The sequence below is a fragment of the Pagrus pagrus genome (genome assembly GCF_965226575.1).
Source record: "Pagrus pagrus genome assembly, chromosome: 7".
NCBI classification, from domain to species: domain Eukaryota; kingdom Metazoa; phylum Chordata; class Actinopteri; order Spariformes; family Sparidae; genus Pagrus; species Pagrus pagrus.
In genome coordinates, this window is record NC_140191.1 from 8850116 (window position 1) to 9138473 (window position 288358).

Consider the following 288358-nt stretch of genomic DNA (forward strand, 5'->3'; position numbering starts at 1 on the left):
TAGCCTCAGCCTTAAGCCAGCCTCATGAAACATTGTCCCTCTCACTAAAATATTCGCCAAAAATACAAATTTCACCCGAATCCAACGGGGACTGCTGTGTCTCGTTCAGCCAGTATAGGACCACGTCTGGGAGAAATTTCGAGTCAATCGGTCCAAAGACCTGGAAGCTATTGAAAAAAATCGGCCCACGTTTTCATGAAAAAGGCAACTTTTTTCATTAAAATATTTGCCAAAACTACAAATGTCACCCGAATCCAATGGGGACTGCTGTGTCTCGTTCAGCCACTATAGGACCACATCTGGGAGAAATTTCGAGTCAATCGGTCCAAAGACCTGGACGCTATTGAAAAAAATCGGCCCACGTTTTCATGAAAAAGGCAACTTTTTTCATTAAAATATTCACCAAAAAATACAAATTTCACCCGAATCCAATGGGGACTCCTGTGTCTCGTTCAGCCACTATAGGACCACATCTGGGAGAAATTTCGAGTCAATCGGTCCAAAGACCTGGAAGCTATTGAAAAAAATCGGCCCACGTTTTCATGAAAAAGGCAACTTTTTTCATTAAAATATTCACCCAAAATACAAATTTCACCCAAATCCAATGGGGACTGCTGTGTCTCGTTCAGCCACTATAGGACCACATCTGGGAGAAATTTCGAGTCAATCGGTCCAAAGACCTGGAAGCTATTGAAAAAATCGGCCCACGTTTTCATGAAAAAGGCAACTTTTTTCATTAAAATATTCACCAAAAATACAAATTTCACTAAGACCCAATAAAAACTGCTGGCCTTTCTTTCGCCAGTATGGACAACATTTGTGTTCAATTTCGAGTCAATCGGTCAAAAGACGACCGTAACCCTAACCCTAGCCCCATAACCCTAACCCTAACCCCAGCCTTAAGCCAGCCTCATGAAACATTGTCCCTCTCACTAAAATATTCACCAAAAATACAAATTCCACCCGAATCCAATGGGGACTGCTGTGTCTCGTTCAGCCAGTATAGGGCCACGTCTGGGAGAAATTTCGAGTCAATCGGTCCAAAGACCTGGAAGCTATTGAAAAAATCGGCAGACGTTTTCATGAAAAATGGCCCTCTTTCACTAAAATATTCACCAAAAATACAAATTCCACCGAATCCAATGGGGACTGCTGTGTCTCGTATAGCCAGTATAAGACCACGTTTGGAAGCGATTTCGAGTCAATCGGTCAAACGACCTAGTAGCTATTGAAGAAATCGGCCAAGCTTTTTCATTAAAAAGGCGACTTTTCTTTAAAATATTCACCAAAAATACAAATTCCACTAAAATCCAATAAAAACTGCTGTCCCTTCCTTCCGCCGTCATCGGCGACATTCGTGATCAATTTCGAGTCAATCGGCCAAAAGACGACCGTAACCCTACCCCTAACCGTAGCCTTAAGCCAGCCTCATGAAACTTTGTCCCTTTCCACTAAAATATTCACCAAAAATACAAATTCCACCCGAATCCAATGGGGACTGCTGTTCATCAAGATTTGTTGATATGTCACCCAATAAAAAAACCCCATATTTTCCAATGCTATAGGAAAGTATTATTATTCTTTAATTGCAGAGCCGGTGTTGGTCTGTCTAATCGTTCTCATTCGTGACTACTGATCAGGTGTGTGATGCTGTAATGCATTATTCAACAGAGGGAATAATTCATATCAAGAATTAGAGATACATCAACAATCTCATGTTGGAAGAAAGAATGTGAAAGGCAGAATGTAGTAGTGTGCTTGCAATGTAAAGCAGTCAGAGCCTAAACATTTGATCGAGGCAGTCCTTCCTCATCCAGTTACTGATGCTGTTTCATCAGTCAGTTTCCCCTTTTGACTCGCTGCCCTCATAAACACCTCCACCCCCTGCTAAAATTATAATGATCTGGTGTTAATTGATGGGTTTGGATAATGTCATGGCGTAAGGCCGGGCGTGCAGCACACAAATCACATTACTGATCAAACCAAGGGTCTTAGCCTCGAGACACATTGTAGATGAGTTTTACATAAAAAAAAAATCATTCCTCATTAATTCATGAAAAGGGCACATCACACAACACCATTATGTTGCCATTAGTGAGCGTGTTGTTCAGAGGAATCAATCTATTTTGAACAGATAACAATGTATACATTCTCGCCTCATTAAAAATACCTCCTCACTTCTGCTGTGGTTAATTAAAAATATTTAAATGTGGAGATGTATGCTGTAGGAGCTTTATGTATTTAAATAAGCACTTATGCAGAAGCAAAAACAATCAATTTCAATTCAATTTTGTTTAGCATGAATCTCTGGTGTGCTTTTAATGAAAGCATATCAATATCCGTGTTGTCAGGTGTTATCACCTTGATTTAAATTCCCTGATTTGCCTTTAAGGAAGTGATCTGTTTACCCGTCTGTTTTCTGTCTATCTTTAGAACTGTATTTTTATCTTGTTCTCATTCTGCCCATCTGTAAACTAAGCAGCTCGTATGTTTGCCCATCTCTGTTTGTCTACTTGTCTGTTTGTGGCCCGTCAGTCTCTCAGTGATGACTTCCCTTAAACACAGCATGAAACGCATCCTCTCTTTGTTGCTCAAAAGAACTCTCATCTGTCAGGTTATCATGAACTTTTAATATTTTCACTTGAGGGACCGTTGAGGGAAAGTGATGTTTGCGGAGGTAACATTGAGAGGTTTTAATGGTGGGACATGACTCGTGACAGGCAGTAGAGGCTTTGTGACAACCCAGTTGCCAAAGTAAATGTAAAGTTTGTTTTTCTGCAAAACCACAGGTAAGTTCAACTTTACGTTTCTTAAGGTTCAATATCTATTTATCTCTTGTCACAAAGCTGCGTTTTTGCTCTGATCGGGTTTAGGCACAAAAACCCCATGGCCAGGTTAAGGAAAACGTCATGGTTTGGCTTAGATTACCTGTTTTGGTGACTCCAAACACGGCTCCAAGTGTCCCGAGTTCTCCTTAAAAAGACTTCCTGTCAATTTTTCTTTTTTTTCGCAACAAACTTGGCCGCAAATTGTCTAGAGGTCTCCTTAAAAATGACCTGTAGTGTCACACTCACACATGTTGAAACGCTGTGGTCCCTCGTCAAAAATATCCATTAGTTTCAGACCTACAAAGGTCGAAATGCAGACTGGAACTGCGGTCACTGGCTTGGCACTCTCTCTCACTATCCATCCTTACCTGCTAACATTTTATCCTGGCGAAAATTGGAAAGATGTGTTAGTTTCTGTCTGAATCTGCTAAATGTCTCTCCTGCAGATTTCAAATAAAAATCTGGTTTCTCCTCACACTGAAAACTGATCAGGAGCCAGAGACCTGATCCATATCCAGAATCTGCCCAGTCCAACTTGTGTTTACCGAATGAGATCAAAGGTTTCACTCAGTCTTTGTGACTCAAACGAGCTGGCAAGGTGAGAGATGCAAGATACATTTGATTTGCAGCGACAGCGCAAAGGATGATTCATTGATGATGTTCTTGAAGTGCAACAGCCCACAGAGGTACATCACATCTCCCCGGTTTGTGTCCAACAACATCAAAGCCTTTCCCTCCTCTCAGGGATGTCTCCACTGTGAATTAATTTAGCGACAAGGGGGAACGGAAGGTTTCTTTCACGATGAGATTCACTGAAGCGTAACGTGAAAACAGATCCAGAGTGGATGCAGCATCAAACTGTGCAGAAAAACATAAGATTTCATTGATTGTTGTGTTTTTGCTTGCAGCTAAAGTTACTTTGAGTTTCAAAGGGAACTGGGAAAGTTTGGGGACTGTGAAGTCATGGTGGAGAGGACATTTGGTTACAAGCTGTCTACCATGTTTTATTAATACCTCATAAATAACAAAACATCAATTAGTGTTGTTTTTTCTGCTCTGGGACCCAATACATGAAATCACTGTGCAAAGATAAATGCACAGTCAGAAGACATTTTTGTTACAGCTTGAAGAAATTAGTACAGCAGAGAATTTGCATCTGACGAGACAAGAGTAGAGATGATACGTACTTGATTGCTATGCACCACCTAAGAATGGTTCATAAGGTGTTCATGTGCTGGTTTGCCAGGTTCTGGATGCTCAGTTGTGCTTGGTGCTGCTTTAATTTCAACCTGACTGATGGTGCCTCTAAATGGAGCCATGATTACTGTGTTAATGAGTCTAAATGAATACCGCATCGTGTATCAACTCTTGCAGTGTCCACTTTAAGAATAAGCTCATCACGTAGTCAATTGTCCAAAACAGTTCATCAGCTTCCATGTGAAGCCAGTGTGATCTCTGAGGTTTATAAGTGATGAAGAGCCTTTATTGTCTTGCTGCCAGGTGGCATATTGTTATGACACTGGTTACAGGAGAGTAGACAAACAATAGCCTAATTAAAATCAACCACCCAAGCAAATCACTGCCAGGATGTTGCAGTCTATAATAAGGTGTTACTGACCATAACCCAATGATAACAGACAACACCTAATGATTGTGTACACAAAGATCAGCACATGTAATATTAGGTCAAGATTGAAATCAGTAAGGTTTTAAACAAGATTAGCTGTAAGTAGAAGCAGATTGTCTTTGCCGTGGTGTAAAATATCAATCTGTGCTTTACATGCTATTTTGGCGAAGGCAGTTTCAGTAAATGCTACCTTTAATATTCAACCAGAACTTTGTCCAATTTAAGTCTGTTGGTCTGATTATATGATTGATCTTTTTTCCTGCTCTCAATGGTTTCAATCTGATGACGTTCAAATTACCTGTAGAGGGGAAATTATGGTATTTTATTGGCACTGGAATAGCAGAACTGTAATTATGACTTACAGCAAATTGCTTAAAACCACTTTCATTCAGCACATGAACAGCTTTAATGCAAAAAAATGTATTTCTACTGGATTTGATACATGCAAGGGCATTAAAAACACCAAGCATAATCACTTTATCATACTTTACAACCATAGCAGCAGTAACATCAAAGAATTTATTCATTTTTTTAATGGCTTTTGATGTATGGTAATTGACAACGCAACATACAGGATACATGCAGTTGATAAGGACCACAAGAGCCTCAAAACTAGTGAATTGTTTGACAGTAGGAAGAGAGCATTTAAAATTATTTTTAAAAACCACAGCTAGACCACCACCACAAACACCTCGGATAGGGGACGAGGGGATGGGGGATAGGGGAGACACATTTGGGGGAAGTTGACTACATTCTCCTTCCTTAAGTCAGGAAGCTATTAATCATATAAGACACAAGGAGTAAAACAGATAAGTTGCTTCATTTTAGAGTAAATTAAATTTAGAGGAAACGATAGGGTACCCATAACTGTATGGTTATACCCATAAGATATTGAAGCTACAATCCCAATTAAAGTATATTGAAAGAAAGCGTTTTACCAGAAACATGAAAAATATTAATAAATACATTTGAGGTAACTTGTACGACACTTTCATGGCTCTGTTTCACAGTCATGTTAAAAATAAAATCCAAGCCAACTAAGTTTTGTAAATGCATTTAGTGATTTTTGGGGACATATTTCACAGACAGGTAATAGAATCTGAATTGTGGAATACATTTTTTTAATCTCTTCTATGAGAACAATTAAGAGTAAGAGAGCACAAAACAGGAAAACAATCATTGCACCAGTCTGATTTTACAAATGAAAGGATCCTAAGAACTGCATAATGAATGAGCAAATTCCTGCCGAACAAAATATAATTTAAAGTTAATTTTATTACAGCAGGTGAATGCTGAGGGTCACAGGTTAATTAACAATTATATTAGTATTGCTTTTTCAAAGACAAAAAAACAGCCCATGTCTGTCTAAGAGCAAGCAAGACTGATGGTCATTTGAGCACCCACAGAGTGAGTTAGTCTTACTCTCCTAAGATTTTGATTTGCTCTTTGCCTGATAAGTAAACGATAAGGAAAACTAGGTCGTATAACTCCAAGGTTATGGAGGCACAAAACCCATTAATAGCATTAGTTTGTGTACCCGTGGGAGAATTACAGTGTTCAGGATTAAACCAATTAAACATTCAATTTAGGCATTTTATATTTAAGGGATTCGGATTTACTTTTTTATCCAAAGTGGTGAGCAACAAGTGAGTTGGTACTGTAGGTGTCTGACTCACAAATGACACCACCACCACTACTTCACCATGTCAGCAGCTATTAGTTACTCTTTTTATTGGAACATTATGTACTTGACATGTTTATGAAACCTACATTTCTGTAACGAGCACGTTTTTCTCCACAGGTGTTGAATGTCAGAACGTCTTTGGATATTTTGAACAGCCAAACAAGCGTGATGTTACTGTGCTGCAATATTGTAAGGGTGTGTGTCCTCATACATTTGACTAAGTAGTGTATTAAAGTAGATTACCAGTTCAAACATAATAAATGACAGTCATAAATCTACTCTTTAAATAGTGCATCTGTTCACATAATGCACTTTTCACAGCTGTTAGAGTTATGGACACCTGTTAGATGTATCTAATTGTATTAAAAGGTGCACGATGCAACGTTTCTACGGGCCTATCAACAGAGACAGGGCTCTTGATACAAGGAACTGCAGTTTGCAAAGGATAGCCTGAGTTTAATATGTGTCCATTTATGTGTGTAAAAACAGGCTTGTATTTTGAGGTGTCGTAAAAAAAAAAATTGCATGGCTGCATTCCATTTACAGCAGATGTCACGGTGCGAGAGCTCTAACATGCATGCTTACCTGTTTCAGAAAGTATCTGCTGTTATGCCAAGTCAAAATGCTCATGAGAAACATCTATTACGCATTCTTCAAAGCTCAATGCGGACACTTGCTTTGACAGACGTGCCTGTACTAGTTGTTCATATGATATGTTGGAAATGCCAGCTATTCATCTCAAACCTTGGTTACATGCTTATTTGACAGACAGTGAAGTTTCCTACCTACCTGTGCAGCCATTATTGTACCGTCTCCTACTGTCACCTTGTTTTCTTAAATTTTAAAATTTTTACAAACCATCTCTATACACTAGCTACTCAAATCAAATCTCAAATCAATTTTATTTATATAGCCCAAAATCACAATCACATTGCCTCAATGGGCTTTACAATCTGTACAGTGAACGACATCCTCTGTCCTTAGACCCTCGATTTGAGTGAGGAAAAACTTGTCATGTTGATGGAAAAAAAGAAGATGGAAGAAACCTCAGGAAGAGCCGCAGAGGAGGGTCCTCCTCTCCCAGGACGGACAGACATGCAATAGATGCTGCATGTACAAAACAGAACAACAAAATCACAGTTTACAAGTTGCACTGACAGAATATCTGATACAAATTATAATATGTAAAGTGTGTGGATCCAGGAGACGACTGAGCAGGCCAAGGCATCACGTGTGGTGCCCGAGTCACACGACCTCCTCTCCACTGTGGTGACCTGGAAGAGGGCAGGCCACACAAGATAATTAGCAGTACACAGAGAGATCAGAGTGCTACTGTATTTGGTTATTCACCAATTCTGAAATCTTTTGTTGTTACTTGCTGTTGGTTTTTATGTGCTGCGAAGACAACGGATGATGTGTCAACTGTACAGTACATTGATTCTTACTGAACAGATCCCTGAACTGACATTAAGTTGTAATATTGCAAAGAACATAGCAATTTGATAATGAAAAAAAAAAAAAAAATCATCTTGTACTGGAGGAAAGTTGAGAGAACCAGTTCTACCCTATCAACAAATACTGCCATGTTTTTTCCAACGTTTATGGAAGAGGTCCATGCATTTGGTGGGAGATTCGGGGCTCCTCCCACAAGGGGAAAATGTTTTGTCAATCAAAAGAGGTAGATATGGTTTTGCATCATTTGGATCTATATTATTACAATATCTTTGTACAAAACATTGGAAAAACAGATAATAAACAATACCCCAAAAACCTTAATGCTGAATAAGTGTCTGAGGAATAACTACAACCTTTGATGTTCTCCACACGTATTTTAGATTAAATCTGTTTACAGCTTGGGAGCAGCTCCTGAATCATACAACTGTCAGGGGAAAACCCCTCTACTAGATGATACAACAACTGTTAACAATTAGACACACCTTCAGTTTTGTTCACAAGCCAATTCGTAAATTAATGAGAAGTACATATTATGCCTCTATATGAGAATCAGATCAAGGCAAAACAACATCTCCCATCATTTGAATCATTACTCTAGCACTATCATCACTGCAATAGAAGCATTAATTACATACCTATTCATACTTTTGTTCATTCAGCTGCTCATTTGCTCATTACCTAAATTGTGTGAAAACAATGCTTAAGCCGACAACAGGTTGCTTCACCCTCCTCTTAACGCAATGTTCCTGAGACAAGATACACATCTCAGCCATTATTATGTCTTACCATGTTCTTTCACTTTCTGTCTTATGTTGAAAGACATTTCCCGTAAACTGTAGAAACCTGAAAGACGAGCAGAGACAGAGAGAGAGAGAGAGAGAGAGAGAGAGACTCAAGGTGTTAGAGCGAGAAGGAGGAAAAGGGAAGTCGAGAGTCTGGAGAGAAAACGCGTGTGGGCGGAACATACAGTAAGCAGAAAAACAGGAACAAAGTGATAACATATACCAAAGTACACCTGCACACCTGAGCGCAGCCACTCCTTTCCCAGGACACAGAGATGATTGAGGAGTGGAGGGAAGAAAATGCAGTGAAACCTGAAGAAACTTCAATATTTTACAGACTTGCCGACATTGATTCTTGTTTTGTTTGGAAGGATTTCGGAGATTAGGGAGTTTACACGTTGTTTTTGTTTGGTTTTGAGGGTGTGTATTATAAGTTGCTTTTGTTGAGAACTCGCAGTTTCGCAGCAGCAACTTCACATTCAGACTTTTTGTGTGCCACATACCCAATGAAGATGTGGTCTGTGACGGTCATCACCCTCCTCCTGTTCTGCTACGGTGAGTACATGAGGAGCTAACATGGATCTCTGCTTTGATTTCCAGATGCTGATTAGAGGCAGTCCAACATTTAAAGGGCCATTATTTTCAAACAGAATAGTCCTAATGGGAGAAATAAACAATAACACAAAAGCAATAAAGTCCAGTAATATATTTGACAGAGAGTGATTCCCTCTCATTTAAAATGAAGGAGAGTCCCAGAACACAATGAGGACTTTGGTCATTTTAAATGATAGTGATCGATGGTGAATGCCATTTCATTTTACAGTCCGGCTGATGTAATATTGACTATCATTGTACAGCTTATATAAATGCTAATTTTGAATGTACTACTCTGTGATTTTCAACCTTGCGTCTTTCATATCCCCAATAAACTACCTGGGCTGTAATATTAAACAGTATTATGACTATACTGCTCGTACAACATGATGGTGTCCTGTATCCCTTTCTGGTGGCGGAGGTGGGAGAGATGGCAATCATTTCCTTGTAACAAAGATGTGACAGGCAAAGTTAAGGAAGAAAGTCAAGTTTTTAGTTTCAGTCACCAGCAGAGACAAAGTCCACCTTTCATAATCTCCTTGAAGTTCTTTGTCCAGTGTATATGTGCTGCTGTGTCACTCTGGCCTTAGCGGCTACACCATAAAAATCTAGCAACTGTGCCTCTCTCAGGACCTCATATATGGGGGATGCGGGGGCTTGAATGGCTTTGCAGTATGAGCTGTGATTGAAACTTTGGGCTGCAACATGGATAAAAGAAAGATGTAACCCGAGAAGCAAAGGCTGTCAGTGGCTCTTGTTACAGTAGAGAATGGTTTCAATTAAGCACAAAGTACAAAAACAACAGTATATATATGTAAAAAAGTACTATACTATCAAATTGGTGTTTCTATGAAAATAAACAAGGTTGAATGAGAACAAAGACGCAGCATTACCATCCGCCATAAAATGATTCACACAGACTCTGCTCCTTTGCCCTTTTTCCCGACAGGTTGTCTTTCAACCGGCAACTGTAAAGTATATTTTCGCTCAAGGAACTTTAACAACATACTCCACTGGGACGCAGCGAACTCTACCTTATTCCCCGGCAAAAATATCACCTACAGTGTCGTGTACACGAGGTAAGACCCAGATGAGTTATTATTACACCTTTGTAAGAACCACCTTTGTGTCTCTATTTACAGATCCATATGGAGGGTGGGTCAAAGCAGATAAATGTGTTTGAAGGGTAAACACTCAGTTAGCTCATAGCGTCAGTGTTTGTGGACTGGTAACAAATTAGTGCAGCTAAGTACAACCCTGGTCACCAGATGGTCTGTGCTTGACTGTGGGGCGCATATACAGTACTGTACTGTCTTAGATACATAAGATGTAACTCAAACCTAGCACACTGTATTCTACCCAAAGTGTTTTCATTATAGTGTCATCTCATGCTGACAAAGACTATTATTTTATTTGAAGGATAAGTCTGGTGACTCTATATAGGGCTGCAACTGATGATTTATTTTCATTGTTAATTAATCTGTCAAGCTGTCTGGTCCATAAAATGTAAAACATACTGTAGATCCATGTTTCTCAAAGCCCAAGATGACGTCCTCAAAAGTCTTGTTTTCCCAAGATAGGGATGGAAATGATTAATCAATAGTCAATTAACTGTCCTATAATTTAACTGATTAATGCTTAAATTAAATGCTTTATCTGACAGACGTAGATGAGCACAAAATACAAAAAGTATCTTGTTACAAATTAAAAGTACCTTCTTATCAAATATATCAAAAATAAAATGCAAAATACCAGTATGAGAAAATGTATTTAGTTAAAAAAACAAGTAATCTGAAATTTTAAAAATACTAAAGAACTATTAAATGGATTTAGTTGGGTAAATAGTGGTAAATAACAGCAGACAGGAGCTCCACAATAAAAACTGGTCATTATTTTGAAGAATTTAGTGTATCTGTCCTTTAAACTACTCTGATTTTGCATCGAACCAACCGAGCATCAGTGGTTAAAACAGTATTGTAGCGCAGCCAACTTTCAATTAAAGAAATTGCTTAAAATTTGCAACCCTTGTCCTCAACCCAAAGATATTCAGTTTCCTGCCAGAGCGGGAAGGAAACCAGAAAATATTCACATTAAAAGGAACTGGAATCTGAAATATTTGTACTAATCATTGCAGCTCTTTTTTATTGTTTTTTCCTGTATTTGAACAACCATTACAGATGTACAGAAAAACAAAACAAATAGGCAATGCAAATCAAAGAAAAGAAGAAGAAGAAGAGGAAAAGGGATAATAAATAAATAAATAAATAAATAAAAGAAAATAAGAATAAAAATAAAATGCATATCCTTGACAGCATACATTATCATAAAACCATGTTACATCTCATGTCCATTCCTTGAGCATGTTACAAGTTAAATACGCCTAAAAAGGGAGTGCATAAATGTCAGCTGTCATGATAATGTCAGCTGTCATTATAATCATCTTCTTAGTTAGCTCATCTCTCCATTCCTTAAAACATTTTTTTTCTTTCGACTTCCAGTGTCTTAGGACTACCCTACTTCCGGTTATGAGGGCTTATTTCACCCATAAGCATATTTATGGGGATAGGTCATCTCCAGATCTCCATTGTTCTACAAAAAACACATAAATGAGCCACATTATCACACTAGTTGGCATGTTCCTCAATTATGATGGACATGGACACTGAAGCTACTTTTGAGCCGTTCCGAGGTACACTGTCCTCAAAATCATAGAAAATAGGCTAATGTCTAATGACTACCTGACTAATGCTTGTTAAAAACTACAAAACTAAGCTGATTTAAGGAAACTTTTTAGATGTCTTCAGTAGGTTGGGAAGGACACAGTGGATTCAGGTCTTTCCATGAGATTTGCTTGAAGTAACACAAATGTAGAAAACAGAAGCGTTGCCCTTTAAGATACAGGAATTCTATGCTGTGTGGAGGCCATTAAGAGCTGCATTTCCTCTGCATCCTCGTCTCGCTCTCTCTTCTAGAAATGGCTCTATCAATGAAATGCTCAAAAGCTACCATGAAGCTATTGAATTGTACCACTCTGTTGCTTGGATTCAACTGCCAACAGCCTCAAAGCAAGACTAAAGAGACTATAGGGGCTGTTACCAGCCATTAGCATTGGACTGCACTCTGCTCTCCTCAGTGAAAGGAGAAGAAGCGCTCATAATGCACTTGGCACTCATGGCTTCCATGTACAATTTTACTCTTTCTTCTCTTCACTCATCTGTACAAATGGTCTCAACAAAGCGGAAATGTCATCTTGTCTAATTACTCATGACGCATTCTCCCAGACAAATGTCAAGTGCCTCCCCCTACCCTATCGACTTTTCTCCAGGACACTGTCACCTGGAATCGCAAGACTGACTTCCAGCATAAAATCAGCTGCAGAGGAAGAATGCTTTTTCTAAGCCCACTCAATATGAGTTCCTTGTGAAAACAAAAGCAGTCATTCGTCTCCTTCAAAAGGCAAGTGATGAATGGGTGCTTTGGCATGGTCGGGGTGATCTTCCTGTGATGATATCACTGCAGCCATGCGATGCACAGAGCTGCATTAGTGCCTCGATGTAGGTTAACAGAATTTCAAGACTTTGCTTGATAATGTTATTATTATCTTCAGGGAGTCAGACTCCACACAGCACATTTTGGTTTTCATACAGTACCTCTGAAACTTCAGTTGTACATCATCATGTTCCTGTCCTTCCAGTATCACAGTTTGATCACACTGCATTGCACTTTTTTCAGTGATGCTGAGGGCCAGTCGTACCAGATAAAAGAGGGGTGTCAGAACATAACTGCTCTGTCCTGTGACCTGACTTCAGAAACCCCATCAGTTCATGACGTTCACTACTGGGCTAAGGTGTTGGTCAACAGTCACTGTCTGGGCGCTACCAATACCAAATTTAAACCTATCGCAGACAGTAAGAATCTCCATGCTCATTCATGCATTTTTTTGTTTCCTCTAAGCCAGATATAATCGATTGCATCATTCATTATTTAATCGTTCTTCGTGTCCACAGCTATTTTTGGCCCGCCCATCTTGACTACATACACAACGATGTCATCCTTGCATGTGAATGTCAGCCTGCCCTTGGGGCCAAACGGAGCCTCTGTTGCGGACATCATCACCAACAGCAAACACGGGCCATTCGAAACTGAGATTTATTACACCTTAAAGATCACACACCCAGTGTGGGCGGTACAGGTGAGTCTTCATTTAAACAATAGAACATGCTGTGCAAAAGTATTCATTTAGTCATGGAATTATACAAGCCACCACACATGGTATGATAAAACGCAGGTAAAAACAAAGATGAGTGTATGACGGGTGATCCTTGTATCTCCACCAAAACTTAACACACAGGATTGGAACCATGTATTGCTTCCATAAAAGGGGTGTCACCATTTTGATTATGAATTAAAAATCAATCAAAATAAGCTTTAAATTTCAATTATTGAAATCAAAACCAGGAAAAGTGATTCTCCCAGTATTTTTTATCTCTCCATTCCTGCCCGATTGCGTGTGTCCAAAGGGGGAAAAAAAACCCAAAACAATTCTTCAAAAAATTGTCAAAGATGTTGGGTAGAATTTCTTTTTCAGAGATCCTTTATCAATTGCTTTGGAAAGAGGGTTTACTCGTGAGAGGGATATCCTTTATTGATTTATTTAGGAAGAGGGTTTATTCTGTACAGATTTTGTAATAAACTTTGTAATGAATTTCTATCTTTTGTTGTTAATAGTTGAATCCCTGAAGGATGGCATTTTTTGTTGACCTATAAAATCTTGCCTAACCATAACTTGCAAAAAGCCACCAGGATAAAGACAGGCTGTTGTACTCCTACGATCCGAAATATGATCTTTTTTTTAAAAAAAAGGATTTGAAAATGTGAACGACAGTCAAAACCAATGATCTTTTGATCCTTAAAAATCTAGATGCAGAAGTGTAACAGTGGTATAGTCGCCAGTGCTAAAAACAAAATGTTTAAATTGAAAATGGAATGGACTTGTGGGTTTGGAGAACAGTGACACCCCTATGACACATACATTTCTATTTCAATAAAAGGGACTAACAGCTCCACATAAGTTATTTATGTTTTCCAATGATGATTACTGTGTTTATATAGATCTACTTTATATTTTCAATTATAGGAATATGACACCAAGACTGGCCAGTTTGTTGTTAATTTGAAGAACAACAAAACAGAGTACTGCGGCTACGTGGTCTACAAGCCTTCTATTGAATTGGGTCGCTCAGAGAGTGAGAAAGCTACCTTCTGTATCACACTGCCAGGTGAGGAGGATAAATACAACCTCTTCTCTTCTTACACGAAGTAGAAGTGTATAAGATATTGATCAGCAGACATTGGGCAATAATTGCTAAGAAATTCATTATGATATGCCCAGTATTTTATACAAAATTTGGGTGTGGATGATTTATTTTCTTATATTTTGGACACAGTAGGCTCTTTCTTCATAGTGTGAAAATCCCTTGTCAATTTTAACCGGATGAAGTTAATAAATAATTTCATATGCATTTCTAAAAACCTGACTGGAGGAAGCAGATTTGCCTTTATATTGTTTACAGAACTTTTATTTCACTTGAGGCAACAGTGTGACACATCTTACTGGGAAGTTTTCAAGGACCCACCTGCTGTTGAGAAAACGCAATGAACTTGAGATGTGTTACGTGAAGTAGTTTGTGCTCATTTCCTCAAGTGATTGCAGCCACATGGAAACAATGTAGTGGTTAGTAATAAATTAAGTCAGTTTGTTTTAAATCAGTCCCCTTTTTTTAAGACTTTTGAATCTGCAATAAGCTTCATAGTCACAAAATAACACGGAGGCAGAGGCTGGTTTTGCATTTAAATTAAAAACATTGGTATAACGTCCACATTGTTTGTGAATCCGTGTCTCTTAACATCCTCGTTAACTTCTGAATGATAGTAAAATGACATGATGAGCCTTTCCAGGACAAATGCTTTGGCTGTGACCTCTCTCTCCTCTTCTGTCGTCATACTGATGAGGCAGGAGATTAGATTACACAGTCTGTGTGCAAAGGTGACATTCTTCTCACCTCAGCATGCCATATCTTGAATCTCTACTGCTTAAAATGACAACAACGAATGTCTACATGTTGTCTACATTCGACAACTACCAGCAACAATATACCTGTATTTAATAAACATGTGTAAAGCAATTCCAACTCTCAAAATGGACTCACAGTCATAGCTATCCTATTCCTATGGGGAAATCCACTTCTATATGTTCCTTTGTAGATTTCTGTTCAGATAAACTCCTGTAACCATTCCTGAGAGCTACATATGCGTACTGGTACATATTCAACAGTCCTTGGTCACAGGCATGCCTCAGCATGTGTGTCACAATGGGGATTTTTACAACACTCTGTTTTAAAGAGCTTGAGGGTATCGGATGTACATACGTGTTGTTTTTTCCTGGATTAGTAAATGACACCAAGTCTCTTCTCCCTCAGAGGATCCTCTGAGGCCTCTGCCATGGCTTCTCACCAGTGCTGCTCTTCTGGTGGCCATAGTCATTGTGGCAGGTGTGTGTATGTGCAACTATGTGAAGGGCGGAAAGGAAAAGAGCATGCCACAGCAATTGGTAAGATTATCCTTTCTTCAATGTCCTTTTGTGTTTCTGGGTGACAACAAGGAAATGTTGCCTTACTGGAAAGTCAAACACATTTAGCACATTGAGTACTGTATGCGTGTTCAGGGTGCTTATGTCACACAGAAGCCTGAGAGTACTTAATTACTCATTAAAGACAGATTTTGTGCATGTTGTTTTAGTGAAGTGAAAGAATGTTTCAGTGACTCATGGTGCTTTCAAGTAAAATAGCTGGGCAAATCCAGAACATTACATCACCTTACTGTAATGCAGCTGTTAAAACCAGGAAAAGTGAACACTTACATATGTCATATCTTGATATAAATATGTCCAATATCTCAGTCTCATATTACAATTGATTTAATATTAATATTTCCCAGCCCTAATATCACATAAAATTTTCATCAATCACAATTCAATTTTCTGAATATATGTTTATATTTTTCTAATAAAATGAAAAGCTGTTGTTTTTTCCACAAAAATCGAGCACTTATGAGACGTTGACGGGTCTGTCTTCCTTATCTTCACAGGTAACCACTCTCAGCACCCGACCCGTAATACTACAGTCTCCAGATGGAAATCTCACCATTTCCAAACTGGTGATCTGCACTGAAACTGAGCAAACAGTTTACGCAACAATCCAGATGAAGCCAAATGTGCCATCAGTTGGGGTTGGAGGTTATTCTCCCCAGGACATCCTCTGCCAAGCCTGGCAAGACAGCAGTGGCTCCTCTGTGGGCACAGGTGCACACAGTCTGGCCCCAAATCCAGAGGACACGAGTGCCCAGTCCTCTGAGATCTACAGCACAGTGGCTGTCCATGTTCCTGCTAAAGAGAAAGAAACCAGCATTCTACCATTGTTGTCCACTGAAGGAAGCTGGGATAAAGGTGGAATGAGTCCAAAGGTGACTTCACAGGGAGTACCACCATTACCTGCACCAGATTCTTGTGACAGCAATGAAGCTCGGCCACTGCTGTTGCACACGGTGCGTGATCCCAACGGACAACTCATGTTACCTTTGCTCAATTTTCAGTTACCAAGCAGCACAGGTGACACCGAGAGAAAACCCCTTTTATCTGACCTCATAGTCTCCAAGGAGGAGGGGCCAACGTTAGCATCCTTGCAGAGCTTTGATGGCTCAGAGTGGTCAGACTCTGGGTGTGGTAGCAGTGTACACACACCAACCCAGCAGTACTGCAACACCCATTACTGCCCATCTCAACCGGTTGCTCCTGATTTCCAACCAGGATGTCAGAACACATCATCATCCAGCGATGCCTCATTTGAATCAGGTTACAAACACAACTGGATGCCTGCAATCCTTCTTGGAGCTGCATCCAAAGACAGCTGTGAATACAGAAAGACTAACTATCCTTGGAACTGGACTGGTGACAAAAAGGAGGACGAAGCAGAGGAAGGGGAAGACAGAGGAGGAGAGGAAGGATCCAGGAAAATTATTCTGGGAAACTGGGTGGTACAAATTCAAGACTAATTCTCCTCTGTGTAATCTTTGAGAGCAAAAACTTCCGTTGTTTCTTTCGTTGGACCTCAAATAATGCTAAAGACCTTTAATCGCAAAATACCTTGTTTAAGAAAAAGGAGAGGAGGATGAATGCAGATGAAGGGCTTTGCTGTCAGCTGTCTGGTGTTTTATTCAGAGACTCTTAAACATCCAGATCTATCCTGAACTAAGTCACATTTAATAACTACATTTCATTCCAAGATGTGATACAGTATATTATGCTGTGCTGGTTTTATCTATAAATCCAGAAATGTATAAAGTATTGTATAAAGTAAGTATATATAGATATTTCTAACTTGTGAGTCTACATTTGAAGAAGAATTTGTTGTACATAGATTGTAAGTCCTTGTTTACTTTGTGAAGTTATTGTTAATGAAAAAACACATTTTTACAAACAGAAGTTTTATTTAAAAGATGTTAGATTGTTTTAAGTTCACAACTAATATAACCTCAGCTTGTCATCTGTTTATGTTGCAGATGAGTGACTGTTTTGCACACAAGTGTATCATAGGCAGCAAATGGAAGATATCAACTACCATATAAAGTTTGAAGTGTCCCTTAATCATAATACTTCAGAATACCTCAGTATATTCCACATCAACAATAGTGTTTTATATTTTTAAATTTTGTTTAAAGTGACATAAACACGAAGATTGTTGTCACTGTTTGTACTTTAAGTGGTGTGAATTACATTCTTAAAATTCAACTGTCTAACAAAGCTGCACATCTGCAGCTGACTTGATTCTTTCTCTGTAAAAGCAGAATATTAATCAACCAAAAGTCTTAATCCTGATTTACGGTAGGGACACTTCTGATGAGTGTCGCTTGACAGAAATGAAAGAGCGGCACTAAAATTTTCAATTTATGTTTCGGCAAAAAGTTTCATTTGTGTTCATGGTAACCAGACGCTATCCTCCAGATGGCTTGTTCCGTTACATTATATCATCCTGATCAGGGCTGCAGCGACAGGAGATATGAACAATAATTCAGGTGCATGGTATGACAACCATCACTCATACCATCGTATACCACTCCAACCCTAGTCTTTATCGGTATATAAGCTTGTTAGTTACCCAGTCACACTGCATGACGAAATGTGATTGTACTAATAATATCTTAATATATCTAAAATAACTGCTATACTATATTAGCACCTTTAAAAACAGAGTTTAGTTTAAGTGCTTTGACAGAAAAAGCAAAACCAAAAAACTCAGGAAGGAATATAACTGAAAAAACAGTCAAGCCAAACATAAGGAAGCCCAGACTGAGGAGAAGTTAAAATAAGAAGGCGAAACACAAAATGTCAATATGAATAAATACAAGAAAAAAAAGGAATGTGAAGGTGTCTGTAACATAACAAAATTGCGCAACCCTGTCGAAAACATTTGTGTCAAAAGTCTCGAGCACCCTACGATAAATTAGTCACACATAGACAGCAAGAGCATTTGTGTGTCACTATGACAACACATTATTGCAACTTATTACACTAAATACACAAACCCAATCTGTCACTTTCAAATTACAATGTGGACAGTCAGCCTTAAAGATTAGAAATGTAAGCAAACCTGATATCATTGTGGCTGAAGAAAGCATTAGCCTGACGTCTGTTGTCACACATTAACATGTTTGAAATGGGACCAAAATGACTGAATTTATTATTTTTACATACAGCAAAATATTTCCATGTCATCAATGTTGTATTAAATGCATGAGAAAGGCTGCAGCTGTACAGGGAAAAGGAAATTTGAGGTGACTCAAAGTTCATGAACTCACTTTGTTCCCCTCATTGTTTGCTCTTCTTTCAGGGGAAGAAAAATGAGCGTGTAAAACTATATTAGAAGGTGGGGTCATGGTGCAACCCAAGCCACGCTGATAACAGCAAGGTTTTTAACAGCTTGAACGCAATCTTTTATACACAGCTGTAAAGTAATAATGTCAGGTGTGTTGAAACTGTGAGTCAGGAGTCGTGTGAGTCACAATACAGACATTGTGAATAAAGGTATCTGTCTGCCGAATGAATGTAAATTAACTTTGTTTTACCCTACAGATTGTGAACTTTTACTTAATGTTAACGTTGAAAACTTCCTTTTGGGACGTTGAGTTGCATTAATAAGATATTAAACACTGAAAAAAAACAATGTTACTGTAAAATACAATGTCATTTTTTTTCTTATATTACTAAGATTTTTAAAAATTAATATTAAGGAACCTTTTCTTTGAAAACTGATGATCTTGAACTACAGTTATCAAAACGAAAAGGCTGTGAAGTATTTTGAACTCTGACACCATAATCCTGACTTAATATTCATTTCTTAGTCAAAAACTTGTCACTTATTTCCAACTAAAGTAAGTAAATCATGCATCATCAGAATAATAAACTTAAACTTGTTTGACGTATTGAATATAAAATGTGCTGTATTTAAAAGGCAATGATTTTACATACTGTGCACAGCCTCACACAATAAAGAGGTCAGGTGGATTGCGCAAAGGATCCAATGTACAAATCAACAGCCTGCTGTCAAAGGTGAACTACATAACGTTCACTGCCAATAGATATCACAGTTGAGCACCGGCATCTCATACAGCGCCATTCACTCAATGAAGTAGGCGGAAAACGATAATGGCATCCGAACACATACTGTTTCAATACTCTAGAACTAGAATTATTGCATCACGGTTGTATGCCTCTTGAAGTTGCTGTTCCTGAGCTGTGGCATTGAATAATGGCCAGAACATTTTCTTGCAGAATATAATGATGTCACAGTGCATTTTTCTTATGACATTATTATATAAAACAATATTAATAATTGTACAGTAATTATTGTATGAATTCTTCAATCATGACCAAACCTGTCTTTTGTGGTGTCACAGTAACTTGACCTCTGACCTTTGGCCCAAAAATTCTAATTAGTTCAACCTTGAGTCATAGTGGACACTTTTACCAAATTTGAAGAAATTTACCAATGCGTTCTCGAGATATGGCGGGATGCCATCAGGTCACAGTGATCTTGACCTTTGATGACCCAAATCTAATCCGCTCATCGTCGAGTCATAGTGGAACTCTTTACCAAATTTTACTAAATTTCCTCAAGGCGTTTCTGAGATATGGCATTCACGAGAATATGGCAACACGATATCAAAATGACCTTTGGCCTACAAAATTCTAATCAGTTTATCCTTCGAGTCCAAGTGAACATTTGTACCTATTTAAGGAAATTACCTCTAGGTGCCACAACATAGTCACGAGTGTGACTTTATTCTCTGTTCAGGATGCCTTTACATCACCATATCTCTCCATATTTTGTTTTAAAAAGAGTGTGAGTGTAACTGGATCTTTTTATGAGGAAAACTGTATAAATGGATAAATAATTAGAATGAACAATAAACACCATTTTTAGATTATGTTCTACATAGTATGCTCGCACAATTTCAAGGACAGATAACCCAATTCTTTATCTGAAATTATCCCCAAAACACAGAGCAGTGTTGAAACCTGGAAGGGGATTTACCTTTCCTTTCCGAGCAGCTAGAAGAGGAAGTGGTTCTCACATTAAACTGTCTAACACTGAGGAGGAAACAGTAACTATCCATGGGACGTTTTCCAAGGGATAATAAGCCTTGGGTGGATCTGTGGTTAATTCCCATTGGTGTGCTTGGTTATGCAACTGCTACCAGACACCCTAATGGAACATTTTATATGACCTGACCTATATACAGGTAACCGGGAAGAATAGATATATCTTGTTTTAAAAGGATTTTAGCTTTGAAGCAGCCAATCACAATTACAGTCAAATGTAAACATAGAATATCAATGAGCATTATTTATAAAGAGGTTTGGCTATCATTGTATTTCTATATTGTTTACTAGAGATGCCCCAAGACAATCTTATGGATCTGTATCAGAGCCAATCCTATGATAGAATGATAGTATCAGCTAAAATAAAGCAGCTTGAAATCCAGTATTTTCTTTAGTGTACTCTACTGTGTTTTGTTCACTTCAGCCTTCTCTTACAGTGCTGCTGTCCTTTACAGCTCTTTAATCTGCATGTGCAAGTAAAAATAAGCATGTGAATGTGAAAAATGATGTTGGTGCACTGGTGCGAGTGACTTACAGCAAGCTCTGCAAAATGCAGATTTGCTAAGCTCCAATACTTATTTGCAAAGAGCAGTGTACAAAACAATCTGGTAGCAGCTTCTCATTTTTAGTTGGGCCTAACCAGTCACCACCAAGTTACTCACTAGTGTTGACAGTCATCGACTACTGAGCTCTGTACCATCGCAGCACTGTGATTTAAAAAGCATTCCACCAGAAGGCACAAAAAATGTAGCCTGTCCTCTCAGAGTTGCTGTAATGCACAAGTTACTGGTAATTGTGACATGTGTCAGAGAAAAGGTAAGGCAGCGGTATTTCTTTTCTGTGGGCTGCTGTTAGTGTGCTTCTGTTAGGCAGGCAGTTATATTTCTGAGCTTAGCTTCCTGTGGAGTGTTTTGTAGTCCTACAAAGTCCAACAGAGTGAGACGTCCGCTATGGAGGACTTCTGCACATCAACTTAAAATCAGGAGTCAGAACCTCCAAATTAAACTTTCAGCTTCAGTTTAAAAACTACAGATGTTTAACCAGTCCCTTTAGCATTTGGATCAGGTGACTTGTTAAAAACAATGTGTATCAGATGAAGTAGTAACAACAATTATTTCAATGTGTTGTAATATTTAATCAACATTTAGGGAAATATGGGCTCGACTCGGTACCTACAGAATCCCAGTGCAAAAAGTACTTGGCTCTGGATGGAGGCCAAAAAAAACTTAATTTAGACATATATATTATTTACATGCTCTATGCTTATGTTGTATACTGTCTGTTACAGGGCAAGACGTGGATCAAAATCCAACTTCAGAGGTCCGAAAAATAATTAAATGTGACAAAAGGAACAGTTTGATAAATCAAAACAACAAACTGCACTGACTGAGTAGACATAGAGCACAGTTTGCAGGATAGTAGCTAAATGCTAACAACTTACAGCATGAAAAATGATGGCAGAATTAAATCAATACATACTGCGACGCAGTATCAACAAGAAACGTTACATTATAAACACGTCAAACGCTTGTGATTTATTACGGCCAGGCTGCCTTGTATAAATGACTTGTATCCAAGATTGCACTTGCATAACACAGGAACAGTGGCTAGACCACTGCGTGAAAGCAAAGAAGTAATGCAGTGTGGTGATTCAACCTTCACCTTCTTAGCTTCTTTCTTGGATGAAAAGAAGTGTTCCTTTGCACAGTCTGCTACCATGCCAACAATAAAGGCAGGTCCACAAGGTTTAGAAAGTCTCTTTCTATGTTCAGTGATTGCGCTGTAACTTTTACAGGATCAGGGACATTTTTGCTCAAATGTTAGAAAACAGCAACAGCAGAAGGCTGCTAATCTTTCTCATGTTGTTCTGTGCAAACCGGTATAAACCAGTAAAGGAACGTTGCACATTATATTCCATTGCTATTAGGCATTCAGTGACCTTTCTCCTCAAAGCTCAAGCATGTCAATGGACATGATTCCTCTGATCTGCTATGTGAGATCCAGTCAGCTATGCTGCCGTTGACACATGAGTGGGCTCGGTGCTTGAAGTGAGAACAGGGCTGATAGAGGAGCAGAGGAAAAAGTAGGCATTGTAATTGATGATTTAACATGAGCCGAGAGCTGGAACTGGCAACGTACCAGCAAAGTTCGCTGTTGCGGCTAACACAAAAAAACTGCGGTGAAATGAATATGTGAAATGGCTCATGTTGGTGGGAGTGAGTGGGAGGTAGAGAGACAAAAAAATTGGGTTAGATCCAGTGAAGAAAAACAGTGCATGGTAGCTGCGGCAGTGGCAGGGGGGAATGAGACTCAAAACTATCTTTCTTTACAATCGCTTTAAGAGTTTGCCTACATTACATAGTGTTGCTTTAATTGTCCACCTTAGTGCACACACACTGGCTTGCCTCTGCTTTTTGTTTTCTCTCTACCAGCAACATTATCTGCTTCATCAGCAGCATATTTTAGAAAAAGCACACCTCGCATGTAGATTTTTTTCACCCACAACTTCCTTGTCATAACAGCAGGTGAGCCGCGTTTGGAGGAAGCTTGTTGTTCATAACACAGCCGATCAAAACCAATGTGCACCGAACAATATCGCAACAACCAGGTGCACTTTCAAGTTTATACAAAACTTAAGTAGCCTCACATTACATAGGAGAGGTTGTATCAAAATCAGCGCACTTACAGGAGGAATGTAATACTCTCTCTCTCTCTCTCTGCAGAGCATGTGTGATTGACAGTACACGGGAGGGGTAGAGGCGAGGGCAGATCATCCACTAGTCAATCAATCACAGATGGCATCATTCTTTCGGACAGAGTTAATAATTAATAGCATAAAATACTAAAATGGGTCGTCAAATATACATAGGCAGCCGTTTAAAATACCTTGGCGGTCTACCCAAGTCAAGACAATGTGTGTGAAACACAAACATTTGGGATATCTATCTCCAAGTGACTCACAGAGGATGAGAAAACCTGGAAAACAAAAGAGGATTCTAACTCAAAACACACCGCAGGGAGAAGGAGAGGGTGTTTTTTTATGGTGAGAGGGATTTCTGGTGGAGACATGGCACAGGGCATGTTGTCCAGCTTTTCATCCTGTTTTTTTCCCCCCCCTTATCTTCCCATCTGGCTCTTCTTTGGACAGGTGTCTAAAAAAGCAGCCTTTACTTGGCTGGCAGCACTGACAAGTTTTTTTCTGTCCGTCTTTCTCCTCTTTCAACTCTCCTAGTCCCGAGGAGATCGAATGGGAGATTGCCGGGCAAACCCTCTTGAGTGCCACTGGCATGATGGAGCTTTGAAAGTGGAATTGTAGTTTGCCGAACCCAATGCTTCTGCACAAATACAATTTCAATCACAGCTGAGGGTGTGCGCCTGCCTTGGATCAATGGATATATTGATGGCCACTTAAGTCATTTCTAGTACTGAGAGCTCATGGGAGGCAACTAGCTTCGGCTCTTGAGTGGGGAAAAGTTAAATGCTGGGTAAAATCCAGATAAGCAAACTTTAATTCTTTCTTCACTCAGATTAAAAAAAGTGTTCTTGAAACTTGATATATGCCCTTGAATTTCCTTGATATACAAAGTCACATTAATGTTTAATGGCTCCTTTGAGGTTTAAACTCCAAAGAAGTCTTCACAAAGGCTTTCTTGGCATATACCCAGTTATTATAGCCTAATTCATTATATTCACTATCCATATATAAGGCAAAGTTCCAGCCAGGCGAGATGGAGAAAGGAAAAAAACTCCTTTGAAGAAATTATACCCCATCAGAAAATGTTTGAAGATGGGGTAAGAAGTTAACAAGGATGAGTTTGGGTGTCTCAGTCATAAACCTATCACCCAAAATCCACCCTATCTATAATTTCTAAATTTCCTCTTTTCTGATAAGGTGGATGGACTTATCCGGGTTCCTTGAAATGTATGCATGCCTCACTGCTAATGACTCTGTACTCTGATCTCAAAGTCTGATATGCCACCATAAAGTTACTTCATGACCGTTTCTCGTTTACTCCAAAGAGATAATGGAAAGAAACAGTGTGAGGACTGAGAGACTGCCAAAGAACGGTCTGTTTTATGTTTCCACAGTAGACGGCTGGGATAAGTTGTAAAGTTAAGAGTCTATTGCAAGAGTATTAGGAAATGTCAGTAGCAAGACTGGGAACAATCACTTGGCACATGTAAGACTGAGGGAATACACTTAAAAGAAAGGTGTTCATTTGGCTTAACTTAAACTTACTTCAACTTTTAACAGGTTATGAAATATTCTGAGTTTAATACTGATGCCTCTGACCTACATAAGCAAACAAGACCATCACCGAGAAGATTTAACATTATCTCTGCATATTTATTATGGTTATTATTAAGTCAGCCACATTCTGACTTATCCAGGTCAGATAAGTCATCAGATTAAAAGTATTTTTTAAGGCGGGGTGTTTAGGATGAATTGAGGGGTCTCAGCGCCTCAGGAAAGTAGCTGCTCTGTAGTCTGCTGGTTAACTTTGTTTCACCATGGTCAAATTACAGTTGTTAATCTTAACCAGCCACAAATCCAGCCATTTGCAGGATGCTTTACTTTCAGTCCTTCGCTTCCAGAAGAAATGCACACACAAGCCAGATCAAGATCTTTAGACACAAGGCGGTGGAAAAATGACCACTTTTTACACAGGTGTTGCCAAAATCGATAAAGATACATGACATGACAAGATGCCCGACATTGTGTTCATGTCAGCTGATTTTTCTGACAGTGGCGTCATTTTGTTTCTAACCCCATTCTTGACCTCACCAACTAAGATCTGACTGACTCTCCAACCAGTGAAAAAAACAAAGCAATTAGCACAAGACCAGACATCTAAAGCCGTAAACAAAACTAAGAGATGGGATGAGACTGGGCTTTATTCCGACTGTGGAAGCAAACAGCACCATATATCTAGCATATAAAATTAAGATTAATATATATAATGTATACATAGAGAAAGGCATCTTCTTTTGGCTCTTTGAACACTGATGACAGGTAATGTAAAGTTTGGGAGCATCAAACAGACAAACCTTATTGTACTTTTCCACTTTGATGAGGCATAAGTGAATCACAACAAGCAGCACTTTGTCTGCCATCCCCATTGAAAAGGCACCAACTCCACTCCCAGACCAAATCACTTGATGAATTGAAGTCGGTATGTAATTGGATGCAATCACTTCGCCCCCTCCCTTTCCTCTCTTGCATTCTAATGAGCTCTTAATGGGTCCTTGATTAGAAAAAGGCACGAAAACAGCTGTCAAGGCTGGCCAAGAAATGATGGATCATCCAGGAGACTTTGGTGTCCATTAAGGTCTATTCTGGGCCCAATCACTGGTAGGTGAGAAGATGAAAAGAAACTTTCATTATATTTAGTTTCCACCGAGACAATTCCCAGTGGAACAACGAACGCTTCAGTTTTCAAACTGACAGTCTGAGAATGCCAATATTGTGTAGATAGACGACTCAAGATTGTATTTTTGCACATTTTATAAACAGTAAAATGGAAAAAGGCAGCATGTCTCTCAGTTCATGACCTCCATAGCTGCTGTCTATTTACTCAAAGGCACGACAGGTAAAGAAGATGTCAACAGAATAAAGAGCTGCAGAGAGTAATTCATATGTCAAAGGATATGCTTATTATAAATGGCAGATGCATTTAAAAAAATATGATATTATTATATTATAGCTTGTCAAAACTTGAAGGAGAAGCCAACATCAAAGAAAGTCTTTCTACAATATAAAATGTCTGATATCCCTTCATATCCTGGCCTCTGGCTCATGTCATGCCAGATTTACTGTAAACACGAGCTGCAGACGGAGGGAAAACATGAACATGAACCTCCGAGTCCAACTAAGATGTGTGGGGATTTTCTGTGCTATGAGATCGCAGAGTTTATTTCACAACTTGCACTCACAAAACTGACAATTCTGGCTGCAAACACTGCTTTAAGCAAGGTAAAGCCAGCACTTCAAAGCAACGCTAGGGTTGCAACCGTATGAACATTATGTCATCATCTCAAAATGAATCATTTTCACGGTATTACACATTAATATTATTTATTATTATTAGTTTTTTAAAGATAAATCAAGATAAATCTACTTTTTTATTACCAAAATTGAGTTATCCATGTTAAACCCCTGTAAGTTGTTTTTCTACCATCCTCCACTTCTTTCACTTGTTTCCTGCAAAGTGACCTGAATGTGCCATTACATGCAGCTGATATCACAGTCCGTTTTCCTCACAGTGACCCATACATTGAGCGTATGATATCCTCTGTGTCTGTGAGGTGCAGATTAAATAAAAAAACATCCAACAGGGAATAAATGTTTGCCACAGTCACACTGACTCTGGCATTTATTCATAATGTATGCAAGTAAAAGCACAGAGCAGGCATGAATTGTGAATAAGCATCAATGATTAATAACACACAAGAAGTCGTTCTATGCGTGAGGCAAATATTAATTCCTTGTTGGCTTGCCATACATGTTTCACCTGGTATGTGTACAAACTCATTACATATTTTGTGCTCCAGGTGCTCTGGGAAAGTGCAACCAGACTGATTTGCATAAGTGATCTAAATAAATCCGGCACAGAAGCTGTTGAGGTTTTACGCCTGGCAGTACTTCAGAAATCGTCCTCGGAAAAGTGCTTAAAATGTTCTATTGTCCCAGAGTTTTAAAGGAAACAGCAGCAGGCCCAATTTCACTCTAAGAAATAGAAGACGACACTGACATGAGATGCTTCTGGTGAACCCAGAAGCTGAGGAGTCTTCCAAAAGAAGAGGAACTAATAAAGGTACCCCTCAGCTGCTTTGTCCCAGTAGTTATTCTTAGTCTTACAGTCACTGTTGATGTATGATGAGAAGAGAAGGCCTGGCAACCATAGCTTGTATTGTGTGTTGATATTCCAGAGGCAGGTGTGGCCACTAAAAGCTTAAAAATAACCAGCCCATCCTTCAATACAATGCTGTGGCCTTGAGTGATGCCTTCTTTCCTCACAAGCCCCAGTGTGCTTTTAGTCTCTGTCAGTCAGCACCACTAGACACACTAATGAAAACACACAGACACGAAACCATACAACCATGACAACACAGATAATTATAATACAATGTGGGCTTCTATTAAATTATTTGTGGAGAGAGTAAAAAACAATTCAGTACACAAACAAAATAATACCAGAACACAGACAACACAGATCATTTTCATTTTTGAAAATATTTTTTAAAAAGTGGCCTTTATTCAAGTGCTTGTTTGCAGAGAAAGCTAGAATGGCACTCAGTAGAGCGCACACCTCCACCAAGGCTCAACAAACCCCTTTAGCCGCATCAGATTGTTCTCAATCATAGATGTCAGCTACCTAAATACGCCTGATTTTTTTCATCAACATCCATGCATTACTCCCTAAGATAATAACGAATTCCTGGATCCGTCTCCTGTATCAGGATCTTCTGCACCAAATGGGGTCTATTCTTGGCTGAGACCCATCCTCCGTCCAAGTTTCATGGAAATCCGTTCAGTAGTTTTCGTGTAATCCTGCTGACAAACCAACCAAGCGTCAAACAGACACAGGTGAACACATTACCTCCTTGGTGGAGGTAACAAAAGAAAAACTTTTCAACCTGTCGAGAACTGCAAACACACAAAGTTCTAATGAACTCTGCCAGACAAAGTGCCCTGTTTAATGAAACACAATAGTCGACACGTTAACTAATCAAAGACCACTGCAAAAGGAGGTGAGAAGCAAGAACGGGGAGAATACAAAAAAGGGGATAGCGCAAGGAGCAGTTCAAATCAAGCACGACTTCAACTACTAGTACTATAACAACTAATGAGCATACAGTACATATATTAGCCTTTTAGTATGCTTGTTGCTCAGGCAACATAACAACCATGTAAAGCTAAGGCTTATGGGATGTCATTAGCTTGATCATAAAGTGTGGACCACTGATACAAGGTACAAAGTATAAGGTCAATTCATTATTATTATTATTATTATCATCATGTTGGCACTTCATAAAAAAAAAAACAGGGATCATCAAAGTTATTTTGAAAGTCTGGTTGGCATAAAACTTTCACAATCTTATACCAAACTCTGACCTTTGGGTGACAAGAGACAGACAAGTATTTAAGTCAAATGTATTTATAAAATTTGTATTTAATTAATGCATTTTGCTAATCCCTGGAATTATGCTGCTTGCCGGACATCACATACGAGTTATATGCAAATATGTTTATGCCAAAAAAGGAGAGCAATACAAGAAAGGCAGGAGATATGGAAGAGCAGTAAAAGGTGGAGACAAAGAACTCTAAAAGTAGAATGAAAGGTTGGTAGGGCAGGCAGTCTCAGGTGTTACCACCACCATTATTAACCTCTTGCTTTTTAAAAAACAGAGTCCAAGGTCAGATTTTTAATAAGGTAAAATCAAAGGATCTCACTCTGAGACTATCTCTAGTCAACAGCTGTCTCACTGTGTCTTCCATTTCCTTTCTCGCTGTGTCTTCCTCTCAGCCCTCTGTCTCCTCAGTCTTCCCACTTGTCATTTCTCTGCCTTTAATTTTGGATTCTTTGTACCCAGGTGGGATGGTGCTGAGAGGCCTGAAATAAATATATATTTCTTTTAGTGACAGTTATTGAGCAGACGTTGTAGTTCCACCGCAGCCGGTTGTTCTCCTGAGGCCGTTCCAGCTGTTCCTTTCAGCTGCTCGGGTCATTTGGTCCAGCCTCTCTCATTGCACGGGGAGCTCTTGTATCATCTCTTAGCCGCTTGTCCTCGGAGCTGTCTGTAAATCTGACTGATGGAAGTGATCTGTGTGTGTGTGTGTGTGTGTGTGTGTGTGTGTGCCTGTGTCGCCAATTAGGACTGAGTGTAATGTTGAATGTGTGTGTGTGCATGTGTGTGTACAGGGGAGGTGTCATTGGTCTATATTTACCAACTTAAGAATGAGACAGCATTGTGTTGTCCACATTCTTGGCACCGAAGGACACTTTGTGTTCAGGGTCACCCTTTACCACTACATCAAGAGAGAGGAGAGAGGTAGGGAGGACACAGACAGACAGTGAGAGGTTATACCGAGAGGTGAGACAGCATTTTGAACAAGATCTTCAAGGAGAGAGACAGACAGGCAGACAGAAAAGGAAGTGGGATATATCCGTCCTACAGATCTCTGACACCCAGAGGACTTCACCTGTTTCTTTAAAGAAAGCGTGAGTGGGATTTCCTTTACTCAGCCTTCATCTAAATCTAGCAGAAATGGAACACAGCTTTTTGGGTGACCGGTTACTGACGCTTAAGACTGTGTGATGACCCTCATTGAAATATAAAACCACAACAATAAGCAGGAGTAAAATGCACACTGCCTCAATAATGCTGTTAATTATTATTCTTTGTTTTGTCAGAAAGGTTCCTTTCCTCTTGAGAGTCTTTTCTTGTTTCTTCAGCTAGTTGAACTTCTTAATGGTCTCGTCTTTTGATGGCCTCAGTGGATGTGGCTTTTAATTACTCTCTAGGGAGCAAGCTCCTGTAGCGTTCAGACAAATCCTTCCCCTTCGACGAGTAGAATAGTAAATTACTCTTCCCCTTGTTCCTCTGTTGATACAGTTTTTTTTTATAATCAGAGACTTGGAAACTGAGCTCTCAATTCACTCCAGAGACTAATAGCTAAAATGTGTGCAGCAAAGAGCGCTGCCTTGCTTTTGCTCCCATCCCTCCAGGGGCCTAGGATCCAGGCCTGCCCATGGAGACTGATCAATTTTAATGTGCCAGAGGTCGACCTTTCATTAGCAGTGTTCAAACAAAGCCCCTTTCTTTCACAACAGTGAGCCACAAAAAGAGCAACAGGGGAATCAGCTGGCCCGCTAGCCTATTAGCCTGTTAGCTAACGCACTGCTGTTTTCCACAATGTAATTGAAGGAGATGAGGGGAAATAACACATTACGCTTGTTTATTGCGTTAACACAGGTGGTTGCTATTGGGACTGGGTGAATGAAGCTATCACTCAGGTGCGACCTGATTCTGTTTGTTGGGTGCGTTCTGCATTCACTTCCCCAGAGCAGCCGCATGATTAATGATGGGCAGGGTGTGGGCAGCAGCATGGCGGACCTCAGCTGATGAATTATTAGTGGCTCAGCGACCCACAAAGGGGTTATTCATCCAATGTGGGACTGTAATACACCTTTTCTACAAATCTATGCCTAAAACCACACTGGAAAATGAAAAAAAGGCAAAAAAATAGGAACACAGAAGACTTATGGTCATAAAATATGACTGCTGGCATTTTACTTTAAACGCTGAAATGATTCATCCAAAATTCATCTGGAAAAAAACATGCCAAAAATATGACTGATTCCAGCTATTTGCTGTCTTTTGTGGTCTCCTATGACAGTAAACTGAATTGTTCATTGTCAACTTTTAAATGAATTGCCAATAATTTTGATAATCAATTCATAAGTGAGTAATTTTATATGAAAAAAAGTAAAACTTCTCGAATTCCAGCTTCTTAAATGTGATATTTACTGGTTTCTAAACTCATCTATGACAGCAAACGGAGTATCTTTGGGTTGTGGGAAAAACAAGACATTTGAATAGGTCATCTTGGGCTTTAGGAAACAATGATAGCCAATTTTCACAATTTTCTTACACTTTATAGAGCGGACAACTAATAGCTTTCTTGAGAGTATAATTGACATATTCATTTTTAGGGCTGCAACTGTCATTTATTTTCATTGACTGATTAATATCTTTGTTTGGGCAGAGGATGAAAGAAAACAAGACGTGAAAATGTCACCTTGGGCTCTAGGAAAATACTATTGTATTTCTCATCATTTTCTGACATTTTGTAGATCAAACTTTAATTGAAAAGATAATTGACAGAATAATCAATGAAAACAATCACAAGTTGCAGCCCTATACTTTGTAAGTTCAGTATTTTCTAAAATGTTTTTAAAAAACAGCTGCATATTAAGTGCAAACTATTCAATTTCAGACACCAATTTTCATCCCCAAAGTGCATAAATGACATTTTGAATCGAAACCCACTTAAGGTAGGTGTGTATGGCGCTCCATGGCAAATGGAAGTCATGAGGCTGACAAGTTTGATCCATGAATCTTTTGATCGAGGAGGTAACTGCAGAAAATATTGATTCAGAAACATTAATGTTAGTCGCACTCCATTGTGTATTTGGGTTGCCACCTCCCAACACACTTATCTTAGATATCAGGAGACTCATCTATCAGAGGACCAAATGGTGCAGGTGGCATTTTGCATATACTCAGCACACCCCTTGGGGTCAATTATATAAGAAAACTACTAGAAATGTAACTAAGGTAAGGTCCTGTCTGAATACAAAGCAGTTATGTCTAAGGCTTAAGTGTCTACAGAGTAAAGAGGCTTTCATTTGGTAACTTATCTGCACTCAATATGAAACATACAGCTGTAAGTTGCTCCAGATACGAGTGTCTGTTGACTGCTCACATATATAATGTAGTTGTGTTCCAGACCGAGGCTACAGTGTCTTTTGTGTCTGACTGACTCTCACTGACTCTGTATGGCACTGCCTCCTACACACCTCTGCATCCTCACTCCGAGCTTACCCTCCCTATACAGGTGCCAGTTGGGGGGTTACCATGGAAACCAGGATGGTGATGCGGCGAGAGCAGGAGGAGCAGTCGTCCCAGATGTCTCACAGCATGCAGCTGTCCTCCCAGATCAAGAAGAAGACCTTCACTTCCAGGTGCAAACATGTTCTCTTGACAACAGTAGTGCAAGTTCAAAAGGATAAATGGAAGCGTGGAAGTTTTCAGATCATTTACTTAAATGTACTAAAAGGGGTTTTCAACTGGTAATGTCTCAATTAGTATTATAGTTAATCCCTAATGCCCTTCAGCGAGTTGGATTCCGACTTCTCTGGGTTGGATAAGTCATAAAATGAATACTGTTTTTATGGTGGACTGCTGAAGATTAATTGAGGCGTCCTCAGCCTGAGGAAAGAAGCAGCTGTGTAGTCTTGTGTTAGGGTATGGCACATAAACGTTGAGTTTATTTCGCCATTGTCATATTACAGATATTGATCTTACATAGCCACAAACTGATACATCACCTCATGGCTAGCCATCTGCAAACAGCTGTTTTTAAAATTACAGAATATTATTAAAATGCTTGGTACAAATACACACGCTAGCCAGATGAACAGAGCCGTAAGATGGAATACAGTGATGCTCATACCGGTTTTGGTAACGGGCTGCCAGAATCAAGAAATATTAAAAGTCCCTTGTAGCAACTTTAAAGATATAATATGTAACATTTCTGCGGTAAAATGACTACAATGACTAGACCTTAGTTATATATGTTGTTGAGTTGTGTTAATATATATAAATATAATAGATACATAGATTAAATTCCTGGGGACTGAGACTGTTTTGAACTAAACCTACACTCACAAAAACTTTTATATGTATCAGAGAAAAGTTTTTACAGTTTCTGCCCTAAATGTAAACTTTTATAAATAATAAAGTGGGTACATGTGTATTGTACAATGTTGCCTAATGTGTGTTAAGCTGTCCTGATTGATCACAGCTGATTTGTTTTTTCAGTTGCAGGATGATATAAAGTATTTATTAAAGAGAAACGTATGGCAGGATGGTTATTCTGAGTTCAATGACACATTAAATCCACTCAAGTATACCCTGGGGTACTCATGGTAGCTGCTAGCGCAACAAATCCACATACAGTATTCACAAACACACATCGCTGAGACCCTCTCAACCACTGTCTGGCTCTAGTATTAAGGGGATACTCCAGATATACTACACAACAAACACACACAAATCACAAACTACCTCAAGCTTATGCATGAGCACCATGTTTGTCAATGTGTCAAAGATGTTATATTGCAGTGTTCCCTGCTATAGCTAAATCTAACTTCATATGACAAGAGTTTTCAGCATGTTTCAGAACTAAAGTTACACATGAACACTGGACCATACACACACTACTATGTGTAGTTGGCAATTAAATAAATGAAGACAACTTTGTGTGCAGCTGCAGGTCAAATTCTTCGTGGTTAGTTAGTGTTACTGCTGCATGCAAATGATCAGGTAAATGGGAGGTGTTCCAGTCAACCTGTGGCTTGGAAGACAAAATAAACAGCAGCAAATGTGGCTTCAATATTGCAAACACCACAACAGCTCTATTAATAAGCTAGAATAATGACGTGCCCAATTAAAAAAAGGAGACAGGCAGCAGCATTAGCTTTTATTGTCAGCTTGATGAATGACCTGGAGTGAAATATGAGATAAAATGGTTTTGTCAAAGTTAATGACTAGAGCTGCAACGATTAATTGATTCGTCGATCAAATTAAATTTAACCCCCAACTATTTTGAAAATCAATTAATCGTTTCCATCATTTTTCAAACAAAAACAATGTTTTTTGTCATTTATAACAGTGAAAAGAGAGTCTTTGGGGTTTATGACTGTTGGTTGGACAAAAGAAGCAATTTGAAGATGTCACTTTGAGCTCTGGTAAATTGCAATGAGCATTTTTCTTTTCTAAAAGAGTAATCGTGAAAATAATCGGCTAATAAATCAATTGTAAAAAATAACAGTTACATGCACCATATAACAGCATTATAATGAAGTACAGAGTGCTTCAGAGATGTCCTGGTCTACAAATCTTGATCTCCAGGTGTAGGAAAACGTGTGTTTGGTACAGAGCCAAACAAATGTCACATCATCATGACCCAGATAAGTTGGAATCTGACCGGTGGCGTGACATTAAGAAAAGCAACAGTATACAAAAATAGCCAATCTTCTCGCTGATGGTCTTGTTTGTGTATGTGGGTCATATAGAGGCATCAGAATTCCAATCAGACTGTTTCAAAACCAGTTAAAAACTCCTTGTAGTACATTTCAGATTCACCCACAAATTCTGGGTTAGAATACAAGTGTTACATAAGTAAAATATCCAAACAAGCCAATTCCATTATACTATGAAAGAGAAAATAAAAATAAAAAACAGGCAGTGCTCCCAGATGACTCCAGTGAAATCTAATAGAAAATCACTTCTGGTCCTGCCCTAATAGTCTCAAGTCAAATTTGCCTTCATTTTCACAACCCCCCACTGCTGTAGTGAGTTATTAAATTAGGCTAAGCTGTTGGTCTGCAATCCCCATTGTAGAATAAAGGGAATTGGACCAATTTTCTCCATAGGGATGATGAAAATAATAATTCCATCAAGCTTTAGTTCAGTCAAATTTAAGAGTTTATCTCTCTTTCAGGTGCAATAAGGGGCATTGTGAAATGTATACTTAGAACATCCTCAGTGGGAATGCACTCAAATGTATCTTCATGTAGATTGAACAAAGTGTCCACTGGGAGGTTTAACATAACAACACTAAGGAGAACAGTTTTTCCCACAAAGTATAGTTTTTCTTGTTAGTACAATAGGCATAGGAACATTTTCAGTAAAAGTTGTTGAGATGCATACAACAGTGAGGACAGATCATCCAATGCCTCTCAGAGACTTTTTTTTTCTCCTAGTCACACCAAGTTAATATTTTGAGGAAGCTTGTTGTTTATAAACACATAAAGTCACAACTTCATTCTCCTGCACACAGCAGCAGTATCAGCTCTGTCCAATGTGTTTGTTTGCTTGCGTGCGTGCACATGCCTGTTCCTGTTTGCATGCCATCAGTGTTTCTCCCTCTGTGTGTATGTATCTGTGGGCTGTACTTGAGCGATACTGCCCAGCCGCAGGCACTGCATTACATTATTCAACGGCCCAAGCTTCTCAGTACACACTCAAAGGGAACCTAAACAAAGGAAAAAGAGAAAAATAAGACAGCAAAAGCAGAAGTTGTCCTCTGAGCGCCATGAAATGGGGAAATTTCCCAGCTTGCAAACAAAAGAAAACGAGAAGTCATGTCAATTTGCATTGCTATTTGTAAGATGGCTTGTTCAAAGTACCGCCTGGGGCTAGATGTTAACAGCAACGGTAGTTGGGGATTGTTTTAAACACACACCTGGTTAAACATACTGTCCTTGCAGACAATCTTCAAGATTTTTTTTTTTTCATTTATCCTTTTCAAAAGGAGCGGTGTTGTACATCACAGTGGTAATGTACTTGAACATTGGGCAAAACTATGCTGTAATTACAGATCTATGATGCGGCTGCACATGTTGTTCCAGTTTTTAATACAACAATAACTTTGGAGGGCCCAGTTCTACAGTGTCTTGACTTTTGAAAGATTTATTCTGATTCCCAGTATCAGACAAATGCATATGGACTCATCTCGAGGACAATGAGCCAAGAACTTGCACAACTACATTATATGAAGTATGTCAGTTATCTGCACTGAAAATTTGGTTTTCTGCATGTGAACCATGTCAGGCTTCCTCTATGCTTACATGAAACAATTTATCTAAACAGTCATGCTGAACTTGCACAATATCAGCTGCAACAAATAGGATGTGAAATAGGATGTGGTTGTAAGTTCAGATAAATCTCATCTCATCTCATTAGTGAAATAATAAAATGTAAATTGTAACTATATATATATATATATGATTCACGATTAGTGGGAATTTTTAACATAACAACTTTTATTTTCATGGAAAAACTATTAAAATCACCGCGATGTGACATTTTTTGGGGTCTGTACCAAAAAACATTTTTTATTATATCTGGAGAACAAGATCTGTGGGCCAGTGCAGCTTTAGAGTACTTCATTAAAATGCTGTTTGGTCACATATTTTACATTTATCAAAAAAGAGCAGCAACTGTGATTTTAATATTCCTCTTGGCCATATTGCAATCTGATAATATTACGCTTAATGTGCAGCCCTAATCTAAAAACACATGAAAAACAAGCAAAGTGCTAAAACTTATGATATCCTCTTACTGTGTTTGTAATTACTCTTGTTAAAAGAGCAACAGTCATCTGTGGATAAAAGTAGAGTAAAATTAATGCTTCTCTTGTTACAAAGATGCCTTTCAGCGTCATTGCCTCAAGTGACCTTGTTGCTAAGAACAAACGCTTCCTCCTGTTTATGGGGGTGCATGTAGAAAAGGTCAGCCCAGTTTATTGTTGGTTTAAATGGAGAGCTTATACTTTAGTGTAGGCTTACACATTTGTGTCTATTGTCTGTGTGAGTGCGTGACTATGAACCCATGATGAAGAGATTACTTCAAGTGCCTATACAGTAAGAGCAGCAACTAGCAGTGCTTCTAATTTAGGATCACTTCACTGTATACTGTATGTGTCCAGTAACTGCTCTGTATGTTTGGTTCATCAACTGCAACACAAGCAGCTCTACCACCAGTTAACACGGATGCGGATTAAAAACTGAACATCGCAGATGATTGCATGCTATGATGATGAACAAGTAAAATTGTGCCATGAACAACCCATTGGCTCGTATCCAAAAAGCCTTTGGCTCATAAACACCACACTGTGCTCACATCAGCAGCCCCATGTTCCTCCTGATTATGTAAGCTCCCTATAGACAATAGCATGTGTGTTTGCACACCAGTGAGTAAAAGGGGAACACGCAGAGCAGAAGCAGCTGATGATGGTCCTAACATTTCTCGCACATGAGAGATAACAGGTCACACACTCCCCTGATTATGTAGCTAGATTAAGCTTTGCACCCCATATGGGAGGCACCTAGTAGAAAAATCAGCCAAAAACAGTGGGTTACAGTTCAGTAGAGAGTGTTAAACATTGCACCATGTGTTCCTGAGAGAAACCCAGTTTCCCTGCAGCAGTGTAATGCAAAACACTGATCAGCTCTGACAGCACTACCGTCATATCTGTTAACTGTTTTTTAGTACATTGAGAGCGACTTAAAGGTCCAGTGTGTAGGATTGTTGGGGCCCCATCAGCAGAAATGGAATACAGTTTTGATAATTGTATCATTCATTAGTGCATAATTACCTGAAACTGAGAAGCGTTGTGTTTTCGTTACTTTAGCATGAGCCTTCTATATCTACAGAGGGAGCAGGTCCTCCTTCTCAGAGTTCGCCATGTTGCACCGCAATGTTTTTACAGTGGCCCAGAACAGACAAACCAAATACTGGTTCTAGAGAAGGCCCTTTGCATTTTTGGTCAGATTTTTTTTGTTGTTTCTCCTATAAGCTTGGTGAGATGAGATGTATGTAACTTAACCGCTAGATGCCACTAAATCAAACACATTGGTCTTTCCAATCTCAACTTCGCTAAAAACACGAAAGGTCCTCTAGAGCCCGTAATTGGTTTATAAAGGGCTGACGTGAATGCTTCAAAACTTCTACTGTTGCCATGGTAATCAACATCCAAGTTGGTATTCGAATGCTTTGGGGGTTATTTTTTTTGGAGCAGAAGGAGGAAGGAGTTGCTTCGTCAGCTGTACCAAAAAAAGAGGCAAAAGATTGATAAAGAGTGAGGAATGGCGCTCCTCTATGACATTTAATGCGAATGCAGAGATTAATAACTGCAGTATCTCTGAGACGAAACCATTCTCGCAAGGGTCCACAATTTCGATCCAGCAAGCATGGGGCCGTGACAAGCGCGAGCACAACCCTCACTACGCATGTGCAACTGCTCAACACTCGCTCACTAGTCGAGTTGACTGTTGAGACTTTGGAGGCGGGGATGGAATAGGCAGTGGCTTTCATTAGACCCATAATTACATTAAAAGCAAAGTATAGAAGTATGTAATGACTGTCAATTTCAGGAAAGCATAGTTTCATCCACAACCTCCCACTACCATCTTGATGCTCTGAAGCCCAAGCCCAAAAAAACTGTGATCAGGACAGCTTTTCTTCTATATTCTATGAATATTATATTCCATTTCTCCCTAAATGATACACTGGACCCTTACAACTGTAGTCAAACTCATTGAAAATATGCACATGAAGCAGTTTTGCAAGCTGTCATCTTGTTATTAATTCTCATATCTTGTTTGTCAAGGGAAGATATATAATACATTACAATATATTTACAAAAAAAATGTTTTTATTCTAATACGAGCTGAATTCCATTGTCATATTCAAAAAAACACTGTAATGTGTGTTTATACTGATCAGTGACAAATCTGCTATGCAACACAATGAACCATCCTGAGCTGCACAGATTGACAGAGGGTATTAGTGCGACAAACAATACTGACATTGTGTTTCAAAGAGGGTTTGTCTTTCACAGATTCTCACTTCTTTGCAGTTAATGTTGTTTTGTTTGATTTTGGTTTGTCATTGTTTACCTTGCAAGTTCTTTACAGGAGGAAGAGGACACAGAAACTATCCATTAAAGCCATTTTCAATCTGGAGATAAGATAAGAGTTGCCAGTTTAAACTGAATCCCTGGAGTGCTTGAATAAATGTATACACTGTTTGCCTACATTAGCAGAGCTCTCTCTGACGTGTGGCCACCTCTGCTGTTCAGACTGAGCATAGGAGAGCCACTGCTGCTTTCTAGTGGCAGAGGAGAATAATGATCTGATGAACTTGAGAATGGATAATGTGCCATAAACCATGACAAAATGAATAGGCATGCTAATAGGAACACTTAATCCTTCCATCAACAGAATAAATAGCTGTGAAGGATGACAAGGGAAAATATCTATTTTGTAATCTTTCACCTGTGTCATTTGATGATATGCAAGATATCTCGTTTTAATCAGGCTGTTGTATTTTTCCAACCTTCTCTGAATACAACAGAGATGAGGAAGCCTCCTACTCTGACTTCTATCCTATCATCCCTGGTGACCTGATGTCTGTCAAGGAGATCCTGAACATGGACAACATCCCACGCCACAGGACATGGTGAGATATGCGATCTAGCCAGATGTTTATGTTGATCATATACAAGTCATTTTATATTACAATATCAAAATGCAATACATTTATGGAAAAGTCCCATGTCCCATGTCTCCTCACATCAATGCATTTATTTGCAACATTGCCAACAACGGCCTCGCCCAGCTCCCGTGCTTTTTCCCATCCCACCACTGCTCCCCACCAGCATATCCTGCTAGGTCCCCTGGTCCAAAGCACCTGTGCTAGTGGTATAAACACCAACACTCCGGACGGCTCCACACTAGGACCGCTAGCTGCATGGCTAACATGACTAAATAAGTTAACAGCAGCTACAATGCTACTATGCTGCCCCCTTTTGCTTGGAGTATGAATTTCAGAAGTTGGCAAATTCTTACATACTGCACCTTTAATCAGAAAATTGCAGCTTCTGTGATTTGGATGTTGCACTTGGCCATATTGTGAATTTAATCATACTTTAATTAGTATTAATTGTGAAGCCCTGGTGACATAGCAAACTCTTGGTTAACAAATGTAGTTTGTTTCACAGTACTGTTATATCACTCATCCTTAACAAGAATAGAGTTATTGGCAGTACTGAGTACATATCTGGCTCACTGAAACAACAAACTACTACATTTGGCACACCTCATTTTTCCCAAAACACATTCATTAAATTCAAATTCAGATCTTTTCCATCTCTCACGCATGGCTCATAGGATTTTCTGATATTTTTATGGACCAAAAAAATTAAGTGATCAAGAAAATAATCTGTAGATTCATTAACAATCACAAAATCATTATTAGTTGACACCACAGGGAGAAATGTAAATCCTGTCCATCTGCAGCTCTCAGCTTGGGCACATTATGTTTGCTTCTTATTTTGGATTGGAGTCTTTTGTAGGTACAAAATGGCAGTCACTGTGGTCGAGTCTCTTCTTTGCATACTGAATCAAAGACTGGAAGCAAGCCTCCACTTTTCTCCAGAGGACTTCCTTCCTGGATGATCTGCGCTTGTCGTAAAACTCTGCCTCTCCATCAGTAGTCAATGCCACATCCTCTCTCTCTCTCTCTCTCTCTCTCTCTCCACTTTATTTGAGAATGTGGAGTGGGTCAAGTTTCACTGGTTCTTTGCCCTACAAGCCGTTGAAACCATAAGAGCTTTTATGCCAACAGAGACTCAATAAAACAACAGAAATCAGGGCTCTTTCTTCACTCATCTGTCTGTTAAAGGCCAGCTGGGAGCATCTCCCATTTCAAGGATGTCATGAAGCCAATAAGCAATAACCATTCAACTGAGTCATACAGTGGAACTTTAATATTTGTATTTTTGTTCTGAAAGAGAAGAAGGAGCTTCACATCCTATTGGAAGAAAGTATAGCTGAAAGGATTACGCAGTAATTCAACTGTTTTGATAATCAATTGATTTTTAAGTAATTCTTCAATATCAATATTGTATCGTAATTACAATATGAAACTATATTTGTCTTGTGAACATTGTTATATGGCATAAGTGCAAGCGTCTTGCATTAAAATAAACTGAATATATTTGGTCCTGGACTGTTGGTTAGACAAAAAAATTAATTTCAAAGACATCACCAGGGGCTCTAGTTCATTTTGTAACTATTTTCTGTAATATTAAAGACTAAATCTATAATCAATTAAGAAGAAAATAAATGGCAGATTAATCACTAGTGAAGTGTTAGTTGCAGCCCGGGAAAAAAGTTATAAAGACAATCAACCCCAATTACAAACATCAAACATGAGGTTTCTGTAAGTGGCAAAAGACAACTTTTCCACCCTCGTGTTTCCAAGTGGTATTATTGTTGGCAGCACTGTTGCAAAGACAACTGGATCATTTAGTTGCAAAAAACAACAAAACAGGACAAAACGGGAGTTTATTCAATCATTTAGTCTATCATGGAGATGAATCACTAGTTGGCTTCCTTTTAACCAGGCGGCCGGGTGCCAGGTGGCAGACAAAATTATGTAGTGATAGTGAGGTTTATTAGTGAGTCAGAACGCGAGAGGATTTTGTCGATGACATGTGTGAGCCATCTTTTACTTTTTTTTTTAAGTGTCTTATGATTGTGTTGCCAGGACCGGATTACTGCTCAGCTGTCATGGAGAGGATGTCGTATATCTAAAAATAAGAGAGGTTTAGGTCACCAAGAACAGGATGCAAGGGGATTGTTGCCTCCTGTGTTGAGATTTGCTTTACCAGAATCCCTTTTCTACTGTAGGGGCAGCTCGCCGTGTCTGGGTCATGTAGTATCTGTGTTGGGACTAAATACCACTTTCACTTTTAGAGGCTTAGTGGCAGCCTGTTTCTTGTTCTTACATCCATCCAGAAATTGATTCCACTCTTGTTTCAAAAAGGATTTTACATCTCTAAGTATATGGACTTCTTCATCAATGCTAAAAATAACAGATATTTTCTTCTTTAAGCCATGAGCGGAAGCTTTGGCTGGCAGTTGGCTGGCCACAGTGAATAAATGGATGGACAGAGGTCACAATGAGTATTCAAGGAGAAGATGGGTAATACTAGAGGACTGAGGTGCCAAGAAGGGAGAGTGAAAAAGGGGGGAAGTCATTGAGGGTGCAATCACACCCTTTTGTAAGACAAAACACATCTGACAGTAATGAGCCTCAGCTGCAGCGATGTGGCCCTGCCAACTTGGCAACTCATTAGGTGCCCTCTCCCATGCCACGACCACAAAACTCCAACACATCTACGAGTTTCTTCTATCCTCTCAGCCAAATATGTTCAGCTTATTTCACCTTCATATTTTCCCACCTGTAAAAGCCCTCTACCTCTTAAATTAGCAAGGTCGATTCCCTCTGAAGTGCTAATTCTCTCAATTGAACCTCAATTCCTGACAAATCTGACTCCCCTCAGGAGTACTGAGATGAATATGGCGTAGATGGATATTTTAGGATATCTAGTAATGCTGGAGGTGGCTGGCTCCTCCCGGGATAAGAGAGGGAGGACGGAAGGATGAAGTTGAAAGCTCCCGAGGATTGGCACACTATTTCTGGAAGGTCTGAGTGTTGCAAGACGTGGGAGCATGACATTTGTTTTGATTTGTATGGAAATGAACGGGATGGATCTTTGGCAAGTGTGGCTCCAGTTGCACATTACTATCTGAATCACACAATTGTTTCTCTATTATCTCCTCCTCATAGCAAAGGGTAACATGTAAATTTTGCAGCTGACTCATACATGCCTGGTTTGTCTTGGCAAGAGGGGTTTGCAGTTCTTCACACCAATGAGCAATATTAAACTATCCATTTGGAGTAATAATGAAGCCATAAACCCTCTCATACCAACTGACTTGATGTGTTCCAGTGGTTCATTCCCTCAAGGCTTAAAATCTCTGAGCCCAGAGAGATTAAAAGCACTGACAGGCACAAACTCAACTAAACGAGCCTGTGGCAGAAGAAGTCAAAACCATGTTTTTGGGCGCCTGGGAGTGTGAGTGCAAGTGGGTACACACTTGTCAGCATATGCATCTGTGCATCCACGTAGTTATTTGCATATTCATTCATGCCGTTTGTGCATTGCGCTGAATTATCGCAAGCATTTGTAGGGCCATTCATGCTCTAGTGGCCATCAAAGCTCAGAGAAGTGTTTGTGAATATTTAAGATTCTGTCTTCTGTGTTTGTTGTGGCAGTGTGTGTGTGATGTATGATGGTTCAGGATACACTCCCCTCTGGTGATGAGACAGGGGTATTAAAGTGCATTTATAAAGACAGGCAAAATTCATGATTGTGCATGTTTTAGTGCGTATACCTCCATGAGCATGGATGAACTGCATGTGCACCAGATAATGTGTGATTCCATGTACATATGGATATATTCACCCCTACAACCTGCCATACATATTATATTAGACTATGAGAGGGGTTGAATGACATCTGTAAGAGTCTTGTGGTTCGTTGACAGCCTTCACAATAAGCTCAGAGCACAGGTTCAGGAGGTATAGAGCTGATGGGAATTTCACTGTGTTGGTTAAGCTAAAAGCACAGGATTTTCACACAGGAAATTTTTCACTTGTCGATAGGGGTGGAACAAAATTTAAGTACGGCAATATATCGCAAGAGGAGGCGATGCGATTATTGATACACTGCCGCCACTTCCTTTGAACCAGGGCTTCCCAACATTGGGCCTTCCACGCTTCTAGCTAAAATAAAATAATAGTAATATTGTCTCCAATTATGTAGGATCCTTCCCTAATTATTTATTATTTACATAATCTGAGCAGATTCTGTGAAACTGACAACACAATGCAGCGAGTGAACACATAATTCCTGTGCTTTGCCTTCTTAGGGGCAAATTGTTTTCTTTAGTTAGACAGATATCGTGATGTATTGTTAAATGATTGTCTTGCAACATATGTGTGAACTGTGCAAAGATGCGTTTAAGAGGACCTCATCATTGAGTCACATTTCAAGTGTGTGACTTTGTAAAGCATGACCCCTTGTTGCTGATTAGTCGAGTAGAGTACAAACAACAAAATGAATCCAAGATCCACAAGACAGAAAGTTTTGTACTGTTAAGTCATGGTGGGTGACCGCGTCTTTAATGACCCCTAGCTGAGGAGATAAATCAAAACAAGCCTTGAACCCCAGGATCGAGTTATGATACATTCCCTAGTTACCATCCCACCTTGCTGCCCAGACAAAGACAGATAAAGTTTGTTTCTTCTGAGTGAATAGACTATCACAACCACCTGCCATCTTCATAACAACCAACTTGATGAAAGGATGTCACAAAGGCAGCAACACAGTGACAATTGAAATTGTCCACACCTGAAGGAGTCCCGGAGAGGCACACATCATTCAAGAGATTTCAGAGTAGCAGGCAGCACAGCATCTCTCATAGTGATGTGAATAACAGTGGCAGTGAGCCTTGATATTCCACTGAACTTCTCAAAACCTTTGAGCGTGTGTCAGAACGGTGCTCATGTGAAATGACACGTAGGTATAAATGGAGCAGCAAACCACCGACATCATCACTGAGCCTTTTCCACGAAAAAGTGCCAAACATCACGAAAGTAGTGTTTGTCTGCAAATGGACTGAGAGAGAAAGAAATGTTTACGTGCCAAAAAAAAAAAAATCAATGTAAAATTGCTGTTTTGTTTCTGTCATAGGTCGACCTGTGTTTTTACAAAAAAACATGTTCATACCTTTGTCTGAAATGCTGTCTGTACTGTTGTCCCTTCCTCTGACGGATCTCTGAATTGTTTTGACATCCTACTAAAACATTTTTCAAGTGAAGCTAATTACTTCCCGTCTGCTTTTGAAAACATTCTGTGCAGCTGAAATGTGCACATCTAAACAGTGTTATTTATGAAACAGTAATTTAACTGTTACTTCATTTTGTAAGGTTGTATTTCTGTGTTCTGCAGCTGCATTCTGCTTGGCAGAATAACAAAAAAAAAAGTCAGAAAAAACAACAGTCCTGGGTGTATTAAAAATTTACGATGTTCCACTAGGGAAATCCTGAAGGACACTCTGGCTGCTGATGAGGAGTATCACCGAGACAAGTGGACCATGTTTGGGAACGAGCTTGAGAAGGTGGAGATAGGCGTGATCAGGAATCAGCATGTGTTACGCACACGCGTCGACAAAATGGCCCTCCGCATGCAGGTAAAGGTCAAGATTTTGTCTCAGGAATGACCTAACACAAGCAGGGTTATTATAGTTTTGTATTTTCAATTAGTTTTATCTCATTTTATTTTCAATTCCAGAGAGGGTGTACTCATTTTAGTTTTTACAGCTTCTTGTGCATTTTAGCCAACACATTCTGTGAAAAGCTACTATGATTCAGGGCGTCTGACATTAGTTTGTTTAACTGGTGAAGGGCAGCAAAATTGGAAAACATTCAAGGACATTTTTAAACTGTCAAATTACAGTGTGAGGCTGTGGCATAGAGTACATTTTATTTATATAGGACACAGGTCTGTTACTTTGACAATATTTCCTGTTTTATTGTGCATTTGCAATGCACCGTAAAAATTGCTCTGCTTTAAAAAGCACAATCTAAATAAAGAGAAGTGATTAATTCATTAATTTATTAAGCCCATGAATGTGTTTGTGGCATATACAGAAAGTGCAGCCATTATTTCGTCATCAGTTATATTGCTAATATCTGTCAAACACTGAAAACTCTCTATTATCTACTCAGCAGGACACAACCTCTCTGCTTAATTAGAGTTTTAAAAAAATAGCCGGCTGGACTTAAATGAGTAGTTGGCTGTTTGGCTAACAGCAGGCACTTATGGAGAGCTCTTGGTATCACAATATAAACACAACACTCTGCGAAGGCAAATGACTCGCAGTCATGAAGACATCCCAGTCGCAAAAACATATGCATCGTTGCCTCCTCATGGTTGTTATGTTGATAAATTGGAATTTAATTGACAAAGACCAGAGCTAAAGACACATCCTGTATATTTTTATCTTAGTTTGTTTCAGTCACTTTATCTTCATTTCAAGTAACTAAAAAAAATGTTCACACCTTGTTTTACTTTTCAGCTGAATAACCTTGACAAAAAAAAAGGACTGCTTTGTATTGAGCTTTGTCAAAACAATTCAACTTTCACAGCAGAAGAGGAGGAGGAGAGAGAGGAGATGATTTATTGGTATGAAAACTTTCAAAATCTTAGGTTTCAGTGAGAAACACCCATCTAAAACAATATACAACATGTACTTTGCATATATTAGACCTTCATCAGGATACAAGCGGTGGGGGAGGCTGTCTTAAGTAGGGTTGTGGACACCTGGACCAACAAAATTGCCAATTTTGAGGGATGTCCATCTGCGGTGTGGCCTGATTGGGCCACACGAGTCCACAACCCTACTTAAGACAGCCTCCCCCATTGTCTTGAGGGTAACCTGATGAAGGTCTAAGTACGGAAACGTTGTTGTCATTAAACTTAATGGCAAGTGAAGTGGACAGTGTGCGGGAGTCTTTTTCCTGTAGAGAGGATGTTAAAATAAAAACAAGGCTGCATTTGTGACCTGACTGAACCAACTTTGATATATTAGAGATAAAAATATGTGTTTTTCAGTAGTTGGGAGCTGAATATATGCATTTTATCACTTCTTGTTTACTGTGTTATTTTACCAGTGATTAACCACCATCAAATGATCCAGACTATTTAAAGTTTATTTTTCATTTTTGTGTTTGCTCAGTTTGTTTTCTCTCTTACTCTGTTTTAATGACTTGTGAGGCTGAAGAGGATAAATAAAGTTTACTTACTTAATGGATACAGAATATATTTATCAGCACATGACCTTTCATCTTATCTGCAAAATCTGTCTTTTTATCATTTCAAAACTTTGTTTCCCCTGGGTCTCGCCTTGCTCCAGGCAGAAAAGAAGGCATCTGCCCACATGAAGTACCTGGAGCGTCTGAGCCAGAAGGCCCCAGACTTTTCCATCCCTCTGCGGGCTCATACTGTCTGGGAGGGCATGACAGTTAAATTCTCCTGTACCGTCCAGGGCTGTCCACCCCCAAAGGTCATATGGTAAGAACTTTTATCTGCTCCCCATTCTTCTGGCCTCCACTGGCCAACAGTGATTCTTTCTCTAGAAGTTTCTAACAAATTTAGAAACTTCCAAATCTAATAGTTTCTCAGTTGGCTGGAGTGGGTTAGAGCAGAAAAATTATAATATAAAGTTCTAACTTTCAGGTAACAACTACACAAGATGTACAATGATGTTCACTCCTGATAGATCTCACTTTCAGGGCGGCATGTAACAAATATTTTCATTGTGGATTATTCTGTTGATTATTATTATTTTCTCAATGAATCGATGAGTTGTTTGGCTTATTAAATGTCAAATGGTTAAAAAAATTTCGATCAGCATTTCCCAAAGCCAAGATGACATCCTCAAATGTCTTGTTTTGTCCACAACCCAAAGTCATTAAGTTTACACAAGTACATACAAGTTTACTGCACGCACAGTTAATGGGGTCTATTCTGGGCCGAGACCCATCCTCCATCCAAGTTTCATGGAAATCCATTCAGTAGCTTTTGTGTAATCCTGTAGACAAACCAACAAACCAACCAACCATCAATCAAATAGATACTAGTCAAAACGTAACTTCCTTGGCAGCAGCCCTACATCATGAATTCATTACTTATTTATAATGCAGTGAAATACTATTGAATCTGTCATGCGATCATTAGAAGTGTATAGCGTGAGAGGCAAGGAGGTAGGTTAGGTTAGACACCAGTACGTGCAGGTGATTGAATATCAAGATAGACTCAAAGCCTGTGAAAAAAACAGTCATGACTCTACAGTTCTGAGCCCTGACTTGAATATCACCTTCTGTATTAATATGAAATTAACTGTGTTAATTCAGGCAATGTACTTAACTGTCGACCTCGATACTTGAGCTGCTGAGAGATGAGCTGAAGAAGAGACTGTGTGTGCTCAGTATTCATAAACCTGAGCTGAGATCCTGATAACCTGAGGCATGTGGGTTTCACCGGCCGTCACACATGGGAACCATCGAGCCCAATGAGCTGCAAAAGGGCTCCCCTCTAAGGTGTCCAACACAAAACAGAATCAGAGATCAAAGACCCCCTCTGGCTGCTGAAGATTCAGCCAAACCAACATCTGATTAATGAAGGACGTGCATAAGTAATCAGTGTGCCGGATCATGACCCACCCAAGTGAAACCTGTTGTTCACTTTTGCTTTGATGTTCAAAAAGCCAAAACTTTTAACACACACTATTTCTGACTTCCTACCTCAGGTATAAGGACGGTCTGCCACTGAGAATTTCTGACCAACCATGGAATTACAGTCTTCAACAAAAATTTGGTCTTAACACACTGGAGATCAGAAGGTAGGTCACAAGCTCTAAAGGCTAATTAAGGCTGAAAATCTCACAACCCAGAAAACTATGAATATGACGCATGTCTGGATAGCATGACCTTGCCATTGATGACTTGAGAATAATATAAAATATGTAAGAAACTTGTGGCTGACGATAGGAATTTGTGGTGTATGAGATCAATAATGGCTGTCAAACTTAGAAATAAATGCTGGTGCTATTTTGTAAATCTGTTCCATTACCTAAATTCAAAAGAATGAAGATGAATTGAAGATGAACTTAATGTCGTATTTGAGATTAATTCAACAGCCATCTCAACAGAGTTAAGGATGTTACTGCTCAAAAAAAGTGCAATAAAAAGCACAGATTTGTAACACTACGGATACATTTTTATTTCCCTCCAATCTTCAAATTACAACCTTCACAAATACATGAAATTCTTTACCCTTAGGTGCTCTCCTGATGATGCTGGCGAGTATAAAGTGGTAGCCCAGAGTCCCCTGGGTGAAGCTATGACTTTTGGAACACTTGTGGTGAACTGTGAGTAGTTTCCTGTTTTATATCAGCTCCACCTTTCTGGGAACCATTATGGATGGTACAAAGAATGGATACAATGACTGAAATACAAGAGTTCAGTCTCAGGCTCTAAACTGGGGCACTGAGATAATGAATAGGATATCAGTGAAGGAAATCTAAGATGTCAGATTAAAGGCAACTGAACCAATCCAATGAGCAGAATGTCCACAATATGAAGGCTTTTCAAATCTCGTGCACAACACTATACCCTCCTAAAAAACATATTGTAAATTAGTCAGCATTATTAACTGTATTTGACAGGACAGGTCTATTTCAATTCTGCACACACTAATAGAAAACTTTGAATATTGATGGCACTGCCCCCTAGTGACTTTTTGTGTAATTTGTAAGTGCTGTAAGAGGAAATTGTTAATCCTGAACATTAAAACTGATTGATATCTGCGGATCTGAGTAACTACTACAACTACCTCTGCTACTAACTCAGAGTGAAGTCAGTGAAATCTCAGCGAAACCTGCAAAACAACTGCAAGTCCAACAAGGTTTATAGCCAAGCTTAGAGACTGTTAAACATGAAGGAATAACCAAAGGCGACCAAGGGCACTGATCAAACCAGAAATCAAATTACTGAATACACTACAAGCACAGGAGCAACACAACACAGAGAGCAAAACACTACAAGTCCTAATGTCTTTCACAATTCAACACCACTGACAGCAGCAGTAAGAATGAATAAATACTCACCATAAGTCACGGTGCTGAACCTGCTCTGGATATCCATCAGTCATCATCTGTGCTCTTGAAGTTGACTTGGTCGCTCTGGAGGGTTGGCAGCGAGGCCATCTCTTTGTCAAAGTGAGGCTCCTGCTTGTTCAGTGAAAATGAACTTGAGTTGAAACCGTAGGATCATGAAGGATATGTCTTGACAGTTTTTCCAACCTTCCAAGTCTTTGTCCTTACGCTACACCATCACAGGTGAGCGCTTTTAGCTTTTGTTTAAACAGTCTCTGAAAAGTCTCTAAACTGGCGGCACAACCATCATCTTCCTCATGCAAGATTAACGAGCAGCACCTGTCCGATGGGTCCAACATCCGTTAGCCGCTGAAGTGTTAGCTTGCTGGGCATCAGTTCGACTGATTTTCCCCACCCTGCTGCTCCCCTCCGGCCGAATTTTTTCCACAGGTACTTCGACGTCTTACCTCCTTACTGCTAGTGTAGTCTTCGTGTCAGGAGAAGAAATTAATCAAAACTAATATAGGTAATTTTGGTTTAGTTAGCCATTAAGTGAAACAGCGCTAGCAAAGCCTGGCCTGCGCGTGTCCAATTAACCGAAGTCCCGCCCCCTAGCTGGGTTGACAGCTGTTGCTTAGCAACACACAGTAAAAACCTAAAATGGCGACCGATTTTATGCGTCCTGCATTTCAGTCACATACCACTGGAACAAGAAAGGGGTAAGTTTAAAAAGATAAAGTCATATATTTAAGGTGTTCCCATGAAATAAAATGATTCCTGTTTGTATGAGTCAATAAGAGTTTATTCTGTTGTTGGTTAGCTAAACATAATCTTACTTTAAAAGCTAACTGCCTAGAAAAATAACGCTGGCTAATACAGTTTTATGTAATAAAACACGAGCTATTAGGGAAAAAAGACGTACGCCCGCACTGAAGAAAGTGTGCATCTACTCATGGACAAAATGTGGCAAAAACACGAATGATATACCCTCCTGAGCTGTAAAGTTAGCTAGCCTAGTAAGCTAGCCTCTCGTCCATTAGTAACTCCATGCACACTTCCGTTCTGCATTGTGATAAAATGTAGTTCAGTAGAGATTAAATAGTTCCTACAAGAAACTGCTCTCAACAAGGCCTGTGAATGATGATTTCTTGAAAGAGACATTTCTTTTGAGAATTTCAAATGTATTTTTCTGGCGCTGATATCTCCAAAACTCAACAACTCACACCAAAAACAATCTAGGTGAATAAATAGAACTACAGACAAAAGGATTAAAAATATGAATTTTTGATTTGGGGGTTAACTGTACCTTTTAATTTAAGAAATGGTGTCAGCATTACATAGTATATCCCCCAGAAGGCACTGAAGTTATTTAAACTGTGAAATGTCATTGCATGTATTGGTCACGGTTCTTAAATCTCACTGTCAGATTTAAAGGGATCTTAATCAAAATGTTTTTGTGCTTATGATTGGCTAATTTATTGGAATCAGATTTCTTTTCAGATTTCAAATATCAATATTGGCGCTGGATTCAGAATCCATGACAGGCCTAACCATAAAACATGAATTTTACTTTCTCTGCGGGCACACAGACATTCATTTATACCAAGTTTGCTGCCGCTGTCTTGACCAAATTTGATCGCACATCAACACCTCCATTCTCCTACTGCCTCCAATCTTGCCATTGGTCCGATTATATGTATTTGATTTTTTATGAGAAATCCCAAAGGGACAGATTTCTATTTTGGATGCCAATTTCTCCTTTTCTTTCCCATGCACAGTGCACTTTTCTATCCCTATTATGAAAGTTTCTGTATAAATTTCATATTTGGACAAGTATCAACACCAGGCTAAAATGATCAGAAAAACAGATCTCAGCGCGGCACTCATGCATAATGTATTACATCGAGGACAGTGGGTGTAGTTGTGAGTAATAGTCAAATATCTACAGTGAGCATCATTGCCTTACAGCACCATGACAGAAACATTCACAACAATGTGTTTTGGGTTGGGTTTTTTTTGGCGCCTTTTAAATGACCCGCTCTTTCTTGAAAGTTCTTGGTACCTTGTGGTAAAGTTCCCTAACATTGTGGATGAGTTAGATGGTCTGGGCTTTAATGAGGCACTTCAAGGCTTCTCCTTGCCATGTATATTTCACAGGCTTTCTTCAGTTGTTAAAAATAGGTTAAAGGGAATATTAGATGTGACTTGCATTAATGTAGCATTGCCAGGTTTGATTTGTATGATGTGTCTTTGTATGTTGTATTTCTATATTTAACAATATCTTCCTCTGTTTCTGTCTCCATTCTCCCCCTCCCTGCCTTTCTCCAATCTGTCCTGCTCTGCCACCCTGCATTTCAGCATATCAAGGAGCTGTGGCTGGTTCAGAGCACTCGCAGACCCCCGGTAAGTTTCGCGCCAGGGCCTAATGAAAAGTGTCCCCTTTCATTTTCTCTGTCACCCTTTGAAGTTCTTCCCTCCACCGGTAAACGAGGGAGGGCTGGGTGGCTTTGAAGACAGTGACACAACTCTCTGCTCTGCTGTGCATGCTGCACCTCATAAAAAAAGATATGGATGGATTGAAAGCGAGCAGTGGTTTAACAGCATTTGTTTGTCATGGGGGGTTATGTGTCTGTGTGGACATCCATGTCCGTGGATGTACAGGAGTAAGTAAGAGTATTTGTTGGATAGTTGCTGTAGGGAGAGAAAGACTTGCTTCCAATTGAGCAGGAACGACAGTCATGTATATTTCATTTCAGGGACAGCAGGGGATTTATTCTGTTTTGCTCCAAGCTGTGGAGCATCTCATATTGGCTTTGGCACTCTTTGGCCTAGATTAGCCTCCTGCATGTCAGCTGTCATCACCAGAGAGGAAAAACAGCATTGGCCCTTTATTCAAATGCCTAAAATACCCTGTCTAAGTTTTCCAAAAAGAGCCTCTTGTGGCAATGCGTGACAAGGCAGAAGTAGCATGACAATGTATCAGTATGGCAAAATGTCTTAAGGAAGAGGTCAGGGTCAATGGATGGCTCAGGAATGTAGCTGTGACAGGGGAGGCTACTGTCAACCATGTCCTTCCAACTGTCGACATTAATTTCTTTTGGCCATGACTACAATATATTAAATGGGCACTGTGAAACTTCTGTGTTGTGTTGGAAGCCAGTCCACAGTCCAGCAGCATTAAACAAATTGTCTGCAGGCTTGTATAGACAACCAAGAGTCATGTCACATTACAATCTGCTCACTTATGGCCAATAAAAAATGGGTTAATACATGTAAATTGCTACAAATGGTCACAAGTAGAGCCGCATTAAGTGATGCTAATGTGGGTTCTTTGGAAGGTAATGCCGAATGACATAACTTGTTGTTTACTATGGAGGACTTTCATGAGAATGAGAAGCAGTTTTATAACTACGTTTTCGTTTATCATTCCTGTCAGTTAAGATTATAAATATTGTACTCACCAACTTTATTTTTTAGATGTTCGGAAGCAGAGACTGTTAGAGGCTGCTTTACAACAGGGAAAACACACAAGTAGTCAGACAATATAAGTTCACCTTTGACACACATAATCAAAACCACTTACTGGTATTTGGAAATAAAAATGAAGGTGAACCTTTAAAGTTGAATCCTAGTCTTGCAGATATACATTCTGGTTCTTCCGTGTCACATTTAAGTCCCCAGATCTCAGCACTGACATTGGTGAATAAAACAGCTGATGGGCAAAGCTACTTAAACATGAAGTTGTACAAAAATGAATTAAACTGAAGAATAAAGTTGATTCTTTAATCTTAGATTTGGCCTCAAGTCATTAGTAGATAATGAATCAGCTTTTAGAATAAGTTATCATTCTTGCAGACCAAATTAAGATACCTTCAAACATGTATTAACAAATACATAAAAACTGTATAGTAAGTGTGTCTGACAAGGTTTTGCTGAAAAAAAGTATGATAACAACATTAAAATCCTTAAAATGGCAGCTTTTCCTCTTTCCTCATTAAAAATTCCATTTGATATGATGGTGCAAATATTTTTTTCATTTCAAAAGTTTAACTGCTGGACACAAGTTGTCTCTCCACGTCAGTGTAAAATCCATTCTCAGTGTATGTGCCCTTGAAGCTCCAAGTTTCCTCCTGACATAAATCATGCTTGTACGCCCGCTTCTTAAAATCAGATTTTCAATGAGCACAGAGAAAATTTACACTTCCAGCAATGAATGTGAAAACAGCCTTCCGGTGTCAAACTCTGCACATACATCATCCTCCACAGTGAAGCTCAAACATTTAACTGTGGGAGCAAGAAGAAAAACACATTTTTGACTACAGAGGGATTTTAAGGATAACAGACTGATCTGTTCCATTTAGTTTATTTTACTTCGAAATTTTGTAAAGAGATAAAACTAAAGTCATCTTCTCAGGACAAATATATATGCAGATTATCATTCCTTATGCAGCTTTGTCTTTTTTTTATTCTACTACTGACTTTCACCAATACCTTGCGAATGCATCCATTGCTTCTGCAGAGGTATTATGCAGTTGAAATACAATGCAATGCATTCCCCACACACTTACAAATTAAGTGCCAATCATTTTGAATGAAGCTTTATCAGCATGTAATGGCATCGGGGGCCTGCTTGCTGCGCAAATGTGCTGAAGAATTGCATGCTGCCATTTTCATGTAACTGATGCTTGATTATCTCATGTGCGGCAGATCATATTTTCCAACATGAACCACTCAATAAACAAAAGCACAACTGTGGTGAATTTATCATAATCATCATTGTACTAAAGGAGGCGTAGGTTTGAGTGATAGGGAAAAAAAGATCTAAGCGGTGTGTTTGGTGAAGCTGCACGCATTCCTGTGATAGCCTGGATGGCTTAGCGGAACAGGATCATTATAAGAAACATGTCTTTCTCTGACTCATCCAGGAGGATGGGATTTGTCAAGACCTCATGGCACACACGTCTCTCACTTCCAGATTGTGTTCCCCCAGTGGTTTGACAAGTGAGAGAATCGTAGCTGATGGAATAACTTGTCAGGAATTGTTCATTTAAAAAAAAAAAGCCTCGACTGACTGTCCATTGTCTTTGTGTGCTCTTTGATGAGGCAGGGGGTCTTTGTCTATTATGACCATGCAAGTCTGCATAAGATGGTCTTTTTAGTAAATTAAGACCTTCTGGGTTGCTTTGTTCAGTTTCACTGCTTCACAAGTCATAGCACAAACGTACTCAATGGTAGACAGACACCAGAGATTTTTTGACCAGGTTTGGCAACAGAGCTGTGTAGATGAGCTCTTGTTTCATATCAGCAGGAATCAGCATATTTCTTCCTGCTTGCCACTTACCTCCTGCACATCCTCTGCCTCCTGATTCCGCTCCTCTTTACCTGTCATGCTTCTCCTCTTTGTAGCAATCCAAAGGAGGTCTTTGCAATTTTACAGTGCAGCTTCCACCCAAACTGATCAAATCGGGAATTTTTCGCTGCAGTAAGGCTGTGTCTGGGGTAGACCTACTTTACAAAATCAATTTTATCTTTGCCCAGCAACAGTGAGGAAAAGGATTGTGTGTATATTGATGAAATGTATTTCTCTACATTTTTATTTTTCTCCTCTTGACTTTCATCTGCTTCCACATCCTCTCCTGACCTCCCCTTTATCTTTCCTCTCTTACCTTTGTCCTCCTCCATCTGTACTTTAGCCTTGAATCTTGAGCCGGAAGCCCAGTTTGACACCACCTTCCCTCCAACATGGGTGAAGGAGTGTAATGACCTCACTCTGCAGTGTACCTTCACCTCAGCTCTGCTGCCATTTCAGCAGGATGTCAGCTGGTTCAGAGATGGTAAGTGCTGTTAAAGATGATTCATGTGAGCCTGGTGTTTGCCAATTTATATTTGTGTTAGAGGTTAGTCAATGTTTTTTTTTCATTCTCTAGGCATTCAGCTGCATCAGTCGAGCACTGTGGACATTAAGACAGTCGATAACAAGGCCTCCATCACTTTAAGGGCTGCACACAAGGAGCATGAAGGGGTTTACACTATCCGAATGAGGACCTGGGATGAGACCAAGGAACACAGTGCTTTTGTCTATGTCAGCGGTGAGAACCAGCATGAATGTGGTTTTGATGTAAACACTGTACCTGTCTTAGGCCTTTACTAATCATGTGGAACTTTTAAAGGTGCAATTATTAAATGATTTAGGAAGCATCAGGTTGTTTATATTTGTGACAAAATGTATTCATATATCTTTGAGAACAAAATGTTTCAGATGTTGAGTGTAAAGGGAGAGGTCAACCTGTGGAGCTGTTTGTACATCTAGATGTTTTTGGGGTGAGTTGCCGAATTTTGGAGATACCAGAGCTGTCTGTTGTCTTTCAAATACAATAGAACTAGATGCCAGTTGGCTTGTGGCGCTCAAAGTGCCAAAAAATGCATTTGAAACTCAACAGCAATGTCTCTTTCTCGTAACTGTGAAACAGTCTCTCACAATGATCCACAGACCTTGTTCTGAGCAGTTTAATACAGGAACAATTGTCTTTCGGCCAACCGCATCCTATATAACTTTAGCTAGCTTAGTTAGCTAAAGCAGGTGCATGCTTTTTGCACGATGGATAAACAGCTCCATTGTCTTCATCAGATGATGGAGGTTGCTCAGTTCTCATGGAGACTAAAGATCCACACTTAGGTCACAACTGAGCAAACTCCTCCAAAAATACTGAATAATGTCTCTAAAACAAGTGATGCTTCATCCTGAAATCATCCATTCAGTGTTTGAAAAATCTGACAAGTTCTTAGGAGTGACCTTGTGTCTCTTGCATACAAAAATACCAGCGTTTTTGTGGATGGAATCATCGTTTGTTGTCCCAGGCTGGATAAATGGTGTTTTGACTGAAACCTTCACTCAAAGCACTATTTGTATTTGCCAGATTTTGATTCAACTTCTGTTTCCTGTCAGCAGACCACCCTGATTCATACAGAGAAATTACACCATCAATCAAAATGTTCTGCAGTCAAAGGCTTGTTAACTTTGTTCAGTAAAACTATTCATTCTTCCCATACTGCTATTTTCTCTCATACATTGTTTGCAGCATGCAAATAAACCAGAGAACAACTCCCACTTGACTCATCAGACATTTGAAATGTGTCTGGGCAGCTCTGCAAGGAGCCTTGGCACACGTGTGCGTTTCAATATAATACCAATGCTTACTCATGCATGGATTGCGCCTTAACTGCAGGCACAGTATAACATGTGCTGAATCATTCATGAACTTAATGTGCACATACACCAAAACAATTCACACACTTGTACGCTGACACTTTAATACCAGATGAATCTTCCTGCAAAGCATCCTTAAGATTTTGGCTCAGGTCTCTCTCTCTCTCTGAGTAAGGAGCTTGATCTTGAGCAGAGCTGGAGGTACTAATTAGTGAATCAGCAAACTTCCCCGCATGTGGGTTTTCTCCCGCATTCAGCAGTCATATTTGCATTACAAATATGCAGTACAGGAGAGCAAAAACAAACGCGAGAGGAGGAGGAGAGGGAGGAAAGGAGGTGAGGTTATACATTTAAATCAGAAAAGAGATGTGCTTGATGTCGGCTGGAGTCTTTTGTTGAAAAAACATATATTCCTAGCCTCGAGAAAAAGGTTCGGGAGCATGTCACATCCGATCATTTCAATCCGCTTTGCATAATTTCCTCATTACTTTTTCTCCCTTCTCTTTCTCATCTCATCCACTGGTTGTGATTGTATATGTATATTGAGTAACGTGTTAATCTGTTACATCCTGCAGCCTTAGCCTTCACTTTTTGCTCTCTGCCTCAAATAATATGTGGATGTCATGAGCTGGAAAACCTTAAATACTTGCACAATGACATTTTCCTGACATCTTCTTGTTTTCTTATCTCATCATCTTCCTCTCTTACGTGTTTCCCTCTGCCACTATTTTCAGTTACCAGTTACAGACTCATATCCATCTCCTATGTGTCAAATACCTCATCTTACGAATTTTCCAACCAAAGTACTTCTCCAGTCTCTCTTTCTCCTTCCTCAGTATTTTTCTCCTCTAATCCACTCTCTCCTCTTCATGCTCCAGATGCGTCAGCTGCAGTGCTGGGAGGCCCCGCCTCTCCTCTGGCCGTCCAGGTATCTGATGTCAACAAGGACTATGTCTTCCTTAGCTGGCAACCACCCAGTGCTGATGGATCCACACCTGTGGATGGTTATTATGTAGAAAAGTGAGTCTTACCACAAGGTCCATTTAGCAGTATTCCAAGTGCTTCACTTCTTCACTTCCCTAACAATTAAGTCCGATTATAGAGCTAGTTAAGCATGAGAATATGTATCGTAAATGTCCCATTTTATGCAGTTATCATTTAAGTGTTTATACAGACATTCAATAACAGAAACCAAGTTTGGATCAGCAAAGAAATTGGACATAAAAAAAGTGAATGATTAGTTCATTATCTCTTAATCTGCTGATTATACACTCAATTTACTGACTAATCGTGTGGTGTACAAAATCAAACTAGTGAAAAATGCCCCAAGCTACAATTTTGTATAATAAATTGGCCAAAAACCGAAAGACATTTGCTTTGCTGCAACATAAGACAAAGAAAAGCAGCAAATTATCCAAAGTGAGAAGCTGGTACCGGAGCTCATTTGGCATTTTTGATTGAAAAACAACCAAAAAGATTACAGTACATCGATTGACAAAATAGGAGCTGATTAACTGTCTGTGGAACGTCTCATCCAGCAATCAAAATCTGTTTTGTTAAATTAATTTAGAATGACTTGTTTTCAACCTCATTATAGTTCATTTCATCACTTAATTAATCTATGTAGTATATTTTTTTTTATTTTGAACACCAGATTATTAATAATCAGAAAATACAAATTTGCTTCGTTACTGCTTTACTAATTTGTCCACTCCATTTTGGCAGTTGATTATCGACACAAGTGGGCTTTTCCTCTAAATAACAGTAAACTGTACATATCACTAATTTAAGTGTTCCCATGATGCTGAACCAGGGCTATTTAATTTATTTAGATTTGTGCTTCAGTAGAATCAAATATTTAGAGGTGAATCAGGTCAAATGAGAATATTAATGAAAGGTTTTTGGACTACATTTGGTTTTCCACTGCTGGGAATATTCAGCACAAAGATAAGATCTCTTACAGAAAAGTCACATTGATTTAACCTCATAGAAAAGCTTTCTAGTTATATTTAGGGCTATCTAAGCCAACAATACGACTATACTGCTGAACCTCATCTTGCTCTGTGTGCTGCTGGTGAGGAAATTGGATAAAGACGGTGGTGGTGGCGACCAGCAGTGAGGTTCCATCCATTTGGCAGAGTTCACATGAGATGGATGGTGTACTCGGTAATTATCAGCCCTCAACACTATGTTAACATCAGAGTCAAAGACTCCCGCAGGAGAACAGGTGCCGCACTTATCACCAACACCAATCAATCAGGATTGACCTGTATCTGTGTGCGTATGTATGTGTGCTTGTGTCTCTGTGTTTGTAGAGCGAGACAAAGCATGTTCATTTGTGCACTAGTGCGTTACACATGTCCGTGTGTGTGTATGCGTGTGTGCTTTTGTATACTGTCTTTATTCACTGTAGAAGATACAACTCCTGAATGTTATTGGCTGTCGGGTGTGGAGAGGAAAATGTAAGATACTTTCCAGTTCCCTAGCAACCTCTTTATGGTTAGAAAACTGCACTCCTTTCTGCCTTTATTTTGTTTGTAAGTGATAACAGTTTGTTATCAGTGTTGTGTTCTCTGAGCTCATCTTCTACTTTAAAAATATTTTTTTTATTATGTTTTGAAGCACATTATTTTTACATGATGGTCTCTGGCCACAATTATAGGTCCTGATGGGGTATTTACTGACAGGCTAATATGCTCTAAAATAGTATTATAATGTTACACCCTGAAGACTGCACATAATGTTGTTCAGATTTATGCATTTGGTTCTTTGTTTTCCCTTTTTTCAAATTCTCTCTTTTCTCTCCCTCTCAGATATGACATCGGTCAGGGTGAGTGGGTGCGCTGCAATGTGCATATTCAGAAAGTGTGCCACTACCCGGTGTTTGGGCTGAAGGAAGGAACTCTGTACCAGTTCAGGGTTCGTGCTGTTAACAAGGCAGGAGCAGGACGCCCCTCCAAGGCCACTGAACCAGTCCTCACTGCAGACCCCCTGGAACACACAAGGACCATGGGTACGGTTGACTCGTCATTAAAATGTGTAAAATGTTACCACAGCTAGAGAAACACTAATTGGTGACAAACTCAAAGAAAACCCAGCTGACCTGTTATGTACAGTTTTAACAAGCTTTGGTTGTGTTTTGTGGTTTGAACACTAAAATAGACCAACCACAGGATTTTGTGATAGAGATGTGAGAGATAGTGAAACCACTAATAAATCCCTATGCTGATCATAAGCTCTCAAGAAATCTCTAAATTTATGCAGTATCATCTAACAACCATGGTTACATGTGTGCATGTCAGCATGTGAGTGCAGGGATTTTCCCTGATCAATAAGAGAGTTAAAAGCAGTTGAAAGCAGGTGTGCTGAGCTGAGCTGGTGTCCTCCTCAGCACTGTTCCTCATTATGTACTGACTGAAATTCAGAAAAAACAGCCACACAGTAACCAGCCCCCCTGTAATGTTACTCCACTTTTTATCTTGTTTGTAGTAGAAGTGCATCGTGGACTGTTGTTAATCCTCAAAATTTTATTTCCCACACATAGGTCCATGTAGCGCTGATGGTGCAGCATCACTCACAAAAACTCCCCTATAAATAAGTTTGCACTTGCTTCATTTCTAAAAAGCAACGGTGGAAGAATTACTACAAGTAAAATATTTTATTTAACTAAAATTAGCATAGTCTCTTTGGAAATACTACTTTACTTAAGTAAAAATACAGAAGTTTAAGCATCAAAACAAACTTAAAGTACCAAAACTAACTCATGCAGGCTGGCCCATTTCAGATTAATGTACATATATTATTAGATTATAATCATTGATCCCTATCCTTCATATCTGCTTCAGACTAACAGTTCGAGGCTACGTTAGCCGCTGCTAGCAACAGCTGAACCTGAGATTGAACTTGTTGAATAGTTGAGTTGCATTTTGGGTAATGTCGGCACTGTTTTTGCAGAGGTAGAAGAGTGCCTTGAAATAAAAAAAAGCATTATTTTTCGTTCTGCAGCATCGATTATGATCTTTTTTTTAACTGTCTTTCATGAGTCTAACTCGGGGAAGTACTCTTTTAACAGAAAATGTTTTTGTTTGGTACAGATCCCAACAAATGTCATGTCATTGTGATTTTAAGAGGTTTCTTTTTTCAGTGAAAGTGAAAATTGTGATGCAAAAATTATCATTCAAGTACCAAAAAGAAGTCATCATGCATAATAGCCCATTGAAGAATAATGTATATTATATAATTGGATATGGAGTGGAGCACCAGGTTTTTGCCAAGGAAGAAAAATGTCTTGAAATAAAAAAGACGATATTTCTGGTTCAGCTTTTTTATTTAACAGTCCATTATCAGTCTAACTCGCCGGTGTACTCTTTAACACGTCAGAGCTAAAAATGTATGGATGTGTCATTTATTTCCTTAATCTGTACTTAATGATCCAAGTTACTAGTAATTTGTTGGGCCACCATGAGCCACCAGGACGGCTTTAATTCTCTATGACACTGATTCTCATTGAAGTCTCTGAAACTCAACAAGAGAGATGAAGATCACCTTTCTTCCAAGAGATATTTGGTGTTTTGATGATGGTGATGGAGAGCGCTGTCTAACACATCACTCCAAACTCTTTCGTAGGTGCTCAATTCGGTTGAGATCTGTTGACTGTAAAGGTCATAGCTTCCAATTCACCCCCTTTTTCTCTACATTTACACATTATTGTGGCTCTAACTGCTTTTGTCAGCACGGCCTGCACTGCTCTGCCCCTAATCGGCTGCCTACGTTGGGTTTTTGGGTAGAGTATGGCCTGGCCAAAAAATACTATCATGATTTATTTAATCACAATTACGATCCACAATCCAAACTGTGATCTTTTGAAAAGTCATTTAGACTATAAACAGACCTGAAATAGCCTATTACTTTAACTATTTGCACCATTTAAAACACAGTGTTGCATTAAAGCAACCCTTCCTGCCCTTGATGAAAAAAACATTTGCATTCATTATGTTTCTTCACCCATTAATTCATTTTTTTCCTTTAATTTGTTTATATCTGCCACTACAAAGAGCATCAGTTATGTGTTAGCAACTCATTCCTGCTTTCACCTCATCTGCCTCGGTTGCTGTTACACCTGCAAAGTTATCAGCACTACCAGGGAAAACAGATGTAGGTGTGTAGCTGTTGTACATTTTATGCAGCCTGAAGGTTATGCAGTCAATACTGCAGCAGCTTCTCGCTGGCATCCTAGACTGGGACACTTTGTTTCCTGCAAGATTTCTTGTGAGGCGTTTAGTTTTTGTTGAATACTTTATATAGTGGAGGTATGAGAACAATGAGATGTAACATAGAGTAGATCACGAGTGTGTGTGTGAGTGTGTGTGTTAGAGGGAGGACAGATGGGCTCTGGTCAGATGCTGTGGATCGTTAAACACAGATGAAGGACAGACAGAAGGTTGACTTGCCTCCAGCCTGTTCTTCATCCTTCCATGTCGCTCTCTCTCTCACCTCTTTGTGTCTCTCTGGCTCTTACCAGTGGCTGCTCTTCTAACATTAACCCTAATAGTGTTATCATGGGCTCTCATATAACTTCATTACCCTGATGTGACTTCCTTCTTTATTCCCTCCATGCCCCCAACCGCCCTCTCTTTCTGCTTTCTCCCCCTTCTCAGTGGTCAAAGTAGACAGAGGAAGGACAATCACCATTACTAAAGATGAACTCGAAGGTGAGAATGTCGTATTTTTAGTTCACTGAGTGTGATTTTTGTCATAAAAAGATTCCATTTGAACATTTTCACGCCTGGTTTCAAACAGCATCTATGTTTTACTGGCACACAGGGCGCTGCTTCCTCGCCTGTGGTCCGCCCCGGGCTTGTGGCTTAATACATCTTCATATTATTTTGAACAACGATCCGCAGTAATTGTATGGCTGTGGCAATGAGCATTTGTTCCATTTACAGAAGTGAAAAGAATGCTCAGTCCCTGGCCGTGTCCTGGTAAATGCACATAATGGCCCGAGGTGGCATGAATGCCTGTGAAGAGAGCTGATAACCTTGGCAATGTAACTCACAGACAGAGAGAGATAAAATGAGAAGAGGCATCCAGATAATAAATGTAGCAAAGGCCGTGCATTTCAACTTTGGAGGTTTAGAACAGACATGCATGAGTATTTGTTTGTGTACAGCTTTTTTCAGGTACAGGGAAAACAGATAAACCAACAAACATTGGGGGGGAACACAGACTTTAATACACAGGAATAAATAACTAATGGAACACAGGTGTACACAGAAAAACAGACAAAGGCAGGAAGTGGAAGGTAAAGCATGACACATTCAAATACTACAAAATTAAACAGGAAACCGAAACATCTAAACCAAAAACCAAAACCATGACAGAAATATATGAGCCATAAACATTCAACGAGAAAATATTGTTATTCACTTTCTTGCCAAGAGTCACACGACATGACAGATTTCATTCTTAAGTTATTGAGCTAGAGGCTCCAAATGTCCAGACTTCTCCACTCTTGCAAACTTGTGGACGCATGTGGGTGCGTTCCTGATTCATCCAGTCCACAAGTAGACTCAAGAGGGAGAAAAAACAAAAAAGAACTTGTTACGAATGTCTAAAACTTACTGAATTAAAATGTTACTAATATCCAACCACATCACGATACGAAAATATGAAGATGCATCAGAAGCATAATTTTATTATTGTTATGATATTAGCCTTGCAGTCCCATGCCCATGAAAACTCAACATGACGACTGAAGTCCACAACTCCAGAGGGTTAGGGTTGGATTCTGCCAAAGGATACCTGAACCTCTATATGCATTAGACTTCGTACATAATGCGCAGACATGTGAGTGGTATTGATTTTGTCATCTAACTCTGGGCAAGAGTGCAAAGAGGCAAACTACCAGAAATGTCAAACAATATACCTATAAAATATTAAAATATCATTTTAAGTAGTCAAAAGTCCACAAAATGTTCTAATACTGTTGTGTTTTTTTCAGGTTTCATTTCATGTGCTTTTCCCTCAGCATGATCACTTGAATTAAGGTCGGGCATGTAGATATCTCCTTGATATCTTTAGTTTTGAATAATTGTCCTGCAATAAACCCACTTTTCACCCGATTTCAATGAGAACCACTACCACACTTTCGGCACTTTACCTCACTTTACTCTCATAGTCACGGGTTTACTTCAAGTCCACTGTGCTTGAGTACAGCGTTACAACAATGAAAAATGTTTCACAACTTACATACTGCACTATACACCCTCGCCCACACACAGGCTTACTATATCTCTTGTCTCACTTCGCTCTCTTTGGTCTGGAGAGCCTCTCTGATCCACACTGCAGCTCTGGGACTCTTCAGGGGATACAAACGGTGAGACAAGACTTACAGAGAGACAGACAGGCAATCTAAACACTTCCATAGTCCTTGAATCACTTGGCGTATCACTGAAAGTGTGCTGACTCAGGCCATCTCACCATGTTATCTGGCATACATATGTGTCAGGAATGGAGGTTAAATTGGGGCAGCAAGGTAAAACTCCCATTGTGAGTTTCACTCAAAATCACCACATAAAGCATTAAATTTCCTGATGCAAAGATTTTAACAAGAAAGCAGCGTCTCAGCCAGCACTTTTTGGACCCCTGAATAATTCTCACTGACCTTGTTCTTACTTCTTTCTTCATCCTCCTCCTCCTCCTGTCTTTGCTCTGCAGGTCAGGTCAAAGCTCCTTTCCCTCCCACTAATGTCCACGCCTGCGAGGTGAGCGACACCTACGTGGTGCTGAGCTGGACTGAGCCTGAACCCAGAGGCAGGGAGCCGCTCACCTTCTACGTGGAGCGGGTCAGTCTTAACTCCCACACTCACACACTCTTGCAGAGACACAAATGTTCATTACAATAACTCTCGGGATCTTTGCTGAATACAGTTATCCACTTGCCACTCACCTAAATCTAACCTCTCTCCACCTAAAAGTCTGCATCCAAGTTTTCGTTAAATTGTCTACAAATCACTTTACTGCTGAACACTTTCTAACACATGCTGTAAGTTTTTAGATTGATTTCTCACCTCCAAGGCAGACTTTGGTTTTAGATCATGTCAGTGCAGCAAGAAATCAACTTGCAGAGACTTGAAACTGGCTCGAAATAGCTAATCCATCACATCCACATCCATCCATTTTTGGCTGGAAGTTATATTTTTGTTTGATGGTAAGAAAGTTTGGGAAAGCATGAAAAGTTTCAAACCCTGCTGGTGCACTGAAGGAACCTCTGACATAGGAAATGTCAGAGTTTGCTGCTAACTTTGAGCTAATCTGTCATAAAGAAAGATCTCTGCCAAATCTCAGACCTTGGTACATCAACAAATAGATCTTTAAACATCACCATACAAGTTTCAGACTGCCAAATTCTTCAGCATTATGTCTGTGAACGTTCATGTCAGTCATCAAGGCGATGTCTGGAGTGAGGGGAATTTAAATCACTGGTCCGGGGTGTTGATCGAAGACCTTTTTATCGTTTATCCAAAAAACTTCTTCAGTTTTTCTTCAAAACTCCAGTGCAGTGATTGGAGCTCACATCATACTAGCTGAATGATTGAGACGAGACGGTTTTAAAACGCGCCCTGCTCACGCCTGCATTACTGCAAAATTGGAACCAAAAGCAGACTATTTGATTAAATCTATAAAGCAAGTTTTAGGTCTGTGCAAGTTCGTCTTCATAATGTATTGAAATGACTAATGGCTTCCTTGAAAGTGGGAAATTAGTCAAAGAATTTATGGTAAAAATGGGCAGCGATTACAGAAAAGATACATTATTTTTAGTTTAAGCTCCTGTAACGAATATTTCCATGTTAACAATGTGTTCGATGGATATGTGTGACGTGAAAAGAGTTCGCTCATAGTGACTAACCGACTGAATCTGAAGTTCCCCTCAGCTTTTTCTATCAGCTTATTGTTTTTGTTTTAGGAAACTTTACATTAGTTTAAAAAAACAGTCACAAGAATCACTAAAAGTATCAGATAACGATGGTTTGAAATCTCAGTGGGGAATGTGAGACTCTTGTCTGAGGGCAGTTTGTAGTTATATTTCTCATGTTGCCAGATTTCAAATGAATGCTATTTTTCTTCTTGAAATTGAAAAAGGTACGCCGTTTCTTTTTTTACCTTTCGCCCCTAGTTATAAATGATGAGCAGGTAAATGCACTCACTGTGGAGCTTTTTGGTCTCCATCAGTATTTAAGACAAGAAACACACATCCTCACCCACATGCACACACCTACAAAGAGATGTTCACAGGTAATCACTATACTATATGCATACACACAACTATAAATATATTCAAACACAAACCACATTTGTAATTAGTAAAACCTTTGCATCCACTGAACACAGGGATCAATGTTTTTGCATCAGTTGCAAAGACTCCAGACAGTTGCTGGGTTTGTGCAGTCCGGCGGTGGAACGTGAGCCAAATTAACATCAGGCTCCTGACCACAGCGCTAATCAAAAAGACAGGAGAAGGAAACACACACAGACACGCACACGCTTCTACCACTGTGGTGTCAGTTTAAGTGGGAATTTGTGGACTCATTAAAAGCAAACAAACCTCGATGTTGCTCTTTCATGGCATGTACTTTAGCATTAGGGGTTTGATTTGCTTGCTTGCATACTTAAAAGTTTTTTTTCAGTCTCTAACTTGTTTCAGAAGTACCTGGATCCGAGATCTAAAATGACTCAAATTAATTCTAGTTTTAACTCATGTAGCAGTGTTTCGTCATACATTAAAGGAAATGTCTATTAAAGAAAATCCAGTTAAATTGGTTCGTTTTTTCCCCCCAACACAAGACTCAAAGTTCAAAAGGATCCCAAAATAATAAAGGTTTCCAGCATATGAAAGTGTGAGGACTGACCTGTTCTTTACAACAGTTAATGGCCTCGACTCTGCAATATCAACCCCAACACCCAACAGCTCCAACAATCAGAAACACTGCCACAGGAAATAGATTTTTATTCTACTTTTATGCGTTACCAGGGTAATAAAACTGTCAAATCTTTCAAAGGCATTTGAAATTGCTTAAAGTCTGCCGGTTCACGTCCGCTTATATAATGAGGGGGAACCTTCAAATATACCTTTCGCCCTTGAGCAAACACTTTATAATCACTGATCTCTTTGACATGCCACGTTCTATTGTTGGATTTTCCTCCTCCAACAGCGAGTTAAAAGGAGATAATGACAGCAGAGGAAAAGAACAGAAAAGTAAATGCAGATTGTAAAATAGAGAAGGTTAGCATCATTAGCAGAAACTATTAATTGACAAGGATGAAGAAAAGATGTAATGGTTGTCCACAATTTATCAGCCTGTCTATCTTTCTTTTTGGCTAAATCTATGCATACCTGTCTTTTTTTTCCCTCTCTTTCTTCCTAAAAGTCTCTCTGCCTACCATACAAATCTGCCAATCTTTATTCTTTTTTGCCCTTGTCTGAACATTAAGTGGTTTGCTCTAAAACTAGGGAATCGCCAGTTAACTATGGACTAAGTGATCGTGTAAAATTGGAATGAATTATGGGGCTATTTAAAGAGTATTTGGCCGTCTTGGCAGTCCTTCACTCTTGTGCAGATTGAATCCTCGATCATATTTGAAGGACAATGATTAACATGTCCTTGAGATAAATAGTGCTTTTGAAATTATCTTTGTGATTTTCTAATGCTGTACTTTGATCAGTCCCCGGCAGGTAAAAGCAGCTGGGAACTGGCCAGTCTGGACATAACGGTAAACTCTCCCAGGTTCCCAGTTTTTGACCTGGTCAAGGGCAAGCAGTACTGCTTCAGAGTGCGCTCCATCAACAAGTATGGTGTCAGTGACCCCTCCGAGCCGAGCGAGCCCATCTCCTTGGGAAAGCCACAAGGTGAGAAAATGTGTTGCACTGCAGTGTACCCATTTATTACTCTGCCTGTTATAAAGGCCAATTAGATTTTGTAGTCCTGCTTCATTTATCTGCTGTACTGTACCTGCTGATGTTGGTCATATAGTTTTGTAATGTGAAAGATGACCATAACAGGTTATTTTCACCATGATTTTCTGGGGATTTGTTTACATTATGTGTGAATCTCTATCGTATTGCTGCACACTATGCCCGGATGATGATCTGTACAGTCATAACTTAATTTTAAAAGGGACAGTTTGACCTAAAAGATGCCACTTAGCTTGCTTGCCAAAAAAAAACATTTGAACATTTGAACTCAACATCAATGTCTCTTTCCAGAAATCATAACCAGGTTGCTCAAGATAATCCACCGACCTTGTTGTGAGCAGTTTTAATGTAGAAACGAATTTCTTTCTACCAAACTAAACCCGCTGTAAATATCTCTGCACAGAAGGAAACATGCATCACCACTGAGCTAGCTAAAGTTACAGCTCAGGCAAGGAGAGCGGCATTAATGGTTACAGTTTTTGGACTAAAATAACTTGTTTTTTAAAGCTCTATGCGAATTTCCCAAAATTAAAGGAAGAGCTGATCGAACTATATCTCGTAGTTAATTTCCGTTTGGGGGTGGCTCCTGCTCAGGAGGCAGAGCAGGTTTCGATTCCCCGTCTCCTCCAGTCTGCCGCTGTTTGGAGATATGGCGATCCATTTACCATTTGATGGTTGAAGCTTAAGTTCTACCTGGTGGCTTTTCATCTGATTCTCATCAGCTGTGCCAGCTCCACCTCACTCCTCCATGGCCATCATAGACACAGACACCTCGGTGCTGCTCCAATGGCAGGAGCCCAAAGACAAAGATAACATCCTGGGCTACTACCTGTACTTCAGTGAGGCAGGAAAAAATGAATGGAAAACTGTCAACAACAAGCCCATTACCAACAACAGGTAATGTGGACATATATTAAAAAATGCTGCAGTCAGTAGCCTACAGTAAAAAAAAAATGAACCTTGAACTATGTCTCTCCTCCTCAGATTCACAGTCCATGGCCTCAAGACCCGAGAGGAATATGTGTTCAGGGTGAAATCTGTGAGCAGAGCAGGAAACAGCAGCTATTCTCATGAGACCCAGCCCATCCTCGTCAAATCAGCCATTAGTAAGTCCCAAAATATTGAACAAAAATATTTTTTTAAGGATACAACTGAAGTATGCAAAGCTTTTACTGGCTGAGAAACTCATGGTTCCTCCTATAGGGCTTTATTTTAAAGCATGTAGTGTTCTAATGTGGTTAAATGTTGAATTTAGCAATGTGGGTATTGAAGTCATGAATACAGATAGAAAAATGTACTTATGTACTTGACATCAGAGAAATTTTCTGTGTGGGGTCAAATTAAACCAAAACACATCTTTTCTGGGCCCGGGAGATCAAACAATTTAGATTTGGGTTGGATCTTAAATCATGTTCACAAGACCTTTCCAAAGAGACTGTTTGTAGTTTTCTTTCAAAGCCTCAGGAGCCCTCTCTGAGAAGACACGTGGCATCTTCCACGTTGAAAAATGTGTTGTAAAATGCTTTCAATCAACGTATGGAAACCTTTAAAATGTTCACGTTAACTCACGACACTGTTCAATACTGCTGGTGTCATATTGTGCTCCTTCCACATGTCAGTCTCCATGTGTTTTGTTATGTGGCCTTCGCCAGTCAATGACTAACTGTTCATGGAGTGAATGCTTTCTAACACTGTTGTCTGTTTAGAGCTGTGTGGAGAAGAGCGCCTGACCCTTCTTACTTCCTGTGTTGCAGTCTCACATAATGTGCTCTCTGCCGCCTGCATTCAGTACAATGATGACTCATTTTGCATGCCACTCACTGCCGGAATATTCTCACATCTACGCTGCCACTCAGCCATTACCTGAGGATAAATGGCTCAAGTCCAATTCTTTGTGAGCAATACATTTTTATAAAAAAGATTGAGTTGAATATTTTCTTTCAGTCTCATTTATGAATGCTTAATATAAGCCCAGAGTTATGAATTTTCAACTGTAGGCAGGAGCTTCAGTCAGCCAGGGAGTTATTGTCATTTCTCGGTCTATTTAGCAAGAATGGGTGCCTGCTGAGATTCTCTCCTCCATCACCTCTACTTTGTCATTCCTTCTGCTTGTTCCAGACGTTCCTTCTGCTCCCTCCGCCATCGCCTTGCTGCTGTGCACTGGATCGGAGATGGTGTTGGGCTGGAGGGCCCCCGCCCGTAACGGGGGAGACCCTGTGCGTGGCTACTACCTGGACCAGAGGGAAAAGGGCATGGAAACGTGGAGAGAGGTCAACGTCAAGCCTGCCAAAGACAGACAGTTTAAGGTCAGCTCCAGTATGGTGCATTTATGTAGTAGTCCGCTAGCGGCATGGCTGTAAGGACAGAAATGTCAGTCAGTCAGTGATTCTACCACTTTGGTCCAGACTGAAATATCTCAACAATTGTCGGATTCATTGCCATTAAATTTTCAACAAACTTTCATGGTGCCTGAAGGGTGAATCATAATGAATTTGGTGATCTGCTGACTTCTCCTCAAGCACCAACATCAGGTCAAAAGAAAGTAAAAGTAAAACAAAGTAAACTTTATTTTAGTGCCGTACTGTTCCACCATTCATCCTCAGTACTCCGCTTAAAAAATTTTTATTTTATGACTTATCCAACCTGCGTAAGTTGTAATCCAACCCGGTGACAGCCATTTAAAGTAACTATAATAATTTTACTGTTTCATAACCAGTTAAAAATTCCTTTTAATACATTAAATTTAACCAAATACGTGGAAAACTATGATATTCACATCATCCTTAGCTGTACTTTTGTGCTAATAAGCAAATGTAAGTGCATTATGACATTATAACTTTATTAGCATTATACCTGCTAAACATCAGTTTGTTGTCAGTATGTTAGCATTGTCACTGTTAGTATGTTAGCCGGCAGAACCTAACCAAACAACGAAACCTGAATAGAAACAGAAAATAATAAGTGACAGCTTACTCCACATATGGTTTTTGTTGTCATTCGTAAGTTGAAACGATGGTCCAGGAGCAACATTAATTGTGATATAGCAACACGAGTCGCAAAGCAACTGCGAGATTGGTCAGTTGCAACAACGGTCCTGGAAGAACATAACTTATGATGTTCTTGGAGCAGCACCCACACAGCGATATCAGATACACCGCCTAAGTACGTCAGTATGTTAGACTTTTTTCTCATTATATTCATGAAGCAGTCCAGAAAGATTTTTTACATAATGCAGACATGAACTTGCAGTATCCATAATGAACAGTGTCTTTCCTGTTCACCGGCACAGAGTTAGAAATAAAGAAGTTATTTTTCAACTTGTGATGACAGCACTGAGAGAGGACTCATAAAAAATTCACAGAGTAAATACAACAAAGATAAATGTAGTCAGTGGTACCACAAAGGGATTACTTTTAATATAATTATACAAACATAAATGACCTCTCTATTTAGCAGTAGCCTCAAAATAATGGCAATATTGGCTAAAGCTCCCTCATCCATATTGGCTGTGTCACTAGGCAACAAGCAGTGTCCATGGAGACCTGGAGGAAAGTTCAATCTTAAACCTGTCTCAGTGAGATTACAGGTGCTCCGTAATTAGACATTGTGCAAACGTGTTACGTATGAATGGTTGTTTTTAGCTCCCGGAAAAAAAACAAAGACAAAGCTAATTAGGAAAGAAATGACTGTGCCACTATATCAAGATTAGCCCTACATGTGGTGAAGTGAAGTGTCTGGAGGACTGGAGACATCTTCCCCAGAAGGAACACTCTGATGAGAACATGCAGCTCCCCCTTTAGGGGTAAAGGAGCAATTTCAGCAACCCCACATCCTCAAAACGTGCATTCTTCACTTCCCATATGAGCTGTTTTATGCTGTTATTTTAATCAGGTTGCTGGCTTCCTGGATGCAAATTAGAGTAATTGAAATATTGATTGTGCTGAGATTTTGTGCTCAAGGCCTCTTTTTATGTTCCGGAGTGGAGCTGTGCAGAAACTGTGAATGACTTCACCGTGAAAGCTTCCAAAACTTTACTTGTTTGGAGCACACATCACTGCTTCATAAGAACAGAAAAACATGTGAACCTGTTGTTGATTTCTCTCTTTGGATTGAAATTCCACCACAAATCGTCAGTGCAGAAATAATTTACTGAAGTAGGAGTACCTACAGAAGTCTTCCATTTAAAATCCACTCAAAGGAGTGATGTATTATTATATAAAAAAATAGTGACTAATAGAAACTGACTCATTGGTGTAAATGCCAGTCCATTTTATAAAAAGATTGCCATTCCACTCTGACCCTGACAAAACCACATCCAGGTGTTTGTACAGTGCTATTCCTGTATTTGTGTGTAGGTTTTGTCAAAGATTGATCAAAAAGATCTCTAAAATGTAAGTACAGCTCCTGAGTAAAAGTACTTAGTTACCTTTCATCACTGCTAAAAGTAAATATAAATGGGATACTGCTTGATGATGGCTATGCTTGTCATGATGAAGCACAGGTCATAATTTCAGTCTCCAAAAGGCCACACCTGCCGAAGTTTCCTTGAGGAAAACGCACGCTCAGAACAGAGTTTGTTTGCTCAGTGGAGAATGGACATGAGTCACATTAATCAGATGCAGCCTGTTCGCCATCTAGTGGATGAAAGCTGTAATTTCTTTCACTTACAACCTTTGCATTTCTCGGGCTGGACTGTATATCGATCTGATAAGAAGGTTGTCGTTCTCCTTAAATGTGGTTAGAGAGGGATCTATAGATAATGAAGGGGGTGGTAGGTGGTGGGAAATTGGTTTTTAGATAGCAATTGTTATTACTGTGAAATGAGTTCCCTCTGGTTGTGTCAATTAGTTGCCAGGAGGGAGCTGAGAGCAGCAGCAGAAGTTCACAACTGTTCACGGAGGCGATAAGGGCCTTAAAGTCTAAGTGGCTGTGAATGGGAAGATCAATGCACTAGATCGATAAGGCTGAATCCCCTCTCGTCCCAAAGCCAAAGCGTCTCGGTGGCTCAGCAAAAAATGTTGTGGCTGCAGCAGCAGAGCGAATTCCTTGTAAAATGCCTGCTTTAGTCTGGAGGAGTGAACAACCAAGGACCTTTAGCTCCTGTATGATGTGCCAACTGAGCCGTGTTTTTCTTAAAACAGCCCAAATGCCAGTGTGCAGGAGTGAAGTTTATACTGCATCAAACAATGCTACAAAAAGCCCCAAAAATACAAAGTTGAGTAGGAGTAGTAGTAGTCAGACCTTTAACAAAAATCATAGACAAATGCTGTATTACAGTGGAGTAATCTGAAGGACTTGACATTTAAATTAGATGAATTAAGAAACTTCAACACTTCAGCTTGACTGGTGGATTCTACCTTAATTTCATTTAAGTTAATCAGCTTTTTTATGTCTGGTATATTTCCACAGGTTTGCAACCTGACTTCTGGACATTTCTACCAATTCCGTGTGTTTGCTGCCAATGTGGCGGGCGTCGGGAAGCCATCTGAGGCCAGTGAAGCTTTCCTGTGTGAGAAGTGGACAATGCCAGAGCCAGGTAGAGAGAGAATGTCACCTTCAGATCATTTCATTCAGAAAGTGTGTCTTGTTTGCCTGATACTGCTTCAGAAACTACTGAGCATCGCAGAGCAGCACAACTCGAACTTGAAGTGAAACAATTCCTGCAGACTCTCTGGTATGATTAGTTAAATATCCCCTCCAGACGTGTTTCTAAATGCATAAAATGAATAATAATTCCAAAAAAATGTCTAATTTCCTGGTTACAAAGTGACCTGTACTCCTTCTGCCTTATTAAAAAGTCCATAAATTATGAACATGCAAATATCTTTACTTTAAAAAGTTTAACTCTTGGACACAATGTTTTCTAATCCAGTGACAACTCAATTTTCAGTCTTTGTGCCCTGAATGTTTCAGGTTTCCACGTCGCATCACATCACTCTTTCATACACGTGTCAAACTTGAGGTGAAGATAAGCACAGAGAAGCAGATGAATGTGAAAACAGTCTTCTAGTGTCAAACTCCTAAGAAAAACATATTTTTCAGTTGAAGGGAAAGTATTTTCCTATCATTTCGCCCGCCATTACCACACTGACCTATATTTTCCTCTAAACTAACACGACATCGAAAAAAGTTTGCTGATCCTGTTTTGAAATGGAAGAGAACACCAACCAACACCAGTGAGGGTGTATTACCATACACAAATCTTTACTTTTTGTTTAAAATGACGCGGTTAGAAGTAAATATGTTCATCTAACAACAAATAAGATCAGGTCAAAATGAAGCACCAGAATAAAAACAGCTTTGGGTTGGTAAAGCGTCCCAAGCACAGCAACAAATTGAGAAATAAGAAAATGCAGGCAGAAGAAGAAGATAACACACCTAATCCCATCCGAGTCTCCCTCTCTGTCGGTTTCCATCTTGTTACGTCTTTTTTGTTGTTTTATCTTGCTTTGTCTGCCGTGCATGATATGCACTGAAATCAGTCTTGTGATGTGGGGAAGGCGATGTGCAATGATGCAAAATAAAAATATTCGATAATTCTCCTCAAATGCATTAAACCGAAAACGGCGAGCCTGTTTTGAAAATGAAAGGAGTAGAAAATACAGATATTTGTGTTAAAATGTAGGGAGTAAAAGTAAAAAGTTGTCAGAATTAATTGTCAAGTGAAGTACAGATACCTGAAAATCATACTTGCTTACTCTGCCTGTATGTAGCTCAAGAAGCAAAACCCAGGGCAAAAAAGTCTGCAAAGCACTTGGCGAACCTCTCACTGCTGTTCATTAAGCTCATTTCTTTGGGCGCATGGTAATAACTAAAATAAATTGATATTTTTATCAATTCCTCTCTTCGCTCATTTGGTCCAGACAGTAAGAGAATGATGTTTAGAGAGATATTAGTAAGAACATTAACCTGAAATACAAGTGAGGAGGCGTAAATAGGGTTGGAAGATTGAGATTCCCTGTGGAAAATATGCCCTCGCAGTATTATTACAAAGACACAGACACTAAGTGTATACAAGCACGCAGACACACACAGACTCACCCACAAAGTCATTCCAGTGTGCGGTGGCTCAGTCAAACAGCCCGGCAGTTCTGGCCCCGCTCATATCAGCTTCTTGTGACATTAATATTGAGAATGGAGAGAGGCTTTCTCACAAATGCCACTTTTAAAGCTCAGCTCATTAATCATCGCAAATGGGCTTTCCTCTATGCTGTTAATAATTTAAAAGTGACCGAAAATCATTAAGCAAATGAACTTCTACGTGCCGGCATGAAGTCAGTCGGGGTGGATTAAAGAAAGTCATTTCGACTTTACTCCTGTTTCTCACTTGTTTTGTTATGACATTTTGTTGGAAAGAACTCCTGTTTGGTTGGTTTTAATATGATCACAGGGAATACACTCAGAGCTGTATATTTTCCTTGTTTTTTCTTTTTCTTTTAGTTTATTTAACAGTTTATAGAAATGACGTTACAGTGGATTTTTGTTCCTCTGCACGTATAGCTCCTCTGCACAACAACACTGACCCTGACATCCATATAGCTTGTTCCTCTGACCCTTGCTCCTCCCTCTCAGGTTGTCCCTTTGACCTGGTGCTCCGGGAGGTGAGAAACAGCTCCCTGGTGCTGCTGTGGGCGGCTCCGTTGTACGAAGGAAGGAGCCCCGTCACTGGCTATCTGCTGGAAATTAGCCAAGGTGACGAATCAGACAGCTGGACTGCTTTGAACGAAAAGCCAATCAATGACACACATTACAAGGTGAGCGAAGCTGTAAAAAACGTTTACAAGCTTCAGTTTGAGATAACAGAAAGATAAAGACATAAAGTACACTCGTTTATTATGTTTCTTTCATGATCCATTATTAGAATTTTTCCATTACCCGATTTTACAGGGCAAACAATTCCTGTTGTATAAAGTACGAGTGCATTTAATAGCTCTAAGTGCCGGTAAATCATTATTCTAGCAGTAACTTGAAGTGCTCCAGTATTTCATGCCTGTGTTTCTTTGGGTCCAAATGTTTAAATAATCGTTCTAAATTATGACAGTGATCCGTAAAAATTTGATGTGTTTTTTATGAAATCCAGGTGTCAGGTCTCCTGGCAGGTCAGACCTACCGTCTCCGTGTGTCGGCTGTCAATGAGGCCGGAGTGGGATGTGCTTCCCTGCCCACCGAGCCAGTCACTGCTCAGACCCAACCAGGTCAGCCGTCATGTCTCCAGAGATACGAATACTGTAATAAAAAAATCACCTCCGAGGCTTGTTGGAGGTGCTAGAGAGGTGTTGCAGCTAAGATACAATATGTAACGATAGGAAAATGATTCACACACTGCAACCTGTGTAATGGTTATTTAGTGAGAAAAATTAACATTATTTTTGGCTTTTGGTAAATGTAGTAACAAATAGCAGTTAGTATATGGTGACTCATGTAGATCACAAAGCAATGCATTAATAAATGAGAAAATACATTAATATATACAGTTTATGCACAATGTGCAGGAGCTAAATATAATTAGCAGCATTTGCTAACACTGTAGGATTTCCTCCCACAGTCTCAGGAATTAGCTGATGGTGTTGCAGCACATTTCAGACTATTCTGAAAATATGAGCTGTAACAACCGACTCTTTCATCCCCAGGCACCAAAAACATTGAGATTGGGGTGGACGATGACGGTTTCATATTTCTGGGTTACGAGGCTGCGGAGATGAACGACGAGAGCAAGTTCCTCTGGAGCAAAAACTACTCAGAGCCAATCGACAGCGGCAGAGCTCAGGCAGAAACTGAGAAGAATCGGTACGGTTGTTCACTTGCAAAATGGACTGTATGTCTTTACTTGTTCGAATTGCAGGGAATCTGTGGCAGTCTGCATGAAAATGTGAGAAAATTGCATCTCAGTCAAGGTCTCTGTGCTCGTCACACTTCAAGCGCCATCTCTTGTTAGTTCAGCAGTGACCCAAAAAATGCTGTTTACCCTGCAACTTTATATTAATATGATGTAAACACAGCGATTACATTAACTTTAGATGTGGTCTGGGTTTATTGAATTTGGTTTGTAAAGGAACATTTTTTGAGTATTTCTCCAGCCTCTTTGAATTATTCCTCCTCGTAGCTTGAGGCAGGACATGCATAGTTCCACTCAGTGACAGCATGTAAGAAAAGGATTTAATTTAAAGTCCAGCTGGCTGAAAGTCATTGAGTCAACACTCTTGGGCCAGAAAGCCGGGTGAAGTCTGATGGCTGACAGCACAAAACAGCGCTTCCCCTGTGCTGCAGGGTAGACAGATAAACAAGAGGCTGAAGATGCTATCTCAATGTATGTATCTGTTTTTCAATTTGTCCATCAGGTCGCTCCTCACCTTCACAGACCCCTCTGAGGAGGATCTGGGTCTCTACACGGTGGAGATGAGCGACAACCCAAACCTGTCGTCCAGCTACGACTTCACTGCTGAAGGTAAACTGAAACAGAGCACAAGGTCAGGAAACTGTCTTGTCTGAGTGTCTTGTGTCTGAGTGTCTGAGTCTTGTCAATGACAAGAGTAGAGTTCAGCTCAGCTCAGTCTCTTGTTGTTTGAAAAAGCCGACGGCAGCAGGAACAGTAGGACTTTTTTTAATTTTAAGGGTTATCAAGCTTTTCTCTCAAGCAAATAATTACACCCCACAAAACCAATTCCAGAAGGTCACACGTATAACAAGGCATATGTTCTCAATCAGCTCTCAGCTCTAAAAAGGAGCCAATGTTCTCTTTACTCGTACTTTAACAATATGTAGGTATTACAAAATGTGAGTCCTGATCAAACTTTAATTAACCTTCAGCTACTGTTTTACTTCTTTTCAGACCTTGAACGCCTCAAAGAGCTCAGCTGGCAAGTCAGAAATCCATGTAAGTACCAAAGACATTGTAGTGTGTCATGGTGAAAGGTGCTCATCAGCTGGTATCAGAGTAATTCTCCTCAGTAAACGTAAAAGTATTGTTGGTATTTGTGCACTGATGTATTGACTTGCAAATACAGCACTTTCAGACACATAGTATAAAGACAAAACAAGGTACAGATCAGTAGTTTACAGTTGATTAAAATCTGTACATACCTTCTTTTATTTTAATTATTTGAAGGTCCCATGTTGGAAAAAGTGAGATTTCAGTGTCTTTTTTGATTATACCGCAGATTTAAACAAGCCACAAGGACTTCTGTAAGGTTGTGATGTTAGAATCATACAGTCGCCACCCCTAGCAGGATTATGGTTGCAAAAACACCAGCAGAGCTGTTGCATATACACAGTGTGTAGTCCTTGCTCAGACCTGTTAGAGCTGACCAATCAGAGAAGACTAGGCTTTTCAGGAGGGGTGCCTTAAAGAGACAGGCACTAAAAATAATGTGTTTTTTTTACATTAAAGCATGTAAACATTTTCTAGTAGACACCCAAAATAAAAGTATGAATCTGAAAATGAGCCTAATATGGGACTTTTTTAGCATTCTGCATTGATTAAATGATCATTTGATAACATTTAGCATATCCTGAACTGCTCTGTGTTTGGTTTGGTTTGGCAGTAATAGCTCTGAAGACAGGCTGGCAGGTTGAGGTTTCCGAGAAAGGTGATGTACGTCTCTGGCTTCAGACAGAGAGTCTGAGTAACAATGCTGAGCTCCGTCTCATCTTCAATGACCGAGAAATCTCCAGCACTCCGGTAAGAATGGCAGCGCAGGTTAGAGAATTTATTTCCCATTGTTGCAAAAATAAAAACTTCATGCTGGAAGTTATTTTGGATGAAAGGATCCACCAAACAGCATGTGTTATGTTTCTGAATTCTGGAAAAGCATTTCTGTTTAACAGAGGTTGCTCGCTGTTACTCTCGTTCTTTGAACACCTGCCAAAGCCCCTTAACCTTGTCATCCTGCCGCTCCTTGAATTGCTGACTTCATGGCTGCCAGATCAGGGTAGAACGGCGATGATACAATTCTGTAAAATACTTTTTCTTTATCCCTGTAATCATCTTGTGAGCTCATCAGTAATTTTGCCAAGTTAGATTTAGAGTTAGATTTTCTGTATGGCCGCTAAGAACGATGCCATGCAACTCTACAAATCTCATATAACATCCGCGTGTGGCTGCATGCTTCTGTGTTTATGACAAGCCACTGTGAATCAAAAACAGCTGTTAGTGTTTTAATAAACATCCTGGAATGCAGGAAATTGAGGCTGTCAGCAAAGATGAAGAGCAGGTGTGCAAGACAGCACAGAGGTCTGTGAACTGAGCTCATTTCACAAAGTGTGGGAGACAGGAGGATCAACTGAGCTGAAGGTGGAGAAGGAGCCCACATCTGGCCCATGTGTCAGCTTTGGTTAGATACCAAAGTAAGGCAAAGGTGGGATGAACAGTCGATTTTGGAAAAGCTCTCTTCAAGCAAACAGTATTCAGGGTAGTCAAACAACAGTCAGTTTGTCTTTAATATTGAGCTTCTTGTACTTTGCATGATATGTGCCACACAGGAAAACAATACAGTAAACAATGTGTTTCTTGGTTGTAATAAATAAAAGTAAAAAATCTGTAGATAGAACAAGTGAAAAATGTCTGAAAACAAGTGTCTAAAGCTCATTGAAATGCTACTTTCTAGGCAAGGCAAGTTTATTCATATAGGTTGCCTTTTATATCTACATAACCTCCTACATAAACTCCCATGTTTCTACAGTAGCCCAGAATGGACAAACCAAACACTGGCTTTGAAGGGGGCGTTTTTTTCTTGTTTTAGCAGCCATCACGTTCTCCTACACACTTAGAAGGTGAGGCGAGGGGTATTCAGTTGGTTGCAATATGCAACAGCATCACTAGATTCCACTACATCCTACACACTGGACCTTTACTCATATTAAGGATAAATACCCTCTTAGTGTATTTCCTATGAGCCCTCATGCTGAAATTGCATTCAGTGTGTGGTTCACATATCTCCAAAATGACCTCCAGGTTCATTTACCTTCATAATACAGCTCAGTGAAAGCCATAACTATTTACAACACAAACAAAAAGCAATTTCATAAACACTCTGACCGTATTATTGACAATGTAATGTAATGCTACAACAAGAACAAACAGAACATGGCGACGCAGTGATTTCACCGCCTGATTTAAAGACCTAAAATAAAGCAACAGTATTATCATCAAGGAACATAAAGTGAATGTGAACAGTCGTCCTCAGCGCTGGTATATGTTATGACACCAGGCTAAAAATAATCAGCCCTGCCGTCAAGGTCGTTGAACCATGCACTGATGTGTCCACAGAGGGAAAAACAAACACAAGGCAGTATATTTATTGTGGTTTCACAACTCTGTCAGATACGTTTTGTGTGTCTGCTCGTGTTTGTGTGAGGCGCGCGACTGTTTTATATTCAGCGGCCACCATTCATCGCAGCTCGTATTTCATTTTCATTTATTCCATTATTTCCCAGTATCAGAGCTCCATCGGAACAGTACTGATTACCCGTTATTTCTAAATGATCACAGCTGAGGTTTGCGAATTCAAAAGCCATTTGGCTGATTAGGGCCCTTAGGCTTGCCATACATCACAAATCACATCCAGCACTGAGGCCGATCAACATGCAAGGCGTGCACTTATCTTGATGAACATAAAAGCCATGAAAATGAGCTCAAAAGCTGCTTCCTGTGTGTCTCTGTTTGTGTCTCCATGTTTGTGTGCACACGTAGAAAACGGAGTATTTCATCTTCAGCACGTATTTGTCATTTCACACTGATTCACACTTTACTCTCTCTGTATGACGAACCGTCTGCACAGAGGATTACAAATGGTATGTCTATGTCTGCCCGCCATCTGGGATCATCTGTCTGCATACGAGCTAATATGTGCTGTACGTGTGGCAATGCTTGTTTGTTCTGCTGCAGCGCCGTAAGATCAACTTCGACAAGGCCAAAGGTCTGGTGGAGATACTGTTTGATCAGCTCTCGCAGGAGGACGAGGGCTCGTACACGGCTCAGCTGCGGGACGGCCGCGCCAAGAACCAGCTCACTTTGGTCTTTGTGGATCAAAGTAAGTCACTCACTCACACACCACTGAGGTGTCGTGTTGGTTTTTGTCACAGGACAGAATGAAAGACGAGCACAAAGGTAGAGGAACAACAGAACAGAACAGGTGTCATGACATCTCACTAGCTCAATTTACACTAACACAGAGTCTATATGTTATCTTTGCTTCTTTAATGTGACGTTTTTCCTTTAAACAAGAAGTAACGTTGAGACTATGATCTGTAGATACCATCGAAGACACGAGGTCATGTTCTCTATATTCATTTTATGGGAATTTTGGTAACTCTAGCAACCATCCTACATATATGAACTAACTCCAGTATATTTAAGAGTCAATGTATTTAAATAAATAACTAGTTCAGCATTTCCCCAGCACATTTGTATTCCTTGCACAGTAGAGAAGCCCTTGAACACTTAGCAATTCATATTGGTAAAGAAAGTTTGCTAAAAGAAAAAAATAATCATTGAAAGGCCCTCAGAGAGACACGTTTAAGGCTCGTTATTCTTTCTTTTATTCAGGAAAATGCCATGAAGTCAGTTTTTAGCATTGTGTACTTTGAATATTAAATAAATGAATGAAAAAAAAACCTCTGCATTTTCACCCCTGGTTTTCACTGAGTGACATCACTTGGGGCAGTTTATTAGATCACATGCAGCTTCCTCTGGAGCCACAAAAGGCTTTATACTACTTTTTCACATATGCAGTAGTACTCCTCAAGACCTGTAAACACTATTTAACGTGGTCGGTCTCTAATTTTTGTGAGTATAGGGACATAAAATCCAGGTGACAGTTGTTCTAAACTGATCTGCTCCTGCTCTCGTATTTCCGTGTATTTTGAGTGAAGCAGTAAAATGATTAGCATAACTCGGCACACCAATTTCGGACAGAATCGAACCGGCGCTGTTGCAATTTCATGGTGTGCATCTTAATCACTCGACAACCGACTCCTCCAAGGGCAAGATTCTTCTTCAATATAAATCAGAGGGAAATCAGTTATGGAGAAAAATGTAGTTTTTTGATAAGAGTGATAGAGTTGCAAGAGTTTAAAAATGTGCTGCATGAGGTCACATTAAGGATAGTGTGTCTCTGTAAATAACAGTTTTTCATGGTGCAATTACTCCTGAACGGCAAATATCTTATCTTCTTAATTGCCTCATTCGTCCTCAACAATTAGAGGATCTAATTTGTGTGACAGTGACTTCAGGAAAGAAAAGTTTTTTATATTTCATTGGAGATGAAAAATGATCCGATACTTATCTGTTCTCGTCTCATCTTGCTGTGTAAGACTTATTAATAACCTGTGCTGTTATGGTCCTTTTTTTAATGATATTTTTGTTAGGTTTTGCTGTTTGTTTTTAGCGAGTTGAGATGTTTTTGTGCTGTGATGTTTGTGTCTCTGTCAGAGTTTCGTCAGACGCTCGCCCTGGCCGATGCCAAACGACACGATCATAAGAGAAAGTCTGGTGAGAAGTCTTCAAACATCACTAACATACTGTATCACAAACACAATGAGAGCCTGATCCTGCTGGGCTCAAATCAAAGTCTCATTGTAGTTTATATTCTGTGAGTGTTTAACCAACAGCTGAAACAATACCTGTGCTGTTCCAGTGTATTATATGGTGAGCGAGTGATGCCGCATTGTTTAGAGAGATACAAACACGACTCGCTTTCATCTCATTCCAAAGTCGAAGATTACATCCGATAGTTGCAAAAGCTTTTTGATGATTTTTGTGGCACAGAAAGAAAATAAAAGAAACTGAAGAGAAAGAAAGAAAGAAAGAAAGAAAGAAAGAAAGAATTACTACTGAACTGTGCTACTGAACTCTCCGATGTGATAAGGAGAAGCTTTATTATGTGTAGAGGCCAACATCCCAGTGCCCGCTTGTACAAACAGACTTTCTCACACCATGTTCACTATTCGTCCATGTCCTAAGTCCATGTGAGACTCAGAGTCCACATTTTGTCTATTACCCTCAGAAATATGATTGAAACCAAAGTGGTAAACATGTTTACTTCTTGGGTACTGCCTTCTTGAGTCTCCCCCGCTTATTTGAGCCAGCTGTCACTGTCACTGCTCTGGTTTGTCACACAGCCATAACTTGCTCTAATTGCAGTAAATTGACAAATTATGATGCATTAGCGTCTGATTGGTTGCTCTGAATGAATTATTGCCTGATGGTCACTGTTTCTCAGTACGGATGAATAATCATGTGTTCTGTTTTCCAAGGACCCTATTTCCAGGACTACTTGTCATGGAGTGTAAATGAGGATTGTGAACTGATTATAAAGTGCAAGGTACATTTTTACATTTTACAGAATACGTTTAAAAATGGCAACAATAACAGAACATATCTGCCGTCATATTAAGAGCCCAGGCATGTGTAATCTTTCATTATTATTCATGAAATTTGCTGTCACTAAACTCACAGATCATTCAGAGACGAGATGCTTTTCTGTTTTTATTAATACTTACTGAAGGCATTTAGGGATGCACCATATTGAAAAGCATATGCTGATATTTTTCAACTTATCGTGGCCAATTGCCGATGCTGATATATGTGCATATTTTTTCTAACGTATTGCAGAGAACATTGAGTGTCCCTATATTGGTCACATTCCCCAAAATGTCCGTAACACATTATGTTAAAACACTGATTACAGCAAAGCTGATGCTTTTAATCAACACACTGTAGATCCATTTGACTAGTTAATATTGGATATTAGAGGATAGCCTTGACACTTTTGTTGGTATGGTATGTCTCTCCATATGCAGGTGACAAATACAAACAAGGACACGTCTCTCAAGTGGTTTAAAGAAGGCACTGCGGTGACCCCAGTTGTGTATGACCAGTCTTCAGGTGTCAGCACACTCACCATCACACAGGTATCCACAACAGACTTAACACTGTATTATTTCGAGATAATCCCAGATTCACCTTGGAATGACTTTTAAGGTTAACCTGGAAAGAAAAGTTGAATTACAAGTATTTTCTCTATAGCTATCAATATTTCATGTGAGAAGCTATGAATGTGTTTAATTTTAATATGGTGGGTGGTTTTTTCCATCAGGTTACGAAGAAAGAGTCCGGCTCATACAGAGCGGTGGTGTCAGACGGGAGAGGAGAGGATGTCAGCACCTTACAGTTACTGGATGATGGTGAGACGTGACCTCGTCACCTGTGAACAAAACAACAATCTCCATTTGTGTGCATTTCACTCGCTGCAAATTTTCCATCCATGACAGAAGTGAGGCGATTTTTTTATTTTTCCCTTCTTATCTTGTTACGCGTCCTCAGCATTCAGCTCGGCCCCTCTAATCTTGCATTCAGTATTTATTGAGTACCAAAAGCAATATAAACGTTGTCTGAAAGCTTAATTGTTCTTTTTATTTGCAGAGTATGACAAGCTTCTCCAGCAGCTGAGTAAACAGTGTGGTGAGTTATTCACAGTTGGAAGCTCTTCTTTACAGAACAACCTTTGTGAAATGTGCCAATGACTTGAGTTTGGGCAACAGCTGTTGGGAACAGGATAATACAACTGAAAGCCATGTTAATTAATTGCAGTGTGTGTTTCAGAATATTACTGTGTTGAGCTCCCCAGACTGTGTTTTAAACTGCCAAGGAAACTAAAATGTATGCAAATAATAAGAAGCTCAGCCTTCTTTCTCTCTGTGCATCTCTGCAGCAATGTCAGCCAGCCCACTGAAGATTGAGAGCACCGCTGAAGGTTTCAAGCTCTACTGCTCACTCAAATACTATATAAGCTACATGAAGACCAGCTGGTACTTCAAGTGAGTCGGCATGCAGAGCCACCACTCTGACCTAACAACCTGTGTGCATCTGCTGCCGAGGAGGAAGTTTTCCAAACTTAACTTATATTCTGTATGAGACCAAATGTAAGTAGGTCATGAATAAAAAATGTTGAAAATCCTGATGTGCAGGAGCACGTGCACAGAAACACAAATGAAAAGTTGCTTTAAATGTATGATGGCTTCAGAATCATGTAACAGTGTGGACACTTTAGTTACTGCAAGCCACAGAAACACTGTAAACGCCAAAGAAAGGATGATGCACACAGTTCTGTAGAGCTCTGTGGCAGCTGTCTCTCTGGCTGGAGAGGTACTGCAGTTAATCAACAAGGACAAATCATACACCCATAACAGAAGCCAACACACTGGCCTGACATACAAAACTCAATGGTGTTAAGAGGTATATTAAATTACTGTGACATTTCTCTTCACAGTGGCAAATTCTGGGGCTCATTCACTAAAGTTCAGCCTCTAAAATGCTTAATAAAGTTCAGCCACTAACAACTTTAAAAGTCAAGCATGTAAATGTGAGAGTGGAGATGGATTTTGATCTCTGCATGCAAATGTTCTCAAATGGCAGCTATTTAAAATTCTAGATGAGGCCTAACGTTTTCAAATGTATTTAATATATTGGTCTAAATTTAGGATATACAGTATGTGTATAAAATGAATAACAAGACAAAATACAATCAATAAAAACATGGGATCTTGGGTATAAATATCTCACTATGTGTAAACATCACGTAGTTTCAATAAAGATTGGGAACAAGTCGAAACAGAAAATATAACATACTGTCATACAGTGTGAAATACAACCTTACAACCTTACAACCTTAGGCAAGGCAAGTTTATTTATATGGCACCACTCCGATGTAGAAATACTACCAAAATAAGACATTAAGAAAATGTTAAAATTGCATTTAGAGACATTAAAGACAAGAAATTAAAGTTAATTAATTGTTACAGATAGAAAATGCATTTAAAAGATAATAAAAACAAAAGTAAGCAAATTAAAAAAAAATCAACTTATTTGAAAGCCACAGTAATCAAATGTTTTAAAGCATGATTCAAACTATTTAAGGAGGGAAATATGAATAACCTGTATGTTAAGGTGGAGCATTACCTAGAAGAGATAGATGAATGTGCCATTATTCAAAAGAACTGCAGTATGTGTAATAAAACATAAAAATTACATGGTTTAGGGTGTAACTGTTTTTTTTAGCCAGGCTACTAGCACCACCTGCTGGGTAATTTAAGTATAGCCATTAAATAAAAAAGTTAACAAGCAACTGAAGAAGATCTGAACAATGTGATAATAATTACTTTATATATGTGTTTACAAAGTGATTTGACAGACAAAGCAAAAACAGGACACTCAGGAAGACAATGTGACAGAGGACCAAACAGAAACAAGTCCAGACTGAGGCGAAGTAGAAAGCAGAAGAAAATGCAGACTGTAACTGCACTTTTATTTTCCAACTTCTTTTCGAGCAACCTAACCTTCCACTAATCAGAAGGTCAGCTGCACATTGAGGCGTTCTTGGTACTGAGTGGGCTGCCATCAGTGTATGAATGTGACCAGTGTTGTAAGCGCTTTGAGTAAACGGTGTTGGTATTTATTCTTTGCATTGAACTGATCCTAACTACTAGCAGCACTATGCAGACTAACTCTGGTGACCAAAAGCAGGAGTAAATCCATGACATGCTTGTTTTTTTTAGTAAGGAGGATCTTAAAGCATATGTAACAGTCTCAAAAGGTTTATCTGTGCTCTCTTCCGTGCAGAGAGAAGAGGATTGACCAGGAAGCCAGAACAAAGACTGGCAGCAGCATGCAGAAAGTCTGGATTGAAATCTGTAACCCGACAGAGAACGATAAAGGCAAATACACCTTGGAGATGTTCGACGGCAAAGAGACACACAAGCGGTATCTCGACCTGTCAGGACAAGGTGGGTAGAGATGAGAAGTGACAGGTTGTGTGATATGAAGATATTTATGTCAGTCTTGATCATGGTTATTATCATTTTCAACAGTCTTCGCTGATGCCTTGCTGGAGTACCAGAGGTTGAAGTAAGTGCTGCACTACATGTAGCGGATGATGATGCGTGTAGCATGGCCTGCTGTGACACTAACAGAAAACAGAGCAGTCAGAGGTAATAGACTATTATTGAAAACTACTCAGAGAACATCTCAGCGTAGATTGTTGTTACCTGACACTGTGCGGCGTCGTATCGATTTGACCCTCTGTTTTCATCCCTCAGGCAAGCGGCCATTGCTGAGAAAAGTAAGTCACAGGTTATTTGTTATTTTCTGTCCACAACAAGTTTTAAAAGATCCTACAGTGGATGTCAACAGAGGAGTGATAGTGATTTGTTTTGTTTCAGATCGAGCCAAAGTAACAAAGGGTCTTCCAGATGTTGTGGCCATCAGGGAGGGCAAGGTACGACACTGTCTGAAAAACATATTAGAAACACAATCATACAGCGTTGTGATATTACCAACATCCTTTTGTGTGAAGTAGGTGTGAAAGAATCAGATCAATGACCCTTTCTATGACCCATCATTTCATCCTCTCTTCAGTCTTTGTGTCTGACTTGCTTCATCGACGGTGATCCAGCCCCGGAGATCTTCTGGCTGCGGAACGACAGGGAGATCGTCGACCAGAACCAATTCACCATCACTAAGGAACCCAAGTGCAGCACCATCACTGTCCACAACGTCAACATGGAGGATTCTGGAAAATACAGCATCTTTGTGCGCAACAAGTTTGGCTCTGAAACCGTCGATGTGACCATCAGCGTTTACAGGCACGGGGAGAAGCCTCCAGCAAACGCTGTGGAGATGGGTTAAAAAAGCCTGCAAAATGAGTCAGAAATTAATTTTCTGAAGGGGTTTTAGGCTTGAGATAGATAGATAGGTGACATCCACTCTCTACTATAAAGAGAGGAGTGGAGGTGGATGGATCTATAGATGGTGTGATGGAATGATGGTGGATATTCATGTATTAGGAAACTTATTGAGCGTGATGAAACTTTATTTAGCATTGGAAAAATGTCCGCTGAGACTTAATCAAAAATGTAATCCCCTATCATCTGCAAACTGTCTTATAATTGAAATACCATAAAAAATGTCATACTCAGGCTTCTCCTGTGATGTAGATGCAGAAATGCATATTCCTGTTTGTCAAACTCCTTCAGCTGACTTCATGGATGTTTGTTTCTTCATTAAATGAAAACTTCTGACGAAGACATAACACATTTTATCTAAATACATACGCAATGAAACACACCATTGCCTATTTCCATACACTCAAGGATTTGTGGTACAGACTTGTTCAGGGAGTTATGGTAGCTACCGTTAGCTAACATTAAGCTGGAGGTAAATCAATTAGCAAGCCTAAATATTGCTTTATAACTGACATTACAGAGGCAGTCTGCTGACTTTGACTCTCCCAAAATATAATGTAACAGTAGCATAGTAGAGGAGAGTCAAAGGCAGAAAACTAGCTCTGTCGCTGATGTTAACACCAGCTAACAGTAGCTGCCACAAGTGAGCAGCTGCTTACTGTAGTTAATGTTAGCAGACATTAGCAGGAAGCTAATCAGTTAGCAAGCTTGGATATTGCTTTATAACAGCATTACAGAGGTAGTCTGCTGAGGTTGATTCTCCTCTACATGTAGCCCTGTTACATTACAGTTTATCATTTACCCATATTTGATATTTGTCACTTGGTGTCATGGCCGTTCTCCAGTAAAAGTTCACACTTTCTCCCTTTAAATGTTCCCTCAGCAGTCTTGTTGAATCAGATGTGTCGTATATATGTGTGTGTAGTAAATAAAGCAATTTCAAGTGATTTTCACAGCTGTATTTATTTATCGGCACTTACAAATATTATATTTCATCTTAATATTCTACTACTACTATATTCCAATTAATGATCAACTATTAAAGACAATGTAGACTGCAGCTTTCTTTGTGAATGTTTTTGCAAGCAGAGATTTTGTCTTGCACTTAAAAAGCAAACAGTCCGTCGTGTCGTTAACCCCACTACTGGGTCAGGTAGATTCCCTTTAGGGGGTTCAATGGCACGCTGCAGAAAGGTTGCAGAAGTTCTTTAAGTTCATGTTGGATAAAATGTTCCAAGGAGTCCTGAAGTTAAACATGGCCAACGCTCAGTGTATGCTTGTGTATTAATTAAATCATTTTCTGATTATGATTCTGAGCATTTCCCTCCTCAAACACTCAAATGAACCTCACAGTAAACAACGGTCATGATTTATTCTTGTTCCTGTTCTTTCTTTGTATTGATCTACATTTTTTCTGAAGCTCCTGAGCACAAAGTGACAAAAAAAAAAATCATCTAAATTAATCTTTGTTAGAAGTTGAGGTTCGGCCAAACAGGAGTAAGTGAACTCGAGGTTGTTCAAACATCAGCGATTACCTCAGAGGGGTTTGTTACTCATTAGACATAGACTTTCCTGTATAAGAAGGAGCACCACTACAGTCACATCCTTCACATTGTGTTGAGTTTCACACAGCTGTCACAGCCTCCAGCCCGACTTGGTAAAGGAGAATCCAGATCTTCTAGAAAACATGGACTTCAACGGAACATGGCAGGTCTACGCCCAGGAGAACTACGAGGAGTTCCTCAGGGCCATGGGTACGAAAAACAAACCAGAATATACAGAAATCTATTACCTTTTAAAACATGAGCACGCAGTGGCTATTTTGATTTGCAGGAATTAACACAAACACGTGTGATTTGCTTGGCAGAGCTTCCCGCAGATGTGATCAAGATGGCCAAGGACATCAAGCCAATTACTGAGATCAAGCAGAGCGGAAGCGACTTTGTCATCACCTCCAAGACCCCCGGAAAGACTGTGACCAACTCCTTTACCATCGGCAAGGAGGCTGAAATCACCACCATGGACGGCAAGAAGCTCAAGGTTTGATTTACCTCTTTTCTTTGCAAGCTTCAACATGTTTTTAATGTAATATCAGCGTTTGGTAAAGCAGAATTCTGTTATTTTGTGTACAGTGTCTCACAAACTCTATTATTTGTGCTGCTGATGAGGATAATGTGCATGTCAGTGTTTGCTTTAAAAGTTTTTTTTGCATGTTTTTGAATGTTTGTGATGTGTATTGTCTTCTTCTCTTATTCCCAGTGCATTGTCAATATGGAGGGAGGCAAGATGGTTTGCAAAACCGGCAAGTTCTGCCACATCCAGGAGCTCAAGGGAGGAGAGATGATTGAGGTCCGCTAAATCTTACCAGAAGTGAATGTTTTACCTCAATGTATCATAATCTTAAATATGGTCATTTATACTCCCTTGTCCTCTTTCAGACTTTGACCATGGGCTCAACAACTCTCGTCAGGAGGAGCAAGAAGATGTAACCTGGGCAGTGAAGAAAACCGATGTCTATTTAAATAAAAGTGATGCTTCATACACGTGACTTGCTTTTTCTTTATTGTGCAAACACCCGTGCATGGCTCTCTTTGCAAAGGCCTACTACTCCCAGAAAGTACATTTACTCAAGTACTGTACTTGATTATTTACATTACATCACCTTCTACTTCCACTCCACGACATTATAGAGGCAACTTTTGCACTTTTTACTCACTACATTTTTTTTGACGGCTTCAGTTGCTAGATACTTTGCAGATTGCACCCTGCATCAGAACCAAAGCCGTGCATTCAAATTAGTTTTCTTTTAAGATTCATCTGCAATCTGATTAGAAGAAACTGATTCTGATAATCAGAAGAATGCTGATTATCATCTAACCATATTAAACTGTTTATACATACATGCAAATATATATTACTTTTACTTTTGATACTTAGGCCTATGTAATATCAATTATTTTAAACTCTTACTCAAGTACTTACCTGATATCATTACTTTTACTGAAGTATAACTTTAGGGTACTTTTTACATCATTGCCTACTCCCAACATCTGTTTCACACTACTCAAAATTACTTAGGGACATTTTAGTGTTTCACTTGATTGATTGTTGAATTTCTATTTTGTGAATATTTTTGGTCTTGCGACACATTTCATTTGACTTTTTTTGCTTATCCATGCACAAACCATGCATATATGCAGCTATTTCCCATTATCTCTAACTAAGTTTGAGTTGTGTGTGTATATATATACATCATACATACATATACATATTATATATAAAGATTTACTGTATATATATATATATATATATAGATATATAGATAGATATATATGTCTTAAATATTTATATACGTCTTATAGTATAAGTATAAGCATAGGATTTATAGGATTAAGACTTTTACTCAAGAACTATTTGTATGGGTGACTTTCACGTTTACCATAGTTATACATTAACCTGATATCTTTGCTTTTACACTTTTAAGTATAACTTTAGGGTACTTTTTACATCACTGCCCACTCCCAACATCCGTATTAAGTGTGACAGGCAAGCAGTGATCAGGTATTATGCAAGAAAATAATCAAAAAAATTAAGTAATTAATGAAAAATGTAAGTAATTATGAAAAATGTAAGTAATCCTTTATACACTGTAGGGTTGGGGGTGGGGTGTGCGCGCGTCCGTGGCTTTACGTCAGTGAGCATGCGCAGTGCGAGGTGAGCAGTGACCACGTAGCTCGTGTTAGCTACAGTCGGAAGCCTCGGGGTCTAACAGAAAATAGCTGTAACAAACAAATTCACGGCCCTTTTAACTTGAGCCGCGGGTCGTTAAAAATGGCGAGATATCTGAGGCCGCCTAATTCATCTCTGTTCGTCAGAAACATCGCCGACGAGTCCAGGTACGTTGTCATTTCAACCCTCCTCGCGTGTAGGCTAGCTAACGTAATGCTAGTTAGTTAGCAAACATGTCCGTCATCAACAGAATGTATAACTGACGTCAACGGTGCGAGTTACCGCAGGCAAAAGGGGCAGAAAAATGTGTGGTAGTTAACGTTTTTAACCGCATTTTGCCCCAGGTAACACATTATCGGGTAAAAGGTGGTTAAAAACCGAGCAAGAAGCTGTAGGCACATTGACGTTACTGGTCTCCACAAGAAGCTGCTTTCGATACTATCGACATAAAAGGCTGTGGGAGCCCCATGTCCGCCAGTTAAAGCGGCAGCCTGTAGTTTTGGACAAGAAATTCAAACTGAGAATTTTAATCTTCACAATATTAATGAGGTAATAATACAAAAACTGAAGAAACAAGCTGTTCTCAGAGGAACACTGCTTCAAGCTAGAAACGTGGCAGGGTCCGCCACATTTAAACAAATTCAAACAGTATGAACATTTGTTGTCCTTTTAAGGTCAGTTTGTTTATTCAGTTATCTAAACAAAGAGAGTTTGTATAGGCATAAAAATCATCCCCAAAACTACTCTTTTTTAAAAAAGAAAAATAATGCCGAAGACGTAGCTTTTAAGGGGATGAAATTATGAGAGAAAAAGTCAAAATTGTAAGATAAAGGTCAAAATGACCAGATAAAAAGTAGAAATTGTGAGATAAAAAGCCATAAAAATGACTTTATTCAGTCTTGAAAACAAAGAGAGTTTGTAGGCATAAAAATCTTCCCCAAAACTACATAGTGCACCTTTTTAAAAGACAAAAATAATACTGAAGACTTAGCTTTTAAGGGGATTAAATAACTGGATAAAAAGCCACAATTGTGATTTTAAAAAGTCAAAATTGTGAAATAAAAAGCCACAATCGCTGCAGTTTGTTTATTCAGTCTTGAAAACAAAGAGTTTGTTTAGACACAAAAATATTTCCCAAAACTACATAGTGCACCTTTAAAATACAAAAATAATGCTGAAAACTTAGATTTTAAGGGCATTGAATTACTAGATAAAAAGCCACAATTGTTTTCATCTCATAATTATACCATGGGAATATTTTTTTTTCATCTTAAGTTTTTATTCTTTAGCTGGCAGAAATGGGCTTCCACACTGGGCAGTTTAGTAAAGTAAGAAACAATTCTCAAGCTACTATCCATTTAAATGTTGGAAACGTAACATATCGAGAGCATAATGCTTCATCAAACTTGTAACCCTCTTAATTAGAAGTAATAGTCCCTAACAATTTATGCACTGGAAATTTTCACCAATGTCCTGCTGTTATTTGTGGGCTGAACCTGAAGTCATCATAGTGTATATTAAACATTGCTAACAGATGAGAGATGGTAGACGAAACACTGTTCTGTTACATGTATATAGTTTTTTGTGATCAGTGGTGCTTTTCCGAGACATTTTGAAATATTGCTGTAATAAAATGAGCCAAATGGTGGTAATTTTCAGGTAACTAACCCCTGTGTCTTTGCCACCTTTGTTGATAGATAATGGATGCCTTTTATGGCTGCTGTGGATGTGTGAAATTGGCTGGCTGGGTTTTTTGTGTTTTTACATTGCCACCTTTAAGTGAGCATACTTCCTTCTGAAGTGGGATAGTAATTGTTTGTTGTCCACAAACAAGTATTGTCATATGCTGTGTTGGCGCCAGCTCTTGTGTATTACATTGCGCACTGAGCTCCAGCTACATTCACATGGCAGCCAGCAGAATAAATGTGTTTATTTCATGACACTTTAGGCCAGAGGATTTACGACGTGAGTTTGGTCGTTATGGGCCTATTGTAGATGTCTACATTCCACTTGACTTCTATACACGACGGACAAGAGGATTTGCTTACATTCAATATCCTTTATTCTTTAAGTTTTTGATTTGGAAATTGTGTTTTTCACAGATTGATTTTGAAGCATTTAATCTGACTTTTAAATTGCAGCGGCCTCAACGATACCTAACCGGATATTTGTGTTTTTATATCACACAATTGAATGTTTTTTTGTAATTGAAATATTATTTTCTAAAATCTATTTGTCATCTAGTATATTGTATATAGATTTGAACATATTGCTAACCAATATTTCTTCTGTTGTTGCCTTAGAATTGTAAAGATACAGTTCTGGAGACTCCACACCAAAGAAAGTTGAGAGGCGGTTGTAGAATAGATTCAAGCCAAAGACACCCAGGCAACAAGCAGTAGTGGAATTGGGAAAATAAAGAGAGAGCAAAAGCATGAAGATACAAAGAGGAGAAAAGAAAGTGCCAAGGCTTCCGTTTGTCTACCAAAAGGGAGGAAAAGCAAAGTGTTTATTGGGCAAAGACAAGCAGGAAACCTCAAGTTCTTCTGCCAAGACAAAAGATCAAGCTGAAGGTCAAAGGTCAAGCATGTTAAAGGTAACAAGCCAAACATTTTGTATCCTACCAAATCTGATCACCATCAGTATTTGTTTTGTCCTCACAATTTGAAATCATAAATGGATCTTTTGGTTCAGTATTATGTTGTTCAATTACAGACTGAAATCAAAAAAATTTCATTGATTTTCACAGAAATCATTACCTCAAAATAACTGCTTTTTCACTGCACTGATTTAAGTCCAGTAGCTGTGTACCATTGGCTTGAGCGGTTAATCTGTGTTGCAGCTTTTTTTTGTGTGTGATTGTTGTGAATATGTGCAGCATTCTTTGTCCCACCATTTCAAATTCAAAATAAAAGCCCTTAACAACTCAGCATGTTTGAAGACGTGCGAGATGCAGAGGACGCTCTTCACAACCTGGACCGTAAATGGGTTTGTGGGCGTCAGATCGAGATCCAGTTCGCCCAGGGAGACAGAAAGAGTATGAACAACTTGCATTCCTAACAAACCAGCATACATTTAACTTATAATAAGCCTTGAAAATATTGACTTTGGAAATCACTAATGTCCTGATATAATTTGTCTATTTTAGCCCCAAACCAGATGAAGACCAAGGAGCGCCACTCCCCACGCAGTTTCTCCCGTTATGACGATGATCGAGATAGCCGCCGAAGACGGTCCCGAAGCCGCAGCTATGATCGTCAGAGGTCCCGAAGCCCCTCCTATGAGCGCCGTCCTCGGAGGTCCGAGAGCCCCAGAGAGTAAGTTGTCATCACCTTTGTTTTATTCCACCTTTAGTAACTTGAATGCACAGCTTTTTGTCATGTTTGCAGACTTTCTTTGTCAATCTCCGACTCTCTCCCAGAAGTTAGGGAGACAGGCAAATGAATGAAAGGCACCATGATGCTTGGATAAAGTTATGGATTTCCCTAGTTTTCAACATTGTCAGAAAACATTTGGGATAATATAATATAATGAAATATAGAACAAAGGTCTAGTTGTGTTCAGACATTTTACTGCAGAAAAGTACCTTATTTTATCAGTTAATCAACTCTCAATAAATTAGTCTCAGAGTTGGAATGGAAGGCTGGGCTGGGTATCGAACCTCAATACTTTTTCAAAAACGGGAAAAAGGTGTTGGTGGCATGTGCTTGGTCAGATTTAGAAAATATCTGAGTATAGAAATCAGATCTAAATCAGGAAGCGCTTCTACCCTTAGACTTTAAGTAATTGTTGTTAAAGTAAAGTTGATGTTGATGCATTGAGCACTTTGGCACATTTGTGTTGAATGAAAAGCGAACATACACTATATTCTCCAAATTAAGGTACCAGAGAAGTATTGTTAGAGTATCAACACTCAATCTTTTTAATACTCAGCCCTAGAAGTGTTTTCAATATGTCTTAACGGATTCAACTGTTAATTAAAAAAAACATATAGGTTACAAAACTTGTTAAAAAAAATTTTTTTTAAGAATTTTTAAGAGTAGTCCAAAGCATAGCCAATTTGCTGAAAATTATTTGCACGTTAAAACAGTAAGCATGATTAGAAGGTGACATGGGATCACCCATTACAAGATGAAGCCTGTTTGCAGGGTTTATATACTATATTGTGTTTTGTCCGGTAAATCTTTTATGTTTTAGTTCAGGTGTGATGTTTCTATTTATTTATTCCCCAAAACACTATTAAAAAGAAAAAAGCCAGATAGACATCAAAGAAGACCCCTTAAAGGAGCCTCTCTGAAACTGGTTCAAACCAGTCACGTTTATAAAAAGCAGGAAGCGACAAACTGCTTGATTATGTGATCTCATTGTTCTCTTGTCCTGGCTATAAGGTGATACACCTAGTCCTGATCAACTGGTTTCTGTTTTTGTTCTCTCTACAGATCTCGGTCCTACAGTCGACGTAGACGGAGCAGAAGCAATGAAAATGACAAGTGAGTAAATTGTCATTCCAGTACTTAAAATAAGCAAGGACGTAATGCACATATTTTATTATTGAGTTATGACCATCCCTCCAGGTACAGAGGTCCTCCTCGTGAACACCAGAGGACTCACCGTGAACCAGGCTCACGCAACCGCTCTGCGTCCCGCACCCCTTCACCCTCCAGATCCAAGTCCAAAGGTAAAAAGAGCCAGTCCAGGTCCCACAGCCCAGCTGAAGACTTCCAGCCAACCTCCAGCTCCCAGAAACCATCTGTGGGACGTTCTCCATCACGATCCTACTCTAGATCCCGATCGCGCTCCCGTTCCAGATCCTGGGCTGGACGCAAGTCTGGGGGGCACTGACTGTCTTATTCCTATTAATCTGAGGATGTTTCTGTTAAGCTTTTGACTACGATAACTTAAGTGTTACGCTGTGTTTGAATTTGTTTTTCATTCAATTACTTGCCAAAGGGAAGAGGGCAGCAGATAAGATATTTTTTAGCGTTATCAAAATGTTTTTTTCCTAAGTGATTGATGAAAAGCACAGTTGATCCCTGGATGTCTTGGCCAGGTCATGTTTTTTTTTTTGACTTGTGTGATGATGGTAATTGAAAGTTGGAGAGAAAAAGCTTCGGTTTGGAAACTATTTTTGTATTTTTTAGTTGGCGATATTTACATACGGTTAACATGCCTGTCTCGATTTGGTACCTTTGTGTATTCTAAAACCTAAATAAAAATTTAACTACAGGCCCCGACTTACCGATATTTACCAAGCTGGCCTCTGATGCCTTGTTCAGTGGCATTTCTTATTATACAGCAAGCAAACTGTATTCTTTGTAGCTGTTGATTGCTGTGGCAAAGTGTATGGAAAGCAGATGCTTGCTGCCTAATACCTTGTCCAGTATTTCATGTGACAGTATGTTCAAGATTAGCTGCATTCATTTTGTTCAGTGAGTGAAACAGTCAGTTAAATATTTTAAGTGTTCCTTAATACTGTTACCCTTGTTTTAATGGTGTTACTTAGTATGTGCTTTATCAATAAAGAAATAAAATCTGTACTACAAAGACTATGCTTTACTGTGACTTGTATCATGGCATAATTCAGCCATACTTCATTATGATAGCACTGAGGACAGAAGGTCTATTACTGGGCTATATAGATCTTAAAATACACTGAACATACTGTAAACTGTAGAACCAGTTAGAAGACATTCAAGCAGAGACAAAAGTAGGGGGGAGGGGAAGGGATTTATTTTTTCTTTTTGTTGTAAAATTTTGTCATCAATTCACAGAGTGCATTTTCTTTTCTCTTTTAGAAACACCAATTTATACCAATCTTAAAAAAACAGGGCATTTTCATAATCTTTAGTGACATTTCATCAGTGGGACAAATTAACAGCCAATTCATTACAGGTTACACATTTTAGAGCAAGGAGACTGCCATGCATGACTTAATCAGGGCAAGAAAATAAATTGTTAACATGAACAACCAATAGAAGATAGTACTCAAACAGCATGGGATCATGTTCAGTTGTCAGCTGGCGGAAGAACAGCTGACAAATGAAGATGGTTCTGATGTAAACATTTGGTCAGTTTGTGGCATTGCCACCTAATGAAACTAGTCAGTTTCAGCATGAATTTAAACTTAGGCACAAACAGGTCAACTCAAGATTAAAAGCATCACGCTTACAAACTGTAAGCACATTCAGAACTCAAATCCATACATAAGCAAGTCTCCTCAAGAATCCAATTGATATTTTGTTGCAGTTTTACGTATTATTTGCATTTAGCATCTTTCACCCTACACTGCATAATACAAAACAATAAAAAACATGTGCAAGATCTCTGTAAAGATAACAGTGCAGGGGTACTGACAAATGCTATAGGCAGATTTTTTTAACAAAAATATTCTTCAGTATTGAAGTCAAGACACGTCCTTAGCATGTCTTATACATTCAGTGTTATTACTAAAAATACTTTTGTCACACAGGCCTCAAACTTGGCCTGCAAATGTACATATGCTACAAGTACTTTATACATTTCATTATTTACATGGCTCTTGAACACACTAACAAGCTCTCATACTTTGTTTTGTCATCTTCAGGCTGGCCATAAACAGCTCCAATTCTGCAAGGGGAAAGCAAAGACAGCCTCAATAGAGGATTGAATCACAAAAATAGAGAATCCATAGGGAGATAGTCGATAACGCCTCCATCATCTCAATAGCATCCTGGCCTGTAACTTAGTAAAAAAAAAAAAAAACATGTCTGATTGCAGTGCAAGAGGGTCAACAAGAGGCAGAGGCAAGAGGCAGAAGGTGTCTGTTGATTATGGGATGGTCAACCACAGTGACCTATTTTGTAAACATAAACACCAGCCTCCTGCCTCATCTTGAGTCCCTCGGGCCACTTCACTTCAGAAACCTTCCTCAGCTCGGCCATACCTTGTTTACAATGCATGCAGCCAACAGGACCATGTCATGTGACTTAAAAAAGTGAAACTCAACAGTCCCACATAAGCCTGGCCCTCTTCCGCATGTTGAAGCTGCTGCACTGTTCTGAATAGGCTGAGACAGAGGAGCAATAACAGTACTGATTGAACAGATGAACGGTTTGAAGTGACCTAAGGGACTCTAACCCATTCACCACTCGGGCTGGCAAGGTTAAAGGGGCAGTGGCAACAACGCCAACCACACGTAGAGGATGTCCCAAAAATGAAAAAGAAATACAGCGAAAACATTGCTTTGGTTACATACAGCACTTCATACATCTTTCAACCACAACATAAAAGGACTTGTACAAAATAATGCTATGATAGAGTGTTGTGGGCCTCAGACAAGTACAACTCCTATAGTGCATGTGCGCACAGCGCAATAAAAAAGGTACAGGAGTTGACCGTCCAAGGCCAGTGTGCCATGGTCTCTTATTACCCTTCAGTCTGAGGTTATACTATTGACCTGTACTTACTCACAACAGCTTATTACCTCCAGTAAGATAGGCTTTTTCCCTGCAGAATTGCAGTTGAGTGTATTTTACATCGCAAACAAGGAACGCAAAACATAAGAAAAGAAAGTTGGCCCTAGTCAAAAAAATGCTACAAAATGTGAGTTTGCTTTAGCACCGGAAGCTTTAGAGGTAACTCTAAAGAATCATAAAACTTACGTAAATGAAAAAGCATGTCTGTCCACAGAAATGGACTGTAATAGTGTTGGGAATTTACCTGACCTATACTATATTCCTTGTTTGAGGAAAAAAAAGCACACTCATCTGCTTTGATAGCCAACGTTAAAAAGAACAAAACAAAATAGAGGTACAAAGGATAATCCAGTTTATCATTAGTCACAGAAACTGACTCCACTAAAAGCATCACCTACCAGCAAGGCTCGGACGCTGTAATATCTTCAAATAGTGATTTAAAAAAATTTGTTGAACAATCATTCACAGCAAAGATTGCTGCAAATGCTTCCCAACACTTAAAAAGGTCAATCTAAAAACAGCTAAAAGTGTTACAGCACTGAGGTGTTCCTGGTGGGTGCATGCCCTTTAAGAGTCCCAGTTCATTGGCTTTTTTTAAAACGATCATGTGAGGGTACCGCTCTCTCAGGCCTGCACCTTGAGGAGGCTCTTGAGCTGGAAGGCCATCATCTCCCTGTTGTCACAGGAGCCCATTGGGAAGGACACCCAGTGACTGGGGGGTTTGGGCAACACGCTAGGTGAGGGTGGCTCGCTGAACTTAGGCCCTGCATAGCTCGGACTCCCCTGGGTGGCCAGCAGCGTGTTAAGGTGAGACACTGCACCCTCCCAGTTCTGATCATAGTTGGTGGCAAAACGGACAGAAGCACTCTTCTCTGCAGACACGGCCTGCCGCGCCTCTGGAGACCTGTGGTAGGCTGCGCCTTTGTCGCTCCGGCGGTGGCCATGGTGGTGAAGGCCCCCTACCCCTCCTGCTGATACTGCTGCTCCGTTCTGGTCACGGCTTCTCTGCTTGGCCCGACCAAGTTGATGGTTCTTCTTGGCCAAAGGGCGCTCAGGGTGGGAAACTGGAATGTTGTATCTCTCTCCACCTCCCATTATGCTGCTGCAATGCGTGTCACCTATACATGAAGAAAAATATTTTATTACAAACGTGCATTGAAATCCATGCGATCTGCGTGTGTTTTTTTATTATATTGATCGGCAGAGGAAAGCTAGTCCGCGCAGACACACACACACACACTCTTGATCCGCCCCCGCTGAAAACAAGCACAGAGGGTTACGTGCAGAAACACCAGACAGCCAGGCCCCCGCCGCCCCTCCCCCACACGTACACACAACCTGGAGCAAAAACAGCTCCGGCTCACCTCTTTGTTGTCAGAAAGCAGAGATCTCCCTTCAATCTTTCGCCTCCAATCGGGCCCCAGGTCCTCGAAGTAGTTCTGAGTCTACTCCTCACTGCACGTCTGTGTCCAGCAAGATCTAAGGTTTTCATGTGCCAATGAGCGTTGTTTTGCCGTAGAGCCGAGCTGAACATCAACTCACCTCGGCACACGATGCTCCAAGAAGTCGTTGAAGACCTTTGAGGGCGAAATAACATCAGTTAGAAATGCTCGCGCTAACCGCGATTTAACCCTATAAACAACAACATTGAGAATGTTTGTAAACAACGCTTGTTTTCTTCCAGGAGGGAGATGTGGGTATCAAATTGCGTCATTGCAAAAAAAAAAAAAAAATCGATTAAAAGACCAAACAGCACACATCCTTTCTTGATAGCAGCGTTGTTCTACAAAAATGTGCAAATGCTGGCGATCATCACAATGTTACATAAGGAAACTGCGACATGTTATCCCCACTTTGTTTGTGAGCCTCTAGCTTGGCTCCAGTGCAGCGGCTTTGTCCTGCCAAGAGGCTTTGTGTTTACTCGGTTTTCGGTGCCAAAAAAACAGCTAAAATGTACAATCTCGACCCGCGTACATTTTAATTAAACAAACACGAGTGTAAAAAAATAAGTAAACTACGCGTCAACTGTTTGGGGGTCACACTTCCTTGGCACCGAACCAAAACAAAGAAACAGTGAGCTCAATATGGCGACGAGACACAGAAAGCGATTCCTCTTACCGACTTCCTCAGGCTTGGTAGATGAAGCCCTTCGTCAGAGAAAAAAACAATGTTGAGATTAGGCCTTTGAAATCCGTCGGCGGACTGCGTAGGAAGCACAGCGAGCTATATTTCCCCACAAATCCGTCTCCTCTCGAAGCTTACGTGGTGTTAAAAGTGGCCGTGAGGACGCCACTTCTCTCTCCCGACTCCGTCTGAATTGCAACAAAATGGAATCCACAGCAGAGATATGTAGCTCGTTCTTACCCCGATCTGACCAATCAGGCGCCGAGTACGAACCGAGCGGCCAATCACCGCGGAGGACGGCGCGACGCGTTCACGGCTGTTGCCAGACCGGTGACGTCAATCGCTGACCCTCCTCCTCTCCTTCCCTTTGTTGGAGCTCGGGGTATTTCCTGAGAGAAGTGAGAAAACAACAGAAAGCGACCACTTTCCGACACTAAAAACTCCACGTTTTCAAGCTAAATTACACCACACAATAACTGCACGGTCATGTACAACTTCATCCGACGGTCTGGGGTGAAGTTGATGTTGTTTTTGTGTTATGTAATGACAGTCTCTTCGATGAAATCAGGTAAACACGTATCAAGTTTGGATTTAACGACATATTTAACATACTTTTCTTGTCATAGGAGGCGGTTTTGTGGTTTTACAGTTCCTGTTTCTGTAGCTTAAACCAGTTGTTCCGTGTGAAACAGCTGCAACAGGCTGTAACGATAACACAACAGCTCGCCTGTGGGCTGCCCATCCCCCCCATCTTATCTTTCCTTTTGCTATAACAAAACATTAACCGTTTCTTCAGTCGAAACAAGTTTTTTAAAAACCTTTATATCACTTTCCAACTGGTTAAAGACTGGGGAAATGAAAACGGGGAAGATAAATGTATATTTTGTCTATCTTTTCATTGACATTTGATGAAGATTCAGGGCAGAGTATAAAGTTAGTACCCTTGGAGCTATAATCCACTGAGCTTAATACAAAGGCACAGTTAATACACCAGGCTATATCAGAGTTAAAGGTGCACTATGTAGTTTTGGGGAAGGATTTTTTAACAGAAGTGAAAGATGATATTTTTGTGTATGCCTAAACAAACTAAATAAACAAACTCTTCTTTTACATGACTTGAAAACTATATCAACAAACTCTTTTTCACAACTTCAAAACTAAATAAACTGACCTTAAAGGACAACACAATGTCATACAGTTTTACTTTGTTTATATGTGGCGGACCCTGCCACCTTTCTAGCTTCAAACAGTGTTCAGGGACCTTATTTTCCTCCGAGAGCAGCTTGTTTATTCAGTTGTGGAAAAAAATAAATATTTCTGAGTTTGTGTTATTACCTTTTTAAAGAGGCACTAAGTAGTTTTGGTGAACAAATTCTGACTCGGAATTTAATATTTACAATATTAATGAGGTAATAATCCAAACTCAATATTTATTTTTCCATAGCTGAGTAAACAAGCTGTTCTCAGAGGAAAATAAGGTCCCCAGATCACTGTTTGAAGCTAGAAAGGTGACAGGGGCCGCCACATATAAACAAAGTAAAACAGTATGAAATTGTGTTGTCCTTTAAGGTCAGTTTGTTTATTCAGTTTATTCTCTTCTGATTTCAATTTATTTCCCAAAACTACATAGTGCCCCTTTAACATACCACTATTCAAATAAGCGTCATAAATGCTGTCATAAATCTGGAGTAACATCTGGACAAGGCATTTGGGGTATTTAAGTGTGAGCCGTCCTTCCCCTTCTGTTTTGTTGATTTAACCGAGAGCCAAATGGTTTGCAATGGTGTCATGGAGAGAAGATGTGTGTGGGGTTGCAATAAAAGATGAGTATAATTTATAGCAGGTAATTCAGCAAGTAAGAGTATAACAGGGCCTGCAGGGTATGGACTGTTCACCCCACTAAATTTAAAATTGAAGACTATTTTAAGCATTTTCTGACACTGTAAGTGAACTCCTGAGTCGTAAAATTGTCGTTTAAAGCTTATAACTTAGCCCTTACATGAGTTATTTTTCCTGTGCTGTCATTTTTCTGAAATACATTTCTATTTGTGATTGGGATATTGCCACATCTGCCATAAATGCAGTTCCTACTTCTACTTGTCTTTATAAGGTCACGGATGATTCTTGGCTCCTTCAGTTGGTTTTATGGTAGTCTGCAGGTCCAAGTTTAAAGAATACAAAACAACTTGAGTGATAGATTAACTGATGTCTAAGTCCACGGTCAACGTTACTTTCTCTGCTACGTCGTATAAAGTGTCTGGATTTTTAAAAGAGTTGCACAACAGCGGTGTGCGTCAGCCAGCGTTCACAGCTGAAGGCCCTGGAAGGACACTCCCCAAAGCAAAGCAACCTTTGAAAGGGGGCTGTGCCGATCAAGAGTCAGCTATGTAAGGAAATTAGGTCATGAGAGGCTTCTATTGGTCAGACAGAACATAGGAGGTGGACAAATACCCATATTTGACTGGTCGCAGAGGTTTGCAGTAAAAAAAGTTCATTGAGATAGAGAAAGTACAGGCCATCCTGGAAAGTGGAGTGGAAAATATTTTGAAAACAACAGCGGTGCACGAAGGCTGCAGAGGCTCTTTTTTTCTCAGTAAGACAGACTGATACTCTCTCTGTCTCACAGGCAATTTACAGAAGTTATTCGGTATGAACAGTGGAAAGTAAGTGATCAATGGAGTTTCACATGAATGTGAATGGCGAGAAATGTGTTGTGAAACACCGCCCACACAAACCGAAGTGGGGAAAGTACAGAAGCACAGACAGTTTCACACCAGTCAGCAATTAGTTGAGCCCATATGCAAGACCTTTTATTACACCAGTAAACACATTCAAATGAAATGTCTCCCTGTTGTTGCCAAGTCTTTTTTTTTTCCATGTGTATTTCGGTGGAGGCACAGTGACATAACACCAAGGAACCTTGAATGCACTTCACTCCGTAATAAAATTGCTCTATACAATCTTGTTAAAGACACACACACGTAATCCATGTCTCTGTCTTTACAATATAGAGTTGAAAAAATAAACCTTAAATTGTGGCAGATTCAGAAGTCAAATATAGACCCAGTGCCTATCCAACCTACCCTTTAACACAGTATTTCATAACAATCCTTCAAATAGGCCATCAAGCAATGGAGAATCAAGTCTTTACAGGCTTACAGCACACTGACAAAGCAGTGGGATGGATCACTTCACATTTTGATTTTCAGGAGCTGAGGTGTTTAGCCTTCAGGTGTCTTTACCAGCTGCAACAGCGTGGCTGGTATTGTTTTCACTTTGTGAGTCTATGTGTGTGTGTGTGTGTGTGTGTGTGTGTGTGTGTGTGTGTGTGGGCAAAATGTGGTCCTGGAGACACATATTCTACCACAGAAGCAGTTATCAGTACGTTGCCAGGTGTTTATATGTGTGTCTGTCTGTCTGTGGACAGGTTTTGTCACCGCAACAGCGTCACAACCACACAAGATGCAGTCAGGAAACGTAAAAGGTGTGTAGTTGTAGGTCAAAATGAACCCTGAGTTTGAAGATGGGTGTGGTCCAAGCAAGAATCCAGGAAGTCAAGAAGCTTAAGAATTAAGGATGGGTCATGACGTTACTGAATCTTAGTTGGTGCCAGACTGTGGTGACAGCTGTAGAATCACATTTCAACCGAACATATCTACGTCCCATGACTGCTGAGGAAGACATGCTTCCAAAAAATGAAAGAAAACACTTCAGAGAGTAGGTTAACAACTGATTTTTTTTATCAACACGGCTCCTGTTCACAGTGTATGGGTTTCTCCACGTATCTCACATTGACTTAAATAGGTGATGTCACCACAGTCGGGCCCCAAAGCGAGATTCAGTGACGTCATGACCCTTCCTCCTTTTTTAAGGTTCCTCGTAGGAAGTGGGGAAGGGGCCCTCACCCGCCCACTTAACGCCCAGGGCCCACATTTATTTTAAGCTGCACGTCACACAGTTTTGCGTCATTCCCGTCCACTTTGTGAGTTTGGAAAAACAAGTGAACTTTAGTAAACTTTAGTATGTTTAATGTTGTACATTCCTTGTGTGAAATAAGGGAATATTTTGGCAAAACACTTATAAATGTCAACCTGGGTTAAAAGGTGACCATGTGATGATGGTTGGGCATATTGAATAAATCTGGTACTGTTCACCTGTTTCGTGATATACACCAATTTGGCTTCACAGCTGGTGTGTTCCCATGACAAGATGCTATTGGACATCAGTACAGGCCGGACCATAGCTAGTAGTGCCTACACTGAGGTCAAGCCCTTGCTATGTTTAGGTGGAGTTCCTCTTCTGCAGTTAATCTTACACCTAGTGGGTACTCAATAACTTGATTCCAGTATTTAGCGATTTTAGATGTTTGACTACATGGATAAAAGTTTATGTTGAGTAGAAAGAAGGTTACACTTTATATAATAGGTTGAACTTTTCATAATAATTTCCTAGGACATTCTGGGGAAAAGAAACTATATAATCGTGTCCTTATTTTATTTTAGCAAGACTTAACTTATACAAACAGATGGATTTTTTTAATTGTATGTAAATGTCCTTGAAATAAGTGCTCCATTTTATTTCAATGTTGCAGGAAACGTTGAAGAGCTTACGTAAACATTAAGATTTAAAAATACAAATAATTGAATCATGTGGGAGTGCCCCGAGGACAAGTTAGAACAAGTCCTTCATGCTCCTTTATAATGTAAATGGTGAATGCTAAAACAGAAGTCATGTGCTCTACAGTTTGCTTGACTGTTGTAAAAGGCAAACGTGAAAGGAAAAAGAAAATAAACATGTTTGTTATTTGCATCTCATTATTTCTAAAGGTCTTTACATTTTGAGTCTTAATTTACATACATCTGTAGTTTTCCGCTTTAATCTCCCCATTTATAATCCGTAATGCAATGTATAATTCATTTCATTTTTAATTTCACTATTTCATTACATTATTCCAAGAACCAGAGTAAATAATTAAGCACTATTAAAGCATTTAGTCTGGAGTAATTAGATTTTGGTTTGATCTGCTCATTTTTCTTGTGTTTTTCACATCAGTGATCTGATACTGCCGTCTGAAGGTCTGGCAATCTGGAAATGAGCGGAAATATTTTGTAATAGATTCAACCCCGAATCCATCTGAAGCAGCAGAGTGAGCCCTGTGATGTGTGTGTCCCCGGGTGATTTCTAAAAAGGCATCGTGTAACAGGATGAGGTAGTCCAGCTGATAATCGAACATTTCCGGCTTGATTCTGTCCTGGGGTCTGTCTGTTCTGTTCAGCTGCACCTGGTCGGACAGTGACAGAGAGTAAATCTTATTGGAGCTGGGCTGTCTGCTGCTAATCACATTTCCGTCCCTCTGGTCTGCTGGATCTATCAGGTCAGAGGAGGGGAGGACACAGCCAGTGCACCAGACATCACCGTCTTATGACAAGACCTTTTTCATTCATTTAATGCTATAAACTTTTCACAAAACATCTCTTTCTGACCCCCTTTCTTTGATATATTTGTTAGTCCCAGTTACTGTTTTATTTAGCATACTTTTCTCTAAAATGAGAGGCTAAAATAGGATGCTAATTCATTTCAGAATGCCTAAGGTATGTTATTTTATGACCTAAATTGAGTTGTTATTGAAATATTAATGGGCGTCATTTTTACCAGAGGGGCATAATCTAAATTAAACGGTCTTAATTGATGAGGGGACTGCTTGTAGAGCTCAATTTATGAAGAATAATAAAGATGAAAAGACCGAACGACCTTTAAACCCATCGCCATCATTATGATGATCACTGCCAGAGTCACTCATAATGTGACCACTAGTTCATGCTAGCTTAGCATTGCCCCCTGTTGTGCTGCAAGTAGAATTACACGCCAGACCCACCCACTAACTGTAGCGTCAGGTCAGCAATGTAATATAAAATAATGAAAATCCTGAGGAAATTGCACTGAAGGCTGTTTTACACATAAATTTAAAGATATCTTTTTAAAAATTTGGAATGAATGAGCATGTATTAGTAAAACAAAGAGTCTGATTTCAAAGGTACAAAACTGTTTTATCACATTGTCTTTTCTAATGTGCACGCTTATAATCCTCAAATTAACAAAGCAGACATAATTAAAACCTCTTTTTTGTTTTATTAGCATCTTGCCCGTCCTGTCAATCCACCAAAGGCGAGCAATTAAGCTATTTTTGTAACCCTTCAAGCAATATGTTATAAAAATAGCCTAAACCATGTGATTTTAAGAGGAAGGGGTCATTGTGTGCACATGTGCTGCTAGGTACTGTCTGCAAAATGAAGATGAGTGGAAAGTAATTAGCAAGAAGAGGTGGTAGGAAAAACGTGCTGCTGCACGACTAATTCAAGATGTCTTTAGCTGCCTTGACATGTGAAACAAGGTTGTTAATATGAGCGTGAAAGCTCATTCTGGACCTTGAGAATGGGAGTTTATGCAAAATAATCTTAACTCAAGGTCCACTTAGCAGGTTATTACTGCATCAGGGTTTGAGTAATGGATTCAGAGCATAATTTAACAACGGAAGGTCACTTTATTTACATTTTTCAAATAAAACGCTGCACAGTGCGTTTTCCTCCTTTATTTCTTGGCATGTTTTTCACTCTTTGCACCCAACACCCTATCACCCTGCTTAAGTGCTCTCCTCCCCTGAGTCCCTTCTGACCCTGTCTGCTGGAAAAGCATCAGCCAAGAAGGACACCAACACTCAGAAGTGTGTGATCTGTGTGTAAATGTTTCACTTAGTCCCTATCACCTCTATCAAGCATTTAAAAATGTACTGCTCTTACTTTATTCTCAGTTTCATCAAAGAATCCAGCTTAAAACCTTCAAAAGAGCATCATGTAGGCTCTTTCATGTCCCTCTCTATCTGTCTGTCTCCCTCCCCCTCTCCCTCCCTCATGTCATCACAGCCACCCTCCTTATCTTCTCCCCTCACTCGCGCTCTTTGCCACCAGTCAGGTCTGTCTGTGCGGTCATGCTGTGGTCGTTCTGCTGCTCACAGGCAAATAATTCAGATCTACAGTAAGAGGAAACCACTTACAGGAAAGAACACAAGGTAAGATATTAAAATGCAATTTTAAAGTCCAGTAAAATACATTTAAAATGTCCTTTTTTAAATGTAAACTGACATTATAGTGATGTTTAAATGTTTTAATGAGAACATATGTTGCTTATTCTTGTTCATCAGCAGCTTCATGAGGTGTGCTTTCACTTTTGACCTATTTTATAAAGCTTCAATCTTCTACTGCGGCTACAAAATATGAGATTTCAAGCATGCATTTGTACTACTTGTGACAGAACAGCTTGCGATATTTTGCAACAGTGTTGCTTGATGCAACAGTGTCTCAAGGGGTTATTGGCACATCACATTTCAGCGCCAGTGTCACCAATGATGTGACAAAAATGGAGGCATGTTCTTTTATATGTATGCGCCTGCTGATGCTTCCTTGAAGAGGCAATCATTTCTCCGAGACTGGCTGGCTCTTAAGAGTCAAAACACAGCACTCTGTCAATCAAGATTTCTCACCACGAGGGAGCAAAAAAAAAGCGCCTGAGGTGGTGTAATATCCACAGTGCATGCACTCATATGGCCCAATTGAGAAATATTGTCACTCAAGCTTTCTGGAAAGTAGTTTACCTCTGCCATTTCTGCTCGAATGTGTTATTTCATAGGGTAGTGTCATATTTGCGAAGAATAACTGAAATAATGGTCACTGGATGCTGAATAAAGGCGGGGGAACTGAATGAAGGACATGGTGACCTGACTGGGTGGAAATGTTCCCTTCAGTAATCACTCACACTGCACCATAAAAGCCTACTTTCCTTTCATTTTAGTAGGGTTTCTTTTTTTAAATGTAATGTACTAAGGGTTTCTTTACCTTTTCCTCAAAGATGACTGATTTATTTGACGTGTTTGGGTCATCTTTTCCCCTTTTACAAACTGTGCGAGCAATTACAGGTCACCACCACTCCCATTTATCACATCATTATTTACTTTAATCAAATCCTCTCTTCTCATCAGCCTCACACACTCAGTTTAATCTATTGATTGCATACAGATGATGCACTCTACACAGGATTGTTCATGTCTGTGGTGACCTTCACCCACCGATTTAACAGATTTGTTAAAATACAGTCCTCTCGAATGCCAAAAGGGGGCAGCCTTCGTTCTGTTACATATGGTTGTAGGCCAACAACAGGCTGTTAAGTTGATCTCTGCATTAACTGGATGCATTTACAGTAAAATCACTGCCAAAGTGGAAATATGAATTAAATATTAATACTCTGGAATCTGGACAAAGGATGTCTTGCAGAGAGTGGCAACTGATGCTTATAAACCTTTATAAGTGCTTAATAAATGGGTTATAAAGTATTTTATCATTTGAACAACAATGAAATAACTATTAAAGTTAAAGTTTAACTAACTATACATTTACCATTTATTATTGATTGTTATTATAAAGTGTTACCCACAAGGCTGAATCACAGTAAGGACACATATGAAGCTCAAAAACGCAACATGGAGTCACCTCTCCTTTAGTTGTTTATGACTTATTTTCAACCACGATCTATGGCTCCTTGCAGATATCTCTTCAGTATCAGCATGATCACATGCGGTTAATGGTCATGGTCTGTTTGCCCCGACCTCTAAATGTGTTTCTGTCCTGACTCACAGACGTTAACGGCCTTAAAAGCACCAAGTTCAATATTGACACAGAGAGAATAAGTCCTCACAATTTCTACATTTTCTCCACAGAAAGTTGCTTGTCTTACCCACTTCATGTAAAAGAGAAAAAAAAAGACTCAAGGTGAAGGTTTGTCATCAATCAAATCTTTACATGATGAAAATGTGTCATTATATATATATATTTCTGGTAAATATTTAGATCCTGCTGGATTTGTTCTGTCTTCTGTTATATCTTAGGCCACTTGCAATCACAATTTATTGTAATTTTTTACAAAATGAAAATGTTTTCTTTAAATTATTGTTTCTGTTTTGACAGGAACTGTTTATAAAATGTTTTGTCAAGAAATTAAAATCTACCGACAAATATGTGCTTAGAAGTAAAGGTCGTTTTCGTTGTGTTGTGTTTGGTTCTTTGTTTTTAACATTAATAACTGATGTTTTGTATGTGTATTATTATTTTTATTATTTATTATTTATTTATGTATCTATTTTTGGGTGGGGAAAGGAAGGACGGGAGACTCTAAAGACTGGAGGGCCAAATAGGAGCTTTTTTTTGTCAGGTAGTTGATGAATGTCATATATGTGGATAAACAAGAGTACTGTGCTTGCATAGTTAGGTTAAAATGATCGATGTCATGTATTATAAATGTATGTAATGGCTGATTGTTTGCTGTCATACTCTAGCTAACCTCCAGTATTGGAAAAAATAAGAAAAAAGTTCTTTCCTCTTACTAAGTCTTGTAAATATTTGTGTTTAGCCAGGAAAAGTAACAGATATAAATGACTTATTTATTTCCTAATCATGATCTTGCCCTGGCCCATACAGCTGAAATGGAGGAATGGGAGGTTCCCACTTCTTTAGGACCCACAGAAGCCAAAGAAAACGTCTCATCACCAATAGGTACAGTATGCAGCCCTCAATATATACAGTGCCTTGCTTTTTCTGAATCTGAAATGTTTCAAGATAATGGGATTTCCAGCAAATCTAATACTTGCACGGACACCAAAGCTTCATAAGTGGTTGCGAGACCTTCTTGATTTTAAGTAAACAAAAACAGCAGGCCCAGAACTCAGCATTTCACTCATTTCTGTGAAGAAAACAGGATCAATTTGTTATTTTTAAAGTTTAGATTTTTTATATTAACCTTGAAAAAGTCACACAGGATAAGGACCAGCTATACTCATAGAGCCTTGACTTTATTATCTGCCAATCAGCCTCGTCCTCTGTTAGAAAATGACGCAGTTAAAACAACCAAAAGGGGGATTTCGGACACTGGCCATGCATCAGGGAGAAGATAACACTTAATTTGTCAGGAAAAGAAGTCTGTGTGAAGGTGTGTATGTTTATGGTGTTTATAGATCTGTTTGTGTTCCTACATCAACTGTGTTCTCTCAAATCCCTAAGGCAAATGTCTCCTAAGGGAGACCATAAAAGATAATCTCCTCTTATCTAATATATAACGGCTGTGTTAGTTTTAAACTCCATGATACTGATACTTGTGTTTTTCTCCCAGTTAACAGGTCTTGTGAGAATCTGGAGTGCTACATGGTCCTCACGAAGGCAGAGAAGACAGCCATTGGCTCCATCTGTTTCCTGGCGGGTCCGATCACACTGCTGGAAAATGCTCTTGTGTTGGGAGTCATCGCTGCCACAGCCACCCTGCGGCAGCGGCCTTCATATCTGTTCATTGGCAGCCTTGCTCTGGCTGACGTCTTCGCCAGCTGCTTCTTCACCACCAGCTTCCTGGACTTTCACCTCTTTCGCCGCAGCGATGGCCCCACTGCATACCTCTTCAAATTAGGTGGTGTCACCATGGCCTTCAGTAGCTCAGTGGGGAGTTTACTGCTGACCTCTCTGGACCGCTACCTCTGCATCCATCAGGCCTCCAGCTATAAGGTGCTGCTGACCCGCCGGAGAGCCATGATCAGCCTGCTCATCCTCTGGAGCGCCACAGTCATTATCTCCTTCTTGCCTCTGATGGGATGGAGGTGTCCCACAGGGCTTACTCCACCCTGCTCACACCTGTTTCCCTACATCAACCAGGGCTACCTGGCCTGCTGGACCAGCTTCATCCTGGTGCTCCTGGCTCTCATTTTAGGGGCTTACGCTCTCATCCTGTGGAAGGCCCACCGCCATGAGTCCTCCATGACCAGCATCCAGGCAGCAGCAGGGACAGGCCACGCCCGCATGAGGATGGATATCCGGCTAGCACGTACCTTTGGCCTGATCCTGCTCATACTCGTGGGCTGCTGGCTTCCTGCGCTCTCCTTCATGTTAGCTGACGTCGCTGTGCTCCTTACCCACACCCAACAGAGGGCCTTCGCCTTTTGCAGCACCCTCTGCCTGGTCAACTCTTCAGTTAACCCATTGCTGTATGCACTGCGCTGTCGAGAGCTGAGGGTCGCTCTGCTGCAGTTGCTACACAGGCTGTGTGTGATCGGGAGGTGTAAAAAGTCCACAGGGGACTTGACCCCAGGGATACCCTCCACTGAGGACAACAACTGTACTGCCATCACCGAGGATGACATGCCCAGGACCAGAACCACCCGACTTAACTCGATCTCAGAAGTGGTGACCAATCAGCAGCTGAACATGAGAAAATGATTCAAAATCAAGTATCACTTGTTTCAAGTAACTGAGACAAGTCCAGTTGCCTACGATACAGCACTTAGAAATCAAGTAGTATCTGTAGAGATAGAGAAGTGTCTGTGTTTATGGCAGCGTGCTTGGAGTGTAACAAGAGACTTCAAGGAGAACTTCACTGTAGATCAAGAACCAAGGGCCTCATTTATAAAAAAAAAAGTTAGATTTATGCGTGAGCTTAGTCTTAAGATCATTTCTGACGGTGTGCTTATGTTCGATTCATAAAAGTTGATGAGAATTAAATCCAATTTGTTACCTACGCACCTGTGAATCTCAAATCAACTTAAAAGTGAGATATATAAGGATTGACCTCCTATCGAATCATACCCCCAACAAATAGGGCCAGCATATCACTGGATATACTGCTCACTGCTGCGAACTGTATTCTAGTTCAGTGGACTGAATAGTAGGTTGACAAAGAAAGCCAAACACAGCTTGGGAGTGTGTCGCCACGTTGTTCATAAAGCTCATGCAAAGTTCACCACAGACTTGGACACATATGCAAGTAAACTGCACTACGCCTAAGAAGCAGGAAAATCACTTAAGTTGAGTCTAGATTTAGAGATAAGATCATTTCCACGTCAAGGTAAGGTTTTTATAAATAACTGCTTGTACCTGGTTTTCTACTTAAGTCATACTTAAGATCAAAACTGATCATGAGTCTGTTTTATAAATGAGGCCCCAAATCTTATGAGCAAGATTCACTCTCATCAAAGTATTAGTGCTAGCAAATAACTTTACCTTGCCTTTATGATAGAGGCTGTTGTGGCAACATAACTAAAATAACAGGTAAACCGCAGAGATGTGGACTCGAGTCACTGTTTTTATGATGTGCAACTTGACCGACAGAAAATAAATGACTTGAGACTCGACTTGGACCTGGAAGTGAAAAACTCATGACCTGACCTGAGACGTTTGACTCCATTTTTATGTTTGAGTATTAGATTTATTTGGGATTTGGGAATGAGACTCAAAAAACAACTTTACTAATATTTCTAGATTGACGAGAAATTAAGAAATAAATAAGCTTTTATTTAGTTATTTGATTTTTTTGTTTGATTACATTTATTTAGCTGAATATCACTTTTTATCATTCAAATGTAATTAATCATCATAGTTTTTGAACAGGTTAGAAAAACTGTGGGAAAACATTATTAGGTTTGTACTATTACCTCGTCCTTTTTCTTTAAAAAGTCCAGATACTGCCGGTTAAGACTGCAATCTTGAGTAACGAGAGATCTAACTTGATTTGACTTGCCCAAGAAAAAATGACTTGGACTTGCTTAGGACTGGGACCTAATGACTTGAGTCACACGTCTGGTTATCAGAAAGAAAAGTCTATAAATATAGTGTGTTTGTAAAACAGCTGTTGTCATTGTCACAATAAGTATGACTGACATGGTATGATTATAATTTTTGCATTTTTTTGATGAGCAGAGGAGCTTCAGACCAGAAACAGATTCCAGTAGAATTAAAGCCTCTCATCTGCAGACATAGGTTTAGGCCAGGCAAACGGCTTTGAGGTGATGTAATGTGGCCATCTGACCCGTAACCTCTCTGCCTCACATGTCAGTGCTTTAACACTTTGACTTCTATCACACACACTGTGTCCTCTGAACTGAAGTGCTGACTTAACTTTTGGCGTTCAGAAAAATGGATTTGTTGTGCGTATGCCTGTTTATGTGCAAGGATTTGTGCAGGAACAGAGGACCCTGTGGGTCGCCTAACCTATCTGCACATGAATGCCAGGACTCCACAAAGGCCTCATGCACGGGAGGATTTCACACAATGTTCACCGCATGAATCCAAGCAGTGTGCCGAGGTAAATGGGACACATGCCAGGAAGAGAACGAGCACAGACACTAGAACACTCTTTGCAATAGTCACAACTGGCAGCTGTGGTAAAGCACATGGATTGACATTCACTTAAAGTCACAGGCACACAGAGCAACGAAACAGAGAATCACAGAAGTCTTACAACGCTTGTTGAACTTAGGTCATCGGTTGCTAGACAGAACACGTTTCAACCACTATATCTTATAATTAAAAAAAATACTTGACCATACTCAATTTTGACTCTTTATGTTTCTTTTCAAGCAAATTCCAAAAGTTAATCTTTCTCATCTGTCATCCTTACCGTGAAGTGACAGAAGAAGTCAGCAGTCTGGTGTTTGTGATGATTTGAAGGGGCCGTTTTTGTTGAAACTACTTTAGAGAGGTGTTATAAGTTGTGTCATACTGTGAGGAGACTTTTTAATTATGTGTATGCTCTATTTATATGGATGTGGTTAGACTAACAAACACTTCTCAGTATAATGCAATATGATTCAAAACAGAGTACATATATTTTATATAATATCAATACGTTGGCAATGGATTCATTTTATTCTTCAACAAGAAACAACAGTGGTGGATGTTAGTTAATGTAAGTCCATTTACCCAAGTACTCTACTTAAGTATAATTTTGAGGTAATTGTACTTTAAATGAGTATTTCCATTTTCTGCTACATTATACTTCCACTCCTCTACATTTCGGAGGCAAATGTCGCACTTCATACTCCACTACTTATATCTTAGAACTTAAGTTACTAGTTACTTTAGAGATGGCATGGTGCATCAGAGCCAAAGTAGCACATTTTTAAATTAATTTATTTTATCAGTAATCCGATAGAAAGAAACACTGATTCCAATCGACCCATAGTATACAAGTATACACTAGTATTGCCAGAGAATTACTTTTGATACCTAAGTACATTTGATATCAGATACTTTAAAAACTTTTACTCAACTCTTGATATGCGTGACTCTCACTTTTACCACAGTAATATTTAAACATAATTTTTACTTTTACTCAAGTTTGACTGCAACACTGCACTACTTTTTTACAGAGGATGAGGAAAATATAATTTGTGTTATATTTTACAGAACTACATGGCTTTTTGTCTTTTACCACTCCAAGAAATGATAAAATGCGACCTTGACTGATTTTGTCAAATACTTTCCAGCAGTAAAAACAAAGTACTAACTACTCTAGATTCTATTTAATGAGTCAATATTGTTTATATTTACCTCCAGTAATCTATTATATATTAACAAACCAAAACATGATAAACATGTTTATCAGTTTATTCTATGTGCGTGTGAAAAAATGATGAACATCCAGTTGTGGAGAGAGCGGCACATACACAGCGCATCGATGGGTGTTTCATTACAGGACAATGCCAGTTTAAAATGGGCGACTCAAAACAATAGACAACAGTGAGTGTGTGACTGGTGATGTGACACAAAAGGAAAGGTATGGAGCGTGTAAGCCAGATAATATCATAAAGTCAACTATCTCAATTGAATGTTATCATGCAATGCATTGAAAACACTAGCTCTTTTCAGTGACAGTGTTTGGTGTAAGGTGACCAGATTTCTGAAATGAAAACCGGGGACATTTACAGTTTTATGGTCAATATATCATTAAAATATCCAATGTTTGTGTGCGTTTCAATGTTTCCAAAGTGTTGAGCAGTTTAATCTACAGCAAAACATCATATTATATCAGATCATCATATGAGCCCTGTTTTCAGATTTGTGATGATGCATTCTTCAGCTAATCCAAGAGGGTTTATATGGAGATTATTAATTTAAGGAACATTTCATTTTCCAGTTAATCACAAACACTCAACATGAACACAGCTGGTTCTCCCTTTACAGCATGAAAAATTGTAATCTGAAAAGCGACTGGTAACTACAGCTATCAGATAAATGAATTGTATTGAATAGAAAGTTACATAAAATGAACATACTCAAGTAAAGCACCTCAAATGTGTACTTATGTAAATTAATTGAGTACATGCATGTAAATGTTTTTAACGTCTGGTCACCCTTGTATAGTGTGATACTGCTCAGGGACTCCAGGTCAACATCAGCATGCGGCCATGCTGGGTCAATGTAAAAAGGTATCTATCTGGGTAAATGACATATCAACAGACGTTATATTTAGTTTGCAGAGAACGTAAAGCGTTCAACAAATAGCACATTTGTTGATATGCGGTCGGAAAATAATAAAATCTGGTTTCTACTGAGGGAGATTAAAGTCTAACATCACCTCGGAGTTCATTTTTAATCTACTTGATTTACCTGGGCACCACCACCAGACGTCTCGTGAACCTTCAATTTGAGTTCAACGGAAAGCAATCAGCGAACAACAGCGGGGTTGGGCGGCAGGAAGTCGTAGCGTAAACACGACAAAGTAGTGAACAAAATCGATACCGATTCCAGTTTGTATTACATGCTATGCCATAAGTGAAAGTATTCATAACAATTGCGAATAGAGGACAGTGAAAGATATGAAATAAAATGTTTGAGATATTCGAGAACCCCCCTCTTTCCGACAATGGTACGATCTGCCATTGTGACGTTTTAAAAATTCAGCAGGCAGGCTCGGCAGTTGGCTCGGCACTCAGAGAAGAAAATCCGTTGTTGTGGAGAGGAAGAAAGGCTCAAGAAATCCGAGGAACGCGAAACGGACAAACCACGAGCGTTATCCCCCATTATTTTGCGGGTCGTTTTTCCTCCAACTTATTTTGTCGCGTTTTGTTTAGCTAAAATGGCTTGTGGAGCTACGTTAAAGCGGTCGATGGAGTTCGAGGCCCTCCTCAGTCCCCAGTCTCCCAAGCGGAGAAGGTGCAATCCACTACCGGGGACTCCTAGCACTCCGTCCCCGCAAAGATGCAACCTCCGTCCCCCAGTCGACAGCCCAACGCATTCGATGTCCCCTCAGTCGATCGGAGGCGAACACAGGCTCACTCCAGGTATGAATTTAAGACCGAATTGGTATTTTTTCCTGCGTTTCAGGGTGGGTGTCATGGGGGAGGGGGTTTGGGTGGAGTGGAATGGATAGCTAGCTAGTTGAGAGAATCAGAATGGGGGTTGGAGGCTAAATGTTAGCCTAGCTAAGCTAACGTCAGGAAGGGGAACGTCGTCGCTAAGTTGCCGACACAGATCGTTTTTACCTACCGTAATAAATCAGTAGACGCACAGAAGCAAGAGTGGATGTTTAACTATGTGTATTTGTTGGTGGCATCTTGCCAGCTCATTGTATTGTAGCACAGTAAGCTTAGTTAGCATCCATAAACTACACATTTGCTAATGAAAATGTTGCATTCAAAGTTCTCTCCATAGCTAAATCAAATAGTATTTCTTGCATTGGGGATATGAAATATCTTGAATACCTAGCATGTACAATCTGCAGCTGTAGTATGGAATATAACATTACATCTGCTCAATGAAATATTAATTTTCAAACTGATGGGATTAAACAAAAGAGCCTCTCATACTTGAACACCTGGGTGACAATCTATCCTGTTGGCTCTCTTGAGAAGACAAATGGCATCACAGCAGCAGGCACATCATTGCAGGATGTTAATTAGGAGCTGCCTGGGTAATGTTCCTTGGCTTTAGTGCCACAATTGTCTAACACTGAGGTGGGGGTTACCATCACGCACCACAACCATTTCTTTTTCCTCCTCAGGCCTGGAGGGCATTGTTCATTTCCTTTATGTCTGTACTCCACACTCCCATTGACTTGGCAAGCTCTGCTGTGAGTGTTGGACGGGTGTGGGGTGCACAAGTAGACACAAGATAATTACCTAGATGTCTTCACTGTGATCCACTGAGGCTTATTGTATGTGCCAGTCACTCCGATTGGGGAGAATGATAGCAGTGAGGCCTAATCCTTACGCTTTTTGAATTTTAATTTAAAAAAACTGCTGGATGTCCTTGAATTTATTTGATCACTTCATTGCTGTGATATGTGAGAGGATTACAAGATACAGACAGCTGTACTACCTGTGCTAAGCTATGCTGTTAACTCCTAGATTACCCACAATGTGCACCCCACTGCATATGGCACAGCATTTTATTAAGCACATGGTTGCTTATGGTGCCAGTTAGTCCTCCTCTTGCTATGAAGTGTATCGCCTTCCATCCTACCACTAATTGACAATTCCAGTGACAATTGGCAAAATGGCACCAGCCCACCAGCCAAATGTTGGCAGAATATAACAGTGGCTGGTAGATTTTTAAACAAAATAATGAGCTACTATTAAGTGGCTGGTGAATCTGACTATTTATCCTTCAGTGGCTGGTGGTTGTTCACATTTTATAAAGATAATTTCCCGTCCTGGTTATGAAATTCACAATGCATAGATGCATTCCTAAACCAGTTTTTATTGGCAAGTGACTGCTTGGAGAAGAAGTGTTATGATTTAAGAGTTCTCTTTCCATCATACTTAAGAAGTGGGGTAATGTCATGTGTCATATTTTCAACTTCTTTCCGTAACATAACCAACTATGGCTTGGGCAAATGCTATGTTGCTGCTGCATCACTGTCAGGCAACATCCCCCCATAGTCCTGTGCTTCTCGACTCTCAGGTTTCAGTTGGCATTCTTGATGGAAGATTTACCTGAAATATGAAAGTGCAATGTGAGCCATAAGGGAGGATTATTTTCATTAAAACAAAAAATCTAACAAGAGCCCACATTGTCCCAAGTTTCCTACTGGCAGTGGTTCTCAATCCTTTTGAGCCACGACCCCTTAGAAACACAAGCAAACAATGTATAAAGAGCGCTCTTTAGTGTGTGTCTCCAATCACAACTTTTGTGCATACACACTCTTACAAAGAAGGCTAATTATATCACTGGACCTGCCATTGTAATGTTAAAAACTAGTCTCCCCAATCTAAAATATGTAATTTTATTCAGACGCCCAGGCTGAGAATCAATGATATAAGCGACACAGCACATTTTGTGAGAGCTTTGCAGAGAGCAAGCATACATACACACTCGCACAATTGTAGGTGTTGATGGTGTCGCGTCACAGCTGGCTTCCTGTGAAATGTATTTATTTCTGCTTCTGGTGAACTCTGTAACTCATTTTGGTTAGCTAAATCATTTCCTTTGATTTGGAAGTGTTTTCTTTCTAAGGAGGTACAGGGCAGTCCTTCGCAGTTGCAGATCCTTCAAGATGAAGACATATTTTCTTGCTCCAGATATTGCTCACGCCATTTATGCAATCTGACTTCCTTATCCTTACAAAGCGGTATTCATATTGCAGCTATGTTTATGTTGGTACACAAAATAAATCATTAGTATCTGTATTTTCCAGGTTGTCTGGGCCGACATTGCCTATCTAGCCTGGACTTTATGTTAAGAATCCAGCCAGCCCCTTGTGCGTTCCATTTCTTTCGGGGCCTCACTGTTGAGCTGACTTACAGCACAGCAGCTGCAGGGGTGAAGTAATGTAGATTTGTCTGCTGCAGACATGAGGTCCAGATACAAGGTATTCTACTCACCTTCACCCAGAAAGAGGCCCCTCCTGGGACTGGCGCTGCAAGCCTGCCTTTTCTGCTGTGGTTTGCCAAGTGAAAGCAGTTTTGTATTTAGCGAAAGGTCAGCTGTCATCCCTCCCACCCGTCTCTACCCACACATGCTTTCCAGCTAGTCAGGTTTGCTTGTGGCGAGCAAGGCTGTGTGTGCAGGCAAGACACAGGGATCTGACACTGCCATGGGTATCTTTAGGTAATTATTTCATAATGTAGATAGGATCGCCCAGCCTGTCCTCATCTACCTCATTCTTTGAGCTGCCAGTCTGGGCTTGTGCTTAGGTCAAATTTCCAGTTGGTACAGATGATGCTGGTGTTTTCCTTTTTGATATGGTGTAACGTTGAAGGCTGGCAGATCCTAGTTCAGGCCCTAAAACTGGGGTCAGGCTACAGGTTCCAACTATCCTGGGCTAAACTCTGCCTGCTGGCTGGTCAGGAACCGTACATTTTAACGTTACGGAAAAGATTTGTTGTGTTTTCCTTCTTGGTTGGCACTGACGCTACATTGCTTCTAACATATCCAAACCACTTTCATATGACTGACGCTGTATTACCTTTCTTCTCAACAATTGGCTCGGCTTTGAGGATAAGGCATGTTCATGTCCACCACTACCGCTTTTGTGCCCCTTGGTTCCACTCATTTCATTTTCATTTCAAACAATGGTTTGCGTTAAAAAATGGGTGTGCACTTTATATGCAAGCCCAAAGACTGCAGGCTGAATGGCTGTTGCGTTTATTTCTGCTGTGTGATAGGCTGCTGGATCTATTCATGTCGAGTACAAAATGTCCAAAGTTTATCCTCATTACCAACATATTTTCATGACGATCCCGTATTGAGATGGTTTTATGGCCCAACCTTAGTTGCTACCTCTAATTTCTGCTGTTTTCTAACAGTGTTCACTCTTAAATTCTTTCTCTGCAGAAGAGCAACTTGACCTGTAATACATCACAAGCTACCTCTTGGTAGTTGGGACATTCGAGACCCACCTCCCCCCACAATCCTTTAGCGGTTCAGGGTGAAATGAAATGAGTCAGCTTTGTTTTTCTCCCCAACACCATGTCCAATCTATCCGGCCGATCTCCCTTTCGTATTCACTGTTTAGCCTGTGCCTAAGCCTTTTAGCCAAGGCTTTCTCCCCTGTGCTCCCCTGTGCTCCCCTGGCTCCCGGAAGTCTCTGTGATTGATTGCTTGGCCTGGTTGTGGCAGGGTCATTGTTGCCAAGCAACGCCCACAGTTGAGCTACTAGTAGTTGGCAGAGCTGGAAGTGACATGCAGAAGGAGATGGTTTTCACTCGCCAGTCAGATGTCCAACTACCTTGAGTTAGAAATTAACTACATTTAGTTTTAATGAATGCAGGTTTCACCTCTTTGATTCTGAGGATGTACATTCAACCAACTGGACCCTTCAAATGATGCTGCTGTCACATGTTTCAGTACAGTACAGTATGTTCCATACAAAATGCTAAGTAATAGGATTAGACAGTTGTACAAAATAAATTAGTTTTGGTTTTAGTTGTCTCTGGAGGTGGTATCTTGCACTTTCGTGCTGATACCGTCTTTGTCACATTTCTAACAGAGGTATTCCCCCAGGAAACTGGTAAGCAGAGGTGGTAAGATCTCCAAACCTCACCCTTCGAAACATAACAAATATCAAGAGACACAAATGAAAGTGGAGTTGTTTTATTGATATTATCTTACTTGAGATTGATACGTGTTGTTAGAGTAGCATCACTGCTTGTACACCTCTGCTTGCGTGGCAAATGTATTTCTTTAAATGTCCCCCGTGTGTGACTGCCTGCTAACTTCATCTTTCTCTCAGATAATGCAACGTGCTGCTCCGATTGATTAGTTGGGGACTGTATTTTTTCTTGCATCAAATCACACACTAAAAATGCCAAGATTATCATAGCCAGTTATTTGATTATTATAAAATTCTGCATAATACAAATGTATTAAAATATAGATAGATGGAGCATAGCAATCAAACCTGCTTCTAGTCAATTTTTATTAATCTACCAACTATTTTGCGAAAAATCTGAGCTGAAGGTCGCAGCGTCATTGTTTGCTTTTCCAGACCTAAATTCAAAAAAGATGTTTTGTGTACAATGGTATAAAACAACGAAAAACGGCTCGCTCAAATGTGAAAGACTGGAAACTGTGAATATTTGCCATTCGTCCTTGAGAAATTACTTTAGTTATTTTTGATGAATTGTTCTGGAAATCTACTAATTGTTTCAGGCCTAGTTGCAGCCTCTTTGTGGGTTGGGACTGTTGTTGTTCTTTCTGCAATGACACGGCTTTATTAAGAGTGAAAAGCCCAGTGGTAGCTAAAGAAACAGAGAGGCCACATACTGCAGGAGGAGGGGTCTAAATGCACGACCGACATGGTTTTCTTAAAATGGCTCTGTGGAGAAGATCCTGCTTTCCTCACCGTCCAAACAAGCTTACTGATGAGCAGGGTGAGGTGGCAACATGGCCCCCAGCTCCCTTCCCACCCAAGATAAATGAGGCTCGGCTGTCCAGATAGAGGTGCAGCATGTGCAGAGACTTCGCCTCCTGTATGTATTGAATAAAGATAAAGTCCCTTGTCTACATTTGGTTATCAGCTGTGGTTGAGGCCATGGTGTTTATGTCTTGTTTTTCCCAGGACTTTTTTGAACTTTAACCTTATAATAAGATATGTGTGGGCTGACTGTGACCCATGTCTAAGCTGTTTTGACGCTGGACAGCAGGGTCGCATAAGGTTCATCCTGAGCAGGAAAAATTGGCGATAAGTGGCTTGCTACTGTGCAAGAAACACATCTTGACCCCTCATAGATTTATGCATGTTTACAATGGTTCCTTTTATTTTATTGACGTCCATACCTGCAATTTTTACATTAATCTATGAAGTATGAATCTTAGGGCTACAACTAATTATATTCTTTTTATTGATTGAACGCACAGTCAATTCTTCTGCTAGGGCTCTCTCAATCAAAACAAAAGACATAAGTAGTGTGGGATCATGGGAGTTGCTGTCTTCATTCTTAAGCAATCACCATTGCTCATGAAAATTTGTATGACTCAGGCAGCTTTACTCATGATTTGTTCAGTCACGTTCGTTAATTTGCAAAAGTTTAAGCGGCATTCGACGCACACCTTGAGTAAAATTATGTCTTTCTCTTAGTTAAAGCATTGTTGGAAACCTTTGCGATTAATGTCGGTGTAGTCATTTTTAGCCGTTATAATGCAGAAATGTTACACATTACTCCAGCCAATCATTTATTGACTAACAGGTTAATTGTTAAGTTAATAAAACATTAGGTGGTGAAAAATTCCATTTGCAATTTTCAAGAGTTCATGGTAACATCAGTTTGTTTTGTCCATCCGAGAATCCGAACCCCCCCCCCAAATGTTAATTGTTTTATGATGTTCGACTAAGAAAAGCAGCAAATAATCATAATTAAAACCTGGGCCAATCTAATGGTTGCCATTTTTAGTCTAAAAAAGTCATTATTTTGTTTTTTGTAGACTTCAGAGATGATGAAAGCAGCAATCTTTGTAATACAAGAAACAACCAAATTCACATGACACTTGTCATGGTATACATACTATATATGCTCAACGTTGGTTTACAACTACAAAATGTCAACTGTTAGTGGCAGACATGGCCCAAAACACAAATCTTGGATGTTGGAGCTTCCTTTAATGTACTGACATGGACAGCCAACAAGAAGGCATTGTTAAGCCACTGGTACAATCGAAGTGAAACAGAAATTTAGTGTGTTATTACAGGTAATATGACAGGTGATTGTCACAGCATGCAAAGAGCAAAGTTATCCAAGAGCCTTGTTCACTGCGCCCACTGAGATACTGATGAACTGTGCTGGCATGTTGTTGTTGTTGTTCTTTTATCATGTAGGCTTGAGTGCCATTTTCTTGTTTGCTTTCTTTTCTTATTTACAACTTGGCAAGATTAAATGATTGTGATACCAAGATGCAGGCAGTTCGGAAAAGAAAAAAACATCCTCAATCATGTCCCTGGATGAACAATAATTTACCAAAACTATTGTTCTTTACATTAAAATAAAGCTTTTCTGTTCATCCTTAATGGAGCAACAGATCATCTTAAGTACATGTACATTTTGACTTTTTCATCACAATGGGAATGGGTGATTGTAATATGAAGTAATGTGATTTATCAGGGTGGTACCCATACAGTATGTAGTTGGCCAGTAGCTGTACTTAACAGTTAGGCCACAAGCACTGGTAATCAAGTTTAGCATTTAGTGAGTCCTGTTATACATCATCTGTATCTCAAGGATCAGGTTGCTTTACTGTACATCCACAAAAACCCCAAACATCTGTTCAGCCACTAAACAGGCCTCAGAAGAATGAGAGGCTTTTATTTTGTTACAGCTTTGTAAAGAACGCTGATTTATGTAGCAGCCTTAACGTTAGAGCTTTTTCACCAGTTGTAGCTTGGCATGATGCAGGCGTCATGCAAAACATTGGAAGAGAAGTGAAAGTGATAGTCACAGGATCGTAAAGTGTGTCTTAAGTCAGCTTTGTGTGTGTGTGTGTGTGTTTAACAGCTGTAGTAGGTATGTTACAAATATCAGTGTTTCACACTTGTACTTCTGTCGTGCTTTGTAACCCACATTAGGTGTGAGAGCACAGAACTGTTCATGCTGGAATACAGACGACCACGTATGAATGTAATTGTTGTGGGCGTGTGAAAGAACACATGAAAGGCTTGACTAATAAAAATATAGTAATTTAATTCTTGTAATTATTCACTGTACAGCTCACTGAATACAAAACAATATTCTGGGACAACTACTACTGGGTTGCCTGAATATATTTGGACAATCAAAATAAAGTGTTGAACAGAGACACATTATTTTAAAAAAAAATCGTTTTAGTTTTGCCGTTGTGTGAGCAAAGGTTTTGATTGCTGCTGCTTGGATTTCATTACAACTTGCATTGTTCAAATTAAGTGAGAAAGTTGGGAATGCATTTGCTTTGGCAGCCCACTGGGAGCGCCGCCAAACAATTGAAATATTGTAGTAAGCCACCATGGTAAAATGGTATGTGACAATTGGGTGTTTTCTTTCCTGGTTTTAACACTTTCCTTGTTTCTGTTTGCTCCCTACAGAGCAGATCTTCCAGAACCTCCGTCACGAGTACAGCCGGATCCAGAGGCGGCGGCAGCTGGAAGGGGCCTTCAACCAGACTGAGGCCTGTAGCTCCAGTGATGCCCCCAGCCCCAGTTCTTCCCTCAACGCTCCCAGCTCCCCACCAGGTAGGAGAATTTACTGTTGGCTGTACAAACACAAACTGTTGTCTTGTGGTCAGGCACAGCTCTCATGTGGGTACAGGACGTTTCTCCCCATTTAAACTAGATGCTAAATATGTTCAGTTAGGGCAGCTGTTAATTTATCTAGGTCTGACCGTCCAGTTATAGAACTGCCTATTTTTAACTATCGAGTACAACATTTAGTCATCATTTAGACCATTTTGGGTCTTTCTGAGGGCTTTAGGAGTGTGTTGGACCTCTGCAGGTAAGAATTTTTACTACACCAACTAAGACATCAAAACCTTCCCAAAAACAGCATTGCATCTCTGTAAGCTTTGTCTAAGTCAGTGCAGTTGCCTAAACACTAGTTACAAATGATACGGTCATTCATTCTGCACAGCCAGTCAACAGACCCACATGACAAACCCAGGTCTCAAGAGACGGGCTTCTGCTGCTCATCAAAACAAACACAAGGGCCAAGAGATTGTGATTCCAGATGTGACTTTAGGGAAACTTTGTTGTTTTTTTGTGCCAAATCCAACCCACTCCGGTCATGGAGATGTCTTTTTCATGTGAGAAAGTTTCTACTATTTTCATCTCCTCAAAATAATGTCACATGTAATGGATTTGTTTCAGATGGAACTCCAGTTAAGCAGTACTTTCATGCAAGCATCATATCTGAAATGATAATAAATCAAACTTCTATGACTTGCACCAGTGCCATAGAATAATTTACTCAACTGTGATTTATGTGAAGAGTTAAAAAAAACAATTTAAAAAGAAATGATGGAAGTTGTCAAATGGAAAAAATTCAAAATCACTGAAGATTAAACCCAAAAAATAAAAACTGCAGTTGTATTCTTATTATGTACTGAAAGGTCCATTATCCACTTACTGCTGGCACCTGAAATGTGTTCGTTTCAGTCCACTTTGTTCCTTCATATTGACAGACATGGTACATTTGCTTTTTGCATCTGCTCCTCTTTGGGAACATATTTGTGCTGCAGCAATAGTGGTGCAGTGTTGAGCACAATTTGGCAGTTAGAGAGCGATATGTAATCCAAGCCCCAGTCCTTCAGGCTCCTGTGTTTTTCCCCTCTCGCTCTGCAGGATGGTCTCATAGATCACACTGACTGCACTGTTACTAACCCGGCCTCTTTCTGTCTCTGAGACGGCCATTAAACCTTCATGCTCTGCCATCCTCGGCTGTGATTTACAAACATTTTAGTCTGAGCGGCTCGTAGCAGACCTCAAAGACCACTGGGTAAAGAATCGTTTAGCTAAAGTCGGCTCCAGTTGCACCGAGACTGAGACATTGGGGACACTCGGAGAAAGAGCTCACATTAGTGCTGCATGACCCTGTTGGCTGGCAGAGGTGAGAGACGACAGGAAGCAAAGCTGTAAATTCGCACCTGGCTGAACACCTATTTCTGGAGAGAGGACAGTTCTGTCTGTGTGACTAATGGCTGTGCTGCAGATGTGAGTGATTCAGCTGTTTCTTAGCTGATCTGATGTTGTTGTGTTTCTCAGGTGCCTCAAGGAAGGACCAGCCGTCGTTTACACTGAAGCAGGTGAGCTACCTGTGCGAGCGGCTGCTTAAAGACCACGAGGAGAAGATCCGGGAGGAGTACGAACAGATCCTTAACACAAAACTCGCAGGTAATGTACATTCCTCTTTGGATATGAATAAAGCTGGAGTTTTTATATCGGCATTCACATTTCATCTGGACCGCACGTTTTACATTCTGGCAGTGACGTACAGTAAATGTGCAATAAGAAACATCCTGCCTCCTCCCTTATGAATATCCTTTCATATAATAACTGATAACATCTGCAGCGCTGGCACCCGTGGCTCCCTCTGAGTTTATATATGCCTCTAAATGCCAAGACTGTAAACAGGCAGGGAATAAAAACCATGAAGATGGAATGGTTTTATTCAGCAGCAGAAGTAAAACTATATTCAGACCACGTCCACATTTAGGTGGTTAAAGTCAAAGAAACATATTTTTCTTTTTGGCCCTCACTGCCCACTAAACTGACATTTTTGTGACCCAAAACTGAGATTTTCCAGAGTCTATAAATTCTGAAATGCTAACTTAGCGTTATGGTCCATACAGGGAGTCTACCCAGTGACAGTTGTGGGGGCACATGGGAGTAGACTAATGTTAAGAGGACAACTTTTAATCCTAACCTTTTCTGTGATCACTTGTAAATGTCAATGCAGGTGATCACACCATATAGCTGTCGTTATTAAGCTCCGTTTATGTTGACTTTGTCAGACATCTTGATTGTAAGATAACAGTTCGATCGGCGTAGATGCTAACGTAATATTCATTTATTTGGAACGTTCTGTTTTCTTACAGCAAATGCAGAAAACTGTTAAAAATTAAAATGAGACTTTGATTTGCATAGTTTTCTTGCTTCACAGCTGAAAAGTGGCAGAGAAAAGGAAATGCAGCCATTTTCCAGTTCTGCGCTGTGATGCACGAGCAAACGTGGCCTCTTTTCAACATATTTTTAACTTAGCAGAATGTGAAGTCTGTCCGAACATTTTAAGGGTTGCTTCAGCTCAAATAGTAGTATACATACCCTTTTGGTTGTTTGGTAATTAACATTAGCTATTTTGGCTGTAAGCCTCTCAGCTATCGTGTAGCAAAGTGTTCAAAGACGAGTGCGGGGATCAGAGACAACACAGTAATAAACACCACATTAAGAGTAGCAGTGTCCACTGATTGGCTTCAGGAAGTTGAAACATCATTTTCTGGGACAGTATTTTAGTTGGTTTGGACGTTATGCCAGATTAGTAAAGATGAACCTTACATCTCTGTGGCTTCAAACATCAACACAGCTTCAGTATCAAACCAACTAGTTTCAACATATTTTTAGCGTGCAAGAAGACCTTTTCATTTTCACATGAATACTGTGTCTTAAAGATGAGATGAGCTTTCTGCCCTTTCTGTTGTAAAATCTACATCCTCTCTTTCTTCTTCCTCTCTTTCCAGAACAATATGAATCTTTTGTGAAATTCACACAAGACCAGATCATGCGAAGATACGGCGCCCGGCCTGCTAGTTGTAAGTATCTTAAACCACCATTGCCTTCAGAGATAATCCGTCAGAGTTTCTTGTATAATCATCCCTACTATGATTTTAAAAAAGGTTGATCTGATTGTTATCGTGTCTGAACGCAGCACTCATCTACAGTATCAATCATTTTCTGTTTCAGATGTCTCCTGAACTCACACGATGAGACCCCCGGCTTCCTCTCACAAGATGGCTGCTCTTCTACTGCCCCCCTCCACTTGATTTTCATTTTATTTACCAATTTTTTCCCCCCCTCCTCCATCTCAAACTATATGGGTGCCATGGTTTATCCTCTTTTTAATCCAAAAGTTGATTTCTTACTTCGAAACTATTGCTGCTGGCCAAAAGTCAGAAGAATCTGAAAGATAAACAATGTATGAAGCCCAACCCTTTTTTCTTTTTTTTTTTTTTTGCCCTTTTCCTTGTTGATATACTCTTTCTGGAAATCCTGACTAAAGCAGATCTGTGTCAAATCTCTTGCCGGCGCTGTAGAAAAAGCTTATTGGCTCATGTGATCATCCTGTATAACCTTTCCAGCAGCTGTATTTAAAGGCTCCTGCTTCTCACGTTGTCCCACTTCTTCCCCTTCCTTCCCTCCCTCCCTCCCTCCTCCTCCCTCCTCACAGCTCTTTACCTGAGAATGTGGATTTTTCTCCCTTTTGAAAAAAATAAAAGTTCTGTGATTAAAATCTGCCGTCTGGGTTGTTTTTGAATGTGAGTTTTTAGCAGTAGCGGAAGTTGGCGAGTCGACACGGTCTTGGAGCTTTTTGATTGTATCACATGATCTTCTTAGCCGATCAAGTTTAGCCAGTTGTCAGAGTTGTAGATTTTTTTACATTTCCATTAACTGAAGCCAGTGGTTCCCAAATAGTGTGCCGTGAACCATAGATTATTATTTCAATACATTACTAAACAACAAGTAATGAATTAGTTTTGAAAGCTTTTAGGGAAAACGTTTAAGGGGAGATTTTGCACTGCTACGAAGACAGGTGTGCTTTGAGATTTTGGCTTACCCCTTGGTTTAGCTTGTGCATTAGAGGTTAGTACAACCACTACTGTAAGCACCTACTTTGCAGGACTTTGCATTTTAGCTTAGAGAGATGACATCAAATGGGATGAAGGTGAGTGAGGATGACATGCAGCAAAGGGCCACAGGTCGGATTCAAACACTGGGCTGCTGCGGTGAGGACACAGCCTCTGTACCAACTGAGCTACTGGAGCACCCCTAACTGTGATGAAAACACTGTAACCCAGAGCTGAAACATGATCAACAGGAAATAACTTTTAGATTAACTATAAATTTAGGTATCTGTTGTTTTTAAATCATTTTAAATTGGATATCTTGGATTTATTCTTTTGAACAACGATATCAGAAATTGTCAATGTTGAGTTAGGATACTGCAATGGTTTTTTTGTGTGTTTTTCTGAGATTTTACACAATCGAGACAAATGATTTACAGGTAATGAGAAGAATCGTTAAGATACTGTTGTTATTGATACATTTTTTTGCACTTATATGAATACAGTTGTGCCTTTTCTGATATATTACACAGTTAATTGTGAACATCTATTCAACACACAGTGAGAAGAATTGTTAGTAGCCGCCCTAATCTAAGCAAAAGGTCCATAAGATAGTGGCGAAATAAGTTAATGTTTAAGTTTGCACAGGTATGAATACAGTTGTGCCTTGACCACAAAAAGTTTGAAAACTGCTACTGTAAGCTAAGATATGACATTTTGTTTTTGACCTTGAAAACTGATTGAAAATACAATATCACCCTGAGCTGAAACAAATGATCAACAGAACATAACTATTTTAAACTATTTAATGTTTGAGTCCCTTTTCTAGCAAAAAAGCCAAATATTGCCTTTTAATCAGTATTATCTGCTTTTATGTGTCATTGTTCTGCCTGTTTATTTATTATAATATTACTATAATTATATTGTTTATGGCTAATTATAAGATTTGCAAATACACGTCCAGGTATTTTATTTTGTAGCAGCCTGAATGTAAACACTTAAAGCCATTTTATTCTTCCTATGTGTGGACTCTAGCGCCTCCTTGTGGTGCGTGTCAGGTAATGCACCATTTCTATTAAAAGGCACCTGAACCTGTGTGCACTTAACTGAATGAAACAACATAATCTAGTTGAATATATGACTCTCTGGATCAAACGTGGTCGTATTTCATTGCGTGTACACGTCGGGTGTGTGTGAGTGTGTGCAGAGATGGTGTGTGTGTGTGTGTGTGTGAAGTTGTTCCCTGATCCTCCCGTCTGTGACGTCACAGCCCCCAGGTGTGGCAGGGGAACAGGTAGGCTGTTGTCGCGCAGGCGTCGGTATCACTGCTGTCGTGTGAGACTCTGCTGTAGCTGAGTGTACGAGGGGCGACGTCAGAGGTTTGTTTGGGGCGAGGAAGGAAGTTTGTTGCAGGAAAAAGCAATGGAAGGCCTATAATTATCTCCAAGAGCTTTTTTTTTTTCTCTTCTTCTTCCCTCCGACCTCCCACGGACGGTCGGGACTCCGCTGGCTGTCTGGAAACATGGAGCAGCGGTGCTGAAGTCGTTACTGAACAGTGTTTTTTAACCGTGGCACCGCGCGTGAACCTTTGCACTTGTCATCCCGCACGTCGAGCTGCCGGTGCGGGTTTAATCGAGTCGATATCTGATGAGTTTTGGGAGCGCTGGGAGCTCAGCTGCACTCTTCCTGTTGAAGGTTTAGGTGAGTAAGGCCGAAGTTCATTTGAATTTCATTGAGCGCCAAAACAAATATTAAGGGAGCCTGATGTGGACTGGATTTGAAAAAAAAAAATGGGATCAGAAGTGCATGAAATCAATAGTATTATCTTCAGCAACGCCCTGTAAACAGGAAACGCTAGTTAACACGGTGAAAAGGCTGCTGCTCTGTTCTGTAACTGTATTCTCAGTCAGATTATGTTTAATATGGAGAATAACTTACTTTAAAACAAGTACAGTCTCCTCCCAGATGTTAAAAGTGTAAGAGTCCATGTTTAGTGACAAAGCTTATGATTTTTGTGCATTTAAAACCTTAATTCAGCAAGGAAGTGTATTTAATTACCCTTGAAATACATTTTAAACGGGAAAATGTAATATTATAATAATTATAATAAACTTTATTTATATGGCATCACCAGAATATACAAGCCAATCACAAGGAAGCCCAGTGTCAGGGGAGTTGGGACAAGAAGAAAGAAGGAGGAGGACATTAAAAAACACAAAAAGATAATATGAGACGTTACAAGTAAGATGCCATAAAAGCCATAAAACAAAATCCCAGAGAAAAGGAGAGCGAGAGGGAAAGCAATGTAAAAACAGAGATAATAAAACAATAAAATCAGTAACAGATGATAAGAAGCCCACATCACATCAGAGGAGTTATGAACAGATAAAAAAACAGTAAGAGCAATGAAAAGAATAAAGGGTAATAAATAGATTTTTAAAAATTATTATTATTATATTCCATTAAATGCTTTGGGTCCATGTGAACAGCTAAGTTTGAATCTCTAATCAGTCTGATTTCAGTCATACTTGAAGAAATATTGAACATGTAACAGCATAAAGTGTTAATGTATAAAGTTGTTACAGTTGTAACATAAAATAACCAAACAGGAATCTCAAGCAATTAAATATCTGAAAAATCAAAGCAGTTTTATCACATTGATGCAAAAATCTGATAAAAACCCTCTAACAGTGAGCAGTTGCACCCAGAGATATTAAAGTGTTTGCTTCCACGGCAGAAACAGTATAAAAATCTCTACTGGAAGACAAATATATCATCTCAAGGTGTGCACGCCATCACTAAGTCTGCCTCTGCTGCGTAGGCCCGGAGCAGTGATGGGGGACATCGACCTCGAGCAGCAGGAGCCGTTTCCCGTGGACCAAGATGGGAGACGGCAAAGGGACGCGGAGGACGAGCCCGACCGCGGCAGAAAGATGGGATGCTGTGAGAAGTTCCAGCACTCTGTCTCCAGATGGATGCTTCCAGAAGACAACCGCAGCAAGTACCTGGAGCGGGCCAACTGCTGCCCGCCTCCCATCTTCATCATCCTCATCAGTATTGCAGAGGTAGCACTGCCCTGAATGTACACGACACACATGAGCGCTGATCAGTATGGATTGTGTGGATCTAATTATACATGCAGCCTACATTTGGCTTATAGCTGCCGTGGTGTTAATCACCGTATGGATCTGCTGTGACTGTATTAAGTAGAGCAGATACGGGAGTGAAGTTACAGAGGACAGAGTCGGATATCTTTGAATCAGGAGCTCTAGGAAATAATTAGTCTGTTTGTAGCCACAGTATCTGAGAACGAATGGTTTTCACGATGACAGAGCTCTAAACTGTGACGCTCTTGTTCATCCATGAGTTTCTTTTCTTTCCTGGCATCTGCGCCGCCTCCTCTGAATGTCCCAATTCATCAAGCGCAGTCCTCACTAACGGGGAAGTAGGCACCGTGTCAACGAAGACACTGAGTAGTGGGTTCGGGTTTGAGCTCGTACAGTCGAGTCTTCGGAGATGCTTTTCCTGAATGTGTAAACAGAAAAATCCTCTGTGGTTTTTTGACTTTATAGATTCAGGTGAATAAAAACATCTGGTGTGAGTGTGTGGCGGGTCAGTGGGCGATTTGTTGAATCAGCAGAAGCAAAGTTAGAAGCTGTGGCCTGTTTTTCCCTAAAACTATGACTGCACTGACTATGTCCTTCGTCACTACTTTAAAGGGGCAGTTCACCCCCAAATCCAGGAATACATGTTTTACCTTCAACCTGTAGAGCTTTTTATCCATTGATATTGTTTTGGTGTGAGTGGCCGATTTTTGGAGATATCAGCCATCACCTGGTTACCCAAGATGATCCTCAGGGCTCGCTGTGAGCAGTTTCTCATGAGAGATATTTTCCTTTCATGTCACCGTGGAGAAGGAAGCCGACATCCTCTCATCCAGCTCAGCCGAGGTGGACGCCGTTCATGTTTACACCCCGCACTGTCATGAGGACGAGCATTTCCTGATACAGTGTAGTTCAGTAGAAAGGAAATAGCAGATTATCTTGAGTAACTGGGTCATGGATGATATCCCCAAAACTCGGCAACTCACACTGAAACAGTGTAGATCGATAAATAGCAGTAAAGTGAAGAGGAAGATGTGTTTTTTTTAAATTTAGGGGTGAACTGTCCCTTTACGCTCATGTCAACAGGAATGCCTGTATTTTAAACAAACCGTGGGAAGTTTAGTTTCAGTCCAGAAAACACTTCTGAGCAGTCATATCAGAAGGGAAAGTCTTTTAATTTGCATATTGATTGATTAAATGCACCTTTGACATTGTTGACCAGTTACAGATCGACCACTGACAACTTTTTTCTTTACATCGTCATGTCCATTTGCAACACCTTGCTTTCTTTTTATTGAGATTTTCAAAAAAAACACAACCCCACGGTCGGACAGACATATTATTATTATTATAACTATATTTATTACACATTATTAAAGTAAAATATACACCTGTGTAAAGTAATAAAGTGAGGCAGAAACAACTTACCTGTTTAGCAATCTAATGTAGGTGTAAGCAGATAGAAGTGTTTGTCAACAATAACTTCTCCTGTGGGCACCCAGAACAAATAATGTAAAATATACTGTATATTGATAAACTATTACAATTTATCTTATAGCTGCTTACAGACATTTATTCAATGTTTACAGTGCTTATGAATGTCAAATCGGTGGCCTTCAAAGACATATTATGCAACAGCTCTGCATTAAAATGTCTAAAAACGACTTTTGTTATATACTTCATTGAGTCGTGTTCTTCCAAATGTGCGTTTCATTTGGTAGCCGGGGAAACATCAGCTGATACATCAGAGAGTGAGGAAGAGAGTTGGCAAACCTGACCGAGCGTAACGTGAATGAAACTTTAAAACTTTAACCTCGTTCGTGAACATTTCTGCCTGAGTCACGTCAGACATATTTTCATCTGCTTAGGTGGCCGTTTAACAATGAAGACAACAACTCCCACGATCCCATGCTACTTCAGTTTCATCAAACCATGTCTTTTGTCATTATTTTTATAGAGAGAGCCCTCGATGAAAACATTTCCGATATTTTGAAATCTGCAAAATCGCTGTTAAAGTCAGTTTTTACCCACTGGCCCCATGTTGCAGTCAGATTCAGTCGAAGGCTGCTGCTTTACTCTTTTATCGGAGTGTTTTGCACACTGCCTAATTATACTTCAAGATGAACAGCTCACTCTTTGTGGCTCACAGATGTCCAGTGTCACTTCATTTGAATGTCTGTGAATACTTAACTCTTTATTGATCCAGAGGAGATTGTTCCAGGGCTGCAGTGCTCCCTCGCTTTATATTCCTACAGATACGTGCATTCAGGCATCTGAGCTCCACACTGGGGGATTTTATGGGATCCGTTCAACACACTTCAGCATCTGTATTTCTGATTCACTCTTCACGCCTTTATTTTCTCAGCTGTTTGGGGTTTAGCTTCTGCCCTCATCCCTGCTGCTGCTGGTAACCTAAGGCAGGAAGTCAGGCACCAAAATAAAATGATTTGACCTACTTTAAGACTTACCTTTTGTGTACGTTTTCTGTCTTTCATTAGCTGGCAGTGTTTATCTACTACGCGGTGTGGAGGCCTCAGAAGCAGTGGGTCACCCTGGATCAAGGCATCTGGACCAGCCCCCTCACATACAAGCCTGAGAACAGGCAGGAGGCATGGCGCTTCATCTCCTACATGTTCGTCCACGCCGGGTAAGCGTCCGCAGACCTTTATAGAGACCTGAATTACATGATGAAAGCTCGAGTCAGTGTGGGTAGTTGACGAATTCCCACTAACACTTTACAGCAAAGAATCATGGCCGTGCAGTAATGATCAGTCTGGGTGAAGCTCTTGATCTTTAAATGCCGTCAGAGGCGTTGATTCAGTTCTGCGGTCATGTTTGAGACTGCACGATTTGTCTGTGTTTGATTTTGAAACTTCCGCCTTTGCCGCATTACTTCATCTCAGTGTTTTTTAACTGATGCACCACAGTCACAGCTACAAAAAGCTGAATACTATTAGCTTGAAAAGGAAATCTGCCTCCATCGCTGTTTTTTTAAAGAGATCCTGTACATGAAAAGCCCAGACAGCCGTTGCCTGTATTGTTGGCACATCTGTCCAAACACTGTAAAGTCATGTGATGTGGCAAGCAAAAAAAAAAAAAGACATGAGCACATAAACCACAGGGACACAGGAAAACCAGAAATCATGAGCACACAGAAGCACATAGGAAAACTAGATTAGTAAAGAGGAACAGTGGTCACAGTCACCCCTGACGGTAACTGGACGAAGCTTAACAGGATGTTTGCTTAAAGGATAAAGCTGGTGGTGTTGTATCTTTCTCTGTCCACAAATCCCATAAAAACTACCATTGAATTGAACTGTGTAGAGAGATATACAGTTAACTTCTTCATCTGTGCTCTGAAACTGAAAATTGCAGTCCAGGAACTATTAATAACATCTCAATGAGCACAAAGTGACGTGTTCTTTCATAACAAGGAACCGAGGCACTGGATCTGACCTGTTTTCAAAATAAAACATTATCTTGCAATCAATGATTATTTTTGTTACAGGCCTGAGCTCGATTAGACAATTAAAATATAAATACTTCAAGAATCAGTTGAAAATAACTTTTCTTGCGCAACAACGATCATTCAAAGAGCAAATCGGCCTCTGGTGCTTTCCAGTCCATTGTGCCACTTCCTCTTTAATTCGAGCCACTGTGATCACTGGACAAGTGAGTAATCAACTGTAGTTTGTCTTGGGTCAATCCCAGACACACACCGTGCTGCTGACAGAAATACTCACTACTCACTATGTGTTATGATTCGCAGCTGAGAATAGCCCCCAACAAAAACACATTTACTCCTGTTTGAGGAGTTTTAAAGGAGCAGTTGACCCGAAAGTGAAAAGTTTCGTCGACAATTTCTGAAACTTCACAGCAAAACAGCGTTACAGCATTCTCCTAAACAACTGAAGTAGACGGGGAGTTGTATTAGGAAGCCATGAAATATCAAACTGATTTGAAAATACGTTATTAACAGAAATGTACTGAAATCTTCACTGTCGCTGCTGAGCTAAAAGTCTGCAACTGGTCTGAAGTGACACACTGAAGGTGTAAGTACTGTCTCTTTAAATCAATTTGGGATCTCAGGGCTTCCAGAAACATGGATTGTACTGGATGAGCTGTACGGAGGTAGTTTTTACGTCCTTCAGCTGTTTAGGAGAATGCGGAAATTCTGTTTTGCCGTGAAGCTCCAGCAATGTTTTATGGCAAACTTCACCTGACTTTTCATCTAACTGTTTGTTTAAAAAAAAAAGTACGTTGTCAGTGGGAACAGTGGGTTTGGGGAAGTGTTGATGCATTGATGGTTGCGATCTTACCCTTTAAAACCCCTACATTGTTTTTAAATCACTCATCAAATGAAATCAACACCTGACATTTACAGTAGGGCTGCAGGTGTTTCTGTTTTTTTGTTGAGAGTACATTCTACTTATTCCCCACGTCTGCCTCCCTAGTGTGGAGCACATCCTGGGAAACCTGCTGATGCAGCTGCTGCTGGGCATCCCTCTGGAGCTGGTGCACAAAGGATTCGAAGTGGGGATGGTGTACATGGCAGGTGTCCTGGCAGGTGAGCGTCACCTGTTCCTTTTCCCCCCAGATGCCGTAAATGTAGCACGGTTGGCTCTGTCATTACAAAAGCACTCAGACTTCTAACATTAAGCATCTCAAAGTTGTTTTTTTCCTGTCAGCGTTTGTGTCTCGGCTCTCAGAAATGACACTGATTGTAGAAATTTCTGTCGTTCCTCAGGTTCTCTGTGCAGCTCCATCTTTGATCCTCTCAGTGCTTTGGTGGGAGCTTCGGGGGGCGTTTATGCCCTAATAGGAGGTTATTTTATGAATGCAGTGGTGGTAAGTTTGCGATCAGATAAACAGGAAGAGCTGATGTTAACATTTCAGTCTCCAAGTACTTTGTTGTTTGTGTGTGAGAGAGGAAACTACTGAGCACATATTCAATCTTTTAGATAGCGGCTTCTCTTCCTCTCGTCCTAACCCTTTAATTCAGTCAAGCCTGATCCAATATCAAACTCGATAGCACCGTATACTGTTTTACTTTGTTTATATTTGGCGGACCCTGCCACCTTTCTAGCTTCAAACAATGAATTGCAAATATACATGTAAGAATTCTGAGTTTGAATTTCTTCTCCAAAACGACATTGTGCCCCTTTAAGTTAAATATTAGTGTATTATTCTTTAAATCTTGTGTCTGTTTTGCTTCACAGAACTTCCGAGAGATGATCCCTCTCCTCGGAGTGTTTCGTATCCTCGCCATTGTGATATTTGGTACGTTCTCCTGTGTGTTTTCAACCCAGTGTATTATTTTCTAACTGCTGTAACCAAACTTAAACATGTTGAATTTAATCCTGTTCTCTTTCTCTAGTTGGCACAGACTTTGGATTTGCCTTCTACAGAAGATTCGTCAACGACGATGATGGTTATAAGGTAAGCTTCTTCTTTTTTTCCTTCGACTGTTCAGCAGGATAAATAAACAAACAAAGGGTCTTGCTTAACCTTTTCAGATGTAACAAAGAGCCTAAAGAGGGATCCAGCTATTCCAGCTAACCTCCCCCGAGCTGATGGCTTTAATTCGCTTGTGGCTACAGACAAGATCAGCAGCTCTTGCCAGCACATGATTATTCATGTAGATGCATAACTCTGTGTGGGCACGCTCTAATGGACACAAAGCAAACACACTCTCCGAGTAACTCACTTCTATTTTAATCTGTGGTGACCTTTGTAGTTTGACTCGGTAGTTTCAGTTTAGATTAGTTTTGGTTTCTTCCTGCTTGATGAAGCTTGTTTGGCTCTCCAACTGATTACCATCGACTCTAAAAAAACAGATTCCTTATTCCCTCCCCCACAACACTATCTCCCTTCTTTTCCCTTCCCCTCAATTCACTGTTAAACTGGTCCTGCAAGTTTTTTAGGTGGTTCAGTGAGGTCGGATGACACTGCTCAAGGGTCCGTGCTGCATTTAACTCTGATAATTAGGCCTAAAGGCTAACTCTGAAACCTGACACCTCACATTTCTCTCCTCTTAGGTGTCCTTTGTGGCTCATTTTGGAGGAGTCGTGGCCGGGATGACCGTCGGCTATGTGTTCTTCAGCGCATACAACAAGAAGCTCCTGAAAGACCCTCGTTTCTGGATGTGTATAGTGGGCTATGTAGTCTTTGTGCTCTTTGCTGTGCTCTTCAACATCTTCCTGAGCCCGGCACCATAGGACCATGAAGCTGCATTCACCAGCCTTTTTTTTTAAAAGTTAACACTAAAAGCCTTAATGAGACGCTCAGGAAGATGTGTGTGAGCAAAGATGCTCCTCAGGGACTTTTTGAACGTAGTGCACAGGGTGTTAAAATCAGATTTTACCCTTTTTAAAGCTAAATGTGTAAGTTACAGTAAAAGGGTGCCTCCTGCTGGTGATGTGTAGCATTGCAGAAGGAATATTTTACATTTTAGACAACGTGCCTTTGAAAATACTTTTTTTTAGAGCTGAATAAAATGTTTTGCTATGAGTAACTGCCATTAGTCATAATTACATAGTTGATCTTTTTCTGTGTTTAAGTTTGGTCAGAAATTGGTGAAAAGTTATGATCACTGTTCCCCAAAGACCAAGATGACGTCCTCAAATGTCTTGTTTTGTCCACGACCAAAAGAAAAATCAGTTTACTGTGATAAGTAAAGAAGAGAGAAGATATTCACATACATTTTCTGAAAAAATCTAAACTGATTAATTTTTAGGGGTGTCACAGTATCGCAACTATCCTTTATAACCATGATATTAAAAATGAAATATTTATATCATGTTAATAATGCACGATAACATCATCTTGCCTGAATGTTAGGGCTTGTGCGTCTTTTGTTTGAGTTCACCTGGTCGCCTTTTCACTAGTAATCGAGTAGTTGATAGTAATTGTTGATTTTTACAGTAATGGTTACAGACTGTCTACCTACACTTGGTATTTTTTTGCCACACACAGTTAAAGATGGATAAATGCTAGCATTATTTTTCAAATTTCTATAGATATCATGATAACATTATCGTGAATTCATTTGGCCACGATAATTGTGTAGTAACCAATTGATACTCTGATAGCGCTATTAATCTATTATCAAAATAGTTGCCGATTATTTAAATCGTTGACAAATAAGTGATTAATCGACTGAACTGTTGCAGCTCTAATGGACTTTCAGTATTCATGACGGGTGCCTTAAACATGGAGAAGTCCTTCACTGTAGGATTTGATGAAGACTGGCTGTGTGACAGCACTAACAAGAGGAAAGAGTCTCAGGAAAAGAGGGATGACTGTCCATGTTGGTGTTGCCTCTTCCTTTTGTAAGCAAAAGAGCTGGTTTACCATCAGGACTTGGCTCAATGCCTCGTCATTGTTTCAGCCACATCCTGTTGACAGGAAGTGGCTAATTTCATGTTAAGTCGTAAAACAAATTGATTTTTTTTTATCACACTCATTGTTTCGTAATCTCGGAAATACAAATCTTTAAACATGAACATCCAGCTTTTGGGAAGTGTCTTCAAGTAAATAAGTTGTTGGTATAATACAAAACTCCTCCTTAACTGGAGGGATATTGGTGATGTTATAGTCTCATAAGTATATAAATAAAAACTCTAATGCTGTTTAACATCTGATGTACAGATCTTACTTTAAATGTTAAGTAAATGTACTTAATTTATCTAAGAGGACCAAAGACTGTTTGGTTTTGCATCTCCACAGCTCATTGTTTAAGTGTTTTTAATACAATCTGATGTTTTTGTATTTGTTTTTTGTCATACAGAATCTGAACTTGAGTATTGATTTTGTCTGATGAATATGAACAGAGCAAACAGTAAAGCCTTCATTTCCAATGGTCTTCAATTAGCAGACAGCACAGTGTTTGTGCAGCAGTCTGCTGGTTAATGCTGCGGGGACGTTATAGCAGCGACTGCTCTTTCCAGTTTACAGTATGGAAAGTTCCATAGTTTCCAAACGCAGCTCATCAATATAACTTAGTGCATCAATATTCAATTATCATGAACTTGTTTGCCTCGACCCTGAACACTAGGAAATAGCATGTTGCATTATGTGGTACAACAGTCGTAAAGTGTTGACTCGTCTTTGCATTGACTTCTCTTTCTGAAAATGTGTAGATTCCTATTTAAAGACGCAGTGTGCAGGATTTAAAGTGATCTTTTGGCAGAAATGGAATATGATATTTCAGAATTATATTTGAATTAGTGTATAACAGCGTTACAAAAGCAACGTGTTACAGTAATATATTACTTTTAGCGGTAATGGAGTAATATAATGTAAATATTTGTCTGCCTGCTCATCCCTGTGTTCAAGGCCATTCCTTTATTTAGAAAGATCGAGGCTATTCAGTTGTTCAAAATAAGTTGTTTGGGCATTTAGTTGAAAGTAATTGAATAGTGTAATAAGTAATATATTACTCTAGGTAGACAGTAATATTGTAACGCTATATATTACTTTAAAATGAAGGTAAATAGTAATATGTAATATATTGCATTTTTAAAGTAACTTGCCCAACACTGGTGGTGAGTCCCCCGTGTTCCTACAGCATCCCAGAATGGACAAACCAAACACGGACTCTAGAGAGGGCTTTCTCTGATTGTTTGGATTTTTAGCAGCCACCCTAGGAAAGGGTGAGGCAAGGGTAATTCATTGGTTTCAATCTGACTCTTCACTGGCAGATGCCATTAAATCCTGCACACTGGCCCCTTTAACTAGTTAACCTGGAATTTATTTTAAAATACTAAAAAATAACACTGGGATCCCAGAGGTCCTCAAGACAGCAGACAACGTAGCATCAACTAGTCATTTATTGAAAGAGTTAAGTTAAAGTGGCAATTGTATGAAATACTTTGCTATATCTTAATCATTTAAAAAAATAAATTAAAAACCTATATGCACCATTGTATTCATTAGTTTCATTTACAAATAATGATTTCAGTTACTTAGATTTATGAATGTATATACATTTAAGTATTTCAATGGTTTCATTTCTTTTCTTACATGGCTACATCTTTTTTCTTTATACATGTACTGAATTTTACATGGCTTTACATTTATCTGATAGTTTAAGATGAAGGTTTGTTCTTATAAGCAATTTCTTAAAACTTAAAATATGAATCATAATAAAAGACAGGAAATCCCACCAAAATTAGTTTTGTATTTTGAAAGAGTGAATTGCTGGAGGACTTCCTGGGGCTGTAACACATGTGAAAATTGATTGCAGTGATTGGTAGGATAAGAGGGGGAAATTGCACTGGGATTTTCCCAATACCTCACCCCAGTATGACCCTCTGTACCCCTAATGTGCCAGACTGGTTTGAATCAATCGTGCTGTTCTGGGCAGAATGGGATATTTTAGGTCAGAGGGGAAGGTTCATTTCAGGATCACATTGAAATATTGCACTGAGCTGGTGGTGGTTTGCTTTTCCTCCTGATAACATTTCATATCATATCATGGGTGTGGAGCTGTTAATATCATGAGTGGCATATTTATCACACAGAGGCATTTAAAGGAATTTATAACTGGAACAGTTGACATGCACACTGATCCACTGTGATAGATTAGTTTTGAATGGGATAAAATAACGTGTGAAGTGCGTGAAAACTTAATTACATCCAGAGCGGAGCAGCAGGGTATGAAATTGAACATGATGACTCATTGACTACTTCACTATAGTAGAAAACTATTGATCATGCATGGCCTGTGTGGATAACTGACAGGTATTGATAATATGGGGATTCAAGCCACAGTGGCTGTTTCCTTCTCTGTACATATAGAGCAAATAGACTAGAACAACTAAGTGCGAACAAATCCGAAGCGTTCAATCTGGACTTGCAAAACATCCGTTTGGAAACAACTTGGTTATTTACATCCACACCTAATGTACACACCCAGATAAATAATGGAAAAAATAAACTCAGTGAGTGAGGTACCATCTCTGCTTTGTTTGGAGAGGTACAAACAAAAAGGTCTGACTGAGGTCAGATGCAGACAAATACAAAATAAAGCAGTCCTGGCCTGCAAAGATTGAGGTCAATATCTGTGTTACAACTGGTTACAACCCCATCACAGTGAGGCTGTGATCTAAATGCATCACTGAAGCTGTCGGTATTGACTTTCTCTGGTCAGAGTAGTTGTTGGCAACCTTCCCTCAGCGGCTCTGTTGTTCCCACTTTGTTTCTGGCATCACTGAAGTAGAGGCGGGTCACCGAAGTTTGGGTGATGGTCAGGGGACTCATGTGGAGGGCGCTAACGATTTTTAAAAACTTTTTGGTGACCGTGTCAGGGCTGCATGACCCGAGGAGATTTAAGTCACCACCGGCAGTCTGTCCACGCTGCTGCGAGGTAAATGGAAACGGCAAGTGCGCTGATCTCTGAGGAGGAATGGTTTCTTTCAGACAAAAACTGGATAGCTGAACAAGGGAACATATCACTGGATTTACACAGAAGTCCTCTCCGTCTGCTCTTAATACAACTTTTTGCAAATATGTGAAACTGAATTTTTTACTTGATAGGTTTTCTACTAGTTAACGTTTTATTTTTTTTTCAAATTGAGAGGTACTGACATTTTTTAATACTTACATCAGTACTGGGGCATTTAAATAACGATTTTTATCACTTTTTGGGGGTTTACCGCAATTTTTTCTCCTTTTTACTGTGTTCATTTAACATGAAAATCTGCTTATTTTGCTGTATTTTCTTAAAGGTTCAAAAAGCTGCACATTTATAGATACTGCAGATTTTCTTTCCTAATCTTTCTCTTTCTAGTCACAATGGCAGAGTGAAGATGGGGGACTGGAACTTCCTTGGGGGGATTTTGGAGGAGGTGCATATCCATTCCACGATGGTAGGCAAGATCTGGCTCACCATCCTGTTCATCTTCCGCATGCTGGTCCTCGGAGTGGCAGCCGAGGACGTGTGGAACGACGAGCAGGCTGACTTCATATGCAACACCGAGCAGCCCGGATGCAGGAACGTGTGCTATGACCTCGCTTTCCCAATCTCCCTCATCCGCTACTGGGTGCTGCAGGTCATTTTTGTGTCTTCTCCCTCGCTGGTTTACATGGGCCACGCTCTCTACAGGCTGCGGGCGCTGGAGAAGGCGCGGCAGAAGAAGAAGGCTCTGCTGCGGAAGGAGCTGGAGTTGGTGGGTGCGGAGTTGGCAGAAGCCAGGAAGAGGATTGAGCGGGAAATGAAACAGCTCGATCAGGGGAAGCTCAACAAAGCTCCTCTAAGGGGCTCTCTGCTGCGTACCTATGTGGCTCACGTTGTCACTCGCTCTGTTGTTGAAGTGGCCTTCATGACAGGCCAGTACGTCCTTTACGGCTTTCACCTCTACCCGCTGTTCAAGTGTGAGCGGGATCCTTGTCCAAATGCTGTAGACTGTTATGTTTCCAGACCCACAGAGAAAACTGTCTTCATGGTGTTCATGCAATGCATTGCTGGAATCTCCCTCTTCCTGAACATCTTGGAGATCATGCATCTGGGTTACAAGAGGATTAAAAAGGGCATCTTGGACTTCTACCCTCACTTGAGAGACGAGAGAGATGAACTTGATGACTGCTATTCCAACAAGTGTAAAAAAGAATCTGTAGTTCAGATATGCACCGGAGCATCCCGGAAGGCCACAATTGCTTCTGCACCCAGTGACTACAACCTCCTGATGGAGAGGGTGCAGGGCACAGTTATGTACCCAAGCCTCATCAAACCTTCAACTTTTCTACCTCTTCAGGGCGAGCTGGCCACTCAGCAGGATTTGGATGATTCCAGATGTTCAGCTCAAAGCCCCCCAGACTATAACTGCACCTTGACTACCAATGAGCCCTGCTCGCCGTGCTGCGACTCCCTAATCAATCCAAAGCAACAGGCTGAGGACTTTCTGCATCTTCCCCCACACAGTAAGGAGGACAGCAGCGAAAGAGGGAGCCCAGACTCTCCAAAATGCCCACAGAAGGCAGCTCACCCTTCCGCTTACCCCACGTTGCCAGTTAGTGCATCAAGAAGACCGTGGAGGTCTCATGGCTCTTTCAAATGCGCCACAGTGTTGGAGGGCAAAAGCTCTGACACAGATTCATACGGGGGCGCAAAAGCCAGTAGTGGACCTCCCTGCTCGCAATCACAGTCAAAATCAGACGCAAAACATCACAGCCGGCCCTCCACCCCGGAGTCACTGGATGACTCCAGCTCAGGATCCGCGCACAACCCCAGACCGCCTTCGTCCAACTGTAAGACATCAATGGCGAGTACTGCAAGCAGCAAACGAGCACCGGACCTGCAAGTCTAAACTTCAAACCGTTTCCTTGTTAGCAATCACGGTCGCACAGCAATCCATGTTACAGGTGTCAGTTCTACATTTAACTTACGGATTTAACAGCACTCTACGCTGCCTTCAAACTGGTGAGAGTCAGCTAATATTTGTGTTATAAACCTTATAAACAATTCAGTCTATATAATATGGCATGCTATAAAAAATCATTTAAGTTCGGTTAATGCAATTAACATTCATAATCATTTTGGTGACATATTACAATAGAAATAGAGGACTTTGTACTGTGTGTTTTATATTTTTTTCCAACTTTCTTTTGGAATGAACCTTTATTTTCTATTGTGACTAACTTAATGTACCGCAACCAAATTAGCATGAAAAACACTTATTTATTACATAGTTTGAGCTAACAGTGTGTACTTTCACATGTGGTGTGGTGTTTTTTCCATTGTTGTGTGACATAAATGTAGTGAAAAGATCTAATGTCATGTCACTATAAAGAGCAACAGCAACACTTTTACACATTTATAGAGTGGCGAACATCTGAACTGTCTGTCCTGTAGCAATGTCAACATTTGTAGGGATCGACCAATACCGATTATTAGATATCAAAGAGTTTAATTGGCAGTAAAAATTAAAATAATGTAATAATGATAATAATAATGTAACTAAGTTCAATTTACTCAAGTACTGTACATAAGTACAATTTGGAGATTTTGATATAAAGTAATTCAAATGAGCTCCACCTTCAGTGCGACTCTGACTACACACTGAGAGACGGCTGCATCGGAGGCAAAGTAGCACACTTTAAATAAATTTATTTCACTGGCAATTGGACTGATAATCTTAAAAATGCTGATTATTGGTCGATCCCTAAATATCTGTACCATAACAACATATAAATATTTTTGGAAAGATTATTTCGTCCAAAGTTTGTGGTTCCATCACATCGCTATATGTTTTAGGGATCTAGCAGCGGGGAGTTTGTCATCTCTTAAAAGGATAAAGATGAGATGAGGTGACCTGTACAGATGTAAGGAAATGTGGAAATACTAAGATAAAATGTCTGTCTGTCTGTCTGTCTCAGCATTACCAGCACATCCTGGGTATAAAACACTAATGAGCATATCAATAGCTAGCAGCTAGACCTGGAAGAAAACCAGACGCCCTCTTGTCCCCAAGGTTTGTCATGTTTTGCAATATTGACTCTGTATCAAAATCCTCTGATAGTTCAGTAAAACGCCTGACTGATATATTGATGTTTAGAAATGAGTGATACAACAGTATCTTAATTACAAAACTGTGCTTTATTTTACCCGTAACTTACATTTTGGAGCTTTGTACAACTGTTTACTTACACCAGACCTTTGGAAATAAAGGATAAGTGTGTCTTTGTCACACACGGGAGTCTGTGTCTTCCTATTTATGCCAAAAAAGTTAAATCATCCACAGCATAATCAGACCTTGGTTGTTTTCTCACATAGAGCCCTAACAAAGAAGTCCCACATCTAACGAACTTAAGCACTTTCTATCATAAACTTTTACTAAAGATTGAATGAACAAGAAGGAAAAATTATATACATGCATGTACAGAATAAGTTAGATTCTAAAAAACAAAGTAGGAACTACAATTTACAAAAAACAGCACAGTTACATAAAAAGTTCTTGGCTTTCACTTGACAGTGTCGTCTTGTCTTTAAATCTAAAGTTACAGCAGGAATACAAACAAAAAGTACATTTCTCACACAAAAGCTCTGCTCGGGTCTAGTCAGCTGTGGCTCCCTCTTCTGGCTGATAATGCTGCAGCTAGAGACACGGAGGAAAAAGGACATACGTTTTGTTTTTAATCCATTCATTCATTCATGGCAGTTTTCAGACAAACACAACTACAGCAAAGGAGTACAACAAAATGCTACTTAAACAACTACCAGATCACAAAGACTTCTTCAACAGAGCTTCACTGAAAGGTATGAAGGATCTCCAACTATGTAATTGTTATTATCCTCTCCTGTAAATGACTGTCAGTCTAGGGACCGAATGATTATCAGCCTGGCTGATTATTCAACTGGGTATTCAGCATTTTTCAAATTATCAGAGTCTAGTCTGAGTATAAAAGTAGCACTAAATATAAATGTAACTCAGTACATTGTTATCAAATACTGTCTTAAATACCTCAAAATTGGTCTTGAGTATTTCCATGTTCTGCCACTTTATACTGCCAGTCCACTACATGTTGAAGGCAAATACTGTACTGTACCTTTTACTCCACTACATTTATTAGATTACTTTAGTTACTGATAACTTTGCATATTGCATCATATGAGTTACCCCTATATATGTCTGTGTAAAGGCTAAACAGAACTGGAGAGAAGGTGCTCATGTGTTGCTTATAAAAAAGGGCAGGGACTGCAGCATTTACTCATACTCATGTGCTTTAAAAAGGCTGAAATTAGACACGTAAGCACCAGCACAGCTTACCTTTGTTTTGAGGTCTTTGTTTTCCTCTGCCAGACGTGAACACCTCTGCCTCAAGTCCATCACCTCCTGCTGCAGAGCATCCGTGTCCGTCGAAGTCTGGCCACCAGCACCAAGATGCTCCTTGATAAATCTGGAGGGAGTCTGTTAAAGAATCTACAGCAAGCAGTTGCCTCCTCTATCAAGTAAATCCTGAACATTTCTCTTCACTATTATTTGTGTTGAGAGTGGCGGGCAGTGAAGATCATTACAAGGCTGAGCTCACTACCAACTAAACCAAGAGACCATTTCTGCAACCGCTCAATAGTTCAGCAGAGTCGGGTTGTGTGTAAAGAAGGATACTCCAGAGCATTGCTGGGCCTTTCTGGTTGTTCGTACAAAGCCACTAGAACTGAAATCCAGAAGGGAAAATAGAAAAGAATTAAACAAAATTGCACAAAAACTGAGGCAACAACTAACAGGGCTGGGAGTCAAACATCAATACTTTCTGGGTCCCGACCAAATCGAAACAGAAACTCAAAGTTGGCAGCAAATGTCTTGTTTACTTGGATTAGATATTTCCAGTGTTAAATAGTAATGTATTATTTAATCTTTCGAGGTGTATTATTGAACTGTAGAGCTGCAACAATTAGTCGATTAAATGACTAGCTGATCGAGAGAAAATCAATAGCGGAGTATTTTGATCATCGATTTATTGTTTCAAGCTAAAATATCAAACATTTGCTGGTTTCAGCTTCTTAAATGTCAGGATTTTCTACTTTTTATGGTCATATATGATAGTAAATGACAATTCTTTGAGTTTTAGACTGACGGTTAGAAGAATTTGTTAATGGTTTTGTGAGAAAAGAGGGTTTTCTGCTATTGACTGACTTGGTATTTTCTGTTCAATCCTGTCAGATCCGTGTTGATCATTTGTATAAATATATAGCTAGTTTAAATTGTAACACTGACTTCAACACTCCTGGTTTCATTCACTTGCTTTTCATTACAATGTGAAATTTGTGAATATACAGAAAAAAGTGCCATACCACTGGTAAGACTGTCAACAACACCAGCTTTCTCCAAGTACCTCCGAAACTGCTCCCTCTTAGTGTCTGAAGCCTGTAGGAGGAAATACCATACACTTTAAAGAAGTCAGACATTTTATCATTACCAGCTGGTTACTCAACTGTCAGGTGAAGTTGAATAGATGTTGATATCAAACAACAACACAACAAACATTTGATTTAACATTAGGGGTTCATCTGCCAGAGGGTCATTTTCGAAGCTAACCGTTACTAAACATAAAAATAGTCGGAAAACATTGATCAAAAAGCCGTTTGTAGTTGGTTCGCTGACATTATCTCAGTTCCCAACTTCACTGTCTGCACAAACTTTTACAATCCCCAATAGTTGAAAAACAAACACGAGCTGTCACAGGTGGGCCCTCTACCCTCTGATGAACACAAGTAACTCCCTAGGTTGCTAGTATTAGCTTAGCTAGCTTACAGTTAGCGTCCCAGACAAGAAAACAGTTCCTACACAGCAATAGAGAGAGAGATAAAGCGACAGCAAACATACTTACTCTATAATGCGTCATATTGATGTAGGTTTTAAAGTTGACTCTACTCTTTTAGATCAGTGTTTTATGTCCTATATTGATAGCGAGCAAACAATTTTGAATCGCAACCAAACTGCCGGGCCGGGAAAACTTAAGTTTCGTTATCACGTTCTTCAAGCAAGAGGACTGCTGGGTCGGATGCTGCCTTCAGGTGTTCCTCGTAAAAAATAATTAACACCATAAGCACGGCCCAGAGAAGTGCTCGTTAGCGGTTGGTTGTGGGGTACTTGTTTTATTGCATTGAAAACACTGGTCAAAAAATAGAGTACAAAATCACTGACAGAAGACACAGAAGCACTAAATTAAATTAGTCTCTTCACAAATTACATGATATATATAAATTTTTTAAATGAAACTTTGCTCATTATGGACATCCCCGGTTATGTTTTGTATTTTCTCTTAACACACGCCGCCTAGCAAAGCATATATCATGAAAATAACGCTCTGGGGGTCTTTTCTTGGCGATTTTCACTATTAATTCCGACATTTTGGAAAGATCGTGAAAGCCTTTCCCCTACTGTGGTGGATTTTTGCCGCCATCTGCTGGTAAAATGGCGGAGCAAGCGAATTGCCCACTTTCTATTTGGCCCCTTTAGCACAACCTTTTTTTTACACGTTCACTTTTATTTTACAGCAGATAAAAATAAACAAATTGTGAATAATTGTCACAAGCTGAAATCGGCTTTAAAGTGGCGTGCCAGGACTGTGTATTCGCTTCACATTCGGGTGATAGGTCACAAAACAAGTCTGGGTACTAGTCAGGTGACAGCGACAAACCTCAGTAGGAGTGGCAGGCGGCTCGACCAATCATTTGTCGTATTTTTACTCAGGCGGCGAATCAGAATCGAGCGGCGGGACCAAGGGGGCGAGTTTTTTTCATGAGAGAGGAAATCCTAAGGAAATGTGTGGGATCACGCTCGGTGTTTCCAAGTAGCCTGGGCATTATTGACAAACTATTTTCACTGTGTGACGTTAGTTTGTGTCGCATACCGATCGTCCGATAACAAACACGGGTGCGGTGATCGACAAGTAAGGGGGGGAAGAGGGGAAGCGACCGTCGTTAGGTCAAAATGTCGATTCAGTACGAGGTGGAACAGCTGGCTGACAGCTACGGGGTTGCAGACTCGTTCCCCAAAGATTTCGGCTATGGTGAGGAGGAGGAGGCCGACATCGAGGGCAGCCCGACGCCGTCCGACAGCAAGCCGAGAATCCTGCTAATGGGCTTGAGAAGAAGTGGCAAATCATCGATACAGAAGGTAGGCAGAGATGTTCAACTATTAGCCTTTCGGGGCGAGCGGCGGCGCCTTTCCCTGCCACACACAAGTAAATGGGACGTTAGCCAAAATAGCTAGCGAGGTAGTTTAGCATGTCGTAAGTGATGATGGCTATCAAGCGGCAGATAACGTGTAGCTACATGAGAGCAGAGGAACTGGGATACACGAACTGTCCCGCAGCTAATAAGTAGTTAGCCTCCAGTGTTGGCTAGCTGTAGCTGTGAATAATTAACCAGGTGGACAGAGATGCTAGGTGCATCTTTACCGATATGTGGACATGAAGCATGTGACTGTTTGGTTAGCAACTTGTCCAACGTGCCAAATATATCTGTAGTCCCACCCAGCTGTGAGGCATAGGGCAGGTCCGATGCGAGGCTCTCACATGACATGACGCCGACCACACCTTCCATTCTGCAAGTCACAACATTGTTTTGAATCAGTGCACCAGTCAGAGCATCTGCGGTTTGGCCAACAAGCTCTTTCTCTTTATACACACACTAAATCATGGCCGGATTAACGAGTTAAGGGGCCCTGAGGGAAGACATTTGTTGGGCCCCTGCTAACCCCCCCCCCTGTGCTTTATGTACTGTTTGTATCCTGTCACCTCCAAGTTCACATGAAGTCCAGATCAGCCACTTTTCCAGGGTTTTCCCCAGAAAATTGTCTTTAGCTGAAGTGGTAAACCACTCGGATGTGACGCAGCTCCTCGTCTTGTGATCACACTCTTTACATACATGGCTTTTGCTGTGTGAAATAGCACCTCTGCTATTTCCCTATACCTTAATGATGAATGTAATGATATTAGCGGAGATGGTCTTGCAGGAAAATGCAAGATTGATTTAACATACTACAAGGAACTGTTAAAGTGGTTACCAAGCAGTCTCAATTACTCTTCCCTCTAAATGACTTACTAAGCAAACAAGACCATCAGCAAGAAGATTTGCTATTTCTTTATAGTTAATCTGAATGCCTGCCACTGGATTGGGTTTTAAAAGTATAAACTTTTTATGGCAAAGTGCTGAGGATGACTTAGGTGTCACATGGCCTGATGAAGAAGCTGCTCTGTAGTCTGGTGGTACGGCAGCAGATACTTCTATGTTCCCAGATGGAAGCAGACAATCTGACTTATAACATTTTATCTTGGCCTTCCTACTGAGATATATCCTGCTGTTGGCTTGCTGTTGGCCTAACATTACTAGGAAATGTTGATGAAGGTTTTCAGTCATCCAGGTCATGGTAAATCTAGGTGCTGTATCGTAGGCAACTGGACTTGCTGCAGTTTCTTGAAGACGTTTCACCTCTCATTCAAGAGGCTTCTTCAGTTCAAACTAACTACTACTAGGAAATGTTGCTAACTTTAGCTCCAGCTGAACAAAATGACCACTACAGAGCAGCTGAATCTGTAGACTTACATGTAACAGAGGTGTATGAACAGTGAACAAAGTGTACTTTGTTTCACCATCTTCATATAACAAAATAGACCCAGTGTCCATCTACAAAACATGGTCACAAAATTAGATTAGAGTTCGAGTTAATATTGTACATCAGTGGTGCGAATTCCCTATCAAATTTGTAATTCATCAAATTACCAAAACCAATCGACATGCAATGAATCCAGGGCTTTTCTGGGCCACTTTGTGCAGTTGGTAACCCCCCGCCATGATCTGAATGCTTTTTCTTTTGCGTGATCCTACACCAAGGTTAGCTATCTCGATCCAATTTTTCAAGACTTTTAGACTGGCACTGTAGTTGAATAATAGATGAGATGCAGTTGTGCCTTCTATGATATTTTATTATTTATGTTAAAAATCAAGGGGGAGTAGAATCAGGCTGGATATAGCGTGACTCGCCAGGAGTCTCTCCTACAGATGCTGCCTGAAGAAACAAAAGTAAAGAATCGCAGTTTTCAGTCCTGAAGTGCACTTGTACTGTTTTGCAATAATCCACACACCGTCAAGTCTCAGATTAATGCCCCTCTGTAAGCCTCCAGTATGAGCTGAAAAACATGTGATTTGGCTTTTTGCTGGTTCACTGGCCTGTGACCTCAGTGGCCCCACACACTAATTCAAAATGGCAGCGGAGGAGAGAACACTCCCAGGTCCTCCACCATCCCCTGCTGCAACTTACTTTCCACCTGTTGCTGTACTCTGTAGACCAAGACCCTTATGAACCCTTAACTACACTTCACTTTACAGCTGCAGTCTTACAGCCTGCTGCTTGAAAGCATGCAGTGGAAAATGCTGAATGTAGAGTGACGTGTTGCATCATTCTGCAACGTTTTGCCCTTTTGCTTTGCATGTGACATCTGAATGATGTCTTTGTGCTTGATTATGGCAGAAGCCAAAATCCAGTACGGCTGGAATAATCTCTCTCATGAAAACAATATATATAATAGATATTTAATACAGGAAATGTTGATATAACATATTATTTATTATATATTTAGTTACATGCGATTTGTATTAGCTGTATTAATAAATGCTTTAGAGCTGCAAGGATTAATAGATTAGCTGTCAACTTTTAAAATCGTCAACTATTTTGATAATTGATGAACTGTGTGGATAAGTGTGAATTTGTTCTGTTCTCTTCACTCCTCTATGACAATAAACTGTATGTCTTTGAGTTGTGGACAAAACAAGACATTTGAGGATGATTTCTTGGACTTTGGGAAACACAAATCAACAGTGTCACCATTTTTTGATGTTTTAAAGACCAAACAATTAATTGATAAATTAAGGAAAATGATCCACAGATTAAATCGACAACGACAATAACTTTAAATTGCAGCCCTAAAGTATTAAGCACTTCTCGTAGTTTTATGGGCAAATGCGATTAAAGAATGTGTGACAAAATGTTTAAAGTCTCAGCCTTTTGACACAAATGTTAGACAGTCATTAAACATACATTAAGACGAAGCAAAACACCACACAAAAGGTGGCAAAAGGGAATCTCAAAGTGCTGCGCAGTATCAGTCCAGGTCTACTTCTCTACCTCACAAGAAATTGGCAGGCAATAACGTCTAATACATTTATTTATTTTTATTCTGCATGGTCGAAACGATTAAATCCATTCCTCGTGGTCATGAGGAGGCTTTTCAGTTAATTAAAATTAGTCTCTTGGCTGCGAGCAACATGATCATCAGATGCCAAATTCATTTTGTAATAAATCTCAGTGGCAAATTATGAAAACAAAATATTAATTTAATATGTAAATTCCACAAGCAATGCATCTAATAAAAATAGCTACAGTTGGTGCATGTGTGTCTGTAATGGATCCCAAAAGAATGCATATTCACTGTAGTATTATGATGTTGATTATTTTACCACCAATGTGTAATTGTAATGTTGTATTTATATGTACTCTAACTTGTGTTATTTTCTGTCTCTACCAGGCCACAATATGGTTATATTTGTGTGTAATTTCAAAGTTGCAAGCAGTATTGGAGAACTGTAATTTCCTTAAGTCAGAAAAGTGGCTCTTCCACTGTTGGCATGCCTTGAAATTGTTACCCGAGTGTGATATAATAGCAGCTTCCAGAACAATTTGTATTCTCTTTTCGTATCTATCCAATACATACTATGATTTTAGGACTCCAAATTACCCCACCAAGTCATCAAGACGAGTCATCTGCATTTACTCAAACTTTACATCAACTCTGATTTCAGGTGGTGTTTCACAAAATGTCTCCCAATGAGACCTTGTTCTTGGAGAGCACCAACAAGATCTACAAGGACGACATCTCCAGCAGTTCCTTTGTCAACTTCCAGATTTGGGACTTCCCGGGTCAGGTCGACTTCTTCGACCCCACCTTCGACTATGAGATGATCTTCAGAGGAACCGGGGCTTTGATATTCGTCATCGATGCCCAGGTGAAGAAATGAAAAGAAAGCGGAAACACTTACCTGCTGTTGGAAAAAATCCATGTCGTGTTTCAAATATGCTGACTAAAAATGTTGAATTTTGCTTTTCCTCTTCTCTTCTGTGTGCTGACTGGACACTTTATAAACACAAAATCTGACACATTCACACCCATTTTTGTGTATATTTTCCATTTCATCAAGCTGAAACTCCACACATAATGAAAATACACTATTTTAGTGTCTCACTGCTGATGTCAGGAACAGTAGAAGCCCTCGAGAATGAACTCGGTGATGAACAACCAGAGCAGTCGGGATAAAAGACCAATTACATGCCATGGCTTTTATGCCGGTGCCATCCACATGACCCTAAGTGCTTTCAAGAAGTAATCTCAGCTCCGATGTTAGCCACAACTGATCTGATTGCAGGGTTTATTTCTACTCAAGGAGGTGCATCAGATTCACTTAGTTTCAGCACTTGGTCACGGTGATATCTGAGGAGGCTTGTTTTCGTCGTGCTGTTTAGGAAGACAATGCAGCAGTACATTTCCGTATCCTTGTTGTTACCATAACACTTTAAATAGGCAGCCAGTCTTGATTTTCCTGTTCATTTTACTGACGGGAATTAGCTCTGGCATAGTTATTGTAATAGTTTATCTTTTATGTGCTATCTTTAGCTGCACAAAAATATTTTTGTTTTTTTAAGCAGAACTTTGATGTGATTTTGAGGTATCTAAAATGTTTAAAGAAACTTCATTGTTTCGGTCTTAATTGTATAAACTTTGATGACAATATAGCAGAAATAAAGGTGATTAGTTAAATTCTGACTGTGCATAAATGCAGTCATAAAAAAAGTCAGTCAGGAAAATATGGATTGTAGGCTACTTTAAGTTTTAGTATTTGTAAAGACAGTTTTTAAGAATAACTTTTGAAAAGATGTACATATGGCATTTTTGAATTAATATATTTCTTTCTCTTAGGATGATTACGTGGAGGCCCTGGGCAGGCTTCATCTCACCGTGTCACGAGCATACCGAGTCAATCCAGAGATCAACTTCGAGGTGTTTATTCACAAAGTGGACGGCCTCTCAGACGACCACAAGATCGAGACCCAGAGAGACATCCATCAGAGAGCCAACGACGATCTGGCAGACGCTAGCTTAGAAAAGCTGCATCTCAGGTACATTTTGTCCAACATTTTATTATTTCACTTCCACATCTTTACATCTGTTCTAAGCTACCTGTGCAATCACAGAGGAAGTTGGTACAGAGAGTCTCTTTAATTCATGGTGTCTTAGTTTCACCATAATTTCTCTTACTGCATAGCTATAAAAGGCTGTTCTTTCTTTGAGTGACATCAGACATCCTCAATATGAAAAATATGTAAGATGTGGGATAAAAAATCCAGGCATTGAAGGTTTAAATTTTTGCTTTCTTAGCTACTATACTTGAATGTGACTGAAGTCAAGCGTAACTTCTACAGAGTTATTGGCGTCTGTTTTACTAGCCGGAGAACAGGCTCAAGCATCTTACATGGAAAGCAGGTATTTTTAGACCTGGTTTGATTTCCTTTAACATGTGAACAACGCCTTGGCAGAGAAACCCAACCTGTACTTTAGTCTGAGCACACAGACTAAAGTGTCTCTCTGCCTCTCCATCATGGCGTAATTTGAATTACGAGAGACTGAGTTTAACAGACGTCATGTCCCAACATTGGAAGAGAGGGAAGTCATATCATTAAATGATTTTACTGAGTGATGATATGCCATAAAAATGGCATGACCTCAACTCTAAAACATTGTCTTTAAATCTTTCTATAGACTTTAGACCTCTCAGGCCACAAACTTCCACTGTGTGTTCAGTCCATAAATTCATATAAGTCTGGTTAAGTGAGCACACCAAGATATGTAAAACAGATCTCACACTTACATTCATGCTTTGATAAGGCAGTGCTGAAATTGTTAGTGATGTTTTATTTGTATCATCTAATGAAAAAAGAAGTTGTGATACATACAAGGAAGTAGTTTGGTTATGTGTTACTGTAGTTGCTTCGTTAAGCAATTAATTCAGTATTCTTCTTGCCAATTCTGTCTGTTAAAACAACTTTGTTCAACCACAAAACATGTAGTGTTAACATGTCAGCATATAGAGACCAGACCGTTCTCTCCTCCCACTGCATCAAACTTGTGTAAGTTTGAAAGTGAAAATAAGGCTTTTCTCGCAAACAGTTCAAGGTGTCCAACTTTCTTTTAGTCAAGTCTGCACATGTCGTCATATGAAGATGATCTCTCAGGCGGATGACTTGTAATTCAGTCACTGAGCAGAACTTTTTATCAAAATGGTTCTATCAGTATGTGAAAATTGCAGCACCCGACAACATGATGGCAATCGACAAAAGTAAAAAAAAAAAAAATGTCATTAGGTACGTGCTTTAAAAGCCTAAAATGAGGAGCATCTTTGTGTGACACCACAGTTGAACCTCATTGCTTGGTTAGTTTTGTGTTGATATACAGCAGCCTGCGTCCTACATACTCAGTGTTACTGTGAGATTCCTCTTTGACCTCCTAATGAAGAAATGGTGTCCTGTGCTTCAGATACCAGAGCTGCTATGAGCCGAGCTCCAAAGGTCTTACATACTACAGCGGTAGAAAGAAGGCTAAAGTACACATGTTGCTCTCTTCTTAGTCCTTTATGTCACCGTAGTTAACAGTAGTTGAGTGTTTGGTTTGTTGTTTTCTGAGGAAAATATTGGCAATTGAACTGTCATGTAACCAGAGGACAAAGTCCTGAGTAAAGCTGAGGTGATTATTTGATTAATGACTCAATAGACAGAACATGTTCTTTAATAAATTAATGATACTTAAAATAAGTATTATTTTAAATTATGACTTATCTATGTACATGATCCCTATTGTTTGCTGACCTCAATATCTGAGAGCCCCTTTTATTTCTTGGGTAGTTTTATTTATATATTTATATTTAATATTTTAATATTTGCTTCAAATTCCAGTTTTATTTCAATTTTTTTCCCCAAACTCTTTTTATTGGGGGCTTCAAAGTTAAACCTATTGCTGAAAATAGTGTAAAATTGGAAATAATACTTCTGATGTCAGGTCAACTATGTCTGAATATTCTTAAAAATGAAAAGTTCATTGCTATTTGAAAGGCTGTACCTGTATATCAGGGACATAAAATGGTCTTTAAAATGACAAAAAAATATCATTTATAGCCTCGTCATTTTTTCAAAGTTCATATATCATTCAACAAACTACGCGACGAGAAATCGACTAAAAATAATTGTTAATAGCTTACTCTAATGAAAACTGCTGTTTTCTGCAGCTTTAATCACAAAATAAAAATCATTAATTGCAGCCTGTTCCCTGACATACTGTGTAGAAACTATAAATGTGTTGTGTACAAATCAAACAAGCTGTGATCCCCGGTCAGCTCTGCAGCAGCTTTACTGTACGTGTCGACTCACGCTGCACTGTGTTTTATGTGGGGTGAGAGTGTTGTTTTATGCCGGTTGGACAGCCGGCCCGGGCCTGGATATATAGCGGCGATGAGAAGGCTTTTTCTCCTGCGCTGCCTTGTGGCTCTCTGGGGCTTTCTTCACTGTAATGCATTGTAAAGTTGAGCTCCTGCCAAATGTATGCAGACAGTTCCATTTGGCTGAAGTCACCGGCTTCCTCAGGGTCTGACCTTTTTTATTTATGTATCTCAGTGACCAAAGTCCATAAGTCATGTGTGTCCAGTGTTGCCGCAATCATGTGAAGGCATTTTTGCTAACATTTTGTTTTTATTTCCGCGTTTTTATGTGTGAATCAGGTTTAAATGCTTCAATCAACTTTTCTACCATACAGTGTCTGTTTGTCATGTGATCTCATGACTATCAGTATTTTTACCTGCTTTCATGTGCGCTTTGAGGAAGTGAGAATGTTTGCTACTCATAACTGCCTATTCACTTCCTTTTTTTTTTTTTTTTTTTGACCTCATTCAGCTTTTACTTGACGAGTATTTACGACCACTCCATCTTTGAGGCCTTCAGCAAAGTGGTGCAGAAGCTCATCCCTCAGCTTCCCACTCTGGAGAACCTCCTAAACATCTTCATTTCTGTAAGTAAAGAGCATCCAGCACTTTCTGAATGAACCTTTTTGTAAGTTTGTCATCAGTGTGCCAGCGTGATTTAAGTGTGACAGCGAGCATGATATGAGTCACTGGCAGCTCTGATGCCTCTGTATGGTTAGCGTTTCCTCCCTGCAGTCCTTGAATGAAATGCCAGTTTGTGGATCTTGCACAGTTTCTAACTTAGACATTCTCAGAACATTTTGAAATATATTGCTCCTGATAACCACTGGGAGATATTTCTCAAGTCTTCTTAGTAAAGAAGTTTATTAAGTAAGAAAAATTACGTCAAAGCGCATTTAATTCTTCTCAGGGCAATCAGACTGTTCCTCAGGAATGACTTGCAAGATTCACTTCAGTTCATGGTGTGACACTTCATATCTGTTCCCACACATCCTGTCATGACTGGATGGTTAAAGTTGCATTTAAAACATCAGTAAAGCCCTGTGGTTTTAGGCTTTGTGAAGTGAACCTTAAAGATCCCTGCAGGGTGTAGTTTAAGAGGAACGGTACATCTTTCAGCCATCTGGCATGACAAAGTGGTCTACTCAAAACATTATTTAACATTAGTGCAGGGCTTTCATAGGAATGTTTGTAGGGATAGCAGCAGACATTTTGACTTGGAAGTGGGAAAAGCACAGGTGTGACCAACAACATTAACAATGGCTGAAGTGTCCCATGTCAGTGAGTGAGCGATACCAGAACCAGCTCACCTAAATGGAATGGATCCATCATTGATGTCATAAATGTCACCTGTGGTTTTGACAAGAACATGATGACAATCAAACATGATTTCATTATTGTCTGATGGTTTATACACTGATTAATGATGAATCAAGAAAAATGATTTCCACCCCTGCTGTCTCAATATCAAACATCCAATGTAACTCATCAGACAGAAGTACCCTGTTTCTACACCATATTATAATTTCCTTTCCTTTGTCTCTTCCTGTCTGGCTCATATTTGTGACTGACAGAATTCAGGGATAGAGAAGGCCTTTCTGTTCGATGTGGTCAGCAAGATCTACATCGCCACAGACAGCTCTCCTGTAGACATGCAGTCCTATGAACTGTGCTGTGACATGATCGATGTGGTCATTGACGTCTCCTGCATCTACGGGTGAGTGCGTTGTATTTGTTTACTTGTATATTAGTAATCTAAGTCAGAGTGGGGCTATAGCTGCGTTTTCAGCTCTTCCTTTCATTTAGATGCAGTTTGCATTTTCGCAGGCTTTAACTTGATAATAAAAGAATTGAAAACATAGGGAGGAGTATCTATAAAGCAGATTTTGAATTAACTTTCTGTATAAATTTACATATTAAATACAGAAAAAACAAATTCACTTGAATCCTCTGTAATTTCTTAATGCTTCAAGATAAGGAGCTCACCCATGTGTTGCTTGAGGATGCTTTCATTGAAGCACAACTTAATTATGCATTTATTTGCTTAATTAGTCCACATCCACATGCTCCAATGTTTTGTCTTTTTTTCACATTTTCCCCCTGAACATTATGGTGCTGTGTTGTGCCACAACAGTCTGAGGGAGGACGGCAGCGGCAGTGCCTACGACAAGGAGTCCATGGCCATCATCAAGCTCAACAACACCACTGTGCTGTACCTGAAAGAGGTCACCAAGTTCCTGGCCCTTGTCTGCATCCTGCGAGAAGAAAGCTTCGAGCGTAAAGGTAAACTGTCAGGGGAATCTTAATTTGGCTAATGGTGATGTGGCCTCAAGTCAGTTTTCTTCCACGAGGTTATGAATTCAAAACAAACACATTAAAGAGAAAACCCAGAGATTTGCATTCCACTTTCATGACATTTGAGACAGATTCGAATGGATGGTGAAAACTGATGCAGCAGAGGCCAAGATAGCCTGACTTTAAGCTCTTTGCGTGGTTCAAGCTCCAAAAACACTGCATCCTACACTTCCTATAATGCCATTCAACAGTATATTTTTTAAATTATTATTATTTTGGCCTTTGTATGGCTTATTGATAGGACAGCTTCAGAAACATGACAGGAAACAGGGTGACAGAGAGGGGAGGTGACATGCAGCAAAGGGCCCAGGCCAGACTTGAACCCCGGGCGCTGCACATGGTGACGCCTGCTCTACCAACAGAGCTAATGGGAGCCCCAAAAACAGTATATTTTGTCGGATCCTCCTTGCCTGGTGAATTCCCAAGTCTTTCAGACTCCATGCCCCCAGTTCTTAACACAGGCTTTCTATTAAAAGTGTCATAGATAACCGTGATGACATTGTTTGGGTTATTGTCTCAAACTTTGTCCCTCAAAAGCCTTAAAAAGTGTATTTTTCATAACCTAGGACAGTAGTACTTCTCATGATGTGAGGAATGTAACTGATCTTCATCATTTAAATAGGAGCAGTGCCTTTTAAACAAGTTATTTGTAATGTTCAGTTTTTGTTTGACTTGACTGTCTTAGAGATGCACATACTTGGCATTTTAGGTTTGTTGTTTGGCGAGGTTGTTTTAATTACATTATTACATATTTACTAATTAATTCACAAGGTGTTCTTTTTAAGGGTTGCAGCTACTGATTTTTTTCATTATATAAAATGTAAACACAAAAAAAATGTGAAAAATGCTCATCACAATTTCCCAGAACCCAAAGTGACATTTTCAAATTGCTTCTTTGTCCAACCAACAGTCCAAAACCCAAAGACTCTCCATTCACTTTCACAAGTGTCAAAGAAAAGCAGCACATCCTAACATTTTAGAAGCTGAAACCAGTGTTGTAGTGTTTGACATTTTTGCTTGAGATGCGTTATTCATTATACAATTGTAAGTAAAGCTCTTTTTTTTTTTCAAGTTTGTTTTTTAAAATTTGCCTTTGAATGTCATAACAAATCTATTTATCTGTTTTATGTATCTTTCCTCCTTAGGATTGATAGACTACAACTTCCACTGTTTCCGGAAGGCCATCCATGAAGTATTTGAGGTGGGGGTTTCCACCGCGCGTCCATTGGGCTCCCAGGCGGTGGGCTCGCCCTGCACCAAGGTCGTTGCACTGAACGGTACGCCGCGCAACACTGTCTAGACTCTGATGCAAAATAAAACACAAAAAGACGCAAAAAGAGGGTTGAGGAACGGAAAGATCGAGATGGGCCAGGGAGCCTGTAGAGGAGAGACTACTGAACTGGGGCTCACCGACTCGCAAATCACAATCCCTTGCTCCCGGCACCTAAATAACTGAGAGACGGCTTGAGCCACGAGTGTGTGAGACAGCACTGGAGCACAGCGGGGTCAGGCTTCTCGAGCTAAGACGGAAGGGAAATTCTCGCATTTGTTTCATGCGAATGCAAAATGCAAAGCACTGTACAGGCTGTGAGGAAGTCGAGAAAGTAAAACTGCACCTGGATAGGAAGAGGTTCAGGATCTTTCTTTGGATTTCCTTAAGCGGTCCAAGGCTGTGATAATTAGCTGCTGGTCCCTCTAAATGAACAATGTGAGGAGGAAAAACAAACCCTTGTTGTGACCTCTTGATATGGACAAACTGTGATGTCAGTTTTCAGGAATCTGTCTAGTGATGAACCCACCCCGACCACTTCTGTGCTGATATAAAAATAAAAAAGATGGTGGATGTGAACTGCTCGTCCTAACCCACACACGTTCAGAGATGGCCTTATGTAGATGAAGCTTGTCTGCAGTGCAAGCTTTCTCTCACCACCACTCACCTCACCCTACCTGAATGCTGCCCGAAACTCGCTTTTTGGTTTCACTTGTGAAGGGAAAACAAGGTTTTGTTAGCAGACTGAAAAGGGATTGTGCTGTCCATTTAACTTGGTCTTGTGCGTGTATGCGAGTATATATATGTATGTATGTAATGTATGTATGTATGAGTGAGTGTGCGTGTCAATGAAAGGTTTTGATTAGATCCCAGACTGGGCCGTTTGTACTGGTGAAGGATCTTTAAAGGAAGAGTTTATGTCCTTCTTCCCGATAACAGCAGCTTAGCATAATTAAAGTCTTTTCCAACCAGTGAAATTAACTTTTCTGTGTGTGCTCCTCTGAAAATCAAAGTTTTGATCGATTTCCTAATGGGTTGTAAAAATAGTTTGGTTAAGAATTCGGAAATGGTCTCACTGCCAAAATGATTAAGAAAAAAAAAAGATTCAGAAACTGCAAAATGATGAAAACATGTCACAATTTAAACCTTATTTGTTGCCATCTTGGAAAGAACATTTTAGGTCTGGTTGAGGTGCAGGATTCATTGAGGGGTTCTCACTCCGTAGAGGCTGACGTCTGAAGACATTTTTGGATGATAAGAACGGATTGAAATGTGCATGTTATTCCAGCTACAGTTTCAGTCCTACCCAAAATGACTAAACACAAAACACAAGTTGCCATGTTTTGTGTGGCTCTGCTCAGCAGGATGATGGACCCATTCCAAGCATGCATACGTCAGTGTGTTGTCAGCTTGTATTGTTCTCAACCATAACACTGCTCATTGTATTCAAAGGTGAGAAGGTGAAAATGAATCTAACTGAGAAAATTAAACGGATAAAGAAGGCGAAGAAGACCAAATTTAATTACTTTTGCCATTAGAATGACAGATAAGATGTTCATGCTTGCATTTTCTGTTTGTTTATATCAGGGGTGAGATGTGGAAACTGCATCTAAAGACGAGGAGCCTGACTCACAAAGCAGGTTTAACATGTTATCTTGATAACTTTGCTGAGTTTTAACTTTTACTCGGCAGATTTATTCAGGTAACTCTGCTTCTTGAATCAGGCCCACGATCTTCTCAACTCAGTCATTATCACCTGAAAAAACACTTGCACATCAGAACTGTGATGGATGATTGATTTGGTGTATTGTGATGCTATACTATGTGAAATAAAAGAAATTTACATTTTGTTTTTGTCAATGTAGTAATTGGCCCAGGAGTATGTTAAAGGATAACAACAAATATGAAAATTCACTCATCATCTACTCACCCTCGTGCTGATGCGAAGTCGGATGAAGTTTCAAAGTCCACAAAACATTTGTGGAGCTTCACAGAAAAACAGCGTTGAGGCATTTTCATAAACAACTGAAATAGATGGGGACTTCTTTTAAAACTGAAAAAAGACAACTGGGGGAAAAAAAAAAAAAAATGCTCCATACGGGTGTCTGGACGCCCAGAGATCCCAAATTGATTTGAAAAGACGTTATTTATACCCTTTTAAAGCCAAAATCTTCAATGTAGCTGTTAAGCTAAAAGCGTTAGCACACACCCTGTTTGAAGTGAGTACACAAGCTTGACTGTGTGTCAAGGGAGTAAATATCCTCTTCAGATCGATTTGGTATCTTGTGGCTTCTGGAGGCTTGACGAGCTGCAAGGAGCCATATTATGATTTTTTCATTTTTTCACCTTTTTAATACTTTGATTGTTTAGGTGAATGCTGCAACACTGTTTTGTGAACCACAAAACTTCACCTGACTTTTCATCAGCATTAAGGTGAGTAGATAATAACTGAATTTGTAATTTTCCGGTGAATTTTTCCTTTAAAGAAAGATGTAGGTTGAGAAGCCAAACCATCTTTACACTATCTAGGTGTATTTTTAAAACATCTCAAATGAAGAACCTCCTGAATTGCTCTTTAAAAACACATCAAATCTGGTGCAAACCTACAAGCAAACACAAGATGGCGCTGTAGGACTGCTCGAGTCTTCCCCGACAGTGTATTGATATTCATTTTTGTGCCTTCTCCAAGCCCAATAACTGTTTTCATACTTAAATTTACAGTAAGCATGCATCATCTGCTGAACCTGTATTGTGAGTTATACAGCCTGTTAAAGTGCGACTATAAATGTCAGCAGCTTCTGTAACGGCAGTGAGCAGTGGAGAGAGAAGCCTTGTATCATTTATTGGGCCTTCAGCATAACAATAGAGTAAACTGATTATTCAGTACCAGTGTGGCAGCTTGTGTGTGATTTTTAAAGCAGTCAAGGTCTATATGTTATCAGTCTAAATGACCTTTTTTAACCTTTGCTAAAATGTCCAAGTAGTATTTCTTGGTGATTCTCTCATATGAAACCAGAGTCGCTGTTAATTGTCAGTTTTCTTGAGTTGGCTGTTGTTCATATGGCATTATAATGAGTTGGAAGGGGGAGGGGTAAAAAGAAGAAAAAACATCCCCTCCTTGGTTTAGTGCATATAAAAACAACTCGCTGAATAGCTTCGCCATGCAAGTTATTCACCAGTTAAGTTAAATAAGCCTCACAGCTACTGTCACGACCCATTATGTGGGGAGTAGGCGAGACAGCTAAACACCACTTCCACACAATTTAGATGCAATAAAACACTGACAGCTTTTTTATCCACTTCATTAAGCCAGTAATTTCTTATAAAAATCTCCCGCATTAATCCTGGCCATGGTTTCCCTGCGGTTCCTTAAGCTCTCCTCCAACCTTAGCCGCCTTGCTTTGATGCTTACTCAAATAGGCGCTAATTTGAGATAAATTATGCATCCGCATGTAGCCTACCCATGCCAAGGAATATAAAGTGTGACACTCTGAAAGATGGTGAATTAAAGCAAAGTGTGATACCTCGACGGCCTAATGGCAGATAGGTTAGGCCCGTCAGCCTGATGGTTTGTTGATCTGTGAGTCACTTCATATTCAGATAAAGGGAGAGGTCGTGTTTATGATGTTGTGAAGGTCATTTGGAGTACAGAGCTGTTTTGGCTTTGGAGCCCGTGATGCACCGGGCCTTAAATGAAGTCACTCAAAAACAGCTATTCAGGAATATTCATTGTGAGAAAAGAAGACCACAGACACAAAATACTATGAACATGTACTACATACAGGTAAGGCATGAAATAGCTCAAATAAAAGGCAATGGGACAAAAATATACAAATTCGGTTGGGAGCCAATAAAGTAGCAATAAAAAAGTTAAAAATCACACTTGAGGGAATGAAATCAGATGATGGTTAAATATTGTGTGGATCTGTAACACTTTTATAACCAACATTAATAAATAATACATTTATAGTTGAATGTTAACAAACAATGAAATGCTCCATAAACCATTTATTAAGCAATTGTTTATTGTAAGGTTGCAACTGTTGTTTATAGTTCTTTGTAAATGGTTAATAAATACTGTGTAGTTCATCTATAAACATTACTTGGATAGCAATCATAAAGTTGCAACTGATGTTTAGAAAATAATTGGTTCATAGAGAATTTTATTGTTCATTAACAGTAAAATAGCTTCTACCTAAGGTTTAATTAACTATACATTTGCCGTTTATTAATGATGGTTATTTTACAGTGTTACAGTGTCATGTTGTAGTGAATCATTTCAGGCATTTTTCAAGCAAAAATGTCAAATATTTGCTTGTTCCAGCTTCTTAAATGTAAGGATTCACTGCTTTTCTTTGTCAGCTATGATCGTAAATGGAAAGTCTTTGAGTTTTGGATGAGAGAAGTATTTTAAAGGAGTCACTTTGGGCTCTGGGAAAGTGTGATGAGCATTTTTCTCACTATTTTTGTCCTTTTATTGACGACGAATCAGTTAATCATGAAAATAACTGGCAGATTACTCGATAATGAAGCTCATCGTCCATTGCAGCCCTACAGTATAATCTAGACTAACTAATGCTAGAATAAATGTACTGATTGGTGGATACCTTTATCCTAATCGTCTTTTACCAATTTCCAACTGTGTTTACTCTCAATAGTCATTGCAGCTACAATAAGATCATATCAGCAACCTTAAACTTAGTATTATTAGTTAAACAAGTCAAAATGACCAAATTCTTATAAAGAAACTGTTAAAGTCTTAACTCAATATGAACTATATTGACTTTCAGAGCACCTGGATCATCTAATATCCACCCAGTAACACAGTGACGTGACATTATCTGTAGATGGGGCTGTTGTCTGCTGTTTGGGCTGTTGCCCCTCACTCGTCTCTCAATCTTTCTGCTTCACAGTGCAGGCAACATGGAGATCAACATCACATACAGAGTCCTTCCAGATAGAGAGAGCTAGAAGAAGACTGTAGAGAAGTTGAAGGAGCAGTAGAGAGAGAGAGCTGCATGATGTACAACTGTAATTTGGCACTGTAGCAGCTGCTGAAATTGCCTTGCTTTATCAAAAGGCAACGCTGCTTCGCCCCCTGTCCCTAATAAGGAAGCCCAACCAATAATGAAATAAAGCGAGCAGAACATACTTTTGCCTGTGATGTCACGCTCACTTCCGCACGCCCGTCCGCCCTTCATCTTAGATGTCTTAGTATCATTACAACAATGATATTGCCATTAGGTTCTTAATAAAACTCAGTGAGCGGCGCATTATCTCCCATCTTTACATTTTATTAGGCATGCTTATGAGGGATGAGGGGAAAATGATGTGACTAAGTGAGACGTCTCAGATAGGTGACAGATGTAATACAGACTTAATTTGTTAAAATGTAAGGTAGTGCAGCTCCAGTGAGTGTAATTATGCAGCACGGACGAGGGGAGCTGGTGCTGAGAGGGAGAGTTTAGAGACTGAAGTTTCCAGCTGATCGTGAAGGGACATAAAGCAATGATAGCATACTTTAAGAGTAGTCTCCTACAGTGATGTTTTAGTTACTTTTTAATCCCAAATACCCAGTTTTACGCCCAAGAGGAAAGATATAGGTTGATATTGTAGAAGCTGTTGAAATTGGAGGAACTTGGACAGCCTTAAAAGTACAAATATAATGAGGTATTCTGTGACAAACCTCACTGTGTTTTTGATGTTTTTTGATGTGGTTCTACTTCCAGCTTGAGTGAGGAGGATTTCTGTGACGTATTTCTTTTTCCTGTAAAAAAAAAAAAAAAGGCTTCTAATCGGACTGAAAACATTTTTTGTTTAAGATTAATTGAAGTCGGTAAGAGCATGTGGGATTAGTTGATTGACAGGAAAGTAATTGCCAATTACCAGTTAATAGTTTGTCATTTTTCAACCATAAATTATCAAAATTTTTACTTGTTTCAGCTTCTCAGTTGGGAAAAATTGCTGCTTTTTTTTGGGATATTATGTAATAATGAACTGCATATCTTTGCATTTCTGATTGTTGGCATGACAAAACAAAACCTTTTTCTTGGGGCAATTTTATTTTCTAAAATTCAGTGGGCCAAATTATGAAACCTAAAGTTGTGGATCTAAAATCTATACAGTTGATTAATCTGCAACACCTGTGTTGGAACACAAGAGATACTGAGGTATCAGAAAAATATTATGTAGCCTAGAAATTCCCCTTTTCAAAGAATCGTTGTACATTTTCCAACATTGTTGATACACTAACAAAAAAGACAAGTTTTAGACTTAGAGTCTGCCATGAAACCGAAACACACCTGCCATCACATGTTCCCTTTCAAAGTTTACACCTCTCCAGTTTAGCAAACTACTCGAAGAACCCTTAATCTGCAGCGGTGGGAGGAGCCGGAGAAGGACAGGAGAGGGAAGGATAACGAAAAGTGGGAGTTAGAGGAAGGGACAGGCGTCTCCTGTATTTTCTCGGTCAGGCAGCAGAGCGTGGAGCGGAGGGGCCAGCGGGCCAGCAGCCAGCTAATGGGGACCAGCAGTGAGCAGGGGCCAGGGACAGCGCTGACAAAAGGAGCAGCGACAGATGCCATTATCTCAGCCTCATGCAGATACAATGGAGCTGGACGACACAGGCCCTGACACTGACAGACGTGTGTGTGTGGGTGTGCATACGTGTGTGTGGAGGGCCTGTGTGGGCTACGAGAAGGCGCATGTGTGTGTACACTGCGAGGTTAATGGAACAAGATAGAGGAGAAGTGGATTATCGTGGAGACTACAATTTCTTGGTAACACTTGTCTGAGCTCCTCTGCACCCCTGCATGCATGCGTGCATATGTGCGTATGCAATCCGAGGGCGTATTTGGCTACAGCCTACATGACCCTGTCTTGTTACTGTAAGACAGCTAGATCAGTCACCCATCACTTGCTTAGAATTCAGGGGCATCGGGAAAAGCACATCACATTTGGTCCCAAATTTCACTGGGTGCTACTCTTGACCTTAAAATATGCAGCACTCACTTCACCCAAGGATGTTCTGGTCATTTGGAGAACCAAAAACGCGTCAGGGTGGGGTTTTTGGAGGGGGTATACGAGGGGGATATGGCGATGCGTTGAGCAGGATTGGCAAAGGCAGAAAAGGGCTGTTAAGCAGCAGTTTTTGGGAGGGATAAGAAATGTGAGCTTTAGCCAGTGTAGTGCGGTGACATGGGACAGCGTTATTGACTGTGGCGGCGCATGCTGACAGTGGATTGTCAGCCCCTGCAGTCATTTGCCAGACTGAACGAATGCAGGGATCAGAGTTTTTGGAGCTTGGAGAACGAGAGAGAAAAAGATGAAGAAAGTGAAAAAGAGGGGAATGGCAAAGAGAAAAAAAGGGAAGAGAGCGAAAACTGGCAGCCATACAAATGCTTGAATATACACATAACACACACAGACACACACTGAGCTGTGGACGCCCCGCTGAGTGTCTGACACTGATGCTGCCAGACTAATCAGGGTACTTTCTCTCTCTCTCTCTCCCTCTCTCTCTCTCTCTCACTTGCTCATTAGTGTTAGAGAAGAAATCAGACAGTTGTGACGTTGTAATGACGTTGTGTCTTGCTGTTGTACCCGTGTTTGGCATGAGTTTTGAGTTCAGAGTTGCGTCCTTGTTTTTATGGCGCCCGAAAACGTGTCAGTGTCCTACTTCTGCTGTTTCTCCACATGTCACAAGTAGCAATATTGGTATCTCTTAGTCTGATCAAGACTAATGAATTCACTTTTCAGAGAGCACTCACGTAATTAAAGATTCAATAAGGACTCTAAAGATTGACAAGAATGTAGGCTAATAAAAATCTTCACTGTCGTAGAGGTTGCCGAGTTGAGTAAAAAGAATTTGGAAAAAAATCTGATGTATTGATAAGTAGAACAGCCAAGCCAGTTCGCAGCCGGACCAGTAGTTTGCTGTCAACATTGCTGCAGAAAAAAGTGGAGGATAAGCTCATTGCTTTTTTAAAACTGGAAGGAAAACTGCAAAGTTAAGGGGAATGGATAAAAGCTTCCACTAGAGATTTAAAAGAACAACAATGAAACTGAAGGTGAGAGGATAGGGTGTAAGACATCTTTGAAACAGCATCAATGCTGATGTACAGGCCTTGTTCATTACACCTGGTTTCTGCAAAAAATATTCAGTGGTGTCATATTTAATAATGTCGAAACACGGTCTTGAACAGTGGTCACTGGCTTGACAGATTTCGCGCATACAGTACAACTCCACCACCAACCCCTCCACCTTCTGACATGAATGCCTGGGAATGAATATGAAATATGAGCGTGGTGTGGCACGTTCTTTTAGAAATGTCAGTATGGTACGTAGCCAATGATACGTACAAATGTGAACATTAAGTGGCAACATTTTTTTTTCATGGCCACTGACCTGCATTTTTTTCAACTCATTTCCTCCAGATGTATTTATGACCACATAAATACCTAACATCTGACATGGGCCATTTCAATGCATATGACACACAAGCTGCACAAACAAAGCTTTGCCTTTTGGTTACAATATCTTTTATCATCTTAACAAAACCATGAACCACTAGCGCTCTTTGCAATAGATTCTACATGCCTTTAGTTGGGTTGAGATCTGGCCACGGCATATAATACACATCATTTTCATTCTCATAAACCAATAGAAGCATTTGCATTTGTTGTTTCTTCACTCTGGATCTGGATCTGGTGTCTTGTACTTTTTTTTTTTTTGTACATTAAAAAGACATCACATTTTTCTGGGGAGACTTAAATTCCGTGATTAGAAGAGAGGTCAACAACTGAGCCAATAAAACTGAAAAGGACCCTTGACGGATCTTCAAAATGAAATTTAAGAAAAACCTGCTCTTGAATCCTTAACCAGTCCCTGATATTTCAGCAATAAGTCCTTCACAACACTTTAGGACACAGACTTTATTAGCCTTTCCATTCATGTTTGGCTTTTTTATGTTTTCTCTTTACAACCCAGGCATGTCCTTTAGCCATGCAAGTTTTATTTTTCTTGATTTGTTGTTCCTAAAGGGAGCTGCAGCCGCACAAAGAATACTGAAGCAGCTGCTATTAAAACAATAAACAGGCTCTTTGGTGTTGAACAGCGGCAGGCAGTAGACTCTTAGTAATAGCTGTCAAAAAGGCCTCTGAGAATTTTTGGGCAGAAGTGGACTTAAAGATGATGGAGTGGACTTGTGAATAGAGACTGAGGGGGATTTTAATGCAACAGAACATTAGAAACAATAATCCTCAGGTCACATATAATCCTCAGTCCCCATAAACATAAAACTAAAGGTTTGTGCTGCAAATGCAATCCCTTATGAAACATACATGCACTCAATAATACTGAGATTGTGTGTGAGACCGCTGGACAGCAGTGGTAAAATAAGTAGTTAAATCCTTTAAGTAAAAGTACCAATACAATAGTGTGAAATACTCCATTACAAGTAAAATGCCTGCATTCAGAATCTTCACAGCAAAATGTCAGAAGTAGTCATCCAACAGAAAAACACATTAAACATTAAAACCACTGACAGGTGAATGACGTTGAGCAAAGGTTCTGCTGGGAAACCTTGGGTTGCTTACCCTGTATTGGCACGTCCATCGGATGCTCGACTGGATTGAGATATGAGGAGGTGCACTTGGCCTGCAGTAACGTTTGGGTAGGTGGATCGTGTTTCCAAACTATGGGTCTGGTCCTCTCAAAGGAACACAAGACAAATCTGAGGGGTCTTGAGACGGTTAATGAGGCAGTGAGATTAAAATAAAGATCTTGTGGGTGAATGTTTGATGATAAACATGCAACAAATCCTCTATTTTAAATGACAAATACGTTTCTAACTACCCTCTTGAATAACACAGTAGAACCAGTCTCTGATCTGTCGCTACCAGCAGGACGTCATCATTTATCATTGCTTTCCAAAACCATCATCACAGATCACAGTATAAAGCGTGTGTGTTCTCAGTTTAAAAAAGTACAAGTGTAAGAAGATAGGCTTTCTTAGCAAAGTCAGCATACTTTTACGAGAGTGGTTAAGTTTCCAGTCTGGCACCGCTGATAGGTAAGGTTTGTTTATATGACCTAACAGAATGCATATTTAACTGTAGTATGGACAGCGAGCGTCCAACATTGTGTCACATCGGACGCCTGCGTGCAGTTGGGAGCTGGTGTAAGAGACGGATCACGGTTTGGGCTAAAATAAGCACTTCGTTAAAGATAGGTATGAATGTGGTCATACCACAAAGTACCCTGGAAGTAGAAGGAAATACTTGTAATACTACTGAAAGTAGGCAGGTGTAGACTATCGAGGTTCCAGCCATCAAGTGTGGAAGTGGCTGAGAGAGGAAGTGAAAAGTGAGAACCTCATGTTTCATCCTTGGATTATATTTGCACTCTCATGCCTTGATACTTGCTTGTTTCCCTGAAAAACTTTTGAAACTTGGGTGCAATTTCTTTCTTTCTTTCCTTCCTCCCTTCCTTCTTCATTTCCTCCATCCTTTCCTGCATCTTTCCTCTCAATCTGGTAGTAATGCTAATGACCCTGCTGTCTGCCCCGGCAGTTTCTCATAACACAACTTATCAGCACCGAACAGGAGTATATTTTTAAACTCTGCTGCAACCACCCCTTCCCTCTCTTGCACACACACACACACACACACACACACACACACACTTGCATGCATACACTCTGTTACTATTCAGTCAACTTGCTGGGAACCTGTGCTGAGGTCCAGATTGAAATTGTGATGTGTGCTAATGCATTCAGAACAGAGGTGAGACCGGTCCTTTCCTTTTCTCGAAGCCAACAGTGGGAAGAACACCAGCCTCAATACGGGAAGCTAGAAAGGGGAGCACATTACGGTGGCTGAGTAATGAGAACCATGGAGCTCCAAGTCATTCCCACATTCACACACACACATACTCACACACCGGCTGGTCTGTGGGAGTGTGTGAAGCAGCGTAAGGCTCCAACAGAGTACTACCAGGGCTATGCTCTCCTGATGGTGATGCTGTGTGAAGTGCAGAGCTGTTCGACACAGACTCCAGCTGCTGCTGCCCTGTATTCAAATGGCACCACAAGACACCAGCACGCCGTCTCTTGGTTCTTATTAGACTCAGCCTCTCACTCTTTTTGTCTCCGTCTTTTTTTTCTCCAAAAGTCTCTCAACTCTCTACACCCGCGGCATCCCACTTTTACTTTGCTCCCCCGCGTCCTCTCTTTACTTCTCTCCGCCACTTGTGCTCCTGTTCGGCATCAATTTGCGGCACATCACAAGGGGAATTAAAGAAGATGCATGTGGAGAAAAGTTTACGAGTATTCTTAATTTAGTTGCTGACAGCCTTCAATTATAGTGCTGTTATACTGTTTTTTTCTTCTGTGAATCTTTTATTTCACAGTGACTTCTACTTGAAAGAATGGGATCAGTCGGGCTGTGTGCATATCCGCCAATCTCATCCAATACAGTATGTTAGTGTGTGTATTTCTGTGTGTGTGGGTGTATACATGCCAGCGAGTAGGTGTTCTGTGACAGCAAGCATTTTCAGAAAGTGTGACAGAGAGGTGAGAAGAGAGAGACTGCATCCCGCAGCTGTATATCTGCCCGGTGGCCAAGAATGTGTAAGATGGATGGAAGGAGATGAAAAGTGGATGGAAAGATGCTGATGCAGAATGGTTTCTCTGATTATAGAGACAGCGCAGTTAACGTAGACTGTGAGGGGAGTTGAGCGTAAGAGGATTTTAGATTTTAACATATGCATTGCCTTCACTGCAGGATGCACTGGCACATTATAGTCTGATATATAAACAAAAGTATGTATCTTGCGTGTACACTCAGTATCCACTTTATTAGATGCAACATAAACTACAAATAATGAGTCAGCTATATATAAAACATGTGGCTGAGGTGCAGTCGCTGTTCATCTAAAGGTCAGAAAGAACAAGAGTCATCATTTCGATGTTATGCAAATATAATGGTAAGGTATATTGTATTGGTCACACGCATTATGTGATAAAAATGAGGGTGTGCACTTTCAGAGTTGTTCACAAGAGCTGGATACATACTGAAAAACTATAGGCTATGTATGTGTTTGTATTCTACACATACATATATGTAAACTAATTGTTGGTTATGTAATATGCTGTCATTGAAATCTTTTAATTCTGCATTGAATGAACAAAATAATTATTTTTGTCTCAAGTGTTTTAAAAAGTACCCAATAGTCTAACTCAAAATCACCCACATGAATAGTGTTTGAGTTAAAGTCTTAAAGTATCTGATGCTAAATGTACTTAAGTATCAAAAGTAGTTTTCTTGCAATAAATGTACTTGCAAAAGTGAATTATACATACATTTACTTATATTACGTATATACTGTATACTTTGTGTTGACTGATTATTAGATCAGATATTCAGCAGTTTTTTAAATTTTTTTTAACTTTGACTCTGATTGCCAATTATAATAATAAAAAATTAAAAATGCACTTATTTGGCTCTGATGACCTCAAAATTGGACGTAAGTATTGTACTTGGTTAAATGTCCTTAGTTACATTCATTTTTTATATAATGGCAATGGCTTAAACTTGGGGTTTGTCCTGTCAAAAGCCAAATTAGCCAGTGATCTAACTTATTTAAGAGCTGTTTTAATCTGAATTCAAATGACACGGTGTTCACATTATATTAGCAAATGTAGCCTACAGCAGTAGATAGGCTACCAGTATAACGTTGGTTTGAAAATGGATAGAAATCACCAGGAGAATGTTTAAACTTTAAGGAAAAGCTGATTAAAGAAAACGGCTACTGATAAGTACGTTTGTATTTTGAACGGTTTTCCCAGGAAACTTGGCCTGTAATATGAAGTTAGGTTTCATTTTGGACAACTGTCGGCCAGGAAGGACCTAATTTTACGTAGCATTTTGGTAAGCTATTAGCTTATAGCCTTACTGCTTACATTTTAGATAAAGAAGTCAAATCAGAGCTAACGTTAGCTACAACTTGCTAGCCAACGTTAGCTCAAGAACGGCTAATGGTTACCAGGGTAACCTCATTATCAAGTGTAGGTGCTGATGCTAACGTTAGCCATCACTCAGGCAGAAGACAACACATGAAGGGGAGATGGACAGAATTAATCTATTAAGAGACTGGTGCATCTTTGGTAAGTACCCCACCACTTTTCTTATATTTCCACATTATTGTGAGGTTTATCAATCTGTTTTCCCCCCAGTGTCTATATATCACTGTATAGGACTGTGATAGCCAACACCACCTTAGAATGGGCTGTCAATGGAGTCTCTTTTTGTTATGGGGCTACTTTAAGGAAGACAGTAGGAGAAGCCCAGGTGTAAATAATAAAATTAATGATGGCCAGATTTCATTTTGGTGCTTTAGCTTGAGCGTCAAGTCATGGCTTACTGGGATAGACTTGAATAGAATAGAGCCATTGTTAAAGTTATTATTAACACCTGTGGCTTTCCGACTATGACTAGTCAAAATGTCTGCTATTAAAAAGGCTTTCTGTAAATGCTAGCAGCCTGTGCTCTTGTGGATATTTTAATCGATTTGGTTTAATGTTAGAGATATATGTTACATCCACCGTCTTGCTGTGGCCTTCCTATATTGAGCTGCATATACCTGTGTCTGCGTGGGTGGTTTGGTTTCTTCCTACATGCAAAGACACGTATGTGAGGTCAAGTGGCTCTAGGCTTCCAGTACTTGTGAATATGATCGTGACTCGTTGGTTGTGTATGTAAGCCCTGTGACTCCTGATCGATCCTTCGCAGTGTGAGCTGGAATGGTGTCCTGCTCGTTCTTCTCTGCAGAGGATGAGTGGGTATAGATAATTGGTAAATTCATGGATACATTTGATGTTAGTTGTTTCTTGTGTCTAAATTTTAACCTGGTAAATTGTGTGTTAAGTTGGAGTAAATTAACTGTAGGTTAACAGAAATGTGATATTCCCGTTCCTTGGCGTTGTCTCTGATAATGTATTTGTGTGAGCTCGCCGCGTGAATGTTGGTGTGCTTGGTGGTTGGTGTGCTTGTGCTTGGTGATGCTCCAAATGAGCTTTCCAAATGATTTTATAATGACAGAAATGCTGAATGAAAGTGCTGCTGTCACTTGCTGTGCCTGATATTGTGCCAACATAGATGGTTTTAATGAAGTCACTTCACAATAAGGGGAAAACTTGAAATGTCTTATTATGTCGGAGGTGAAAAATAAGACTGAAAACCCTACAGTCAGTACTCTTTCCACCTCTGGCCCAGCACTATACTCAATTTAAAAGACAGGCAGCTCATCCACTGAGGGATCCAGGGCCACCAGTGCATGCTAATGGCGCGGCTCCCTGGACCTGCAGTTTCTCATCACACAACCTATCTGCACAACACAGTGACGATGTGTATTTTAGACACTGCTGCAGCCTGCCTCTCTCCCTCTCACTGCATCTCTTGCTCTCCTTCCTGTCTCAGTCTTACTATCTTTTCTTAGACTCACATGTATGTGGATGTTCAAGCACAAACGAGTGCACCCAAACTCACACTCACACTCACACTCACACACACACACACACACACACACACACACACACACACACACACACACACACACACACACACACACAGCAGGAGCAGGGCCTGCAGCTCCTGGGTGTTTTGCGGGTTGGATTCACACCGATGCTTTCTCTGACTGCACTATTGTTATTTAAATGTGGGAGGGCGATCAGCAGCAAGCATTAATGGCATCCTCAGCACTGTGGATGAAGCACAAGACACACACACCCACACACACAAAAGCGTACACACATAGACATCCACACGTGCACGTGCAGACACACACTTTCACGCGAGCCTTGTGGATGCACCTTGAGGGCCATATGAATAACAAATACCTCTCCCATCTGCAATACCACAGAGTATTTCCAACCATTTCGGCACATTAGTCAGCAGTCCTTTGACTTAGGCTCTCCACGCACCACTTGGTGTATTAGCGATGTCCTCCTCAGCTACGTTACACTGCGTTTAAGTGTGCAGTTTGAAGAGAAGTTTGTTATCCGAGATTAAACTTTATGTCGCGGATGATCTGACCTTGTCCTCTCGAGTTTGATGTTGTGGGAGGTGCTTGAGTTGTTTGCTGCGGCGATGTTTTGTTCTGTCAAGGCCTATCAGGGCCTAGCTGGAATACCTGTAGTGATGGTATCGTTTTAAACTGGTGAAGACCTCCCCCACCCTCCCGACACCGCCAGACCAAATGGGATTAGACAGGCACCCCTGGCCATTAACACTTGATCCTTACCTGCTGTCTCCTTCCTTAGAAAACCAAGGCTACAATAGTTGGACATGATATGATTAACTGAACCAACCAAAAACAGAAAAAAGACACAATTTCTCATTTGAGTTCCCCAAAAAAATGAACTGTAATACATTATATATTGAAATAATGATATTAAGCTACAGAGGACGTTATTCATTTCACCCAGCTCTATACTACACTCTGTGAAAACTGAAAATGGAGAAAAAAAGTGCAAACTCACTTTTGAAAATCAAAATTTAAGACAAAAACAGCATGATGATTTGGCCGAAACTGTCAGATGTAAGATTTATGAAAAATGGTTCCTATAACTCTTTTACACTGGACAAAAAACCCAATATAACCCACTAACATCTGTTTTTTTTCTTTAATGTGAATGTGTACAATCAGCATTAATTCCTGCGTCAAATGACTCTGCAGTCGTCACGGATGTTTATCTGCTCTAGCTCTGACCGGCTGTGAGAGAAACACAACACCATGATGCACTAATACTTTTCCATCCGTCTCTGTTCAAGCAGCGCTCAAGCATCGTTCAGTCAGCGCTGAGTTTGAAAAGAGAGACTGAAGTAAAAGATACTAAAAAGTAACCAACGTTAAATTGTCAGTAGCTTCCATGTCAAAGCCGAGCCTTGCCAGCTGCCTGATCTGTACTGCGCATGTGCAACTCTCGACAGAGATGAGAAAGAAGTGAGATGTCTCACTCCTTACTGCTTCTGTCGTCACCTCTGGAAAAAAAGTGTCTGATGCCGAATGTTCTTAATATTGACTTTCTAATGTTCCCTGTTTGTACTGGCACATGGGAAAGGGGTCATCACTTATTTTTAGTAGGTTGACGTGAGTTTAAAAAACCTGTATATACATGCTAATTTTGGTGTGAACGTGTTATTATAAGGAAATTACTGAAACACACTATATTTGGAAAAGCCTGCTGATGGTTTAAAACATGAAGTTACAACGTATCGCATCCATATTTTTATCGCAGCTCACCTTAAGTTAGTCCTTACTTAGTGATGATGACACCACTTATATATGTTGAAATGAACCCAAATTTAAACATTTCAAATGGTCCTCATAGCTTCCGACCAAAGTAAACAGTATTAAACATTTTTTAGGCGATGAGAAGATGTAACTTGGATATTTTGGAACATATTTTAATATTCCTTATTGAGATTTAGGCTATATAATAACTTTTTCCCTTCCTGACAGTTTAACGTGGATAGTTGCCGGTTTGTGTGCCTCTCGTCTCTGTGTAATTAAAGCAAAGCTGTTAATTAGCTGCTCAGAGTAATCAGTTGACTGCAAAGCAACTGTTTTCACTGCACTTTATCAAAGACAAAGATTGTAAGAAAAAACAAAAGTCCATCTCATCAGAAATTGCCAATTCATGTGAAAGAGATTCTGCGTTCATCTCTTGAGGTCTGGCTATTTTTGGGGGGGTTAGGTTGCATTGGTGCATTGGCTTGAAATCAGCTTGTGTGTTAAAATCTGAGCATTTTGTTGCGGCAAGCAAGATTATGCGTTTTTTTGTGCTTTGTGTGTGTGTGCGCAGGACTGCATTTGTGTGAGTCTGTGTGTGTGTTGTCAGAAGTGATCCCATTTTCATTACTCACTGGCTCAAAGAAGGAGGTGAGGCCCTGGCTTGCAACAGTGATAAATGCATTACCCCAATAAACCCTGTCTCCACTGAGGTGCTGAATGCTGACACACACACACACACACACACACACACACACACAAACACACATACACACAAACACACACACACACACTGAAGAAGGGATTGAAAGGAGGTTGGCGACAGAGAGAAGAGGGATGGATAGATAAAGAGAGTAAAGAGACAATCAGATGGCAAGAGAAAGACAGTGACAGCTAAGAGGAGATGAGAAAGACGAGATGGAGGCAAGAGAAAGTAAAAAAAAAAACAACAGAGATGGGAAGACAGGGAAAAGTGACAGGTGCCTAGGAAATGAGAGCGACAGGAAAGAGAGGAGACGGAGGAAAAAGAGGCAGACAGGCACTGGGAGGGAGGTGGGAGGAGGTGGTGGGTGCAGAGAGCCAGAAGGTTAGGGGTAGAGGGGTGCTAATGGCTGTATGCAGAGCAGGACTGTGGGGCATGCAGGGGGCTGTGGGGGCAGAGGGATTGGTGTGTGTGGGTGGATGGATGGATGGATGGAGAAAGGTATAGATGGAGTGATGGGAGGGAGGAGGGAGGTGGGAGGTGAAAGATCAGTGGTGTCCAGCTGGCCTCTTCCTCGGCCCCTCATTAGAGCAGCACAGGCCTGTCGCAAATAGTAATCCTGGAGGAGACGAGGGAGAAGATGTACATAGTGTGTGTGTGTGTGTGTGTGTGTTTTAAACTCCTGACTGTGTGTATATGACATCATGCATATGTGTTTACATTTTAGGATGATTGTAAGGGAGAGTGGATGCACTTATGTGTGTGTTTATGCAAGTGAGTGTAAAGTGAAACGAGTGTGCATGACATGTGGTATGTAAAGCGTGTGTCCTTTTGCACGTGTGTAAATGAGCGTGATAAGAAAGCATGTGTGCACGTGACTGAAAATGCTTGTGTGGGCATATTACGAGTCAAATGTATGTAAATATATCGTATACATGGTGAAAGATGTGTGTGTTTAGTGTGAATGCACCTGAGTGTGTGCATAGCTCTGTGTGAGTTAGTGCGGGCATTTGTGTGTGTGGGAATATTTAGATGTAGGCCAGCGTGTACGAAGTGTGTATGATGAATATATGTGAATGAGTGTGTTTGTGTGTGTGTGTGTGTGCGCTCAAACTCCTAATCATCCACTCCCTCTGCTTCCCGTGCTCCCTCAGTCTCTCTCTCTCTCTCTCTCTCTCTTCTTTGCCTCCCAGCCCACCACCTCTGGTAATGAGGTGAGGGTGGGAGCGGATCAGAACCCTTAGTGGAGTGGACCGGCCCCGTCCTCAGTCGCAACTACATGCGGGTCAGGCCTCCCTCATTAGCCGCCATCACAGTGACATCACAGGCGAAAGCCCCGGTGTGCAAATTGAAAACACCAAGTTCACCGAATCAAATCAGAACCTCAGCAGAAACCCGCCGAGTCTGAGCTTCAGAAAAAAAGAAAAGAAAGGAGAAAAAAAAGCCAGGCAGGTCTTTTAATGTCTTTTTGGGATTCTTGAGGAATTAGAGGAGTCGGACGTGGTGTGTTGGGGGGGGAGGGGGTCAGATGGGGGAAATGAGAGGCGGAGAGGCGTGGAGGGCAGAATACAATTAAAAGGGAGCAGAGAGTCAAGGGGACTGACCTGGTGATGGGAGAGGAGAGGAGGGGAGGGGGGCAGTTCTTAGTGCACGTGCACCACATAATGAAAGGTTGAACTTTTTGTGGCCGGGGTGGCATACCAAATCAACTCACCCTGGGAGTGTTGAGAGAGAAAGAGCGAGGGGGGGTGTGGGGGGAGCGGACTGCAGGGTGAGAAAGGGAGGAAGGAGAAATGGAAACAACAGGCGACCCGAACCAGAGAGGCAAAGGCGAAGGAGAGGCAGAGACTTTAACGAGGGACAAGGGAGGTAGAGAGGGACTGAACATGGGAGGGACAGAGGGATGCGGACCGACTTGCTGAATGAGTGGAGAGGAGCAGGATGGGGAAGGGGAGGAGGGAGAGACGGAGAGTGAGAGGCCCCCGCTACGTGGCTGCCACGGGGGCCTGAGTGACAGAAATTAATAATTAGTGACAATGATTGACAGCGCTCCCTCCATCTGCGGCTCTCCGCCGCCTCACAACGCCTGCCTCCGCCAGCGACCGCGGGCACAATGAGCTCCAGAGGGATTGTGGGAGACGCACTTGATTGACAACTGCCTCCTGGAGAGACAAGGAGGGGGGGTTGGAGGGGCGGGCAGAGGCAGAGGAGAGAAAGGAGAGCGTGAAAGAGAGGAGGGGAGGTGTACAAGAGGGAGGGATGGAGGGGAGAGGTGGGTGACAGGGGCAAAGGGGGACAGAATAAAAGAGGGGGTCTAGGAAGATGGTCAGAGGTTTTTTCCCCCCTCGGAGATGAGGAAGGAATTGCTGCTATCAACTCCTCTCTGTCCTCTCCTCCATTACCGTACCCACTTTCTCCATCACTCCTTGGGCTGCTCATCTTGCCGTCCAACCTCCACCAGCGCCTCACACTACTCCACACCAGCGTATAGCAGCATTATGCAAAAGTGACAAATTTACCACAGGAGGAAGGAGAGGGATAAATAAAGAGGAGAAAATGAGAAAGAGGGTTTAGGCCTCGGTGTGGGGGAATAGCCTGTAAATAGCCATCAGCAGGGAATTTGTCACTCTCTCCACCCCTGTCCTGTCTCTGTTTTACTCTCTTTATCCTTGCTCCACCCTTTTATCGCTCCTGCTAGCCATCCTGACTGTCTCTTTACTGTCAGCGGTGAAACCACAAAAAGTCTTGGGTTTGCTATACGTCTTGTCTTTCCCTGGACCTAAAAGTGCATCTGTGGAGGAGTGAAGTCTTGTATGACGATGCACACGAGCTGCATGACATGAAATCACAAAAATGTCATTTTTCTGTCGTACTTATTTTCTCTCTGTCACAATTTCTTTCGTTCTTGTTTTATCTCTGTCAGTTTCTGCTCTTCCCTCACATTTCTCTTTTCTCCCTGCCCCCCCATAGTGTTTTTCATTTTTCGTTCATTTTATTCTCTTTTGATCCCATTTTTCCTCTTCTTCCCTCTGGTGTATCCCTCCCTTCATCCTTTTCCCTTCCATGCCAGGCTTGTTTGAGCCTGCCATGACATGGCCTGGGCTAATGTGCTCCAGTACGGCTTAATCGCGGCACAGGTCTCCAAGGCTTACTGCTACACACTGTAACAAAGTACACTATTTACCTCAGGGCCACACAGAGAATAGGCTTGCACAGAGCACAGCGAAATCCAGTGGGGAATCAGTTTCACATCACAACACATTATTGATTTTCCCCCCCAAAACAGACATGTTATTCATTGTTGCCTGAGCCTGGTTTCCTATCTCTCTGTCCCTTACAGAGGTGGGGAGGGAGCTCAGGATTAAGGTCATGCCCTCGAGGTAAACACTGTAATGTTTCTTATTATTCCACCAAAACTATCCATTTTATTGGTTAATGGTTATTTCTACTGTTACTATGTGCATGACTTGTTAGTTTGCACTTTTTTTGCATAGCATGAAGTACCCTAACTAATTGTCTGATTACTTTTGAGTTAATCGGTGAATTATTTAGTCTTTAAAATGCCTGAAAATTAAAAACAAACAAAGGCACATGACAAGTTCTCAGAGATTTGGTGATGTATTCACATTATTTTGTCCGACCAACAGTCTAAAACTCAAAGATGTGCAGTTTACAGTGATTAAAGTCAAAGAAAAGCAGCAAATACTTGCATTTGGCAAGTGGGATGAGCTCAGTTGATTGAAATTTGCTTGGTAAATGAATTGACCAATTAATTCATTATCAGTGTTTCATCATTGTTTATAAAAACACGCAGCTGTCTATAATTTGGTTTGTTTTTTTAACATTGTGAACGTTTGTTGAACGCACGTAGATGTCCTTGAAGGTCCCCTCATCACTTTCTTCCTCTCTGTTCATGGTCCAACTGAGGCGTGTAACTTTGCTGCAACCCTTTACGCTTTACACACACACACACACACACACACACACACACACACACACACACACACACGCACACACTAAACAGACGGCACAGAACACGTGGAGTTGACAGCTGGTAACTGCAGGGCCCAGCAGGTGCAGTGTGTGTGTATGTGTGTGTGTGGTTGGCCCCAGAGGGCCCCTGACTCATGGCCAGAGAGGCGGCAGAGGTGTGTGTATGTGTCTGAATGTGTATGTGTGTGTGTGTGTATGTATGTATATATGTGGGAGTAAGGGGGGCCTGGCTGACTGACTAGCCTGGAGTTGACTTCACTTCAGCTCCAGTGATTGATTGGAATAGGCCTGGACATGGGGCGATGTATTGCCTTTGGTCACTACCTTTGACTACCTTCATTACATCAATACCCCTCTCTCTCTGCTTTTCTGTTTTGTTTTTGTTATTTGTGTGTTCTTGTGGCCTTTTACTGAACTTTGAAGAGTTCACTTTATTATGATAATCAGCACCAGACATGTTTTTCCTGGTCCAGGAACTTCATGCAGAGACTTGCTGTCTGATCTACTTTATGAAATGGATCAATGCTTGCGAGTAAAACGACAGAATTGGCTTGACTTGGCTGACGACTGCAGATGGGAAGTTTGGAGGATTAAGTGCCCACTGAAAAACTCTTTATCTCTGTACCTCAATCTGTCTCTCTTTATTTCGCTCTCTCACTAGAACCAGCTTGTTCTTGGTCAGTATGCCATTTGATGGGGTTTGCTTGCCATCCCGCCTGCCTCTGGCTATGGTGCCATCTTGAAAGGCGCCGCGGCACACACACCTGGCCCGCCGGCTGCCTCTTTGGTCTGCCTCACCTTTTGTCAGCACCATGTTAATGAAGGCCCTGTCAGTGTCCACCGCTCGCACACCGGGGCGCCTTTTAATGAGTTCGCTATTTGATCGCTATAGACACCCGGCATGAACGATGCTCGTTCTTTTTTTTTTCATCCCTCATGGACGGTGCTCCTTCGTTCTTGTATATGTATGCATGTTCACAGAAGCGTGTGTGCGTGAGGCTAAAGGGGAGGGAGACGAAAAGGAGGGGGACGGTCAGCTGATTAGGACTAGTTTATAATAAAAGGGGGAGGGTGGATGTCTTTTAAAAAAAAGGAAAGAAAAGAAAATTATTATTTTTATTCCCCCCTCCCTCTGTACCCAAGTGAGTCGTGGCTCTCCCTTTTCAGGGGTAGATGAAAGCAGCTGGGCGCAGGGCTTCCAACAAAAAGTGCCAAGCGATCACAAACAAACCTTCAGATGAATCACATCAAAGGCGCTGCCCCAATTGTTAGCCCTCTCGTATCTGCGGAAAATTGGCTCATTAAGGGCAAAAAATGACATTGTTTACATTAGCCGGGGCCCTGATTAGTGCCAGCCATGTTTGTTGTGTTGCTCTGCTGTCCGCTTACCAACAGACCACTTCAGCCGCCCTGCACAATCGCTCCTTTGAAGGCTTTCTTTCTCTGGAAAAAAAAAAAAGGAGATAGAAAGAGTGAGGACAACAACAACAAAAAGAAAGGGAAAAACAGAGGGGAAAATACATCCGTACAGACACACACAAACACGTACAATTGCCGTTGCAAACCCACACAAATGGACATGATAGCTGGTCTTTTCTCTCTCTGCCTCTCTTCTCTCCTCTGCTCATCGGCTTTTCTCTCTTTAGGACTAATTAGGTTGCTTGTGGAAATGGAGGCGATAGGAGAGGACAGTTGGGCCAATGATGAGTCTGTTTGTGCTGTAATTGCACTGATAAAGAGGGCGGTGTTGTTGGCGGCAAGGAAAAGAAAAGAAAGAGCTTGACAATGAAAGGCCCTGGGGCTCTTCTTTGCGCCGTCGGCCTCGTCTCCATGAAAAGAACACCTTTTGTGGAGCGAGGGTTTTGTAAACTGAGATGATTTCTAATCTGTGTAAAGTGCCATGTGTTTTAGACAGGCATGTGTGTGGGTGTGTGTGTTTGATCTCCTAGATCTGAGGTGTAAGGGTCCTTCTAGCTTCTCATCTCCCACTTGAACTCCTTTATTCACTTTCCATTTTTTTTATCCATTAATAGAATCTGTAGAATCATTCAGTACTACAAACCTAGATGAGATGTAATAAAATGAGATAAGGTGTATCTCTAATCATTTCTGCTGTACTTACGTAGCAAAAAGCCATGGGATACATGATATAGACTGTGCATTGATTGCAAGAATGTATATAGTGTATGTCTATATTGTTCTTTATTTTTTTTACCAGCTTTGTTGTCCTTGTTTTTAGCTGTATATCTAAATCTGTCCTCCTGTAAATTGTTCTTGAAACCACGTAGAAGTACACTGAAAGCAACTTAAAACTGGATTCAAATTTCCTTTTGTCCGTACTTATACTTTGCTTGATTCATAAATCAACATGCATACCGGTACCCCGCCAAAATAATCTTATTAAAGTCATAATTTTTCTTGGAGGAGAACATTTCGACCTTTTTGATTCTCTCCGAGACTTTTTGCCGAACTTCCCCCAACTAAACATTTGTCATATTAAAATTCAGGAGGGGACATTTCATCTATCCCAGCTTGGTTTGGCAGCGGTGAGAGAACGAGACTGTGCGTGACAAAAGGAAGCATATAAAAAAAAAAAACTTGGGGAGTAAAACTTCAAGTTATAGGTGAGCAGGTCAAGCTGCATCGCTAACGACAGCCGCCGACCCTGAGCTTGCCCCGCGTTACCCTTCACCTTCAGTCGCTCCCCAGGCCACCTCACCTTTGCCCTGGGAGAGAAATGGAGTCTGAGATAGGAGGGGGGGATTGAGGGAAGGACGGAGAACACCTCCCCCTCAACATAATGATAACCACTGAGATCTGGCCACCGTCCCCCACCGGCCCCTGGACACTCAGCACCGCGGCCCCCAGGTCAGCTCAGCACATTATACCTCTTCCCTCCTCGTGAACCCTCTGACTCCACATTTACATACCCACCACTTTTTTTGTCCTACATTCTCTTTTTTTCTGGTTTGCTACACTTCCTCCATTTTTTCCTCACTACACCTCATTTTCTTCTGCGCCTCTCCCTGAACTCCTCCCTTTCTCCTCTTTGTCTTTTGCATTTCATCTGTACAGCCCAGGTAGCGTGCATGCACGCCTATGAGTATGTGTGTCTGTGTGTGTGTATGAGTAATAATTACCATTTAGAATACTAGCAGATCTCTGAGGGAGGAAACCCAAGTTTGCCAACAGCGAGGCATTGTGGGAGCTGTTTGGTTTGTGTTTAGGTGCCCTTGGTGTGCTGTGCTGAGGAATCAGAAATTTCCTTGACTTTTGACCGCCTTTGTCCCCAGGGGGGAAGCAGGGAGGGAGAGAAGGGCACAGGCTGACTTCCATTTGCCGTTTAAGGACCCATATGGAAAATATAAATTGGTAGCAGCAGGAAAGACAGAAACCATTGGCATTCCGGGCATCGCCCATTTGAATTCATGAGGTTGTGTTGTGTCTCTGCCCACTTCTCGATTGGAATATTTAAGAATGTGTCACACAAGAAAAGATAGATAGAGATGTCGGCAGAGCTTGTTTCTGTCATTGTTTTCTGACACAAATCTTTTAAAAGTCTCTTCTTGGGGTTTTGCTCTACTTTTTGGTCTGACAGCTAGAACGAGTTGTTTTAGGATCAACAGTGTGTTTTGTGTACTTACAAAATTCATCAACCTGGTGAAAAGCTCTGAAATCTTTCTGATATTTACATTCACGTTGGTGACTTCTAGCAGATGCTCTCATCCAGAGAAAATGTGCAATATTTATGATCAAGGCAACACAATCATATTAAGTGAGAATAGACAGTCAGCAGCAATCGAATCACCTCAGTGAACAGCTGAACATTAGTGCAGCAATATTTAACCTTTAAACGGTGTTTAATATACTTCTACTCATAAACAAAAAAAGGAGCTGATCATGTGAGCCCTTACCTCAGGTTGTATCAATCAGTGTGATATATATTTATCACATTTGCCAGACATGGTAAAGAATGACCATCATAATTTCCTGATCTAATGTGCAAAAAACTTTCTGGGACTTTCAAAAACTACTTGGCAGGTGACTGGACGAACTATCTGTCTTTCACCATAATGGGCTTACTTCATCCAATTAGAAGAACAGTAGGAGAGAAATCCTTCAGTGCCTTTCATTGCTGTCCTATCAATGAAATATTTTCCAGTTCTGATATAACATAATGACATGATCTCGTGAATCCAGCTGCTGAGTTGAACAATTTAAACTAATTAATTAATTTAATCTAAAATTCAAAAGTATTCAGTTTACAGTGACTAACTTTTTTATTTATTTACTTTTTCAATTAACAAGCAAACAAAAAAATCGGACGGTACAGCACGTGTTTTGTATTGTACACAAACAGCCAGTCGGGCAATTTTGTAGATCCAGCAACTAGCAAGCAAATAACATCGGTAAAAGAATAAAAATAATATATAATGGGCATATAACGTCAACTGAAGAACAAGAAAACAAAAAAGGAAAACAAGCTATAAAAACATCAACATCGAAAAAATAAATAAATAAATAAATAAATGTCTAATTAATTTAGGAGAAGAACCTAAATGTCATCAACATACTACTTTACTGTAGCAAGTTGATAAATTACTTCCATAATGAATCTGTTAACTGTTGACTGGTTGTTTATTCTGTTAACACAGAAGTGTTTTTCTCAACAGTTTAGCTTGTTCAGTGCTATTCCACGTTGAAATACCCCCTAAGTATTCAATAAAAATGAAACACTACCTTGTGACACTTGCATAATGTCTTTAGCCATGAATTAGTATCACGTTGACGACATAATAGACCTCGTGCCTTACATCACATCTCCTCCTGCTTCCAGGAACCACACTCGACTAGCAGAGGCAGAAGGGAGTAAAGCTTGCTAAATGGATGGGCAGGGTATACTGTGTACTGTGTGTGTGTGTGTGTATGTGTGCTGCAGTGAGTATATGGCTTCACAGGAGCAGGCCTAGTGGGGGACTACATTAGGAAGAGGTTGTGTCCTGCTCATGGGACAAGGGACCAACTGTGACCTTGTGGATAATAACTGCCACCAGGGGTCACAGCCAGCCGCCAAGGGAGAGAGACAGAGAGTGAGAAAGAGAGGACAAAGCTTCATCACTTCCCCATTCTCTCCATCTCACTCCGAGTGCCCTCCGCTCATGTCACCGCTATCAGTTTAAATGGAGCATTATGCAAAATGGAGATGATTTTGGCTTCAGGGGGTGTGATAGGGAGAATTGCGGGTTAATGTAGGGGAGAAAAGAAAAGAAAGATGGGGATTTTGTTGGGTGGGAAGAGAGGGTTAGAGCGATAGCACTAGGTTGTGGGGTTTGGTGGGGGTGGGGGTGGGGGGTTGTTGGAGGGAAAAGGGGGTATAAGAGGGTTAATAAAAGTGACAAGTGAGTGTTTCATTCTATCTAAGCCAGCCTCCTAGACAGGTAACACACTTAGAGGATTCGCTGAGTGAGGCAGTGAGGCTATTGGGGGAGATCGTCACTTCGGTGTCTGTCTCAATATAAGCCGGAGGCGACACAGGACCCCAGGGTCCGGCCTTCCCATATAAAAGCCCACCTGAGAGCTAGCACAATAAAGGCCACTCAGCCAGATGCAATATACCACAAAAAGAATTTCCTGAAAAACTTGATTTAAGCCAGAAAGAAATTGAAAGTTATTTGCAAACAGGGATTTCCTAAAATCATATACCCCAGGTTGACTTAGGAGAGGCATTTATATAAGATTGACTGTTATCTACGAGCTAAATGGATTTGGTTTTACCTGACTCAAAAGAAAAAGTTATTGGAAAACTCACTTTACCGGGTCTCCTGTCTCTTCCTGTGGACTGTCGGGGTGAAGTGCAGCGCTGGATATATCCTTATAGATTTTCCATTTTCATTGCTTACATTGTTTTGAAAGGGAATCCAGTTTTAAAGATGCCGTCAAATCTCAGATTTTCCTACAAGTTTATTGCGCTTGCCACGAGTCAAAGATGTGATTATTTTAAAAACTTTCTGGTTCAGTCTAATGAGAATTTAACTTTAGTCCTGTGTTCAGCAAAATTGAATTCCCAACCCGAAAAGTTTTCCATTATTATTGAGAATGTGCTTCTCTGTATTGTGTCAGATTAAAGGGTGAATGCAATGTTTTGGCCATCAGAGAGATCATTTTCTCTTTGATGGACATTAGAATATCTATTAATTAGCCTAGTACCTGGTACCATCCTTATCATGTCTTTGAAGCTGATAACGGTATAATTTCTATCAGTATTTAAATCTGTAGTAGATATAAAATGTTCATGAAAGTCAAAGAAGTAAAACTCAACTTACATGACAGGGGTTTGAGAGGTTCCTGTACAAGACCCCACTAACTAATGCGCAAAAAATTAAAATAAGAGGTGGTCTCGGTTCTACCCGGTAGAGACACTAGTGCAATTTAATGCACAAATGAGTGCTAGAATTACAAGTAATTACAATAATCACAACAACTTAGCCAGCAAACAACGGTTATTTTTCGAACCAATTAATCTATTGGTTATTTGTTAGTTTATTCATTAATCATATGGTCTGTAACCTGGTAACCTGATTACCTCCTATGTCTTATTTTGTATGACCTACCGACTGTCTAAAACTTGTAGATATTTAATTAGGAATGGTATGAACCAGAGAAAAGCACATCAGAGAAACTGTGAGCGAATATTTGGCATTTCTGCTCAGTAAATAGACGATGAAATGCTTGTCGCACACATCGAATGTCATTGATGCATCTGATCTGCTGTATAAATCTGAGACATGGTCGACCCGAGGCAGAGCAGGTTGGAAGTGCAGCGTTTTTGTCGTAAATCGTTTGAACTTCTGGCCAATGCACTGACTCAGTTTGTGTGTGCGAGGTGTGAGAGATCCCCCTGGGGTGTGTTAAATAGTTTCTGTGCATCGCTATTACAGAGGTTAACAATTATTTTCTCCCTTGAAATGAGGGGCGCTGACCCTAATATGATGCCACTTAACACCCATAATAAGATGATAATTGGCCAATGATGATGGCCTTGCCCCTCCCCTTGCCCCCCAAACTGTCAGTTAATTGTAATAGATTACCTGCGTATTAGTTACATTTATCATTTGCGAAATAAAGCAAATGGAAATGTGTGTGTCGATCTACACTTTGCATGTGTATGTGAGTGATTATCAGTGGGGGGAGGGGCGGCGGAGACTTGAGATAATAATACTTCAAATCATTTCCTCCTTCTCCATCTTGATATTTTCTCTCTACGCTCGACGCCCCACTTCCTCACGTGCGCGCTTCACTGATGACTGTCGTAATTGCGTGTTCACGGGCTCGATTTCCCCCGAGGGGTTCCCCAAATTAAAAGAAGTCATCCCACTCTTCCCCCATCTCCCTTTCCTCCAGCACCCTGTTTTCTACACACACACACACACACACACACGCACACACACACACACACACACACACACACACACACACACTTTTAGCCCCCCCCCCCTTGTTTCTCTCTCTCTTACAATCTCGCTCCGGGGATGCCATGCTTATTTGAATGGAACTTTCTTGTCTTTTTTCTTCTTCCTTTTCAAGCTGCGTGTCACTAATGAATAAATAAAACACACACAAGCAGTGGATTGACTTTCATGCATGGGTGCACTGGCTTTGATGAGACCCCCCCCCCTCCCCTCCAATCTTATAGACAAGCTGCTGAGGACAGTCACTCTCTGCTCTGCTAGGCTACTGTTAAACATTTGTTCTGTATGCAGATGATGCACATTTTGAATTTTACATGGCTTCTTCTGGGGTCAAGTAACTCTTAAGGTCAAAGATATCCAGATTTAAATACAGTCTTCTAAAGGACAATTAACAATCACACTCCTATATCTCATTTGAATTAATTTGTTTCTCTCTATCGCTGATTGACTGTGATTCAACCTGTCACAGACTGAAAACCTTTTCCGTTACAAACGTACAGTCAGGTGTGAAAAATGATCTAAAAAAATATCTGAGGATCAAGTCATGCTTGAAACACAGTTTGGATGTGAAGTGGTCACTGGGAGTTGCAATGAAATGATAATGCTTCAAAATTACTCCTTTTATATGCACAATACTTGAAGTGTAACGGTACACAGAAGCTAGATTTTGGTACTTGTGTCAGTTTTGGGGTCAATGTTCAGTGTGAGTTGGGTACAACAGGAAAAAAGCAACAAAAAAATCCTGAATGCAAGAGTCTATTTTCATTTGTTTTCAACAGACAATCGTGCAAGTTACAGTTCGATCCATATAGTGTCCAGCTGAGAGAAGAGTTGGTGCAGCCTGTAGTGCATTAAGCAGTAAAGACTGAATGTTCACTCTTGCATAGGTCATATTTTTATGCAGGGCTGATAAAAACACAAATGTATACGTGATGTAAATGCCTGGGGCTTCAGGAAAGTCTAGAGGCTGCTCAAAAACAGTGGGGACAAGTTGTTGGAGTCCTGTTTTTTTGTTTTTTTTCACCTCGGTCCAGTGATTGACACATCTGGGTGATTCCGTCCAATATGCGATAGCCTGTTCAACTTGTTACCGCTCACATACAACTGTTGTACAATGTCAACACACGGTCCTTGTCTGATTCGCTGACATTTTCACACATAGGTGATTTGGAAAAATAGCGGACAGGTCCTCCAGCTCCAGTGTCTCGTTTGATTCTCTCCAGAGTGCAGCAGTTACAAGTTTTCTCATTTGTCTTGTTTTATTGTGTCTTCTTCTTCTTCTTCTTCTGCTTTTGTTGTTTAGTGGCGGTTTGAAAACAGCATTTTTGGTGTATTACCACCACCAACTGGATTGGAATGGGGATCAGAGAGGTTAAACTCTCGCCCACTGGCATATACGCTTGCCAGAGTGTGACTGAGTCAGACGTATTCTTCATGTAACTGCACGCACCGAACCATGGCGTCTGTACTGTGACGATTCAAGACAACGTCTTATACAGTCATACACCTACACAATACAGAAATGATTTTTTAAGTTGTGGCTGTGTGTAGATCAAGAAAAAAGCTTTCAGGTTATTTGTGCACAGATGAAAGTAGATCTACTAACATCATGCTTCTGGTGAGCACTGTATTTACCGACCTTTACAGCCACAGTTTAAAAATGAAGCCCTGACTGATAAGAGTAGCCTTTGCTGGTACTTGTGCAGCTAAAGCCAGCAGTGTGTGCCCTCTCTTGACTGCCAAGGGCCTGGCATGCCGAGCAGGGCAGAGGGATCCTGGCACTAATTAGCTTGTAATGGCATCATAAATTATAGACAAATCGAGGCTGTGCATCGGACAGACGTTTTAATGAAAAGTTGTAATGGGTCACCCCTGGAGGCCTGAGGGCTGAGGTCCTCTCACCTGCCAGGGTTATCCATCACATCACAGCTAGCAATAGGATTGGATCCACAGACTGGTTCAGAAACAGTGTGGATGGTCTGGGGGCTGGATTTTTACCCTGGAGTTTTCATTTTCTTCACCACCGGTACCTGTTTGATTGTTTCGTCATGTTTGAGATTCTCTACCTTGCAGAGCTGATATCAGATATTCCAATGAAGCAATCTTTTCCCTATTCAGCTACATTGCATTACCTTGCATCACATCTAAATAGATGCATATCCATAGAGATTCACACACATGCCCACTCACCACACATGCATCAAATTCACACTTGTGATGCAGCACAGATGATGAGGCCTTGATTTTTCCTTGACAGAGGTGCCTCTCTTTCACCTAGAAATCTTTAAGAAAATGGACATCAATCCTCTGAACGGATGGTCAAATAAAAATCGTTCTGGGACTTATTGATGTTTCTTTTGTCCCTCCGTGAAAGACCCGATAGGGTTCTGGCCGCGGCTGCCAGATGAGCGTCTGAGAATCATTAGCGAAGCTGATTTGATTTACGTCCTGTGTAGATGGGGCCACCCAAATGATCTGCCTCGCCATGGCCGTCATCAATCACCGCCAACCAGAGGGCACAGCAAGCACGCATGGGAAAGAGAGCGGGGTGGCACACCAAAGCACCCACAGGGCTGTTTATGTGTGGGCACTTGTGCACATACTTTGTACAAATGTGTATTCTGTAAATGTTTGTGTATAATGTGTGCACATGAGTGACTGTGTTTGCGTGATGGGATGAAATTTGTGTGTGTTTAATTACGTGTATGTATGCAGGGCGTATAGTGTGTGCGCATGTGTGCGTCTTTGCGTGTGTGTTGGTTTGTGTATCACCATGTATAAGTCTTAATGTGAATCTGGATGTATAGTTTAATTAAATAACATTTTAATTATAAATATATGTAACTTAAACCTTGCTTCAGTGACTTCACAAATTACAGCATTGCTTTGTTGGCTCATATTCAGTATTTTTATGGCATTTGATGTTGTTTTGTTAATGTTTTTTTTATTGTTTAAATCTGTGGTTGCCAACTGGCCTCAGTATTTCTCCATAATTAACAAGTCAAGGTTGATGCAGGGTAACTAACACCCACTCAGCTTCATTTTACAAAATGAAAATCAAACATAAATGAACTCGGCCTTAAAACTCAACAAGATTAAAAGTATTGAATAGAAATGAAACTAATTTAATTAAACTAATCTTAATTTGTCTGATAAGAATAACAGGGCAGTGACACATGTTCTCTAGCTGGAAAGTTTTCTTTTTTCAAGGTCAGGCTGACTTGTGATCCATACTAGACCAAGAAAAGATCTTTTTTTCAAACAAAAGTAAAATAATGTTTAATATATTCTGTCTTACTTGTTCTTATGTTAAGACTTTGCTACTGCTAGCTGTCTGACTAGTCGCTCTGCAGTGAAAAAAGTCAAAGATCTTGTGCCAGAGATGTATTAATGATTTTTGGCTGATAACATGACTAATATAATAACTAGAAAGAGAAAGGTTGCAAGTGGGACAGGGATATTTATATAGTATATATTGTAGAAACAATACACATTTAACTTTTAACATAGTGACTGGGACTTACTGAAGATGGTTTCAAGTGCTTATACAACATGTCTAACAGATACCAACTAGATTTATTTTGAATTCTGTCCAGTGAGTAAAATTATATTCCATCCTGACCATTTCTGACCCCCGGCCAGTGAGCAGGGGACATCCCTGTGCTGTTCATGAGGTCTTGAAATCGCAGTCAAATTTAGTGCAGCTGCTCAGGATTAATCAATACATAGTACTGAAAGTACTTCTCCTTCTCTTTTTTCCCTTTTAGCACCCCTTTCTGTCTGTGTGTTTGTATGTGTATGAATATCTGTGTCTGTCTGACAAACTGAGTGAAGTGGGGGGCTAGTGAGAAGTGGGTGCGTTTCCATTTGAGGGCTCATGATTGACGGCCAACTTCGGCTTCCCCGGGAGTATGTTGTTGCTGGCAAGAATCCATGGCGCCTTGTTCACTTACAGAGAGTTGGCACAGGTTCCACTCCACAGCAGCGCACAATTCACATGCCATCGCACTGTTGCATCAGCAATAATCTCTTAAAGCCAACAGAGACAGGGAAACGGATCAGCGTTTCGTTAATCGAAATGCCTTTATCCAAACCTCCTCCCATCGTAACCACCTCCACGCTAAAACAGCATGGCACTTGTATTATTGGAACATGCATGCTCAAATATCTCCCTGTGATATGCTAATGAAACACTAATCCTTTATAGTGTAGGTCTATTTGCACTTTTATAGCATTCAGAATCCAGTGATTCCATTGGATTCAGGTTAAAGGAATATCAAATTAGATATGCAGTATCAAATCCTGAATTTATGACTCAAATATAGGCCTATTTGTTTTGTTTTTGCTAATACGCCAGAGAAATAGTGATGATCCTTTAACATGGAATGCCATAAAATACTAACCCACATAGAGCACACACATACTGTGGATTATATTAGCAACATGAATATCACACATTGGTGAGAGGAGCGTTGTGTGTGTATGTGAGCGTGCGTGTGTGTGTGCAGGGGGTGAAGGCCAAATTAGCCAGGTTGTATAAGCAATTATTGGGGCACACTATGTACCTAAGCACCCTAATAGGTATGTAGAGGAGGCATTATTCAATTAGAGTGGCAGTTTGCTGTAGCGAGGAGCAGAGCAGTGGTGACAGCGCTGGTGTCTTCTCCTTATGAAACAACCTATTTAAGCTAAATCAACTCCCACTTAAGAGCTGCGGTAATAAGCGCGCGGCGACGCTCGCCGGCCCGCGGGGGCCCATCCGTCATGCTGTAATACGGAATCAGAATGAGTGATAACACCTAGTCCTGCTACAGCGCCTTAGCTGCTGCCGCAGGAATGGCTTTCAAGCACACATACACACACAAGATAACATACACACCTGCACACACACACACACACACACACACACGAACACATCGCTAGCAGCAGCAATACTGCTGGATGGCTCTGCTCATTTCGCTCTCCCACCCACCTCCTGCTCCACCAACTTGCATATGCGGAAAGAAATTGTGTTTCTATGGATTTGCAAGTATGAGTCTCTCTCTGTTTTTTTTGTTGTTTTTTTTAAACTTTTAGTCATTGTCCAAGTGTGAGCACACTGTACTGTGTGTGTTGGTGTGGTGAGTATGTCTACCATTGTATAAATCACTGATTATATACTTGAGATAATTATGTTCATAAATATTATATGGCTGCACCTAGCAATTATTTCCATTATTTATTTGATTTGATTACTAATTTTATTGTCAGAAAATGATGAGGCCATCACAAGTTTTCAAACGCCAAGCTAATTATCTTTAAATTGGTTTTAGACAGTTCAAACCCCCCAGTTTCTAATTTACACCGATATAACGAGGATGAAAGTGATAAACCATCACATTGGAGAAGGTGGAAAGACAAGAAGAGAGAGGGTTGACCTTTATCACTGTATAAAAGACTTCCAGGACTAATTGCAATCAGCACCACAAACAAAAAGGTTGCTGATTAATTTTCTATCAATCGTCGGATTAATGTACTAATCGTTTCAACTCTAAAATATTGCCATCATCATCACCATCATTCGGTATCCATGTGCTGTTAAACAGTAACATACAATCTCACTGTTAACGTCCTGCAGAACCATATTGTAAAATTGGTATCAGCGTCAATCAAGGAATAACTCAATTCATTGGCATTGACTACACTCGAGCTAAACTCCTTTTTCCAGTCACGATATCTCTGTTTTAGGCCAAAGAGCCACTAGCCAACATTAGTTGGGTTACAACTTACATTACCTGACTGTAATTTCTGTCTGAAGAGAAGTTAGTAACACACTGTAAATCTTTGTGAGGAAAATCTGTCACATAAATGTTGCAAGGAAGGAATGCTCAGAGATAAAGCAGCCACGGAGCAGCAAAGCGACAGATGCTTGCTGCAGTTTGAATGAACCTCAAAGCTCCAACATGTCATGAAGGCAAAAACCTTTGCACTTCCTGTCTCATGGAAAGCAACGCTGATCTCAGTTGTTCATAGCACACATGGAGCAGTTACTCCAGCTGCATGATAGTTTGGCATCAGTTCAGGCATTTTAAACACCTACATGGTTGGAGGTCCTAGGGATGAGAAATGATTTGCCATCCAACCAATCGTGAAAATATCAGTAGCATCCCTAGCTCTGGGATCCGATGGGTGCTTTGCCCTCGACTGTATGCACGTCAGTTGCACCAAAGTTTTTACTGTACATTTGCACCATCTGCTCACTACTGCCCTATGTACAGATGAAACTTATTACAAAGAATCCAGGCAACAAATACAAACAACCAGGAAGAAGATGTAGAGTATTTTCCATGTTTGAATTATGGATAGATGAATGAACAGATGAAAACAACAACAAAACATCTACAGAGTGATGAAAACAGAGGGGGGAAAAACACTCAATAAGCGGCATGCTTGAAATGTTTGAGAAGCCTGGTTTCATGGGCATCCTTTCTTTTTTTATATCTTGTTTGTTTTTCTCCTCCATTCAGTCCCCAACTCTCTCTCTCCCTCTTTCTCCTACCCTCTCTCTCTCTCTCTCTCTCTCCGTGGCTCATCAGTGTGGTTGTTCATCGGTAATGACTCCCACTGTGGCAGGGCCCCTTTAAGGTTGAGGTCCCCCCCAACCCCTCCATCCTTCCCCCTCCTTCAGTCCCATCCGCCATGCATTATTCATGGATTCACAATCAAATGAGGGAACTACGGTTGGTAGCAGGAGACATGGTGCATGGCTCTTCCTCTCCAAAAGTCCCCCGAGGTGCCCCAGTCTGGTACCCACCATCACCCACTCCCCCTAACCCCCACTCCGGCCCAACCAACCCGCCACCTCCCACACACCCCTCTGACACGGTGACAGATTTTTTATTTTTTTTTTTGATTGGGGTGGGGGTCCAGACACATTGACTCCATCCCACCCTTCCCTGGGGTCATTGGCAGTCACGCTGGTCAGCAGTGACCTCCGTTGCCCTTTGGGGTACTCATCACTTCCTCTTCCTCTCCACGGGGATGCACCCAAAGTGTCTGGCACCTTTTTAGAGGGTGGCTAAGGATGGGTGGGTTTTGCTGGGGATATATAATAACTAACACAATAGTTTGACATCACTGACAAGCTTGTAAAGATGTTGTTTTGTCCAACCTGTCGTTGCCAAATCTGAGCGGGCCCCCCCTTGTTCCCCCTTTGAACTCTGTGCTCTGTAGCAACCAGTAACCATTCATTTGCCAGGACATCATCATCTGGATGACTCTTCTAACTGCAGTTCAGCATAATACATTATTCATTTCTCTGAAGTTCACATTACCTTTCACACGCCTGCCACTGCTTTTTTAACACCTGAATGATGGAACATGGTGGGAAAGAAGGAAGGGAAATCTTAAATGTCCTGTAGTAGTCCTCTCTGATCAACAGACAAGCTGATAATTTGAAAAGTAGCCAATAGTTCAACCAAGAAGACCATAGTACACAAATAAGTTTTGATCTGAAAGTACTGGAAATGACGTTGGCAATGTTAGGTAAGAGAATTCGCCATCCGCATGGCGCAATGTATTTAATGGACTCAGCTTAACAAGCACTTGATCACACCCTCCTCCTCCATCGCCATGTTTGTATGTGGGCAGTTACGGTTACATCTTTTGAGATGGACTTATGTGAAGTCAATGGAAAGACTCAAAAGCAGGTTGATGTTTCAACTTCACCGACAAAATAAAGCAGGATCCTGTCACCCAGATGAGCTTCGACACAGGACAGAAACCTCAGCAGCTCGTCCTGTCACAGTGGTCTTAATGATACAAGGCTAACATAGGGACACCTGTGCCCGGAAATGTGGCTGTTCTGTAAAAATTAACTTCAAAAACACCTTTTGTGCTCAATAATGAAAAAAAAAAAAAATTTGTATTGTAATTAAAAGTAGTGCATTTTCCTGGACACAGACGTTCTGAATAACTTGAATAAGAGAAAGAGAGGGAGAGAGAGAGGGCGAGTGCAAGTGGGCAACCAAGAGGGAAAGAAGAAACAAGCAAGTGAAACTAAACAGAAATTAAACTTTACTTTATTTGTTACTTTATTTCATTACAGTTTCCACGCAGATGGGGAACAGACTTGTTGCACAGATGACGCCAGCCCAGCTGTCATAGCTTCAGGTATTAACGGGCTCCCTCACTACACCACACACACAGATCTTTGCTAATTTGGAGGAAGAGCTCAATTAATAAGTGCTTTTTGAAGCAAAGCCAACATAAAGTTTACTTTCAATGGTTAGCGCTTTTGAAGTCGGCCAGAATCTTTTAATGACTCGTTGGTTGAAAATTCCCATCCTTAGTTACCATTCATTCTTTCAACCGGTGCCTGTGGCACAGAGAGAAGTGTCAAGATGATATCACTGGAGAGAAAGACAGGAAAGGAGAACATTTCTTCAATGTGGTGTCTTTAGTAGAATAGTTGAATGAAGAGGAAGATTACAGATTAACATATTAAATGCCAAGATAGGCCCACCTGGTGTGTGACAGATCTCTCACACAGCGCAGCCAGTGGAAATGGAAATGTATCATAACTAGGTCTCTTGTGAGTAATTTTATTCTGATCACTCCTGGTTTACTCGTTTGCGGCTTCTTTTATTACAGGCTTTACATATGAAGGATTAAGTCCTGTAATCATGTTGGTAATTGAAATTGCAAGCTAGAATATTGTGCGTCGCTTAAAGCTACAGTCTCACACAGTCACCTGTCTGAGTTCTTTCCCTTTCTGAATAACCCAAAACACTGCAGTCAGTCCCTCCTTTCTTAGCCAGCCCATAAATATGCCATTATGGTACTCTTATTATCCTCATTATTGGGGTGGCTGGAGTGGCGCCTGCGTCTATCATGGCCCTCTAATGTGGGTCTAATGGTTCTGACCTGTACGGGACACAGGTGGTCCCCAGAACAGCCTTGATTGGGTCCATTTATTAAGCTGCTCTGGCGCCAGAGATGGTCCGGTTAGTCATTTGCGTGCGGGGCAGGTTCCATTCCCAAGGCTGTTGATGGACTGAAGCACCCCCACCCCACACCCTCGCCTCGCCCCATAGCCCCAGCTTTGTTCTTTCCTAATGGCTCAATTAAATGGGTTAATTCAGAATGGGGACCCTCTTCAAATCTGTGATTATCACCTAGCCCCCTACCCTGCCACATCACCACCACCAGCACACACACGCGCACACACACACACACACACACATAGAGCTATTGCTCGATTGCTCACCCCCCTCTGACTGCAAGCCCACACATTTATTATTCATCGCAATCAAATAAGTGAGGTGGTTGAAGAAAGTTGCTTTTCTCTCTCTCACTTTCTTTCTTACCTCTCTCTCATTCTCTCTACCTCCATCCCCTCCCTGCGCCTCCTCTCCTCCTCTCCACTCGTCACCTCTCCTCTCCCAGGGAAGAATTTCTTTTATTGCGACAAACACTCTGTGGAGCCCTCGGCTTTCGGCAGCCCCAGCCAGTCATTGATGCAGGCAGTCAGGGAAGCAGGCAGCCAAGCAGCTAGGCAGCCCTCCCCGTCAGGAAAATGAGCAATTCTCTCATTGTAATAATGCGCCTCTGTCATCTTCCCATTATCGGCATGATAAAAGATGAAATATTCAGGGAGGCTGGCCTCCTAACCTGATCTGGGCGCGATATTGGGCCTGTGGAAAATGAGTTTTATCAGCTTTAATATACTCCTTGGCAGACTGACCCTTGAAATTAAACATTATTACAGAGCGGATATTTAAAAAACCGGGGCCACAAATTACATCAAAATGAAAATATTAAGGAACATTACGAATATATCAAGTGGCGCTTCTCTCCCTCTCCTCTCACGCTCGCACACCAGCTCCCCTCATCCTGACACCCCCTTTCTCATCCAGCCTCACCCACCCCACCATTTCACCCCCCTCAACCATCTTCGATGAGCGTGGTCGGGGATGCGGCAGGCGACGTTGTAAGTGTCACTGTTGTTGTGTGTGTGTGTGTCTGCAGTGGGCTGGCAGAGAAATAATAACAATGCTGCCTGTCCCACCAGCTTCATACGTCTGCATAAACTAATTAGACCTCGACGCTCTCATCACCTGCTTTATTGAGAATGGAGGGGAGAACACTGGCAGGAAGTGTGGGACTTGAGTAGCAGAGTGTGTTCCTACACTTGTGTGTTTGTATGTTCGGGAGGGAGCCTGCAATGGTATTAGTGTTTGATGTGTATTTGAGAGGGAGACTGAAAGTGTGAGAGTTTCTTTTGCAGTTGTGGTGGGACTTGAAATACCGTGTATGATGTACATCTGTGTCTGTGTGTTTACGTACGCAGTAGTGAGAGTGGTTCAGTTACAAGTTTGTCGGATAAATAATTCTTCCTGTTCAAAGTAAGTCCAGGTATTTCAGCTGCGTGTTTTTGTCAGGTAAAGGTATCTCTGGACTCCAAACCTGACAACTCATGTACAGTAATGCTCATGGAAAATAATGGAAAAACCAGAAGGAAGTGAGTTTCTCTAATCACTTTAAAAGTAAAAATCCCCCAAATCTGTCTGTCCCCCAAAATGGAGAGAAAGTGATGTTGGCTCTGTGAAGTGTGTGGTGATTTGTCACTTTGTGATGGGGGGATATGAGAAATGCAATAAAAGGCGGAGGAGAGATGTGATTTGAATAGATTTCAGAGGAAGTCGGTCCTTGGGGGAGTTGGATGAGTAAGCAGTGTCCCCGAGGACCGAATTAAAACTTTACTTTTGGTCACGGCGCCCCCTCCCCATAGTGCTCCTTCGCTTATCGCCTGCATGTGCGAATGTGTGTATGCATGGGTTATATTATGTGTGTGTGTGTGTGTGTGTTGGCGTATGAGCATGTATGTGTCTGACTTTTCTGTTTGTGTCTGTGTGTGTGTGTGTGCAAATGTGTTTTCATATGTGTGTGTTTCCACTTGTGTATGTGTGTCCCACGCAAATGGAGCGCCCTCCCCTGCCCCTCGCCCCGAGGTTATGGGGGGATACACACTGCTCCCTCTGCCAGGCTCAGATGAGTATTCACAGCAGCACGCCCCTCTCCCTTAACCCAGCACAGGGGAGCTTTGCATATTGAGGCCGTGTATGTATCTTTGTGTGTGTGTGTGTGTGTGTGTGTGTGCACCAGCCTGCCTCCCCTGCCCAGAAACAGAACAGGGGGTCCAGTTGATTCCATGCACATGCATTGTTATTATTCCATCGGTGATTCAGCTGGCTTGGTTGATGCCAAACTCATACAGCTGCGTGCATGCATGCACAGTGGCTCAACATGAATTGATGCGTGATATCTGCTCGCTTTTGTTGTGTGTACATTGTGTAAATGCTCAAAGCTTCCGTTCTCGTTGGACGGGTTAATACTACGTGTCAGGAGAAGACACAGAGACAGACGTTAAACACATATAAAGCGTCAAATTGGGACTGGAGTGTCCAGTCCAACTTGCAATGCCTAAATGCGTGGTGCAGCTCTCTGATCGGGCCAAGCAAAGGAATAAAAGAGGGGCAAGAGGGAAAACAGGGGAAACAAGGGGAAATGGCAAATGCAGAATAGAGGGAATTCACACCACAGGGGTTGGTTGCAGAGAGGGGAGAAAACAGCAGAAGGAAAATGGCTTTCTCCATCCCTTCCTCCCTTCCACCCTCCCTCTTTCTCCTTCTCTCTCTCCCTCCCTCTATTTCTCTCTCTCACTTGATTCATTATGCTGATATACACAGTATTTGCTTCCTGAGTGAGCCCCCCTGCACTCCCGCCCTCCTGGAATGCACACACTGGTGAATGTACACACTCACAGACACACACATGCACACATACACACAGAAACACAGAGCAAGATGGTGGAGGTGCCATAAATATAGCAAACGACACAGCCTAGCAGCCGAGCAAGGTCAGCCGCGGCCCAGGATGACAGTGCCGTGGGCGCTGCACCGAGCTCTTGTTAGAAATGCACACAGATAGCTCATTAGGACGGGCCCCTGAGGCCCCCCAAACACACACATGCACACATAAACATATACAAACATTGATCCACTTACTATTTAATTGCAAAGTTACAGTGTTTCGCTCCGCTGTAGAACACGAATCCCTCTTTGACAAGATTCAATCTGCTCCCCTCATCAGCTACTGCGTTATTCCATGTGTGTTGATGTCTGCTGCTTTTCAGTGTGTTTATAGTGTGTACCTGCAAGAGTGTATATGGAAGTGTGATTTTTTTATTTGAATATCTTCAAGGTAAGTGTTAGACTCATTACACATACAGTAGACTACATGTTGCATTTTCCTGTATGTGATATCTATGGCTTCCCCCAACCGAAGATGCTCTTAATCGACTAGTACTTGTTACTTCAAGCCATGAATCCATTTGTCATCACATGCTTCTAATATTCATTTTATTATTTAAATAAATATTTTTTGAGGGAATCCAAATATGGTTTGGCTTCTAGGTCCAAGAAAGACTGGTCGTTACATTATTAACACTGTGCTACATCATAGAGAAATACAAAACTGTAATAATGTGCCTTAAAATATATATATTTACAAGCACACACATGGAGTGTGTGCTTGTCGCCTTTTACCGACGATGCTAGCGACAAAAGCGGCGCTGATCCTGAATGTGTCTGAAAAAAAATGTGTTAATTCAACACAGTATTACAACACAGTCTTGTAGTTCAAAACACGGGAATAAATAACTGTTTTTTGACAGTTGTGGTTGTGGTTTTCTTGCCAGGTTTGGCTCCTGGAACCCTGGGGCTGATCCTGCCGTAATCCCTGCTCTGGCCTCTGGAGGTGGGCACTCACTGATGCCCGACCTCCCTCTCACAGCCCCCGACTGAACCCACCTTGTCTTTGTCATCCCTGGAGTCAGAGTCCTGGTCCGAGCCACTTTAAATTACATTGATAATATGTTCCCTGTTCTTAAACTGGCTTTTGTCTGTCTCGGAGGCTGTGTTCAGTCCGGCTCCAGCCGTGTTCACGGAGAGGCTCCTGAACGCGGTTCTGGCGCTCATCTCGATGCTGCTCCCCACCAGCAGTACCCCCTGGGTCCCCCAGTGCCCCGGGCCTGAAAACCTCCTCCTTCTGGCGGTCCAGTGTCCCTGTGCTTGGGGTGTAAACACACTTCCCTGGTGATTATAGCTCCCAGTCCAGGCAGAATCTACAAATAGGACCCCTACCTGCACAGCTAAATGAGCTAACTAGCTAACAGCAGCTATACTCGCAGTAGTTATTTTCTCATCGACTAATGGTTTGGTCGACTGTAAGGGGAAAGCCCTAGTGATATCCCATTCCCCCGCACTAGAGCTACCATACTGAATATTAAATAAGTGAGAACTGCAACTTGGCTCGTTGTTGAAGGATAAACACTTCTCTGAAAGCAAAAACTGTCATGTTTACAGAAGTAAAGTGTTGGAAAATATCACAAAGACACACAGACAATAAAGACATCTCTGTGATTTCTTACCTCTGTGAAATAAGACATCTTGTTAGAGAAGGGGAGATGTTCTCAGTCCGACTGGAACAACCGCAGAAAAACGTACATGTCCAGCGTGACTTTGCATGAACTTCATAATTGCAGGGTAAAAGTTTGAGCGTGTGTCGGTGCGCTGAACTGCAAGCATGTACATTGCTGTGCGTGCGTGCGTCTGAGCGTATGGGTGTGTTAGGTGAGGGACGGCAGGTGTGCATGTATAGTGGGAGTGTGTGTGTTTGTGTGTGTACTTGAATGTAGTAGAGGTACTTGGCTCATGCTCTGGACACGCCTGAGAGACTCTGTGAGTGTTGCCCTCCTCCCTCCTCCACGCCAGCCTCAGACACATGCTGGGACACACACAACTAGTTTTTCACTCTCCTTTATCCTTTTTTTCTTTTGGCTTCTTTCGCAGATAATACATGACTTTTTTTTTTATCAGACAGAGATTTTTCTGAGCTGCGTATTGCATGCATTGCTATCTATCTATTACATGCTGAGTAATTGCTGTCTATTGCAATGTCCCCCCCACCCACTTCTCTCTGTGTCACCTGAAACAACCTCAGTCACATGCCAGCAGCAGGCACAGTGGCACACCATTGACTGTCCCTTCTCAGAGTGTCCTCTCCCTCTCTATCCTACCATATGAGATAGATAAATGCATTGGATACTGATTGTCCCCTATGCCAACCTCCACCTCCATACACCCCTTCCCTGGCCCCCTCCCCTGCCCCCTCTCTACCTCCTGCCCGGCCGGGGGTGGTGTCAGTCTGGCAGGCCTTGGGGCCCGTCAGGCGACCAGTGGGCTGTGACGGGCAGCAGCTCCGCGTCCCTCTCCCTGCAGTCTGGCGCCCGCTGGGGTCTCGTCCGGGAGCTCAGGCTGCCAAAGTGACCTCACTCCGACTGAGAGGGGAAAAAAACTCATGCGGGCCGCAGTTCACGCCATTTTCACTCTGCAAACTGGACAACGCTGCACACAAATGAACCAGCACTGGCTAGTTTGCATTAGAAACGTCATAGTTTATACTCACTCGTAGTGCTTCACTAAAAAAACAAAAATGCTGACTCATGTTGCTCGATAATTTAATCATAATTCTTTTTTTTTTTTGTACATATATTGCTGCTCATTCAGGCTTCACTGACATGCCTCTTCAACATTGTTAAAGCTTTTTATCATTATCACAGTTTATCCAAAAATGATCCAGTAATGTTCTGGGGCTATAAATAGCACAAAAAGGACATCTTGATATATGCTTTCCATTACTAAAAAGGATACAGTATACAACCAACTTCATATCTCATATTTCAAAACAACAACAAATAATTAAGTGAAGTTCTGCATCCCAAATAGAAATGTCACTTTGTCACTCTCATAGAGAATCATTATTCTGTGCTGACTGTCATCTTGTAAGGAAATTTGTGATGACCATCTTATCGTCACATTGGACCTTAAAATTATTGTTTTTCCTTCCGTGAAGTAAATGGTTCTGTCAATGTATTTAATTCATTCCCACGTGTTTGTTTTAGAAACAAGTGTTAATGTCTTGAGATGAATCATTATAATGATGTCAACATTGGAAGTTGTATAGAAACGAGTGAATGATCTCAGCTACCTACACATTTTTTTGTATTTGGATCCATCAGTACTATAATGATAACGTCAGGAAAAATACTTTTTATTTTTATCCATTAAAAATGATCTTTGTGCACGTGCTGATAATCGAGTTATATTTGAAATGCCACTCACTCATTTTCAATCATCATCTGATGGAGACACTTCTAAATTTATCTTAATTTTGAGGACTTTCGAGGCAACATTTAGCTGCTCTTGCAGCAGATGAGGGGAGTAATTATAAGTGTGCCAGAAAAGATCCAGGTGCATTACACAAACAATCTCCCTGCCACCATCTCTGGTGGCAAAAACACAACATCGCAGTCTCTCTTGTGACCGAGCGTTGAGCTGTGCCTGCTGAGGCGAACCTCCCCCCTGCATCCCTGAGAGGGTGATGCAGCGAGGTGACACCGTTAGGGAGGAGAGCTCTGGATGTGTGTGTTTGTTTATCGACATTGAATATAATGTGTGTGTCTGCTGCAGCAAGTGTGTATTTTTTTGCTCTTCCTTTTTGTGTGAGTTCTGGTGACTTCACATCCAGTTCAAGTACTCTTTCCGGTGTGTGTTTACAATACAGTATGTGTGCAGTTTGGCGTCCCACTGTATGTGTGCGTCCAAAAGTGAGTGTGTGTGTGCGTGTGTGTGTGTTTACAGTGTAATGTTTTGTGCTTTACTTCCAACCCCTACCTCCCCCTCCCCTCCCTGTGCCCCGCCCTACCTCAGCCCCATGGAGATGCATCGGGGTCAGGGAATATGGGGAGAGGAACACAGGGAGGCCGCACTCCACAACTTGAAAGGAATTCTAATGAACCAGCACAGTCGCACTGACTATTCCCACGACAACAGGCCCCAAACAAATAGCTGCATTTGAAGTCCCCTCGTTTTATGACTTTGAAAATACTGCATGTGTGTGTACGTGCGTGTGTGTGGTTGTTTTTGTTTTTTGGGTACAGTATGTGTCTGTTGTGTGTGTACGTGTCTGCACAAGTGTCTACCTCTACATTTTTTTCTAAGAAATTGGCCTGGGAACTGATTTACTTTAATGTCTACACAAGAGGATGTAATTATTGTCTGCTATGACCAGAGATAGACTTTTTTTTAATTTGTAATTACCAGACTCATATTGGTGTGTTTCCTCCCTCAGTAAACACCGTGTGGTGCTGTGAGGAGATGCAACGTCTACTACTACACATGTGTAAGAGGATAATTAGAGGATCATTTCTATTTTATATTTAACATCAAGAATCTTATTTAATCCAAGAGGCAGGTAATCATTGAAACATTTAGCTTTTCAAGTGCTTATAGTAATCATGTTTTTTTTTTTCTCTTGATACACACTTGATCCAATAAATTACAGATATATTCACATACACATTTACTGAGTTGCAGATGACATATTCTCATTTGTGTACTTTTCCAGAGACGTTCTTGCTGGATTTACAAATAAGAAGAAGGGTCCAAACACACTAATAACTTTGTTTTTATGGAGTGAAAACAGGTTTCAATCTTGTGTTTTGAATTTTGGTGGTGTGGTGAACATTTTGCTAACACTGGATCTCAGATTAGGACTTTAAATCATATTGCATTCAGGTATAAACCCGTCCCTTGTGACGGAGAATTTAAATAATTCTCAATCATTTAGTAGCGGTAGGGGATTTTCCTTCATGTTTTTTATTAGCTGAGCATTACCTTCGAAAAATAACTTTTATGTCATTCTTACTTCAGTCTTAGGAAGCACTGTTTTGTCACGTGACGTGTACTTGAATACAGAAACAACCCTTTCACACATCGGTCACCTGTTATCGATACGCTACCTTAACTTACACCAGGACCTCTTTGAAAGAAAAGACAATGAAAATGAAGAAACTGATGAGTGGTGTGGTTGCCTGTAAGGTGTCTGCATACATACTAATACCAGGTCCCCTCAGTGCCCCTCCCACTCCCACCCTTTTCCAACCCCCTCTGTGCACGTGTGTGTTTTTCTTTGACAACCTCAGGATGCATGTACAACGGCTCCTATGAACCGAGATGTCTTTTATTTCTCAGTCCAGTGCCTTTGCATCAACTGAGCGTGGCGTGGAGCGCGTGGCTGCCCGGTTTGGTTGGCTGCCTGCTTCGGCTGGCGGGGCCGGCTTGTCTGTCTGCGCCGCGTGTTGTTCCGCCTGCTCTGCGCAGACGGCGCGGGTGAGGATGTCACTCCACAAAAGCAGCATGAGTTGAGCTGTGTAAACAGTAAATAATAAACAAGTGCTCTAATACATTATTGAGAGAATCACTTTAGGCAACTGGGACAGCATGAAACGCATAACCCCCTCTGAAACGCCCCTCCCTCCCTCCTCTCTTCTTTTCAAACTTGCGCTCTTTATGTTTTGATTTGGTGATACTGCAGATAGGCTACAGCACTGTAGTGCTGTATGTCATGTCACTGAATATTAAAGTTTTATTTATGTTGCATTAAAATAACTAAGATATGCTTTGATCCTTTTTGACACGTGCACTCTGTATTTTGAGATGAGGATTCTGGAAATATTTGCAACCCTGATAAACTACAGCGTATGGCTTTCAAAGCTGCAGCTAAAGGTTATTTTCATTAATGATTAGCCTGCATATTATTATTTTTTTAATTATTCACGTAATTGTTAATTAGATTTCAGAAAATTGTGTAATAATGCCCATCACATATTCCTAGAGCCCAAGGTGAAGTGTTGTTCGACCAACAGTCAAATACTTAATATTCAATGTAAAATGTTATAAAACTAAGTTTTCCAATTTGAGAAGTTAGACACAGCGCACTCTTGGCATTCTTGCTTGATAAATGACTTTAACGATGAGTTAACCCTAACCCTAACCCAAATTATTTTCATGGTTGATTTAATTTGTCGATTACTTTCTCGATTAATCGATTAGTTGTTTGGTCTACAACATTTTATATGATGGTACAGAAACGTTGATCAGTGTTTTCCAAAGCCCAAGATGACGTCCTCAAATGTCTTGTTTTGTCCATAACCCAAAGATATTCAGTTTGTCACAGAGGAAGAAAAAAACCAAAAAAATATTCACGTTTAAGAAGCTGAAATCAGAGAACTTTTGCTTTAATTTCTTAAAATTGCTCAAACCGATGAAATGATTATCAGAATTGTTGGCGATTAATAGTTGATAACAAATTAATTATTCGATTAATTGTCGCAGCTCTACAGTATTCAATTTGCAGTGTTATAAAACTGAGATAAGAAGCAAGTCCTCCTCTGTCAGAAGTTGAAACCTGCACATTCTTGACAGTTTTCCTTGATAAATGACTTTAACCATTTATGGATTCTGAAAAATTGTTTGTCTAATCTTCATTTTTAATCTGTTGAATAATCATTTCATTGGTTGTGGCTCTGTCACACAAAAAATGAAAAAAAAAAACATGTATAACTTGGTGATTTCCAACTTTCTAATTCCTCCATCCTCACTTACAGCTCTAAAATGCATAAATGGCGCCCCATCTTAACCGAGAACTAACAGCAAACCCGTTTAAAAATGCATGTGTAATTTTCTCCCCCTGAACCAGTAGCATGTTTGCTTATATTGTGCGAACATAAAACAGCATCCGAATCTACCTGCTTTAGAGCGTGTAGTAAATGGAATATCCTCCTCCAGTGGCTTATTGAGCAGAATAATTACATTGCACATATTGAATTCCACTAATGCTCCAAAGGTAGGTCTTATTTAATACCACAACTCCCCGAGGGTGCAGAGCATGATTTGGAGCACACATCTCTTCACTGTACCTAATGCTCCAGATAGATTTGTACATAAAAAAAAAATGTCCACAGCCATTTCAATAGTAAACTTGGCAGAATTGGTCTGAAAGGTATCTGGGAATTAAGACATTATTCCTGTGAATAACTCTGGGATGGTTTAAACCGCAGTGATTATTTTGCCTTCAGCTTGCCATATATTTATACGGTGACACTTCTGCTGTTCATTTCCTACACATAAACCATTCATGCTTTTGAGGAAAATGATTAAGATGTGTATAAATCTGTAAGAATTGAGCTGATGATGTGCATTTATGTAAACAGACGCCACAGTTAATGATTATGTGTAACGTAAGTCTTAGGGTTATGGCTTCTACAAAACCTTGAATGAAATTAGAAGAGATTAGGGGTGGGGATGTCTAATTTTCATGAAGGAACAATCACCATGTTTAGCTCTAGGGCTTGTAAATCCTATCTGTGTGTTGGCAGGGTAATACTCACAACAGCCTGAAGATGGCAGCCAAAACCTAGTTAGCTGCCGTGTGAGTTTACAGTCCCGTTTTCCTAATATTACTTCATAGGTCAAATGTATCTTCTGTGTAGAATCATGTTTTACCTGCATGTGTTCTTTTCACTTAAAATACAGTAGTCAAAGCGGCAATAAGACAAATTTAAGCTTTGTTACCTTTAAGTGAGATGCATTTTCGGTGTTCTGCAATAAAAGCGAGGTTAAGCATGATGGATGACAATCACAAAACACAGTAAAGTAGTTGTTACAATGAAGCCAGGAGAGAGAAAAATGTGTATGATTGGGCAGAAAATAAATTGAGGATGTCTGCTGTTGTATCAACACTTTTATCGGGACAGAAAATGTTAAATTTGTGCGAGGGGAGCGACTGAAAACACGGAAAATTACTCCAAGGTCTGTGTGCATTAAACAAAATGGCAAAAGAGTTATGCTAATTCCTAATTAAATAAAGTGTGAATTTGTTTTCAATTAAAGAGAAAAAAAAAACGAATGGCAGTGATGCAGGTAATTTGCTCCCAGATGGATTTTACCCACTGTCGCAGTCTCACTTTTTCTAAGTTGAGTGTTGGCAAAGAATACATCAGTAAACCTTTTTTTTTTTTTTTTGGCCACAGCGTGTATGATGAACCTTCCAGGCGACAGTTCTCTACATCAGCATCCTGCTTTCAGTGGCTGCTCATCCCTCCATTCTCAGCTGAGACAATGGAGGGGAGGAGAGGAAAACAATGGGAGGTTTGGGTGGACGAGTGTGGAGAGGGGAGGGACAGGGGGTTCGGGGAGAGAAAGGGTCTGTATAGGACACGCACACAGACAGAGGACAGAGTGCGCGCGCGCACACACACACACACACACACACACACACACACACACACACACACACACACATACAGACAGGCCAACTCACAGACAGAAGGGTGGTGGCGAGAAAGGAAAGGTCATATAGGTCAGCGATCAGGCTCTCTTTATCTGTGTGTGTGTGTGTGTGTGTGTGTGTGTGTGTGTGTGTGTGTGTGTGTGCGTCTTTTGGTGTGAGCTTGCAGATTGTATGGATCCTTACACACACACACACACACACACACACACACACACACACACACACACACACACACACACAAACTCCACACCGTGGGCAGTCTGGGTCATGCCTGTCCCTTCACAGTCCACTGCGCCATTATTGACGGCTTGAACTGATACCCCAACAATGAGGGTGTGCACGGCCATGTGTTGCGTGTGCATGTGTTCATGTATGTGTCTCCACGTATATGTTCACATGCTTTTGTGTGAGTGCTTGTGTGAAGGTGAGAGGGTGAGGGGGTTGGTTGGTACTCTTAAAGATGTCACTGAGATCTAGACTCCCCTCTTTATTATTATTATTTATTTTTTTCTCTTTTCACATACAACTCTGTTGACACACCAACTGCTGGTATTTTGCACACATGCACACGCAGGCACAATAGGAGCCGGGTGGGGAGCCGAGGAATGGGGCCCCTACAGGAGGGGCCTCCTCCTGGCCCAAATCAATATATGAGAAGCCATGCAAGTATAACAGAATCATTACTCTCACAGGGCTTAGGAGGGTACAATAGACAGTATGGTTTGTGTGTGCGTGTGAGAGAGAGTGTGTGTCTGCGTGTGTGCTTTGACACCTGTTGTCTCCATCCTGCTGGTGTCATTTTGTAAGAGCAGACTTTCTTTGACTTTCTTTGATATAATTAGCGTTAAGAGGAGACGATTGTCAGCGTGCATATTCATCGCCGGTTCTGTAGCATCCTCAGCAGCGTTTCCTCACACGGAGCTGAATGCGGCACTTCTAAGTACCCGGTGTCAAACCTGTGCAGTACTGTAGGTTCAGTGCGAGGAACGACAAGCAATCGCTGCCTGAACCTGTGTCTAACAAGACTTTGTATTTTTCTCACTAATCATGATTACTGCCACAATCTTCCCCTCCAGCCCACCTCTTTCTACCCCCTCACACATCAATGACAACCTCCTTTCATCTGCCGCCGTGCAGCCCCACATCCACGATGTATTTACAAGGCCTGAAATGAACAGAGCAATTATTATCAGTCATGTTAATTCTGCAGATAATGATCAAAAGCCGAGTCCTGCTCTTCTTTCTTTCTCCTCTCTCCCTCTCTGCCTGCTCTGGGGAGCTAACAGCGGTGACAAACCTCCCCTTTTATTATTTCATGGCCTGTTTAAAGATTTAGTGAGGCCCACAAACCACTACTTTTAATGACCAATTAACAGGAGCAAAGCTCTCTTCGGAGCACCGCGGCCTCGTTCAGGATTTGCTAGAGTAAACAGTGGTGCGGCACTGGTTGCGGTGGTGGTGGTAGAGGGGGCGTATGTCTCGTTACCGGCTCACCGTTCAAACTCGCACACATACAAACATCCACGCATGTACACAAACCACACACACGCACACACACAAACCCTCTGCTCCACTGCTTATTAAAACCTGGAGGAGCAGCAGTGCTTACCAAAACCTTGAGAGAGAGAGTCAGTCAGCAAGAGTCAGAGTGAAGAGTCCCGCTCCCACTGGGTATGTGTTTTTTTTCTTCTTTTTTTTTTTTTTCTCTTTTTTCTTTTTTTTTAAGGGATGAAATCTAAAATGATAAAGCTCGCTGCAAAGTCAGCCTGGCTAAATCTGATACGAAAGCCAGCGAAATGGTGTTGAAGAGAGAGTAAATGAGTAGAGCCTGCATCATTAGCATTGCTCAATAATGTAGCTGGGGGGTAGGACAGCACCACTCAAGGCCACAGGCTTTCTGAGCGGCTAATTTGGACCCGTCTTGTTTATGGGTATAGCAAGCCGGCCCCTCAAGATGACTGTCAAGCTGAGGCTTCGCTCCCCAAACTAAACAAACACAAATGAATACACACTCCTTGATGAAATCCACAACATGCATGAGTGATCAAGCATATACCAAAACACATCCATAGATGGTTCAGCACCGTAACTTCTCAGCAGTTGAGGTTTGAAGTATGAATGCTGCTTCTTGGACTTAATCTGTGATGGCGCTACAGCTGATTTTGCTTAGGAATTACTTTCTATGATCTATTTTAGATTTGATATGAAGCAGTAGAGATGCACCGATCCACGTGTTTTCAGTTCAGATCGGATTTTTATACCTGAATTTGGATATCTGCTGATACTGATACTGATACCAGAACTCTTTTTTTTTATGAATGTTATTATTTTTATTATCAATTTCGTTGTTGTTGTTGGTGGTAATATATCTAATGTCACATGCTGTATTAAACTAACCAGCACATCTTATTAAAAGAGCAAATAATATATATATATAAAAAAAGCATTAGATTTAAACATATTCCGACGCAATTTATGTGAAATTTAAGTAAACTTCACATACAAACAGGTGTAGGACAGCAAATTGCTATGGCTACTCCATCAGCAGCCATAGCACCATACTCTAATGTTTCGAAAAAGTTCACGCCAATCCATTATCAGCTACTAGAAAGTAGATTTCTATACATGTTATCATAAATATTGGGTCAGATCGGTTCCAACTCTATACAGCTGATGTGAATATATGTTGATGTTTTAGACTTGTGTGATAGTTAACTGAATGAGTGAGTGAGTATTGGGGTAGTGATCAAACAAAAGAGGCCATTTGAATGTCAGTTTGGGCTTTAGGAAATTGTGATGTGCTTTTTTTTTTTACTGTTTTCTAACAGTTTATGACCAAACATTTCATTGTTAAATAGAGAAAATAACAAGCAGATTAATACATACTGAAACTAATTGTTAGTTGTGAAGCACTACCATAATAATATTGAGCCCAAGTCCCAAGCCCAAGGTTTTTTTAAATAAACATCAATTCACAGACACAGTATTAATCAGAAGCACCTTCATATTGCGTTTGGCTGCTCTTCTGTTTGCTTTGTTCAAACTAAGTGATGGACCTAATAATGCTTTGCATCATAGTCCCTATATCGCCTTACCTTTTCCCAATTACAAACCAATGTTGTATTGTGTGTTTATGCAAACCTGTATTTACATTCACTTCACAGTCTCTCTATCCGCACACTGTAGTGTACAGAACACACATGGAGACGGGGTATTGTCTAGCAGAAGAGGTGTAGGGGAGGATCAGACAACCTGGTTAATAAGACAGTGTGTTGATTGTATTTGTTTTCCATTTGTCTTTCATCGTTTGCATTGAAGACGCTCAGCGGTAATTAAGCCACTAAGTGAAACTGAAACAGGCGAGTCATGGGGCGAGCGCCACAGCAGCATTATGAGATGAGAACAACAGACGCAGAATGACAAGAGCTTGCTAGAACAATGCAGGGAAATGGAAATCCCCCCTATCAGGAATATCCTATTGTAACAGAAAGACAAAACTAGAATAGACAAAAAGAAAAGGAAGAAAATAATACCACGATGTCGGATTGATGCCAAAGTATTTAGCATAACATAATGAAAGCACGACGTTTGTTGGTGCATATGTATATGAATATTATATAAAAGCCAGACAGGTTTAAACCTGCGTGGGTGGTTTGTAAGTGAAAGAGATAAGGATGAGACGAAGGCACAGAAAAATCATTATCTATCTAGTAATGTTCATAGTGTTGCAGAGCGGACTGGATGACTTTGAGGTAGTGTTCGTGTCATTAAAAGACACAGGACACACTGTTGTTGGCGTGTGTGTCCAAAGCGGCAACCTCTGCCAAAGTCTCGTCCATTAACTTCTTGAGTCTGGATTAAAACTAATCTCAGCTAGATCAGCTCCACACGAAAGCAGCTTTGAAACGCAGAAGGCTAGTTTTGTGTGACAATGAGTCCATAAGTCTTAACAATGAGTGACGATGAGTCTGAATTTTCAAATATTTACAAAAAAAGAGAGAGAGATCCTAACATTTGAGAAGGTTAATCATCACAAATTTGGCGTTTTTGCTTAATAAATGACTGCAGCAGTAATTAACCTAGCATATGCAATCCCATAAAATGCATTATACATAAAATAATGAGCATCTCCAACCCAGTATCTCTCTCTCCCTCCCTCAACTCACCTCTCTCTGGAGGTCCAAGAGAAGGACGAAGACCTACTTTCGGCCTCTCTTGAATTCCCTCTTTGGTCTACCTTCCTTTCCCTTTTCTCCCTCTTACCCAATGAACCCCAGCAACAAATCAATGGCCAGGGATAAACACAAATCCCCCGTAGAGGTGACTTATAGAAAACAATTTGAACCTGCGCACCTCGCTTAGGCGGCCCTGCCCAGCCTTTTTACTGTATGGTTCTAACCTCAAACCTCCTCTGTCTGGCAGTCAATTGAAATTAGATTCCCAGGTAGATGGAGGGGGGAGTTGGAGGGATTGGGGTGGAGTGTCAGGAGCACCGTTATACGCTGGAGGAATACATGGTTGTGTAAACACGGCCGACGAATGTTAACATTAACAAATTCTGCAGCCTTTGAAAGGAAACAGAGCTGTGAAAAGGAGATCACTGCACTTTTGATGACACTGACAGGCAATATTTTATTATCAAAGAACGAAGATACTGATACTGCCATTGAAAATATGGATTCACTGCAAGACGTTTGGATAAATGACTGGATAATTAATGAACATGAATGTAGAGGAGGTGTGTACTTGTGTGTTGAGGGAGTAAAATGTCATTATTGATCTCATTCTCTTTAATTCATCCTCTATTTGAAATGAGCAATATGTAAAAAACCATCACACGGTGTTATTTTACCTCAAACACACAGCGACCTTATGGAACCTAATGACCTACAAAATCAAATATGACACGCAGGATCTAATGAGAGCAAGTCTGAAGAAGACACGGAGATGAGGCCTCCACTTCCTCAGGGGGAGACCTGGGCCCAGGGCTCGCACTAGGGAACTCGGGGAGGCGGCAGGGGAGTTAGAGGAGCTCGGGTGAAGAGGCTGTGAGGGAGGAGGAGGAGGCTGGTAAGACCAGGGCCTTGTGCTGAGTGGGCCCTCAGAGGGCTCCATCCCCTATTTGCAGATCTAGTGAGGTGGGGGTGCTTTTTGCATTACCTCCTTCTTTATTCCGCTCAGGCCCCCCCCCTCCACGCTCTCTCTCCCAGTCTCCGTCTCAGTCTCTCTCCCTCTCTGGTCATGCTAATTGCTCCCAAGGTCAGAGCGTCGGCTGTGCTCCCCTGAACGCCCCCCACCCCAGCCCTGGCTTTGAATGGCATGTTTTGATCAGACCTAATTTGATTGGTCGACGCTGTCTGGGGTGGATAGGGACAGCGCTTTACAGCCCACTGCTTTTGATGTGTGTGGATGTGTGCATGTGTGTGCGTGTCAGGGTGATGCATGTCAGGTTATGAAGTGTCTGTGGATGAGTGCATGAGAGTGTTACACGTCAGCTGGGAAGTGTTTTTTGAGGGGTGTCAGAGTGTGTAAAGGGGAGTGTGTGTAAAGGGTGGTTTATGTCACGGGCAAGGGTGATTTTGTGTACTTGAGTGTCAAGGAGACTTTAATGTGTTTTGATACAGCATATGGCAAGTGTGTTGGGAAATATGGTCCGACATGGATAGAAATGCTGCTGGTCAAATAGAAATCCTCATATTGCCAATATTTGCAAAACTCGATATGAGCAGTGTGTGGTATGAAAATAGCACAAGAATATTAGTTTAATGGTAGGAAACGTATGTGATATTTTGATGTAGCTTGCTTGTAATTCATATTGTTCATGTTTCTTCTGTGTGAGTCATTTTTCTTAAAAGGATTATTTTCAGTTTGAATAAATGACTTGGACTGGTTGTTATCTGGTGGTCCTCCCCTCCTCTGTTCATCGTGTTCATTTTCTATCTCCATTTTTCTATAGTATTCTTTAGATGTTACAAGAAATTGTCTAACTAATTTATGTTTCTTTAATCAATATTTGATGGCATTATTGTCTTAGATGTTTATGATCTGACTCATTTCTGGTGCAGCGTGTAGCTCCAGTGTAAAGATGTCATTTCATATTTTGAAACCAAAAGGCTTCCTTTTAAATGAACTCGGTGCTGACAGTGAATGGAAATTCAAACTTTCTTTTGCAATATTTAATCTGTAAATTGTCAAAAAATTGTGAGCAGTTTCAGATTTTTACATTTGAGAGACTGAAACAAGCTAATGTTTGGCCTTTTGCTTAACAGATAGGTTTAGCTGATTAATAGAGTACAAGGGTTTGAAAATGTTCCATCTATTGACAAATGGGCTGATTATTTCAGCAATTAAATACTGAATACTAAAAAGATGTTGACTAAAAATCGTTTTTCTCCTATTACAAACAATCACATTTGAAAAAGTCACTATATCCACTGTCAGAGCATTGCTCGCCCTTTCCAGGAGATACATATTTGAACTTTCCAAACATACTTCAAGTAAAACAAATGGAAGGATTTCGGCTTTAACTTGTTTCACCCCTGTACGAGTCTTACCGTCAGCATCTGTATAAGTAGAATTAAAGTATCTCCCTCTCTGGAGTTCAGAAACAGCAACATCCCCTCTGTGGGTCTCCCTATCTCAGCTACAGTCAGATCCCCAGCGAGTGCTAGTGTGCTTGGTACAGTAGGAAGTCCTAGGCAGGCAAACAGGCCATGTGTGTCTGCTGTCTGACAGCAGCGCTGATCCGGCCCCTATGAGTGAGATTGATAGGGCCTGTGATCAGGGACGCCGCGCTCCCTCCATCGCCGGCGAGATGGATCACATCACACTGCCGTCTCCTCCGCTTCCAGGATAAATGAACTGAGGGGGAATCTATCACTCCCCAAGAAGGAGAGGGAGAGAGAGATAGAGGGAGGGACAGAATACCTTACAGAGATACTGATGAGGATACAGAAGTACGAAGGGAAGGGAAAAGGTAAAAAAGTAAGAGAGGTAAGTGGAAAAAAAGAGTGACAAAGAAGAAGTGAGTCAGACACAGGAAGAAAGCGGCTCGTGAGAGAAAAAGAGAAAAGGAGGTATGATGGAGACAGCTGTGGAGGCCTGCTGCTAGGTCAGCCCCCTCCCTTGCCCCAGTCCCCCTCACAGGTTAGGTGTTAGGGTGTGGGCTTTTTTGTGTTCGGCTGTCAGCCAGCTATTTGTCACAGTGAGCGATCTGATGCTCCGCTGAATCAATCACACAGAAGCGCTGTGGGTTGTGTGTACTGTATACATGTGTCTGTGTGCGTCTCAACATGAAACTGTGTTTGTGCGTATACATACATGAATATATGTGCATGGAGGTGCAAAGCCAAGAAAAGAAGCAAGTTCCCCTCAATGGGAGGCCATGCTGAACACGCACTTTATCTTCTTCACGCCGGGTAAAGGACTGTGTTTTGGATGGGACAGGTTTCATCTCTCCAAACTCTTTTTAAAACACACTTTCCAGTGGTCACAATCATTTCTTGGCCCCTCGACTCCCGCTCCGCCTGCTAATTTGGCCCGGCATAAATTAGACTTTGTCATGGCTGATTGGGAATAGGCACCTTATTGCATTAGGCCATGGCTTATTAAGCAAATGCTCTTAAGACAAGCCTTGCTTAACTGGGTGACAGCTTCTCAATTAGGTCGTCTGTGAAATATGCCCAAGATAATTGCCCCCAAACACGAGCTCATGAATTGGATTAGAACTTCTTCCCTTTGACTTGTATGTTCACAGGTGTCACGGACCTCAAAGTGACTGTGTGCGTGTGCACCTATGATCGCTGAGGTAATGATTTAGACCCTCTGTTTGATGTTATTGTGCGTGCATCTGCATTAGGCACTGCTTTTCCGAGTGTCTGTGCATGTCTGCGTGTGTGTACGTCTAACTGACACGTTGTGCTTTCGCTGGATATCGTGCTCATGAGATCCCCCCTCTTCTCCATTCCTAGAAGAGAAATGACAGCTTCAAAAACCTTTCCCCAATCATTATAATTGACTGATTGGCGAGTCCTTAACTTCCTCTGCCTCCTTCAATAATCCCAACATGGCTCTCAAGTGGCTCTAGGCTGTCTTTATGAGTGCCTGCTTGCGTACTTTATGATTGCCTGATGTGAAAATGGCAACGGTGGTACGAGGGGGTAATTTGTCGGAACCCAACAAAGAAATGTTGTAACAATTAATCACGGGGTGAACACCGAACAACGTGGTAATTATGTTCATTAAGTGGCGAGCACGAGGGCAATTATCTGGCATCAGCCTGGGTTGTCACAGGCATGTCAGGCCAAGATTTTGTAATAACTCAACAGTTTTAAAGGGTTATCCCCTCTCGTCTAATATCTTGTGATGGGGAAGGATTAGTGTGGTAGTAGCAGTGTGGCCACAATAGGGTCACATGGTTGATAGTGCTGCCTTGTGTCCTTGAGTTTCAACAAAAATCCAGTTGCCTACTGTATGGGAACACTCATAAACACACTGAAAATGCAAATGAATGTCATTTGCTTCTCCAACATCTCCATAAGAGACACGCAGAACATGTTATTATGGAAATCTAACAAAAGATGGCCTTCCAAGGTAATCTGTTCATACCTCGCAGTATTTATTGATATTTTGACCATTTTATTAAATTCATGATCTTTGGATAAACAATTAGACAGACTCATTGTGAGGAAGTAATACACGCTATTTTGTGGGTGCTTTTATACACGACACTTCAGCACATCTAAGCGAAGGAGGACTGGGTTGGACAAATTCTTAACTTCCCCTGTGTTTAAGATATAATACATAATATTTCTGCATTTATATGACTCAAAAGGACCTAACCTTTATTTTATATTTTGATGAGTCGTGAGAAACCCTCAAGGTAACACAGTCAGAGACTGAGGAAGGAAGTCAGAGAGGGAGAGAGACTAAAAGTAATGTGACGAAAACTTTAAATCACTGCCTTGTCTGAACATTTCTGCTTGAGTCACTTCAGATAGATTTTTATTGGCAATGGTGGTTGCTGAACAATGAAGACAACAACTCCCATGTTTGCACAATACTTACGTCATTTATTTAGTTTTGATTGAGAGACCACTAGTGGCAGAAATTACATAATGTACATTTCAGGGCGGGGTAATTATTCATGTATTAATGGTAGGACAGTCTCATCGCTCAACACGGATGTTTTGTCTGCGGCTGTATTTCGTCTCTTCAGTGGAGGGTAAGATCATGTATCATGCTAAGCTTGTTTCCATTGCAGCTTGTCGCTTTCTGTTTTTAGTAATACATCAGTGTAAAAAACTTTTGTTGAGATATTTAGCCTTTTTTTTTTTTTAATTTCTGGCATTTTCACTCAGTTTTTTTTATATGCAAATTGAAAACTCGTTTAAAAACAAGTCGGTGGAAATGCATTTATCGGAAGGTATGAGAAATGATGGTCACACAAATGGGATTAACAGAGCACTCTATCGGACGGTCTCTTCTCGCAGGCATTCCTGGTGTTGGATGAAAGTAGTTGTGTGAAGAATTAAAAAAAAAGATCTTGAGAGAGAAGTCCCCCCCTTCCCTCACCACCACATTACAGATGTCTGGAAGGTAAGGGTGGAAAGGCTTCAGATGCTGTTCGATGATCTGACAAGTGCTTCATTTGAACTATACTGACACCTTTGGTATCATACTATACACATTATTTATTCAAAAGCAACTGTATGGCCCTGAGGTAAGTCTTCTTGTAGACAGAGAACCATATGACTCATTTTTATTCTCTTTCCAACACACAGAAGATGAGTTACCACCACACCTGTCTACACCTGCATGAAACTCCTACCAACGCTTGTCTGATGCATATCTACTTCCTGTCTGACTTACAGTGAAAGAGACTTGCAAGCCCCAGTGAATTCTTAAACAAAAGGCTGAAACTTAAATCCTTACTCACAAATCCCAGCCTTGTAGATACAAAACCTGGAAATACCATCGGGCTAATTAAGCTGATTGGCTCTGTCTGTCCTGAAAGAGGGCCGGCCTGCCAATCAAATGCGGATGTTTCTGCTGTAACAAACTCTGGCAACGGCTTTTCTTTCCCACTTGAAGCCGGTGGAAGAATCAACCTGACAGTGGAGCGTGTGATTGGACAGAACAGTGCAGGCTGTAGTTGTCAATCAATCAGCGAAGAGTTGAGTATTTCATACCCTTTTTTCACAAGGCTGCACACCTCTGAAGCCGCCAGGCGTGAAAATAATAGATACTTAGGATAAAGACTCCCAGTATAATTATACAAACCTGCAGAAGACACCCTATCCTCCACTTTGTGAACACACAGTGCACTCAGTTCTCTCCTGACATACTCTCCCCTCTATCTCCGGTTGAAAAAACATCTCCAGGTATCTATGCTCTCGAGGAGGGCAAGGCAAGAGAAAGACAAATAGCGTGGGCTTTTTATCACCAAAGCCCTCCTGGAAACAGACAATAGCCACACAGGTCTTATTTTAGTCACTGCCTTTTGTGGCTGCCAGCCTTCACAAGCTCCCTCTCTCCTTTTTCCCTTTTATTTTCTTGTGTTTTTCCTTGGGCACAGTTCTCTCTCCCTCTCTTCCTCTTTCTTCCCTTCTCTTTCAATTGCAAGCCTATTTGGAGCATGTTTGTTTTCACGCTTTCTCCTCTCGTTCTCAATCTCTACCTCCCTCTCATTTTCTCTTGCATCCCCTCCTCCCTCTTTTCCCTCACAGTATGTGTGTGTGTGTGTGTGTGTGTGTGTGTGTGTGTGCTGTACATCCATCGATGGATGTGAGGCGTGTATAACCTCAGGTAAGCTCAATGAAGCAGCCTGACTAGCCAGAGTGTCTGTGGGAGGCTCTGGCTCATCTCTGCCTGCATCCCTGTAGCCTTAATCTGTGACAGACCATTTCATAATCACAGCCAAGGGGGCTTCTCTCTCTCTGTCTCTCGCTCCTCCTCCTCCTCCTCCTCCTCCTCTTCTTCTTCTTCTTCTTCTTCCTCTTCTTCCTGTGCTCCTCATCTCCTTCTCCCTCTTCCTTCTTCTCTTTTTTTCTCTCCCAAAGTGCAATAATTCACAGGCATGCACCCTCCCACAGGCGGATTAGCAGGCGGCGTGCTCGTCCTACATAATCGCAGCACAATGGAGCCCATACGTGCTGCCGCCACAGCCACGCCATAGGGCACAATGCATCTGCGCCGTCCCCCCTCACCAAATGACACCGGACAAAATGGACCCCATCTAGCATCCGACACCTGCATTACAGGCAGGCCGGCGAGGGCCCCGTTCTTCTCCAGTGGCGAAGAATAGGACGCATCAATGCTAACCTGCGCCAGAAAAAAAAAGAGCGACATTCGCCAGATGCGTTTGGAAGCCCTCTTTGTGTGTGTCTGCGAGTGACGTCTTATTTGTCTGTTGAAAGCCGGCCAAAAGTCTCTCTTCTGAAGGGAGTCTCATAATTAGTATTTTAATTTCTTTTAGTCTTCGTAGAGATTTTTCTAGTCTTCATTTAGACTATGTAGATCAGGTTGTGCATGTGTGAATGCGAATGAGACAAAGACAATCCTCCTCCAGCTTCCTCCAAAAACTTCTTCAAATGATAAAAAAGACAAATTGTGGCATCCGTTCTTTGATCTCGATGTCACTTATGAAAATTCTGTGAACACACTCACAGTGCTCGCTCCTAAAATATTCTATGAGCCCAGTCGATTACAGTGTGCGACATTAACATATTGTAAAAAAAGGAACAAGCATCTTATGATTCATTTTCATTGTCAGAATAATAGCTGAGCCGATTAGCAGCATTGTTGCCATTGGAGAGGCAAAACATCATTACGCTCCTCAATCTGTTTGAGTAATTAAACCATTTGGGAGAATCATCTCATGTGTTTGCTGATTCAGTCAGAAAAAAAAAAAAAAAAAAAAAAAAACTGCTGTCGAGCGCTGCAGCTATATGTAATGTTACATTTATGTATTAGCTTTAAAGGGCTTAAGTGTGGAGCTGTGCACAACTGCTCTGGTAACGGAATGTCAAATAGGATCCATCGCTCCATTCCAATGCATTTCATATAATACTATAATGAAAGGCGAGGATTTATACCGTATTAGTATCAAGCTCCATCAGATTTAAAGCCATAAATCCATTCTATATCCTCCAAGTTTTTTCTCTAACATTTTCTGGGCGCTTAATTTAATTTTCTCTGAAAGTGCCAGGCGACCGCTGTTCTTTGGTGTCAGGTGAATGAAATAATTTGCACATACTTTGCGCCTAAACTGTGGAAATCCAGGAGGCAATTGCATGCTTTGCTCTATCACACAAACACACCAAATCTCCTTTTTCCCTGTTACGCTGTGGTTGAAAACGCACTATTAGGCTCACTTTCAAAGCATGCAGTTGAAATACCTGTGACTATCCTATTTGATTTATCCAGCTTTACCTAAACCAGATCTTCTATGTTACTCCTGTAAAACCCACGCTCCATCTTCCCATTCACTTCTTTTCTATACTCTGTAATAGCAATGGATGACATACATTAACGTCTCCAACAGCAGGATCCAATCAGACAGCTACAGGTTTCCAGGAGGCTCGACCTGTATGTAAAACACAGACACATTCAGTCTGGTATAGCTTCCTCTCCTCCTCTTATCCCTTTTCTATTTTGCCACCTCAGCACAAGCCCACACTGCGGTAATCCTCCACAAGTCAGGACAAAATGAGTGACACAGGCGGGGTCGCAGCTGGAACGCACACGGCCGTGCATAAGATATCTCCTAGATTCTGCCCCTACCTGGGCTTATGGACGGACCCAGAATGTATTAGCGATTTGGCAAGCCTTATGGCCTGGCATGCTGGAGTCTGACGCGGTGTGGGCCTTTTCACACATGCAGGTTTAAACACACAGGACTTCATTAAAAGCATCACTACAAGATGATACTCGCTATATGTAATCCACATGCATGTTCGCCCCCTTCCGCTTTGCAACTCCAGAGGCTTGTTAATCCTTGCTTGTGTTGAAATAGATGCTGAAATGCACAGGGAAGTGAGCACACGCATGCTGTACGAACATGCACACGCTGTATGCAGACATGTATGTTTACACAAACACATTTAAGCACAAATACATTGATTTGCATGGGTTTTGATGTGAAAAATATTGTTAAGGACACATGTATGAGGTGTGTTCTGCTTGTCTTACCCATAAAAAATATCCCATGAGCATCTCAAATGCAATGCTGGACGTGTAAGTTTGAATAAATAAAGGTAAAGGGTAGGGGGTCAGCATGGCCACGTGAATGAGGGGCTAAACTCGCATATGACCTCACTAGAGTGGAAAAGAAAAAAAGTGAGATGTGTTCACTGTATTAAGGACATGAAGGAAAAGACAGAAAATAGAAATGTACAGTATAAAAGAAGTATATACAGGTCATAGCAAGAGTTAATCCTGTAGGTTGTTTGGGGCTAAACATTGGTAATGTTATGCTGTTGTTGTCTCACTTTTGGTTTTGCTCTATCTCCCTCTCTTTCCCTCTCTCTGTCGCTCTCTCTCCCTCCCTCTCTCCATGTCAGTCCGCTGATTTATGGCTCTGTTTAAGCGAAGGCCACACGTCTCTCCCGACGCTGCTATTTGTTTCAACCCCGCTTCATTTTTCCACTCTTCCCCCTCTGATGGCAACCAGGAACCAACAAAAATTAACCCCTGGCTCTTATGCACACAGCAAAGTGTGTTTTGTGGCTCTTCCCAGGTTGTACCTGCTTCAGGGAACTTGACAGGGCTTCACAGTGACTCCACTGTTGTTCTGACAAAGGGCTGAGCGGGCCCAGCCCTCTGCTGTTGTTGTTAGGCGCGTGTTGGAGATGTAGAAAAATGACATGCCACAAGGATGCCATTAATAATGCTCACAGGCAAGGTTGGAAAAATGGCCGACGTCACAAGGCCCTTTTATCAGCCTAATTTCATAAGAGGATTTCATGTCTGAGCAGGGAAAAGTGGCTATTTTTCCTCTTCTTTTATATTGTAAACAGCCATTACTTGGAGAGGTATACAGGCCCGCGCTGGCAGTAAGTGGATATGAATTTCAAACCAAACCATCCTTTTATATCAGCCCTTCTCACAAACGCTTTGACATAATCGTGACATCAGACAGGCCCACTTTTTTCCCTCTGCACTTGGGTTCCAACTGAGCCATAATTCATTGGATTTTCTTGATGAGACTTTTTTTCTCTTCCTATTGGTGACACTGAAAATTAGTTCTTATAGATTTTCCCTGCAAACCAAAGCAATTGTTTGACTAAATCAAAGAGGCAGCTGGAGCCACAATTACATATTGTGAGTGTGATTGTGTTGCCATTGATTCTAAATGTCTAAAGCACTGAGAGGGATGTGTCTGACTTGGCTTTGTGTATTGTAGCTGGGTTTTCTGCAGCATTGTACTATATTTGCACTTCTTCTTCCCTTTTCTCTGTCTGTGCCTTTGTAGCAGGCTGGCATGGAGGAGGCTGTTGTTTACCCTGGTAAGCTGCCCATTGTCTCTGGTGGGAATTCCCTTTGGGAGAGAGCGCCACGGGAACAAGGCTCGGCACGGTGCGAGAAGCTAACCGCAGAGCTGCTAGTGCAGCATTGGCGGGGCTTCCGTGCATCCACTGGGATCTGATGCCAGGGGTAAGATGGTCATCCCCTGGGACTGGAAAAGATGGCGAGATAGAGACAACAAAAGGGAATAATGGAAGGACCTGCAACAAAAGGGGGAAAAGGAGGACAGACAATGGATGAACGTAGAAGACAAACACAGAAGAATGAAAATTGTCAGGTAAAATGTCCCTCAGAATTAGTATTGGAGGTAAACTAATGGAAAAGCTGAGGGAATAACCCAAGAGTTACATGAGCGTAGGATACGAAGAATAGATAAAAAAGAGATGGGACTTAAGAAGTGAAGTAATGTCAGGATCAGAATGAGGTTCACTTTATTCACATGGACAGAAATAGTGAACAGAGAGAGACGTACATCAGAATTGAAGTTGTCTAAAATATTCCACTCCCTCTACCAAACCCGTCATCTCTAAAAGAAAGCTTCCTGTAGTATGACCTAATCCTGCTGCACCTCTGCACACCAGTCAGTTCTGACTGGAGGCCCGGCACGCCTGGGGCTGGAGTAGAAGGCGTGCCCCAGCTCAGGTGTGCTGGTAGTGGACGCAGGGCACTGACAGGATAGGTTAGTCTCCTGGCTAGATGTGACTTGACAGCAGCGAGGCTCGCGGGGCCCAGTAGGCAGGTTGGGTGCTGAGGGCCTAATAGTGAACCTAAAGCTCACAGAACTCAAAAGGGGAAAAAAACACACAGAGCAGCACTGAGTCACATCTCAAGTCGGGCAGGATGAACTGTTGTTCAATCAGCGTCACTCCTTGTTGCTCTGCTGTTTCATAATGATAACAACAGACAGCTTAGTAGACTGTGTGTACTCAGTTTTAACATTTCAATAAATGTTTGATGAAAGTGATGTTTTCAAAAGATAATATTATCTAATATTATAAACCAGTTTACTATCATCATGAGAATCACTCTTGTTTTTTAAAGATGCAGACTTAATGGCTTCGCTCAGTTTGGGCGCAGTCCACTACTTCGGAAGAGGTTGAAATGCCATTGGTTAAGATAATGGAAGAGAGGGATGTAAAGTTCAGTGGAAGAGAGCCTAATGCCTTCTTAAGGTGAGCCATTTCAGCACGCAACCGCATTTGTATACGTCTGCGTATTTACCCGCAAAGGGAGGGAGGTGACCTTTCCATGTGGAGATGGTGTCTGCATGGAAACGCTGCTCGCTGCATCCTAATGGCCACCCAGGGCCACCTCGCCTCCGCGGCCGTCCTGATATTTGCCTAAACGCGTGGGTGAAAGTGTTTTTTTTCTTTACCCATCCCAGAAATATTTACAGAGAAATTGTGGTCAGCAGAAATGAGGTGAGAGCAGCGGCAAGGTGGGAGCGAGGGTCATAGGGTGTATGTGCTATTAGACATACAGGGAGCTCTTGTTGGCCGAGGTTAATAGGGTGTTAAACGGCTGCATGGTTGATTACTGCACATTTGTTTAGTTTTAATTTCAAACGAAAAGCAAACTAAATTGGACAGAAGTGAACTTTCTGCGACTTTGAGACTTTGAGTTTAAGCTTGTGCTTCAAATGATACAAAAGAAGTTTACAAACTGACAAACACACTCAACAGAGTAAGACTGACACAGTATCATTAGCAATGCTGCGCTGAGTGAGGGTTAAGGCAGAGGTCTCCAAGTCAACATGGCTTCCTGCCTCCTGCTGCTCTGCGGATCATTAGGAAAATGAACGATTGGAGGTCTCTCTCTCTGTGTGTGTATGTGTGTGTGTGTGTGTGTGTGTGTGTGTGATTTCTGTGCCACTGGGCTGTGGGCAGCCTGATTACTCTGCTCTGTCTCCTACTTACCTGCCGGCCCACTGACTTACCTTCAGCATACTAACTCCCTCCAGTTCCTCCTCCCCTCTTACCCTGTTACAGACAGACACACACACACACACACACACACACACACACACACACACACACACACACACACACACACACACACACACTCATATGGGAAGGAATCACAAATGCATTAATTTGTCTAGATTCATCTCCACAAAACTTCTGAATGTATCACATCTTGACAGACGATTCTGGGCCAGTAAATCTATTCCTCAGGGTATCTGTGTACCTTTGGAAAAAAAAAAATCCCTTTAGCTTGCAAAACCCCTCACTACCACCCGTTTTTCTCCTCTGTTTTATGTGTGTATACCCAATTGTATACTGGAAGGCAAATGGCACACATACATTTTAAAAGCACATCAACGATTGGGGCAAAACCCCCGAAAGGTGGGAGAAATTACAGGATCAACGATTGATGTCAGGGGAACAAATCTGAGCAAGGGGCTGGAGATATTTCACTCCTGCTAGGGCGTTTGTGTGAGCTGTCCCCATTAACAAGCAGAGGAGATAATGTTGGTGGGTGGACACACTGTGTGTGTGTGTGTGTGTGTAAGTGTGTGTGCAGTGTGTCTTGCTGAGCCTACATCACACTACACGTGCTGAGCCTAACAAAACAAGCGATGGAGGTAACGTTACGCATTTACTAAACATTCAGCCTCTAACTTTATTTCCCCAGTAGTATAAAAAGTAAATATATTGTTTGGGAAAAATATAAATATACAGTTTATTGTATGCATCTAATCGCTTTAAAAAAAAAAAAAAAAAAAATGTAAAAATGGAATAGTGAGAATTTATGGCAAGAAAATCCCAGACACTTTTATAGTTAACCATCTGACAACAAGGGACAGAGGAGTTGAGTTCAGTCTACTGGTTAACTATTATTACAAATTAATAAATTGAGGAATTACAGAAATATGTATTTATACAGTATATCCTGTAATTTAAGCCACGATGGATTACAAATCCACCTCCTCGTTCTCTGATTACCCTAATGTTCTTCTAAAGAGTACAAAGGATGGAGTTGTCTTCTTTTTATAAATTCCCACCGTTCTTTATTTTGCAACACAAACAAATTCACACTTTGCTGTTCACACATTAATTATGCAGTTAGAGAAAAAGCTGCAATGGTGGAAAGGAAGGAAGGTGAAAATGAGGAATTCAGTTTGTTGTGCTCCCTTGTTGAATATTCATATAAAATCAATTTCTGATGCTTTCGGGCGTTGTTTGTTCCAGGGCGGCAGAGTCACTTCCTATTTGTGAAGCTGTTAGGTACTAGGAAATGGGTGAATCTGTTTTGGTGAGAGGAGAAAGGTGTCTGTGCTCAAAGGTAGACATATGTGAGGTGTCTGTGGCAGACTGTGGAAGATATTTAAAGTGTGGCATGATCACCAGCCCCAGTCCTACCCAAATTGCAATTTCATTTGATTAAATTTGTTTAATATGTCATTCAGTGCCGGCGCCACTGCGATGTTGATTTGCTCTGACAGTCAATGCTGTGCATGTCTGACGACCACTTTTGTGGCTCTTTCTAGTTACCCATCATAATTTTTCTTGCAGCTCTGCACAGTTTGTTTCACCTCTCCAAGATGTTTGAGAGCACTTAAAGATAATTATTGCCAAATGATGCTCTAATGAGGGGAACAACTGTCGTTAAGTCTTTGCGTGAGAGCTGGGCCTGCTTGCTGTGACGCCACCTTTTTAGGCTTCATTTTGTTTGCCCGTTTGACAGTGTCAGACTTTCTATAGATGTTGCCTCAATCTGACGCATGCCATAATAATTGGCTGGGCGCAGGAGATGCAAATTGCTGAGGATTTATTAAAATGCACCTTAAAGGGGTTAGAAATGTCTGTTCGCAAGTCAAATTACCATTTCGCCTCTCTTTGAGTCTTTCTTTTTTTTGTCAACCTCTCTTAAACTTCCTGCGCTCTTGGAAGAGGTCAGACGCAGCCCTTCATTTGTGGAGGAGGATTTTCGTCTCCTGTGGAAAATTGCAAGGCATTTAGAGCTATCGGAGAGGGTCAGGGACCTCTCCTTTAATTTCCCTTTATCTTCTCTACCATGCTGCACGACCCCAAGCACATCACAGTGCTGATGTCTGGCCTGTCTCTATGCATGCTGTTTATTTGTGTACCCGCTTTTCCTTCTCAATCAAACTGAATGGAATTTTTCTTGCCAGAACTTGGCCCGTGCCTCTAAGATATTTGGATCATTTTTCCCTAAGCTGTACGAGCATAACATGTTGTTGCTGTTGAATTCAAATCACGAGGATTATTAACTTTAGATCTTTAGAATTATCGACGACGAGATTAATGTCGTTGAGATTAACATTGCATGCATTTGCTTGAAGAGCCTTCCTGCAGGTAAAGCTTTTGTGTTACAGCCCGAACATCCACAAGAATTTTAATGACTGCGGTCGATTGTTTCCATTCAACAAGCCGCTTCTGTTGCTGTTTTGTGTCTCTCCGGTGTCTTGAAAGGCCCTGGTTGCTACGGGAACACGCATTGTGTCACTGGTCAGCCATGAGTGACAGTTGTTTCTCATCAGTGACATAACGACACAACGATGAGCGTAGAAGGACGAGAATGTTCTACTATAAGCTTTCCAAGAGGACGTTAGCACAAACATTTCCTCAGTAATCCGTAACGGAGACTCGCAAGCAGGGGACTGGAACTAATGAAGACAACTATTCAATTATGAGCTCAATTAATGCAAGTGCCTGGAAGCACGGATCACAGATGAGCCATGCAGCTAGCCTTAGATGTTGTGGACCACAACTGGAGGCGAACAACACACTGAATCGCTCCCTCAATCCCTTGGCTTAGCACTTATGGCTGTCTCCACTTTAAAATGGCTTTACAGGCTCATGAGAGGGACATGAGAGTGTGCCTCAAATCTATGTCTTCGTCCATTGTGTAGGGTCATGAGGACCTGAATTGACTTTGTCTAGATGCGGGCCCTCAATCTCTTCTTAAGCATCACTCTGTTATTGCTATTCTCTCCTGAGGTTCATCTCTAGCTGCACTATATCTGACCAAGCACAACAGAAAGTCCAATTTAGCCTGATTTCCCTTATTCCAGCTTTGATTCTTGCTTTGGCTCGTATCGATTTCATAAAACTTATGTTTTGTTTCTTCTCTGTCTTGTTTTTGGATAAATCCATGTTGTTTACAGTGTGCGATGACCCGCGGGGCGTCAAGATTATTCTTAACCCTCTTCCTCGCTGCGGTTTTGTGGTGTATCGATAGGTAGCCATGTTTGCTTATAATTAAGTCCCTACTACACCACAGATGGGACTCACTTCAGACCTTTTGGCCCAATTAAAACAAGCTTTCCTACCTTCGTACTACCGACGTTGTTACATACATATGAATGCATTATTTTGATAAAGAGGTGTACAGCGGCGAGGCATTTACACTGGTTGATACATGTTGCTCGCGCCCTCATGATGCAAAGCAACTGTGAATTACCACAGAATATTACATCTCAACATAAAGCACCTTGTTGCCCAAAGGGAAATCTTCCACACTGATTAAAGATTAAAGATGAAAAAACAGAGGCTGTGCAAAAGAAAAAAAAATCTCTAATTATTTCCCTAGAAATAAAATAAAATGGTAAAGGCCGCTGGGGAGTTGTGTCTAATTATTTCATTTATCTGTAAAAGGCCTCGTGAGGATGTTTCCTTCCTTTATTTTAATTTTCTCCCCCTTTTTACACCTTTAGCACTCTTGTCTTTATTGCATTATATTACATCTCTTTCTCTATTTCATCTCTGCAGTACATACTGAGCATGCATTCACTGGATTAGGAGACATTGATGGTAATTAGTAAAGGTGACTGTGAGTAATTCAAACTAGTCCAGAGTCCTGGACTCATGTGACTCATTAACTGACGCAATGCTCTATAGACCTTTGCTAAAACCACGGGCATGAAAAAGGGCAGTCCCTTTGCTTGATCATGCATTAAACACATTAAATAATTTGGAGTCTGGTGTTTGTTACAGATTAGATAACATGTGTTTTTCTGACAGTAATGGGTTGGCTGATCCGTGAATCAGCACAACTGACCTGACTGACTGTGATGGCTCAAAATGACTGCAGGCTTATTCTGTCCAAAGCTCTCCCTGACACTATAGAGAGCTCTGTACTCTTGTCTCCCCACTACAGACAACGCAGTAAACTACGTTATCTGGTGTCTGTTTGATTGATTGATTGATTGAACAATTCAATATACATTATTTCATTCTCTTCATTTTTTAAAACATTATTAACATACAGTTTGCTTAATATCTACAGTGTATGTGACACCCCAAACGTGACAATGCTGCTGCTTTCTTTCATTAAACTAAACTCATAAACTTAAAATGATTTTAAACAATACTATCTCAAGTGGCAACTGATTATCATTAGCCTGGTGGACGCCTGCTTGAGTGTTTGAGTGTTATAAAGCACGTATCTGAGCTAGCTGTTAAACTACCACTGTAGTGTTATTCATGTTTGGTGTTTTGGTTTGTCAGTGTGTTGTGAGTCGTGAGATTTCAGCTCTCAAGCATGATCAAGGGGTTGGTCATCAACCGCAATAATTTCCACTATTTCTACCCTCCGCAGGGCTGTTTTTTTTTATGCTTCTTTGTTGCTTCAAACAGAACAGATACTTCTCTTCTTGGCCTTTATTGTTTGTAAAACCTAATCATATTCCCCTGCATGATGCTTCTGCAAGTGTGTTATCAAGTTTCTGGTGTTAAAGCCACCAACACTGATTGCGCCCTTAAAACACTCATATTGCACTCTTGGCATTCTGTTGTTTTGCTCTTTCCCCCTCCTTTTAGTGTAAAAAAACATAGCTGACATAATGACAGCACACAGCTGCTGTGGCTACTGTTGTTAACACTTGACATGTTGCTACTTCTCATAGCTGTTGTTTGCACAAAGTGTGCCTATATAAGTATTTAGATGATGTTTAAATAGATATTTTTCAAAAGTTTGTACCTTGTTTTGACTTTTATTTTAACTGCTCCAGTGTTTTTTGACTGATACAGATGCTGACTACTGGACCAGCACAGCCCTTACTATGACCAAAAGCGGTGCTGCACTGCTCAGGGCATGTGTGTGTGCGTGTGTGTGTGTGTGTGTGTGTGTATGTGTGTGTTAGGAGCACCCAAAACAAGGTTTCCCTAGTGAGGTGACAGAGGCAGCTAAGCCAGTAAACAACGATGACAGTAATCATATGTGTTCGTGGTGCTATGCTTCATCACCTGTCCAGCACCAAGGCTTGTTAAAGGACAAATGACTCTTAATAAAGCATATTCTTTACCCTCATCTCTCTCTCTCTCCTCTCCGTCCCTCCTGTCAGTGTTCCTTTGCTCCCCGCAGCCCTGCCCCCACCTGAGGAGGCCAGGTTGCCAGGCCATGGGGCGGTGGGATTGGCCAGCTCCACACTGAGATTGATTACCCCTCTAATCTTAGGACTGCCAGTGGGTCTCCAGGGCGAAAACTCCGGCTTGAATCCACCCTCTGCCCCAACTCCCACCCTTCCTCTGTCTCCGTGCCTCCTCTCTCCCTCTTCCTCCATCCCCTTCATCCCTCTGTCCCTGTGCTGCCAGAGGCACTGAGGGACGACACTAAGTCACAGCTCCAGACAGGGCCACTCGCTCGCAGTGCCTGCCTTGTTCGCCATATGTCACGGCAAATGGGGCTCCCGTGGACTCCGCCATGGACTCGCAGGGAAAAAAATGACATGAGGAGGTGGATAGGGGATGAGGGTTGTAGGCTGCATGAGGTGGGCAGTAGAGTAGAGCAGAAAAAGCCAGTTCAGCTGCGATTCAAAGATCGTTAAAAACCACAGTGCTCTTGTGGGAGTTAGGAAAAACTTAAATCATATATCTAAAAAGAGACCTTTACTTTCATATGTATGTTCTCGGGGTGGCGGTATCTGTTGTCTCTTTGCTGCCTTCCTCTCTATGTTCACACGTTATTTGTCGAGGGGTGTGGGTGATGACATGACACCCTTCCAGTGTGCATTATCACAGCATCAAGGACACAAGATGCATGACAACTTGTAAAGGTGACAATTGTGCTCGGTGATGGTACGACCTGTCATCCAGATGGGGGTGAAATGAGCTCTCTTGGTGGCACTCCGGCTCTCACTCGATGTAGAGAGACTTCCACTATGGCTGGGTGGTGACATTACCTTTCAGAATGTCAGTTCGGCATTCGTCTTCTCTTGTAAAGTCGATTTTTTTAGTATGAGTGTGGGAACAGAGTGGAAACCCACTGACAGAACAATTAGCACTGTCGAGATTCTGCACTGGAGTGGCAGAACAAAGTGGAAATAACGAGGAATATGATTAGGAAGTATCTGCAGTTTAATGTGTTCGTCCAGTCTGAATAACATCACGACATTTAGTCTGAGCTAATTTTAAGCTTGCTGTTTTTTTTTAAGCGAGTTGCATGTGTTTCCGTGGATATTGCCAGTACACATATCCCGTTTTTCAGGCCTAGTGGCTTAAAAACGTGTCCTTTTGGTCCATATTGTTCATGCCAACCCAACATACTTTGTCAGTTTTGGCTTCTTAACTCAATTAGACCTTGATTGCATAACACATGTAGGATAAACAAAGGCAAACACAGACGTCAACCCCAGCACGTGATGGCGCCGGTGGCGACCTGTCCGGTGATTCATTGCTGTAGTAAAAGTGGAGGGTGGGGGTGGGGTTGTAGTATGCCTAAGATGAAGAGATGGTGTTGTTGTGATGTGGTGTTTACATGCGTCTGCATATATTTACCCTCAGGGGTCAAATTCAGCTTGCAGGTCCCTCTGTTTAATAAAATAGATTTCTGGCAAAGGAGCTCAATCAAAGTGTTCAATCACACTTACTATACTTACATCTCGAGTTCAGCTTCAGATTTCATTACAAATATGGTGGCAATACTAGGAAAGTAAGATAATTTAGATCGTTTCACTTGTGAATCTTTTTTTTTATTTTCAAGGTAAGAACTTTCACGGTCTTAACACACAGGATGAGTAATGCTTAAAAGCCGAGTTCATTTCGTACATATGAGTGCGTCCCCAAAAGCACATGGAAAGGGCCAGACAACCATCAGAAGGCTCTTTGAAGTGCTCTTTCAGGCCACCGTGGATTGCCCACACACACGTACTCACAAACACACACTTGAGAAAGTCTTTGAGGGCACTGTTTTCTAATTCACCTCTGCACCTGTTTATACCTTCTCCCCATTCTTCCTTTTTTCCATGTCTGAGTGAGTCCGAGTCATAGAAAAAAAAAAAAGAAGGAAAGAAAAACAGCGTGGGTGAATCTGAGCAGAGAAACATCCTCTGGGTCTTTTTCCTTTTTTAAAAGAACTCCTCCAGATCTCATGTTTAATTTATGAAGGAGGGCTCAGGCGTGATACATCCTGGCATGACAGGCAGAGTCCATCTTTGTCTCGGAAACGTGGATCGGACCGGACCAGGGGTGATATGCCAGTCCCCATCGGGGCCCCGGGGTGCCACAGACTGGTCAACAGCTGGGAGCGAAACCAAGCCTTTCATTGGAACCAGAGCGTGGTTAATTAAACAAGTTCCCCTCGGTCAGAAAGCAGCTGGAGTCGGTTTACTCCATGTGCCAGTCAGTGCCAGGCTGGCTGGAAGGCACACTCCACCACACAAAGGAAGAGGAGATGCGACAGCGTTCCTCAACGTTGGAATGTGCAGAACACAAAACACACACGAGAGGATGTTTCTGTTTGGGAGTATTTAGATTTATAGATTCTAAGTCGAAGGACAGGAGTGGGATGTGCTGGCTTTGGCTCACCCACATCCTACTGTAAGCATCAATCCACAACCCACACCCTTAAACCCAACTCCACAGCTTTATGTAGAAGCACATGACGAGCAAATTTAATTTGTTTTAGGCTCTACAGATCTGCATACTTACAGTACAAACATACCAACGCGCATCCATACAGGCGCAAAAAAACACCACCACAAACAAACTCAAACGAGTGAAATCTTGTCAAGCTGAGCACCGAGTGAAGATTAGACATCCTTGTCCGCCTTCACAGCCTAAGACGTCGTGGTCAAACCTGGGGCGATTTCAGAAAGAAAGATAGAGTGGCAGCTGATGGTTGATGGAGAGGATGTGAGAGAAACAAGACGCGTTCCGAGTGCTAAATTGGTGTTGGGGTTGCAAACTGGGGGAGGGCAAGCAAGAGAGTAAAGGGTGGGGGGAGGCTGGGTACAAAATAGCCAATTTCATAGTACACATGTGGATTAAGTTCCCTCCTTTGAAAACGCTGCAGAATGCCCATGTACCAATTACGCCCCGGTGGTACAGGCGGGAGCTATGGGGCCATGTTTTTGGATGTTCTTGCGCCTGTGTGTGCTCCGGCTTGCCAGATTGTCTGCGGGCAGCGTTTGTGCCTGCTTTGATTCGGTGCCAGTGAGGCCTCGCAGGCTCTTGGCACCCTGACACCTCCCCATCAATACGCTGGCACCGTTTGGTAGGGGGTATCAAAAATGACCCAATTAGAGGATGGCAATGTGTTCTGACAGGCACTACCTGGTGGGGTGTGTTAAAAACTGCAGTCTTTCTCTTTTTCTTTCTTTCCATCATTCTCTTTGGTGTGCACTCTTTACCTCTTCTGCTTCTCTCTGTATTTTCTCAGCATTTTCTAGTCACTGTGTGCTACTCACAGTGGGTGACAATGGTGGAGATGTGACTGGCTCTGCCTGCCTTGACACCCTGTCTTTGTACGCTTCTTTCAGCTGTTTGCTACAAACATACCAGCACTTTGCAAGTGTACAGATGCGAGGGGATTGGTTTTGACTAAGAACACTGTGATTAGAGTGCTCAGTGACAGAAACATTATCCACAGAGTTGGCTTGTCAGTGTTCATTGGCATGACTGACAAGTCTCTGGATCTCCCATTCTCTCTTTCTATGTCTCTGTTTTCCTCTGCTGTTCTCCATCCCCCCTCGATATTCTTGATCTGTCTGCCTTTCCCATGTGTAGCCGGAGTTCAGTGGGAATCTCTGCCAGCGTGTGTCAGTGTGAGTCTTTCTGTTTGCAGGATGTCTGCAGCTCCTTCAGTCAGTCTGAAAGTGGCTTCCGTTGAATTTTAGAAATCTTAAATCGCATTAAAGGCTATTAAAGTAGAACGTATTAGTTATTCATTTTAATGTTTTGCATCTATGTAATTTCTCTTTCTTTCTTTTTTTAATTAAATCTGATTGATTCGTGGACTTAAAATTCACTCTAATTGAATGCTTCACCAAAATCTTATTTTTATACTTACCGGCTACAATTACCTGACATTACAACTCCCTTTCAGAATTTGTAGCGTAAACAAACTGAATTCACGGTGACGACCAGGTCTTAAGGATAAATATAAAGTGCACTGGGACGAGTGACAAGTAGAACAATGGGAGGTAAATCCAGCAAAAAACCCAGGAAGCTGGCTTAGGAAATCTATTCTATTTTAGCCCACTTTCCTATTTCTTAACTTGTTTTAATGTTTTGTTTTAATGTATTTTAAATGCTTTTATTGTAATTGTAAATGCGCCTGTAAAGCACTTTGAGTTGCCTTGTGTCTGAATTGTGCTATACAAATAAACTTGCCTTGCCTTTACATAAACAGACACTATGATAGATTTATGGCACCAACGAAGCACCTCTGTTGCTCTCACTTAATTGAAACTGTTACTAGATTTACGCAGTTTTAACCCTACAGTACTCCCACTCAATAATGACATCTGTGCTGAAGCAAACGTCACGCAGATACTTTTTACTCTCAAAATGTTTTTCTCTCCTCTTCGCATAACGTATTGCAGGTGCCTGTCAAATGAAAGTGAAACCTTTTGGCTGCAGTCCTATGGTCTTCATGTCACACCAAACAAACGTACAATTATATGCCGGGTCTTCCAGCTCCCACTAGTGTCTGGACACACCATGATGCAACAGGCAGTCTGTGTTATAGGAGCTGTGTTGGATTTACTCCAGTGAAAAGTTTCAGCGGAAAAACCTTGGAAAGGTTCGGTTGGAAAATATTGGACGTCTATTTATATATTTGACTAGAAAAGTGTGGACATGTTGGATTTAAATGGATAGAACATTTTACAGATGATTAACTGAAATTATTTATGACATTTTTACCATTTACAGGTTCTACAGGGTTATCTTCTTTAGATCCATTTTCATTTTAAAAATGGTACAAACTGCCAAATCGCTTTTCCCCTCATTTATATTAGTGCTAGTAAAACTGTCCATTGAATTACTTTTGGTTCCTTCTCATTAGATTTAATGCCTCAGTTGCTCCATCTGAGAGCCGACTGTGAAGGTTTGGCATGTGATACCCTCTGGCATTATACTGGTCGTGAGCTGAGCCCTCACAGGTCTCGACTGGCATGTTAGAGCAAGCTGCCAGCCTAGATGGGCAGTTGGCGCCAGGTCCACTACCAGCTGGTGAGGTTCTGTGCCATTCTCAGTGCCATCAGGTTCATCTGTCAAAACTCCTATGACGATGACTCCTCCTCCTATGTGTATTTAATGAAAGTGTCACTCTGCTGCTTTGAGTAAGCATGAATCACCCGTAGAAACGCTGATATAAAACCAATTGGTGCAGAGAGACAGTGTTGTGATGCAAAATACAATCAAATACAAGGAATATTTTTATGCTGTATGTGGCACACACACAATGAGTGAGAATTCACATCTCAAAATACATAATTCTCACTTAAATAACAGAGGATATGTTATATACAGCCCTGGTCACTCTGAAACCTTGCAGCCAATGTATCTACTATACATCTTCTCCACTTATTTTTCGACCTTCTCCAGTGTCTCTCTGAGCTATTAACCTTCCGTGTAATATACTTCCTTGTGTGTTGTGTGGCTTCTGTGCGTGTGTGCTTGCATGTCTGCTTTCTCCGCTGATTGATAGGATGTGCGGGTTAAATGATCAAAAAAGCTTTTACAATTATAGGACAACTCCTTCTCTTAAGGCACCTGTTAAGTTGTTTGTTGCCAGGAGAAACGGACACTTCATCATGCTACCGTAAATGATTTCCCTGCTCCCTCACCCCGAGCTCCCTTTTCCTCGTTTCATTTTATAGAGGGGATATTTTCGAGGGAGACCTCTCATTTTTTAGTGGAAGGAGCAGGGAACGCTAAAAAGGATGTAGTGCTGTTTGAGGACAATATCTTATCTACGAGTAACGGTGCCTCGGCTAATTTGTACGACTTGCCATATCCTGCTGCGGCGCAACAGCTGAGTGCTTTCAGAGAAAGACTGATTTGACTTTGGCCATTATCTTTTGATAGATAAGAGGTCTGCAGGTGCTTTTCTCATCCCTCAGGGTGTGGTTTTGAAGATGGAGGACATGTTTTTACCCATTGACATTGATGCAATACATCCCAGAAGCAAGAGTACTAATGTCTGTGTGGAGTCCACTCAATCCTGGTGCCTAGTGTCCTCTCATTGCCCTGGCCACAGCCTGCGGAGCCCTATAACCAAGGACTGTGCCTACCAACCATGAGTCATTAAGGTCTGTGTTTAGACAGGGCTAGGGGTCATTGTGGGTGACGGTAATATATAGTCTCAGAGTGGACTCACAAATCAGAGGCAGTCCACTCCAAACACCTTTTTTTCTTTGAGGAAACAAAGAAGGGAGAAGAGAGAAATCAGGAGTAAAAGCAACAGGATATGATTCTGCTGCAAAAGTCCAGAAAGTGATTTTGGGTGCATTTCAGAACTCATTTAGCTGAGAATTATGTGTTGATTATTCAAAAGTAACTTTAAATACAGGCAAAATGTTTTGGCAAAATTATCATATTACTCCGCTTGCAAGCGAAAAAGACGACAACTGGTATTTATCTTGCATAAGCAATTTCTGTAGGTAAGTTTTGAATGGCTAGAGTTCACAAGTATTGGGGAGAAAAAAGAATCACACTTTGCAATTAATTGAAGTAAATCCTTTCAGTTTAGTTTTTTACCATATTTAAAAGCCTGAAACTTGACCATTAACCTCCAAATGGATGTGAAACACCACTAGTGTTCCTCTTCCCCTTTCTAAAAACAATGTGCCACAAAAAGGCCTGTAAAATGAAATGATGAGTTTTAAATGTCTTTTTTCAGGCAAACTCAATTAGCAGCATGTTTTTTTTTTTTCTCCTCTTTTGCAAAGAGCCCTACATTAGCACCAAGGCTAGTTATTATTTCCAGCGCGGACATCTTTACAAATCATTTCTCTTTGCCTTTCCACCGCTGCCTCCCGCGTGCCACTATGTTCCAAAGTGGGCTCCAATTATGAAAGCATTAAAAATGCTGGTGAAGGATTTAGGTACATTACACCACTCAATGACATTCTACTCGCCATTATGTTATTAGCAGAGTGCTATGTGTAAAAAGGGCCTTTAATTGAGAAAGTGTTGTAGAAAATACATTTAAAACAGCCACTGTTACCCTCCCTCTCTACCTCCTCCCCTGGCAGCTGTGCTCACTGTGAAAGGCTTCTCATCGTGGTCCATTTGGTTAAAATCCCTCACTCATGACAGGTCTGTAAGGGCAGGAACTACACAAATTCAAGAATATGAACAAAAACTGGTACAAGTGTATATATTTAATTGTCTACTTTCAATCTCTTCATGCAAACCCTTTATAAGAAGTCAAAACACAGAGTCGGCAGGTAAAAAATGTTAGGGCCTCGCCTAACAGCGGTTTTTATTATTGATTCTGCAGATTATTTTCTAGATGAATCTTTTCGTCTATTAAGCAACATTAAAAAGTGTAAAATGCTCGTTGCGGTTTTCTTTTAACAGTCCATAAACACAGGTTCTCAGTTTACTATCCTAAAAGATGAAGAAAACTAGCAAATATTCAAAGTGGTGAAGCTGGAATCAGTGAATTTTTGCCATTTTTGCTTCAAAAACAACTTAAATAATTAAACTTTTTCTAAAATAATGCTGATTATATCAACTAACCTATTAATAAACAATAAGTTTCAGCTGAAATGTAGTTTTTGATTCATGTTGGTCTGAGTTCTTGCGCAGGTTTTCTGACTGTATTCATTGTGTGTGTGTATGTGTATAGGTATGCATGTATGTACACATAGACATGTGTCTTTATTGTTCAAAAAAACCTTGTTACTCAGAAAAACACCTTTGTTATGTTGCAGTTTTGCAGTTCAGAGTTCATCTTGGTTTGTTTTTAAGGTTTTAAAATTAAAAAATGAAAGGGAGCATGCAATCTGTCATCGAGGTCACGCTATTTAAATCGCCAACATTTGAAAAATAGTTTTTTAATTGGAAGGAAATGTGCAGTATGTGTCCCCACAGAGTTAAACTGCGTGGCGTGTTTCTTTAAAAAAAAAGAAAAAAAAAAAAAACAGTCCATCTTCTTCTAATATGGCCGAGTAACAGATGGAGTTTGGGTTCTGTCCTGTGCTGCATCCACACACCCTATGTGTCATCTGTCATTACATTCAGGTCATTGTTTGGCGCTCAGTGGCAGCGTGACTGAGTTGGCCACAGCTTGACAACTGTCTCTGTTTCACACAGACAGGGAGAGAATATGCAGACACCCTCAACACTCACAGGGCTGAATCTGTGCACCATTGTGTGGCCTAGTTCAGTTTCCCAAGTTTGGACTAAGATGTTTTCCTGAACTACTGAACAGAACAGATCCCAATATATTTCTGGCTTTTTCATGTGCCACACCAGCCAGTGTTGGATAATATGTTATGAAGACTCTTTTGTATGATCTCGCTGTCATACATGTTTTTCTGCATGACATCTATGATGTTTACTCTGTTGCCTTACAACCTTACAAACAGAATTTCCTACAGGACAACAGATGCCGTGGTGTCACGTTGAATTGCATTATAAACCAATTTTATGGTCCACACCCGTGGGGTATTTGTCTTTTCACTCACCTGAGACACAAATCCACCAACAGCGCATGACATACATATAATCCAGATTGAAACAGAGTAAACGGTGAGAGCATACGTCCAACACACATAACTGGATCATCTTACCAAAGGAAAAGGAGAGTGTCATGTTGTAATGATGACTGAGGTGTGAACATTCACATAAATGATAGTTACATATTGTAACTCTAGTTCTGTGATCATTAGCGAAACAACGTGATACTGTAGCTCATTATAGTGGATATCTGCCTTTGATCATAGAGCTAGAATTACAGTATGTGTTGTTTTGTTTGCTTACATGGCAGAACTGTACTCTCTAGCTAACACACCTGTAAAGCAGTGGCAGATAAAGAGGCTAACACCATGTTTTGTGATATAAGCCTGTCTTGTTGACTTGTATTATATGTGCAGACAGATCGACCCCTAGAGATGGACTATTTTGACAACTCTGTAAAGAAAGTGAAAGTGTATAGTGGTGGTCCTTGAACAGCTTCCTGCTGCCAAACATGAAGGTATTAGTACAACTAGTGCAGCTACACAGTGTCGTATACCTTATTGTCACTTGAGTACAGCTGCCAATAAACAATGAGATGGCCTTTACAGCCCAGCTTCTGACAAACATTTTTATAGTGTGTCCACTATGAGAAAAAAGATGTATGACTGTGAAGCTGAAATCTGCTTATATGAAAAAAACATTTTTAACAGTCCAATGTTGTAGAAAATAATATTTACAAGACCTTTGTTTTATTATAAAGCAGGTGTAGGTGCTGTATAAATACTGTGAAAGTATCAAAATGCTCAATCCACGGAGAAATGCACACAGCCAGTATTAAAGTATTCACACAGTATTAAACTGCCTTCAAAAAAGCCATCATGACTTCGGTAAGGTCGCAACTACACAGTCACTTCCCCTGTGCGATGCCCCCAGCACTACTAGACCCCCAAAATCAAAGTATGAACCGAAAGAAATAGCATAATAGGGGACCTTTAACTATTACTTTATACTAGTTCCAGTAATTGGTAGCTCGCTTAGCAATGACTTAACAATGCTTCCGCATCAGCTTCCCCAGAGCTACTGTGAAAGTCTTAAGTGAGAAAAAGGCAGACACCATCACAGCTGGAATAAAGCCTACTGTCTGTGACAGTCTGCAGATAGTTATTGAGTCTTTTGCCTGCGCTGGGACAGACAGACCAGAAACTTACACAATCTTCTGATTGTAATCTGCGAGCACTGAATAAAAGCTGTAAACGTAGCAGCACTAACCTCTATAAAGAGGGCCTCTTTAGATTTGAAAGAGCCCTTCCTGATGCTGATTTGATTCCTGAGCTCCTGCGTGTACATATTCTCTGTTTAGAGAGCACTGTTATTCAGTTCTTCAGAGGTTTATACTTCTGAGTGCTGTAACCTTGTATATTCAGGTTGTATCTGTAAATGTTGTCTCGAAAATCTGAGCATTGAGGTGTTTGTTGGCAAATTCTGTCTTTACAAATGTATGAAAGCTTACAAAAAACAAAACAAGTCGCATCGTCAGTAAAATCATCTAGTTTAAAGCCCTCTGTCAGTGACTGTCACTGTATATGACATAGTATAAATGTAATCTAGCACCAATTTGACTCGTTTGATCCACTAGAAAAATAAACTTTGCAGCCACATCAAGGGTTTCTAGATCCCAGCACTGTGCCATCTCTCCTACAGATGCTGAACTGGGTGATTGTCTGCATGTTACAGGACCTTCATTCATCCATCTCTCCATCCAACCATCCAACCCTCTTGTACTTTGCCTGAGCTCCTGCAGCGGTTGATGGGACAGGCTATTATTAATGCCTTTAGAGTTTAGACTTTTCCGATGCATCTCTCTGGCCTTGCTCCAGACCTGCGGGGTCAGGGCTGCCATATAGGCTGCTGATTATATATGTATGCATAAATCTAACTATAAGCTGCCCCGACGGTGTGCGGGGCTGTTCATACATACGTGTTTGTGTGGTCATGTGAGAGAGAAGGTGAAACTACTTGTGCAGGCGTTTCATGTTGTGTGTGTCTGTGCTGGGGTGACTAGGTGAAGTGGATGTGTGCACGCGGTCACATCACCTCTAGTAGAGTAGATGTTCACTCCTCATCCTCCAAAGGTGCACATTTACATCCCTCAAGTGGCAAGTATTCATCAAAATCTCTGTGTCACTCATGTACAGTACAGTATGTTCATATACTGCTAACACTGCCCGGCTTAGTGGCACACTTCGACTGCATGTTTTACATTCAGCTGAATAAAATAAATCCTTTGAAATCCATTTATTAATAAGAACTATTGACCAGCAGTATTGACTGGAGCTCAAGGGCCTGCATCCAATAAAATCTGTTAACCTTGTGCCTGCGAGGAGGTGTGGAGTCAAACCTACGGGAGGGAGCAGAGGAAAAACAACATGCGAATGTATGTTTTAACACGTGTTCAGTAAATCAGAAATGTTCTGTTTTTATTCCAGCATCGCCCTCAAACAGCGCAGTTCAACACAATCAAGTTAAAGCAAGCGAATGTAGGGATGAAACTCATGTAGCAGCTGCCGTCTCCTTCCCTTCATTATCGTTATAATTATTTTGATTCCTTGTACCCTCAGCCTGCTATAATTGTGACAAAAGTGACTCTTCCCTCTTATAATTCTTCACACCTTCCCACACTCACGCTTCCACCAATGGCTACACCACATTCTCTTTGTGTGTGCGTGTGGATGTGTGTGCCTTTCACTACTGGTTAGGGGGCTAACACCTCTTTCAGGTTAAGCCTTTTTTTTCCCACCTCAAAAAAAAAAAGGAAAAAAAAGAGAGCGAATAGCAGCATTTTGTGTTCCCTCCTCCCTCCTTCCTTTCCTTGCCCCACTCATCTGTCAATGAAAGACACAGTTTTGCCACAAGGCATTGTGTGTTTAGCGATGGTGCCAGCAACTGCCATTTGGGTGCAGGGAGGCAAGGGGATCCACCCCCTTTGAACTGCTGCCAAGCCAGCCAGCTTGCACCTTCTTTAATAACTTCCCCCGAAGGCACTTCCTTCTTTTTCTCTCCCTCTCCCTCCTCTCTCTCTTCTTTTTTTCCCCTTTCTCTCATTCACTCCCACCTTCCTGCCTCTTCTATTTTTTTAAATGACTGCAGTTTTCACGGGTAAAGCTGTGATGCTGATAAGAAAGGTAAGGCTGCTTTTAACTGACGGCCTGACATCAAATCTCTGTGGAAAACACACGCAAAGACGGTAGACGGTTGAGAGCATGTGTGGACTTAACAGAGGCTTATAGTGTTTGTGTTTTCTAGAATAAGATTTTGTTGATTTTGTAAATTGTAAGACAAAATCCACTCAACATGTCAGTGTTTAGTGGATCTCTGTCAGTTGTCAATTCCCTGAAGTTGCACATATCTATTCCAGCATGCCATGCTTTATTCTCTTGACTTAACCAGAGAGGTACATACTGTACGCGTTCTTCCGGTCTCAGAGCCCGACTGATAATCGTGTCTTTGGGCTGACGCTGATATTAGGGAGTAAAAACTGCAATTTTGATATATCAGCCAAAATACACAATTGTTTTTTACAATAAACTCCTTAAATGTGTTTATCAGTTGTGACACAGGTAAGTAACAACTGCAGGACCTTTCACAGTTTAACAATGAACTACACTGTCTTAAACTTAAACACTAGGAATTTAATAATTATGAAAAACCCCAAGCATCTTTTTCTGCATCTCTCAAAGGTTTCATCATCAGCCGATAATATTATCATCATCATTAGATAATATAGACTAACAGATATAGCTGTCAGGTTTTAATAAACAAAAATACATACATGTACTGTTTTTTCCTTTCAAAAAAGAATATTTAATACCCAGAAACCTTCGAGAATATTATAGGGAAACTTTTAACTTGAAGTTCACACTGATCTACATCTCAATTTAAAGTCAGAGCAAACATGCTCTTGCAAGCTTAACTTGCTGCTTCGACAGATAGCATTACAAATGAGTTCAGATTTTTGCTTTTTCCTGCTTATTTGTACAAAATAATTCCTGTGAATGTATTTGTAAACTTGTGAGTCTTCTGAAGTAAGAAAATAAAAAAAACATATAATACATGTATGCATACATATTGTTTAGTAGCTAGAAAGGAGACACAATGTTAGGGGGAGTGGAATAAACACACATTTTTGGTTATCATCCTTTCAACGTGAATGTATTTCGTTCTTATGACCACTAGGACTAGAAATACAGTAGTTTTCTGATAAGAATAAATGTCCATTGCTTCTTCAACTTATACAACAACCGACAAATCAGTAATACAATGCAAAGAAACAAGACACAGACGGGTACTATGTTAGGGTGAGAAAAGCAGCATTCGAAAATAGCACTTTTGCCCTGCCTGACTGTGATTCTTCTTCCTCCCTTTCAGCCTCTGTGGGCCTCTCAGGACGGGGGTTAACTCACACCATGAAGGCACTCTGTGAACTCCCAACCTGTCAGTTCCACTGTACAACACCATGGCCTCGGGACAGACAAGCTGGAGTGGAGAGGTAAAGAGAAAAAAGGCAGAGAGACCTGGCTAAAAGCACAGTAGGCAATAGGTGTCATATTAAGGGTGTGTAATACACTATGTCACCTCAATGGCGTATGGCCCATTAAGGCTATAACCTCATGCACCGTGGCGTTTATTTTGTCACTAGGGATTATTTGGAACAAACGGGCTTGCCGGGGGAGTGTGTGGATGTTTGTGTATTCTGTTTGTAAATGTTGCAAAATGTATTGTTTGTGTACAGTGTGCGTGCGCGCCTTGATGGATATTATATTTGTCTCTTTAAATCCATGGCCACCTTATTTTTACGTGTGCCTCCAGTGTGTGTGTGTGCATATGGTGCACACTTTGCACGGTGTGTGAGTGGCAGTGTATTAAAGGATGGTGGGTTGGAGGGAGGGAGGGAGGGGGGGCTGAAAATGAGAATGTAAATACAGGCGTGAGCTCACCAAGCAAAGCCCCCCCGCCTCCCACCCCACTAGCACCACCACCATCACCTCCTCGTAGTCGTCCTCCTCCTTCTCCTCCTGTGTGAGGGTGAGCCAGCTAGGGGGTGACCTTGCCCAGTGTAATTAAAGTGAAACACCTTGACTTGTCACCATTGCCTGAGACAGCTTAAATCTCCCTAATGTAAATGGAGGCTGCCGCTGACGTGCTGCTAGGCATGGCCGCGGAGAAGATACAAGCGCTGGTGATCCATCTCTGTACCAGTGCGCGCGCACACACACGCGCGCGCACACACACAAACACACTTAGACACTCACACACACACACACTCCCGCTCCGTCTCCCTCTTTTTGCCTTTTCTCCCTCTCTTTTCCTGACACACACACACACGCACAAATGTACACAATCTTTCTCTCTCTCCTCCTTCCTCCCTCCTCACACCCATCCTTGGCATTCTGCAACCCCCAACTCATCTTGCTGTCCGCTGCCTTTATTTATTTTACACCCCAGACAGCACAATGCTTACCTTTATGGTAGCAGCAGCAATGCCTCATGGGATAGCTCAGGTGTTCTGGTGAAGGGAGGCACGTGCAGTGATTCAGAGGGTAGTCAAATTATCACTCGTATCAACGAGAACATAACAGTCATTTTCCTGTGGTCAGCATTATGATGTATAAGGTGAAAGTGTTGGAAGTGCTTAATGTTATCTTTTGTAGACTTCACTGTGGCTTGTATGCCTGTTTATTCCACGGCACCAGATCAGTTTAATTGATCCTGTTTTCTCACTGAGGCCACACACACGGCTCATATCTGCTGCCAGTCTCTTTGGGAGTCAGGGCGGATAGGGGTACAGAGATGGCAATTAGCAGTGAAATTCTGTTGACTTTGCCCTTCAATTAAAGCTCTGTAATACAAAAGTCTTGTTGACCCTTCTGTCCTGCCCTCCATTAGAAGTCATGGCAACACATTGCTGAGAGACAGCCGACTAAATTCCAGGCTCATTTGCAGTTTGGGGAACCGGGGACTGCCTGAAACGACAACAGAAGCAGGACCACGGGCTCCTGCCAAAAAATCGCCCTGTCTGAATGCCACAATGGCATGTGAAAGAATGCTATGTGCCCCCTGTGCCAACTTTACCAGTTGCCGATGCCCTGTGCCAGGCCGACTCCCCCTTTCTCTCCTGTGCCCTGCCCAGGCACTGGGCACCGTGACAGGAGCCAGACGCCCATCATGTGTCTGCACCAGGCAGCGTGCCCTCTTGCCCTGATCCCTGGGGCAGTGCGGGTACTGTCCCGTACACTTCCCAGGAAGATGCCAAGGATCGTGGGTGGTGCCAGGCAGCGGATATGTCCCGCAGTAAACACATACACACCGATGGGTTTGAGGAAGCCCAGTGGTTGCACGGCAGTGCCAACCCAACAGGGGATTATTCTGGCAGAGAGGTTGTTTCTCTGTTTTTCTTGCCCTCCAGTAATGCCTCTGCTGTGGGCATCCTCTCTTCTTTGGTAGATATTTAATCAGCCGCTGTAGACAGGTGCTGATTGAGGTAGAGTCTTTACTGTCTGATTGCCTTAGCTCTTCTACATTATATTTACAGTAAGTAGTAAGGAGATAAAACTGTAAAGAAATATTTATATGTCAATCTTTTAGGGATGCATGATATGAATTTATTTACCTGCTTCTCATTGCCACTTACAATAAGATATTTGATGATTTCACATTTTTGTATTTTAAAAAGAAGTTTTGCTCTAGTAAGATTTGTTGCGTTTAAACTCAAAGACTTTTCCCGTCCAATTGGAAACCTTGCAGTACCTTGTGTAATGCAATTATTGGCGGATCCCAAACCAACTTTCAAGGTGCATACTGTCACCTACTGTGTTGGAACGTGAAGGCCTGCAGATTTCTTTTATGATTGGCAAGCTTTAAAGGGTGGTTAAAGGGAGAAATTTCAGTCCCATTATCCACTGAAGAGGCATTATATCATTATCATTGTGGTATTTGTGAGCGCTGGGGTGCCCCATAGATTTATATATTTTTAACATACATTTACATGTGGTTTGGGTCAGGTTCTCAGCCATTAATCTGCCAGTGCCATCACATGCTGCACTTGTTAAATCAGTGAAAGCAATTAGGCTTCTTATTATCAGCTAGAATTTCATCATCAGCCAATAGCAGACAATATAAAATCACCATTATTGACACATATGATGTTGTGCATCCCTATCAGCCATGCCTGTGGAACTGACAGATCAATAACCTAATATTAGGTCATTCACAAAAGTAAATCCACATTTTTCCCTCTACAAAGACTTGAAGGCATGCACTGAAGACGAAGACCGTTTACTCGTCTGCGAACTGTAGCATTATAGACAAGCACAGGTTCAGACAGCAAGGCAACAGACAGAGACAACAAACAAGCATGCTGCTATTGTGATGGACAGCCTCCACTGTGAGGTTCAGTATGTCAATGTGTTCGGTGTGTGATGTAGCAACTGCTTCAGCCACGGGGGTCTGTAGGAAAAATAAAGAGTGAGCGAGAAAGAGAGAACGCGTGGGAGAGAGAAAGAGAAAGAGAGAATGAGCAATGAGCTCAGGTGGGTCCGACATCTGCATTCACTTCCTGTCTTATTCTGAAGGGAGGGAGGGAGGGAGGGAGGAGGGGGGGGGAGAGGAGAAAAGGAGGGGTGGGTGGGTTGTGGGGGGTTGGCTTGAAGAAAACAAGTGCGAGATGAAGGCCTTTCTGGAGGCTACAAAGGAGCTGTACACTGGAAAAGGGCTGGGGAGCCCTCAATGGGGCTGAAGAACACACAGACAAAACTTGGGAAGGAAGAAGGCATGTCTTACAATGGCACCGGGCCCCATGCTTGGTTCAAAGAGCCAGTCAGAAACACAGAAAGAGGAAGACAGAAAAAGACAGAATGGAAATGATGGACCTGCTGGGAAGTATAGTATTCGTAGCAGTCGGGGGCGAGACGGGTATATATGCTGGGCAAAAGGCCACCGAGTTTTCTCAGCTATTCATTTGAAAACAAACTGTGCGGCACAAGCAGGCGCAGTCAAACTGCATCTGGGTGTGGAGTGGATTTTGTTTTGGCCCTTCAAAAAAAAAAAAAAAAAAAAAAAAGGGCCCATCGGTGCACCATGTGTGGCCCTGTGCTAAAAGTCAGGCCGAAAGCGGAGAGAAGGAGCATTCTTGGAGGCAAAAGGGGAGAAGAGGGGAAATTAGGAGGGAGTTGGGTAAACGAGCAAAAACAAATGAGGAGAGTCGGTGGGAAAGGAAGTGAGATTGAAAAGTGAGAGCGCACTATTGATGATGTCATACCATTCAAATAATCCTAACTGTAACAGCAAATGAATTCAACATACAGCGTGGGGTCTTCATCTTCTTTAACGCCCACTAGACATTTGCTTTTACGCTTGCAGCTACAATTTCTCATAATTTTCTGAGGTTGGTTTATTTTATTATGTTTAAATTATTTATTGTATTTTAATTATTATAAAACAGCTTTTAATTTGATTCAAGATCTGTCGTGTGGATGTTATCAGAGTCAACAATTACACTGGTATGGCAGTTAGCCGAGGCATTTCTTGTGGACACGGCACACAAAGAGAGAAACCGAGTGACAGTGAGCTGTTTGTATGTCCTTGGGATGCCAGTGTCATTGTCAAGGCTTATCAGAATCTAGGGGCAAAAGAATGAGCGGAGGGAGGGAGAAAAGGGGGAGAAAAAGGGGGGCAAAAAATGCACATGGCTTTAATAAAACTTTATCAGGAGTTACCTGAGCTCTGTCTTCCTCCTCCACAACCCCCCCTTCCTCCCCCTCTGCTACCCTGTGACACCGTGGCTCTAATATTCAAAGAGCTCCGGGTGCGCGGCTGCGGGAATCACGTTTAACTTCACCAATTTCTTATTGCCTGTCAGTCTCTCTAATTTGATCCGGCGTTGGACAGTTACCGTTTTGGACAGCGGAGTCACGGCACATATTGGCAGGGAGACTGGCAGCTAATAAAAGCCAGCCTGGTATTTACTCCCCTTTTCCTTTTATTTATAATATATCTCAATATTGTTATTATGAATATATATGCATTTAAGCCTCACCTATCTCTCTGGGTGGCCTCTCGGTTAATAATATGTTATTGATTTCCATACCGGACTGGCTATATATCTGTTTTAATTTCAAGGCCTTATCGCTCCCTCTGTGATTCACGAGAACCCTTCCTTTATTTCTTTTTCTTTTTTTCTTTTTTTTTTCCTACAGGCATTATTAAGTCTGTGTAGGAGTATAGGTAACATGCTTTTTTACAGTCTGACTGGTTACTTTGTATGAGGGAGGGATACTCAGTACAGGCCCCACATCTTCCCTAAGTCAGCCTTCATCCTTTGCTCTGACAGACTGGATCAAGGACAGATTGGGTCAGGTAGTGTGCTGAGATTTAAATGCTGATAAATTAGTGTAAAATAGAAAAGAGTAGTTTTAACGTAGATATGTTCACAGATATGGTACTTAATACAGCAAAAATACCAACTTTGTTGTAATTTTATGAAAGTCATTAATAGTTCATCCGGATTCTGAACCTGATTTCCTCAGCAGTTCATCTATACAGAGGACAACAGGGACATGCAGCCTCACCAGTGAAGGCTTTGGCCAACCCCATTGGATGGTCAGACCTCTGAGGGCACCGCCTCACCCTCTATCCCCTTGGCTCATCTCCTACTACCAGAATGATAAAGGCATGGAGATGAAGGAGAGGAAGGGAAGGAGCAGGAGGAGGAGGAGGAGGAGGTGGAAGAAGAGGAGGGCCTCGGCGAGAAGGAGGAATAAGCAGCGCATGTATATATGCGAAATATATGCGCCATCAGCAGAAAAGGGCCTGAGTCAGCCGTTTGCTGGGCCTTGCCGCATGCTAAAACACATAGAGGCAAAGCCCATTAAAAATGAATGCCACACGATAATCACATTCACACTTAAAATTTAATGTTGGTACGCTGCGGCTGACAAAGAGAAGGCGGCATAGGGCGCTGCAATTATGACCGTGTCTCCTGTACTTCCTACTTTGAGGTGACGCCTTTGCATGGCCTCTGAAGGTGCGTTCTGATTCGAGGGGAAGCAGGGGCAGGTCATGTAGTCTGATTGTTGCAATTAGCTTAAAGGACTGCATAGACTGAACTGACATCTTCAGAAGGGAGAAGAGAGAAACTCTGTCAAAACTCCTATCAGCACACATGTAGTGGAGGTTAAAGCCCTTCTAAAATTCACTTTTTTTAACATGTGTCCGTCCAGATCCCAGAAGAGGGAGGTTTGTTCCTTTTAAAAGTAGTTTTTGGGAGTTTTTCCTTATCTAAATTGGGGACAGACAGATTGTGTTATATGCTGGAAAAAAGGGGGGTTTGGAGCTATGTCAGTGTAAATGAGGACTTTTATTTTATGAATGCATAGCCTCCTCTCAAGGCTATTATAACTATTTGATGGATTATTTTTAACATCAGAATATACATCATGGTGAATAGTTTCCGGCTTTATTATCATGTAAATTGTTAATAAAATACAGTTGTTTTTTTTAAATATATACTAATATATATGCTGTAAAATTTGCATTACAGGCTGTTTTTCTACTGTATTTTCGACTGAGAACTTCACTCCTCACCATGTCCTCTTTACTTTACGCCCTTGACTGTTCACCATAACTTAATAACTTAGTAAATATTTCCCTCCTTTGACAGTGAAGAAGGACAGTATAAAATGGAACAACTCCATCACCTGCTAGTCAACCTTAAATCTTACATGCAGCACTGAAGCCCCCCTCGGTGAGAGGTGCATGGGGCCTTGGGGGCCCTCATTTGGGGAGACAATCAGTGGGTGGGTGGTGGCAGGATGGATTGAGGAGAGCGGGGGACTCCACTCCAATTCTAGCTCAAGTGGGCTGAAGATGGCTGAGAAGTGCACTTCCCTTCAAAGAAGGCAAATTAATGTCCTTCTTGCCCAAACATAATATTGTCAGAGAGGTGCACAATAGGAGCCTCTCACCAGTGTTTCCTTGTGTTTCTGTGCGAGTGTGTGCATTTACAGTGTGTTTGTGTGTGTGTGCGCAAGTGTGTGCGTGTACATGTTTGCAAATGTGTGGCCAGGACGACCCCACTTAACCCACCTTCCTTGGTCCATAAGAGAGTAAGAACCTCCTCGTGGTCCTCCTTCAAGGTCAGGCTGGAGTTTCTGAAAGACACTCTCCCAGTCAATTTTACCTCCTTATTCAGGCAAAGGATATCTCTTTTAACCTTTCCCCCTGCTTCTCCATCCTCCCGTCAATTACAAAAACCCTGGGCATCTTCTTTTGACAATGACAGGGGTCCTTGGAAAGAGAGAAAAAGACAGAAAAAAGAATAGCAACACACTTTTGAATGAATGAAGAGAGACAGCAATGTGATCCAGGCTACCCAGAGGTTGACTGGTTGAATTCAGCTTGTACTATTCATCTCCCCAAAATGCAGATTACTTTTTGCTCTGTAAGTCTTTTCCCATTGTAAAATGTTTAAATTTAAACTTCGGGCACATAAAGAGAGGCTCCTTGCTAATATAAAAAGTGAAATACTTTTTTTTTTTTTGTTTAAATTGATTTAGTTTCAATACCAGATCATTCTTCTAATACAAACTTATCGAAATCATACATATGTAAAGCTGAAAATTATGCAAAAGTCCTCTATTTCGAGACAACTAGACCAATAAAATGAATAGACAAGTGTCAAACACAGACGAAGGCAGCGCTACCTATAAGAGTGAAGTTTTTTTCTTTATCTAGGTCACAATATGTGGAACAATTTCAACAGATGGGCTGCATCGTACTCCCCAGGCGAACAGAAGTTAGTTTCTCTCTTTCTTTCTTTTACTGTCGCCCCTGAACCCCTCCTCTGCCTTAAAGGATTCCATCATCGGTACTTTGTTGCAGGCAAATTCAAGTGCACGTCACACATATATACATGCATGCATTCACACACACACACATACAACACACTGAATGGACTGTAGGAAAAATGACGAATGCTAAATGTGGCCAAGTAGGTCAGAAATGTTTTCCCTTTCTTGCTAAATGGGGAAATATTAAACCAACAGTGATCAGATCACATATGACATGCAAGAGTTTGCTGCATATAAATACACAGTTTATTAGATTATTTTTGTTAAATAATCCTCTTTCTGTGTTTCTGAGTTATTGAAAAGGAGCATTTCAAGTAATTTTAGGTTATTAGAAAGAAAGAAAGTGCCAATTAACTGACAGATTTCGGACAGATGACGTCCTCAAGTGTCTTGTTTTGTCCACAACCCAAAGATATTCCCTTTACTGTCATAGAGGAGTAGAGAAAACCAGAAAAATATTCACATTTACGAAGCTGGAGATAAATTTGCCTCAAAATTACTCAAGCCGATAAAACGATTATCAAATAGTTGTCTTTAAGCTCAAATCTCAAATCTCGAAACTTGAGTTGGAGTCTCACTCCTTCCTCTCCATCCAAAGTGAAAGAAAGGAGGACAGAAAGAAAACAGCGAATGAACGAAAGACAGAAAGGAAAGAAAGATCGATTGAATGGGGAAAAAATAAATAAAAAGTAAGAGTGGGAAGCAATGTTAATGAGTAAAGAGTGGATTGAAAATGGCTATGATATGGATCCTGTTGGAGTTTCTTCAATACATGCATCCAGTGTCTCTCACACATGCACAGAGCCCATGGAGAGACCACTTCACAAAGTATTTGGGTTGAAAAAAAGGCACCCTGGGGAGACGTGAGATGCTGTTTGGTGGCCCTGTGGTCCAACAGCAGCACAAAGAGGTAGCTGTGGAAAAGACACACACAACAAGAATTGTGGTGGAATGCACAAGACTGTGTGTATGTGTGTTTGACTGCGTGTATGTGCATGAGAGACATTGACATAGAAAGAGACAGTTGGAGGTGGAGTGTGTGAGTGTAGAGGGGGTCCCATATAATGGAGAGGCTCCACCTGTTTACACTTCTTTGCCCCGAGCATTCTTGAGCGGGCCCCTTTAGAGGGCCCTCGTTCCCGACAACCAGCTAACTGCTCTTGGGGAGCCCTCCGCAGGGACCACAAAAACAGCTGAAGCCTCGAAGGGCTTCCTGAAAGGGAGAGGGAGGCGTGTGGGGGAGGCGAGGGCATGACGAATAGGCAAGATAGAGCAAGAATAATAGCAATAAAACTAAATAGAGAAAGCAAGCAAACAGACAACTTAAAAGAGTGTATCACTAGTGAACCACTTCCAAACAAGCTTTTTTAATGAGGTCCGCTATTAATACAGAAAAGGAATCGAGAGAAAAGCAAAAGAGGGGAAAGCAAAAAGCAGGAGGGGCTGGCGGCGGGCAAGGAAAAGAATGAACGAATGGGTGAATGTGTGCGAATGCCGTGTGTGTACTGAATCACTTTATCTTTGTTTTTCTGCGACTGTACAATGACCTCTGTTTGGGCCTGGGATGAAGACAGTAGCGGGCTGAGGATGGGGATGAAGAGAGGGAGGCGGAGGAGGCGGAAGGGGGTGTTTGGGTAGCGGGAGGCTAACAGGCTAGACACCAGGCCTTTGTGTGCAAATTTCCCAGCAGCGCCTTACCAGTTAATTAAGGAGGTCAGTGAAAGAGGGAGAGAGAGAGGGATAGAGAGACAGAGAGAGAGAGAGAAAGATGCAGAAGGTGGGGGTCGGCCCTAACGAGCTGTCCGCAGCACATGAATGAGGGGTTTGTCCTAAACTAAGCAGCGAGAGGCCAAACAATGTCAGCAGCAATTAGCAACCAGTGGTGGGCAGCCAAGGGCCTGTTGACTGAGCAAGCAAAAGATGTGAGAGGAAGAAAAAATAGGAACGTGGACATGCAGACACACATATACAGTTACAAACCTCCAGGAATAAATAGGATGGAGCCGAGCAGTAGGAGGCGGGCGGCGGTGGAGGGTTGTAGAATAGGCAGAGGCGGGTCATGTTGCCTTCACCTCTCCACACAGCGAGGCCTTGACCCTGCTAGCTGAGTGCTTTGAATCTACAATACTGGTAGGAGGTAACAAAGGCCATAGGTGTAGCAGTGTGATCTGTATGCTCAAGTTACACTTGATATGGTAGATAGCAAGTCTGAGGGTGTGATGCGCAAACAAAGCCAAAATAAAGGTGCTTTCTCTTTGCATAGAGATCCTATTAAATCCTATCTTTACCGTGTAAGATTGAGTTATCAGTATTGGGGTTTTTTTTGTGTGCAAATTGCCTCGTTAGAAAGACATTGAATTCTTTTTTCCGGACAAGTCACTCCACTCAGCTCTCCAGCATGTCTGTTTTTGGCTCCTACCATTCTCCTCTCCTGTCTGTTACCATTCTTGGCACAATACGAAGACTTCAGCCTTTGTTTCATTCTAATCTTGGAGGTGAAGTGGCCCTCTTGTACCTCAGGCTCTAATCGCTGGCAGAGACAGTGTTCTCTAGTGGTGCTGGACCGCGATGAAAACCCGACATCCCCACAAAGAGAAAGAAAACTGCTGCGTTCGGGCTTTGTGTGCAAATATAAAAGCATACAAAAGCGGGAGCCTGAGATAGTGTCAGAGTTAGACTGTTTTCACTCTCTGGTTGTAGATATGGATTATGTTTTTTTTTTTTTTTTTTAAATATGGGGTTGTTTGTTGGACACTTGTTTGAAGGGAGGGACTCGGTGGCTGTGAGAAAGTGGAGCCTGCAGACTGTGGGCTGTGAAGAAAGTAGGTTGGGGTGTCGTGGAAAGGCGAAAGGTTCGCCGGCTGTTGGAGAAGATGGTCACAGAAGGGCATGAGAAATGTGAGAGCTGTACTTGGTAATTGGCAAATGGCTCTCTGAATGTGTTCTCAGGCTTTTAAACATGTATATTCTGATAAAATGGTTCGTGTTCTAACTTCTTACCATGTATTATGAATCAGAGTATGTATAATATTAATGCCTCCATACATTTACACAGCTCATCGCCAATAATTGCCTGTGTGCAGATAGATATTGCTCAAAATGTGCGGATAAACCAATCTCCAATCCATCCAATCAACAGACAAATAAATCCATTCATATTCAGATTTGCTAAATCCAGCCTCCTGAGAACGATTCATTGGGATAAGTCTCTCCTGTCCTTCAGAGCAATCCATAACGCTGCTCGTCCAGTAATCAGGCATATATAGGGGCTGGGTGATCAGTGGCAAAAGCTAGGCAGGGAGACATCAACCTGCTGGAGGAGAGTCTGGTAGAAGGAGGGGGCTGGCAGGATGAGTGTGGTGGTGGCGGTGGAGGAGGAGTAATCAGAATCCCATCCAGGCCTAGTCTCCAGAAATTGCCATGCAGATTTAAAGCCTATAAAGGAGGATCCTTGGACCGCTCCTTCTCCCCACTGCCACTCCAGCGCAGCAGAGGCTCTCCACTCCCCTCCTACGTCTCTCGCTCCCTCTCTCTGCGGTGCTCATTGGAGGCAGGTAGCCCCCAGATGCGGGGCCCAGGTTACCGTAACCTTGGTGGTGAGATCGGCTGCTCGCCTTCATGCGGCCGGCTATTCATCAAAATGGAGGGGTGGGGGTGTGGGGGTGATGGCGGCAGAGGGGCAGAATATGCAGCAGGGGGAAATGAGCGTCCAAGACAGCTTCCCAAAAGGGTAACAAATCACCCTCCTTGCCCTAATCCACCATGGGGGGACTTGATGGACCAGTGGTCACAATATGTGACTGTGGAGATGCATGGGTTTGACAAATCAAATATGTGGGCTCATCTGGGATTTAAAAAAAAAAAAAAGATCAGCTGATTATACTCTCTCAGATGCTGTGATGTTATATACTGTAGTACTCCAACGAAATAGATATATCTTTGTTTTGCAATATTAATTTGGCTCATACTTTACCTAAATATTAGATGATAGACCCACCAGATCGCTGTGATAAATGCAAATTGCCATGCAATGCCGTATAGTCTTATCAGCAATATCCCACTGATCGATCGCCGTGGTTGCATTATCAATCATCCATCATCGCATTGATATCTCTGCAATACCTATAATCTCACCTGATCAGAATCATTGATCAACACTGTAGCAGGATTGATCTCCCATGCCGGTTGGATTGGATGACAGCGACGCAGGGACGCTGCAGACGTGTACAGTAAGACGTTTGCAAATGAGAAGCGCAGACCGTTACATCCCTTCTGCTGAAAAATACAAGGAGCAAATTTAAATACATGCCGGCAAAAATAGCAGCCAAGCTGTGTGGAATATATCTTTACTAAATTTGAAGCAAAGGGAATCCCATTCCTGCTACAAAGAAATATTTCATGTGGCATATTACAACGTAATTACCCCTGATCTTGCATTTGTGATGACGGGTTTCCTCCCCATTGGAGAATACCGAGCTAGTGGCTTGTATTCAGCAGGGAAAACAGGCAGCGGCGGCACAGTACAACTCAGAATCTCCTCTGCATAGGACCTTAATCATCCTGGCTCACTGTGCATGTGCATATAGGCAGATTCCTGCGCGAGCAGGTCGTGCGTGCATGCGCGCGCGTGTGTATGGGTGTCTTGCAGTGGGTGTTTTCCAATAAGTGTGTATATTTGTGTGCGTCTGTGTAAGCGTGCGCCTATGTGTGTATGACAGAGAGAGAGAGGGAGAGATTGAGAGAGAAAACTCGTCCCTCCAATTCCCCCGTGAAGCCCTCTACACCAATTTCCAGCCATGGGCAATCACTCACTCAGCATACACATCTACATAGAGGCTGATGAGATCCTCCGTGGGCTTTACCATGTGACTGGAGCTCGTCATCTACTGTATGTGCCTCCCCTTTTCGCTCCCATTCCAATACTATAGTCACTGGCGGGGAGAAGGGGGGGGTGGTATGGATGATCTACATACACTTATGATACATAGGTAATCTCTGAGGGGCAAATCAATGATACTCCCTGCTATGTTTCCCTTTGAATTCCAGGAGAATCCGTCATTTTTGCATGGCCATTATTGGTAGAGGTGATATGTCTTCCAGTTTTAGATGTCCTTGCGCCTGGATAGGGGTGCTTTAATATATCGTGCTAACCAATGACTGATATGGATGGATGTAGGGTTGTAGACTTGGGTAGATAGATTAGCGCTTAAAAGAATGTCCACCCTCAAGCTGTGATGTTAACATGGGGCACTGTATGCTGAGAGTTCATTAGTGTAATTGCCAGAATATTACCCAATGGCATGGTCATAATGTATAGAATATTAATACTATAAATCTCCATTCCTCTTGCATTCAGCGGGGGCATCAGTATAGCCAACATCATCGCATATTAATGAAAAAAATGAACTTTTTGAGGAGAGGCAGTTAAGTGATGCCGTCTCCCGTCGCTGGTCTACTCTTCCTATACACTGAACCATTTATATCCACATCTGCTTTGCTGTGCATGTATATGCGCTGTAGCTGCCTTTGTCTCCAGGGAGAAATACTGTTTTGACGGACTAAGAAAGGGAATTTCCTCTGAGTTGCACAACAGGGCACCCCACCCACCTCCTCTTTCTAACAACCAGCCCTCTCCCTCTCGCTCTGCTGATGTCAGCACATTGCCCACCATGGTTCTGGGACCACAATTGCTATTCAAAGAATAAATAGACGTGTAGGTGGAGGGGTCAATATGGGCTTTTGAAATGATCCCATTGGTTTTAAGAATAAATGGTAGAATACTTTGTGTCATTGATGGGTTTCGCGTTAGGCGTTGTGGCGGCCATAGACAATATCATATTTCGCAATTAGCATCACTTAGTGGGCTGTGTTATGACCAGGCAACATTTTTTTCCTTGAACACCAGGAAAGTGAGTGGCGCTCCAGAGGTCAGGCTTTTATATGCGACCACAGCCTCAGTTTGTTTTGTTCATACTCTGTCTCGCGAGCTCTCAAGTCACCGTGAACTTCGGAGGAAGTTCAGAGATATACAATTCAGAGATAAGTGGCCACAAAATTTAATTTATCCATCTTTACATTAAAGTGTAAGGGCATACACCTGTACTTATCTAAAGGCCAGTGCCCACTTTAAAGGAGCACATAGTGTAGTTCTTAAGGCATTTATAGTGTTGCTTTAACATTTAAGTAGGCATTAGAAAGGGAAGGCTGCAATAGCATATTCTGTAAGCATCCATTTTTTCATTTATTGATCTGACCTTCTGCTGCCCAGCCGCTGAAAATACCTCTGAATTTTCTTTCACGTACTCCTACATTTAGCTTACAAGGCTATTGTACATATACTGTATTATCTAAAGCTTTTCAAAGTAGTGTAAACAATTTATGTGAACATATTGAAAAACATTTAATACCATCATTACGTTAAAAAAATATATACTCAATTTGCTTTCAGCTGTGTTGGAAGATCCTTTGCTTAAGTAAAAATACCAATACCACAGTGTTAAAATACGCCATTACAAATAAAAGTCCTGCATTTAAAACCCTACTTGAGTACAAGTAATAGTATTGAGTTTACTTAAAGTAGTGGTTCAGCTTTTGTGACTGTTATTATGATAAACTGACTTATTAATACTGATGCATTTATGTCTGAGCAGCATGTTACAGTGGTACTGCTCAATGTGGAGCTAGTTTTAACTACTGTTTAATCCAGTGGTTCCCAACATAGGGTTGGACCCTTTTAAAGGGTCACAAGATAAATGTGAGGGGTCGTGTGATGACTAAAGGGAGAGGCTACATACATTTAAAGAGTGTAAATATCTCTATAGTGGTACTGCTAACAACATAGACATTGTTAATCTTTATAAATTGATAATATTTTCGAAGATTTTGTCATATTTTTTATGTAAAATTAAAATATGAAAAGTAACTGGCAAATGAAGCTGTCAAATAAATGTAGTAGAGTGAAGTACAATATTTTCCTCTGAATTGTATCAAGTATCAAGTTCAACCCATCTACTTAGCTAGATATCAGTTAAACAGGCAGTTTTATTGCATAAAATCTGTTGTGTATCTTATAAGATGCTCCTTGCAGCCTAGCTAACACGCATTCAGTTTTGAGAGCAAATGTTTGTGAGACGACCAAAATTGCTCTGACCACAGAGGGTTTTTCCTCATGGCTGCTAGCCACTTGTCTCTAGCTAGTTGTTAATCACCACTGAGGAGCAGATAGACCATAATGGAGGATTTATCTTGGTTCTTCACACCACTTAGTGCCCAATGGACACCTCCATACCACTACCTCCTCTCTGTACCTTCTTACATTTTCTCTTCACTCACCTCCCCCCATCCTTTTGGCCCTCCCTCCGTACCAAAGGCCTTGATGGAAACACCACTCCTGAGAGAGTTGTGGAGGCGGAGGAGAATGGGTTGGAACGAGGGACAAAATAGGTTGAGAGGGTCGTTAGATAGTGAGCAAGGGAAAGGGGTCAGAACAATGTTGCTGACATGGTCAGAACTGTAGAGGTAATTTTAGTGTGTGTGTCTGACCTCACATAGATCATAATAGTAATTTTCAGCTGGGTCTTTGAAATTGAATAAGTTCACATGCACGTTAAATTCATATGGCCCTTATTTATATTTCATAAAACGTCAGTTGCCACAGCGTCTTATGCTAGAGCGTCACTATACAATGCATAGGCAGATTTGCTTCAGGAGCACCATTATCCATGATGAATCACTGGGTTAATAGTCCATAAGGGTTAATACTGGTTAGTGAAGTCCTGGGCTGTGTAATGTGTGTTAGTGATGTAAGGAACAGCCTTAAGACATGCAGGCGTGCTTGTATTTACAAAGTACAGGAGGATTTACATGCTTACATACATGCACACAGGAGAGTTGGTCATTTACTGGCTGCAGCGCTGAGCGATAAATCTGAGAGAGGAGCAAGTTAGATCATTAGCAGAGAAGACTTCCTTCTTAGCTTGTGTGTTTTGTTTACATCCTTAGCTTACCGCTTGTCCGGTTCACACTTCTCATGTACGGGGCATGCTGTTGCTTGTATACATCCCTTGACTTTTCATGCAAATTTATGTTTAAGCATACTTGTTTGTGTGTACGATGGAGAGCACAAACACATACACACATATGGGGGTGGAGGGGGACCTAGAAGGGGGAGTGTGGGGGGTATTGGTGGTGGTGGTGGTGGTGCAAGGCGGTGACAGAAATTGAGGGGGACGGGGTGGCAGCTGCAGGCTGCTCGGTGCACTGTCAGAGCGGAATGATTAATGAATGGCGGCCCCAGCTGAGCCTAACCTTTGGAGAACCGCACAGGACATCTGCAGAACTGTCAGCGCTCTGACAAGGACAGAGCTGAACAACCAATTATTTCGCCATCACTAAGGTGGGCTGTCAGCTTAATCCTAGCCATTCACTTAGGCAAGGACAGGCAAATTTCTCCTTTACATACACACACACACGCAGAGCAGACCACGGTCCTGCATGGACACACACACATAAACAAGAGAACAAACAGGCATGCACGGACAGCAACACATGCCCGTGTGGACATGCACACAAAGTGGACTGGTGCACTCACACAAACACATGCACACACTCGCATATTCACACACACACAGGCATGAGGTCCTGGACTAAATAGAGTTAACCCCTCCACTGCCGGCGGTGGCAACCCCATGCAGGTGACATATAGTAAGGAAAGCAGGGCGAGCAGGGGAGGTTTAATGATGACAAAACAGGGCTGGTGGATGCTGGCTGGGACTGTGAGCTGGACATGGGTGGGGCTGCATGGGGAAGACACTGTGTCTGGTGCATGTTGAGAGGGAGGAGGGGTGAATGGAGGGAGGGATGGGTGGGTGCTAGAGAGGGATGGGTGGTTGCTAGAGAGGGATGGGTGGATGCTAGGGAGGGATGGGTGGATGCCCTTATGTCTGCAGGATGTATTTACATAAGATTATTTAGGGAGAATGCATGTATAATATTCAAATTATTAAGTATGCTCTCTGTTTGAGATTCCATGTTAAAGATGCAATCAAACAATTTTCAGTTTCATCTTTAAATAAAACTGTGATTGGGGCACATATAAGATGACGTGCATGCAGAGGACGTCTGACAATCGTGGGGCTGCACGTTCTGGATTTTGTACATTTTTATACCCTCCAGTGTGGAAATAAAGTATTGATTGACCTTATGAATTATACAAAATGGATCCTGTTGCATTGAGGAAGATTAAAAAAGAGTCTTTGAATAAAACATGATTATTATGATGATGATCATGATAGCAAATCATGTCAAGAAAAAGTTGATGCAGTCTCAAGTACTCATGTCCAGTAGAAAACCATTCAATTCAATAAATGTTATCCTTTAAACACTTCACTTCTAAAGGCAGAGGTTTGAGTGAAAGAGCAAACGTTGGATATTTTTTGAAAGATATTAAGTGCTTTACGTCCTCTCCTATGAATCTTGTCCTGCCATTTTTCTCCACTCTGTCAAAACAGGAACTAATCCTTTTACTGTAATTAGAACTAATGAGCATATGATGGCCGGACCTATTGATCAACCAGAGGAACTTCAATAATAACAAAGGTGTATTCGAGTGCAAATGTGTTTGTGTTTACATTCTTCATTCATCATCTGTGTGTGTGTGTGTGTGTGTGTGTGTGTGTGTGTGTGTAGAGCTTGGCCAGAGTTGGGTGCTGATGGGCAGTATGAGTGACTGATTGGGATTTGATTGAGGCGTTTCTGAGGCAATAAGGGATCGAGCGCAGCTACGAAGCCTATTGACAGACTGCTGATGAAGCCGGAGAGAGAGGGAGAGAGAGAGACGGGGGAGAGAAAGAGAGGGAGAGAGAGAAAGAAAGCTGGGCAAATTAATAAGGGGATAAAAATCAATTAACCTTAAAATTGTCCCTCATCAGTGGCTAACCACATGTATGCGTGTGTGAATGTGTTGTACTTCCCTTCGTATATCTCTGCCTGTGCTATAATGCATTCATCTACAGTAACTACTCAGCAGCGGGCAGCAGTGTTTTGGGTGGATTGACCTCCTGCTCGCAGACAATTAAAACATAAAATGCCAAGTCAAGTCACTTGAATCCTAAACGATGCTTGGCTGGTGTATATTCATGAGTGAACCACCTTCTACTCTCTGTGAATGGTGAAGACTCATTTAACCAGGAGAATCCTAATACCCCCTTACGATTTGCAATTCAAACAATTATGTTGGGATCATCTACAACTTGGCTGTCTCATGTGAATGTAAAAGACCATTAACTTTGATAAGCAGTTTTTGGTGGTTCCCTTTTTGAGTCTAAAGAGCAGTCAACACAAATGAATTTGAGTTATAATGGTAAATCTTTACTTCAGATAACTTAGGTATGTCTTGAGCTGATCCTTCTATGTGATAGAGCTGTAACGATTTGTCAATCAAAAGAAAAATAGTTGCCAGTTACTTTGATAGTCTATTAGTTGTCATTTTTCAAGCAAAAATGTCAAACATCTGATGGTTCCAGCTTCTTAAATGTTAGGATTTGCTGCTTTTCTTTGTCATTTATGATAGTAAGTGAACAGTCTTTGGGATTTGGACAGTTGGTTGGACAATGGAGCAATATGATCACTTTAGGCTCTGGAAAGTCATGAAGAGCATTGTTAAGTGAAAATTAAGAATGTGTCAACATAAAAAAGTTATTTGGTGCCACCGGTGATGGACTCTTTTCTGACACCAAGGTTATCAAATTTGGTATAAGCTAAGCTCTGACTGTAACAAATCTGATAACTCTCCTCTGTTATTAGCAAAGCGCAGACATGGTCACTCTCTGGCTTCAAAAACCCAAGATGGCGACGGTTGTAATGTCAAACTCGAGGCTTCAAAAAAGTAGTTAACAAACCAATGTGTGATGTCACAGTAGGTTTACACTTGTATAACACATTTAGCTAACACCTTTTCAATTTAGCCAGTGGCAAGCTGTTTTAAACTTGGCTGTTGTCGGGTTTGTGGCCAATCTCCAACAAGCTGTCTATAACCTGTTTATGAGCTAGAAGAAGTATCACTCTAACACTGCTGTACATTGTTTCTGCCGTAACAGAGTCATAGGCTACATGTTCTTTCCAGTGTTGCATGTCAAATTCTCCTGGTTACATTTTCATCCATATCATATCAATAATTTAAATTCACAATCTTTATAGTAGTTTTGAGTCAGGACTGAATCTGCCAGATACATATTTAATCAACATTTAGGTAAATACAGGTGCTGGGATTGGTGTTGGTGTCAGCAGATAGTCACTCACTATCACTCGTGACCAACTTGGATCAGGATACCCCCGGTCAGAACTATGTCAAAAGGAATCGGAGGGACTTACTGTGCAGTAATACAGAGACGGATGTGTTTATAGAGAAGCGTGTGTGAAGTGAGATCTCAATCTGTAAGTTGTTTTACTGTAGGAGCTGTACACTGGTGCACCAACGGAGACACACACACACACACACACACACACACACACACACACTGTCAGAATGTAGTCATTAGAAGCCCGGTCCTGCTAACAGGGCTGTCTACTGTCCCAGACAAACTGCAGGAGGAGGTGTCTGGCTGCTTGCTTTTAAACTGGGTTAGTGGACCAGAGAGCGAGAGAAAGAATGAGAGAGAGAGGTAGAGAGAGCATGAGAGAGAGAGAGAATCTGAAGTCTAAAACTGGGACGGGGTACATGAGAAGAATTTTGCTCATCAATTGCGGTGGTGCTCCCCACTGCGTAACCCTTTATATCACACGTATGAGTATGAGTGTGTATGTTTTTTGTGAAAGCAGATTCATGCACCGTGTTGTCTCATGGAACGTCTACTTATTATGGAAAAGTTTTACAGATGTCATTTTTTAATGTGTTCGTACTTTAACTCCACTGACTTCCTATAATGAACTGGATATTGCTCACTTCAGCCTCAGCCCTCGGTTGATTTAGGAGCCAAATGGCAGCCCATTAACATGTGAGAATGATTGTGCAGCCTTGGGGTTGTAGTGCGGCAACCCACAGAGAGGTTTTTCGCCGCACATCTCTGTGATTCTCAGTCTTTGCACTGTCGACGAGAGTTAAGCATCAAAGGCGAGAACTAACTATCCTCACCCTCCATCGCTCCCTCTGTCTCTATTTGGCCTCTGGGTTCACACTGTAATTTTCTCTCACTCTCTCCCTCTTTGTCTTTCTTTCTATTTGGCTCTGTCTCCCTCTCTCTCTCTCTCCATCTCTCTCAGGGCTTGGGAATAGGGAGCGGAAGGTGATGAGGTCAAAGTGAATCTTCTCCTCGCCGAAGATGATTATGTCTTAACCTGCCGTTATTCAAAGGACCAGGCCCCGTGGCCATGAGCTGGCCTGCCAGCCACGCGCCGGCAATGAGGGGGCAACACCTCGGCACCGTCACAGAGGAAGAGAGAGGGAGAGAAGGTGCGCAGTCCAATGAACTCCCAGGGTCAAATGCACAATGGCTTGCCGTGCGTTTCATATGACTCGCTATCCCGTAGATCCTCATGGTTGATGGATGCTTGTCGTTTGTCTAATGGCCTGGGTGTCCAATCTAAGACCCCCAAATTGATTATGGATGATGGTGACATCACTGGGAGCAGACATTAGATTATAAAGTTGCGCTAAAGGATGACGTAAGAATGAGTCAAAAGCTGCTGAGCGGACTTGATGCACCGCAGGATTTCTAGGAAAGCGGTGATGCCAATGGTCATGCCTGTGGTGTTAATTAAAATCCAACTAATTAGCAGCTAGTGTTTGTTAATTGGTCAGTCTTGGCTAGTTGAGGTATTAGAACAACACCTCGGTTGTGCTCTGTCTCAGTGGACAGGGCTCAAGGCTGCTCTGAGAGAAAACTGTTGAGTCTTTCACCTTTATCTTTGTCCCTCCTGACTTTTCTCTAAGCCTCAGACTTCATATTCAGCAGCCCCAGGCTTGAGCTATCTGTCTCCCCCTTTTCAATTAATTCTTTCAGAAGTGTGACACACTGTATACTTTAATACACTTGCTCAGATGGACTCAAATCACATGAGCACACATGCTGTTGATACAGTAACACGCTCAAGCACGAACGCGCTCAGAAAACACGTGCCTTCACACACACATTATGGTGTTTAGCATGGGTAACTAGGAAAGGCAATGAGCGCTTATCCGAAATCCAGTGGCAACACTAACAAGCCAGTGCGAGGTGTGAACACAGCTGTTTGAGTCACAACAAATCTAATACGCATTTCATCACTTCTTAAACAAGCCATCAGCAAGTCTAATGCTCCGGTATGGAGAGCGGCACTCCATGATACATGTGCCTTCAAAGCAGTTTCTTAAACATCAGCACTTAGCACATCCTCCCCACACCTCGGCATCATACGTCTACTGTAAGCGGTGCCGCTGATAAGTCAAATTTATCATTTTTGTGATTCAGAATCCTAAAACCAACAATGCTCTAATTGACAACACCAACAGCTGCCACGGTTTCTGTCGCTGATACCTGATCTGCGTGAAAATTATGTCTTAATCAGCGATTATCAAGCAGCATGTGCCAGAATTGTGAATGCGGCTTCATTTTCCTTTACTTCTTCTTATTTTTTGGAACGGGGAGACACGCCAGTGCCGTCAGTGTCACTCACGATTGAACCAAGCGAGCCGCAGGGATTCACCCTGCGTGTCTGTCTCAGGGCTTAAGAGTTACTCTCTCATGACGCCTTACCATTTTAAACCTTATTTGGTTTGCAAAAGTGAAACTAAGCTCTTTCTGTGCCACTCTTTTTTTCAAGTTCAATTTTTGGATTGCATAGCTTGAGACGGAGATAAGGGGGGATATGGGGATAACTTCTGGGGACAGTGGACAGCGGATTTCAAGAGGGGGTCACTAGGGGAAGGGAGGAACAGAGGGAGAGGAGGAGAGCACATGGGAGGATAAGGGGGATGGAGGTGTGGAGTCCGGAAGGGGTTGGGAGTAGGTGGTGGGGGGCTGAGTTTGAGGCATAGAGACACTCCAGAGACTTTACAGAGCTTCAAAGGGAAGTTTTTGGCTTTGACTGACAGGCCCCCAGAGTGAAGGGGACCTGGTGGCAGGCGGCATGTCCTGGTCCCAGGATGCCCTGTGGTCTCCATGGCACCCATCCCAGCCCATCCCTCTGTATTCATCAAAAAGTGGGGCTGAGATGATGGGGGTCAAGATGCGTGGAAGGGCTGCTGTAGATCATGGCTCGGTTTTCATGGTATATTGCCCTGGAACCAAGAGTGTGAAGGACATGATGACTCCTTTGAATATGAATGAGGAAGGCTCGGATTCCAAATGAACATTTACGTGCAACAGCATACAATACATTCAAATGTGTTTGTCACTGTGTGGCTGTTTTATTTTTTGTGACCATCGCTCGTTGTGTCCTGTGAAACTGAAAGTGAACGTTGACTTCTTATTTTAACCCAAACCACAATAGTTTCCTAAACCTAACCAGGTAGTTTTGTTGACTAAACCTAACCCATTGTTTTTCATTCCTGTTCCTTGGGGCCTCCTGACCTGCATGATTTAGATGTTTTCCCGCCCTTACACACCTGATTCAAATGATCAGTCATCATGAACCCTGATAACAACCCATTCATTTGAATCATATCTGTGAGGGCATGGAAACATCAGGGCAGTGGGCTGCCAGGACCAAGATTAAAAAACATAAACTTAACCAAACTGTAACTGAAAACTAAAAATACCTTTTTAAAATACCTGAAACAATAAGTTGATTTAGTCTAAATATAAATAAAGTCAAAGTGAAATACTGACCAAATACGAGACACCTGGTTGCCCACATTAAAGTCCTGGGCAAGATCCAGTCATACAGCACAACTTGCTGTATACTTAGCCATTGTTCACCTTTATACAATATTACCTGACTTCTTTAAGATAGAAAACTTCTCATATAACTGCCCAAATGGACTTAAAAGACAGGCTAATCCTTTCATGCACACAGATGCAGGGAGCTTGCTGAAGCGTGCACTGCTTCGCCCTGCAAAAATACGTGCATCGGGGTGAAATACCAATTTTGACAGTGAGACCCTGCTGTGCATTACTACTGCAATTCGTCTGTGAAACAGGACATCAAGTGTGTGTTGTAGTCTCACTGCCAATCAAATTCAGCCCAATCAATCAATATGAAAGTTAAAATTCTGTTAAAGGAGAGATATAACGGTTGTGCCAATGCTGTTGCATCCATTTTAAGGCTAGTATCAGAACATTGCACCATTAGTTGCAAATTTTAACCCATGATTATATACCAAGATGTTTCATGATGGCTTGAGATGTTGGCAGTGTGGCAGTGTGAGCATTGTACTCTTTGTATTCCCCTTGTCAGAGTATTTCTGAGAGTGCATCATAACCACTGTACAGTAAATGTCTGTTTCAGACCCAAGATAAATGACACCGTCGTTCGCGGTCCTACACCTGGGTTGATAGATGAGAGCAGGAGGGCTGTGTTTAAATGTGTCTCAGTAAACACTGTTAGGCCTGTGTAAACAGCAGTACATTGATCAGCCCTCTATTCATGGTCAGCACGTCTCCGCCTGCACTGGATTAGTCAACATACCGACCCATCTGTTTGCTCCACTGTAAACTGAGGCCAATGTCAATGCCAAAGCCTAATTGGAATACTACACACTGTTGAGGCTTAGTTTCATGAAAACTCTGGACCTAAACTGGTCCGGTAGAACTTTATATTCCAAGAAAACTATATTGAAATCTTAAAATGAAAATAATTTTCTCTTTAAAGTCGTCAAAATATTGAACTAAATGAAGATTCTGATGTCTTAGCTATAAAATAAAACATGCTAACTAATTGAAGTGAAGCCTATAACCCCAGAGCTAATGATACCCCCCAACATCACACCTAACATACAATCCAAATCACTTGTTTGCTTGTCGAGCTCCTGTAGTGGGAATCCACAATAAGTGTGACAGTGTGTCAGTGGAAACCTCGGACCCATGAATATCGGGCTGGTGCCACTAACAGCCTCTCATCTCACTGAGCTCCTCAGAGGAATGGACAACACTGGTTGGCTAGGCAGTGGCTACTGTGTATAGCAGAGAAAAGAGAGAGAGAGAGTTAAGAGACTGACAGAGATGGAGAAAAAGAAGGAGCTGGAGAGAGAGAGAGGCATCGAAGCGTGGAGGGCAGCTGCATTGTATCACCCCATTTTAGCCCATTACACTATGTATAGGGGCCTTTTTCCCCCCTCTTTTGCATGGTAATTATTTTCCAGCCCAAAGGTAGCTGCAGGCAACGTCAGCCACTGCGTCAGGGCCCACTGCATTAGCCGGCCATTGCATTATTTATTTGTGTGCGGGCAGCCGGATGGATACCCCAAATCCGCCGAGACTCGGGGGGGCCTCTCAATGTCACCTCGTGCATTGTGGGAGGCAGTTTCGGCCGCTTGGACCTGCACCAGGAAAGCTTAGGCAGAGAGTGGCTCAAGGGCAAAACGGTATCTTGGCGTTGGAGGACACGTGCGTGGGAGTAGTAGTTAGGTGTGTAATGTATTCAGGAATGGGTCAGAGGTTTAGTAACTGCCCTCCCTTATGCAAGAGTCAACTGCGAGGGGTTCATTGTGACGCACCGGATGACCATCTAAGGGGTCCTATAGGACATCATAGAGCACCAGTGTTGTAAAAAGTATAAATAGAGGGTCACACAGTTCACACTGCCTAGAGGCTTTTTGTGTAGCTATAGATGGTCACATACAATCAGTTACCCCTGGGTATCATAGGTAAATAGATTTGATTTCAGTGTGCAGGAGCTGCTTATACATTATGCCACTCACCCCTGTGTATCAATGAAGGGTTATTACACCCAAATACCAGTGGGCTGGGTAAGGTCACAGCATGTCATGCTTATGTGGAGAGGGAGAGCGACATGGCTCAGTGATTGTGACGTTTGGGAGGTAATACCCTGGCGTCCCCTTTTGTACTACAGCGCACACACAGACACACAGAAGCGCCCACACACCGCTCTGTCGGACATGAACCTCCATGACCTGTCAGCCCCGGCCAATCGCATCGTGGCGCCCGGAATGACAGCTGAACCACTGTCCCTGTCATGGCTCCTCAGTGTAGAAACACACACACGCACACAAACACACATATCGGCCACAACAGCGGGGCAACATCAACATCAACTCCCGCTGGCCCCTTGGATCTATCTCTCTGTCTCCCTGCTTGCCAGGCAGCTCGACCGTACGAGACGCTCAGACGGCCTTGTGACATGACAGTGACAACGTACTGATGCTCTGGAGAGCATCCACAACGCCGTCCACTTCACCCTGCACCACAAACCCCCTCCCTTTTATCTCTGTTGACCCTCTTAAGGCAGAGGATCCATGTTTCCTTCTCTCAGCAGGACAGAAGAGAGAAACAAACACAGACGCGCAGAAAAGGCAATTTTTTTAGTTTGCAAGATTCAGCTTTCGAGAGGTTTTGCCTTTCATAGACCACACCACACATGACTCTTAGTTGGGTCTTGAAAATTATCAAAATTAGTAACACTTACTAATAGATGCATAGATATGTAGAAAAGTAACTAGATGCATAGATGGATAGCATAGCATAGCATTAATGAGTGAGAATGAGTAAAAAAAAAACGAGAACGGAAAACAGATTCAGTGATAGAGATAGTTAGACTTTGCCCCGGTGCCCGGCGTCCCCCCTAATGGGAGCTGACACTGCTGAAGCGACCCGTGTGGACAGAGGGGAGGACCAGCGTATTGCAGGCGGCAGACCTCCCAATTATTTTTCTGGCTGATAAGTGCTGGTGCTTGTTTAAGGCTGCAGCATGGATGGAGGGATGGGATGTAGAGGGAGAGATGGAGGGATGGCAGAAGAGGAGCAGGAGGAGGAACAGAGGGGATGTGGCTGGGGCTGGGTTGCATGGCTGACAGGTCTTGATCTGGCAGGATGGCTGGCTGTCACACACAACTTAAGACGGGGTTTCTCCCCGGGGCTTATACACACACACACACACACACACACACACACACACACACACACACACACACACACACACACACACACACACACACACACACACAAGAACACACAACTGGCATGCACACACATCATGCATCATGTAAGCATGGGGGAAACAATCTGGAAACGGACAACAATGTACACACACGTGTTTACAAACATGTCACAACACACACTCACACACACACACACACACATACTGTTTACATGAGAGTGCACACTGTATGAACTCCTTTAAAAGACAGTCTGTATACTTACAGTTCAAACACAGTACATTTGTAACATGCAGTTGTTGCAATTTACAAAATCTGGAGAACCTGATATATTCAATTCCAAACATTTACTGATATATTACCAAAAATATCTGTTTTTCTGCACGACAGAGGACACATCTGAACACTGTCCCTGCTCCTTTCATTGCTGTAATTAAGTTGATGATGCAAAAGATTGAACAATTCAAAAACCCTTTTTTTTGTCAGACTGTTTACACCTTCCTCTCTGAACCGAAAAGTTTCACTGCATATTCTACATCAATTAATTTGTGGATAAACCATATATATCTGGTAGGATGTAAGACTATTAAGACCAGGCCTATTACTAAATATAAAGTATTTTATGCAAGCTTTATTTGCAGTTTTGGATAATCAGGTTACTTACCAAATGTTAAAATAAGCAGAGGTTATTTTGTAATTAAAGGGCCTTTTCAAGACTATAAAAACTGAGTAGATCTGAAATACACAATATTTATGGTTCCTCCTCTTGGCTTTATGAGGATCATCAGCTGGATCAGTGAATTTGATGTATCCGATTTAAAGTGGCTTTGAGGCTTCAGTGTCCGGGATTTCCTAAAGGCTTGGTTGCCTTTCTGGACAAGGAAGAAGGCTTTGCTGATGGAAAGCAAGACAAACATATAATATGTGTTTGTGTGCATATGTGTGTAGGGCCGGCAGTTGCATATGCTTCAGGGGTTTGGGTGCTGCCACTTTTTCCTGTTTGAGCAGGAACAGAGCTGTAACGAGCAGGAGGCGAAGACGGCGAGCAGTGAGCCGTTAGAGAGAGAAGACACTCTCATTTGCTCCTTGGTTGGCAGTCTTTGTGTGTGTGTGTGTGTGTGTGTGTGTGTGTGTGTGTGTGTGTGTTCACATGAAATGGAAATGCTTATATTCACAATTATTTAATGAGTCCTTAAAAAAGAAGTTTGAGGACAATTCATTCCAAAATAAGACTTTTCAGAATAATTATATACTTATAAAATAATTACATACTTCAGATCAGACTTTCACATCAAGGAAATTGTTGCATCAATCACATGAGGACAAATCACGCAACAGCAGTTCCTTAGTGTCAGCTCTTGTCTAAACAGCCGCGGTATCAGTGTCACGACAGCCTATAATTTGCCCCATCTTAGCTTAAATGAACGCCATAATAAGGGTTATTCAATCCATGCTAAGTGTCATAATCTAGAGCAGAGTGGCTGCATTACATCGGTGTCATTGCTGTGCTGTTAATGCCTCAGTGATCACCGCCACTGCTAACATGGCCCAGAGCCAGAAAAGACTGAGCAGTGTCAGAGGAGAGGAGTTGCCTGTTTGATTTCATATCAGCCACTAAAAACCCATCAGCTTCTCCCAAAGAACTTTTTCTCCAAGATTTCTTTTTTTTATATTTCTTTTATTTCACCTCCCTTCAACTTGGTGTAGAAAAAGACAAAGCAAGCAAGAAACCCCTTCCTCAGTCTTTTTACAGCTCCTACTGTGTATTTATTGCAGCTCCTTTCATTATCACTTTTGGTATTCTTTATGCATTGCCCAAGAGGAATTTTCTTTTGCCTAGCGAGGGTGCAGCTTCAGCAACTTTGCTGTGCTCCCGGAGTGGCTAGGGGTTAACTAAGTATCATTCAGGGATGCTTCCTTCTACAGGTACGTTCATATAGGGGAGCAAATCTTGAGTCCTGTTGAGTGAAAAACTCACTAACCGCTGCGCTAACCTGCCAGCTTCACCTATTGTATAGCCCCTCGTATTTCGATGTACAAAAGCCACTCTGGGATACTTAGTTGTGCAGTTTTGAGGTCCCCCCAGTGAGAAAGCCTTTATGTGTGCCTTCTCTCAAGCAAGAGTCGCTCCTTTTTGCTTTAATTACAGTAAGTACAGCAGACCCCCCAGGCTTGTTTAAACAGATCAACCAGCAGAAGAAAGAAGAAAATGCTAATTAGTCCCATAATGTTGCTGACCACGCTAGTTCCTTAGCACTGCTGAGTTTTATTGACATAAGAAGGACAATAGGAATCTGTATTCAAATGACTCGCTCTGCCCTCGTGTTTGGGTGCAGCTGCTGCCGCGTGTAGGCCGCTACCTATCACATATTTTTATTGTATTGTGAGATAGGGTGAAATTAGACCCGGCGATGTACAGCATGTGTTTATGTGTACCTGTTTGGTTTCACATCTCAGTGTGTTGCAGCCTGTAGGATGTCAGTATTAGGGTGTGCTTTGCTTTTTTACATGTGTGAATATTGGAAAAAAAAAGGTGTGTGCGCGTTTCCATTCCCGTGTGTCTGTGCGTATGTGTCAACTCCCCATCCTCAACTTTCGGCGCAATGCAGAAAGCGTCTAATGCATTCCATGTTTCTGAGCCGAGCGTGTTTGTGCGTGTGTGTGTGTGTGTGTGTGTGTGTGTGTGTGTGTGTGAAGGAGAGAGAGTCAGAATCAGGATCAATACTATTGACCTGTTTACCTTGGTGCCGAGCATACGGGGCCAGCTCTCTCCGGTTTACCACTTGAAACATTAAAACCAGACTATTAGTAATACTTTGGTCCTTCTCTTTGCTGATTGGACGACCTGCACTGGGGCAGTCCACCTAACAGACACGGAGAGAGCTGAGAGATGGGGGTGAGAGGTGGAGGGAAAAAAAAGGGGGTTAAAGAGAGAGAGAGAGAGACCCTGATTCTAATCCTCTTGACTTAAAGCCATCAGGTTTCGCCCATGTCTCGCCGCTTGCCTCTAGACCTGATGTGGTCACTCAACCCTATCGAGCTGCAGGGCATTGTGGTCCGTCCGTCTCTGCCACACACACACACACTCCCCCCTCCACCCTCAGGCGCTTTTGTGCTCACCCCCCTCCTTTTCTCATCCTCCTCCACACCACCAAAACAGAATTTCTTTAAATGCTTAATTTTTCCCCCCTTTGGCTTCCTTTTTGCAAGCGCCCTCTCACTTGTTTGTCCATCGATTTTTCATCCCTCTCCAGCCGCTGCCCCCCTCCGCCTCCTTCCCGTTCTCCTCCTCCTCCTCCTCCTCCACCTCCACCTCCTCCCTCTCTTCCTCTCGCCTCTCCCCCCAGCTCTTCGTCTGCATCTCCCCAGTCCCTCCCGCTCTCCTCTGTTGTTGATGCAAACTGATTTATTTATTTATTTTAAGCTTGTTGCCCAGGTAATTTGTGGCAGGTAATGACTTTCAGTGAATCCACTTTGCGCTCTTTGAATTCTTTTTCCGACCTTTGCATCATCCAGGCCCATCTCGCCTCACATCCCCTTTGTCCCATTTGCTCTCCTACTTTTTTTTCCTCCCCATTTCCCTCTTATACCATCTCTGTCTCTCCTCCTCTCTCTCGTCTCAGCTCTCTTCCAGTGTATTTTTAATTCCCCCAGATATTGGTGGTGCACGGTACATGCATGTGTGCGCGTGTCTCTGAAGCCCACCTGAGGAGGTGATTGACACCTGGCCCTCTGCTGTGGAGGCCTCTCACTCCTGTTTTCCTCCGTTCCCATCACCCCCCTTCCCTCCTTTCTCCCCCCCTTCTCCAGCCATTGTTCTTGTGTCCGTTGGGGCATTGGAAGAGCAGTAGAAGTCTCTGGGAGTTGGGAGGAAGGAAAGTAAGGTAGGCAAGACAAGATGAGGGGAGGGGAAGTCGTGGCTGAAGATTTGCCTAAGACAATTTGGTGGTATTTTCCTCCTTCCTGTGCTCTTTTAGAAACAATGATATCAAATGAGCATTCAAATTCAGGAGGCAAAGCTTTTTTTTCTCACACGAAATGATCCCCGCATCTCGTTATCTGGGAAAGGTAGGGCGAGGAGGGCGAAGAGGGGTGCTGTGTGTAGGCATGTGAACTCTCAAGAGCCACCCGCCACACACACACACACACACACACACACACACACACACACACACACACACACACACACACACACACACACATACATTTCCACCTGCACTCCTCTGTCTCTTTCTTTCCTTCCCTCTGTCCATCTTTTTCTTGTTCCCATCTTCTCCTCCACTGCGGCCCCGCTAGCATTGCTACATTAGTATTCATAGGAGGGACTCTGTTGGGGGGGTAAATAAGGCTTCTGGCTGTTCCCCCAGCCAGCTGGCATACTGGGGCTGGCTGGAGAGCTGCACTGGACACTTACAGAAACAAGGAGTGGGTACTGGGAAGAGACAAGGACTGGGGCAAGAATTACAGTAAAATGGTTCAGAGTGTTTTGGTTTGAACAGAAATAACCTTCATTTGCTGTATACCTTACAGTACAGCATACTTAACTGTACAGTACTATGCTAAAAGGGTGCACCGTCACCCTCTCCTGATTGCAGGCACAAAATTATTCTTTAAATGAATGCTTTCAGAAACGTCTGCGGTATGGTACTCACATTTCATTATTTGAAGGACAATAAAGAGGGTAGATTAAAATAGCACCACCGTGTGAACAAATATACAGCTCACTTGTGAGTTTGGTAATCAAAAAACAATAAAAGTTTAGCACACTGGGGTTTCTTGCCACTTCCTATTAATGCAGACATAAACTCTGGTTTCTTGCAGTGTGACATTTCCTTCGCTGAGACTGTTGACAAAGTGAGGACGGTGGTTTTAACCTTAATCAGATATCTAAGAAGAAGCAGCATTAAATAGCAATTCTGCATTGTTTGAATTTTGACAGAGGTGGAGGGTCCTAATGAATGAGTGTGTCTGCATTGTGAGTGTGATGGGCAGGTGTCAGTGTGAGAAGACCAGCTGCCCGGTCCCTCCAGGAGGGGACAGTAGAGAGCAGGGAGACCACATCTGCCTCCCTTTCATGCAGGAGGAGAGGGGAAGGAGGAACATGAACAGAAAGACCTTCTTCAATTCACAATATTGACCAAAAATCAAGAAAGGAGATAGTTATTGTAGAGCAGAGGAATGGGAGAAACAGATACCAGGGTTTTTAAATTAAAAATGAATGGGATAAAAGTGGAGTGGAAATAAAATCTCATAAATCCCAAACAATGTATCCAAATTTCAAAAAGGACAGCCAGTGTTCATGCATACACACACATATACACACTTGTACACACTCTAGTACTTCCTTCTGGCATAATCCAGAGGTCAGGGCAGAATTCATCTCCCTTAATCATGCAGATGAACATGACCTTGGCTGGCCTTGGCACCCGGTCACATCAGCACCCTTATCCAGCCTAGCTTTGCATCTCTGATTGTGTTAAATCATGTTTCCCTATCATCAGCAGACACCGGATGGACAGCATCCTTCTCTAAGCACATCCAGAAAAGGATAATTGCCAAGACCTTTAAAAGCCTTTCAGAAAGAACCTGGAAAAATCAACATAATTCAGATGAAGGGGAATATCGGAAATGTAAAGTAAAGGATGCCAGGCAATATTGGGAGGGGGGCTGGAGAGAAAAGATTCAAGAGTTTTAAAACGGCGGGTCCTTGGCATTATTATGATGATGCGTTTAGCCATGCAGAGTGGGCCAGCCCATTGGAGGGCCCCTAAATGAAGAGGCTGACCTTCAACAAGCCCTCTCTCTGTTCATTAGCCACGTGGTGCTTATCTACAATAACACTGCTGAGGAGAATATGAGGCCAGCGGGCCCAGCCGAAGTCAATGATGCACTACAGGTGGAAAAGATGAGTGTCTGAATTTGACTTAGGGTGCTAGACTTTTACCCTCCTAACCCTACCACCCAAATCTTTCCACAGTACCCGTTAAAAAAATGAAAAGTTACGCCATGGACATACAGTATATAATATCAAATTAACTTTCAACTTTCACTGTGGAATTATGAGAGAGACTGTATTAAAGGAAGAGTATATCTACAGTATGTATACAGCAGGGGTGCCCAAACCCTTTCCTTTGCAGGGCCAGTTCTGAAACTTAATGTGGGGGCTACGGGCCAAAAGCAAACACAATCAGTGTATTGTTAAGATGCAAATTGTTACCAGGATCCCAAGTTCCTTTAATTGACTGACTTCCTGTGACTCTGCCTTCCTTTCTCAGATTATAAAAACAAATACAAAATTAGGGATTTTTTACCTCACAAAAAAATAAAAAAATGTTTATAATAAATAATTGTTTTTTTGTTTGAGAAACATCTGGCTTGCCAACTTTGGCCCACGGGCCCCGCTATACAGTCTTTTTTTTTTTTTTTTTTTTTACAGTAATGTGTCCTTTGCAGTCTGAAAGGGTGCAATAATGTGGAATAAAGTTTAAACTGCAATAACAAAGGTGCTTTTATTCTAAACAAGCACCTGAATCACATGCAGCTTTTGTGGAAGCATCATGTAAAATGTATAATTCAAGAGGAGTGACAAGTTTTTTTTAATTTGTTTCTCATTTCTAGACACAAATTGACCAGCCTGCACTCCCAGAAGGACAGCTCATGTGGTGTCCTTATTTTGCTGTGATTGGTGGCCATTTACCTCTAAAGGATTGTGGAGGCAAGAACAAGGGGCTCTGCTTTTCTCTAGTCTCAAAAACACATTCCCTTTCACTTTTGGGCAGAAAAAAGTTAAATTAAAATAAAAAGTATCAGCTCTCCCCATATCAGCCAGTATAGGCCCAGTTCAAGCACTGATATCAGGGTTGGGAGGGGGGGTAAATAGATGAATAAAAAACAGAGAGGGGGAGAGCAGACACTGAACATGGTCGATAGTGTCAAAAGCGGATGACAGATCTAAAAGAATGAATATTGATCTTCAGGGGCCTTTACTCAGGCGACCTGTGGGAGGTCAGCCTGCGTAATTAGACCAGTGGAGGTCTAACGCTGAACTGGGGATGGGGCGTTAGAGGAGACGGCTGGAGCGAGGAAGGATGTTGGAGACAGTATCATACTTGAATCTTAGGTGCGGACAGTGTACATAAAAACGTTGCTCAAATAATTACAAATTCTTAATTTTGTGTGACGATTTAACCCCAAATTTCAGCAATTTCTTTTTATCTCTTGGTTCAACTTTTGCTTCCATAATGTCAGAATTCCCGAGTCCCCCCTGTGCATTTTTATAAGGAATTGCTGCAGTTTCCATCCTTAGTAAGATGTAAAAATAATGTATTTATATAAAAAAATGAGTGCTGTGCCAGTCGGTTTGTGTGGCAGGAGTTGAAGTAGTAAATGTGGGCTCAGTGCGACATGGATAAGGTGCTGTTTATTGGAGCGGGCTGGCGGTGGATTAGAGTCCATACAACCCCAGGCTACAGATGCTGCTCAAACAGGTTTCTGCTTGATGATGGCAGTTAACTCTTCCTCTAAGTGCTTCTCTCTCTCCGTCTATCAGTCTGTCCATCTCACAGTTAGCAGTGTAAATACACACTTGAAGTTATGGAGTGGGTGTGGTGCCTGCACCCTAACACGCAGGGATGTATTCCAAAGCATAAATGCAAATCTGGACACACACATAGATAGACATCCATACAGGCAAAGGCCCATATGCTGTCCCGCGCACCCACAGACACACACACATGCGTGCGCTGTCTCTTTATCTGTCTGGCTGTGGATAAATGCGGGCAGCGGAGACTGAGTGTGGCTGTAATCCGTGTATCATTGGCTTTATCCACTGCAGTAGCACTGCTGATTTAGTGCTTCACAGCCTTAGTAATGGGCCCCAGACACACACACACACACACAGCACACACAGTGCACCATGTAGTGCATCCACCCTAACATGTTCTGTCCTCACTAAGATGTAACTGCTCACTGATTGACCCTCAGTTCAGACACACATCTGCACACACTCGCATGCACATGTTTATGTAAAGATAAAGAAAGACACAAGCATGGATGTACTCACAAGCAGTACACACACCCACACGCTCACAGACACACACATCAGCAGCAGTGTGGTTGTCACCGCCCGGGGACGTCTCATGGTAAGGTGAACTCGGAGTGAACCTGCTCCAAACATAAATAACATCTCTCTCTCATCTCTCCCAAGCCTCCTCTTCCTACCCTCACTCTCTTCTTCTCTCCTTCTTTCTCTTAAGTCCCTCCCTGTTCCTCCCTTCCAGTCTCCTTCACTCTTTCATGTGAGCGGTGATACGCAAAGTATAAGCATCAACACAAAGGGATGTTGCGCACTCTGCAGCTCGCAATACCCACACATAAACACAGCCTTGGAAACACCTGAGGTCATGCCTTGAAGTACCCTCACTGGCACTCAGCAACTGTATGCCAACATTGCCACAGTCACATCAAAGTGACTTTCAAAAGACTTTAGATCATATTTTATTAGGCGATGTCTTAGATCTTTTCTTGGCCAAAATCGCATCTCCTTCTCTTACCTGGCTGTTTCTGCAGCCATACATTCGTCCCACCTCTGAGAAAAGCAGCCATGAACACAATCAGAGCACCCAATGCAACATCTCTCACTAATAACCTACCACCTCGTTGTGTTTATAGCTTTTTATATCAGAGAATCCACCCCTTCCCCCTCTTTATCGCTGTTGGTCCGTATCTTCGGTCCCCTTGCTAGCACTTCCTGTTAACACACGAGGCGTTTATTGATAGGCCATTCCCATTAGTGCTGTTTACCTGTCAGGGCTCACTGCACTAATGAGAGAGCTTTGGGGAGGAAAAATGAGTAGGGACGGTTAACCGCTAATGGATGTTTACAGCCTCCCTGGATACTACTGTGTTTGCCGCCACCTCTGCTGGTACCACTATCACCAGCTTCAGACCCGCTCACCGGCTAATTGGTACAGCGCTGAAGAGCCAGTCTGGACCTATTTGATTATCATGGGATTAGGATGGGTGGAGAGAGCATGGTAAAGGATGGAGGCAGATAAGTAGGGGGAGGATTGGCGTTAGAGAGTGGGAGTTGCAGTTGGGGTTGCGGGCCTGATCAATATCTAGAGATCAGGGGCTTTGGAGGGGCTGAGTGCAGACATTGGAGTGGGAGCTAGATGGGGGTTTGAAGGGGTACGTACGAGGGTCATAACATCAGCCCTACGTCAAAAGGTTCTCTTAGAGCACTATTAGTGCTGGTGCTGAAGGGTAATTGTGCCATTAGAGCTGTAAGTGATACTAAATGGTGCAGGTATGGTAAAGGGACTACTGCGTATAGCAAGCTGGCAAGTGATCTAATGTAAATCTCCAATCAGGCATCTTAATAGCGGATGTCTCCTTGAGAAAAGCACCCGTAATTGTTTCAGTATGACTGATGATCTTAAAATATCACAGTCCGACAAAAGCCAACCCACCTGAGTCATTCGATTTGGTCTGAGGAGCAGAGACTAAATAAATTATATTCATTTTATTTGCGGCGTTTCTTTATAACACAAACAAGATTTTTACTGTACCTACACAGAGGAGACACCACATTGTACTGAGTACACACAATCTGTATTTTATTATTTTACGAGATTATTACAGAAATCTTTTAAGTGCCGGATTAGCCGCGGAAGGTATTTATCTGTTTATCGAATGGCTGGGCTCATAACCTTTTTTCCTCCTCAGTGTCCTTTTTCAGTTCTTTTGAGCAGGCTATAGGTTAACGCTGAAAATTATTATTGGATCAATAGCCTGCAGTCTCGACACTGTGCGCAGTTTAGATGACAGCAGATGGTCAAATACTGTAGGAGGTAATGTTGGTTCACTGATACGGTTCTTAGTGTCATCTTGTAATCCACATTTTCTCCGGAACGGATTAATTTTTACTCATCCGTCGTTAAATGAAGGGGTCAGAGAAACTCTCAACAGAGCAAAGACCCTAACCTTCTTTCTCTAATTCACTTTCTCGTTCTCTTTTTCTCAATCGCTTATCAGCTCTGTTTCTTCACTAATTAAAACCACACATGAAACAAGGGGATTGTAGACAGACAAACACACACACACACACACACACACACAGGAAGAGAGAGAGATAGAGATAGTTGGAGCTACAATTATCAGGCAGGCCTCTAGTGTCTCATTGGGTGTCTATTAAGAGGGGGGCTTGGCTCATTGTAATGATGGCAGAGTTTAATTACTTCCACCCGGTGCCTGTTGTAAAACATGCTGATAAATGAGCCAACAGGACGGCACATCATTATTTTTCTATAGTGCCAGGCTGCTCGTACATGATTATGAGAGTGGGAGGGAGGTTCCCATACCTGCAAGAGCCTGAGAGCATATTCGCTGTGCAGGGGAAGGGAAGAGGAAGGTATGTGGCAATGCGTGTGTGTCTTCTCTCAATTTGTCAGTGTGCGTGTGTACATGTGTGCAAGCACAAGGAGTTGAGATATTTGATGGACCCGTAGATGTCGAATCAAAACACAATAATAAGCAGTTCCACCAACCCATGCTAGCGCAATGATATCCGGCCACCCATGAGATAGATATATATTCATAGCACACAATGGGCGATGTTATTCACTGAGCACAGGACTGCTACCGAGCACTGTGTGCACTAATGCAGCTCAAATACAAGAATGCACATACTGTACACTGCATCTCACAAACAAATATACATATTCATAGTCATTAATTTTACACATTTTTTAGCAGGGGGGAATGCGAGGACCCCCTCTGATTAATTGTGCTGCTCCTCCACCATTATTAAATCGCTGAGGCAAATATCCCCCATACAATAAATCCCTCTTGGCCCATGATTAATCAAAAGGCACACGAACCTAAGAGTGGTGGCGGGCAGGTAGAGTTACAGTGCTAAATCATCTTTATTGCACGACGAGCAGGTTTGTGCATGAGCTCGGGGTCCAGTGCCATGCTGGAGTTGAGTGCATGCTTGGCTTCTGGTCAGCCAACCAAGGGTCACAGGCATTTTGACCTCCGTGCCATTGATTTACCAGCTTGACCAGGGCACGAAGGTGAACAAGATGGTAGGAAAATAGACTGACAGGGGCCAGTGATTAGAGGGACTTTGCTGTCCCATTGACAAGTTTACCAGTCATCTTTAAAATCCAAAGCAGCCATTTTATCCGTTTATATAGGAGGGTGGTGTGAAAAAATGTTTGACCTTGCCCACATTAGCCCGCACCATCAATTGGCATCTCCTCCAATTAGTGGTAGGTCATGCCGTGATAATAGTGGGTTATATAATTAGAGACGGTGCCTCCCTTTCACCACTGGCACATGGAGACTTTGTGGGGGAGCAGTCACATGAGGCAGAGATGGAGAATCTACAAGACCCAGGTTTCTGGAAACCTCAATTAACCTAAATGATTAGCTGTAGCCATGTAGCGCACCTCACTAGCTTGACATTTCTCAACCAAGCTAATATTAGCATAGTGACTTCATTCCATCCTGTTGTACTTCATCACTGTCCTTTTACCGGGAGGTCTTTCTTGTCTTATTGACCGAAAATGACAATGTTTGGAGTATCAGAGCCTCGTTATTTCCATTTAGCACAAAAGTGCTGATGCTAATTTGGTGGTTGCATAATGAGTTTTACATGTATTTGATTAATAGGGTGCAGGGTGGCGGTACAGCAACAGAGGCTACTGCGGTACGTGGTTTATCTTCACCTTATGTTAAATACTAATTGATTTCAATGCATTTTTAATCACTTACTAATTGGCGATTACACTTTTAAAACATGCCCTGTTGCTGCTCTGGCAGAATCACAGGGTTGTTGAGTGTGAAGATGGAGTTTAAAGGGCATAGTCTTCTTTGCATCCACAACTAAATGTCACAGTTGTCTGTTAATGTGTCAACCAAATCAAACATGCACAGTGGTCGAGGGGTGCTAAGTGACAGGTGACCTTGGTGGCGTGATGGAAGACCGGGCTGGTATTTGAGCCCTCTGATCTTCGAGTGGGAAACCCTGTCTGGTCCTGTCTCGAGATGTATGCCCAACCAATTAGACATGAAATGGCAGTGACACTCACACCCCACTTATCAAAACAGTCTTCAAGTGTGTTCATGAATTCAAATGAAATATGCTTCTTTGCTTCAAACATGCAGACAGGGTCATGCGGAATTCAGTCTGTATTATTTATATCTAGGTCAACATGTATAATGATTGTTGCAGAGGTCAAAAAAAAAGGCGAGTATTACACCAAAATATCTACCTTCACGCTTCTTACTTGTCTTCTCACCTTGTCAAGTTTGTATAATATCCCAAAAAACTCTGATAGCTATTCATTCTTTATTTTTTATTCTTCCCTTACCCCTAGTTACCCCATCTTGGACAGCCTCCCCCATTGGATGACTCACAGAGGGCCCAGACACCTGGTTGGGTCGTCTGCAAGGCATCTGACCTCCCATACACACACCTGCCCCCCTCCTCCATCTATTACTGGGCCCCACAGTGTTCCATAATGTTCTGAGTAGTCAAGCATATAAATAAAGGTGAAGCAAAATGACTGCCTCTGTCTTGACAGAAGTGCTGAACCACAAAGAACACCTTGAAGGGCATGTTAACTGTCAATAGAGTTCTGTGTAAGCCCCTTCAATTAACATAAAACTTAACAGCTCCCCAGTTAGCCGCTATATAACCCTGGCGCTGTCTCCCCTCACCCATTCGCTATTTTACCCCCCCGGTGTTGGCTGCCGTCATGCCGTCTAGCCGCCGAAGAGGCAGTAAACAACATCTCACCATGTACTTGCACAGAGGCGGTTACAAACACGCATACGCATAATGATATTCTACACACACACACACACACATTCAGTCCCACATTCACACACAAGAAACAAACACACACTAGCGAAGCTTCCACATAGTCCTTGCAAATTACAAACCCAAAGAGGCTCTGCTCACATTTTGTACACATACAGACACACACATGAGAATGCACACGCACGCACAAATTTGAAAAATCCCATTTACTGTGATGCTACGTGACTGAACTTTGCTAGCGTAGCGTAGCTTACTCCTCTCTCCCAGGCCCATGGTAATGCTGCATGAGATTTGTGATGCAGTGGGGAGATGCATATGGAGGGCCTGTGCTCAGATCTCTCGGTCATGCACCCCATTAGGTCCTGCTGTTGATGCTGTTGCTATCAAAGCTGAAGTAAACTGCTCAGCAGTCGGCTGTATGCCTAAGCACAGAGACGGAGACAGGCTAGCAATCACACTATACTGCCAGGATAGGCCGATCTATCTTGTAATTAGGATGTGTGAGTAGGCTGCAGGGAGGTAACTTCAGGCTCACAAAGTGTTCTGGTGTAAGATCGGCCTGATTTGGGGCCCACAATGTACTACAAAGTGTACCTTTGCTGTGCACGCACGGAGTGTAATATACAGGGTGATTTACAACTAATGCTGCTTTTCTTATAGGGTTTCAACTATAGTGAAGTATTTCATCATGCATATTCTCAGACTGTGTAGAATCAAAACCAATCTAAAGAGGATAAATTGCCCTAAAGACAAACAGAATGATGAAAATGCCCAGAATGAATGGGCTGAAAGATTCAACCCTCTATGTGTTGAATAGCCCCTAATGTGTTTGGGTTTTGAGATAACATGCAGTAAATACCCACATTCTTCTGCTCATCACAAAAAATCCAATGGCAGCTTTCACATTTGCTTCCCATCACTGGTGATTCCTGGGGAGGCGTTATTTGTGAAACGCATAACAGTGATGCTCTGTTGTAATTGTCTAGGTTTTGCAAAGGGCCACTCGTCTTTCATTCCCCTGCCAACACACATGCATATTCGTGGAGGTGAAACTAACATGCTTAGTTGTTGTTTTCCTGCTTTACCATTCTTCAGGGAGACTTAGTTCTGGTGTGGATTTGCTCCCTTCGCGCCCGCAGCAATGCGCCTTAGTCTCTGGGAGAGGGATGGCATCAGCTGGCATCGGATGGCAGCAATTCAAACCATGGTTCCTTTTCTGTGGGCGCTCCTGTTCAGCAAAGTAGATTGCTGGGGGAGGTTGCTATACCTTCCTTCCTTTATTTCTTCTTCCTTTCTTGATTTTCTTTAATTCCATTCTTTACCCCCACCCTGTGTCTGCGCCTCATCCCTGCACAAACATCTTCCTGCCAGCGACACACAGGGATGACCGATGAGACAGCTTCTCTCCAGCAAACTAGGCTGCACGCATATAATATGTGTGATGGAGAGAAGTGTGGTTGGATAAAAGATGCGACAGAAAACACAGAAGACTGTAGAAAACAAAAAAAAAAACAGACTGAAATGTCATCAAAGACTAGAAGTGAAAAGACGATGCGAAAGATGATAGCAAAGACAGTGTTCACCCCAGTCCAAAGAGACCAAGTGGTGTCTGTGAGTGACAAAAGGTTGCTCATCCTATTGCCACCCTGGCCTTATCCTTTTAGCGTGGCGCGCTGGTTTTAGGTTTGCAGAAAGACTCCAGCGTGAAATTCTGCTAAGCATGGTTGGGAGCCGCAGAACATGGAACACGGATGAGCCGGGATTAGGGAGGCCCGAAGCCCTCCCTTCATCTGCGCCTTGTAGGGCGTCTGTGATCTGGATGGTGCTCAGTGGGCGACACATGCCTGTCAATGTCCACTGGCTGCACACACAACGACTCGAGGTCTTGCGCGCAGTGACGCGGCCGCACGCCACCTCCAGCAAATCCCCCACTCTCCCACAGTGCCGCTCGTCTATACACCTCTGTCCACCAAGCTCCCCCCTCCTCGCCCTCCATTTCCAATCCCCGTCTTTATCTCCCCTCCTGTTCCCTCTCCACATGACTACGTGTTCTTACTGTGATCTCATCACGCCTCGAACCGCACTCGGCCACTTAGCCAGATGCATGTGCCACTGGATGTGTTGTGAGTTTACAGGGGTTTGGATGTTTGCCTGTGTGTTCGTGTCAGGCATGGCCTTACGCATAATACAATAATGCAGCATGGCGCATGGGTGTGAATTTATTGTCTGAGCTCAGTCTTTGTGTGTCCATCTGTGCGCACTGATGACCGTGCATGTCAAGGGCCCATATGCTGTCCTCATTGAGTTCTTCTCGTCGTCTCCCCTTTTTGTCCTGTCCTTAAGGCTGACGGTACTTGCACACGCTTTTCATCTGCAGTCAATACCTATTGAGCTGTTCATGAAAGGGAAATGACAGCTAGTTCATAACTTCCAAGGCTGATCAATAAATACCTGCACTAGCTCAACTCATTCCTGAATCACCCCTCTTTCCAAGAGCTCATCCCCCAGAACCACCTTTTTCAAGCACATCATATCTGATAGAAAGGAAAGCCACAATGTATGTGGACAATGTTTGATGTCAACACCTTACGGGAAGCAGTGTAATATGTTCTCTAGGATTACGAAAGATACAATAAGTGCTTCAATACAAAAGAAACTTGACCCTTTTCAGGTTATACATAAGTGGTTATTGCAAAGGTGTTCTACACAAAAGACGTCAATCCAATTGCGGCCTGTGATTTATGTTGTGTAAGTTTTTGCATGGATTTTTAAAGCGACTGTGGGCACGCATTCATAAGTATCATGCATTTGCGAGGGGGGGGGGGGGTTCTTTGACAGGTGCATGTATTCTTTCTGTTTAGTGTGAAAGAAATGGGGAAACGGCTGCACTTTTAAATGGCGTCGACTTATCAGGTGAACTCAGGTGAAGTGTTTGATCCTGTAAATCCATGGTGAGTCATGAAGGGAAGATGTAGATGAAGGGAGGCAGTTGAAAGGGATTTTTGAGTATTGAGTCAACAGTTGAGATATTGATTCTGAGCTGCTCAACATAAGTCAGCTGAAACTAATGTTTATTACGCGTGGAGAGTGTGTTTTGCACTTATATATGTATTTATAGCTATTCAATTTTTCCCTCTTGCATTCTTTCATCGTGTTCCTCATGTGTGTTAGCGTGCATCTCTGCACTGTGCTAGTATGTGGCTGTTAATGGCTTGGCATCTCAGAGGTGCAGTGCAGTCACAACAAAGCCTGCGGCCCTCAAAAACGCACATACTTGTCCCCCGAGTCCAGGGATGTCGACACAGAAGACAGAGGAGTCTTTGAGGGCCAAAGAAAGCTCGGGGCCAGGAGCGAAGGAGAGAAAGAGAATCCAAGGTGGAGGGGGGGAATAAGTGATAAATATCTTTTGCTTACTTTTTTCAAACATGAGAAAGCTCCCTCGCGGAGCTTGAAATGCTGAACTTTGCCTACGTCCGGTTTGCGACCAGCCAGCAGGCAGCTGTGGCTCCGACACTTCGCTCTGTATCTCTGACTCTCTCTCCCTTTCTGATGCTTTCTCCCTCGACCTCCCGTTCAAAGCAAAGTTGGCTCCTTATTTATGTGCAAATTTGCTCTTAGGCCCTACGAGGGTGGCGCGCATGCTGAATCTCTCCTTTCTGGGCTTTAGCAGATTATCCCGCTGCTCCCTTTGGTCCCCGTCGCCCTAAGCCCAGCTGCCCCGACCTTTTGTCATTGAGACTTTCTCTTCTCGCCTTGGTGTCTTTCTTTACCTCTCTCCCCTCCTCCCTCCCCCTTCCACCATCACTCCGTACACTTCCCCCCATGCCGCAAGGCCTGAACTCCCCTATCCTGCTGTAGACGCCACAGCCATCACCCCCTCCTCCTCCTTCTCCTCCTCCTCATCTTCCTCCTTCCCCCTCTTGCTCCATCTTGTCCCTTGCCTCTCTCCTCTGTCTTCTGCCTCCCTCCTTCACTCCCTCTCAAAGGGCCATTATATTGCTCTCTTCATGGACAAAGGACCCTGGAGAGACAGAGGGAGAGGGAGGGAGAGAGAGAGAGAGAGAAGGAACATGGTTGGTGCTTTGCTGCTCGCTCGTTCCTAATCGATGAAAGTGGCCCACGTGGAGATCTGAAGGCTAATCGATACTCTTTTTTTCCCCCCCTGTTTTTTTTCTCCCTATCTTTTTTTCTTGACCGTCCGTTTTGTTGCTGACTCTGACAAAACGATGGCAGAGCAGAATAAGAGGGGGGGGGTTGAGGGATGTGTATGGAGGGGACACCCCCTGATCACTTCTCTCTGGGGGTTCCAGAAGATTGCTCTATATGTGTGTTTTTGTAGGTGTGTGCGTCAGTGTGTATAGAACAAGTTTGTGTGTGTAGGGAGGGGTGCTTGGAAAAGCGGAGCTGACGAAAAATAGAGAATGAAATCAACAACGTGACCTCCTTCGACCCCATCTGTATCCCTACACCAGCATCCCATCCCATCCCACCCGCCCGACACTTTTGCCCCTTTTCTCTTGCCGCTGCCTCCCTGCCGGGTTAGGTTGCTGAGCAAACAGAAGGCAGAGAGTCGACTCTTTCTCTGCCCCAGCTCGCCGTATGGGCGCATGGAAGGATTTGGGAAGCCTCAGCCTGCTAAGCCACTTCATTGTATTCTTCTCCATCTTCCCTCTCTCACCTCTCCCCTCTCTCTGTCTTTCGCTGTTCTCACACTGTCTACGTCTCGGCTCTGTCTAGGCCGTGCATAGATATAAAAGCGATGTCGTCATGGAAAGGCTTCACATCTGTTTGACACGAAAACAGATGATTTTTGCAGTTTTACCATCCATAGACAGTGACGATTAACAAATATTTCTATGCTGCTAACTTTTACGACAGAATACAAGTATTGTTAAAACAATGCATCCATTTTTTGACAAAAAAAATGCTAAATGGGAGATTCACTTCTTTTATTAGGGCTTAAAAACACATGCAGGTTGTTGTATTGTGCTATTTGTGGTTCATTGGACAGGCACCTACTTACAAAAGATGTGGCAGTTAGCATCCTAGCCTGAAGGGACATCTAGATGCCTTACATAAGTACATTTGTACACAAAAGAGTATATACAGTATGTTTGCCCCTTAATTATTGACAACTGGTTAACCAGCTGCAACAGCATTGATCATTCAAACATTATTATTTATATCATTTTTATTCAACAACATTTCCAACTAAACTTGTTTTCATTAAAAGTTATCTCCATTTTCTATTCTTCCAATGGCTTCTTGTAGTATTTGTTGGTGTGGTGGGCATTCTGGTACTACAGAGATGCCTACAAATCATGTAAAACGTGCTTATTTGGTACAGACCCAGCAAAAGTCACATCATCAGTTTGTTAATTTGTTTTCAGATAATGAAATGCAAAAATAACAATTCCCTCTCAAATTGTGCCTTAAGTCCCAATCCCAGTATCTGTCCAAATAATCACAATGTGTTTTTTAGGTTGAGCCCGATTGGTGTGTTTGTACTGTACAGGATGTGTGTGTACACAACAAAGGCTGTTTGACCCACAATGGTACTAATCTGAAAAACTGAAACCGACAGCTGTTTGAATTAATCTTCTAGAAGTTTCAGGTTCTCTCTATTCCAACACACTAAGTGATCGCACACACACTTGCACACATTGATTTGTGTAACTTAAGGAGACTTTATACAGACTTGCATTAATTTCCTAGAGACTAAGCCTGACCTTAACCACTGCTTGCCTAAGCCTAACCTTAATGACCCGCAAATCAGCTTCTCCCAATTGGGGACACAGTTTTTGTCACCAATGTAC

The 288358-nt window shown here is 41.4% G+C and overlaps 11 protein-coding genes and 1 long non-coding RNA gene across 17 annotated transcripts; 9 read left to right on the forward strand and 3 right to left on the reverse strand.

Moving 5' to 3' along the window:
- The first annotated feature begins 11571 nt into the window (after positions 1-11571).
- On the forward strand, positions 11572-17270 carry ifnlr1 (interferon lambda receptor 1). The gene is made up of 5 exons (XM_084357610.1): positions 11572-12878; positions 12978-13201; positions 14108-14290; positions 15452-15580; positions 16117-17270. Exons 1-5 carry the CDS (start codon positions 12647-12649, stop codon positions 17077-17079), a joined length of 1731 nt encoding a protein of 576 aa, XP_084213736.1. The 5' UTR covers positions 11572-12646; the 3' UTR covers positions 17080-17270.
- Positions 17271-27758: 10488 nt separating this feature from the next.
- LOC311260171 lies at positions 27759-50215 on the reverse strand. 3 transcript variants are annotated; one of them, XR_014622971.1, is made up of 3 exons: positions 49627-50215; positions 29142-29301; positions 27759-28238 (listed from the first exon to the last, which is right to left on the reverse strand). It is a non-coding gene; the product is annotated as an uncharacterized lncRNA (long non-coding RNA). The 3 variants fall into 3 exon arrangements; XR_014622973.1 differs by lacking the exon at positions 27759-28238 and adding an exon at positions 29637-29717 and having other exon boundaries at positions 29099-29301; XR_014622972.1 differs by lacking the exon at positions 27759-28238 and having other exon boundaries at positions 29099-29301.
- myom3 (myomesin 3) lies at positions 29749-88477 on the forward strand. 3 transcript variants are annotated; one of them, XM_084357704.1, is made up of 37 exons: positions 29749-29910; positions 32310-32436; positions 39398-39502; positions 44994-45147; positions 46873-47030; positions 48268-48360; positions 48800-48888; positions 51973-52017; positions 55308-55448; positions 55542-55703; positions 57700-57841; positions 59635-59834; positions 62479-62532; positions 64538-64665; positions 67544-67727; positions 68516-68690; positions 68778-68899; positions 69912-70099; positions 73203-73329; positions 75366-75547; positions 75874-75988; positions 76424-76580; positions 77132-77238; positions 77623-77667; positions 78335-78471; positions 80677-80821; positions 82222-82281; positions 83046-83113; positions 83592-83702; positions 83888-83975; positions 84214-84252; positions 84503-84608; positions 86410-86573; positions 86658-86694; positions 86886-86908; positions 87009-87064; positions 87205-88477. In XM_084357704.1, the coding sequence occupies exons 2-37, from the start codon at positions 32330-32332 to the stop codon at positions 87472-87474; spliced, it is 4284 nt and encodes a 1427-aa protein (XP_084213830.1). In that variant the 5' UTR covers positions 29749-29910; positions 32310-32329; the 3' UTR covers positions 87475-88477. The 3 variants fall into 3 exon arrangements, with proteins under 3 accessions (XP_084213830.1, XP_084213831.1, XP_084213832.1); XM_084357705.1 differs by lacking the exon at positions 29749-29910 and having other exon boundaries at positions 31976-32436; XM_084357706.1 differs by lacking the exons at positions 29749-29910; positions 32310-32436 and adding an exon at positions 38798-38867.
- A 495-nt stretch (positions 88478-88972) lies between these two features.
- Positions 88973-90074, forward strand: fabp10a (fatty acid binding protein 10a, liver basic). The gene is made up of 4 exons (XM_084356981.1): positions 88973-89284; positions 89398-89570; positions 89790-89879; positions 89969-90074. Exons 1-4 carry the CDS (start codon positions 89218-89220, stop codon positions 90017-90019), a joined length of 381 nt encoding a protein of 126 aa, XP_084213107.1. The 5' UTR covers positions 88973-89217; the 3' UTR covers positions 90020-90074.
- Positions 90075-91239: 1165 nt separating this feature from the next.
- On the forward strand, positions 91240-96806 carry srsf10a (serine and arginine rich splicing factor 10a). 2 transcript variants are annotated; one of them, XM_084356221.1, is made up of 6 exons: positions 91240-91426; positions 93208-93312; positions 94193-94296; positions 94408-94576; positions 95699-95749; positions 95834-96806. In XM_084356221.1, exons 1-6 carry the CDS (start codon positions 91362-91364, stop codon positions 96099-96101), a joined length of 762 nt encoding a protein of 253 aa, XP_084212347.1. In that variant the 5' UTR covers positions 91240-91361; the 3' UTR covers positions 96102-96806. The 2 variants fall into 2 exon arrangements, with proteins under 2 accessions (XP_084212347.1, XP_084212348.1); XM_084356222.1 differs by lacking the exon at positions 93208-93312 and adding an exon at positions 93563-93855 and having other exon boundaries at positions 91279-91426; positions 94190-94296.
- A 161-nt stretch (positions 96807-96967) lies between these two features.
- On the reverse strand, positions 96968-101035 carry pnrc2 (proline-rich nuclear receptor coactivator 2). The gene is made up of 3 exons (XM_084356223.1): positions 100832-101035; positions 100078-100290; positions 96968-99831 (listed from the first exon to the last, which is right to left on the reverse strand). The coding sequence occupies exon 3, from the start codon at positions 99806-99808 to the stop codon at positions 99338-99340; it is 471 nt and encodes a 156-aa protein (XP_084212349.1). The 5' UTR covers positions 99809-99831; positions 100078-100290; positions 100832-101035; the 3' UTR covers positions 96968-99337.
- A 6761-nt stretch (positions 101036-107796) lies between these two features.
- Positions 107797-112206, forward strand: cnr2 (cannabinoid receptor 2). Its single transcript, XM_084358327.1, has 3 exons — positions 107797-107903; positions 110362-110436; positions 111050-112206. The coding sequence occupies exons 2-3, from the start codon at positions 110367-110369 to the stop codon at positions 112138-112140; spliced, it is 1161 nt and encodes a 386-aa protein (XP_084214453.1). The 5' UTR covers positions 107797-107903; positions 110362-110366; the 3' UTR covers positions 112141-112206.
- A 4399-nt stretch (positions 112207-116605) lies between these two features.
- akirin1 (akirin 1) lies at positions 116606-128582 on the forward strand. The gene is made up of 5 exons (XM_084358144.1): positions 116606-116981; positions 124691-124837; positions 126362-126490; positions 127834-127905; positions 128057-128582. Exons 1-5 carry the CDS (start codon positions 116777-116779, stop codon positions 128065-128067), a joined length of 564 nt encoding a protein of 187 aa, XP_084214270.1. The 5' UTR covers positions 116606-116776; the 3' UTR covers positions 128068-128582.
- Positions 128583-130276: 1694 nt separating this feature from the next.
- On the forward strand, positions 130277-139890 carry rhbdl2 (rhomboid, veinlet-like 2). The gene is made up of 8 exons (XM_084357005.1): positions 130277-130635; positions 131756-131999; positions 134537-134685; positions 136493-136605; positions 136786-136886; positions 137258-137318; positions 137416-137477; positions 138077-139890. Exons 2-8 carry the CDS (start codon positions 131769-131771, stop codon positions 138254-138256), a joined length of 897 nt encoding a protein of 298 aa, XP_084213131.1. The 5' UTR covers positions 130277-130635; positions 131756-131768; the 3' UTR covers positions 138257-139890.
- Positions 139891-142354: 2464 nt separating this feature from the next.
- gja9a (gap junction protein alpha 9a) lies at positions 142355-144346 on the forward strand (the record flags this gene model as incomplete). Its single annotated transcript, XM_084356450.1, has 2 exons — positions 142355-142407; positions 142831-144346. 2 exons carry the CDS (start codon positions 142355-142357, stop codon positions 144344-144346), a joined length of 1569 nt encoding a protein of 522 aa, XP_084212576.1.
- A 1270-nt stretch (positions 144347-145616) lies between these two features.
- On the reverse strand, positions 145617-148563 carry LOC311259278 (c-Myc-binding protein-like). The gene is made up of 5 exons (XM_084356322.1): positions 148368-148563; positions 147832-147904; positions 147146-147194; positions 146807-146936; positions 145617-146134 (listed from the first exon to the last, which is right to left on the reverse strand). The coding sequence occupies exons 1-5, from the start codon at positions 148380-148382 to the stop codon at positions 146093-146095; spliced, it is 309 nt and encodes a 102-aa protein (XP_084212448.1). The 5' UTR covers positions 148383-148563; the 3' UTR covers positions 145617-146092.
- A 705-nt stretch (positions 148564-149268) lies between these two features.
- Positions 149269-162535, forward strand: rragca (Ras-related GTP binding Ca). The gene is made up of 7 exons (XM_084356701.1): positions 149269-149659; positions 153343-153546; positions 154515-154714; positions 157535-157649; positions 158637-158779; positions 159197-159345; positions 160563-162535. The coding sequence occupies exons 1-7, from the start codon at positions 149474-149476 to the stop codon at positions 160715-160717; spliced, it is 1152 nt and encodes a 383-aa protein (XP_084212827.1). The 5' UTR covers positions 149269-149473; the 3' UTR covers positions 160718-162535.
- Positions 162536-288358: the final 125823 nt, after the last annotated feature.

Bases quoted from the DNA above. Each gene is read 5' to 3' on its own strand.
- akirin1 (XM_084358144.1), top strand. From the start codon at position 116,777: ATGGCTTGTGGAGCTACGTTAAAGCGGTCGATGGAGTTCGAGGCCCTC. The intron at 116,982-124,690 runs GTATGAATTTAA...TGCTCCCTACAG, and splicing joins CGAACACAGGCTCACTCCAG to AGCAGATCTTCCAGAACCTC. The intron at 124,838-126,361 runs GTAGGAGAATTT...TGTGTTTCTCAG, and splicing joins CGCTCCCAGCTCCCCACCAG to GTGCCTCAAGGAAGGACCAG.
- rragca (XM_084356701.1), top strand. From the start codon at position 149,474: ATGTCGATTCAGTACGAGGTGGAACAGCTGGCTGACAGCTACGGGGTT. The intron at 153,547-154,514 runs GTGAAGAAATGA...TCTTTCTCTTAG, and splicing joins TATTCGTCATCGATGCCCAG to GATGATTACGTGGAGGCCCT. The intron at 159,346-160,562 runs GTAAACTGTCAG...TTTCCTCCTTAG, and splicing joins AGAAAGCTTCGAGCGTAAAG to GATTGATAGACTACAACTTC.
- srsf10a (XM_084356221.1), top strand. From the start codon at position 91,362: ATGGCGAGATATCTGAGGCCGCCTAATTCATCTCTGTTCGTCAGAAAC. The intron at 91,427-93,207 runs GTACGTTGTCAT...ATGACACTTTAG, and splicing joins AACATCGCCGACGAGTCCAG to GCCAGAGGATTTACGACGTG. The intron at 94,297-94,407 runs GTATGAACAACT...TGTCTATTTTAG, and splicing joins CGCCCAGGGAGACAGAAAGA to CCCCAAACCAGATGAAGACC.
- fabp10a (XM_084356981.1), top strand. From the start codon at position 89,218: ATGGACTTCAACGGAACATGGCAGGTCTACGCCCAGGAGAACTACGAG. The intron at 89,285-89,397 runs GTACGAAAAACA...TTTGCTTGGCAG, and splicing joins GGAGTTCCTCAGGGCCATGG to AGCTTCCCGCAGATGTGATC. The intron at 89,880-89,968 runs GTCCGCTAAATC...GTCCTCTTTCAG, and splicing joins AGGGAGGAGAGATGATTGAG to ACTTTGACCATGGGCTCAAC.
- pnrc2 (XM_084356223.1), bottom strand. From the start codon at position 99,808: ATGGGAGGTGGAGAGAGATACAACATTCCAGTTTCCCACCCTGAGCGC.
- rhbdl2 (XM_084357005.1), top strand. From the start codon at position 131,769: ATGGGGGACATCGACCTCGAGCAGCAGGAGCCGTTTCCCGTGGACCAA. The intron at 134,686-136,492 runs GTAAGCGTCCGC...CTGCCTCCCTAG, and splicing joins TACATGTTCGTCCACGCCGG to TGTGGAGCACATCCTGGGAA. The intron at 137,319-137,415 runs GTACGTTCTCCT...CTCTTTCTCTAG, and splicing joins CCTCGCCATTGTGATATTTG to TTGGCACAGACTTTGGATTT.
- myom3 (XM_084357704.1), top strand. From the start codon at position 32,330: ATGGAAACCAGGATGGTGATGCGGCGAGAGCAGGAGGAGCAGTCGTCC. The intron at 48,361-48,799 runs GTAGGTCACAAG...CTTTACCCTTAG, and splicing joins AACACACTGGAGATCAGAAG to GTGCTCTCCTGATGATGCTG. The intron at 87,065-87,204 runs GTACGACACTGT...TCCTCTCTTCAG, and splicing joins TGGCCATCAGGGAGGGCAAG to TCTTTGTGTCTGACTTGCTT.
- cnr2 (XM_084358327.1), top strand. From the start codon at position 110,367: ATGGAGGAATGGGAGGTTCCCACTTCTTTAGGACCCACAGAAGCCAAA. The intron at 110,437-111,049 runs GTACAGTATGCA...TTTTTCTCCCAG, and splicing joins AAACGTCTCATCACCAATAG to TTAACAGGTCTTGTGAGAAT.
- LOC311259278 (XM_084356322.1), bottom strand. The intron at 147,195-147,831 runs GTATGGCACTTT...TCTGGATTTCAG, and splicing joins TGTTGACAGTCTTACCAGTG to TTCTAGTGGCTTTGTACGAA. The intron at 146,135-146,806 runs GTAAGCTGTGCT...CCGTGTCTCTAG, and splicing joins ACAAAGACCTCAAAACAAAG to CTGCAGCATTATCAGCCAGA.
- ifnlr1 (XM_084357610.1), top strand. From the start codon at position 12,647: ATGTTCCTGTCCTTCCAGTATCACAGTTTGATCACACTGCATTGCACT. The intron at 14,291-15,451 runs TAGAAGTGTATA...TCTCCCTCAGAG, and splicing joins TCTTCTCTTCTTACACGAAG to GATCCTCTGAGGCCTCTGCC. The intron at 15,581-16,116 runs GTAAGATTATCC...TTATCTTCACAG, and splicing joins AGAGCATGCCACAGCAATTG to GTAACCACTCTCAGCACCCG.